The sequence below is a fragment of the Struthio camelus genome, chromosome 3 (genome assembly GCF_040807025.1).
Source record: "Struthio camelus isolate bStrCam1 chromosome 3, bStrCam1.hap1, whole genome shotgun sequence".
Lineage (NCBI taxonomy): Eukaryota > Metazoa > Chordata > Aves > Struthioniformes > Struthionidae > Struthio > Struthio camelus.
The window spans coordinates 4,695,868-4,972,439 of record NC_090944.1 but is presented as its reverse complement, the minus strand read 5'-3'; the positions used below and the strand labels follow the sequence as shown (position 1 = coordinate 4,972,439).

The 276,572-nt window shown below is 56.8% G+C and overlaps 1 protein-coding gene across 1 annotated transcript; it reads right to left on the bottom strand.

The window, feature by feature from the left end:
* Positions 1–100,097: 100,097 nt before the first annotated feature.
* Positions 100,098–250,882, bottom strand: LOC138066515 (otoferlin-like). The gene is given in 44 exon segments (XM_068936382.1): positions 100,098–100,278; positions 101,074–101,174; positions 101,381–101,559; positions 102,111–102,352; positions 104,208–104,309; positions 106,562–106,665; positions 106,916–107,039; positions 107,840–108,004; positions 108,563–108,733; positions 109,308–109,435; positions 111,659–111,796; positions 112,591–112,725; positions 114,525–114,676; positions 117,058–117,124; positions 118,242–118,385; positions 118,845–118,874; positions 120,279–120,409; positions 120,504–120,666; positions 120,958–121,119; positions 122,423–122,535; positions 123,309–123,483; positions 124,027–124,161; positions 125,508–125,632; positions 126,007–126,196; positions 126,587–126,739; positions 128,205–128,321; positions 129,169–129,259; positions 129,733–129,827; positions 130,223–130,238; positions 130,882–131,065; positions 131,562–131,670; positions 132,079–132,287; positions 133,020–133,206; positions 133,565–133,751; positions 134,818–134,936; positions 134,938–134,981; positions 136,360–136,444; positions 137,340–137,402; positions 137,901–137,910; positions 137,912–138,027; positions 139,758–139,812; positions 140,117–140,243; positions 142,070–142,165; positions 250,849–250,882. Coding segments are annotated over 44 exon segments (5,454 nt in total).
* Between the last annotated feature and the right edge of the window lie 25,690 nt (positions 250,883–276,572).

Below are 276,572 nucleotides of genomic sequence, written 5' to 3'. Positions count from 1 at the left end.
CAGAGGGGAGCTGGGCATTGTGTTGGAGGTGCTGGGCCTAGTTTTGGGGGATCTGGGTGTTGTGTTGGGGGTGCTCGGCTTGTTTTCGGGCTGCTCAGTGGAGCTGGGTGTTGTGTTGGGGGTGCTGGTCTTGTCATGAGGGTACTGAAGGGGATCGGGGCGTTGTGTTGGGAGTGCTGGGCTTGTGGTGGGGGTGCTGAGGGGATCTGGGCCTTGTGTTGGGGGTGCTGGGTGTGTTTTGCGAGTGCGGAGGGGATCTGGGGCTTGTATTGGAGGTGTTGGGCCTGTTATGGGGGTGCAGAGGGGATCTGGGCTGCGTGTTTGTTGTGTTGAGCTTGTGGGAGTGCCGAGGGGATCTGGGGCTTGTTGTGGGGGTGCTGAGGGGATCAGGGCATGGTGTCGGAGGTGTTGGGCTTGTCATAGGGGTACTGAGGGGTCTGGGCCTTGTCTTGGGAGTGCTGGGCCTTGTGTTGGGGCTGCTGAGGGGATCTGGGCCGTGTGTAGTGTTGGGCTTGTGTGAGTGCTGAGGGGATGATGGGCTTGTTTTGGGGGTGCTGGGCTTGTCATGCAGGGTGCTAGCCTTGTTTTGGGGGTGCAGAGGGGAGCTGGGCATTGTGTTGGAGGTGCTGGGCCTAGTTTTGGGGGATCTGGGTGTTGTGTTGGGGGTGCTAGGCTTGTTTTCAGGCTGCTCACTGGAGATGAGTGTTGTGTTGGGGGTGCTGGTCTTGTCATGAGGGTACTGAAGGGGATCTGGGCGTTGTGTTGGGGGTACTGGGCTTTGTTGTGGGGGTGCTTAGGGTGTCTGGGCATTGTTTTTGAGGTGCTGGGCTTTGTTGTGGGGGTGCAGAGGGGATCTGGGCATTGTTTTTGAGGTGCTGGGCGTGTTGTGCGAGTGCGGAGGGGATCTGGGGCTTGTATTGGAGGTGTTGGGCCTGTTATGGGGGTGCAGAGGGGATCTGGGCTGTGTGTTTGTTGTGTTGAGCTTGTGGGAGTGCCGAGGGGATCTGGGGCTTGTTGTGGGGGTGCTGAGGGGATCTGGGCATGGTGTCGGAGGTGTTGGGCTTGTCATAGGGGTACTGAGGGGTCTGGGCCTTGTCTTGGGAGTGCTGGGCCTTGTGTTGGGGCTGCTGAGGGGATCTGGGCAGTGTGTTTGTTGTGGTGAGCTTGTGGGAGTGCTCAGGGGATCTGGACATTGTGTTGGGAGTGCTGGGCTTGTCATAGAGGGGGCTGAGGGGATTTGGGCTTGTATGGGGGAGAGCTGGGCTTGTCTTGGGTGTGCTGAGGAAAGCTAGGTTTTATTTTAGGGGTGCTAGGCCTTGTTTTTGGAGTGCACGGGGATCAGGGCCTTGTTTTGGTGGTGCTGGACTTTGTTGTGGGGGTGCAGAGGGGATCTGGGCCTTGTGGTGGGGGTGCTGAGGGGATCTGGGCGTTGTGTTGGGGGTGTTGGGGTTTGTTTTGGGGTTTCCGAGCGGATCTGGGCGTTGAGTTGGGGGTGCTGGGCTTGTCGTGGGGGTGCTGTGGGGATCTTTGCGTTGTGTTGGGGGTGCTGGGCTTGTTGTGGGTGTGCTAAGGGGATCTGGGCCTTGTATTTGGGGTGCTGGGCATGACCTGGGGTTTGTAGAGGGGATCTGGGCAGTGTATTGGGGGTGCTGAGGGGTTCTGGGCGTTGTGTTCGGGGTACTGGGCTTATCGGCATCCTGAGGGGATCTGCTCATTGTTTTGGGAGTGCAGAGACTGTGTCGATGGCTCCTTGAGAGCCTCAGCTGCAGCCTCTTTAATGGGGCTACTCACCCCCTGGCAGGCAGCCCGCATGCCCTCCACCAGTGCGTGTGCCATGGCTCATGCAGCTTCCCGATTGTTCTTTTCCCCGCCTCCGGAGGCCTCCGCAGATGCTTGGAGCTGCAGCTCACCTGGGTCACAACAAGGCACGATGCATGTGGCCGCTCCTCTTGCCCACAGCCCCTTGGCAGCACATGCAGCAACACAGTCACAGCTCTGCCTTCCCCTCTGAGTGGCATGCCACCACACCTCTGCCTCAGCACTCCTGCCTAGCTGAGAGCCACCAGAGCCACTGCCAGGGGCTGCTGTTGGCCAGGCAAGAGCCAGCACTACCTGGGCATCTTCCATAGGCAGCATGGGGGCACTCGCATGCTGCCCAATGTCTCTTTGCTCCACCTGGGAGGCAGAAAGCAGGCGACAACCCTCCCTCAGGGCTCCCTTTTGCCCCTGAGCAGGCACCCCTGCGCCAGGCAGGCCCCAAAGGCACCCAGCCTTGCCGCACAGAGGGGCCCTGCAGACACACCTGCACCGGGCGCCTGGGCTGTGTCTCAGCACCAGGCAGCCTTTCGGGCAGCTCTGCGGCAGCCTTTCCATTTACCCTGGCCCTCCCTAAGCCATTGCCTGCTCTTCAGCACTCCCAACACCCATCCCCTCCTTGGCCTCTGCACCTCAGCCACGCCATGAGCACCTCTCTGCCTCTGGGCTCCATCCTGCCCTCAGTCTCCCCAGGGCCACGCCGCAGCTGCAAGGCTCACAGGCACACATTCAGGGAGCCCCCCGCATCACGGTCTCTCGCACAGCCTGATGCCCTGCAGCCAAGGCCTCTGCCTACCCTGCCTCCTGCCTTCCTGCACACTCCTCCTCCGCTTCCTTGTGCACCACAGAGGCTGCTGCAAGAAGAGGCACACACAGAGTGAGCGAGGGCAGCTCCTCTGCCAAGCCTTGCCTGCGCCAGAGGCATGTGGGTGCCGGCAGCGGCGGCGATTTCTTGCTGCGACCAGCTGCACAGTGCCGCACTCACTCTTGCATACGGTTGCTCACCTCCAGCCTCCTCCTTCCTCTCTCTCTGCCTCATTGTCCTCGGCAGAGCTCTCGCACTAGTGCAGCACGAGTGTGCTGCTGGCTCTTTTGCATGAGCAGCAGCCCCTTGCTTCTTCTCAGGCCAGCCCTTGCTCTCCACCTCTTGCCGCCTCTGCGCCTGCTCCGTCCCCCACTTGCCTCTCACCTGCCCTTCTGCAGCAGCCCAAGATGATGCCTTCGAGCCTCCGATGCGCCAGCAGCGCCCCACCAGCAATCTCGCAGGCCCTGTCCCGTTGGGCATCTGAGGGCCGAGGCAGCTTGCACCTTATGCCCAGTTTGCCCTCTGGGCCTCTGGAGGCTTCTGCACGATGCACTGGCGATGTCTCACGTGCGCCGGCCACTCTGTGTGTGCAACTTTTGGGAGGCAGTCCAGCAGCTCATGGCCTTCATTGCTCACCAGCACCGCCTGGTTGTCAGCACAACGGAGCCGGCTCTGCCTGTGCAGTGCACATATTGCTGTTGCCCTCTTCTCAGCACCCCCCCACCACAATCCTCTCTTGGCCTCGGCAGCTCAGCACGGCCATGCCCACCTCTCTGCCTCTGGGCTGCATCCTGCTCTGCCCCGGCCTGCGCCTCCCCCCGCTCCTGCGGCACCTGCCCAGGCCACAGGCACACACTAGTGCCCTCCCCATTCCAGCACCTGCCGCAGGGGCAGACCTCTGCAGCCAAGGCCTCCCCTTGCCCTGCCTCCCGCCTCTCTGCCCCCAAAACACCCCCAGCGCCCCCAACCCCCAGATCCCCCCCGCACCCCCCACAACCCCCAGATCCCCTCAGCAGGGACAGACAAGGCTTCACTCCCCGCCCCACGCTGCCATCCACAACCCACCAATCAGGACACAGCTAACACTCCCACACCCACCAATCAGGAGGCTCCTACCGCAGCTGTTGCTCCGGCACCTTCTAGAAGCTTCCCCGGGCCAGCAGGGAGTGAGGAAATGCCCAGAGAAAACGGGCTCCGGAGAAAAGGAGTAATGGAGCCACAACCAGCTGCTCGGGGGGAGAGGGCATCCCACCCCCTGCCCCTGCGCCTGACTCCGTAACCCCCGAGTGAAAATTAATCAGGAACGCCCCAAGGAAATGCCGGGGGGGGGGTGGTGAGGGGAAAGGGGGAGCTGCTGAAAAACAAAGAACAGCCAAACCCCAACCCAGCCTCCTTCCCATGGGTAAATAAATAAAACCCACAGTGTGTAAGTAAATAAATGACCCCTATGGGTGATTGCTTGTGGGGGAGGAAGAAGAAGAAGAAGAAAAAAAACCTGCTGGAAAAAAACCTGGAGAGTTTCAAGGCTGTAAAAAACTTCCTCAGGAAATACATTTTAAAAACCTGCACACAAGTTGCTCAAATATGGGCAACCACCACCCTCCATCTGCCAAAAGACAGGGAGAAAAAAAAAAAGAAATAGTTGCAAATCAGAAAGGAAATGTGCCACCCCCCCCCAAAAAGGTGAAAATGTGGGGAATCCTTTCCCCCTTGCCCCTCCAAGAGCCGCTCCAATAACAAATGGCGATGGAGAAGGCTGCGGTGGAGGCTGCTGCGTTTCTGGCTGGCGTGGCGAGAGCTGTCTGTGGCAGGAAATCCAGCCGGACCGCCCCGGTACGGCCTCCTGGGCGCTGCTTGCCAGATGGCTTCTCCCCTTGGCGCCACGACGAGTGCCCACGTCTTGGGCAGCTCCTGGGACGAGGACCTGCCGCTTGTCCCCCCACCCCACTGTCTCCAGCACCAGGAGAGAGCCTGACTAGCGTTGCAGCCGCTCTGCTGCTTTTCACACCTTGTATGCGCCCTGGCCCCCAATACAACGCCCAGATCCCCTCAGGAACGCCCCACACAAGGCCCAGATCCCCTCAGCACCCTAAAACAAGGCCCAGCACCCCAAAACAAGGCCCAGCACTCCCAAACATAAGGCCCAGATCCCGTTCAGCACCCCCATGACAAGCCCCGCACCCCCAATACAAGGCCCAGATCCCCTCAGGACTCCCAAAACAAGCCCCAGCACCCGTAAAACAACACCTAGCTCTCCTCAGCACACCCACGACAAGCCCAGCTCTCCCCAATACAAGGCCCAGATCCCCTCAGCACTCCCAAAACAAGCCCAGCACCCCCAACACAAGGCCCAGATCCCCTCAGCACCACCATAAGCCCAGCCCCCCAACAAAATGCCCAGATCTCCTCAGCACCCACAACACAAGCCCCGCACCCCCAACATATCCCCTCAGCACCCCCACAGCAAGGCCCAGCACCCCCAAAACAATGCCCAGATCGCCTCAGCACGTGCAAAACAAGACCCACCACTCACAAAACAAGGCCAAGATCCCCTCAGCACTACTAACACAAGGCCCAGATCCCCTCACCACCCCCCAAAAAAGACACAGATCCCATCAGAACCCCCAACACAAAGCCCAGCACTCCCAATACAAGGCCCAAATCCCCTCAACGTCCCCATGACAAGACCAGCATTTCCAATAAAAGCCCCAGATACCCTCAGCGCTCCTAAAACCAGGCCCAGATCCCCTCCGCATCCCCAAAAAAAGCCCCGCACCTCCAACACAATGCCCAGCACCTCCAACACAATGCCCAGCACCCCCAAAAGCAATGCCCAGCACCCCAAAAACACAGCCCAGATCCCCTCAGCACCCCAACGACAAGACCAGCACCCCTAAAACAAGACCCAGCACCCCCAGAAAAAGGCCCCGATACTCTCAGGACACCCAACACAAGGCCTAGATCCCCTAAGCACCACGACAAGCCCGGTACCCACAACACAATGCCCAGATCCCCTCAGCACCCTCATGAAAAGTCCAGCACCCCCAATACAAGGCCCAGATACCTCCAGCACTCCCAAAACAATGCCTAGGTCCCCTCAGCACCCCAAAACAAGCCTAGCTCTCCCAAAACAAGTCCCAGCACCCCCAAAACAACGCCCTGACTACTCAGGACCCCCACAACAGGCCCTGCACCCCAAACACAAGGCCCACGTCCCCTCTCCACCCCCACGACAAGCCCAGCACCCCCAACACAACGCCCAGATCCCCTCAGCACCCCCATGACAAGCCCAGCACCAGGAGAGACCCTGACTAGCGTTGCAGCCGCTCTGCTGCTTTTCTCACCTTGTATGCACCCTGGCCCTCATCCCACATTGCTTCAATCTCTGCGCGTCTGTGGCAGGAGCCGTGCAAATCTCTATGTGCACCAGCTGAGCCAGGAGGGAGAGGTGGCCCTCTTGGGACAACAGCCTCCAGTCCTGCCCGTGCAGATGAGCGTACTGGACCTGACTTGCCACAGGAGAGTGCGACCAGCTCTTGCCAGGCTCAGCAGGAGACGCCTGCACTCTGCAGCAAGGCTTCGTAAGGGGGCTTCAGGCCTGGCTCCTGCGGAAGACCTTCCCAAAGGCACCTGGCACTTTCTCTCCCCACAACCTCCCCGCCAGCACCCGCACGATGCTTCCCACATACAAGGAGAACGTCAGGAAGCGAGAGCAGGCAACAGGCCCCTTTTACTGCTTGTTGCTGGTACAGAGCTATGAACGTGGGAACATGTGTTACAGACAGAGCAGAGCCACAGGATCAAACACAAGAGAGAGACTTGGTGAAGGGTGACATTCCGTGACGTGTTTGTTCCCGAGGCCATCAGATGAGGGGATCCTATCAGTCCAGTTGGAATTTAAAAGCACAGACTTCAGCAAAGACTCTGCTTCATGGAGTCCAGAAGTTGAACACTCTCCAGAAGTGAACCCACTTATGGAGAGGAGAAGAAAATCACAGATGTGATGTACAGGCCATGGTATTATCTAGGTGTGTATCTTGCTGCTTCTGCTGGCTATTGTTTGGGTTCTTTGCAGAAGGCTAGCCCTTGAGGTGATTGTATACATGTTTCCCCAGAGTAAGACTAGCAACTGAAATACAAAGGGATGAAATGAAATGCAGCTTCCAGCAGCAATGATCTCTTGGACTGCTGGCAAGGGATGCCAATACATTCAGGCCATTGCCATTGCAGACCGTTTTGGCGCTGGGAGATGCTATGTGGAGGGGATAGCTGTTCCAGCTCAGAGATCACATCTGTCTTTGGGCACTTTTCCCCTTCTGGAGGGGTTGCTCCTTTGCCCTCCAATTGTGCACAGCAATCTTGTTGCAATTGTGAGCGGAAACGGCACACAAGCCATTTGCAGCATGCCTGCGGGGAGCTTTCTGGGGTGAAATGGGAATGGGGCTCCCTGTGTGCGTGGGCAGTGGCAACCAAGCTGTAATTTGGGGAGTAGTCACTCAATGTGCAAAACCTTTCCTTAGCTCCAAAACCAGATTGCTAGCTGTACGTTCTAACCATTCCCTCAACTGGTTTAAATCAACTAGGTGAACCAACCCCATGCCAATCCATAGGACCTATAACATTGGAACACTACATGAGCACATTACAGGCGATTGTGGGAGGTGTGTGATGGGCTCGACCATCGACGGGAACCAATTCTGAGAAGAAAGGAAAAGAAAACTTCTGGGATGTGAGTGTTAAAATTTTAGCCTTAACATTTCACAGAATCACAGGCTCAGAGAATGGTGGAGGTTGGAAGGGACCTCCGGAGATCCTGGAGTCCAACGCCCCTGCTCAGCCAGGGTCCTCTGGAGCATATTGCCCAGGATTGGGCCAGGCGGCTTTTGAATATCTCCAGGGAAGGAGACTCCACAACCTCTCTGGGCAACCTGGTCGAGTGCTCCGTAACCCTCTCCGCACCCCCCAAAAAAGGCCTAGATTCCCTCAACACCCCCATGACAAGGCCCAGCACCGCCAAAGCAACGCCCAGATCCCCTCAGTACCCCGAAAACAAGGCCCAGATCCCCTAAGCACCCTGAAAACAAGCCTAGTTCTCCCAAAACAAGGCCCACCACCCCCAACACAACACCATGACCACTCAGGACCCCCACGACAAGCCCAGCACCCCCAACACAAGGCCCACGTCCTCTAAGCACCCCCAAAACAAGACCCAGATCCCCTCTGCACCCCCATAACAAGCCCAGCAAACCCTACACAATGCCCAGCACCCCCAACACAATGCCCTGATCCCCTCAGCACCCCCATGACAAGCCCAGCACTCCCAAAACAAGGCCCAGCACCCCAAAAACAAGGCCCTGATCCCCTCTCCACCCCCACAACAAACCCAGCACCCCCAACACAAGGCCCACCTCCTCTAAGCACCCCCACAACAACACCCAAATCCCCTCAGCACCCCCAACACAATGCCCAGATCCCCTCTGCACCTCAAAACAAGGCCCAGCACCCCAAAAACAAGGCCCTGATCCCCTCTCCACCCCCACAACAAACCCAGCACCCCCAACACAAGGCCCACGTCCTCTAAGCACCCCCACAACAACACCCAAATCCCCTCAGCACCCCCAACACAATGCCCAGATCCCCTCTGCACCCCAGAACAAAGACCAGCACCCCAAAAACAAGGCCCTGATCCCCTCTGCACCCCCATGACAAGACCAGCACCCCCAACACAAGGCCCACCTCCTCTAAGCACCCCCACAACAACACCCAGATCCCCTCTGCACCCCCAACACAAGGTCCAGATCCCCTCTGCACCTCAAAACAAAGACCAGCACCCCCAACACAAGGACCAACTCCCCTCTGCACCCCCCACGACAAGACCAGCACCCCCAACACAATGCCCAGATCCCCTCGGCACCCCCGCCACAAGCCCAGCACCAGGAGACACCCTGACCAGAAGGCTAGCCCGCGAGTTTATTGTATACATGTGTTGGGAAGTACGACTAGCATCTGAAATACAAAGGGATGAAATGAAATGCAGCTTCCAGCAGCAATGATCTCTTGCACTGCCTGCAAGGGATGCCATGGGAAATGCATCCTTTGGCAAGAAGCATTTTATTTCTTCCTCTCTGTTTGGCTCTTGCTTGAAATGTTCCAGCAGAGTGGTCTCACCAGGGAGGTTTATGTTTGGTTCTGCAGGAGGAGGTGCACTGGAAGATACTTTGTAGAGCCATTGTTTCCAGAGGCTAGCCAAGTGTTGCCTCAGCTTTTCTTCATGCAGCTCTTCCTTCTTTAGCGACCAAGCCACCAGTTGCCTTCTCTTGACAAGCTCGTGTTCACATTCTGGCTTCTTCTGATGCCCTTTGCTCGGATTCTTCTCCCGTTCAATGAACTCGGCAGACTTTCTCTGTGTCTCTTCCACAAGTGCTTCTCTCAGATCTTGCGGTTGATTTTCAATGCTTGCTTTCCGCTGAATCAAAAGCCCACTGGCGTCATCTTCCCTGAAATACGGTTCCAAGCCTTTCCAGAGGGTCTCATATTTATCTTGCACTTCCTCCATAAGGCTTCTTCGGGTCACATGCGGAACGTCTCCCTTTCTAATCCGATTGTTCCGTTTCATTTGCAACTCTAGGATGTGGCTCCCCAGCTGCCAGGTCCACTGGCTGTCGGTTGTTCCTAAGCTGTTGTCTGCGGCAACTTCCCGAGTGTTTTGGAAAGGGAAAACAAACTTTTCATTCAGCAGAGCCTTCCACAAGTCACTCATACGAACTTTCAAGCTCGAGAGCCTTAAAATAGTGCCCTGCGATCCCTTCTTGGCAGCTTGGAGAATTGTGCTCTTTAACTGCTGCACGTGCTGGCTGTGTGGGGGGTTGGGTGGGGCCCTGCATGGGTTTCCTTGCCACCCAGAGGTGAGCAAAGTAGTGACTGTGGGTGTTCACATCAAAGCGGATGACATCGCTGAAGCAGGTGACATGGCAGAACGCCTGCTGGGCGGCTGGGCGGCTGTCCCTGCCATTTCCTCCAGCTTTTCCTGCAGGCGTCTTTGTGCTTGCATGTTTTGTTCCTGGGCAGTTATTTCTCCAACATTGTGGTGCACAAAGCAGCAGCTTGGCGAAAGATTGACTTGCTTCATGCGGAGAAAAGCCTGCCCAGCTAGCTGAAGGACATCTTGCATGTCTCCAGGATTTTCTCCCAAGATATTGATCAGAGTCATGTTGCCAATGCCAATGCCAAAGGTGGCTAGCTCATTGTCATCATTAAGTGACTGCTTATTGGCCACCTCCACGGCACAAAGTCCTGCTGTGTCAACAATCAGCCTGTAATCAAAGTCCACGGCCTCTTGGGGTTTCTCGTCCACCTGAAGCAGCTGCATAAACGCTCCCCGCGTGCCTCTCCCCGCACTGACGTTCCACTGCAGCCCAAACATGGCATTCAGCAGGCTTGACTTCCCCAGGCTCTGGATGCCAAGCACTGAGAGAACAAACGCTCTTCTCTCCCCTAGCTTCTCAATTTGTCAAAGATTGCCCCAAGCCATTGTCACGGTACAGACGAAGCATCACCATCCACCACTTCAAGGGCATACCCTGAAACCATCAGATCGACTGCCACTTCAGGTAGTTTGCAAAAACATTCATCTTTTGAGTTCAAGGATTCTAGAGCTTCACGAATCTGCCCTACTTCTCTCAAAAGACGCTTAAGACCAATGGATGAATCATTGACTGCATTGGAGAGGGCTTCTAACTTATTCATCAATGCTGTTTTCAGACTGGTTTTTTCCTTGCTTTTCTTTATTTCCAGGATTTGATACCTTCACTGATGATACTCTTTCTGAAGTTCCTCCAAGTGCTCAGAGGACAGGTCATCCCTAAAGACCTTCATCCACTGCAGCAAGTATTTCTTGGTGTCTCTTGACTGTGCCTGGAGAAAAGCGAGGACTGATTTCATCAGCTGCTTGAGGGGGAACGCTCTGTCGAGTTGCTTTCTTCGTCCTGCACACTTCTCTGGCTCAGTTTGGCTCCCATGATGTTCTATGTTCTTGTTCCTCTTTTCCTGCAAGCGGGGGAGCTCTTTCTCCTTTTTACACCATGGGTACCATAGTTGTCCTTGAAGAGGCAGTAGCTGTGATTTGATCTCAAACACAATTTCTCCTTTGTCAAGAATCCCACCAAGGTTCTTGCCTTTGCTTTGGCTCTCACACACTCTTCTGCCTCTTTAGCCACAATAAATCCATGTTGGCGAGCTGTGTCCTGACAAGCATCAAGCCTTAAGAGGTTGTTTCACCTTGCTAGCAGATCTCTGATTGTTTTTACCAGCTCCTCTACTAATTCTGCTTTGTTTCTGTTCTGGATACCTCTTTTTACATTCTGGCTAGATCGGCCACACGCAACATTCTCTTCTTCAGTGAAAAGACAAATCAAAGGCTTTTGAGACTGCCCCAGGTCACGTACAATGTTCATGCCTTTCTTGTCACTCTGGTCAGACTCAGCTAACTGAGAGCCTCCTTCACAGAAGAGATCTGCTGTAAAAACGGCAATTGTTGTTCATGACCTCTAGCATCTCCATGCAGGTTACAAAAAGCAACACAGCCGTCAAAAGTGTCATCAGCACTGCCACTGGCACAGGACCAAGAGATCTGCACAACACCTGTCGTTAGAAGACAGCCTTTGGTGCTGCCTTTGCAATGTCGGTGGAAGAAAGTGTCGTGTTTGTGTTTAGTCGGCAGAGCATTCAGGAGCTGAGCCTTGGAAGAGGAAGGAGAACTCCCGATCCGTATGAAGGACACAATGAGTGTGTCTGCCTGATCAATCGGTTTGTTTTTGTGCCTCTGAATTGTGGTCTGCTCCTCTTAACTGTGGTCTGCTTTCCCAATTGTTCCGTCCCTTTCCAGCTCTTTTTAACTTGGCTGAGGGAACTCTCTTGGTGCGGTGCATGGATTTGGTAGCAGGAGGGGGAGCGCCAAGTGGCACAAAGCGAGGTTTGTTGAAATGTACTGTCTCGTGAAATCAGGGGCACCATGAAACATCGCCACCTGGAGGTCCATGGCATGTGTGTGTGTCAGACCTGCTGTAACAGAGGCATCCCCTTCTTCACGCTCAGCATTGAAAAACTCACTGTCAATATCTGAGGCACTATCTGAGCACTCAGTGCCAAGGCTTGTTGCATTCGGAGTGCTCAGAACGCCTTCTTTTGCTTTGCCATGCTCCTGGCAAACCAGATACCTTCCACGGTAGTCCAGCATCAGCAGCTTGTGCCGAAAATGGAAGGGGTATTCACTGCCAATCCTGGGCTGGCTGTCACACAGGGCAGTCTTGTCGATAACCTGAAGATCTGCCCTCCCCCTTTTCCTTGCGTAGCAATTTTCTAGTCCCGGGTGTTTGATCAAGTGGAGGACCTCTTGGCCTCTGGAACACTCATTCCTTTTAGGATCCTCCCACTGTTCTGCTGAGGGTGATGGCTTGGATGAATCTTTCTGCTCAGCCCCCTGACCGATATCAATTCTCCCCCGTTTTAGAACTTCTTTCTGCAGATCACTGTTGGAGGCTACATAGTCTCCATTCACAGGGGAATTCAGATCTTGCTCCAGAGCGCCCCCAGGATCACATCCACCGCGCTTTGTAAGGATCTCACGGACTTCTTCTGACAGCCAGTTTCCTATGTGATGGTTCATCTGAGCTAAGCATTTAAACTTCTCTTCTGGAGACATGTTTTTGCATGTTGCTGCTCTACTCAGCCCTGTCAGGAGCAGGAATGCCTGAGTTCGGGGAACGGCTGGCTTCCTAAGACTCAGGGAGCATTCCTGCGCCGCCTTCTTTTCACTTCACATGGTGTTTCACTCTCGCCTCCCGCAGAGTCTTGCTCAGAGGTTTATTGACGCTGGCCCGGAGGCGGCAAAGGCGTCTAGCTCCGCGGGCGCTGGTTACTGGCACGTCTGCCCAGGCGCGGAGCCTGCTGCTGGCCCCAATCAGCTGGCCCTTGCCTGGCGCCTCCTGAGCACTCGCCGTGGCCCTCGCAGGAAGGAGGCGCATCTGCGGAGGCCCTTGCGCAGCCCTCTGAAGGCGCCTGCAGGGCAGGCTGGGCAGGCTGGGCAGAGCAGGCAGGCCAGGGCCGCTGTGCAGCCGGTGGCTGCAGCGGGAGGGGAGGGCGCCTCCGGTGGTGGGCTCCAGAGCTGCATGGTGGGCCAGCGCTGCAGGGAGGTGGCACACGCTGGCTCCTCGTCCTCTTCCTCCTCGGACTGCTCGGGGGGCGAAAGTGGCCGCACTGTGCCTTCCCCTGCCAGCGGGACGGGTGTCCAGGCACAGTGCAGGATGGACCGGCGCGGGATGTGGGCTGGCCAGTCGAGGTGTGGGGCTTTGGGGAGGCAGTCCAGCAGCTCGTGTCCTTCCTCGCTCAGCAACACGGTCTGGTTGCGCCCAAAGCGGACCCGCCTGCGTGGTGGGGATGGCGGGAGGGCTGTGGGCACAAGCAGCTCACCCAGCACTCCTGCAGGTGTTGGGGGAGCGTCCAGCAGGATGGAGGGTGGTGGCAGTGGGAGAGGGCCATCCAACTTCCATCCATCCGTGTCTGGCTCCGAGGTCGGCAGGAGGTGACGAGGGGACAAGATGTCCTCGCTTGTGAGCCTGGGAGGGAGAAAGGTGGTGAGGAGGCTGCCTTGGGTGCCCCAGGGGGAAGCCCTGGTTGCGTCGGCAGACGCCAAAGGGTGCCAGGGTGCGGGCGGAGGGGGCGCTGGGGCCAGGGCTGCAGCAGTGGGCAAGGAGCAAAGGGGCTTCCCAGTTGGTGAGCAGCAGGCATGCGGCATGTCCTGGGCATCCCGCGCGTCGACCCCAGCCCTAGCCATGCCATGCCCTGCTCTTTGGGGGGCCCAGGCCAGGCGCAGGTCTGTGGCTCTGGGCTGCATCAGGCTCTTGCCTGCGGTGGGCCTGGCCAGGGCTGTGGGGCAGCCCCCCTGCAGGCCAGGCCTCCGCTTACCCTGCCTGCCGGCTGGCTGCACAGTCCTGCGTCTGCACCGTGGGCAGGAAGGAGGCTGCTGGAAGAGGAGGCAGAGAGGCAGTGAGCGAGGGCAGCCCGTCGGCGGAGCCCCAGCTGGGGCCGAGGGCGGTGGGCGCTGGCGGCGCTGGGCTGTCTTGGCCGGGAGGCGCTGCCGAGCGCGCCTACGCTCTGGGCCGGGGCTGCTCACCTCCGGGCTCGTCCACGCTGCCGTTGCCCAGGCTGCCAGCACTGCCGCGAGGCCCCTGCACAGCCCAAGAGAGCGCTGCCTTAGTGGCGAGCATCCACGCTGCGCCAAGAGGCGCCCTGCTCGCGGAAGGGCTGCGCGGGGCACGCAGAGCTGAGGCTGGAGGCAGGCTTGTGCGCAGCACCGTCAGGCTGCCCTTGCTGCAGGTGCTGCCGCGGCCTCAGCCCTCTCGCTGCCCGCGCCAGCTCGGGGCCATGCCCAGGCTGACTCCTACCTTGGGCCAGAGCCTTTTCCCCGCCAGCACCAACACCACCGCTATGCACAGGATCGTGAGGACGTTGACGACCGAGGGCATGTGGGCCAGGCACACCACAAAGAGGCTCAGCACCACAAACTCGCCCACGACGCTCAGCCTCCGAGGCTCCATGCCGCCACCGGAAGCGCGCCGCGAGCGTGCAGCCTGCTCAGCGCTCCGCCTCCACGTCCTGCTCCAAGAGTGCCACCCAAAACACAGCACCCACCTCTGAGCACGCCGCCCCTTGCAGCCACCCTCCCCCTCCCCGACCAAGGCAGACCAGCAGCCCCCAAAGCCCTGCTCCCCACCGCCCCTCCAACGCCCCTCCACCAACCTCCCCCGACCCTGACCGCTCCGCTCTGCTCTGCGGCTCACCCTGTGCACGCTCCTCCGCACCCCAAGATCGACAGCGTCAATCTGACACCAGGAGAAGAGCCAAAGGCCGCCGAGAGCAACTCTGCAAAAAGCAGGGCACGGTGCCCTCACTCCGTCGGCCTTGCCTGGCTGCCCGCTCCCGCGGCTGCTTTCCCACGTGTGACGCGGGGACACCGGGTCGTGAGCAGCAAGGGCGCAGAATGGTGCCCGAGCGTGGCTGGGCTTCGCGGCGGGGACGTTTGCCTGATTGTGGCACTTGTGCCCACCGAGGGAGCGTGCAGCGCGTGGTGGGCGCTGGGGGGGCGACAAAGCCAGGGAGAGCGCCCCGAGGGGAGGAGAGACTGCAGAGAGACGGAAGGAGCCAGCTCTTACCCCGCTGCCTCGCTCCTTCGCCCCAGCTCAACGCCACACTCTCCACCTGCTCGCGCACTCGCTCGCACACTCGCTCGCTCGCTCGCTCGCAGGCAAAGTGACAGCGGCACTTCCCCCAGCCCCACCTCCAGAAAGACCCCGGCATTGTGATGCCATGGCGACATCACTTCCACACACCTGGTCTGCCAGGGCACCCCCAGGCCCCACCTGACGCTGCTCTCACCCAAACCCCAACAAGGCGCAGCCCACCAAGGCCAGCCCCAACACAGCTCCCGCCAGCACAAAGCCCAACCAAAGCCCAGAGTCGTCCCTGACAAGCCCATGCCGAGCCCGTGGCTCGTTCTTTCTTTGGGCACTTTTCCCCTTCTGGACGGGTTGCTGCTGTGCCCTCCAATTGTGCACAGCAATCTTGTTGCAATTGTGAGTGGAAACGGCACACAAGCCATTTGCAGCATGCCTGCGGGGAGCTTTCTGGCGTGAGGCCCCAATTGGCAGAAGCTGCTCCTGCTTCTCTAGACTTTGTATAGGCAGCTTCCTTGTTATCCTCAAGCACGAGGCAACAGTGACTTGCTACAAGACTGGAGCAAAGGGCAGGGACCAACTGATTTCTTCTAACCCACTGGGTCCCATTGAGGACTTGAGGGCGATTGAAGTGAACACTGTGGTCCCCATCAGGAGCACGTATTGTGTCTGTGCAAAGAGCGCTGCACAACGGGCATTGCTTCCAGCAGCCGTGCAGCCCTTCAACTCCGATTGTATGAGGTTTCCAGTTCCAAGCTTTCAGATGAGGCATGGAAAATGCCTGTTTCAGGTTTGCTAGCACAGGGGCCAGAGCTTTACTCATTGCCTCCTTCAGGAGCTCTAGCTCCTTCCTTTCTTGATGCTCAGTGCTTTTCAGATGACTTCTGGGAAGTTCAGAATTAGCTCCAAGTCTGCTCCCAAATTCCTCTAGCCACAGGGAGACATTGCCACAGTTCTCTTGGACAACTGGAGTTGTAGGCGCAAAGCTAGCAGCAGCAGCAAGAGTCTGGAATGAATTCAGGGAAACATGGAACAAGTTCTTCAGCCTTGAATTGTTCTTGTCTAAGCAATAGTTGTTAACACACTTTTCAACGAAACCTTCTAAAACATGTTGGGGGAAATGAATGTGCTGCCTGAACTTCTCACAATTCTCTTCCTCCGCAAGAGAGAGGAGAATAGCCGTTTCTAGTTGAGATCGATGGCCACTGAAAGCTGGAGAGTTAGAGCTCCTTTCCCAGGCTATATCAAGAGCAGTCTTCACAGGCACTGCCTGTCAAAGAGCTCCTGAAAGCTCGTCACATAAAAAAAATCAGCAACTGCTGTGATAGAGGGCACTGCTTGGCAGGACATGTGGAAACTTGTGAAGAAGTCTTCTCTCTGGCCCCGCAGGTAGAAAGTGGGGTCGTTTGCTCTTGTGAAAGCCTTCTGCATCTTTGCCAACCTTTCTGCTGCCACTTTGCCTAGAGACACTGCTGAATGTATTCTGTATCCATGAGTGAAGACATATGTGGAGTTCCTGGCTGCCGAGTCCACCTGTTTTCCTATTTCATGCAGTCTGTCATGAATGCAACTTTGGTTGTCATGCATTGGCTCCTGTTCCTTTGTGTCGATGGGGAGGCTGATGAGCTGTGTGATGCGGTCGTGAAGCTGCTCCGTTCTGGTAATAGCGCAGCTGCGCAAAGGCTTTTTCCTGAAGGGCAGTGCTCCCTTCAGGACCACCTGCTTGGAAATAGCTTCGATTGGGCAGGTCTCTCTCAGGGAGTGGTCCTCTCAGGTCCCGAGTACAATTGTTTGTTGTCTCCACTGTAACGCTGAGCCATCTATTTCGTAGGCCCTCCGCACGGTGTCTGGTTCACTCCCCCAGGTGACATGACAGTTTTGATCCCACACTTTCCTCCAGTTCAAGTCTTGTGGAAGATTCATGGCTTGCTAGACATATGATGGAGAGATGGGAGTTCGAGACTTGTATGCCCAGGCCCCAATCATATAGACGCACCGTTGGTATTATTCCAGATACGGTTGTTCTCTCTTTCATATTAACTGGAATGATCCCAAGGGGAATGGGGCTCCCTGTGTGCGTGGGCAGTGGCAACCAAGCTGTAATTTGGGGAGTAGTCACTCAATGTGCAAAACCTTTCCTTAGCTCCAAAACCAGATTGCTAGCTGGCAATCACAGGCTCAGAGAATGGTGGAGGTTGGAAGGGACCTCCGGAGATCCTGGAGTCCAACGCCCCTGCTCAGCCAGGGTCCTCTGGAGCATATTGCCCAGGATTGGGCCAGGCGGCTTTTGAATATCTCCAGGGAAGGAGACTCCACAACCTCTCAGGGCAACCTGGTCGAGTGCTCCGGAACCCTCTCCGCACCCCCAAAAAAAGGCCTAGATCCCCTCAACACCCCCACAACAAGGCCCAGCACCCCCAAAACAACGCCCAGATCCCCACAGTACCCCGAAAACAAGGCCCAGATCCCCTAAGCACCCCAAAAACAAGCCTAGTTCTCCCAAAACAACGCCCACCACCCCCAACACAACACCATGACCACTCAGGACCCCCACGACAAGCCCAGCACCCCCAACACAAGGCCCACGTCCCCTAAGCACCCCCAAAACAAGACCCAGATCCCCTCTGCACCCCCATAACAAGCCCAGCAAACCCTACACAATGCCCAGCACCCCCAACACAATGCCCTGATCCCCTCAGCACCCCCATGACAAGCCCAGCACTCCCAAAACAAGGCCCAGCACCCCAAAAACAAGGCCCTGATCCCCTCTCCACCCCCACAACAAACCCAGCACCCCCAACACAAGGCCCATCTCCTCTAAGCACCCCCACAACAACACCCAAATCCCCTCTGCACCCCCAACACAAGGTCCAGATCCCCTCTGCACCCCAAAACAAAGACCAGCACTCCAAAAACAAGGCCCTGATCCCTTCTGCACCCCCATGACAAGCCCAGCACCCCCAACACAAGGCCCACCTCCTCTAAGCACCCCCACAACAACACCCAGATCCCCTATGCACCCCCAACACAATGTCCAGATCCCCTCTGCACCCCCCACGACAAGACCAGCACCCCCAACACAACGCCCCACTCCCCCCTGCACCCCCGCCACAAGCCCAGCACCAGCAGACACCCTGACCAGAAGGCTAGCCCGCGAGTTTATTGTATACATGTTTTGGGAAGTACGACTAGCATCTGAAATACAAAGGGATGAAATGAAATGCAGCTTCCAGCAGCAATGATCTCTTGCACTGCCTGCAAGGGATGCCATGGGAAATGCATCCTTTGGCAAGAAGCATTTTATTTCTTCCTCTCTGTTTGGCTCTTGCTTGAAATGTTCCAGCAGAGTGGTCTCACCAGGGAGGTTTATGTTTGGTTCTGCAGGAGGAGGTGCGCTGGAAGATACTTTGTAGAGCCATTGTTTCCAGAGGCTAGCCAAGTGTTGCCTCAGTTTTTCTTCATGCAGCTCTTCCTTCTTTAGCGACCAAGCCACCAGTTGCCTTCTCTTGACAAGCTCGTGTTCACATTCTGGCTTCTTCTGATGCCCTTTGCTCGGATTCTTCTCCCGTTCAATGAACTCGGCAGACTTTCTCTGTGTCTCTTCCACAAGTGCTTCTCTCAGATCTTGCGGTTGATTTTCAATGCTTGCTTTCCGCTGAATCAAAAGCCCACTGGCGTCATCTTCCCTGAAATACGGTTCCAAGCCTTTCCAGAGGGTCTCATATTTATCTTGCACTTCCTCCATAAGGCTTCTTCGGGTCACATGCGGAACGTCTCCCTTTCTAATCCGATTGTTCCGTTTCATTTGCAAGTCTAGGATGTGGCTCCCCAGCTGCCAGGTCCACTGGCTGTCGGTTGTTCCTAAGCTGTTGTCTGCGGCAACTTCCCGAGTGTTTTGGAAAGGGAAAACAAACTTTTCATTCAGCAGAGCCTTCCACAAGTCACTCATACGAACTTTCAAGCTCGAGAGCCTTGAAATAGTGCCCTGCGATCCCTTCTTGGCAGCTTGGAGAATTGTGCTCTTTAACTGCTGCACGTGCTGGCTGTGTGTGGGGTTGGGTGGGGCCCTGCGTGGGTTTCCTTGCCACCCAGAGGTGAGCAAAGTAGTGACTGTGGGTGTTCACATCAAAGCGGATGACATCGCTGAAGCAGGTGACATGGCAGAACGCCTGCTGGGCGGCTGGGCGGCTGTCCCTGCCATTTCCTCCAGCTTTTCCTGCAGGCGTCTTTGTGCTTGCGTGTTTTGTTCCTGGGCAGTTATTTCTCCAACATTGTGGTGCACAAAGCAGCAGCTTGGCGAAAGATTGACTTGCTTCATGCGGAGAAAAGCCTGCCCAGCTAGCTGAAGGACATCTTGCATGTCTCCAGGATTTTCTCCCAAGATATTGATCAGAGTCATGTTGCCAATGCCAATGCCAAAGGTGGCTAGCTCATTGTCATCATTAAGTGACTGCTTATTGGCCACCTCCATGGCACAAAGTCCTCCTGTGTCAACAATCAGCCTGTAATCAAAGTCCACGGCCTCTTGGGGTTTCTCGTCCACCTGAAGCAGCTGCATAAACGCTCCCCGCGTGCCTCTCCCCGCACTGACGTTCCACTGCAGCCCAAACATGGCATTCAGCAGGCTTGACTTCCCCAGGCTCTGGATGCCAAGCACTGAGAGAACAAAGGCTCTTCTCTCCCCTAGCTTCTCAATTAACTTGTCAAAGATTGCCCCAAGCCATCGTCACGGTACAGACGAAGCATCACCATCCACCACTTCAAGGGCATACCCTGAAACCGTCAGATCGACTGCCACTTCAGGTAGTTTGCAAAAACATTCATCTTTTGAGTTCAAGGATTCTAGAGCTTCACGAATCTGCCCTACTTCTCTCAAAAGACGCTTGAGACCAATGGATGAATCATTGACTGCATTGGAGAGGGCTTCTAACTTATTCATCAATGCTGTTTTCAGAGTGGTTTTTTCATTGCTTTTCTTTATTTCCAGGATTTGATACCTTCACTGATGATACACTTTCTGAAGTTCCTCCAAGTGCTCAGAGGACAGGTCATCCCTAAAGACCTTCCTCCACTGCAGCAAGTATTTCTTGGTGTCTCTTGCCTGTGCCTGGAGAAAAGCGAGGACTGATTTCATCAGCTGCTTGAGGGGGAACGCTCTGTCGAGTTGCTTTCTTCGTCCTGCACACTTCTCTGGCTCAGTTTGGCTCCCATGATGTTCTATGTTCTTGTTCTTCTTTTCCTGCAAGCAGGGGAGCTCTTTCTCCTTTTTACACCATGGGTACCATAGTTGTCCTTGAAGAGGCAGTAGCTGTGATTTGATCTCAAACACAATTTCTCCTTTGTCAAGAATCCCACCAAGGTTCTTGCCTTTGCTTTGGCTCTCACACACTCTTCTGCCTCTTTAGCCACAATAAATCCACGTTGGCGAGCTGTGTCCTGACAAGCATCAAGCCTTAAGAGGTTGTTTGACCTTGCTAGCAGATCTCTGATTGTTTTTACCAGCTCCTCTACTAATTCTGCTTTGTTTCTGTTCTGGATACCTCTTTTTACATTCTGGCTAGATCGGCCACATGCAACATTCTCTTCTTCAGTGAAAAGACAAATCAAAGGCTTTTGAGACTGCCACGGGTCACGTACAATGTTCATGCCTTTCTTGTCACTCTGGTCAGACTCAGCTAACTGAGAGCCTCCTTCACAGAAGAGATCTGCTGTAAAAACGGCAATTGTTGTTCATGACCTCTAGCATCTCCATGCAGGTTACAAAAAGCAACACAGCCGTCAAAAGTGTCACCAGCACTGCCACTGGCACAGGACCAAGAGATCTGCACAACACCTGTCATTAGAAGACAGCCTTTGGTGCTGCCTTTGCAATGTCGATGGAAGAAAGTGTCGTGTTTGTGTTTAGTCGGCAGAGCATTCAGGAGCTGAGCCTTGGAAGAGGAAGGAGAACTCCCGAGCCGTAGGAAGGACACGATGAGTGTGTCTGCCTGATCAATCGGTTTGTTTTTGTGCCTCTGAGTTGTGGTCTGCTCCTCTTAACTGTGGTCTGCTTTCCCAATTGTTCCGTGGCTTTCCAGCTCTTTTTAACTTGGCTGAGGGAACTCTCTTGGTGCGGTGCATGGATTTGGTAGCAGGAGGGGGAGCGCCAAGTGGCACAAAGCGAGGTTTGTTGAAATGTACTGGCTCGTGAAATCAGGGGCACCATGAAACATCGCCACCTGGAGGTGCATGGCATGTGTGTGTGTCAGACCTGCTTTAACAGAGGCATCCCCTTCTTCACGCTCAGCATTGAAAAACTCACTGTCAATATCTGAGGCACTATCTGAGCACTCAGTGCCAAGGCTTGTTGCATTCGGAGTGCTCAGAACGCCTTCTTTTGCTTTGCCATGCTCCTGGCAAACCAGATACCTTCCACGGTAGTCCAGCATCAGCAGCTTGTGCCGAAAATGGAAGGGGTATTCACTGCCAATCCTGGGCTGGCTGTCACACAGGGCAGTCTTGTCGATAACCTGAAGATCTGCCCTCCCCCTTTTCCTTGCGTAGCAATTTTCTAGTCCCGGGTGTTTGATCAAGTGGAGGACCTCTTGGCCTCTGGAACGCTCATTCCTTTTAGGATCCTCCCACTGTTCTGCTGAGGGTGATGGCTTGGATGAATCTTTCTGCTCAGCCCCCTGACCGATATCAATTCTCCCCTGTTTTACAACTTCTTTCTGCAGATCACTGTTGGAGGCTACATAGTCTCCATTCACAGGGGAATTCAGATCTTGCTCCAGAGCGCCCCCAGGATCACATCCACCGCGCTTTGTAAGGATCTCACGGACTTCTTCTGACAGCCAGTTTCCTATGTGATGGTTCATCTGAGCTAAGCATTTAAACTTCTCTTCTGGAGACATGTTTTTGCATGTTGCTGCTCTACTCAGCCCTGTCAGGAGCAGGAAAGCCTGAGTTCGGGGAACGGCTGGCTTCCTAAGACTCAGGGAGCATTCCTGCGCCGCCTTCTTTTCACTTCACATGGTGTTTCACTCTCGCCTCCCGCAGAGTCTTGCTCAGAGGTTTATTGACGCTGGCCCGGAGGCGGCAAAGGCGTCTAGCTCCGCGGGCGCTGGTTACTGGCACGTCTGCCCAGGCGCGGAGCCTGCTGCTGGCCCCAATCAGCTGGCCCTTGCCTGGCGCCTCCTGAGCACTCGCCGTGGCCCTCGCAGGAAGGAGGCGCATCTGCGGAGGCCCTTGCGCAGCCCTCTGAAGGCGCCTGCAGGGCAGGCTGGGCAGGCTGGGCAGAGCAGGCAGGCCAGGGCCGCTGTGCAGCCGGTGGCTGCAGCGGGAGGGGAGGGCGCCTCCGGTGGTGGGCTCCAGAGCTGCATGGTGGGCCAGCGCTGCAGGGAGGTGGCACACGCTGGCTCCTCGTCCTCTTCCTCCTCGGACTGCTCGGGGGGCGAAAGTGGCCGCACTGTGCCTTCCCCTGCCAGCGGGACGGGTGCCCAGGCACAGTGCAGGTTGGACCGGCGCGGGATGTGGGCTGGCCAGTCGAGGTGTGGGGCTTTGGGGAGGCAGTCCAGGAGCTCGTGACCTTCCTCGCTCAGCAACACGGTCTGGTTGTGCCCAAAGCGGACCCGCCTGCGTGGTGGGGATGGCGGGAGGGCTGTGGGCACAAGCAGCTCACCCAGCACTCCTGCAGGTGTTGGGGGAGCGTCCAGCAGGATGGAGGGTGGTGGCAGTGGGAGAGGGCCATCCAACTTCCATCCATCCGTGTCCGGCTCCGAGGTCGGCAGGAGGTGGCGAGGGGACAAGATGTCCTCGCTTGTGAGCCTGGGAGGGAGAAAGGAGGTGAGGAGGCTGCCTTGGGTGCCCCAGGGGGAAGCCCTGGTGGCAGCAGACGCCAAAGGGTGCCAGGGTGCGGGCGGAGGGGGCGCTGGGGCCAGGGCTGCAGCAGTGGGCAAGGAGCAAAGGGGCTTCCCAGTTGGTGAGCAGCAGGCATGCGGCATGTCCCGGGCATCCCGCGCGTCGACCCCAGCCCTAGCCATGCCATGCCCTGCTCTTTGGGGGGCCCAGGCCAGGCGCAGGTCTGTGGCTCTGGGCTGCATCGGGCTCTTGCCTGCGGTGGGCCTGGCCAGGGCTGTGGAGGCCAGGCCTCCGCTTACCCTGCCTGCCGGCTGGCTGCACAGTCCTGCGTCTGCACCGTGGGCAGGAAGGAGGCTGCTGGAAGAGGAGGCAGAGAGGCAGTGAGCGAGGGCAGCCCGTCGGCGGAGCCCCAGCTGGGGCCGAGGGCGGTGGGCGCTGGCGGCGCTGGGCTGTCTTGGCCGGGAGGCGCTGCCGAGCGCGCCTACGCTCTGGGCCGGGGCTGCTCACCTCCGGGCTCGTCCACGCTGCCGTTGCCCAGGCTGCCAGCACTGCCGCGAGGCCCCTGCACAGCCCAAGAGAGCGCTGCCTTAGTGGCGAGCATCCACGCTGCGCCAAGAGGCGCCCTGCTCGCGGAAGGGCTGCGCGGGGCACGCAGAGCTGAGGCTGGAGGCAGGCTTGCGCGCAGCACCGTCAGGCTGCCCTTGCTGCAGGTGCTGCCGCGGCCTCAGCCCTCTCGCTGCCCGCGCCAGCTCAGGGCCATGCCCAGGCTGACTCCTACCTTGAGCCAGGGCCTTTTCCCCGCCGGCACCAACACCACCGCTATGCACAGGATTGTGAGGACGTTGACGACCGAGGGCATGTGGGCCAGGCACACCACAAAGAGGCTCAGCACCACAAACTCGCCCACGACGCTCAGCCTCCGAGGCTCCATGCCGCCACCGGAAGCGCGCCGCGAGCGTGCAGCCTGCTCAGCGCTCCGCCTCCACGTCCTGCTCCAAGAGTGCCACCCAAAACACAGCACCCACCTCTGAGCACGCCGCCCCTTGCAGCCACCCTCCCCCTCCCCGACCAAGGCAGACCAGCAGCCCCCAAAGCCCTGCTCCCCACCGCCCCTCCAACGCCCCTCCACCAACCTCCCCCGACCCTGACCGCTCCGCTCTGCTCTGTGGCTCACCCTGTGCACGCTCCTCCGCACCCCAAGATCGACAGCGTCAATCTGCCACCAGGAGAAGAGCCAAAGGCCGCCGAGAGCAACTCTGCAAAAAGCAGGGCACGGTGCCCTCACTCCGTCGGCCTTGCCTGGCTGCCCGCTCCCGCCGCTGCTTTCCCACGTGTGACGCGGGAACACTGGGTGGTGAGCAGCAAGGGCGCAGAACGGTGCCCGAGCGTGGCTGGGCTTTGCGGCGGGGACGTTTGCCTGATTGTGGCACTTGTGCCCACCGAGGGAGCGTGCAGCGGGTGGTGGACGATGGGGGGGCGACAAAGCCAGGGAGAGCGCCCCGAGGGGAGGAGAGACTGCAGAGAGACGGAAGGAGCCAGCTCTTACCCCGCTGCCTCGCTCCTTCGCCCCAGCTCAACGCCACACTCTCCACCTGCTCGCGCACTCGCTCGCACACTCGCTCGCTCGCTCGCTCGCAGGCAAAGTGACAGCGGCACTTCCCCCAGCCCCACCTCCAGAAAGACCCCGGCATTGTGATGCCATGGTGACATCACTTCCACACACCTGGTCTGCCAGGGCACCCCCAGGCCCCACCTGACGCTGCTCTCACCCAAACCCCAACAAGGCGCAGCCCGCCAAGGCCAGCCCCAACACAGCTCCCGCCAGCACAAAGCCCAACCAAAGACCAGAGTCGTCCCTGACAAGCCCATGCCGAGCCCGTGGCTCGTTCTTCCTTTGGGCACTTTTCCCCTTCTGGAGGGGTTGCTGCTGTGCCCTCCAATTGTGCACAGCAATCTTGTTGCAATTGTGAGCGGAAACGGCACACAAGCCATTTGCAGCATGCCTGCGGGGAGCTTTCTGGCGTGAGGCCCCAATTGGCAGAAGCTGCTCCTGCTTCTCTAGACTCTGTATAGGCAGCTTCCTTGTTATCCTCAAGCACAAGGCAACAGTGACTTGCTACAAGACTGGAGCAAAGGGCAGGGACAAACCGATTTCTTCTAACCCACTGGCTACCATTGAGGACTTGAGGGCGATGGAAGTGAACACTGTGGTCCCCATCAGGAGCACGTATTGTGTCTGTGCAAAGAGCGCTGCACAACGGGCATTGCTTCCAGCAGCCGTGCAGCCGTTCAACTCCGATTGTATGAGGTTTCCAGTTCCAAGCTTTCAGATGAGGCATGGAAAATGCCTGTTTCAGGTTTGCTAGCACAGGGGCCAGAGCTTTACTCATTGCCTCCTCCAGGAGCTCTAGCTCCTTTCTTTCTTGATGCTCAGTGCTTTTCAGATGACTTCTGGGAAGTTCAGAATTAGCTCCAAGTCTGCTCCCAAATTCCTCTAGCCACAGGGAGACATTGCCACAGTTCTCTTGGACAACTGGAGTTGTAGGCGCAAAGCTAGCAGCAGCAACAAGAGTCTGGAATGAATTCAGGGAAACATGGAACAAGTTCTTCAGCCTTGAATTGTTCTTGTCTAAGCAATAGTTGTTAACACACTTCTCAACGAAACCTTCTAAAACATGTTGGGGGAAATGAATGTGCTGCCTGAACTTCTCACCATTCTCTTCCTCCGCAAGAGAGAGGAGAATAGCCGTTTCTAGTTGAGATCGATGGCCATTGAAAGCTGGAGAGTTAGAGCTCCTTTCCCAGGCTATATCAAGAGCAGTCTTCACAGACACTGCCTGTCAAAGAGCTCCTGAAAGCTCGTCACATAAAAAAAATCAGCAACTGCTGTGATAGAGGGCACTGCTTGGCAGGACATGTGGAAACTTGTGAAGAAGTCTTCTCTCTGGCCCTGCAGGTAGAAAGTGGGGTCGTTTGCTCTTGTGAAAGCCTTCTGCATCTTTGCCAACCTTTCTGCTGCCACTTTGCCTAGAGACACTGCTGAATGTATTCTGTATCCATGAGTGAAGACATATGTGGAGTTCCTGGCTGCCGAGTCCACCTGTTCTCTTATTTCATGCAGTCTGTCATGAATGCAACTTTGGTTGTCATGCATTGGCTCCTGTTCCTTTGTGTCAATGGGGAGGCTGATGAGCTGTGCGATGCGGTCGTGAAGCTGCTCCGTTCTGGTAATAGCGCAGCTGCGCAAAGGCTTTTTCCTGAAGGGCAGTGCTCCCTTCATGACCACCTGCTCCCTTCATGACCACCTGCTTGGAAATAGCTTCGATTGGGCAGGTCTCTCTCAGGGAGTGGTCCTCTCAGGTCCCGAGCACAACTGTTTGTTGTCCCCACTGTAACGCTGAGCCATCTATTTCGTAGGCCCTACGCACGGTGTCTGGTTCACTCCCCCAGGTGACATGACAGTTTTGATCCCACACATTCCTCCAGATCAAGTCTTGTGGAAGATTCTTGGCTTGCTAGACATATGATGGAGAGATGGGAGTTCGAGACTTGTATGCCCAGGCCCCAATCATATAGACACACCGTTGGTATTATTCCAGATACGGTTGATTCTCTCTTTCATATTAACTGGAATGATCCCAAGGGGAATGGGGCTCCCTGCGTGCGTGGGCAGTGGCAACCAAGCTGCAATTTGGGGAGTAGTCACTCAATGTGCAAAACCTTTCCTTAGCTCCAAAACCAGATTGCTAGCTGTACGTTCTAACCATTCCCTCAACTGGTTTAAATCAACTAGGTGAACCAACCCCATGCCAATCCATAGGACCTATAACATTGGAACACTACATGAGCACATTACAGGCGATTGTGGGAGGTGTGTGATGGGCTCGACCATCGACGGGAACCAATTCTGAGAAGAAAGGAAAAGAAAACTTCTGGGATGTGAGTGTTAAAATTTTAGCCTTAACATTTCACAGAATCACAGGCTCAGAGAATGGTGGAGGTTGGAAGGGACCTCCGGAGATCCTGGAGTCCAACGCCCCTGCTCAGCCAGGGTCCTCTGGAGCATATTGCCCAGGATTGGGCCAGGCGGCTTTTGAATATCTCCAGGGAAGGAGACTCCACAACCTCTCTGGGCAACCTGGTCGAGTGCTCCGGAACCCTCTCCGCACCCCCAAAAAAAGGCCTAGATTCCCTCAACACCCCCATGACAAGGCCCAGCACCGCCAAAACAACGCCCAGATCCCCTCAGTACCCCGAAAACAAGGCCCAGATCCCCTAAGCACCCTGAAAACAAGCCTAGTTCTCCCAAAACAAGGCCCACCACACCCAACACAACACCATGACCACTCAGGACCCCCACGACAAGCCCAGCACCCCCAACACAAGGCCCACGTCCTCTAAGCACCCCCAAAACAAGACCCAGATCCCCTCTGCACCCCCATAACAAGCCCAGCAAACCCTACACAATGCCCAGCACCCCCAACACAATGCCCTGATCCCCTCAGCACCCCCATGACAAGCCCAGCACTCCCAAAACAAGGCCCAGCACCCCAGAAACAAGGCCCTGATCCCCTCTCCACCCCCACAACAAACCCAGCACCCCCAACACAAGGCCCACCTCCTCTAAGCACCCCCACAACAACACCCAGATCCCCTCTGCACCTCAAAACAAAGACCAGCACCCCCAACACAAGGACCAACTCCCCTCTGCACCCGCCACGACAAGACCAGCACCCCCAACACAACGCCCCACTCCCCCCTGCACCCCCGCCACAAGCCCAGCACCAGCAGACACCCTGACCAGAAGGCTAGCCCGCGAGTTTATTGTATACATGTTTTGGGAAGTACGACTAGCATCTGAAATACAAAGGGATGAAATGAAATGCAGCTTCCAGCAGCAATGATCTCTTGCACTGCCTGCAAGGGATGCCATGGGAAATGCATCCTTTGGCAAGAAGCATTTTATTTCTTCCTCTCTGTTTGGCTCTTGCTTGAAATGTTCCAGCAGAGTGGTCTCACTAGGGAGGTTTATGTTTGGTTCTGCAGGAGGAGGTGCACTCGAAGATACTTTGTAGAGCCATTGTTTCCAGAGGCTAGCCAAGTGTTGCCTCAGCTTTTCTTCATGCAGCTCTTCCTTCTTTAGCGACCAAGCCACCAGTTGCCTTCTCTTGACAAGCTCGTGTTCACATTCTGGCTTCTTCTGATGCCCTTTGCTCGGATTCTTCTCCCGTTCAATGAACTCGGCAGACTTTCTCTGTGTCTCTTCCACAAGTGCTTCTCTCAGATCTTGCGGTTGATTTTCAATGCTTGCTTTCCGCTGAATCAAAAGCCCACTGGCGTCATCTTCCCTGAAATACGGTTCCAAGCCTTTCCAGAGGGTCTCATATTTATCTTGCACTTCCTCCATAAGGCTTCGTCGAGTCACATGCGGAACGTCTCCCTTTCTAATCTGATTGTTCAGTTTCATTTGCAAGTCTAGGATGTGGCTCCCCAGCTGCCAGGTCCACTGGCTGTCGGTTGTTCCTAAGCTGTTGTCTCCGGCAATTTCCCAAGTGTTTTGGAAACGGAAGATTGACTGCCACTTCAGGTAGTTTGCAAAAACATTCATCTTTTGAGTTCAAGGATTCTAGAGCTTCACGAATCTGCCCTACTTCTCTCAAAAGACGCTTGAGACCAATGGATGAATCATTGACTGCATTGGAGAGGGCTTCTAACTTATTCATCAATGCTGTTTTCAGACTGGTTTTTTTCCTTGCTTTTCTTTATTTCCAGGATTTGATACCTTCACTGATGATACTCTTTCTGAAGTTCCTCCAAGTGCTCAGAGGACAGGTCATCCCTAAAGACCTTCCTCCACTGCAGCAAGTATTTCTTGGTGTCTCTTGCCTGTGCCTGGAGAAAAGCGAGGACTGATTTCATCAGCTGCTTGAGGGGGAACGCTCTGTCGAGTTGCTTTCTTCGTCCTGCCCACTTCTCTGGCTCAGTTTGGCTCCCATGATGTTCTATGTTCTTGTTCCTCTTTTCCTGCAAGCGGGGGAGCTCTTTCTCCTTTTTACACCATGGGTACCATAGTTGTCCTTGAAGAGGCAGTAGCTGTGACTTGATCTCAAACACAATTTCTCCTTTGTCAAGAATCCCACCAAGGTTCTTGCCTTTGCTTTGGCTCTCACACACTCTTCTGCCTCTTTAGCCACAATAAATCCACGTTGGCGAGCTGTGTCCTGACAAGCATCAAGCCTTAAAAGGTTGTTTCACCTTGCTAGCAGATCTCTGATTGTTTTTACCAGCTCCTCTACTAATTCTGCTTTGTTTCTGTTCTGGATACCTCTTTTTACATTCTGGCTAGATCGGCCACATGCAACATTCTCTTCTTCAGTGAAAAGACAAATCAAAGGCTTTTGAGACTGCCACGGGTCACGTACAATGTTCATGCCTTTCTTGTCACTCTGGTCAGACTCAGCTAACTGAGAGCCTCCTTCACAGAAGAGATCTGCTGTAAAAACGGCAATTGTTGTTCATGACCTCTAGCATCTCCATGCAGGTTACAAAAAGCAACACAGCCGTCAAAAGTGTCATCAGCACTGCCACTGGCACAGGACCAAGAGATCTGCACAACACCTGTCGTTAGAAGACAGCCTTTGGTGCTGCCTTTGCAATGTCGATGGAAGAAAGTGTCGTGTTTGTGTTTAGTCGGCAGAGCATTCAGGAGCTGAGCCTTGGAAGAGGAAGGAGAACTCCCGAGCCGTATGAAGGACACCATGAGTGTGTCTGCCTGATCAATCGGTTTGTTTTTGTGCCTCTGAGTTGTGGTCTGCTCCTCTTAACTGTGGTCTGCTTTCCCAATTGTTCCGTGGCTTTCCAGCTCTTTTTAACTTGGCTGAGGGAACTCTCTTGGTGCGGTGCATGGATTTGGTAGCAGGAGGGGGAGCGCCAAGTGGCACAAAGCGAGGTTTGTTGAAATGTACTGTCTCGTGAAATCAGGGGCACCATGAAACATCGCCACCTGGAGGTCCATGGCATGTGTGTGTGTCAGACCTGCTGTAACAGAGGCATCCCCTTCTTCACGCTCAGCATTGAAAAACTCACTGTCAATATCTGAGGCACTATCTGAGCACTCAGTGCCAAGGCTTGTTGCATTCGGAGTGCTCAGAACGCCTTCTTTTGCTTTGCCATGCTCCTGGCAACCCAGATACCTTCCACGGTAGTCCAGCATCAGCAGCTTGTGCCGAAAAGGGAAGGGGTATTCACTGCCAATCCTGGGCTGGCTGTCACACAGGGCAGTCTTGTCGATAACCTGAAGATCTGCCCTCCCCCTTTTCCTTGCGTAGCAATTTTCTAGTCCCGGGTGTTTGATCAAGTGGAAGACCTCTTGGCCTCTGGAACGCTCATTCCTTTTAGGATCCTCCCACTGTTCTGCTGAGGGTGATGGCTTGGATGAATCTTTCTGCTCAGCCCCCTGACCGATATCAATTCTCCCCCGTTTTAGAACTTCTTTCTGCAGATCACTGTTGGAGGCTACATAGTCTCCATTCACAGGGGAATTCAGATCTTGCTCCAGAGCGCCCCCAGGATCACATCCACCGCGCTTTGTAAGGATCTCACGGACTTCTTCTGACAGCCAGTTTCCTATGTGATGGTTCATCTGAGCTAAGCATTTAAACTTCTCTTCTGGAGACATGTTTTTGCATGTTGCTGCTCTACTCAGCCCTGTCAGGAGCAGGAATGCCTGAGTTCGGGGAACGGCTGGCTTCCTAAGACTCAGGGAGCATTCCTGCGCCGCCTTCTTTTCACTTCACATGGTGTTTCACTCTCGCCTCCCGCAGAGTCTTGCTCAGAGGTTTATTGACGCTGGCCCGGAGGCGGCAAAGGCGTCTAGCTCCGCGGGCGCTGGTTACTGGCACGTCTGCCCAGGCGCGGAGCCTGCTGCTGGCCCCAATCAGCTGGCCCTTGCCTGGCGCCTCCTGAGCACTCGCCGTGGCCCTCGCAGGAAGGAGGCGCATCTGCGGAGGCCCTTGCGCAGCCCTCTGAAGGCGCCTGCAGGGCAGGCTGGGCAGGCTGGGCAGAGCAGGCAGGCCAGGGCCGCTGTGCAGCCGGTGGCTGCAGCGGGAGGGGAGGGCGCCTCCGGTGGTGGGCTCCAGAGCTGCATGGTGGGCCAGCGCTGCAGGGAGGTGGCACACGCTGGCTCCTCGTCCTCTTCCTCCTCGGACTGCTCGGGGGGCGAAAGTGGCCGCACTGTGCCTTCCCCTGCCAGCGGGACGGGTGTCCAGGCACAGTGCAGGATGGACCGGCGCGGGATGTGGGCTGGCCAGTCGAGGTGTGGGGCTTTGGGGAGGCAGTCCAGCAGCTCGTGTCCTTCCTCGCTCAGCAACACGGTCTGGTTGCGCCCAAAGCGGACCCGCCTGCGTGGTGGGGATGGCGGGAGGGCTGTGGGCACAAGCAGCTCACCCAGCACTCCTGCAGGTGTTGGGGGAGCGTCCAGCAGGATGGAGGGTGGTGGCAGTGGGAGAGGGCCATCCAACTTCCATCCATCCGTGTCTGGCTCCGAGGTCGGCAGGAGGTGACGAGGGGACAAGATGTCCTCGCTTGTGAGCCTGGGAGGGAGAAAGGTGGTGAGGAGGCTGCCTTGGGTGCCCCAGGGGGAAGCCCTGGTTGCGTCGGCAGACGCCAAAGGGTGCCAGGGTGCGGGCGGAGGGGGCGCTGGGGCCAGGGCTGCAGCAGTGGGCAAGGAGCAAAGGGGCTTCCCAGTTGGTGAGCAGCAGGCATGCGGCATGTCCTGGGCATCCCGCGCGTCGACCCCAGCCCTAGCCATGCCATGCCCTGCTCTTTGGGGGGCCCAGGCCAGGCGCAGGTCTGTGGCTCTGGGCTGCATCGGGCTCTTGCCTGCGGTGGGCCTGGCCAGGGCTGTGGGGCAGCCCCCCTGCAGGCCAGGCCTCCGCTTACCCTGCCTGCCGGCTGGCTGCACAGTCCTGCGTCTGCACCGTGGGCAGGAAGGAGGCTGCTGGAAGAGGAGGCAGAGAGGCAGTGAGCGAGGGCAGCCCATCGGCGGAGCCCCAGCTGGGGCCGAGGGCGGTGGGCGCTGGCGGCGCTGGGCTGTCTTGGCCGGGAGGCGCTGCCGAGCGCGCCTACGCTCTGGGCCGGGGCTGCTCACCTCCGGGCTCGTCCACGCTGCCGTTGCCCAGGCTGCCAGCACTGCCGCGAGGCCCCTGCACAGCCCAAGAGAGCGCTGCCTTAGTGGCGAGCATCCACGCTGCGCCAAGAGGCGCCCTGCTCGCGGAAGGGCTGCGCGGGGCACGCAGAGCTGAGGCTGCAGGCAGGCTTGTGCGCAGCACCGTCAGGCTGCCCTTGCTGCAGGTGCTGCCGCGGCCTCAGCCCTCTCGCTGCCCGCGCCAGCTCGGGGCCATGCCCAGGCTGACTCCTACCTTGGGCCAGAGCCTTTTCCCCGCCAGCACCAACACCACCGCTATGCACAGGATCGTGAGGACGTTGACGACCGAGGGCATGTGGGCCAGGCACACCACAAAGAGGCTCAGCACCACAAACTCGCCCACGACGCTCAGCCTCCGAGGCTCCATGCCGCCACCGGAAGCGCGCCGCGAGCGTGCAGCCTGCTCAGCGCTCCGCCTCCACGTCCTGCTCCAAGAGTGCCACCCAAAACACAGCACCCACCTCTGAGCACGCCGCCCCTTGCAGCCACCCTCCCCCTCCCCAACCAAGGCAGACCAGCAGCCCCCAAAGCCCTGCTCCCCACCGCCCCTCCAACGCCCCTCCACCAACCTCCCCCGACCCTGACCGCTCCGCTCTGCTCTGCGGCTCACCCTGTGCACGCTCCTCCGCACCCCAAGATCGACAGCGTCAATCTGACACCAGGAGAAGAGCCAAAGGCCGCCGAGAGCAACTCTGCAAAAAGCAGGGCACGGTGCCCTCACTCCGTCGGCCTTGCCTGGCTGCCCGCTCCCGCGGCTGCTTTCCCACGTGTGACGCGGGGACACCGGGTCGTGAGCAGCAAGGGCGCAGAATGGTGCCCGAGCGTGGCTGGGCTTCGCGGCGGGGACGTTTGCCTGATTGTGGCACTTGTGCCCACCGAGGGAGCGTGCAGCGCGTGGTGGGCGCTGGGGGGGCGACAAAGCCAGGGAGAGCGCCCCGAGGGGAGGAGAGACTGCAGAGAGACGGAAGGAGCCAGCTCTTACCCCGCTGCCTCGCTCCTTCGCCCCAGCTCAACGCCACACTCTCCACCTGCTCGCGCACTCGCTCGCACACTCGCTCGCTCGCTCGCTCGCAGGCAAAGTGACAGCGGCACTTCCCCCAGCCCCACCTCCAGAAAGACCCCGGCATTGTGATGCCATGGCGACATCACTTCCACACACCTGGTCTGCCAGGGCACCCCCAGGCCCCACCTGACGCTGCTCTCACCCAAACCCCAACAAGGCGCAGCCCACCAAGGCCAGCCCCAACACAGCTCCCGCCAGCACAAAGCCCAACCAAAGCCCAGAGTCGTCCCTGACAAGCCCATGCCGAGCCCGTGGCTCGTTCTTTCTTTGGGCACTTTTCCCCTTCTGGACGGGTTGCTGCTGTGCCCTCCAATTGTGCACAGCAATCTTGTTGCAATTGTGAGCGGAAACGGCACACAAGCCATTTGCAGCATGCCTGCGGGGAGCTTTCTGGCGTGAGGCCCCAATTGGCAGAAGCTGCTCCTGCTTCTCTAGACTTTGTATAGGCAGCTTCCTTGTTATCCTCAAGCACGAGGCAACAGTGACTTGCTACAAGACTGGAGCAAAGGGCAGGGACCAACTGATTTCTTCTAACCCACTGGGTCCCATTGAGGACTTGAGGGCGATGGAAGTGAACACTGTGGTCCCCATCAGGAGCACGTATTGTGTCTGTGCAAAGAGCGCTGCACAACGGGCATTGCTTCCAGCAGCCGTGCAGCCCTTCAACTCCGATTGTATGAGGTTTCCAGTTCCAAGCTTTCAGATGAGGCATGGAAAATGCCTGTTTCAGGTTTGCTAGCACAGGGGCCAGAGCTTTACTCATTGCCTCCTTCAGGAGCTCTAGCTCCTTCCTTTCTTGATGCTCAGTGCTTTTCAGATGACTTCTGGGAAGTTCAGAATTAGCTCCAAGTCTGCTCCCAAATTCCTCTAGCCACAGGGAGACATTGCCACAGTTCTCTTGGACAACTGGAGTTGTAGGCGCAAAGCTAGCAGCAGCAGCAAGAGTCTGGAATGAATTCAGGGAAACATGGAACAAGTTCTTCAGCCTTGAATTGTTCTTGTCTAAGCAATAGTTGTTAACACACTTTTCAACGAAACCTTCTAAAACATGTTGGGGGAAATGAATGTGCTGCCTGAACTTCTCACAATTCTCTTCCTCCGCAAGAGAGAGGAGAATAGCCGTTTCTAGTTGAGATCGATGGCCACTGAAAGCTGGAGAGTTAGAGCTCCTTTCCCAGGCTATATCAAGAGCAGTCTTCACAGGCACTGCCTGTCAAAGAGCTCCTGAAAGCTCGTCACATAAAAAAAATCAGCAACTGCTGTGATAGAGGGCACTGCTTGGCAGGACATGTGGAAACTTGTGAAGAAGTCTTCTCTCTGGCCCCGCAGGTAGAAAGTGGGGTCGTTTGCTCTTGTGAAAGCCTTCTGCATCTTTGCCAACCTTTCTGCTGCCACTTTGCCTAGAGACACTGCTGAATGTATTCTGTATCCATGAGTGAAGACATATGTGGAGTTCCTGGCTGCCGAGTCCACCTGTTTTCCTATTTCATGCAGTCTGTCATGAATGCAACTTTGGTTGTCATGCATTGGCTCCTGTTCCTTTGTGTCGATGGGGAGGCTGATGAGCTGTGTGATGCGGTCGTGAAGCTGCTCCGTTCTGGTAATAGCGCAGCTGCGCAAAGGCTTTTTCCTGAAGGGCAGTGCTCCCTTCAGGACCACCTGCTTGGAAATAGCTTCGATTGGGCAGGTCTCTCTCAGGGAGTGGTCCTCTCAGGTCCCGAGTACAATTGTTTGTTGTCTCCACTGTAACGCTGAGCCATCTATTTCGTAGGCCCTCCGCACGGTGTCTGGTTCACTCCCCCAGGTGACATGACAGTTTTGATCCCACACTTTCCTCCAGTTCAAGTCTTGTGGAAGATTCATGGCTTGCTAGACATATGATGGAGAGATGGGAGTTCGAGACTTGTATGCCCAGGCCCCAATCATATAGACGCACCGTTGGTATTATTCCAGATACGGTTGTTCTCTCTTTCATATTAACTGGAATGATCCCAAGGGGAATGGGGCTCCCTGTGTGCGTGGGCAGTGGCAACCAAGCTGTAATTTGGGGAGTAGTCACTCAATGTGCAAAACCTTTCCTTAGCTCCAAAACCAGATTGCTAGCTGGCAATCACAGGCTCAGAGAATGGTGGAGGTTGGAAGGGACCTCCGGAGATCCTGGAGTCCAACGCCCCTGCTCAGCCAGGGTCCTCTGGAGCATATTGCCCAGGATTGGGCCAGGCGGCTTTTGAATATCTCCAGGGAAGGAGACTCCACAACCTCTCAGGGCAACCTGGTCGAGTGCTCCGGAACCCTCTCCGCACCCCCAAAAAAAGGCCTAGATCCCCTCAACAGCCCCACAACAAGGCCCAGCACCCCCAAAACAACGCCCAGATCCCCACAGTACCCCGAAAACAAGGCCCAGATCCCCTAAGCACCCCAAAAACAAGCCTAGTTCTCCCAAAACAACGCCCACCACCCCCAACACAACACCATGACCACTCAGGACCCCCACGACAAGCCCAGCACCCCCAACACAAGGCCCACGTCCCCTAAGCACCCCCAAAACAAGACCCAGATCCCCTCTGCACCCCCATAACAAGCCCAGCAAACCCTACACAATGCCCAGCACCCCCAACACAATGCCCTGATCCCCTCAGCACCCCCATGACAAGCCCAGCACTCCCAAAACAAGGCCCAGCACCCCAAAAACAAGGCCCTGATCCCCTCTCCACCCCCACAACAAACCCAGCACCCCCAACACAAGGCCCATCTCCTCTAAGCACCCCCACAACAACACCCAAATCCCCTCTGCACCCCCAACACAAGGTCCAGATCCCCTCTGCACCCCAAAACAAAGACCAGCACTCCAAAAACAAGGCCCTGATCCCTTCTGCACCCCCATGACAAGCCCAGCACCCCCAACACAAGGCCCACCTCCTCTAAGCACCCCCACAACAACACCCAGATCCCCTATGCACCCCCAACACAATGTCCAGATCCCCTCTGCACCCCCCACGACAAGACCAGCACCCCCAACACAACGCCCCACTCCCCCCTGCACCCCCGCCACAAGCCCAGCACCAGCAGACACCCTGACCAGAAGGCTAGCCCGCGAGTTTATTGTATACATGTTTTGGGAAGTACGACTAGCATCTGAAATACAAAGGGATGAAATGAAATGCAGCTTCCAGCAGCAATGATCTCTTGCACTGCCTGCAAGGGATGCCATGGGAAATGCATCCTTTGGCAAGAAGCATTTTATTTCTTCCTCTCTGTTTGGCTCTTGCTTGAAATGTTCCAGCAGAGTGGTCTCACCAGGGAGGTTTATGTTTGGTTCTGCAGGAGGAGGTGCGCTGGAAGATACTTTGTAGAGCCATTGTTTCCAGAGGCTAGCCAAGTGTTGCCTCAGCTTTTCTTCATGCAGCTCTTCCTTCTTTAGCGACCAAGCCACCAGTTGCCTTCTCTTGACAAGCTCGTGTTCACATTCTGGCTTCTTCTGATGCCCTTTGCTCGGATTCTTCTCCCGTTCAATGAACTCGGCAGACTTTCTCTGTGTCTCTTCCACAAGTGCTTCTCTCAGATCTTGCGGTTGATTTTCAATGCTTGCTTTCCGCTGAATCAAAAGCCCACTGGCGTCATCTTCCCTGAAATACGGTTCCAAGCCTTTCCAGAGGGTCTCATATTTATCTTGCACTTCCTCCATAAGGCTTCTTCGGGTCACATGCGGAACGTCTCCCTTTCTAATCCGATTGTTCCGTTTCATTTGCAAGTCTAGGATGTGGCTCCCCAGCTGCCAGGTCCACTGGCTGTCGGTTGTTCCTAAGCTGTTGTCTGCGGCAACTTCCCGAGTGTTTTGGAAAGGGAAAACAAACTTTTCATTCAGCAGAGCCTTCCACAAGTCACTCATACGAACTTTCAAGCTCGAGAGCCTTGAAATAGTGCCCTGCGATCCCTTCTTGGCAGCTTGGAGAATTGTGCTCTTTAACTGCTGCACGTGCTGGCTGTGTGTGGGGTTGGGTGGGGCCCTGCGTGGGTTTCCTTGCCACCCAGAGGTGAGCAAAGTAGTGACTGTGGGTGTTCACATCAAAGCGGATGACATCGCTGAAGCAGGTGACATGGCAGAACGCCTGCTGGGCGGCTGGGCGGCTGTCCCTGCCATTTCCTCCAGCTTTTCCTGCAGGCGTCTTTGTGCTTGCGTGTTTTGTTCCTGGGCAGTTATTTCTCCAACATTGTGGTGCACAAAGCAGCAGCTTGGCGAAAGATTGACTTGCTTCATGCGGAGAAAAGCCTGCCCAGCTAGCTGAAGGACATCTTGCATGTCTCCAGGATTTTCTCCCAAGATATTGATCAGAGTCATGTTGCCAATGCCAATGCCAAAGGTGGCTAGCTCATTGTCATCATTAAGTGACTGCTTATTGGCCACCTCCATGGCACAAAGTCCTCCTGTGTCAACAATCAGCCTGTAATCAAAGTCCACGGCCTCTTGGGGTTTCTCGTCCACCTGAAGCAGCTGCATAAACGCTCCCCGCGTGCCTCTCCCCGCACTGACGTTCCACTGCAGCCCAAACATGGCATTCAGCAGGCTTGACTTCCCCAGGCTCTGGATGCCAAGCACTGAGAGAACAAACGCTCTTCTCTCCCCTAGCTTCTCAATTAACTTGTCAAAGATTGCCCCAAGCCATCGTCACGGTACAGACGAAGCATCACCATCCACCACTTCAAGGGCATACCCTGAAACCGTCAGATCGACTGCCACTTCAGGTAGTTTGCAAAAACATTCATCTTTTGAGTTCAAGGATTCTAGAGCTTCACGAATCTGCCCTACTTCTCTCAAAAGACGCTTGAGACCAATGGATGAATCATTGACTGCATTGGAGAGGGCTTCTAACTTATTCATCAATGCTGTTTTCAGAGTGGTTTTTTCATTGCTTTTCTTTATTTCCAGGATTTGATACCTTCACTGATGATACACTTTCTGAAGTTCCTCCAAGTGCTCAGAGGACAGGTCATCCCTAAAGACCTTCCTCCACTGCAGCAAGTATTTCTTGGTGTCTCTTGCCTGTGCCTGGAGAAAAGCGAGGACTGATTTCATCAGCTGCTTGAGGGGGAACGCTCTGTCGAGTTGCTTTCTTCGTCCTGCACACTTCTCTGGCTCAGTTTGGCTCCCATGATGTTCTATGTTCTTGTTCTTCTTTTCCTGCAAGCGGGGGAGCTCTTTCTCCTTTTTACACCATGGGTACCATAGTTGTCCTTGAAGAGGCAGTAGCTGTGATTTGATCTCAAACACAATTTCTCCTTTGTCAAGAATCCCACCAAGGTTCTTGCCTTTGCTTTGGCTCTCACACACTCTTCTGCCTCTTTAGCCACAATAAATCCACGTTGGCGAGCTGTGTCCTGACAAGCATCAAGCCTTAAAAGGTTGTTTGACCTTGCTAGCAGATCTCTGATTGTTTTTATCAGCTCCTCTACTAATTCTGCTTTGTTTCTGTTCTGGATACCTCTTTTTACATTCTGGCTAGATCGGCCACATGCAACATTCTCTTCTTCAGTGAAAAGACAAATCAAAGGCTTTTGAGACTGCCACGGGTCACGTACAATGTTCATGCCTTTCTTGTCACTCTGGTCAGACTCAGCTAACTGAGAGCCTCCTTCACAGAAGAGATCTGCTGTAAAAACGGCAATTGTTGTTCATGACCTCTAGCATCTCCATGCAGGTTACAAAAAGCAACACAGCCGTCAAAAGTGTCACCAGCACTGCCACTGGCACAGGACCAAGAGATCTGCACAACACCTGTCGTTAGAAGACAGCCTTTGGTGCTGCCTTTGCAATGTCGATGGAAGAAAGTGTCGTGTTTGTGTTTAGTCGGCAGAGCATTCAGGAGCTGAGCCTTGGAAGAGGAAGGAGAACTCCCGAGCCGTAGGAAGGACACGATGAGTGTGTCTGCCTGATCAATCGGTTTGTTTTTGTGCCTCTGAGTTGTGGTCTGCTCCTCTTAACTGTGGTCTGCTTTCCCAATTGTTCCGTGGCTTTCCAGCTCTTTTTAACTTGGCTGAGGGAACTCTCTTGGTGCGGTGCATGGATTTGGTAGCAGGAGGGGGAGCGCCAAGTGGCACAAAGCGAGGTTTGTTGAAATGTACTGGCTCGTGAAATCAGGGGCACCATGAAACATCGCCACCTGGAGGTGCATGGCATGTGTGTGTGTCAGACCTGCTTTAACAGAGGCATCCCCTTCTTCACGCTCAGCATTGAAAAACTCACTGTCAATATCTGAGGCACTATCTGAGCACTCAGTGCCAAGGCTTGTTGCATTCGGAGTGCTCAGAACGCCTTCTTTTGCTTTGCCATGCTCCTGGCAAACCAGATACCTTCCACGGTAGTCCAGCATCAGCAGCTTGTGCCGAAAATGGAAGGGGTATTCACTGCCAATCCTGGGCTGGCTGTCACACAGGGCAGTCTTGTCGATAACCTGAAGATCTGCCCTCCCCCTTTTCCTTGCGTAGCAATTTTCTAGTCCCGGGTGTTTGATCAAGTGGAGGACCTCTTGGCCTCTGGAACGCTCATTCCTTTTAGGATCCTCCCACTGTTCTGCTGAGGGTGATGGCTTGGATGAATCTTTCTGCTCAGCCCCCTGACCGATATCAATTCTCCCCTGTTTTACAACTTCTTTCTGCAGATCACTGTTGGAGGCTACATAGTCTCCATTCACAGGGGAATTCAGATCTTGCTCCAGAGCGCCCCCAGGATCACATCCACCGCGCTTTGTAAGGATCTCACGGACTTCTTCTGACAGCCAGTTTCCTATGTGATGGTTCATCTGAGCTAAGCATTTAAACTTCTCTTCTGGAGACATGTTTTTGCATGTTGCTGCTCTACTCAGCCCTGTCAGGAGCAGGAAAGCCTGAGTTCGGGGAACGGCTGGCTTCCTAAGACTCAGGGAGCATTCCTGCGCCGCCTTCTTTTCACTTCACATGGTGTTTCACTCTCGCCTCCCGCAGAGTCTTGCTCAGAGGTTTATTGACGCTGGCCCGGAGGCGGCAAAGGCGTCTAGCTCCGCGGGCGCTGGTTACTGGCACGTCTGCCCAGGCGCGGAGCCTGCTGCTGGCCCCAATCAGCTGGCCCTTGCCTGGCGCCTCCTGAGCACTCGCCGTGGCCCTCGCAGGAAGGAGGCGCATCTGCGGAGGCCCTTGCGCAGCCCTCTGAAGGCGCCTGCAGGGCAGGCTGGGCAGGCTGGGCAGAGCAGGCAGGCCAGGGCCGCTGTGCAGCCGGTGGCTGCAGCGGGAGGGGAGGGCGCCTCCGGTGGTGGGCTCCAGAGCTGCATGGTGGGCCAGCGCTGCAGGGAGGTGGCACACGCTGGCTCCTCGTCCTCTTCCTCCTCGGACTGCTCGGGGGGCGAAAGTGGCCGCACTGTGCCTTCCCCTGCCAGCGGGACGGGTGCCCAGGCACAGTGCAGGTTGGACCGGCGCGGGATGTGGGCTGGCCAGTCGAGGTGTGGGGCTTTGGGGAGGCAGTCCAGGAGCTCGTGACCTTCCTCGCTCAGCAACACGGTCTGGTTGTGCCCAAAGCGGACCCGCCTGCGTGGTGGGGATGGCGGGAGGGCTGTGGGCACAAGCAGCTCACCCAGCACTCCTGCAGGTGTTGGGGGAGCGTCCAGCAGGATGGAGGGTGGTGGCAGTGGGAGAGGGCCATCCAACTTCCATCCATCCGTGTCCGGCTCCGAGGTCGGCAGGAGGTGGCGAGGGGACAAGATGTCCTCGCTTGTGAGCCTGGGAGGGAGAAAGGAGGTGAGGAGGCTGCCTTGGGTGCCCCAGGGGGAAGCCCTGGTGGCAGCAGACGCCAAAGGGTGCCAGGGTGCGGGCGGAGGGGGCGCTGGGGCCAGGGCTGCAGCAGTGGGCAAGGAGCAAAGGGGCTTCCCAGTTGGTGAGCAGCAGGCATGCGGCATGTCCCGGGCATCCCGCGCGTCGACCCCAGCCCTAGCCATGCCATGCCCTGCTCTTTGGGGGGCCCAGGCCAGGCGCAGGTCTGTGGCTCTGGGCTGCATCGGGCTCTTGCCTGCGGTGGGCCTGGCCAGGGCTGTGGAGGCCAGGCCTCCGCTTACCCTGCCTGCCGGCTGGCTGCACAGTCCTGCGTCTGCACCGTGGGCAGGAAGGAGGCTGCTGGAAGAGGAGGCAGAGAGGCAGTGAGCGAGGGCAGCCCGTCGGCGGAGCCCCAGCTGGGGCCGAGGGCGGTGGGCGCTGGCGGCGCTGGGCTGTCTTGGCCGGGAGGCGCTGCCGAGCGCGCCTACGCTCTGGGCCGGGGCTGCTCACCTCCGGGCTCGTCCACGCTGCCGTTGCCCAGGCTGCCAGCACTGCCGCGAGGCCCCTGCACAGCCCAAGAGAGCGCTGCCTTAGTGGCGAGCATCCACGCTGCGCCAAGAGGCGCCCTGCTCGCGGAAGGGCTGCGCGGGGCACGCAGAGCTGAGGCTGGAGGCAGGCTTGCGCGCAGCACCGTCAGGCTGCCCTTGCTGCAGGTGCTGCCGCGGCCTCAGCCCTCTCGCTGCCCGCGCCAGCTCGGGGCCATGCCCAGGCTGACTCCTACCTTGAGCCAGGGCCTTTTCCCCGCCGGCACCAACACCACCGCTATGCACAGGATTGTGAGGACGTTGACGACCGAGGGCATGTGGGCCAGGCACACCACAAAGAGGCTCAGCACCACAAACTCGCCCACGACGCTCAGCCTCCGAGGCTCCATGCCGCCACCGGAAGCGCGCCGCGAGCGTGCAGCCTGCTCAGCGCTCCGCCTCCACGTCCTGCTCCAAGAGTGCCACCCAAAACACAGCACCCACCTCTGAGCACGCCGCCCCTTGCAGCCACCCTCCCCCTCCCCGACCAAGGCAGACCAGCAGCCCCCAAAGCCCTGCTCCCCACCGCCCCTCCAACGCCCCTCCACCAACCTCCCCCGACCCTGACCGCTCCGCTCTGCTCTGCGGCTCACCCTGTGCACGCTCCTCCGCACCCCAAGATCGACAGCGTCAATCTGCCACCAGGAGAAGAGCCAAAGGCCGCCGAGAGCAACTCTGCAAAAAGCAGGGCACGGTGCCCTCACTCCGTCGGCCTTGCCTGGCTGCCCGCTCCCGCCGCTGCTTTCCCACGTGTGACGCGGGAACACTGGGTGGTGAGCAGCAAGGGCGCAGAACGGTGCCCGAGCGTGGCTGGGCTTTGCGGCGGGGACGTTTGCCTGATTGTGGCACTTGTGCCCACCGAGGGAGCGTGCAGCGGGTGGTGGACGATGGGGGGGCGACAAAGCCAGGGAGAGCGCCCCGAGGGGAGGAGAGACTGCAGAGAGACGGAAGGAGCCAGCTCTTACCCCGCTGCCTCGCTCCTTCGCCCCAGCTCAACGCCACACTCTCCACCTGCTCGCGCACTCGCTCGCACACTCGCTCGCTCGCTCGCTCGCAGGCAAAGTGACAGCGGCACTTCCCCCAGCCCCACCTCCAGAAAGACCCCGGCATTGTGATGCCATGGTGACATCACTTCCACACACCTGGTCTGCCAGGGCACCCCCAGGCCCCACCTGACGCTGCTCTCACCCAAACCCCAACAAGGCGCAGCCCGCCAAGGCCAGCCCCAACACAGCTCCCGCCAGCACAAAGCCCAACCAAAGACCAGAGTCGTCCCTGACAAGCCCATGCCGAGCCCGTGGCTCGTTCTTCCTTTGGGCACTTTTCCCCTTCTGGAGGGGTTGCTGCTGTGCCCTCCAATTGTGCACAGCAATCTTGTTGCAATTGTGAGCGGAAACGGCACACAAGCCATTTGCAGCATGCCTGCGGGGAGCTTTCTGGCGTGAGGCCCCAATTGGCAGAAGCTGCTCCTGCTTCTCTAGACTTTGTATAGGCAGCTTCCTTGTTATCCTCAAGCACAAGGCAACAGTGACTTGCTACAAGACTGGAGCAAAGGGCAGGGACCAACTGATTTCTTCTAACCCACTGGCTACCATTGAGGACTTGAGGGCGATGGAAGTGAACCCTGTGGTCCCCATCAGGAGCACGTATTGTGTCTGTGCAAAGAGCGCTGCACAACGGGCATTGCTTCCAGCAGCCGTGCAGCCCTTCAACTCCGATTGTATGAGGTTTCCAGTTCCAAGCTTTCAGATGAGGCATGGAAAATGCCTGTTTCAGGTTTGCTAGCACAGGGGCCAGAGCTTTACTCATTGCCTCCTCCAGGAGCTCTAGCTCCTTTCTTTCTTGATGCTCAGTGCTTTTCAGATGACTTCTGGGAAGTTCAGAATTAGCTCCAAGTCTGCTCCCAAATTCCTCTAGCCACAGGGAGACATTGCCACAGTTCTCTTGGACAACTGGAGTTGTAGGCGCAAAGCTAGCAGCAGCAACAAGAGTCTGGAATGAATTCAGGGAAACATGGAACAAGTTCTTCAGCCTTGAATTGTTCTTGTCTAAGCAATAGTTGTTAACACACTTCTCAACGAAACCTTCTAAAACATGTTGGGGGAAATGAATGTGCTGCCTGAACTTCTCACCATTCTCTTCCTCCGCAAGAGAGAGGAGAATAGCCGTTTCTAGTTGAGATCGATGGCCATTGAAAGCTGGAGAGTTAGAGCTCCTTTCCCAGGCTATATCAAGAGCAGTCTTCACAGACACTGCCTGTCAAAGAGCTCCTGAAAGCTCGTCACATAAAAAAAATCAGCAACTGCTGTGATAGAGGGCACTGCTTGGCAGGACATGTGGAAACTTGTGAAGAAGTCTTCTCTCTGGCCCTGCAGGTAGAAAGTGGGGTCGTTTGCTCTTGTGAAAGCCTTCTGCATCTTTGCCAACCTTTCTGCTGCCACTTTGCCTAGAGACACTGCTGAATGTATTCTGTATCCATGAGTGAAGACATATGTGGAGTTCCTGGCTGCCGAGTCCACCTGTTCTCTTATTTCATGCAGTCTGTCATGAATGCAACTTTGGTTGTCATGCATTGGCTCCTGTTCCTTTGTGTCAATGGGGAGGCTGATGAGCTGTGCGATGCGGTCGTGAAGCTGCTCCGTTCTGGTAATAGCGCAGCTGCGCAAAGGCTTTTTCCTGAAGGGCAGTGCTCCCTTCATGACCACCTGCTCCCTTCATGACCACCTGCTTGGAAATAGCTTCGATTGGGCAGGTCTCTCTCAGGGAGTGGTCCTCTCAGGTCCCGAGCACAACTGTTTGTTGTCCCCACTGTAACGCTGAGCCATCTATTTCGTAGGCCCTACGCACGGTGTCTGGTTCACTCCCCCAGGTGACATGACAGTTTTGATCCCACACATTCCTCCAGATCAAGTCTTGTGGAAGATTCTTGGCTTGCTAGACATATGATGGAGAGATGGGAGTTCGAGACTTGTATGCCCAGGCCCCAATCATATAGACACACCGTTGGTATTATTCCAGATACGGTTGATTCTCTCTTTCATATTAACTGGAATGATCCCAAGGGGAATGGGGCTCCCTGCGTGCGTGGGCAGTGGCAACCAAGCTGCAATTTGGGGAGTAGTCACTCAATGTGCAAAACCTTTCCTTAGCTCCAAAACCAGATTGCTAGCTGTACGTTCTAACCATTCCCTCAACTGGTTTAAATCAACTAGGTGAACCAACCCCATGCCAATCCATAGGACCTATAACATTGGAACACTACATGAGCACATTACAGGCGATTGTGGGAGGTGTGTGATGGGCTCGACCATCGACGGGAACCAATTCTGAGAAGAAAGGAAAAGAAAACTTCTGGGATGTGAGTGTTAAAATTTTAGCCTTAACATTTCACAGAATCACAGGCTCAGAGAATGGTGGAGGTTGGAAGGGACCTCCGGAGATCCTGGAGTCCAACGCCCCTGCTCAGCCAGGGTCCTCTGGAGCATATTGCCCAGGATTGGGCCAGGCGGCTTTTGAATATCTCCAGGGAAGGAGACTCCACAACCTCTCTGGGCAACCTGGTCGAGTGCTCCGGAACCCTCTCCGCACCCCCAAAAAAAGGCCTAGATTCCCTCAACACCCCCATGACAAGGCCCAGCACCGCCAAAACAACGCCCAGATCCCCTCAGTACCCCGAAAACAAGGCCCAGATCCCCTAAGCACCCTGAAAACAAGCCTAGTTCTCCCAAAACAAGGCCCACCACACCCAACACAACACCATGACCACTCAGGACCCCCACGACAAGCCCAGCACCCCCAACACAAGGCCCACGTCCTCTAAGCACCCCCAAAACAAGACCCAGATCCCCTCTGCACCCCCATAACAAGCCCAGCAAACCCTACACAATGCCCAGCACCCCCAACACAATGCCCTGATCCCCTCAGCACCCCCATGACAAGCCCAGCACTCCCAAAACAAGGCCCAGCACCCCAGAAACAAGGCCCTGATCCCCTCTCCACCCCCACAACAAACCCAGCACCCCCAACACAAGGCCCACCTCCTCTAAGCACCCCCACAACAACACCCAGATCCCCTCTGCACCTCAAAACAAAGACCAGCACCCCCAACACAAGGACCAACTCCCCTCTGCACCCGCCACGACAAGACCAGCACCCCCAACACAACGCCCCACTCCCCCCTGCACCCCCGCCACAAGCCCAGCACCAGCAGACACCCTGACCAGAAGGCTAGCCCGCGAGTTTATTGTATACATGTTTTGGGAAGTACGACTAGCATCTGAAATACAAAGGGATGAAATGAAATGCAGCTTCCAGCAGCAATGATCTCTTGCACTGCCTGCAAGGGATGCCATGGGAAATGCATCCTTTGGCAAGAAGCATTTTATTTCTTCCTCTCTGTTTGGCTCTTGCTTGAAATGTTCCAGCAGAGTGGTCTCACTAGGGAGGTTTATGTTTGGTTCTGCAGGAGGAGGTGCACTCGAAGATACTTTGTAGAGCCATTGTTTCCAGAGGCTAGCCAAGTGTTGCCTCAGCTTTTCTTCATGCAGCTCTTCCTTCTTTAGCGACCAAGCCACCAGTTGCCTTCTCTTGACAAGCTCGTGTTCACATTCTGGCTTCTTCTGATGCCCTTTGCTCGGATTCTTCTCCCGTTCAATGAACTCGGCAGACTTTCTCTGTGTCTCTTCCACAAGTGCTTCTCTCAGATCTTGCGGTTGATTTTCAATGCTTGCTTTCCGCTGAATCAAAAGCCCACTGGCGTCATCTTCCCTGAAATACGGTTCCAAGCCTTTCCAGAGGGTCTCATATTTATCTTGCACTTCCTCCATAAGGCTTCGTCGAGTCACATGCGGAACGTCTCCCTTTCTAATCTGATTGTTCAGTTTCATTTGCAAGTCTAGGATGTGGCTCCCCAGCTGCCAGGTCCACTGGCTGTCGGTTGTTCCTAAGCTGTTGTCTCCGGCAATTTCCCAAGTGTTTTGGAAACGGAAGATTGACTGCCACTTCAGGTAGTTTGCAAAAACATTCATCTTTTGAGTTCAAGGATTCTAGAGCTTCACGAATCTGCCCTACTTCTCTCAAAAGACGCTTGAGACCAATGGATGAATCATTGACTGCATTGGAGAGGGCTTCTAACTTATTCATCAATGCTGTTTTCAGACTGGTTTTTTTCCTTGCTTTTCTTTATTTCCAGGATTTGATACCTTCACTGATGATACTCTTTCTGAAGTTCCTCCAAGTGCTCAGAGGACAGGTCATCCCTAAAGACCTTCCTCCACTGCAGCAAGTATTTCTTGGTGTCTCTTGCCTGTGCCTGGAGAAAAGCGAGGACTGATTTCATCAGCTGCTTGAGGGGGAACGCTCTGTCGAGTTGCTTTCTTCGTCCTGCCCACTTCTCTGGCTCAGTTTGGCTCCCATGATGTTCTATGTTCTTGTTCCTCTTTTCCTGCAAGCGGGGGAGCTCTTTCTCCTTTTTACACCATGGGTACCATAGTTGTCCTTGAAGAGGCAGTAGCTGTGACTTGATCTCAAACACAATTTCTCCTTTGTCGAGAATCCCACCAAGGTTCTTGCCTTTGCTTTGGCTCTCACACACTCTTCTGCCTCTTTAGCCACAATAAATCCACGTTGGCGAGCTGTGTCCTGACAAGCATCAAGCCTTAAAAGGTTGTTTCACCTTGCTAGCAGATCTCTGATTGTTTTTACCAGCTCCTCTACTAATTCTGCTTTGTTTCTGTTCTGGATACCTCTTTTTACATTCTGGCTAGATCGGCCACATGCAACATTCTCTTCTTCAGTGAAAAGACAAATCAAAGGCTTTTGAGACTGCCACGGGTCACGTACAATGTTCATGCCTTTCTTGTCACTCTGGTCAGACTCAGCTAACTGAGAGCCTCCTTCACAGAAGAGATCTGCTGTAAAAACGGCAATTGTTGTTCATGACCTCTAGCATCTCCATGCAGGTTACAAAAAGCAACACAGCCGTCAAAAGTGTCATCAGCACTGCCACTGGCACAGGACCAAGAGATCTGCACAACACCTGTCGTTAGAAGACAGCCTTTGGTGCTGCCTTTGCAATGTCGATGGAAGAAAGTGTCGTGTTTGTGTTTAGTCGGCAGAGCATTCAGGAGCTGAGCCTTGGAAGAGGAAGGAGAACTCCCGAGCCGTATGAAGGACACCATGAGTGTGTCTGCCTGATCAATCGGTTTGTTTTTGTGCCTCTGAGTTGTGGTCTGCTCCTCTTAACTGTGGTCTGCTTTCCCAATTGTTCCGTGGCTTTCCAGCTCTTTTTAACTTGGCTGAGGGAACTCTCTTGGTGCGGTGCATGGATTTGGTAGCAGGAGGGGGAGCGCCAAGTGGCACAAAGCGAGGTTTGTTGAAATGTACTGTCTCGTGAAATCAGGGGCACCATGAAACATCGCCACCTGGAGGTCCATGGCATGTGTGTGTGTCAGACCTGCTGTAACAGAGGCATCCCCTTCTTCACGCTCAGCATTGAAAAACTCACTGTCAATATCTGAGGCACTATCTGAGCACTCAGTGCCAAGGCTTGTTGCATTCGGAGTGCTCAGAACGCCTTCTTTTGCTTTGCCATGCTCCTGGCAACCCAGATACCTTCCACGGTAGTCCAGCATCAGCAGCTTGTGCCGAAAAGGGAAGGGGTATTCACTGCCAATCCTGGGCTGGCTGTCACACAGGGCAGTCTTGTCGATAACCTGAAGATCTGCCCTCCCCCTTTTCCTTGCGTAGCAATTTTCTAGTCCCGGGTGTTTGATCAAGTGGAAGACCTCTTGGCCTCTGGAACGCTCATTCCTTTTAGGATCCTCCCACTGTTCTGCTGAGGGTGATGGCTTGGATGAATCTTTCTGCTCAGCCCCCTGACCGATATCAATTCTCCCCCGTTTTAGAACTTCTTTCTGCAGATCACTGTTGGAGGCTACATAGTCTCCATTCACAGGGGAATTCAGATCTTGCTCCAGAGCGCCCCCAGGATCACATCCACCGCGCTTTGTAAGGATCTCACGGACTTCTTCTGACAGCCAGTTTCCTATGTGATGGTTCATCTGAGCTAAGCATTTAAACTTCTCTTCTGGAGACATGTTTTTGCATGTTGCTGCTCTACTCAGCCCTGTCAGGAGCAGGAATGCCTGAGTTCGGGGAACGGCTGGCTTCCTAAGACTCAGGGAGCATTCCTGCGCCGCCTTCTTTTCACTTCACATGGTGTTTCACTCTCGCCTCCCGCAGAGTCTTGCTCAGAGGTTTATTGACGCTGGCCCGGAGGCGGCAAAGGCGTCTAGCTCCGCGGGCGCTGGTTACTGGCACGTCTGCCCAGGCGCGGAGCCTGCTGCTGGCCCCAATCAGCTGGCCCTTGCCTGGCGCCTCCTGAGCACTCGCCGTGGCCCTCGCAGGAAGGAGGCGCATCTGCGGAGGCCCTTGCGCAGCCCTCTGAAGGCGCCTGCAGGGCAGGCTGGGCAGGCTGGGCAGAGCAGGCAGGCCAGGGCCGCTGTGCAGCCGGTGGCTGCAGCGGGAGGGGAGGGCGCCTCCGGTGGTGGGCTCCAGAGCTGCATGGTGGGCCAGCGCTGCAGGGAGGTGGCACACGCTGGCTCCTCGTCCTCTTCCTCCTCGGACTGCTCGGGGGGCGAAAGTGGCCGCACTGTGCCTTCCCCTGCCAGCGGGACGGGTGTCCAGGCACAGTGCAGGATGGACCGGCGCGGGATGTGGGCTGGCCAGTCGAGGTGTGGGGCTTTGGGGAGGCAGTCCAGCAGCTCGTGTCCTTCCTCGCTCAGCAACACGGTCTGGTTGCGCCCAAAGCGGACCCGCCTGCGTGGTGGGGATGGCGGGAGGGCTGTGGGCACAAGCAGCTCACCCAGCACTCCTGCAGGTGTTGGGGGAGCGTCCAGCAGGATGGAGGGTGGTGGCAGTGGGAGAGGGCCATCCAACTTCCATCCATCCGTGTCTGGCTCCGAGGTCGGCAGGAGGTGACGAGGGGACAAGATGTCCTCGCTTGTGAGCCTGGGAGGGAGAAAGGTGGTGAGGAGGCTGCCTTGGGTGCCCCAGGGGGAAGCCCTGGTTGCGTCGGCAGACGCCAAAGGGTGCCAGGGTGCGGGCGGAGGGGGCGCTGGGGCCAGGGCTGCAGCAGTGGGCAAGGAGCAAAGGGGCTTCCCAGTTGGTGAGCAGCAGGCATGCGGCATGTCCTGGGCATCCCGCGCGTCGACCCCAGCCCTAGCCATGCCATGCCCTGCTCTTTGGGGGGCCCAGGCCAGGCGCAGGTCTGTGGCTCTGGGCTGCATCGGGCTCTTGCCTGCGGTGGGCCTGGCCAGGGCTGTGGGGCAGCCCCCCTGCAGGCCAGGCCTCCGCTTACCCTGCCTGCCGGCTGGCTGCACAGTCCTGCGTCTGCACCGTGGGCAGGAAGGAGGCTGCTGGAAGAGGAGGCAGAGAGGCAGTGAGCGAGGGCAGCCCATCGGCGGAGCCCCAGCTGGGGCCGAGGGCGGTGGGCGCTGGCGGCGCTGGGCTGTCTTGGCCGGGAGGCGCTGCCGAGCGCGCCTACGCTCTGGGCCGGGGCTGCTCACCTCCGGGCTCGTCCACGCTGCCGTTGCCCAGGCTGCCAGCACTGCCGCGAGGCCCCTGCACAGCCCAAGAGAGCGCTGCCTTAGTGGCGAGCATCCACGCTGCGCCAAGAGGCGCCCTGCTCGCGGAAGGGCTGCGCGGGGCACGCAGAGCTGAGGCTGCAGGCAGGCTTGTGCGCAGCACCGTCAGGCTGCCCTTGCTGCAGGTGCTGCCGCGGCCTCAGCCCTCTCGCTGCCCGCGCCAGCTCGGGGCCATGCCCAGGCTGACTCCTACCTTGGGCCAGAGCCTTTTCCCCGCCAGCACCAACACCACCGCTATGCACAGGATCGTGAGGACGTTGACGACCGAGGGCATGTGGGCCAGGCACACCACAAAGAGGCTCAGCACCACAAACTCGCCCACGACGCTCAGCCTCCGAGGCTCCATGCCGCCACCGGAAGCGCGCCGCGAGCGTGCAGCCTGCTCAGCGCTCCGCCTCCACGTCCTGCTCCAAGAGTGCCACCCAAAACACAGCACCCACCTCTGAGCACGCCGCCCCTTGCAGCCACCCTCCCCCTCCCCAACCAAGGCAGACCAGCAGCCCCCAAAGCCCTGCTCCCCACCGCCCCTCCAACGCCCCTCCACCAACCTCCCCCGACCCTGACCGCTCCGCTCTGCTCTGCGGCTCACCCTGTGCACGCTCCTCCGCACCCCAAGATCGACAGCGTCAATCTGACACCAGGAGAAGAGCCAAAGGCCGCCGAGAGCAACTCTGCAAAAAGCAGGGCACGGTGCCCTCACTCCGTCGGCCTTGCCTGGCTGCCCGCTCCCGCGGCTGCTTTCCCACGTGTGACGCGGGGACACCGGGTCGTGAGCAGCAAGGGCGCAGAATGGTGCCCGAGCGTGGCTGGGCTTCGCGGCGGGGACGTTTGCCTGATTGTGGCACTTGTGCCCACCGAGGGAGCGTGCAGCGCGTGGTGGGCGCTGGGGGGGCGACAAAGCCAGGGAGAGCGCCCCGAGGGGAGGAGAGACTGCAGAGAGACGGAAGGAGCCAGCTCTTACCCCGCTGCCTCGCTCCTTCGCCCCAGCTCAACGCCACACTCTCCACCTGCTCGCGCACTCGCTCGCACACTCGCTCGCTCGCTCGCTCGCAGGCAAAGTGACAGCGGCACTTCCCCCAGCCCCACCTCCAGAAAGACCCCGGCATTGTGATGCCATGGCGACATCACTTCCACACACCTGGTCTGCCAGGGCACCCCCAGGCCCCACCTGACGCTGCTCTCACCCAAACCCCAACAAGGCGCAGCCCACCAAGGCCAGCCCCAACACAGCTCCCGCCAGCACAAAGCCCAACCAAAGACCAGAGTCGTCCCTGACAAGCCCATGCCGAGCCCGTGGCTCGTTCTTTCTTTGGGCACTTTTCCCCTTCTGGACGGGTTGCTGCTGTGCCCTCCAATTGTGCACAGCAATCTTGTTGCAATTGTGAGTGGAAACGGCACACAAGCCATTTGCAGCATGCCTGCGGGGAGCTTTCTGGCGTGAGGCCCCAATTGGCAGAAGCTGCTCCTGCTTCTCTAGACTTTGTATAGGCAGCTTCCTTGTTATCCTCAAGCACGAGGCAACAGTGACTTGCTACAAGACTGGAGCAAAGGGCAGGGACCAACTGATTTCTTCTAACCCACTGGGTCCCATTGAGGACTTGAGGGCGATGGAAGTGAACACTGTGGTCCCCATCAGGAGCACGTATTGTGTCTGTGCAAAGAGCGCTGCACAACGGGCATTGCTTCCAGCAGCCGTGCAGCCCTTCAACTCCGATTGTATGAGGTTTCCAGTTCCAAGCTTTCAGATGAGGCATGGAAAATGCCTGTTTCAGGTTTGCTAGCACAGGGGCCAGAGCTTTACTCATTGCCTCCTTCAGGAGCTCTAGCTCCTTCCTTTCTTGATGCTCAGTGCTTTTCAGATGACTTCTGGGAAGTTCAGAATTAGCTCCAAGTCTGCTCCCAAATTCCTCTAGCCACAGGGAGACATTGCCACAGTTCTCTTGGACAACTGGAGTTGTAGGCGCAAAGCTAGCAGCAGCAGCAAGAGTCTGGAATGAATTCAGGGAAACATGGAACAAGTTCTTCAGCCTTGAATTGTTCTTGTCTAAGCAATAGTTGTTAACACACTTTTCAACGAAACCTTCTAAAACATGTTGGGGGAAATGAATGTGCTGCCTGAACTTCTCACAATTCTCTTCCTCCGCAAGAGAGAGGAGAATAGCCGTTTCTAGTTGAGATCGATGGCCACTGAAAGCTGGAGAGTTAGAGCTCCTTTCCCAGGCTATATCAAGAGCAGTCTTCACAGGCACTGCCTGTCAAAGAGCTCCTGAAAGCTCGTCACATAAAAAAAATCAGCAACTGCTGTGATAGAGGGCACTGCTTGGCAGGACATGTGGAAACTTGTGAAGAAGTCTTCTCTCTGGCCCCGCAGGTAGAAAGTGGGGTCGTTTGCTCTTGTGAAAGCCTTCTGCATCTTTGCCAACCTTTCTGCTGCCACTTTGCCTAGAGACACTGCTGAATGTATTCTGTATCCATGAGTGAAGACATATGTGGAGTTCCTGGCTGCCGAGTCCACCTGTTTTCCTATTTCATGCAGTCTGTCATGAATGCAACTTTGGTTGTCATGCATTGGCTCCTGTTCCTTTGTGTCGATGGGGAGGCTGATGAGCTGTGTGATGCGGTCGTGAAGCTGCTCCGTTCTGGTAATAGCGCAGCTGCGCAAAGGCTTTTTCCTGAAGGGCAGTGCTCCCTTCAGGACCACCTGCTTGGAAATAGCTTCGATTGGGCAGGTCTCTCTCAGGGAGTGGTCCTCTCAGGTCCCGAGTACAATTGTTTGTTGTCTCCACTGTAACGCTGAGCCATCTATTTCGTAGGCCCTCCGCACGGTGTCTGGTTCACTCCCCCAGGTGACATGACAGTTTTGATCCCACACTTTCCTCCAGTTCAAGTCTTGTGGAAGATTCATGGCTTGCTAGACATATGATGGAGAGATGGGAGTTCGAGACTTGTATGCCCAGGCCCCAATCATATAGACGCACCGTTGGTATTATTCCAGATACGGTTGTTCTCTCTTTCATATTAACTGGAATGATCCCAAGGGGAATGGGGCTCCCTGTGTGCGTGGGCAGTGGCAACCAAGCTGTAATTTGGGGAGTAGTCACTCAATGTGCAAAACCTTTCCTTAGCTCCAAAACCAGATTGCTAGCTGGCAATCACAGGCTCAGAGAATGGTGGAGGTTGGAAGGGACCTCCGGAGATCCTGGAGTCCAACGCCCCTGCTCAGCCAGGGTCCTCTGGAGCATATTGCCCAGGATTGGGCCAGGCGGCTTTTGAATATCTCCAGGGAAGGAGACTCCACAACCTCTCAGGGCAACCTGGTCGAGTGCTCCGGAACCCTCTCCGCACCCCCAAAAAAAGGCCTAGATCCCCTCAACAGCCCCACAACAAGGCCCAGCACCCCCAAAACAACGCCCAGATCCCCACAGTACCCCGAAAACAAGGCCCAGATCCCCTAAGCACCCCAAAAACAAGCCTAGTTCTCCCAAAACAACGCCCACCACCCCCAACACAACACCATGACCACTCAGGACCCCCACGACAAGCCCAGCACCCCCAACACAAGGCCCACGTCCCCTAAGCACCCCCAAAACAAGACCCAGATCCCCTCTGCACCCCCATAACAAGCCCAGCAAACCCTACACAATGCCCAGCACCCCCAACACAATGCCCTGATCCCCTCAGCACCCCCATGACAAGCCCAGCACTCCCAAAACAAGGCCCAGCACCCCAAAAACAAGGCCCTGATCCCCTCTCCACCCCCACAACAAACCCAGCACCCCCAACACAAGGCCCATCTCCTCTAAGCACCCCCACAACAACACCCAAATCCCCTCTGCACCCCCAACACAAGGTCCAGATCCCCTCTGCACCCCAAAACAAAGACCAGCACTCCAAAAACAAGGCCCTGATCCCTTCTGCACCCCCATGACAAGCCCAGCACCCCCAACACAAGGCCCACCTCCTCTAAGCACCCCCACAACAACACCCAGATCCCCTATGCACCCCCAACACAATGTCCAGATCCCCTCTGCACCCCCCACGACAAGACCAGCACCCCCAACACAACGCCCCACTCCCCCCTGCACCCCCGCCACAAGCCCAGCACCAGCAGACACCCTGACCAGAAGGCTAGCCCGCGAGTTTATTGTAGACATGTTTTGGGAAGTACGACTAGCATCTGAAATACAAAGGGATGAAATGAAATGCAGCTTCCAGCAGCAATGATCTCTTGCACTGCCTGCAAGGGATGCCATGGGAAATGCATCCTTTGGCAAGAAGCATTTTATTTCTTCCTCTCTGTTTGGCTCTTGCTTGAAATGTTCCAGCAGAGTGGTCTCACCAGGGAGGTTTATGTTTGGTTCTGCAGGAGGAGGTGCGCTGGAAGATACTTTGTAGAGCCATTGTTTCCAGAGGCTAGCCAAGTGTTGCCTCAGCTTTTCTTCATGCAGCTCTTCCTTCTTTAGCGACAAAGCCACCAGTTGCCTTCTCTTGACAAGCTCGTGTTCACATTCTGGCTTCTTCTGATGCCCTTTGCTCGGATTCTTCTCCCGTTCAATGAACTCGGCAGACTTTCTCTGTGTCTCTTCCACAAGTGCTTCTCTCAGATCTTGCGGTTGATTTTCAATGCTTGCTTTCCGCTGAATCAAAAGCCCACTGGCGTCATCTTCCCTGAAATACGGTTCCAAGCCTTTCCAGAGGGTCTCATATTTATCTTGCACTTCCTCCATAAGGCTTCTTCGGGTCACATGCGGAACGTCTCCCTTTCTAATCCGATTGTTCCGTTTCATTTGCAAGTCTAGGATGTGGCTCCCCAGCTGCCAGGTCCACTGGCTGTCGGTTGTTCCTAAGCTGTTGTCTGCGGCAACTTCCCGAGTGTTTTGGAAAGGGAAAACAAACTTTTCATTCAGCAGAGCCTTCCACAAGTCACTCATACGAACTTTCAAGCTCGAGAGCCTTGAAATAGTGCCCTGCGATCCCTTCTTGGCAGCTTGGAGAATTGTGCTCTTTAACTGCTGCACGTGCTGGCTGTGTGTGGGGTTGGGTGGGGCCCTGCGTGGGTTTCCTTGCCACCCAGAGGTGAGCAAAGTAGTGACTGTGGGTGTTCACATCAAAGCGGATGACATCGCTGAAGCAGGTGACATGGCAGAACGCCTGCTGGGCGGCTGGGCGGCTGTCCCTGCCATTTCCTCCAGCTTTTCCTGCAGGCGTCTTTGTGCTTGCGTGTTTTGTTCCTGGGCAGTTATTTCTCCAACATTGTGGTGCACAAAGCAGCAGCTTGGCGAAAGATTGACTTGCTTCATGCGGAGAAAAGCCTGCCCAGCTAGCTGAAGGACATCTTGCATGTCTCCAGGATTTTCTCCCAAGATATTGATCAGAGTCATGTTGCCAATGCCAATGCCAAAGGTGGCTAGCTCATTGTCATCATTAAGTGACTGCTTATTGGCCACCTCCATGGCACAAAGTCCTCCTGTGTCAACAATCAGCCTGTAATCAAAGTCCACGGCCTCTTGGGGTTTCTCGTCCACCTGAAGCAGCTGCATAAACGCTCCCCGCGTGCCTCTCCCCGCACTGACGTTCCACTGCAGCCCAAACATGGCATTCAGCAGGCTTGACTTCCCCAGGCTCTGGATGCCAAGCACTGAGAGAACAAACGCTCTTCTCTCCCCTAGCTTCTCAATTAACTTGTCAAAGATTGCCCCAAGCCATCGTCACCGTACAGACGAAGCATCACCATCCACCACTTCAAGGGCATACCCTGAAACCGTCAGATCGACTGCCACTTCAGGTAGTTTGCAAAAACATTCATCTTTTGAGTTCAAGGATTCTAGAGCTTCACGAATCTGCCCTACTTCTCTCAAAAGACGCTTGAGACCAATGGATGAATCATTGACTGCATTGGAGAGGGCTTCTAACTTATTCATCAATGCTGTTTTCAGAGTGGTTTTTTCATTGCTTTTCTTTATTTCCAGGATTTGATACCTTCACTGATGATACACTTTCTGAAGTTCCTCCAAGTGCTCAGAGGACAGGTCATCCCTAAAGACCTTCCTCCACTGCAGCAAGTATTTCTTGGTGTCTCTTGCCTGTGCCTGGAGAAAAGCGAGGACTGATTTCATCAGCTGCTTGAGGGGGAACGCTCTGTCGAGTTGCTTTCTTCGTCCTGCACACTTCTCTGGCTCAGTTTGGCTCCCATGATGTTCTATGTTCTTGTTCTTCTTTTCCTGCAAGCGGGGGAGCTCTTTCTCCTTTTTACACCATGGGTACCATAGTTGTCCTTGAAGAGGCAGTAGCTGTGATTTGATCTCAAACACAATTTCTCCTTTGTCAAGAATCCCACCAAGGTTCTTGCCTTTGCTTTGGCTCTCACACACTCTTCTGCCTCTTTAGCCACAATAAATCCACGTTGGCGAGCTGTGTCCTGACAAGCATCAAGCCTTAAAAGGTTGTTTCACCTTGCTAGCAGATCTCTGATTGTTTTTATCAGCTCCTCTACTAATTCTGCTTTGTTTCTGTTCTGGATACCTCTTTTTACATTCTGGCTAGATCGGACACATGCAACATTCTCTTCTTCAGTGAAAAGACAAATCAAAGGCTTTTGAGACTGCCACGGGTCACGTACAATGTTCATGCCTTTCTTGTCACTCTGGTCAGACTCAGCTAACTGAGAGCCTCCTTCACAGAAGAGATCTGCTGTAAAAACGGCAATTGTTGTTCATGACCTCTAGCATCTCCATGCAGGTTACAAAAAGCAACACAGCCGTCAAAAGTGTCACCAGCACTGCCACTGGCACAGGACCAAGAGATCTGCACAACACCTGTCGTTAGAAGACAGCCTTTGGTGCTGCCTTTGCAATGTCGATGGAAGAAAGTGTCGTGTTTGTGTTTAGTCGGCAGAGCATTCAGGAGCTGAGCCTTGGAAGAGGAAGGAGAACTCCCGATCCGTAGGAAGGACACGATGAGTGTGTCTGCCTGATCAATCGGTTTGTTTTTGTGCCTCTGAATTGTGGTCTGCTCCTCTTGTGGACTGCTTTCCCAATTGTTCCGTGGCTTTCCAGCTCTTTTTAACTTGGCTGAGGGAACTCTCTTGGTGCGGTGCATGGATTTGGTAGCAGGAGGGGGAGCGCCAAGTGGCACAAAGCGAGGTTTGTTGAAATGTACTGGCTCGTGAAATCAGGGGCACCATGAAACATCGCCACCTGGAGGTGCATGGCATGTGTGTGTGTCAGACCTGCTTTAACAGAGGCATCCCCTTCTTCACGCTCAGCATTGAAAAACTCACTGTCAATATCTGAGGCACTATCTGAGCACTCAGTGCCAAGGCTTGTTGCATTCGGAGTGCTCAGAACGCCTTCTTTTGCTTTGCCATGCTCCTGGCAAACCAGATACCTTCCACGGTAGTCCAGCATCAGCAGCTTGTGCCGAAAATGGAAGGGGTATTCACTGCCAATCCTGGGCTGGCTGTCACACAGGGCAGTCTTGTCGATAACCTGAAGATCTGCCCTCCCCCTTTTCCTTGCGTAGCAATTTTCTAGTCCCGGGTGTTTGATCAAGTGGAGGACCTCTTGGCCTCTGGAACGCTCATTCCTTTTAGGATCCTCCCACTGTTCTGCTGAGGGTGATGGCTTGGATGAATCTTTCTGCTCAGCCCCCTGACCGATATCAATTCTCCCCTGTTTTACAACTTCTTTCTGCAGATCACTGTTGGAGGCTACATAGTCTCCATTCACAGGGGAATTCAGATCTTGCTCCAGAGCGCCCCCAGGATCACATCCACCGCGCTTTGTAAGGATCTCACGGACTTCTTCTGACAGCCAGTTTCCTATGTGATGGTTCATCTGAGCTAAGCATTTAAACTTCTCTTCTGGAGACATGTTTTTGCATGTTGCTGCTCTACTCAGCCCTGTCAGGAGCAGGAAAGCCTGAGTTCGGGGAACGGCTGGCTTCCTAAGACTCAGGGAGCATTCCTGCGCCGCCTTCTTTTCACTTCACATGGTGTTTCACTCTCGCCTCCCGCAGAGTCTTGCTCAGAGGTTTATTGACGCTGGCCCGGAGGCGGCAAAGGCGTCTAGCTCCGCGGGCGCTGGTTACTGGCACGTCTGCCCAGGCGCGGAGCCTGCTGCTGGCCCCAATCAGCTGGCCCTTGCCTGGCGCCTCCTGAGCACTCGCCGTGGCCCTCGCAGGAAGGAGGCGCATCTGCGGAGGCCCTTGCGCAGCCCTCTGAAGGCGCCTGCAGGGCAGGCTGGGCAGGCTGGGCAGAGCAGGCAGGCCAGGGCCGCTGTGCAGCCGGTGGCTGCAGCGGGAGGGGAGGGCGCCTCCGGTGGTGGGCTCCAGAGCTGCATGGTGGGCCAGCGCTGCAGGGAGGTGGCACACGCTGGCTCCTCGTCCTCTTCCTCCTCGGACTGCTCGGGGGGCGAAAGTGGCCGCACTGTGCCTTCCCCTGCCAGCGGGACGGGTGTCCAGGCACAGTGCAGGATGGACCGGCGCGGGATGTGGGCTGGCCAGTCGAGGTGTGGGGCTTTGGGGAGGCAGTCCAGCAGCTCGTGTCCTTCCTCGCTCAGCAACACGGTCTGGTTGCGCCCAAAGCGGACCCGCCTGCGTGGTGGGGATGGCGGGAGGGCTGTGGGCACAAGCAGCTCACCCAGCACTCCTGCAGGTGTTGGGGGAGCGTCCAGCAGGATGGAGGGTGGTGGCAGTGGGAGAGGGCCATCCAACTTCCATCCATCCGTGTCTGGCTCCGAGGTCGGCAGGAGGTGACGAGGGGACAAGATGTCCTCGCTTGTGAGCCTGGGAGGGAGAAAGGAGGTGAGGAGGCTGCCTTGGGTGCCCCAGGGGGAAGCCCTGGTGGCAGCAGACGCCAAAGGGTGCCAGGGTGCGGGCGGAGGGGGCGCTGGGGCCAGGGCTGCAGCAGTGGGCAAGGAGCAAAGGGGCTTCCCAGTTGGTGAGCAGCAGGCATGCGGCATGTCCCGGGCATCCCGCGCGTCGACCCCAGCCCTAGCCATGCCATGCCCTGCTCTTTGGGGGGCCCAGGCCAGGCGCAGGTCTGTGGCTCTGGGCTGCATCGGGCTCTTGCCTGCGGTGGGCCTGGCCAGGGCTGTGGAGGCCAGGCCTCCGCTTACCCTGCCTGCCGGCTGGCTGCACAGTCCTGCGTGTCCACCGTGGGCAGGAAGGAGGCTGCTGGAAGAGGAGGCAGAGAGGCAGTGAGCGAGGGCAGCCCGTCGGCGGAGCCCCAGCTGGGGCCGAGGGCGGTGGGCGCTGGCGGCGCTGGGCTGTCTTGGCCGGGAGGCGCTGCCGAGCGCGCCTACGCTCTGGGCCGGGGCTGCTCACCTCCGGGCTCATCCACGCTGCCGTTGCCCAGGCTGCCAGCACTGCCGCGAGGCCCCTGCACAGCCCAAGAGAGCGCTGCCTTAGTGGCGAGCATCCACGCTGCGCCAAGAGGCGCCCTGCTCGCGGAAGGGCTGCGCGGGGCACGCAGAGCTGAGGCTGGAGGCAGGCTTGCGCGCAGCACCGTCAGGCTGCCCTTGCTGCAGGTGCTGCCGCGGCCTCAGCCCTCTCGCTGCCCGCGCCAGCTCAGGGCCATGCCCAGGCTGACTCCTACCTTGAGCCAGGGCCTTTTCCCCGCCGGCACCAACACCACCGCTATGCACAGGATTGTGAGGACGTTGACGACCGAGGGCATGTGGGCCAGGCACACCACAAAGAGGCTCAGCACCACAAACTCGCCCACGACGCTCAGCCTCCGAGGCTCCATGCCGCCACCGGAAGCGCGCCGCGAGCGTGCAGCCTGCTCAGCGCTCCGCCTCCACGTCCTGCTCCAAGAGTGCCACCCAAAACACAGCACCCACCTCTGAGCACGCCGCCCCTTGCAGCCACCCTCCCCCTCCCCGACCAAGGCAGACCAGCAGCCCCCAAAGCCCTGCTCCCCACCGCCCCTCCAACGCCCCTCCACCAACCTCCCCCGACCCTGACCGCTCCGCTCTGCTCTGCGGCTCACCCTGTGCACGCTCCTCCGCACCCCAAGATCGACAGCGTCAATCTGACACCAGGAGAAGAGCCAAAGGCCGCCGAGAGCAACTCTGCAAAAAGCAGGGCACGGTGCCCTCACTCCGTCGGCCTTGCCTGGCTGCCCGCTCCCGCCGCTGCTTTCCCACGTGTGACGCGGGAACACTGGGTGGTGAGCAGCAAGGGCGCAGAACGGTGCCCGAGCGTGGCTGGGCTTTGCGGCGGGGACGTTTGCCTGATTGTGGCACTTGTGCCCACCGAGGGAGCGTGCAGCGGGTGGTGGACGATGGGGGGGCGACAAAGCCAGGGAGAGCGCCCCGAGGGGAGGAGAGACTGCAGAGAGACGGAAGGAGCCAGCTCTTACCCCGCTGCCTCGCTCCTTCGCCCCAGCTCAACACCACGCTCTCCACCTGCTCGCGCACTCGCTCGCACACTCGCTCGCTCGCTCGCTCGCAGGCAAAGTGACAGCGGCACTTCCCCCAGCCCCACCTCCAGAAAGACCCCGGCATTGTGATGCCATGGTGACATCACTTCCACACACCTGGTCTGCCAGGGCACCCCCAGGCCCCACCTGACGCTGCTCTCACCCAAACCCCAACAAGGCGCAGCCCGCCAAGGCCAGCCCCAACACAGCTCCCGCCAGCACAAAGCCCAACCAAAGACCAGAGTCGTCCCTGACAAGCCCATGCCGAGCCCGTGGCTCGTTCTTCCTTTGGGCACTTTTCCCCTTCTGGAGGGGTTGCTGCTGTGCCCTCCAATTGTGCACAGCAATCTTGTTGCAATTGTGAGCGGAAACGGCACACAAGCCATTTGCAGCATGCCTGCGGGGAGCTTTCTGGCGTGAGGCCCCAATTGGCAGAAGCTGCTCCTGCTTCTCTAGACTTTGTATAGGCAGCTTCCTTGTTATCCTCAAGCACAAGGCAACAGTGACTTGCTACAAGACTGGAGCAAAGGGCAGGGACCAACTGATTTCTTCTAACCCACTGGCTACCATTGAGGACTTGAGGGCGATGGAAGTGAACCCTGTGGTCCCCATCAGGAGCACGTATTGTGTCTGTGCAAAGAGCGCTGCACAACGGGCATTGCTTCCAGCAGCCGTGCAGCCCTTCAACTCCGATTGTATGAGGTTTCCAGTTCCAAGCTTTCAGATGAGGCATGGAAAATGCCTGTTTCAGGTTTGCTAGCACAGGGGCCAGAGCTTTACTCATTGCCTCCTCCAGGAGCTCTAGCTCCTTTCTTTCTTGATGCTCAGTGCTTTTCAGATGACTTCTGGGAAGTTCAGAATTAGCTCCAAGTCTGCTCCCAAATTCCTCTAGCCACAGGGAGACATTGCCACAGTTCTCTTGGACAACTGGAGTTGTAGGCGCAAAGCTAGCAGCAGCAACAAGAGTCTGGAATGAATTCAGGGAAACATGGAACAAGTTCTTCAGCCTTGAATTGTTCTTGTCTAAGCAATAGTTGTTAACACACTTCTCAACGAAACCTTCTAAAACATGTTGGGGGAAATGAATGTGCTGCCTGAACTTCTCACCATTCTCTTCCTCCGCAAGAGAGAGGAGAATAGCCGTTTCTAGTTGAGATCGATGGCCATTGAAAGCTGGAGAGTTAGAGCTCCTTTCCCAGGCTATATCAAGAGCAGTCTTCACAGACACTGCCTGTCAAAGAGCTCCTGAAAGCTCGTCACATAAAAAAAATCAGCAACTGCTGTGATAGAGGGCACTGCTTGGCAGGACATGTGGAAACTTGTGAAGAAGTCTTCTCTCTGGCCCTGCAGGTAGAAAGTGGGGTCGTTTGCTCTTGTGAAAGCCTTCTGCATCTTTGCCAACCTTTCTGCTGCCACTTTGCCTAGAGACACTGCTGAATGTATTCTGTATCCATGAGTGAAGACATATGTGGAGTTCCTGGCTGCCGAGTCCACCTGTTCTCTTATTTCATGCAGTCTGTCATGAATGCAACTTTGGTTGTCATGCATTGGCTCCTGTTCCTTTGTGTCAATGGGGAGGCTGATGAGCTGTGTGATGTGGTCGTGAAGCTGCTCCGTTCTGGTAATAGCGCAGCTGCGCAAAGGCTTTTTCCTGAAGGGCAGTGCTCCCTTCAGGACCACCTGCTCCCTTCATGACCACCTGCTTGGAAATAGCTTCAATTGGGCAGGTCTCTCTCAGGGAGTGGTCCTCTCAGGTCCCGAGCACAACTGTTTGTTGTCCCCACTGTAACGCTGAGCCATCTATTTCGTAGGCCCTACGCACGGTGTCTGGTTCACTCCCCCAGGTGACATGACAGTTTTGATCCCACACATTCCTCCAGATCAAGTCTTGTGGAAGATTCTTGGCTTGCTAGACATATGATGGAGAGATGGGAGTTCGAGACTTGTATGCCCAGGCCCCAATCATATAGACACACCGTTGGTATTATTCCAGATACGGTTGATTCTCTCTTTCATATTAACTGGAATGATCCCAAGGGGAATGGGGCTCCCTGCGTGCGTGGGCAGTGGCAACCAAGCTGTAATTTGGGGAGTAGTCACTCAATGTGCAAAACCTTTCCTTAGCTCCAAAACCAGATTGCTAGCTGTACGTTCTAACCATTCCCTCAACTGGTTTAAATCAACTAGGTGAACCAACCCCATGCCAATCCATAGGACCTATAACATTGGAACACTACATGAGCACATTACAGGCGATTGTGGGAGGTGTGTGATGGGCTCGACCATCGACGGGAACCAATTCTGAGAAGAAAGGAAAAGAAAACTTCTGGGATGTGAGTGTTAAAATTTTAGCCTTAACATTTCACAGAATCACAGGCTCAGAGAATGGTGGAGGTTGGAAGGGACCTCCGGAGATCCTGGAGTCCAACGCCCCTGCTCAGCCAGGGTCCTCTGGAGCATATTGCCCAGGATTGGGCCAGGCGGCTTTTGAATATCTCCAGGGAAGGAGACTCCACAACCTCTCTGGGCAACCTGGTCGAGTGCTCCGGAACCCTCTCCGCACCCCCAAAAAAAGGCCTAGATTCCCTCAACACCCCCATGACAAGGCCCAGCACCGCCAAAACAACGCCCAGATCCCCTCAGTACCCCGAAAACAAGGCCCAGATCCCCTAAGCACCCTGAAAACAAGCCTAGTTCTCCCAAAACAAGGCCCACCACACCCAACACAACACCATGACCACTCAGGACCCCCACGACAAGCCCAGCACCCCCAACACAAGGCCCACGTCCTCTAAGCACCCCCAAAACAAGACCCAGATCCCCTCTGCACCCCCATAACAAGCCCAGCAAACCCTACACAATGCCCAGCACCCCCAACACAATGCCCTGATCCCCTCAGCACCCCCATGACAAGCCCAGCACTCCCAAAACAAGGCCCAGCACCCCAGAAACAAGGCCCTGATCCCCTCTCCACCCCCACAACAAACCCAGCACCCCCAACACAAGGCCCACCTCCTCTAAGCACCCCCACAACAACACCCAGATCCCTTATGCACCTCAAAACAAAGACCAGCACCCCCAACACAAGGACCAACTCCCCTCTGCACCCGCCACGACAAGACCAGCACCCCCAACACAACGCCCCACTCCCCCCTGCACCCCCGCCACAAGCCCAGCACCAGAAGACACCCTGACCAGAAGGCTAGCCCGCGAGTTTATTGTATACATGTGTTGGGAAGTACGACTAGCATCTGAAATACAAAGGGATGAAATGAAATGCAGCTTCCAGCAGCAATGATCTCTTGCACTGCCTGCAAGGGATGCCATGGGAAATGCATCCTTTGGCAAGAAGCATTTTATTTCTTCCTCTCTGTTTGGCTCTTGCTTGAAATGTTCCAGCAGAGTGGTCTCACTAGGGAGGTTTATGTTTGGTTCTGCAGGAGGAGGTGCACTCGAAGATACTTTGTAGAGCCATTGTTTCCAGAGGCTAGCCAAGTGTTGCCTCAGCTTTTCTTCATGCAGCTCTTCCTTCTTTAGCGACAAAGCCACCAGTTGCCTTCTCTTGACAAGCTCGTGTTCACATTCTGGCTTCTTCTGATGCCCTTTGCTCGGATTCTTCTCCCGTTCAATGAACTCGGCAGACTTTCTCTGTGTCTCTTCCACAAGTGCTTCTCTCAGATCTTGCGGTTGATTTTCAATGCTTGCTTTCCGCTGAATCAAAAGCCCACTGGTGTCATCTTCCCTGAAATACGGTTCCAAGCCTTTCCAGAGGGTCTCATATTTATCTTGCACTTCCTCCATAAGGCTTCGTCGAGTCACATGCGGAACGTCTCCCTTTCTAATCTGATTGTTCAGTTTCATTTGCAAGTCTAGGATGTGGCTCCCCAGCTGCCAGGTCCACTGGCTGTCGGTTGTTCCTAAGCTGTTGTCTCCGGCAATTTCCCAAGTGTTTTGGAAACGGAAGATTGACTGCCACTTCAGGTAGTTTGCAAAAACATTCATCTTTTGAGTTCAAGGATTCTAGAGCTTCACGAATCTGCCCTACTTCTCTCAAAAGACGCTTGAGACCAATGGATGAATCATTGACTGCATTGGAGAGGGCTTCTAACTTATTCATCAATGCTGTTTTCAGACTGGTTTTTTTCCTTGCTTTTCTTTATTTCCAGGATTTGATACCTTCACTGATGATACTCTTTCTGAAGTTCCTCCAAGTGCTCAGAGGACAGGTCATCCCTAAAGACCTTCATCCACTGCAGCAAGTATTTCTTGGTGTCTCTTGCCTGTGCCTGGAGAAAAGCGAGGACTGATTTCATCAGCTGCTTGAGGGGGAACGCTCTGTCGAGTTGCTTTCTTCATCCTGCACACTTCTCTGGCTCAGTTTGGCTCCCATGATGTTCTATGTTCTTGTTCCTCTTTTCCTGCAAGCGGGGGAGCTCTTTCTCCTTTTTACACCATGGGTACCATAGTTGTCCTTGAAGAGGCAGTAGCTGTGACTTGATCTCAAACACAATTTCTCCTTTGTCAAGAATCCCACCAAGGTTCTTGCCTTTGCTTTGGCTCTCACACACTCTTCTGCCTCTTTAGCCACAATAAATCCACGTTGGCGAGCTGTGTCCTGACAAGCATCAAGCCTTAAAAGGTTGTTTCACCTTGCTAGCAGATCTCTGATTGTTTTTACCAGCTCCTCTACTAATTCTGCTTTGTTTCTGTTCTGGATACCTCTTTTTACATTCTGGCTAGATCGGCCACATGCAACATTCTCTTCTTCAGTGAAAAGACGAATCAAAGGCTTTTGAGACTGCCACGGGTCACGTACAATGTTCATGCCTTTCTTGTCACTCTGGTCAGACTCAGCTAACTGAGAGCCTCCTTCACAGAAGAGATCTGCTGTAAAAACGGCAATTGTTGTTCATGACCTCTAGCATCCCCATGCAGGTTACAAAAAGCAACACAGCCGTCAAAAGTGTCACCAGCACTGCCACTGGCACAGGACCAAGAGATCTGCACAACACCTGTCGTTAGAAGACAGCCTTTGGTGCTGCCTTTGCAATGTCGATGGAAGAAAGTGTCGTGTTTGTGTTTAGTCGGCAGAGCATTCAGGAGCTGAGCCTTGGAAGAGGAAGGAGAACTCCCGAGCCGTATGAAGGACACCATGAGTGTGTCTGCCTGATCAATCGGTTTGTTTTTGTGCCTCTGAGTTGTGGTCTGCTCCTCTTAACTGTGGTCTGCTTTCCCAATTGTTCCGTGGCTTTCCAGCTCTTTTTAACTTGGCTGAGGGAACTCTCTTGGTGCGGTGCATGGATTTGGTAGCAGGAGGGGGAGCGCCAAGTGGCACAAAGCGAGGTTTGTTGAAATGTACTGTCTCGTGAAATCAGGGGCACCATGAAACATCGCCACCTGGAGGTCCATGGCATGTGTGTGTGTCAGACCTGCTGTAACAGAGGCATCCCCTTCTTCACGCTCAGCATTGAAAAACTCACTGTCAATATCTGAGGCACTATCTGAGCACTCAGTGCCAAGGCTTGTTGCATTCGGAGTGCTCAGAACGCCTTCTTTTGCTTTGCCATGCTCCTGGCAAACCAGATACCTTCCACGGTAGTCCAGCATCAGCAGCTTGTGCCGAAAATGGAAGGGGTATTCACTGCCAATCCTGGGCTGGCTGTCACACAGGGCAGTCTTGTCGATAACCTGAAGATCTGCCCTCCCCCTTTTCCTTGCGTAGCAATTTTCTAGTCCCGGGTGTTTGATCAAGTGGAAGACCTCTTGGCCTCTGGAACGCTCATTCCTTTTAGGATCCTCCCACTGTTCTGCTGAGGGTGATGGCTTGGATGAATCTTTCTGCTCAGCCCCCTGACCGATATCAATTCTCCCCCGTTTTATAACTTCTTTCTGCAGATCACTGTTGGAGGCTACATAGTCTCCATTCACAGGGGAATTCAGATCTTGCTCCAGAGCGCCCCCAGGATCACATCCACCGCGCTTTGTAAGGATCTCACGGACTTCTTCTGACAGCCAGTTTCCTATGTGATGGTTCATCTGAGCTAAGCATTTAAACTTCTCTTCTGGAGACATGTTTTTGCATGTTGCTGCTCTACTCAGCCCTGTCAGGAGCAGGAATGCCTGAGTTCGGGGAACGGCTGGCTTCCTAAGACTCAGGGAGCATTCCTGCGCCGCCTTCTTTTCACTTCACATGGTGTTTCACTCTCGCCTCCCGCAGAGTCTTGCTCAGAGGTTTATTGACGCTGGCCCGGAGGCGGCAAAGGCGTCTAGCTCCGCGGGCGCTGGTTACTGGCACGTCTGCCCAGGCGCGGAGCCTGCTGCTGGCCCCAATCAGCTGGCCCTTGCCTGGCGCCTCCTGAGCACTCGCCGTGGCCCTCGCAGGAAGGAGGCGCATCTGCGGAGGCCCTTGCGCAGCCCTCTGAAGGCGCCTGCAGGGCAGGCTGGGCAGGCTGGGCACAGCAGGCAGGCCAGGGCCGCTGTGCAGCCGGTGGCTGCAGCGGGAGGGGAGGGCGCCTCCGGTGGTGGGCTCCAGAGCTGCATGGTGGGCCAGCGCTGCAGGGAGGTGGCACACGCTGGCTCCTCGTCCTCTTCCTCCTCGGACTGCTCGGGGGGCGAAAGTGGCCGCACTGTGCCTTCCCCTGCCAGCGGGACGGGTGTCCAGGCACAGTGCAGGATGGACCGGCGCGGGATGTGGGCTGGCCAGTCGAGGTGTGGGGCTTTGGGGAGGCAGTCCAGCAGCTCGTGTCCTTCCTCGCTCAGCAACACGGTCTGGTTGCGCCCAAAGCGGACCCGCCTGCGTGGTGGGGATGGCGGGAGGGCTGTGGGCACAAGCAGCTCACCCAGCACTCCTGCAGGTGTTGGGGGAGCGTCCAGCAGGATGGAGGGTGGTGGCAGTGGGAGAGGGCCATCCAACTTCCATCCATCCGTGTCTGGCTCCGAGGTCGGCAGGAGGTGACGAGGGGACAAGATGTCCTCGCTTGTGAGCCTGGGAGGGAGAAAGGTGGTGAGGAGGCTGCCTTGGGTGCCCCAGGGGGAAGCCCTGGTTGCGTCGGCAGACGCCAAAGGGTGCCAGGGTGCGGGCGGAGGGGGCGCTGGGGCCAGGGCTGCAGCAGTGGGCAAGGAGCAAAGGGGCTTCCCAGTTGGTGAGCAGCAGGCATGCGGCATGTCCTGGGCATCCCGCGCGTCGACCCCAGCCCTAGCCATGCCATGCCCTGCTCTTTGGGGGGCCCAGGCCAGGCGCAGGTCTGTGGCTCTGGGCTGCATCAGGCTCTTGCCTGCGGTGGGCCTGGCCAGGGCTGTGGGGCAGCCCCCCTGCAGGCCAGGCCTCCGCTTACCCTGCCTGCCGGCTGGCTGCACAGTCCTGCGTCTGCACCGTGGGCAGGAAGGAGGCTGCTGGAAGAGGAGGCAGAGAGGCAGTGAGCGAGGGCAGCCCATCGGCGGAGCCCCAGCTGGGGCCGAGGGCGGTGGGCGCTGGCGGCGCTGGGCTGTCTTGGCCGGGAGGCGCTGCCGAGCGCGCCTACGCTCTGGGCCGGGGCTGCTCACCTCCGGGCTCGTCCACGCTGCCGTTGCCCAGGCTGCCAGCACTGCCGCGAGGCCCCTGCACAGCCCAAGAGAGCGCTGCCTTAGTGGCGAGCATCCACGCTGCGCCAAGAGGCGCCCTGCTCGCGGAAGGGCTGCGCGGGGCACGCAGAGCTGAGGCTGCAGGCAGGCTTGTGCGCAGCACCGTCAGGCTGCCCTTGCTGCAGGTGCTGCCGCGGCCTCAGCCCTCTCGCTGCCCGCGCCAGCTCGGGGCCATGCCCAGGCTGACTCCTACCTTGGGCCAGAGCCTTTTCCCCGCCAGCACCAACACCACCGCTATGCACAGGATCGTGAGGACGTTGACGACCGAGGGCATGTGGGCCAGGCACACCACAAAGAGGCTCAGCACCACAAACTCGCCCACGACGCTCAGCCTCCGAGGCTCCATGCCGCCACCGGAAGCGCGCCGCGAGCGTGCAGCCTGCTCAGCGCTCCGCCTCCACGTCCTGCTCCAAGAGTGCCACCCAAAACACAGCACCCACCTCTGAGCACGCCGCCCCTTGCAGCCACCCTCCCCCTCCCCAACCAAGGCAGACCAGCAGCCCCCAAAGCCCTGCTCCCCACCGCCCCTCCAACGCCCCTCCACCAACCTCCCCCGACCCTGACCGCTCCGCTCTGCTCTGCGGCTCACCCTGTGCACGCTCCTCCGCACCCCAAGATCGACAGCGTCAATCTGACACCAGGAGAAGAGCCAAAGGCCGCCGAGAGCAACTCTGCAAAAAGCAGGGCACGGTGCCCTCACTCCGTCGGCCTTGCCTGGCTGCCCGCTCCCGCCGCTGCTTTCCCACGTGTGACGCGGGGACACCGGGTCGTGAGCAGCAAGGGCGCAGAATGGTGCCCGAGCGTGGCTGGGCTTCGCGGCGGGGACGTTTGCCTGATTGTGGCACTTGTGCCCACCGAGGGAGCGTGCAGCGCGTGGTGGGCGCTGGGGGGGCGACAAAGCCAGGGAGAGCGCCCCGAGGGGAGGAGAGACTGCAGAGAGATATAAGGAGCCAGCTCTTACCCCGCTGCCTCGCTCCTTCGCCCCAGCTCAACGCCACACTCTCCACCTGCTCGCGCACTCGCTCGCACACTCGCTCGCTCGCTCGCTCGCAGGCAAAGTGACAGCGGCACTTCCCCCAGCCCCACCTCCAGAAAGACCCCGGCATTGTGATGCCATGGCGACATCACTTCCACACACCTGGTCTGCCAGGGCACCCCCAGGCCCCACCTGACGCTGCTCTCACCCAAACCCCAACAAGGCGCAGCCCACCAAGGCCAGCCCCAACACAGCTCCCGCCAGCACAAAGCCCAACCAAAGCCCAGAGTCGTCCCTGACAAGCCCATGCCGAGCCCGTGGCTCGTTCTTCCTTTGGGCACTTTTCCCCTTCTGGACGGGTTGCTGCTGTGCCCTCCAATTGTGCACAGCAATCTTGTTGCAATTGTGAGTGGAAACGGCACACAAGCCATTTGCAGCATGCCTGCGGGGAGCTTTCTGGCGTGAGGCCCCAATTGGCAGAAGCTGCTCCTGCTTCTCTAGACTTTGTATAGGCAGCTTCCTTGTTATCCTCAAGCACGAGGCAACAGTGACTTGCTACAAGACTGGAGCAAAGGGCAGGGACCAACTGATTTCTTCTAACCCACTGGCTACCATTGAGGACTTGAGGGCGATGGAAGTGAACACTGTGGTCCCCATCAGGAGCACGTATTGTGTCTGTGCAAAGAGCGCTGCACAACGGGCATTGCTTCCAGCAGCCGTGCAGCCCTTCAACTCCGATTGTATGAGGTTTCCAGTTCCAAGCTTTCAGATGAGGCATGGAAAATGCCTGTTTCAGGTTTGCTAGCACAGGGGCCAGAGCTTTACTCATTGCCTCCTTCAGGAGCTCTAGCTCCTTCCTTTCTTGATGCTCAGTGCTTTTCAGATGACTTCTGGGAAGTTCAGAATTAGCTCCAAGTCTGCTCCCAAATTCCTCTAGCCACAGGGAGACATTGCCACAGTTCTCTTGGACAACTGGAGTTGTAGGCGCAAAGCTAGCAGCAGCAGCAAGAGTCTGGAATGAATTCAGGGAAACATGGAACAAGTTCTTCAGCCTTGAATTGTTCTTGTCTAAGCAATAGTTGTTAACACACTTTTCAACGAAACCTTCTAAAACATGTTGGGGGAAATGAATGTGCTGCCTGAACTTCTCACAATTCTCTTCCTCCGCAAGAGAGAGGAGAATAGCCGTTTCTAGTTGAGATCGATGGCCACTGAAAGCTGGAGAGTTAGAGCTCCTTTCCCAGGCTATATCAAGAGCAGTCTTCACAGGCACTGCCTGTCAAAGAGCTCCTGAAAGCTCGTCACATAAAAAAAATCAGCAACTGCTGTGATAGAGGGCACTGCTTGGCAGGACATGTGGAAACTTGTGAAGAAGTCTTCTCTCTGGCCCCGCAGGTAGAAAGTGGGGTCGTTTGCTCTTGTGAAAGCCTTCTGCATCTTTGCCAACCTTTCTGCTGCCACTTTGCCTAGAGACACTGCTGAATGTATTCTGTATCCATGAGTGAAGACATATGTGGAGTTCCTGGCTGCCGAGTCCACCTGTTTTCCTATTTCATGCAGTCTGTCATGAATGCAACTTTGGTTGTCATGCATTGGCTCCTGTTCCTTTGTGTCGATGGGGAGGCTGATGAGCTGTGTGATGCGGTCGTGAAGCTGCTCCATTCTGGTAATAGCGCAGCTGCGCAAAGGCTTTTTCCTGAAGGGCAGTGCTCCCTTCAGGACCACCTGCTTGGAAATAGCTTCGATTGGGCAGGTCTCTCTCAGGGAGTGGTCCTCTCAGGTCCCGAGTACAATTGTTTGTTGTCTCCACTGTAACGCTGAGCCATCTATTTCGTAGGCCCTCCGCACGGTGTCTGGTTCACTCCCCCAGGTGACATGACAGTTTTGATCCCACACTTTCCTCCAGTTCAAGTCTTGTGGAAGATTCATGGCTTGCTAGACATATGATGGAGAGATGGGAGTTCGAGACTTGTATGCCCAGGCCCCAATCATATAGACGCACCGTTGGTATTATTCCAGATACGGTTGTTCTCTCTTTCATATTAACTGGAATGATCCCAAGGGGAATGGGGCTCCCTGTGTGCGTGGGCAGTGGCAACCAAGCTGTAATTTGGGGAGTAGTCACTCAATGTGCAAAACCTTTCCTTAGCTCCAAAACCAGATTGCTAGCTGGCAATCACAGGCTCAGAGAATGGTGGAGGTTGGAAGGGACCTCCGGAGATCCTGGAGTCCAACGCCCCTGCTCAGCCAGGGTCCTCTGGAGCATATTGCCCAGGATTGGGCCAGGCGGCTTTTGAATATCTCCAGGGAAGGAGACTCCACAACCTCTCAGGGCAACCTGGTCGAGTGCTCCGGAACCCTCTCCGCACCCCCAAAAAAAGGCCTAGATCCCCTCAACAGCCCCACAACAAGGCCCAGCACCCCCAAAACAACGCCCAGATCCCCACAGTACCCCGAAAACAAGGCCCAGATCCCCTAAGCACCCCAAAAACAAGCCTAGTTCTCCCAAAACAACGCCCACCACCCCCAACACAACACCATGACCACTCAGGACCCCCACGACAAGCCCAGCACCCCCAACACAAGGCCCACGTCCCCTAAGCACCCCCAAAACAAGACCCAGATCCCCTCTGCACCCCCATAACAAGCCCAGCAAACCCTACACAATGCCCAGCACCCCCAACACAATGCCCTGATCCCCTCAGCACCCCCATGACAAGCCCAGCACTCCCAAAACAAGGCCCAGCACCCCAAAAACAAGGCCCTGATCCCCTCTCCACCCCCACAACAAACCCAGCACCCCCAACACAAGGCCCATCTCCTCTAAGCACCCCCACAACAACACCCAAATCCCCTCTGCACCCCCAACACAAGGTCCAGATCCCCTCTGCACCCCAAAACAAAGACCAGCACTCCAAAAACAAGGCCCTGATCCCTTCTGCACCCCCATGACAAGCCCAGCACCCCCAACACAAGGCCCACCTCCTCTAAGCACCCCCACAACAACACCCAGATCCCCTATGCACCCCCAACACAATGTCCAGATCCCCTCTGCACCCCCCACGACAAGACCAGCACCCCCAACACAACGCCCCACTCCCCCCTGCACCCCCGCCACAAGCCCAGCACCAGCAGACACCCTGACCAGAAGGCTAGCCCGCGAGTTTATTGTATACATGTTTTGGGAAGTACGACTAGCATCTGAAATACAAAGGGATGAAATGAAATGCAGCTTCCAGCAGCAATGATCTCTTGCACTGCCTGCAAGGGATGCCATGGGAAATGCATCCTTTGGCAAGAAGCATTTTATTTCTTCCTCTCTGTTTGGCTCTTGCTTGAAATGTTCCAGCAGAGTGGTCTCACCAGGGAGGTTTATGTTTGGTTCTGCAGGAGGAGGTGCGCTGGAAGATACTTTGTAGAGCCATTGTTTCCAGAGGCTAGCCAAGTGTTGCCTCAGCTTTTCTTCATGCAGCTCTTCCTTCTTTAGCGACAAAGCCACCAGTTGCCTTCTCTTGACAAGCTCGTGTTCACATTCTGGCTTCTTCTGATGCCCTTTGCTCGGATTCTTCTCCCGTTCAATGAACTCGGCAGACTTTCTCTGTGTCTCTTCCACAAGTGCTTCTCTCAGATCTTGCGGTTGATTTTCAATGCTTGCTTTCCGCTGAATCAAAAGCCCACTGGCGTCATCTTCCCTGAAATACGGTTCCAAGCCTTTCCAGAGGGTCTCATATTTATCTTGCACTTCCTCCATAAGGCTTCTTCGGGTCACATGCGGAACGTCTCCCTTTCTAATCCGATTGTTCCGTTTCATTTGCAAGTCTAGGATGTGGCTCCCCAGCTGCCAGGTCCACTGGCTGTCGGTTGTTCCTAAGCTGTTGTCTGCGGCAACTTCCCGAGTGTTTTGGAAAGGGAAAACAAACTTTTCATTCAGCAGAGCCTTCCACAAGTCACTCATACGAACTTTCAAGCTCGAGAGCCTTGAAATAGTGCCCTGCGATCCCTTCTTGGCAGCTTGGAGAATTGTGCTCTTTAACTGCTGCACGTGCTGGCTGTGTGTGGGGTTGGGTGGGGCCCTGCGTGGGTTTCCTTGCCACCCAGAGGTGAGCAAAGTAGTGACTGTGGGTGTTCACATCAAAGCGGATGACATCGCTGAAGCAGGTGACATGGCAGAACGCCTGCTGGGCGGCTGGGCGGCTGTCCCTGCCATTTCCTCCAGCTTTTCCTGCAGGCGTCTTTGTGCTTGCGTGTTTTGTTCCTGGGCAGTTATTTCTCCAACATTGTGGTGCACAAAGCAGCAGCTTGGCGAAAGATTGACTTGCTTCATGCGGAGAAAAGCCTGCCCAGCTAGCTGAAGGACATCTTGCATGTCTCCAGGATTTTCTCCCAAGATATTGATCAGAGTCATGTTGCCAATGCCAATGCCAAAGGTGGCTAGCTCATTGTCATCATTAAGTGACTGCTTATTGGCCACCTCCATGGCACAAAGTCCTCCTGTGTCAACAATCAGCCTGTAATCAAAGTCCACGGCCTCTTGGGGTTTCTCGTCCACCTGAAGCAGCTGCATAAACGCTCCCCGCGTGCCTCTCCCCGCACTGACGTTCCACTGCAGCCCAAACATGGCATTCAGCAGGCTTGACTTCCCCAGGCTCTGGATGCCAAGCACTGAGAGAACAAACGCTCTTCTCTCCCCTAGCTTCTCAATTAACTTGTCAAAGATTGCCCCAAGCCATCGTCACGGTACAGACGAAGCATCACCATCCACCACTTCAAGGGCATACCCTGAAACCGTCAGATCGACTGCCACTTCAGGTAGTTTGCAAAAACATTCATCTTTTGAGTTCAAGGATTCTAGAGCTTCACGAATCTGCCCTACTTCTCTCAAAAGACGCTTGAGACCAATGGATGAATCATTGACTGCATTGGAGAGGGCTTCTAACTTATTCATCAATGCTGTTTTCAGAGTGGTTTTTTCATTGCTTTTCTTTATTTCCAGGATTTGATACCTTCACTGATGATACACTTTCTGAAGTTCCTCCAAGTGCTCAGAGGACAGGTCATCCCTAAAGACCTTCCTCCACTGCAGCAAGTATTTCTTGGTGTCTCTTGCCTGTGCCTGGAGAAAAGCGAGGACTGATTTCATCAGCTGCTTGAGGGGGAACGCTCTGTCGAGTTGCTTTCTTCGTCCTGCACACTTCTCTGGCTCAGTTTGGCTCCCATGATGTTCTATGTTCTTGTTCTTCTTTTCCTGCAAGCGGGGGAGCTCTTTCCCCTTTTTACACCATGGGTACCATAGTTGTCCTTGAAGAGGCAGTAGCTGTGATTTGATCTCAAACACAATTTCTCCTTTGTCAAGAATCCCACCAAGGTTCTTGCCTTTGCTTTGGCTCTCACACACTCTTCTGCCTCTTTAGCCACAATAAATCCACGTTGGCGAGCTGTGTCCTGACAAGCATCAAGCCTTAAAAGGTTGTTTGACCTTGCTAGCAGATCTCTGATTGTTTTTATCAGCTCCTCTACTAATTCTGCTTTGTTTCTGTTCTGGATACCTCTTTTTACATTCTGGCTAGATCGGCCACATGCAACATTCTCTTCTTCAGTGAAAAGACAAATCAAAGGCTTTTGAGACTGCCACGGGTCACGTACAATGTTCATGCCTTTCTTGTCACTCTGGTCAGACTCAGCTAACTGAGAGCCTCCTTCACAGAAGAGATCTGCTGTAAAAACGGCAATTGTTGTTCATGACCTCTAGCATCTCCATGCAGGTTACAAAAAGCAACACAGCCGTCAAAAGTGTCACCAGCACTGCCACTGGCACAGGACCAAGAGATCTGCACAACACCTGTCGTTAGAAGACAGCCTTTGGTGCTGCCTTTGCAATGTCGATGGAAGAAAGTGTCGTGTTTGTGTTTAGTCGGCAGAGCATTCAGGAGCTGAGCCTTGGAAGAGGAAGGAGAACTCCCGATCCGTAGGAAGGACACGATGAGTGTGTCTGCCTGATCAATCGGTTTGTTTTTGTGCCTCTGAATTGTGGTCTGCTCCTCTTGTGGACTGCTTTCCCAATTGTTCCGTGGCTTTCCAGCTCTTTTTAACTTGGCTGAGGGAACTCTCTTGGTGCGGTGCATGGATTTGGTAGCAGGAGGGGGAGCGCCAAGTGGCACAAAGCGAGGTTTGTTGAAATGTACTGGCTCGTGAAATCAGGGGCACCATGAAACATCGCCACCTGGAGGTGCATGGCATGTGTGTGTGTCAGACCTGCTTTAACAGAGGCATCCCCTTCTTCACGCTCAGCATTGAAAAACTCACTGTCAATATCTGAGGCACTATCTGAGCACTCAGTGCCAAGGCTTGTTGCATTCGGAGTGCTCAGAACGCCTTCTTTTGCTTTGCCATGCTCCTGGCAAACCAGATACCTTCCACGGTAGTCCAGCATCAGCAGCTTGTGCCGAAAATGGAAGGGGTATTCACTGCCAATCCTGGGCTGGCTGTCACACAGGGCAGTCTTGTCGATAACCTGAAGATCTGCCCTCCCCCTTTTCCTTGCGTAGCAATTTTCTAGTCCCGGGTGTTTGATCAAGTGGAGGACCTCTTGGCCTCTGGAACGCTCATTCCTTTTAGGATCCTCCCACTGTTCTGCTGAGGGTGATGGCTTGGATGAATCTTTCTGCTCAGCCCCCTGACCGATATCAATTCTCCCCTGTTTTACAACTTCTTTCTGCAGATCACTGTTGGAGGCTACATAGTCTCCATTCACAGGGGAATTCAGATCTTGCTCCAGAGCGCCCCCAGGATCACATCCACCGCGCTTTGTAAGGATCTCACGGACTTCTTCTGACAGCCAGTTTCCTATGTGATGGTTCATCTGAGCTAAGCATTTAAACTTCTCTTCTGGAGACATGTTTTTGCATGTTGCTGCTCTACTCAGCCCTGTCAGGAGCAGGAAAGCCTGAGTTCGGGGAACGGCTGGCTTCCTAAGACTCAGGGAGCATTCCTGCGCCGCCTTCTTTTCACTTCACATGGTGTTTCACTCTCGCCTCCCGCAGAGTCTTGCTCAGAGGTTTATTGACGCTGGCCCGGAGGCGGCAAAGGCGTCTAGCTCCGCGGGCGCTGGTTACTGGCACGTCTGCCCAGGCGCGGAGCCTGCTGCTGGCCCCAATCAGCTGGCCCTTGCCTGGCGCCTCCTGAGCACTCGCCGTGGCCCTCGCAGGAAGGAGGCGCATCTGCGGAGGCCCTTGCGCAGCCCTCTGAAGGCGCCTGCAGGGCAGGCTGGGCAGAGCAGGCAGGCCAGGGCCGCTGTGCAGCCGGTGGCTGCAGCGGGAGGGGAGGGCGCCTCCGGTGGTGGGCTCCAGAGCTGCATGGTGGGCCAGCGCTGCAGGGAGGTGGCACACGCTGGCTCCTCGTCCTCTTCCTCCTCGGACTGCTCGGGGGGTGAAAGTGGCCGCACTGTGCCTTCCCCTGCCAGCGGGACGGGTGCCCAGGCACAGTGCAGGATGGACCGGCGCGGGATGTGGGCTGGCCAGTCGAGGTGTGGGGCTTTGGGGAGGCAGTCCAGCAGCTCGTGTCCTTCCTCGCTCAGCAACACGGTCTGGTTGCGCCCAAAGCGGACCCGCCTGCGTGGTGGGGATGGCGGGAGGGCTGTGGGCACAAGCAGCTCACCCAGCACTCCTGCAGGTGTTGGGGGAGCGTCCAGCAGGATGGAGGGTGGTGGCAGTGGGAGAGGGCCATCCAACTTCCATCCATCCGTGTCTGGCTCCGAGGTCGGCAGGAGGTGACGAGGGGACAAGATGTCCTCGCTTGTGAGCCTGGGAGGGAGAAAGGAGGTGAGGAGGCTGCCTTGGGTGCCCCAGGGGGAAGCCCTGGTGGCAGCAGACGCCAAAGGGTGCCAGGGTGCGGGCGGAGGGGGCGCTGGGGCCAGGGCTGCAGCAGTGGGCAAGGAGCAAAGGGGCTTCCCAGTTGGTGAGCAGCAGGCATGCGGCATGTCCCGGGCATCCCGCGCGTCGACCCCAGCCCTAGCCATGCCATGCCCTGCTCTTTGGGGGGCCCAGGCCAGGCGCAGGTCTGTGGCTCTGGGCTGCATCGGGCTCTTGCCTGCGGTGGGCCTGGCCAGGGCTGTGGAGGCCAGGCCTCCGCTTACCCTGCCTGCCGGCTGGCTGCACAGTCCTGCGTCTGCACCGTGGGCAGGAAGGAGGCTGCTGGAAGAGGAGGCAGAGAGGCAGTGAGCGAGGGCAGCCCGTCGGCGGAGCCCCAGCTGGGGCCGAGGGCGGTGGGCGCTGGCGGCGCTGGGCTGTCTTGGCCGGGAGGCGCTGCCGAGCGCACCTACGCTCTGGGCCGGGGCTGCTCACCTCCGGGCTCGTCCACGCTGCCGTTGCCCAGGCTGCCAGCACTGCCGCGAGGCCCCTGCACAGCCCAAGAGAGCGCTGCCTTAGTGGCGAGCATCCACGCTGCGCCAAGAGGCGCCCTGCTCGCGGAAGGGCTGCGCGGGGCACGCAGAGCTGAGGCTGGAGGCAGGCTTGCGCGCAGCACCGTCAGGCTGCCCTTGCTGCAGGTGCTGCCGCGGCCTCAGCCCTCTCGCTGCCCGCGCCAGCTCAGGGCCATGCCCAGGCTGACTCCTACCTTGAGCCAGGGCCTTTTCCCCGCCGGCACCAACACCACCGCTATGCACAGGATTGTGAGGACGTTGACGACCGAGGGCATGTGGGCCAGGCACACCACAAAGAGGCTCAGCACCACAAACTCGCCCACGACGCTCAGCCTCCGAGGCTCCATGCCGCCACCGGAAGCGCGCCGCGAGCGTGCAGCCTGCTCAGCGCTCCGCCTCCACGTCCTGCTCCAAGAGTGCCACCCAAAACACAGCACCCACCTCTGAGCACGCCGCCCCTTGCAGCCACCCTCCCCCTCCCCGACCAAGGCAGACCAGCAGCCCCCAAAGCCCTGCTCCCCACCGCCCCTCCAACGCCCCTCCACCAACCTCCCCCGACCCTGACCGCTCCGCTCTGCTCTGCGGCTCACCCTGTGCACGCTCCTCCGCACCCCAAGATCGACAGCGTCAATCTGACACCAGGAGAAGAGCCAAAGGCCGCCGAGAGCAACTCTGCAAAAAGCAGGGCACGGTGCCCTCACTCCGTCGGCCTTGCCTGGCTGCCCGCTCCCGCCGCTGCTTTCCCACGTGTGACGCGGGAACACTGGGTGGTGAGCAGCAAGGGCGCAGAACGGTGCCCGAGCGTGGCTGGGCTTTGCGGCGGGGACGTTTGCCTGATTGTGGCACTTGTGCCCACCGAGGGAGCGTGCAGCGGGTGGTGGACGATGGGGGGGCGACAAAGCCAGGGAGAGCGCCCCGAGGGGAGGAGAGACTGCAGAGAGACGGAAGGAGCCAGCTCTTACCCCGCTGCCTCGCTCCTTCGCCCCAGCTCAACACCACGCTCTCCACCTGCTCGCGCACTCGCTCGCACACTCGCTCGCTCGCTCGCTCGCAGGCAAAGTGACAGCGGCACTTCCCCCAGCCCCACCTCCAGAAAGACCCCGGCATTGTGATGCCATGGCGACATCACTTCCACACACCTGGTCTGCCAGGGCACCCCCAGGCCCCACCTGACGCTGCTCTCACCCAAACCCCAACAAGGCGCAGCCCGCCAAGGCCAGCCCCAACACAGCTCCCGCCAGCACAAAGCCCAACCAAAGCCCAGAGTCGTCCCTGACAAGCCCATGCCGAGCCCGTGGCTCGTTCTTTCTTTGGGCACTTTTCCCCTTCTGGACGGGTTGCTGCTGTGCCCTCCAATTGTGCACAGCAATCTTGTTGCAATTGTGAGCGGAAACGGCACACAAGCCATTTGCAGCATGCCTGCGGGGAGCTTTCTGGCGTGAGGCCCCAATTGGCAGAAGCTGCTCCTGCTTCTCTAGACTTTGTATAGGCAGCTTCCTTGTTATCCTCAAGCACGAGGCAACAGTGACTTGCTACAAGACTGGAGCAAAGGGCAGGGACCAACTGATTTCTTCTAACCCACTGGCTACCATTGAGGACTTGAGGGCGATGGAAGTGAACCCTGTGGTCCCCATCAGGAGCACGTATTGTGTCTGTGCAAAGAGCGCTGCACAACGGGCATTGCTTCCAGCAGCCGTGCAGCCCTTCAACTCCGATTGTATGAGGTTTCCAGTTCCAAGCTTTCAGATGAGGCATGGAAAATGCCTGTTTCAGGTTTGCTAGCACAGGGGCCAGAGCTTTACTCATTGCCTCCTCCAGGAGCTCTAGCTCCTTTCTTTCTTGATGCTCAGTGCTTTTCAGATGACTTCTGGGAAGTTCAGAATTAGCTCCAAGTCTGCTCCCAAATTCCTCTAGCCACAGGGAGACATTGCCACAGTTCTCTTGGACAACTGGAGTTGTAGGCGCAAAGCTAGCAGCAGCAACAAGAGTCTGGAATGAATTCAGGGAAACATGGAACAAGTTCTTCAGCCTTGAATTGTTCTTGTCTAAGCAATAGTTGTTAACACACTTCTCAACGAAACCTTCTAAAACATGTTGGGGGAAATGAATGTGCTGCCTGAACTTCTCACCATTCTCTTCCTCCGCAAGAGAGAGGAGAATAGCCGTTTCTAGTTGAGATCGATGGCCATTGAAAGCTGGAGAGTTAGAGCTCCTTTCCCAGGCTATATCAAGAGCAGTCTTCACAGACACTGCCTGTCAAAGAGCTCCTGAAAGCTCGTCACATAAAAAAAATCAGCAACTGCTGTGATAGAGGGCACTGCTTGGCAGGACATGTGGAAACTTGTGAAGAAGTCTTCTCTCTGGCCCTGCAGGTAGAAAGTGGGGTCGTTTGCTCTTGTGAAAGCCTTCTGCATCTTTGCCAACCTTTCTGCTGCCACTTTGCCTAGAGACACTGCTGAATGTATTCTGTATCCATGAGTGAAGACATATGTGGAGTTCCTGGCTGCCGAGTCCACCTGTTCTCTTATTTCATGCAGTCTGTCATGAATGCAACTTTGGTTGTCATGCATTGGCTCCTGTTCCTTTGTGTCAATGGGGAGGCTGATGAGCTGTGCGATGCGGTCGTGAAGCTGCTCCGTTCTGGTAATAGCGCAGCTGCGCAAAGGCTTTTTCCTGAAGGGCAGTGCTCCCTTCATGACCACCTGCTCCCTTCATGACCACCTGCTTGGAAATAGCTTCAATTGGGCAGGTCTCTCTCAGGGAGTGGTCCTCTCAGGTCCCGAGCACAACTGTTTGTTGTCCCCACTGTAACGCTGAGCCATCTATTTCGTAGGCCCTACGCACGGTGTCTGGTTCACTCCCCCAGGTGACATGACAGTTTTGATCCCACACATTCCTCCAGATCAAGTCTTGTGGAAGATTCTTGGCTTGCTAGACATATGATGGAGAGATGGGAGTTCGAGACTTGTATGCCCAGGCCCCAATCATATAGACACACCGTTGGTATTATTCCCGATACGGTTGATTCTCTCTTTCATATTAACTGGAATGATCCCAAGGGGAATGGGGCTCCCTGCGTGCGTGGGCAGTGGCAACCAAGCTGTAATTTGGGGAGTAGTCACTCAATGTGCAAAACCTTTCCTTAGCTCCAAAACCAGATTGCTAGCTGTACGTTCTAACCATTCCCTCAACTGGTTTAAATCAACTAGGTGAACCAACCCCATGCCAATCCATAGGACCTATAACATTGGAACACTACATGAGCACATTACAGGCGATTGTGGGAGGTGTGTGATGGGCTCGACCATCGACGGGAACCAATTCTGAGAAGAAAGGAAAAGAAAACTTCTGGGATGTGAGTGTTAAAATTTTAGCCTTAACATTTCACAGAATCACAGGCTCAGAGAATGGTGGAGGTTGGAAGGGACCTCCGGAGATCCTGGAGTCCAACGCCCCTGCTCAGCCAGGGTCCTCTGGAGCATATTGCCCAGGATTGGGCCAGGCGGCTTTTGAATATCTCCAGGGAAGGAGACTCCACAACCTTTCTGGGCAACCTGGTCGAGTGCTCCGGAACCCTCTCCGCACCCCCAAAAAAAGGCCTAGATCCCCTCAACACCCCCACAACAAGGCCCAGCACCCCCAAAACAACGCCCAGATCCCCACAGTACCCCGAAAACAAGGCTCAGATCCCCTCAGCACCCTTAGGACAAGCCCAGTACCCCCAAAACAAGGCCCACACCCTGAAAACAAGGCCCAGATCCCCTAAGCACCCCAAAAACAAGCCTAGTTCTCCCAAAACAACGCCCACCACCCCCAACACAACACCATGACCACTCAGGACCCCCACGACAAGCCCAGCACCCCCAACACAAGGCCCACGTCCCCTAAGCACCCCCAAAACAAGACCCAGATCCCCTCTGCACCCCCATAACAAGCCCAGCAAACCCTACACAATGCCCAGCACCCCCAACACAATGCCCTGATCCCCTCAGCACCCCCATGACAAGCCCAGCACTCCCAAAACAAGGCCCAGCACCCCAGAAACAAGGCCCTGATCCCCTCTCCACCCCCACAACAAACCCAGCACCCCCAACACAAGGCCCATCTCCTCTAAGCACCCCCACAACAACACCCAAATCCCCTCTGCACCCCCAACACAAGGTCCAGATCCCCTCTGCACCCCAAAACAAAGACCAGCACTCCAAAAACAAGGCCCTGATCCCTTCTGCACCCCCATGACAAGCCCAGCACCCCCAACACAAGGCCCACCTCCTCTAAGCACCCCCACAACAACACCCAGATCCCCTATGCACCCCCAACACAATGTCCAGATCCCCTCTGCACCCCCCACGACAAGACCAGCACCCCCAACACAACGCCCCACTCCCCCCTGCACCCCCGCCACAAGCCCAGCACCAGAAGACACCCTGACCAGAAGGCTAGCCCGCGAGTTTATTGTATACATGTTTTGGGAAGTACGACTAGCATCTGAAATACAAAGGGATGAAATGAAATGCAGCTTCCAGCAGCAATGATCTCTTGCACTGCCTGCAAGGGATGCCATGGGAAATGCATCCTTTGGCAAGAAGCATTTTATTTCTTCCTCTCTGTTTGGCTCTTGCTTGAAATGTTCCAGCAGAGTGGTCTCACCAGGGAGGTTTATGTTTGGTTCTGCAGGAGGAGGTGCGCTGGAAGATACTTTGTAGAGCCATTGTTTCCAGAGGCTAGCCAAGTGTTGCCTCAGCTTTTCTTCATGCAGCTCTTCCTTCTTTAGCGACAAAGCCACCAGTTGCCTTCTCTTGACAAGCTCGTGTTCACATTCTGGCTTCTTCTGATGCCCTTTGCTCGGATTCTTCTCCCGTTCAATGAACTCGGCAGACTTTCTCTGTGTCTCTTCCACAAGTGCTTCTCTCAGATCTTGCGGTTGATTTTCAATGCTTGCTTTCCGCTGAATCAAAAGCCCACTGGCGTCATCTTCCCTGAAATAACGGTTCCAAGCCTTTCCAGAGGGTCTCCTATTTATCTTGCACTTCCTCCATAAGGCTTCTTCGGGTCACATGCGGAACGTCTCCCTTTCTAATCCGATTGTTCCGTTTCATTTGCAAGTCTAGGATGTGGCTCCCCAGCTGCCAGGTCCACTGGCTGTCGGTTGTTCCTAACCTGTTGTCTGCGGCAACTTCCCGAGTGTTTTGGAAAGGGAAAACATACTTTTCATTCAGCAGAGCCTTCCACAAGTCACTCATACGAACTTTCAAGCTCGAGAGCCTTGAAATAGTGCCCTGCGATCCCTTCTTGGCAGCTTGGAGAATTGTGCTCTTTAACTGCTGCACGTGCTGGCTGTGTGTGGGGTTGGGTGGGGCCCTGGGTGGGTTTCCTTGCCACCCAGAGGTGAGCAAAGTAGTGACTGTGGGTGTTCACATCAAAGCGGATGACATCGCTGAAGCAGGTGACATGGCAGAACGCCTGCTGGGCGGCTGGGCGGCTGTCCCTGCCATTTCCTCCAGCTTTTCCTGCAGGCATCTTTGTGCTTGCATGTTTTGTTCCTGGGCAGTTATTTCTCCAACATTGTGGTGCACAAAGCAGCAGCTTGGCGAAAGATTGACTTGCTTCATCCGGAGAAAAGCCTGCCCAGCTAGCTGAAGGACATCTTGCATGTCTCCAGGATTTTCTCCCAAGATATTGATCAGAGTCATGTTGCCAATGCCAATGCCAAAGGTGGCTAGCTCATTGTCATCATTAAGTGACTGCTTATTGGCCACCTCCATGGCACAAAGTCCTCCCGTGTCAACAATCAGCCTGTAATCAAAGTCCACGACCTCTTGGGGTTTCTCGTCCACCTGAAGCAGCTGCATAAACGCTCCCCGCGTGCCTCTCCCCGCACTGACGTTCCACTGCAGCCCAAACATGGCATTCAGCAGGCTTGACTTCCCCGGGCTCTGGATGCCAAGCACTGAGAGAACAAACGCTCTTCTCTCCCCTAGCTTCTCAATTTGTCAAAGATTGCCCCAAGCCATCGTCACCGTACAGACGAAGCATCACCATCCACCACTTCAAGGGCATACCCTGAAACCATCAGATCGACTGCCACTTCAGGTAGTTTGCAAAAACATTCATCTTTTGAGTTCAAGGATTCTAGAGCTTCACGAATCTGCCCTACTTCTCTCAAAAGACGCTTGAGACCAATGGATGAATCATTGACTGCATTGGAGAGGGCTTCTAACTTATTCATCAATGCTGTTTTCAGACTGGTTTTTTCCTTGCTTTTCTTTATTTCCAGGATTTGATACCATCACTGATGATATTCTTTCTGAAGTTCCTCCAAGTGCTCAGAGGACAGGTCATCCCTAAAGACCTTCATCCACTGCAGCAAGTATTTCTTGGTGTCTCTTGCCTGTGCCTGGAGAAAAGCGAGGACTGATTTCATCAGCTGCTTGAGGGGGAACGCTCTGTCGAGTTGCTTTCTTCGTCCTGCACACTTCTCTGGCTCACTTTGGCTCCCATGATGTTCTATGTTCTTGTTCCTCTTTTCCTGCAAGCGGGGGAGCTCTTTCTCCTTTTTACACCATGGGTACCATAGTTGTCCTTGAAGAGGCAGTAGCTGTGATTTGATCTCAAACACAATTTCTCCTTTGTCAAGAATCCCACCAAGGTTCTTGCCTTTGCTTTGGCTCTCACACACTCTTCTGCCTCTTTAGCCACAATAAATCCACGTTGGCGAGCTGTGTCCTGACAAGCATCAAGCCTTAAAAGGTTGTTTGACCTTGCTAGTAGGTCTCTGATTGTTTTTATCAGCTCCTCTACTAATTCTGCTTTGTTTCTGTTCTGGATACCTCTTTTTACATTCTGGCTAGATCGGCCACACGCAACATTCTCTTCTTCAGTGAAAAGACAAATCAAAGGCTTTTGAGACTGCCACGGGTCACGTACAATGTTCACGCCTTTCTTGTCACTCTGGTCAGACTCAGCTAACTGAGAGCCTCCTTCACAGAAGAGATCTGCTGTAAAAACGGCAATTGTTGTTCATGACCTCTAGCATCCCCATGCAGGTTACAGAAAGCAACACAGCCGTCAAAAGTGTCATCAGCACTGCCACTGGCACAGGACCAAGAGATCTCCACAACACCTGTCGTTAGAAGACAGCCTTTGGTGCTGCCTTTGCAATGTCGGTGGCAGAAAGTGTGGTGTTTGTGTTTACTCAGCAGAGCATTCAGGAGCTGAGCCTTGGAAGAGGAAGGAGAACTCCCGATCCGTAGGAAGGACACCATGAGTGTGTCTGCCTGATCAATCGGTTTGTTTTTGTGCCTCTGAATTGTGGTCTGCTCCTCTGAATTGTGGTCTGCTTTCCCAATTGTTCCGTCCCTTTCCAGCTCTTTTTAACTTGGCTGAGGGAACTCTCTTGGTGCGGTGCATGGATTTGGTAGCAGGAGGGGGAGCACCAAGTGGCACAAAGCGAGGTTTGTTGAAATGTACTGGCTCGTGAAATCATGGGCACCATGAAACATCGCCACCTGGAGGTCCATGGCATGTGTGTGTGTCAGACCTGCTGTAACAGAGGCATCCCCTTCTTCACGCTCAGCATTGAAAAACTCACTGTCAATATCTGAGGCACTATCTGAGCACTCAGTGCCAAGGCTTGTTGCATTCGGAGTGCTCAGAACGCCTTCTTTTGCTTTGCCATGCTCCTGGCAAACCAGATACCTTCCACGGTAGTCCAGCATCAGCAGCTTGTGCCGAAAATGGAAGGGGTATTCACTGCCAATCCTGGGCTGGCTGTCACACAGGGCAGTCTTGTCGATAACCTGAAGATCTGCCCTCCCCCTTTTCCTTGCGTAGCAATTTTCTAGTCCCGGGTGTTTGATCAAGTGGAGGACCTCTTGGCCTCTGGAACGCTCATTCCTTTTAGGATCCTCCCACTGTTCTGCTGAGGGTGATGGCTTGGATGAATCTTTCTGCTCAGCCCCCTGACCGATATCAATTCTCCCCCGTTTTATAACTTCTTTCTGCAGATCACTGTTGGAGGCTACATAGTCTCCATTCACAGGGGAATTCAGATCTTGCTCCAGAGCGCCCCCAGGATCACATCCACTGCGCTTTGTAAGGATCTCACGGACTTCTTCTGACAGCCAGTTTCCTATGTGATGGTTCATCTGAGCTAAGCATTTAAACTTCTGTTCTGGAGACATGTTTTTGCATGTTGCTGCTCTACTCAGCCCTGTCAGGAGCAGGAAAGCCTGAGTTCGGGGAACGGCTGGCTTCCTAAGACTCAGGGAGCATTCCTGCGCCTCCTTCATAGCACTTCACATGGTGTTTCACTCTCACCTCCCGCAGAGTCTTGCTCAGAGGTTTATTGACGCTGGCCCGGAGGTGGCAAAGGCGTCTAGCTCCGCAGGCGCTGGTTACTGGCGCCTCTGCCCAGGCGCGGAGCCTGCTGCTGGCCCCAATCAGCTGGCCCTTGCCTGGCGCCTCCTGAGCACTTGCCGTGGCCCTCGCAGGAAGGAAGCGCATCTGCGGAGGCCCTTGCGCAGCCCTCTGAAGGCGCCTGCAGGGCAGGCTGGGCAGGCTGGGCACAGCAGGCAGGCCAGGGCCGCTGTGCAGCCGGTGGCTGCAGCGGGAGGGGAGGGCGCCTCCGGTGGTGGGCTCCAGAGCTGCATGGTGGGCCAGCGCTGCAGGGAGGTGGCACACGCTGGCTCCTCGTCCTCTTCCTCCTCGGACTGCTCGAGGGGTGAAAGTGGCCGCACTGTGCCTTCCCCTGCCAGCGGGACGGGTGCCCAGGCACAGTGCAGGATGGACCGGCGCGGGATGTGGGCTGGCCAGTCGAGGTGTGGGGCTTTGGGGAGGCAGTCCAGCAGCTCGTGACCTTCCTCGCTCAGCAACACGGTCTGGTTGCGCCCAAAGCGGACCCGCCTGCATGGTGGGGATGGCGGGAGGGCTGTGGGCACAAGCAGCTCACCCAGCACTCCTGCAGGTGTTGGGGGAGCGTCCAGCAGGATGGAGGGTGGTGGCAGTGGGAGAGGGCCATCCAACTTCCATCCATCCGTGTCCGGCTCGGAGGTGGGCAGGAGGTGGCGAGGGGGCAAGGTGTCCTCGCTTGTGAGCCTGGGAGGGAGAAAGGTGGTGAGGAGGCTGCCTTGGGTGCCCCAGGGGGAAGCCCTGGTTGCGTCGGCAGACGCCAAAGGGTGCCAGGGTGCGGGCGGAGGGGGCGCTGGGGCCAGGGCTGCAGCAGTGGGCAAGGAGCAAAGGGGCTTCCCAGTTGGTGAGCAGCAGGCATGCGGCATGTCCTGGGCATCCCGCGCGTCGACCCCAGCCCTAGCCATGCCATGCCCTGCTCTTTGGGGGGCCCAGGCCAGGTGCAGGTCCGTGGCTCTGGGCTGCATCAGGCTCTTGCCTGCGGTGGGCCTGGCCAGGGCTGTGGGGCAGCCCCCCTGCAGGCCAGGCCTCCGCTTACCCTGCCTGCCGGCTGGCTGCACAGTCCTGCGTCTGCACCGTGGGCAGGAAGGAGGCTGCTGGAAGAGGAGGCAGAGAGGCAGTGAGCGAGGGCAGCCCGTCGGCGGAGCCCCAGCTGGGGCCGAGGGCGGTGGGCGCTGGCGGCGCTGGGCTGTCTTGGCCGGGAGGCGCTGCCGAGCGCGCCTACGCTCTGGGCCGGGGCTGCTCACCTCCGGGCTCGTCCACGCTGCCGTTGCCCAGGCTGCCAGCACTGCCGCGAGGCCCCTGCACAGCCCAAGAGAGCGCTGCCTTAGTGGCGAGCATCCACGCTGCGCCAAGAGGCCCCCTGCTCGCGGAAGGGCTGCGCGGGGCACGCAGAGCTGAGGCTGGAGGCAGGCTTGCGCGCAGCACCGTCAGGCTGCCCTTGCTGCAGGTGCTGCCGCGGCCTCAGCCCTCTCGCTGCCCGCGCCAGCTCGGGGCCATGCCCAGGCTGACTCCTACCTTGGGCCAGAGCCTTTTCCCCGCCGGCACCAACACCACCGCTATGCACAGGATCGTGAGGACGTTGACGACCGAGGGCATGTGGGCCAGGCACACCACAAAGAGGCTCAGCACCACAAACTCGCCCACGACGCTCAGCCTCCGAGGCTCCATGCCGCCACCGGAAGCGCGCCGCGAGCGTGCAGCCTGCTCAGCGCTCCGCCTCCACGTCCTGCTCCAAGAGTGCCACCCAAAACACAGCACCCACCTCTGAGCACGCCGCCCCTTGCAGCCACCCTCCCCCTCCCCGACCAAGGCAGACCAGCAGCCCCCAAAGCCCTGCTCCCCACCGCCCCTCCAACGCCCCTCCACCAACCTCCCCCGACCCTGACCGCTCCGCTCTGCTCTGCGGCTCACCCTGTGCACGCTCCTCCGCACCCCAAGATCGACAGCGTCAATCTGCCACCAGGAGAAGAGCCAAAGGCCGCCGAGAGCAACTCTGCAAAAAGCAGGGCACGGTGCGCTCACTCCGTCGGCCTTGCCTGGCTGCCCGCTCCCGCCGCTGCTTTCCCACGTGTGACGCGGGGACACCGGGTCGTGAGCAGCAAGGGCGCAGAATGGTGCCCGAGCGTGGCTGGGCTTCGCGGCGGGGACGTTTGCCTGATTGTGGCACTTGTGCCCACCGAGGGAGCGTGCAGCGCGTGGTGGGCGCTGGGGGGGCGACAAAGCCAGGGAGAGCGCCCCGAGGGGAGGAGAGACTGCAGAGAGACGGAAGGAGCCAGCTCTTACCCCGCTGCCTCGCTCCTTCGCCCCAGCTCAACGCCACACTCTCCACCTGCTCGCGCACTCGCTCGCACACTCGCTCGCTCGCTCGCTCGCAGGCAAAGTGACAGCGGCACTTCCCCCAGCCCCACCTCCAGAAAGACCCCGGCATTGTGATGCCATGGCGACATCACTTCCACACACCTGGTCTGCCAGGGCACCCCCAGGCCCCACCTGACGCTGCTCTCACCCAAACCCCAACAAGGCGCAGCCCACCAAGGCCAGCCCCAACACAGCTCCCGCCAGCACAAAGCCCAACCAAAGCCCAGAGTCGTCCCTGACAAGCCCATGCCGAGCCTGTGGCTCGTTCTTCCTTTGGGCACTTTTCCCCTTCTGGACGGGTTGCTGCTGTGCCCTCCAATTGTGCACAGCAATCTTGTTGCAATTGTGAGCGGAAACGGCACACAAGCCATTTGCAGCATGCCTGCGGGGAGCTTTCTGGCGTGAGGCCCCAATTGGCAGAAGCTGCTCCTGCTTCTCTAGACTTTGTATAGGCAGCTTCCTTGTTATCCTCAAGCACAAGGCAACAGTGACTTGCTACAAGACTGGAGCAAAGGGCAGGGACCAACTGATTTCTTGTAACCCACTGGGTCCCATTGAGGACTTGAGGGCGATGGAAGTGAACACTGTGGTCCCCATCAGGAGCACGTATTGTGTCTGTGCAAAGAGCGCTGCACAACGGGCATTGCTTCCAGCAGCCGTGCAGCCCTTCAACTCCGATTGTATGAGGTTTCCAGTTCCAAGCTTTCAGATGAGGCATGGAAAATGCCTGTTTCAGGTTTGCTAGCACAGGGGCCAGAGCTTTACTCATTGCCTCCTCCAGGAGCTCTCGCTCCTTTCTTTCTTGATGCTCAGTGCTTTTCAGATGACTTCTGGGAAGTTCAGAATTAGCTCCAAGTCTGCTCCCAAATTCCTCTAGCCACAGGGAGACATTGCCACAGTTCTCTTGGACAACTGGAGTTGTAGGCGCAAAGCTAGCAGCAGCAGCAAGAGTCTGGAATGAATTCAGGGAAACATGGAACAAGTTCTTCAGCCTTGAATTGTTCTTGTCTAAGCAATAGTTGTTAACACACTTCTCAACGAAACCTTCTAAAACATGTTGGGGGAAATGAATGTGCTGCCTGAACTTCTCACCATTCTCTTCCTCCGCAAGAGAGAGGAGAATAGCCGTTTCTAGTTGAGATCGATGGCCATTGAAAGCTGGAGAGTTAGAGCTCCTTTCCCAGGCTATATCAAGAGCAGTCTTCACAGACACTGCCTGTCAAAGAGCTCCTGAAAGCTCGTCACATAAAAAAAATCAGCAACTGCTGTGATAGAGGGCACTGCTTGGCAGGACATGTGGAAACTTGTGAAGAAGTCTTCTCTCTGGCCCTGCAGGTAGAAAGTGGGGTCGTTTGCTCTTGTGAAAGCCTTCTGCATCTTTGCCAACCTTTCTGCTGCCACTTTGCCTAGAGACACTGCTGAATGTATTCTGTATCCATGAGTGAAGACATATGTGGAGTTCCTGGCTGCCGAGTCCACCTGTTCTCTTATTTCATGCAGTCTGTCATGAATGCAACTTTGGTTGTCATGCATTGGCTCCTGTTCCTTTGTGTCGATGGGGAGGCTGATGAGCTGTGTGATGCGGTCGTGAAGCTGCTCCGTTCTGGTAATATCGCAGCTGCACAAAGGCTTTTTCCTGAAGGGCAGTGCTCCCTTCATGACCACCTGCTTGGAAATAGCTTCGATTGGGCAGGTCTCTCTCAGGGAGTGGTCCTCTCAGGTCCCGAGTACAATTGTTTGTTGTCCCCACTGTAACACTGAGCCATCTATTTCGTAGGCCCTACGCACGGTGTCTGGTTCACTCCCCCAGGTGACATGACAGTTTTGATCCCACACATTCCTCCAGTTCAAGTCTTGTGGAAGATTCTTGGCTTGCTAGACATATGATGGAGAGATGGGAGTTTGAGACTTGTATGCCCAGGCCCCAATCATATAGACGCACCGTTGGTATTATTCCCGATACGGTTGATTCTCTCTTTCATATTAACTGGAATGATCCCAAGGGGAATGGGGCTCCCTGTGTGCGTGGGCAGTGGCAACCAAGCTGTAATTTGGGGAGTAGTCACTCAATGTGCAAAACCTTTCCTTAGCTCCAAAACCAGATTGCTAGCTGTACGTTCTAACCATTCCCTCAACTGGTTTAAATCAACTAGGTGAACCAACCCCATGCCAATCCATAGGACCTATAACATTGGAACACTACATGAGCACATTACAGGCGATTGTGGGAGGTGTGTGATGGGCTCGACCATCGACGGGAACCAATTCTGAGAAGAAAGGAAAAGAAAACTTCTGGGATGTGAGTGTTAAAATTTTAGCCTTAACATTTCACAGAATCACAGGCTCAGAGAATGGTGGAGGTTGGAAGGGACCTCCGGAGATCCTGGAGTCCAACGCCCCTGCTCAGCCAGGGTCCTCTGGAGCATATTGCCCAGGATTGGGCCAGGCGGCTTTTGAATATCTCCAGGGAAGGAGACTCCACAACCTCTCAGGGCAACCTGGTCGAGTGCTCCGGAACCCTCTCCGCACCCCCAAAAAAAGGCCTAGATCCCCTCAACACCCCCACAACAAGGCCCAGCACCCCCAAAACAACGCCCAGATCCCCTCAGTACCCCGAAAACAAGGCCCACATCCCCTCAGCACCCTTAGGACAAGCCCAGTACCCCCAAAACAAGGCCCACACCCCGAAAACAAGGCCCAGATCCCCTAAGCACCCCGAAAACAAGCCTAGTTCTCCCAAAACAAGGCCCACCACCCCCAACACAACACCATGACCACTCAGGACCCCCACGACAAGCCCAGCACCCCCAACACAAGGCCCACGTCCCCTAAGCACCCCCAAAACAAGACCCAGATCCCCTCTCCACCCCCATAACAAGCCCAGCAAACCCTACACAATGCCCAGCACCCCCAACACAATGCCCTGATCCCCTCAGCACCCCCATGACAAGCCCAGCACTCCCAAAACAAGGCCCAGCACCCCAGAAACAAGGCCCTGATCCCCTCTCCACCCCCACAACAAACCCAGCACCCCCAACACAAGGCCCATCTCCTCTAAGCACCCCCACAACAACACCCAAATCCCCTCTGCACCCCCAACACAAGGTCCAGATCCCCTCTGCACCCCAAAACAAAGACCAGCACTCCAAAAACAAGGCCCTGATCCCTTCTGCACCCCCATGACAAGCCCAGCACCCCCAACACAAGGCCCACCTCCTCTAAGCACCCCCACAACAACACCCAGATCCCCTCTGCACCCCCAACACAAGGTCCAGATCCCCTCTGCACCCCCCACGACAAGACCAGCACCCCCAACACAACGCCCCACTCCCCCCTGCACCCCCGCCACAAGCCCAGCACCAGCAAACACCCTGACCAGAAGGCTAGCCCGCCAGTTTATTGTAGACATGTTTTGGGAAGTACGACTAGCATCTGAAATACAAAGGGATGAAATGAAATGCAGCTTCCAGCAGCAATGATCTCTTGCACTGCCTGCAAGGGATGCCATGGGAAATGCATCCTTTGGCAAGAAGCATTTTATTTCTTCCTCTCTGTTTGGCTCTTGCTTGAAATGTTCCAGCAGAGTGGTCTCACCAGGGAGGTTTATGTTTGGTTCTGCAGGAGGAGGTGCACTGGAAGATACTTTGTAGAGCCATTGTTTCCAGAGGCTAGCCAAGTGTTGCCTCAGCTTTTCTTCATGCAGCTCTTCCTTCTTTAGCGACAAAGCCACCAGTTGCCTTCTCTTGACAAGCTCGTGTTCACATTCTGGCTTCTTCTGATGCCCTTTGCTCGGATTCTTCTCCCGTTCAATGAACTCGGCAGACTTTCTCTGTGTCTCTTCCACAAGTGCTTCTCTCAGATCTTGCGGTTGATTTTCAATGCTTGCTTTCCGCTGAATCAAAAGCCCACTGGCGTCATCTTCCCTGAAATACGGTTCCAAGCCTTTCCAGAGGGTCTCATATTTATCTTGCACTTCCTCCATAAGGCTTCTTCGGGTCACATGCGGAACGTCTCCCTTTCTAATCCGATTGTTCCGTTTCATTTGCAAGTCTAGGATGTGGCTCCCCAGCTGCCAGGTCCACTGGCTGTCGGTTGTTCCTAAGCTGTTGTCTGCGGCAATTTCCCAAGTGTTTTGGAAAGGGAAAACAAACTTTTCATTCAGCAGAGCCTTCCACAAGTCACTCATACGAACTTTCAAGCTCGAGAGCCTTGAAATAGTGCCCTGCGATCCCTTCTTGGCAGCTTGGAGAATTGTGCTCTTTAACTGCTGCACGTGCTGGCTGTGTGTGGGGTTGGGTGGGGCCCTGCATGGGTTTCCTTGCCACCCAGAGGTGAGCAAAGTAGTGACGGTGGGTGTTCACATCAAAGCGGATGACATTGCTGAAGCAGGTGACATGGCAGAACGCCTGCTGGGCGGCTGGGCGGCTGTCCCTGCCATTTCCTCCAGCTTTTCCTGCAGGCGTCTTTGTCCTTGCGTGTTTTGTTCCTGGGCAGTTATTTCTCCAACATTGTGGTGCACAAAGCAGCAGCTTGGCGAAAGATTGACTTGCTTCATCTGGAGAAAAGCCTGCCCAGCTAGCTGAAGGACATCTTGCATGTCTCCAGGATTTTCTCCCAAGATATTGATCAGAGTCATGTTGCCAATGCCAATGCCAAAGGTGGCTAGCTCATTGTCATCATTAAGTGACTGCTTATTGGCCACCTCCATGGCACAAAGTCCTCCCGTGTCAACAATCAGCCTGTAATCAAAGTCCACGACCTCTTGGGGTTTCTCGTCCACCTGAAGCAGCTGCATAAACGCTCCCCGCGTGCCTCTCCCCGCACTGACGTTCCACTGCAGCCCAAACATGGCATTCAGCAGGCTTGACTTCCCCGGGCTCTGGATGCCAAGCACTGAGAGAACAAACGCTCTTCTCTCCCCTAGCTTCTCAATTAACTTGTCAAAGATTGCCCCAAGCCATCGTCACCGTACAGACGAAGCATCACCATCCACCACTTCAAGGGCATACCCTGAAACCGTCAGATCGACTGCCACTTCAGGTAGTTTGCAAAAACATTCATCTTTTGAGTTCAAGGATTCTAGAGCTTCACGAATCTGCCCTACTTCTCTCAAAAGACGCTTGAGACCAATGGATGAATCATTGACTGCATTGGAGAGGGCTTCTAACTTATTCATCAATGCTGTTTTCAGACTGTTTTTTTCCTTGCTTTTCTTTATTTCCAGGATTTGATACCTTCACTGATGATACTCTTTCTGAAGTTCCTCCAAGTGCTCAGAGGACAGGTCATCCCTAAAGACCTTCATCCACTGCAGCAAGTATTTCTTGGTGTCTCTTGACTGTGCCTGGAGAAAAGCGAGGACTGATTTCATCAGCTGCTTGAGGGGGAACGCTCTGTCGAGTTGCTTTCTTCGTCCTGCCCACTTCTCTGGCTCACTTTGGCTCCCATGATGTTCTATGTTCTTGTTCCTCTTTTCCTGCAAGCGGGGGAGCTCTTTCTCCTTTTTACACCATGGGTACCATAGTTGTCCTTGAAGAGGCAGTAGCTGTGATTTGATCTCAAACACAATTTCTCCTTTGTCAAGAATCCCACCAAGGTTCTTGCCTTTGCTTTGGCTCTCACACACTCTTCTGCCTCTTTAGCCACAATAAATCCACGTTGGCGAGCTGTGTCCTGACAAGCATCAAGCCTTAAAAGGTTGTTTGACCTTGCTAGCAGAGCTCTGATTGTTTTTACCAGCTCCTCTACTAATTCTGCTTTGTTTCTGTTCTGGATACCTCTTTTTACATTCTGGCTAGATCGGCCACACGCAACATTCTCTTCTTCAGTGAAAAGACAAATCAAAGGCTTTTGAGACTGCCACGGGTCACGTACAATGTTCATGCCTTTCTTGTCACTCTGGTCAGACTCAGCTAACTGAGAGCCTCCTTCACAGAAGAGATCTGCTGTAAAAACGGCAATTGTTGTTCATGACCTCTAGCATCTCCATGCAGGTTACAGAAAGCAACACAGCCGTCAAAAGTGTCATCAGCACTGCCACTGGCACAGGACCAAGAGATCTGCACAACACCTGTCATTAGAAGACAGCCTTTGGTGCTGCCTTTGCAATGTCGGTGGCAGAAAGTGTTGTGTTTGTGTTTAGTCGGCAGAGCATTCAGGAGCTGAGCCTTGGAAGAGGAAGGAGAACTCCCGATCCGTATGAAGGACACGATGGGTGTGTCTGCCTGATCAATCGGTTTGTTTTTGTGCCTCTGAATTGTGGTCTGCTCCTCTGAATTGTGGTCTGCTTTCCCAATTGTTCCGTCCCTTTCCAGCTCTTTTTAACTTGGCTGAGGGAACTCTCTTGGTGCGGTGCATGGATTTGGTAGCAGGAGGGGGAGCGCCAAGTGGCACAAAGCGAGGTTTGTTGAAATGTACTGGCTCGTGAAATCATGGGCACCATGAAACATCGCCACCTGGAGGTCCATGGCATGTGTGTGTGTCAGACCTGCTGTAACAGAGGCATACCTTCTTCACTCTCAGCATTGAAAAACTCACTGTCAATATCTGAGGCACTATCTGAGCACTCAGTGCCAAGGCTTGTTGCATTCGGAGTGCTCAGAACGCCTTCTTTTGCTTTGCCATGCTCCTGGCAAACCAGATACCTTCCACGGTAGTCCAGCATCAGCAGCTTGTGCCGAAAATGGAAGGGGTATTCACTGCCAATCCTGGGCTGGCTGTCACACAGGGCAGTCTTGTCGATAACCTGAAGATCTGCCCTCCCCCTTTTCCTTGCGTAGCAATTTTCTAGTCCCGGGTGTTTGATCAAGTGGAGGACCTCTTGGCCTCTGGAACGCTCATTCCTTTTAGGATCCTCCCACTGTTCTGCTGAGGGTGATGGCTTGGATGAATCTTTCTGCTCAGCCCCCTGACCGATATCAATTCTCCCCTGTTTTACAACTTCTTTCTGCAGATCACTGTTGGAGGCTACATAGTCTCCATTCACAGGGGAATTCAGATCTTGCTCCAGAGTGCCCCCAGGATCACATCCACTGCGCTTTGTAAGGATCTCACGGACTTCTTCTGACAGCCAGTTTCCTATGTGATGGTTCATCTGAGCTAAGCATTTAAACTTCTGTTCTGGAGACATGTTTTTGCATGTTGCTGCTCTACTCAGCCCTGTCAGGAGCAGGAAAGCCTGAGTTCGGGGAACGGCTGGCTTCCTAAGACTCAGGGAGCATTCCTGCGCCGCCTTCTTTTCACTTCACATGGTGTTTCACTCTCGCCTTCCGCAGAGTCTTGCTCAGAGGTTTATTGACGATGGCCCGGAGGTGGCGAAGGCGTCTAGCTCCGCGGGCGCTGGTTACTGGCACGTCTGCCCAGGCGCGGAGCCTGCTGCTGGCCCCAATCAGCTGGCCCTTGCCTGGCGCCTCCTGAGCACTTGCCGTGGCCTCGCAGGAAGGAGGCGCATCTGCGGAGGCCCTTGCGCAGCCCTCTGAAGGCGCCTGCAGGGCAGGCTGGGCAGGCTGGGCACAGCAGGCAGGCCAGGGCCGCTGTGCAGCCGGTGGCTGCAGCGGGAGGGGAGGGCGCCTCCGGTGGTGGGCTCCAGAGCTGCATGGTGGGCCAGCGCTGCAGGGAGGTGGCACACGCTGGCTCCTCGTCCTCTTCCTCCTCGGACTGCCCGGGGGGCGAAACTGGCCGCACTGTGCCTTCCCCTGCCAGTGGGACGGGTGCCCAGGCACAGTGCAGGATGGACCGGCGCGGGATGTGGGCTGGCCAGTCGAGGTGTGGGGCTTTGGGGAGGCAGTCCAGCAGCTCGTGTCCTTCCTCGCTCAGCAACACGGTCTGGTTGCGCCCAAAGCGGACCCGCCTGCGTGGTGGGGATGGCGGGAGGGCTGTGGGCACAAGCAGCTCACCCAGCACTCCTTCAGGTGTTGGGGGAGCGTCCAGCAGGATGGAGGTTGGTGGCAGTGGGAGAGGGCCATCCAACTTCCATCCATCCGTGTCCGGCTCGGAGGTGGGCAGGAGGTGGCGAGGGGACAAGATGTCCTCGCTTGTGAGCCTGGGAGGGAGAAAGGAGGTGAGGAGGCTGCCTTGGGTGCCCCAGGGGGAAGCCCTGGTGGTGGCGGCAGACGCCAAAGGGTGCCAGGGTGCGGGCGGAGGGGGCGCTGGGGCCAGGGCTGCAGCAGTGGGCAAGGAGCAAAGGGGCTTCCCAGTTGGTGAGCAGCAGGCATGCGGCATGTCCTGGGCATCCCGCGCGTCGACCCCAGCCCTAGCCATGCCATGCCCTGCTCTTTGGGGGGCCCAGGCCAGGCGCAGGTCTGTGGCTCTGGGCTGCATCGGGCTCTTGCCTGCGGTGGGCCTGGCCAGGGCTGTGGGGCAGCCCCCCTGCAGGCCAGGTCTCCGCTTACCCTGCCTGCCGGCTGGCTGCACAGTCCTGCGTCTCCACCGTGGGCAGGAAGGAGGCTGCTGGAAGAGGAGGCAGAGAGGCAGTGAGCGAGGGCAGCCCGTCGGCGGAGCCCCAGCTGGGGCCGAGGGCGGTGGGCGCTGGCGGCGCTGGGCTGTCTTGGCCGGGAGGCGCTGCCGAGCGCGCCTACGCTCTGGGCCGGGGCTGCTCACCTCCGGGCTCGTCCACGCTGCCGTTGCCCAGGCTGCCAGCACTGCCGCGAGGCCCCTGCACAGCCCAAGAGAGCGTTGCCTTAGTGGCGAGCATCCACGCTGCGCCAAGAGGCACCCTGCTCGCGGAAGGGCTGCGCGGGGCACGCAGAGCTGAGGCTGGAGGCAGGCTTGCGCGCAGCACCGTCAGGCTGCCCTTGCTGCAGGTGCTGCCGCGGCCTCAGCCCTCTCGCTGCCCGCGCCAGCTCGGGGCCATGCCCAGGCTGACTCCTACCTTGGGCCAGGGCCTTTTCCCCGCCGGCACCAACACCACCGCTATGCACAGGATCGTGAAGACGTTGACGACCGAGGGCATGTGGGCCAGGCACACCACAAAGAGGCTCAGCACCACAAACTCGCCCACGACGCTCAGCCTCCGAGGCTCCATGCCGCCACCGGAAGCGCGCCGCGAGCGTGCAGCCTGCTCAGCGCTCCGCCTCCACGTCCTGCTCCAAGAGTGCCACCCAAAACACAGCACCCACCTCTGAGCACGCCGCCCCTTGCAGCCACCCTCCCCCTCCCCGACCAAGGCAGACCAGCAGCCCCCAAAGCCCTGCTCCCCACCGCCCCTCCAACGCCCCTCCACCAACCTCCCCCGACCCTGACCGCTCCGCTCTGCTCTGCGGCTCACCCTGTGCACGCTCCTCCGCACCCCAAGATCGACAGCGTCAATCTGACACCAGGAGAAGAGCCAAAGGCCGCCGAGAGCAACTCTGCAAAAAGCAGGGCACGGTGCCCTCACTCCGTCGGCCTTGCCTGGCTGCCCGCTCCCGCGGCTGCTTTCCCACGTGTGACGCGGGGACACCGGGTCGTGAGCAGCAAGGGCGCAGAATGGTGCCCGAGCGTGGCTGGGCTTCGCGGCGGGGACGTTTGCCTGATTGTGGCACTTGTGCCCACCGAGGGAGCATGCAGCGGGTGGTGGGCGCTGGGGGGGGCGACAAAGCCAGGGAGAGCGCCCCGAGGGGAGGAGAGACTGCAGAGAGACGGAAGGAGCCAGCTCTTACCCCGCTGCCTTGCTCCTTCGCCCCAGCTCAACACCACGCTCTCCACCTGCTCGCGCACTCGCTCGCACACTCGCTCGCTCGCTCGCTCGCAGGCAAAGTGACAGCGGCACTTCCCCCAGCCCCACCTCCAGAAAGACCCCGGCATTGTGATGCCATGGTGACATCACTTCCACACACCCTGTCTGCCAGGGCACCCCCAGGCCCCACCTGACGCTGCTCTCACACAAACCCTGGCTGCAAGGCCAAGCACTGGAGGGCACCGAGGAGCAGCATCCCTGATCTGCTTTGCTGGAGAGTGATCCAGGCCTTGCAGCCACCACTAGAGCAGCACCCTCAGCTTTGCACAAACTCCAAGCCCAGGGTGGGGCAGAAGGAAATGCCAAGTTCTGCAGCCAGGCAGGAACAACTCCATGCACCAATACAGGCTGGGGCCAATCGACTCCAAAGCTGGAAAGGCCAACAGCATCATGAGCTGCATTAGGGAGAGCTTTACCAGCAGGTCGACGGAGGTGGTCCTTCCCCTCCACACAGCACTGCTGAGGACACACCTGGAGTACTGTGTCCAGTTCTGCACTCCCCACTACAAGAGACACACGGAGCTCCTGTAGTGAATCCAGCAAAGGGCAACGAAGATGATTAAGGCACTGGAGCATCTGTCAGACAAGGAGAGCCTGAGAGAGCTGGGGCTGTTTAGCCTGGAGAGGAGAAGCCTCTGGGGGATCATCTTAGTATGTGATTGGGGAGGGGGAGTAAAGAAGAGAGAGCAAGACTCCTCTCAGTGATGCTGAATGACAGGACAAGTGGCAAGTGGCACAAACTGAAATACAGGAAATTGCACTTAAAGATCAGAAAATACTTCTTTACTGTGAGGGTGGTTAAACACTGCAATGAGTTCCCCAGAGAGTCCGTGGCGTCTCCATTCTTGTAGAGAATACAAACTTGACTGGACATGACCATGAGCAAGCTGCTCCAGCTGGCCAAGCTTCAAGCAGCACGGTTGCACTAGAAGATCGACACAGGTCCCTGACCACATAAACTATTCTCGAGTCTATGGTGGCATTTGGTATATATGGCCACAGCCTAGTGGGCAACAGGTCTCCGCCCTGGGGGGTCCAATCTGTGCTCGGGGCTGGAAGTGAACCCCCAGGGCACGTGTGGCTGGGTAACAGAGGGCAGTGGCAGACAGCAGCTCTTCTGGAAGAGCTTAAACCAACTTTTATTGACAAACCACAACAACATCATCCTAAAAACAACCCCAAGAGCTCCCCAGGTAGTGAGTAAGGGTCTTGCACACTTGAAGCTGAGAAAGGTGGATCTTCAACAGCTTAATATTGCAGTGGGCTGAAGAAAGAGACCTTCCCTCCCTCCCCCAATATACACAGCAAGAAAAGCCCCAGCCCCAAGAAGTAGTGGTCAGTACAAAATAAATAGGCAAACCAGCAGACCACGCTGAGCTCACACTGCACCAGAGAACGTGGCTCCATGGGAGCCTTCAGGCAAGTCCCACCACCACTGCTGCTTTCAGTGGCCTTAGAAAGATGCTTCAGCTGCTGGAAATCTGCCTTCCTGGGGATGGGGCAGCCCAGTCTGCCCCTTGCAGAGCCCAAGGGCTCTGCCAAGTCTCAACTGCTGTTGGGGCAGGGTGGCTGGCGTGCCCTGTGGTGGCATCAGCCCCTGCAGTCAGGGGCAGTGACCTTCAGGGCTAGGAGGGGGGCAGCGGCAGTGCTGGCACGGAGGCCAGGCATTGGGGCTGCTCTGTGCCTTGTCCCCAAGCCCGAGGGGCTGGCGTGCTCCCAGCAAGCCCTGGCTGCTCTGCCCCACGTCACTGGTTCATGACTGCTTTTAACGTGTCCTGTGAACAAGCATTTAGGCAGCATTCCCACAGCTCCAGCAACACAACCCTAGTGCTCCCTCTGCTTTCTGCTGGGGCAGAGGAGCTGAGCTGCCCAGACGGGGCACCGACCTCTGCCCCCAGTGGGTCAAGGCATCTGGGACCCACAGCACGGGTGACCCAGAGTAGCCAGCCACGCATCTCTGCCAGCCCAGGTGAGGGACACAGGACAGCCTGGGGACCAGAGGCCTTCTCCAACCCCACTTCTCTGAGAGTAAAGCCAAGAAAGGGATCCACAAAGCAGAAACGCAAAATAGGAGGCACAGCAGCAGGGAGGAGATGTCCCTCAAGGTTGCTGCAAGGCAGAGGCGAGGAGAAGGGCATGGGGCTGGGGCAGGCGGTGGCGCTGGGCTAGGCGTGTGGGGGTGGCCCCGGGCTAGGCGTGTGGGGGTGGCCCCTTTTCTTCATGCTCCCAGGAGCTTCTTGACCATGTAGCCTGGCATGCTGTAAAGGAAGAGGGCCAGCAGGATGAGGAGCAGCAGGGCCAACACTATTTTGATGATGAGCCACTTGTAGTGGGTGCAGGTGAGGTATTTGATGGACTTGAGGGGGTTGAGGAACCACATGAAGGATGTGTCTGGGCGGCTGTTGGGGAAGCAAGCATCTGTCATGAATGCCATGGCCACAGAAAGGGAGGGCAGGCACAACAAGCAATACAACCAACATGTGAGCCAATGCGGCGGCAGCATTGTGTCCCATCCAGCCACTCCAGGGTGCAGCAGGCTCTCTCGGGGTTGGGGCCACAGCAACCATCCCCACCCAGATGTGGCTTTCCTGTGGCTGCCCAAGTGCATGATCCTCCCCGGCTCACCGCAGTCTGCTCGCACCCTGGCACAGCCTTGACTTTCCTTTTACAAGCCCAGCTGGCAATGGAGAGGGGCACTGTGAGAGAGCTCACGATCTCCTTCCTTGGATAACCCTTCACGCAGTGAAAGAGCCTGACCTTGAGGATCAGGAGGGTTTCCAAGAGGAGCCAGCAGAATTTGTGCCAGAAGGAGTGCAGGGACTTGAGTGGGTGGGGTGGGGGAGGGGGTCCTGATGAAGCTGATGTCCTGGCAACGGGTACCAGAGGGGAGGAAGAAGAGGTGGGAGGCTGGGAAAGGGGGATGGAGCTAGGAAGGGAGGGAGAGAAGGAAGAGACTAAGGAAAGGCAGGGAAGTAAAGACTAAGGAAAGGCAGGGAAGTAAATAGAGGGCACTGGAATGAACCAGGAGAGGTGACTCTGCCCCTTTTACCCTGCCCGCAGCCCTCATTCCTACATCCCCAGATAAGTGACCCCTTTCTAACCTTCCCCTGCCTGGCTACCTCCCCGGGAACCACCCGACGCAGCATCTCCCACAAATCCAGGCATCTGCTGGGGGAGAGGCGTCTCCTACTTACTTGGGTTTCTCCAGTGGGTCAGGCTCATTGCGAGCCAGCCCAGCAGGCGATTTCTCTGCCTCCTCTGCTCTCAGGAGCTGTAGTTCAGCTTCAACTTTTCCCTGCAGGGAGCAGAGAGAGGCCTGCTGAGACATGGGCAACGCTCTCCACCGCAGGCCCCAGAGACGGTGCCAGCCAGCGACATGGTGAGCAGAGGGGGCCCCATGTAGCAGAGGCAGGCATGAAGGAGCTCTGCAAAGGGGCCTCCGTGTACACAGAGGATGCAGTCCCCAGGACAGAAAATCCCCCCGCTTCTCCCCATCCTTGCCGTCATCTCCAGCTCATCGTTTTCATCCCTGGCCACAAACGGCCACCAGCCTTTCACTCGCTTCTGCTTGAAGAGGGAAACCATGGCCAGCTCTGCCTCATTTGTCCCCATCTCCATGCTGCACTGCTTTGCAGTCTTAGCTCCCCGGGGAAAGCGCTTCAGGTCCAGCTCGATTGCCCCTGGTAGGAGAGGGCGAAGGATACATGGTGGCACCCCTCAACTGTGAGTCTTTGGCTGGAGGCGGGCTGGGCCAACATTTCCTGCCCTGGCGAGCATTTCTGAGCTGTGTGTCCTGGCATCCTCCCACACATCTACGGCCATGCATCCTCCGATCTCTCCACTATAGCCTGCTTTTTGGGTCACGTCCCCACCTCCTCTCACCCTCTCAAACATCTGCCCACGGCTTCCAGCCACCCTGCACTCCAAAACTAGCTTGGGCATAGAGCTCCCAGACAGGCACCTAAGGGAAAAAGCTAATGCCTTTGCTACAGGAGCAGCCTTTGAACAGCAGCATGAAGACAAGGCCTCTTAGCCTAACTGCTCTTACCTGCAGCATCCAAAGGCGTTTGTAGGACACAATTGGCTTAAAGACCAGGGCTGTCCTTCCAGGATCTGTTCCTACATAAACCTTGCCTCATCCCACATGCCTTCCTGCTCCATCAGCCATGTAACCTCCCCCTATCCCTCCAGCTTCCCTGTCACCCCAGCTCAGCTGGCCCTCCCCTCTTACCGAGGAAATCGTCGGCCGAGAAGCGGTCGGCATCCCAGACCTGCAGGGTGAGGCGAGCAGGGATCTTGTCTTCAGTCTCATCCCAGGAGAACATAGACTCCTTCTTGGAGTTGACCATCTTCTTCTCTGCCATCAGGTAGTCAAAGGGAAAGGTGGAGCGCCAGCTGAAGTTGCCCTCGCCAGTGAGTGAGTGGTAATGGACATCTGTGTCTTGCTTGTCCTCCTGCTGGCCCTTCAGCCACCTGCAGGGCCCAGAGGGATGAGAGGGGTGGCACATATTAGCAGGAGGGAGGAGAGGGCAAAGGGCCATCCTGCGCATACAGCTGGCATGTCTCCAGGCCAGCAAGGCATAGACACACTGGAAGGACTCAAGAGTAACGAGCAATGGGCTAGGGTTGCTCAAATCACCATGTCAGCCTCGCCAAGAGACAACATGGGCATGAGGGCCCTAGAGGGAACAGGCTGATTGAGGGAGCAACATGCAAGCTGGTTATCAGGGTCCTTCTCTGGGCAGGGGGATGTTCAAGAGATGGAAAGGAGCAGGCAGCACTGCTGGGAAGTCTGGAGCAGAGCTTGCTGAAGGAGCATTATGAATGTTCCTCAGCTTCTTCGACATGACAGGACACCTCTGTTCCTCAGGGAACTCTCAGATTTGTGTGAGTCTCTTGGTCCAGAGGGGCTGCAGCCAGCAGGGACATGGGTCCGTGCTTAGACACTTAGTACAGGGTTGTTCCCCTGGCCTCTGAGCATGCTGACACTCCCGCTCTGCCCTGCAAAACACACAGGGCAAGCAATCCCACCCCAAGCACAAAGGGAAGGCCTCTCACGTTTCAGATTCAGAGTCATCGCAGAAAAGCCACCCATGCATAAACCACCTACTTACCGGCCTTGAAACAGACAGTGACAAGACCTTGTCCCCCTCACGCACATGTACACAGACACAAATTTCACACGCCTGCCAGTATGCAGCAACGGCATGAGAGAGCATGGGTCCTGCCAGCATGTTAAAGTTCATCGCTCCAAGGGCACCTGCCCTCTGTGCAGCATGGCACTGGGAATGCCGAGGCAGGCACTGCATGCACTGCCCTAAACAACCCTCCACTGCACTCTGCAAACAGGACCAGACATAGAAAATGGAACACGTTCTCCAAGAGCAGCATGAGGTGCAAGACGAGGAGACCTGGCCTCAGCACACAAGCCTGCAGAGCAGCAGGGTAGCTTTTGGGAAGCAGTGAGCAGTTTAGCAGAGCTGTGGGAAATCAGTGCATGGTGTGATGTCAGCCATCAGCCTTAGATTCTGCTACACTAATCTGACCTTCCTCCTCATGCCTCTTTGCCATGACATAGGGTTTAAGCCTTTGGAGAAAGCTTGTTTTCTTGCCTGCTGCACATTGCACTATGATCTAGTTGCATCTTAACCCGTGCGTGTCAATTTAAAATGAATGAAAGTATCTGGGAAATCCAAATCGACTCTTGCTGAAGCAGGACAGTTCAGGCAGCTCCGCAGGGACGGGAAAGGGAAATCTGGGGACCAAATTTGGCGGAGCCCATGCTGAGGGCCAGTCTCAGAGCCCTGCTATATGAGGACAGGAGAAAAGGGACTCACAAGCACGTTAAGGTAAGTCGTGGGCCAGGGCTCACTCAGAGATGGCCCACAGGTACCATCTGCCCCATGCTGAATATGGGGAGGGTCAGTGCGGTCTGAGATCAGATAACCTGAAGGGACCAAGCAGCAAGACCTCGGCCATTACCCCCGACAGACATCTTCTCTCCCACCAGGAAAGCATCATCTTCCAAAACCACCTCATCCGTGTTCCAGATAATGACCTGCAGCTCAAAGCTGGGCAACCAGGCCAGGCAGCACAGACAGACACACACAGTAGGTCAAGCAGCCAGCAAGAGAGACACAGAGGCAGAGACAGAGCACAGCACATAACAGCACCACTGGCACCATCTGGCCCTCCCCATGGGGAAACCCTTCCTAGCTGCATCACAGAACCCCCCCCCTCCAAAACCAGCCCTGGGGCCTAAGTGAGCACCAGGACCCCACCACGAGGAGAAGTGGAAGTGGTGGCACTGGCCAGCCACATTGTACACACCCCGCTGACAAAAACGTCCCTGGATTTCTCGCCAGTCAAGTAGTCATCGTCCTCCAGGATGACCTCATCTGTGCTCCACACTATCACTCTAAGCTCATATCTGGCAGCAGGAAGGGAGACCAGGAGGTGAGGCACAGAGGGGGGAACAGAGGGAAGGGGCAGGAGGAGATGGGGTGGGCAGAAGGGAATGGGATGATGCTGCAGGAAACAGGGCGGCAGGAACGCCAACTGCAGGGCTCTCTCACAGCCGTCTTGTCCTAGGGACCAACAGGGCAGGAACACAGAGGGAAATGGTGCCTCAGCTCGGAGGCAGCCCAGGCAGGGTCAGAGGAGCAACAAAGGGACTTTTACCTTCATCTACTCTGAACTGCTGCATGGCCCAAGCCAAAGGCTCTAGGAGACAGCACAGCCTTAGTCTCAGGTACATTTGTGGTTACAATGCGGGTCTGTTGGCCCTGCAAAACAGTCTGAAGCCAGCTCTTTTCCTCATTTCCCCACCTTACCCACCCGGGCCACCCTCCTGGAAACACAGGACAATTTTCCCCTGCCTTCAGAAGTCAGCTCCAAAGGCTCTACCTGCTCTTGTGTCCCAGTCACTTCATCGGGCATCACTGCCTTTCCTAGGACTCCAGCAAGTTTGGAGCCTGTAAGATATTCCCAGCATTGCCTTTGGTGTGCAGGCAACTGGGGTTTCCCAGCCACACTCGGTTCACTTGGGAATTGTGCTGATGGATAAACCAGCTCCCGTGGGAGTTGCCAGAGGAAAAGCAGAAGCCAGTTTCCTTGAACTGGAAGCAGCTGCAGTGTGGACGGGCTAGAAGAGGACTGGAAGACAGTGGCAGAGAAAGGCAGCCATGTGGCCACAATCACATCACACGGCTGCAAGTGCCAGGGACTCCTGTGGAACTGCGAGATTCCTGCCATCTTCAGTGCCAGCACCCTCCTGCCTGCTCCTGTTGCGGGGGAGGGCAGGGGGGGGCTTTCTCTGTGCTGTTCCTCTATAGCACCTAGCACTTGTCCAAGCAACACAGGGATGCTCTTCAGAGCTAACAGGCCACACCGTCAGCTTGTGTTACATGCTGAAACTCCTGGCAAAGAGGGGGGAGCTGCGTTAAATCCCGAGGATGATACATCAGCAGAACCTTGCTGAAATACAGCATCTTCCTACAGACACAGGCACTCACGCAGGTGCTCTCCAGTGCACGTGTGAAGACATACATGGGCTGATGTGTCCATGTGTAACTTGACTGGAGCTCACGTTTATCCCTGCCAAAACAGAGCGACCAGAGCCATAGCCCTTCCTGCTCCATTTTCCCCACAGGGAAGGGTGCATTGGTGTTTTCAAGGCTACTGAAATCCTCCCTTCAGCCCCTCCGGAGGAATGTCTCAACTCCAGCACACGGGGCACTACTGAGCATGGCTGCCCCTGGCTGCATTGCAGATAAACCTCTGTTTTTTCCAGGCTGCTTCAGCAACTAGAACTTTCTCTGGCTTCAGCTTTCCTGCAGCTGCCTGCCCTGCTCTTCACATCCAAGCTACGGCCCTCGGAGATCAGAGGAAATTGTCTCCACTTTCATTGTGCTTTGGAGCCAAACACCAGTCGACTGAGCACAGGAGTGCAAGAGATTCCCACGAGGATGCAAATACGGCCTCTGCATCCCAGCCCCCGGGGACGGGCAAAAGGGGCCCAAGGACACAGTCTAGCTGGGTAAAATTGGCCTAGCATGGATGCTGAGGAACGCAATGTCTTCCTTCTGTCTAAAGGACTCCTAGAGGGGCTGAGCATCAGAGGGCAGAGGTGGAGAGGACAGGAATGGGAAGGAGAACTCTCTAGTTCACTGTCTGCTGCCTGCTCTGTCCTACCTGCCTTTACCAAGTCTCTCCCAGTGATCCGCCTGGGGCCAGGGCCCTTCCTTGCCCAGAGCCCCAGCCAGACTGGGAAACTCTCCCCTCCAGCCAAGGGCCTGTGGACGCCCTGACCTAGGCTAACCCCTGCCCCTGGGGCTGCGTTCGGGCTGGCTGCATTGGTCTGCCCCCTTCCCCATACCAGGCACTAGCTAGCAATTTGAACTCCTCGTCTAGACCGACACAGAGAGGTGAGGAGCTGCAGGGAACTGAACAGATGGGAACTGAAGCACCCTGCAAGGGCAGCTCCACAACCTCTGGGGAAGCGGAAGACAGCATTTGATGCCTCCAGTCTTGGGATCTCTGGCCATGCCAGTCTGGTTGGGGGTCCCAGGCACATGGCTGTGCTGAGCTGGGCCATGGAGAACCAGTAGAAGAGTGGGGAAGCAGGGCTCCAGCCCCAGCCATGGGTTTTCCCTGGGGTTTGTTGGCTGGCAGATTCCTTACTTCTTTGGTTTCCTGGGGGAAATATCAATGGCAGGGCCTGGTGCCAGCATATCCATAGGGAACATGTCAGGCAGGGGGGAAGCAGGGGACCCAGAGACTTCAGGGTATGAAATAGGTGCCAGCTGAAGATGAAGAGGCATTGAAGATTTAGTCAGCTGGGCTCAACAGGCCGAGTGTTAAGGACTGCTATGTCCAAGTGCCACTTTTCGTAGGCTGCCTCCCTCCCCACTGCTCCCCATGACAAGGGGGGTTGCAGCTTGTCTGCCCAGCTGAGGTCTCTCCTCCCTGCTTGGAGGCTAAGCAGGCCCTGCCCTTCCCCCGGATCTTGGGCTGCGGGGACCTGTTCAATGCCCGCTTGTCAGGGTTCAGCAATGGACGCGGCTCCTCGTGCTCAGGGACCAGCCTGCAGCCTGCGCGTGGAACGTCTTCCCAGTGGTGCAGCACGGTCAGTGCTAGGCGCTCGCTCCTCTGCCTGCTTCTTCTGTCCCGTGTGGGTAAAGGGAGGACTGAGTGTGGAGAACTGGGCAGAAGAGACACCAGGGACAGCAAACAATCCCAAGCAGGACCCAACCTCCTACTGACAGCAGGACCTCCAGTCTGGCTTTGCAAACTTCTGCTGACATCCTCTTCCCCAAGGCCACACACACTGCTCCTGCTGGCTACCTCTTCCAGCTCCTACCAACTTCAAGGCAGCAGGACTGCCTAGTAGTTGCTCCTCTCCGTTTCCTTGGGCCCACTTTGTTCTTGCACCAACACTCCCTAACTCCTCTTTCTCCCCTTTCTACTCCTAGGCACTCACAGAGAAGGTCCAGATCCCCTACCAGCCTGTATTTTCCCACGCTCAACAAGCTCTATATCCACCGACACTGCTGCCCCCCTCCTCTGCACCCCTCCTGGTCTGCATTCAACTGTGTTGCGTATATACGAGTGATTTGGACACAACCATTGTTTGGGGATGCAGCTATATGGACAGTGGCTTCCTAAGCCCTGCAAGGGCCAGGATGGGCTATCTGCATTGGTCCTTTGCCATAAACTGCCAGCAGGAAGGTTTCAAAGGCAGCTTTGGTCATGCCATGCCGTGGATGCTCACCAGTAACTCTGACAGCAACCTGGGTCATCTATAAGACACTGTCTAGCTGGTGACATAACGCAGGCCCCACACAAGGGGGTGGCTGGAGAGACATTGCAATGCTGCAGGGGGTGATGGGATTCAGTTCTGGATGATGAGGGGACACCCCATGCCCCTGCTCCCCTCCCCACCTTCACGCCATGGGGTGCGTACCATTTTCATCCTCCATCTCCGTGGCGCCACTGAAGACCCTCGTGGCCACTTTCACTCTTCCTCCTGGACCAAAGGGCGGCCCATCCACTTGGCCCTCTTTGCACAGCTTGCACAGCATTTGGGAAGGCTTCATGGGGTCACGCCACATGTTATACCCATGTCTGTGAACAAGAGCACAAGGTCAGACTTGGAGGAAGAAGGAATCTTTGTTTCCATCTGCCAGAAACGCAAATGTTACTGCCCCTCAGGAGCCAGGATTCATCAGGGAAGGATCTGAGGCTCCACATGTGAAACTGCAGAGCAAGGTAGGGCCATCCGTGCCCAAACTCTACGCTTTGCCGATACCTTTCCGCCCCAGGCCCTTCACTCTGTGCTGACCCAGACCTGCAATCCCCAGCACCCTCCACTTTGCCACTGATGCTCAGTTCTGCTGCTCCGGCCCAGCTGCTATTTCAGCAACCTCTTCATTTCTATATCCAGACCTACCAATGCCCCTCAGTCCCTTCCTCACCGCCCTGTGCTCCTGCTTACAACCTGCTCTCCTGCTACCCCACTGTGCTGGTCCCAAAGCCCATGTTAAGAGTGAGGGCACAGCACAGATTCCCTCATCATCAGGCAATGAAAGAGGGAGATCCCTACAGGAGATCTAGGCCTAGTGCGGAAGATGAAACTGACACGGGTCCAGACACCAGGTTGCACAGGGAAAGCTTGGCTCATACATGGCATAAGGCTGTGACACCCCACAAGTAGCTCGGTGCTTGCTGTAGTAGTGGTTCTCCAGGTCAATCTTGGTCTCTCCAACGAGGTCGTCGGTCCCCACCAAGTCCCAGTCGTACACCGCCACCCTCAGCATGGACTCCATGGGAAAGGTGGCCTCAATGTCAAAGGACCTGTGGCGGGAGAAAGGGTGGAGAGGGAGAACAGGCTGTAGCCATCCAAGGGTTTGGATGGCGCTCAAGACACATGCATGGGTGAGGTGGGTCTGCTCCAGTCTCTGGACAGTGTTTAATTGCACCTCCCACTGCAGTACATTCAGCTTACGTGTTGTCACTAATTCTCTGCGCGGACTGCTTCTGAACTAGCAGCCCTAGAAGGGAGAGCGATCATGAGGATTGCTTGACGTGGATGTCCCAATAGCCCTGAAACTAAATGTGTGTGTCACTGGAGAGCCGGCGATGCTGTTACTTGGGTCCAGGCCTAGCGCTTCCTAAAGTAGGCACCTATCTTGACCAGATACGGATAGCTCTTCAACACTCTTGACAGCGTTGACGAGACTGCTGACAAAGCAGGACAGATGACTTCAATGGGGACAGCTACACTGCACCCAAGGAAAGTTCAGGGCGATCAGTCCCATCTTTCGACCCCAAGCTGGGGCTATGGGATGGGTAGGGTGCAGGCCCAAGGGCTGGTGAGCTTCGCTCACTCTTCAGGGTGAAGACAGGTAACAGGGCTGGGGCAACTCACTCGCCAAAGACAGGATTCAACTGTTGGGAGATGTAGTTCTCCTCATCTTTGAGGTCTGTCTTCCCCAGCTTGATGGCAATATAAGGATCAGCTTTCCCATTGATGTCAGCTGGGGGCAGCTCTGTGGCCTGTAGGGAAAAGAAAAGATAGGTCAGCCCAGTCAGGGACAGTCCCTATTCTCCATCCCTGAGACCAGCTGGCCTTACCTGGCCATAGCTGTGTGCCCAAGTCCTTTTATAAGGTCACCTAAATATAGGGACTCAATTTAAACCAGGGATCAGTCCTGCCTTCTGCTAACCTATGTCCCTGCCTAGGCATGTAGTGGGGCTAGGTGTGTTGGTCTGGGCTGACTCAGGTCAAGCCCAAGTGGCTGTGTCCCCTTCGGAAAGACATAGTCACAGTCTCCTTTGGCTTCTCTCTCATCAGTGGAAAGACGCAGGTTCCTCTAGCTAGAGACCCTCAGCAGAAACCTGACTGAGATGTCCAGAAGACATCCCTCCGCCTCTCTCTTTCCCTCCATGGATTTATTAGGGCCACGGGCTTCTGTAAGTAGCCCCCGCAAGCAGGGGTAAGTATCCTCCATCTCTCCAGTTCAGAGTCTAGTTGGAGGTCTATAACGAGCAGTGTGCCCCAGGGGTCAATACTGGGTCCAGTCTTGTTCAACTTATTCCTCAATGACCTGGATGAAAGGACAGAGGGCCTCCTCAGCAAGTTTGCTGAGGATGCTAAACTAGGAGGAGCGGCTGACACACCAGAAGGCTGTGCTGCCATTGCGAGGGACCTGGACAGGCTGGAGAGTTGGGCAGAGAGGAGCCTCATGACATTCAACAAAGGCCAGTGCAGGGTCCTGCACCTGGGGAGGAATAACCTGGTGCATGGTGCATGGGCACCAGGAGAGGCTCGGGGTTGACCTCCTGGAAAGCAGCTCTGCAGAGAAGGACCTGGGAGTCCTGGTGGACAACAAGTTGACTATAAGCCAGCAATGTGCCCTTGTGGCCAACAAGGTCAATGGTACCCTGGGCAGCCTTAGGAAGAGTGTTGCTAGCAGGTGGAGGGAGGTGAGGGCCTCCCCCTCTCCTCAGCCCTGCTGAGACCACACCTCGGGTGGTGTGTCTAGTGCTGGGCTCCCCAGTACAAGACAGACATGGAGCTCCTGGAGTGAGTCCAGCAAAGGGCCACTAAGATGAGGAAGGGCCTGGAGCATCTCTCCTAGGACGAAAGGCTGAGAGCGCTGCTACTCTTCAGCCTGCAGAAGAGAAGACTGAGAGGGGAGTCTCATCAATGAGTCTAAGCATGTGAAGGGAGGGTGACAGGAAGACGGGGCCGGACTCTTCTCCATGGTGCCCAGCAACAGGACAAGAGGCAACGGGCACAACCTGAAACATAGGAAGTTCTGTCTGAACATGAGGAAATACTTCTTTCCTGGGAGGGTAACTGAGCACTGGAGCAGGTTGCCCAGAGAGGCTGTGGAGTCTCCTTCCTTGAAGATATTCAAAAGCCATCTGGACACAATTCTACGCAACATGCTGTAGGTGACCCTGGTTGAGCGGGGGGAGTTGGACTAGATGATCTCCAGAGGTCCCTTCCAACTTCAACCATTCGGTGATTTTGTGATTCTGGGATTGCAATCTCACCTGCTATCCCCTTCTCAGGGCAATGAGATGTAGCACTGGATGGGAAACCAGGTTAGTGGGAAACGTAGGTGAAAGTAGGTCGCATTTATAAAACAACAGGGACAAGGGGTTGGCAAAGAGCCACCCAGGTGCTTCCAGCAGGGCTGAGATATCTCAAGATATCTTATCTTGACATAAGAATGGAGGTCAAGAAGGACTTTTTCCAGAGTGCACTCCATATAAAGAGACAGGCTGGACCACATTGATTATCACTCGGCATGTGTCCCAGGAGGTGACAAGCCCTTCAGCCAGATCTACTAATCCCTGCCTCCTCCTGGTTTGCTCAGCATATGCCTCATTGATTATCTAAAGGGGATTATGTAAAGAACCAGAATCTCGTAGTCTGGGCTGATCCAAATTCTTCTCTGAAGTTGAGCACTACAACGGACACCTCCATCCATCCTGTAGGCCAGGTGTCTGGACCTCACACAGGCTTAGTATCCCAATGGGGAGAGCACAAAGCTAGGAAGACGCCCCTTTCAAGGGCCCATCAGTGAGCTGCTTTAGTCCTCATGCTGCATCCTTGACCTTGCTGCCATCTGCTATCAGGTGGATGCTGGCACCAACAGCACCAAGAACTAAAAGTCAACTTCTCTGCAGCTTCAGCACCAGCTCTGGGTGCGAGCACTGTAAGGGAACACAGCATCACGCCTTGGCATACAACGTGGTTATACTCACCCGAACAACAGAGACTCGGACCAGCACATTGATGGGGTCATTGCTGGCGATCCCCTGGAACATGCCCAAGTCGGGGTCGTATCCTGCCTCCTTGCCCGTATCATCACGGAGCGGCACTTTGTAGACACAGATGGAGCCCTAGCACAAGGGAGTGCACAGCCTCAGTAGTCCTGCTGCTCCCGAGGCTCGGAGCGAGCAGACCCATCCCAAACCACCCTTCCTGAGAGCCCACTTTCTCTCCTTGTTTCTAGCCCTGTGCTGTAGTAGACAGGCGAGGTCTGGAAGCTTCCTCTGCCTCACAAGCACCCCCTGCAGAGGATACAACCCTGAGCAGAGCAACTGGACAACGTGAAGGACACCTGCAGAGGAATCAGACTAGCAAGGTGCTCACAGGCAGGGAATTCCAGGAATACAACTGGCAGAAAACCAAGAGCAATGGAAATAAAAGGTGCTGTCAAGGCAGGGGCTGGGAAATCCAGGAACTACCACGTGAAACACAGTTCATTTCCATGCTCCCTGACCGTCTGATCACTCCCTCCAGCAAGAGTTTAACTTGCATGCATTGGTGCAACATGGCAGGCAGCTCCGTGCTACTGGTGAAAAATAGTCTGCAAAGATAACTCCAGGCATGGCTTATATCCACAGCGGGTGATAAAGAGGATCTGCTTTGCCCTTGGCCTTCTGTAGGAATCACAAAAGATCTGGTTGCTGCAAAGGACTGCCCTCTGCAATGCACTCTGTGAAGCCACCTGACTCCTGGGGCTATCCTTGGAGGCTTACCCTCCCTGCAAGGAGATGTGGTTGAGTCAATGCAAATTGGTCTCTCTTACATCCAACCTCCTTTCAGCTAATGCACCTTCAAGGAGAGAACCCTATAGACAAGGCTTTCCCAAGCTGTCCCTGCCCTGACCCAACTCAGCAGCCACACTCACTCTGAGCCTCCCCACTAGCCGCTCCTCTTCTCTTGCGTCGTCATCATTGTCCCCGATCTTTCCACGGAGCAGGTTGAAGGTGTGCAGCCAGTCCTCAAAGTTATCAAACTCTCTTTCCAGCTCTTTGTTGAAGACCTGTGATGACACAAAATTAGAGGGGAGCAGTTTAAAAAAAAAAAAAAAAGATCCAATGGTTACCCAAGGACAATCAAAGAGATCATGGACATCACCGTTCCCAGTGACTAATTCTCTAGGATGCAAAGGGATCTCCAGGTCATTGGGTCAGACCTTGATGACATAAGCACCTTCCCAAACTGATCATGTATAGGAGGGAACCTCAGCTGAATGGGCTGTGTAGCTATTCCCCTTACGTGTATAATCCGGGTTCAAATTCCTTCTCAGGCCCAGAGTCACAGATTATAATACAGTAAAGTCCATGGACCACTAACCTGAACCAGGGCCCTTTCCTGCACTGAGTCTTGGCCAGGCTAGCTATGGCCCACAGGAAGCTCTCCCCCACCCAGGGCCCATCCAAACTGCCCATGGGATAGCCTTGCCCCAGGCTATTCCCTGCCCCTGCCCAGCAGTGGGATGGGGCTGGGCACATTGGCCTGGAGCCCTGGCGCCAGGCCTGGGGGCAGGGTCCTGGTTTGGGTTGCTGATGGGCAATGCCTGGCCCTGATCCATCTCCTACTATAGCTGTAGACTCTGATTCCACCGTGGGGAGGGTGTTCTCACCAACTTAAAACATCTTCCTCCACTCTCAAGACCAAGTTGATGTCTTTCTCATACTACTCATTAAGCTACACAATTGCCTGATCCTTCAGTGCAGTTACAGAGAGCAAATCATAGCTCCCCCCACCTTTGGTTTTTTTTCCCCTGTAATTCCTGCAAGTACTTCTGGTTCCAGCTGCATTGTGTGGGACAAACCCCTCCAAGAACTACATACAGTGATGGCTGTGATTCCTGCTGCCATGAGGCATGTTGGGTTTCAGCCCCACATACAGCAGCTGGTTGGGCACTCAGGATGCCAGTCACCTCAGGAGCTTTAGACATCCACTGGCTGAACATGGGAGCTGCCTGATCAAATGGGGGCACCTCTGGATGGGCAAATCATACAGTCATATGGGAACCGAGGTGGGAAGGGACCGCTGGCATTCAAAGTTAGAGAAGCTTGCCCAGGGTCAAGCTCCCATGTCTCCAAGGACTGAGAGCTCTGCAAAGTTGCAGCACACTCATGATGCATAAGTTCATTGTAGGAAACAAATGATGCTTTATGTCCAACAGGAATTTCCTTTGCTGCATCTTGCGTCCATTTCCTTCTGCACTCTCCTTTGTCCTCTGCCATATCCCCCTGCCACGTACCATCAGGTACCTGAAGATGGCAATTCAATCCCCCATTCACCTTCTCCTCTCCAAGCTGAACAAACCCAGCTCTCAGCCTCTTCCTCTTCTTGTATGCCACGTCCTCCAGACCTGTGACCAGCCTGGTGGCTTCCACCACTGGACTCACTGCAGTAGGTCAGTGTCTTCCTTGCGCTGGGGAGCACCACTCAGGACAGAGAAGCCAGAAGGGATCTGACAAGTGCCAGAAAGAGGGGAAGAATCCCTCCCCTCAACTTGCTGGCCAACTCTTGCTAATACAGCCCAGCATGCACTTGCCCTTCACTGCTAGAAGGGTTCACTGCTGACTTTTCCTGTCCCCAAGATCCCAGGTCCTTTCCTGCAAAGCTAGTTACCCTGAACTCTCCGTCTATGCAGAGAATTTGACAGTCCCAAGGCAAATCTCACCTAGTGCTAGATACCCCTCACACAGGTGAGATGCATCCAGCAGAGCTGATCCATCCTACTGTGTTTTCCACATGGCTAGGATCTGACTTCCATCCTGCTGCTGAGCAGGCAGAGCCTCCTCCTCCCCCTGCCAACACACATACCTTCAGTTCATCAATCTTCGGCTTGTTCTGCTTCTCAGGAAGCTCAGTGGCTCACTGCTGCTGCTGCTTCTTATTATCTTTGGGTGCCTTGGACTTCTTGCTCTTTGCCTGACCCTTGGAGCCTTTCATGGGAGAGTCATCCGGTTTGATTTCTGAGTCCAAGGGGAAGCAATGGGGATGGAGGAGATGGAAACGAGGGTGAGGTGGAGCGGAGGAAGACAGAGAAGGGGGAACATGATCACAGGCACTCAAACAAGAGGAACATGAAAGCTGACAGCTGCTACTGCCTGCAATTCCCATCTCAGTCCCACAGAAACCCTTCAACCTCTCTCCTCTCTTTCCTCAGCTCTGGCCATTGCTACCCAGCTCACAGCATTTCCAGGAGCCCACAGATCTCCGCGTAGGGAACTCCCACAGTTGACCCGAGCAGGAGTCATTTGGAGGACTACGAAACATGGACTGAGAGCCTAGGCTCTGCCTAGTTTCAACAGCACTGAAAATATCTGATCATAGCACCTTCTTGTCTTCTTTCCACTTGTCCTGCTGGGCTGCTAGTACAACACCCTTCCCAGTCTTCCCTGAAGGGCTCATTTCCCCATCTCACTCTGGTCTCCGCTACGTCCTTTGAAGCTGACAGCAATGGCGTTGGAGAAAAGAGAAGGGAGTGAAAAACATCAAGGGCACCTGGCTGGGCCCTGCTAGGTGCGCCCATGGAAGAGAATACTTCCTGTGCCCAGACCCCTGACACGTGCGCAGCTTGCAGAGCAAAACCCCTGCCTAGGTGTGTCTGAGGTGACAATGCTTGAAGCTCAGTGCCAAAGCACAGACTGCTGCTCTTCAAGGGTGACGCCAATGACTAGCTGCAGCAACAGGCTCTTACGATCGCTCTCTTCAGAGCAGTCACCAGCCAAGGACACAGTACAGTCTACCTAGAAAGGCATGCTCAAAGGAGGCTGCACAACACTGCACGCTTCTCCCACTCATGTGCAATCCCCAGCCCTCACTGCCTCTATCCCGCCAGCTTTCATGGCTGCTGCGCAAGGCAGATGAGAACAGACAGATGACAACAGATAAACCTTTAATGTGGAAGAGGAAAGCAGGAAGGAAGGGCAGTGTCAAAGGGGAAAGTGAACCCTGCTCAGAATGACTGACAGAGAACGAGGAGGCATACAAGGACACCCCCCCAACAGCTCTGCTACTACAGCAAGCCCAGGCAGAAGCTGCTCAGAGTCATTGCCAAGCTCAGCAGCACCTGGCCTCATCTTTCTCATGATACAAAGGCTAGTCTTCCAACAGAAGCCAGACTCTCTATTTTTCCCACCTAATGGAGTCTGCACGAACAGGACAACCACCCCCTCTCCTCTGAATTCACGACCTATGGAGAGCAGGGGAAGCAGGCAGCGCTGGGAACTCAGTGCTATCTGCTGCTACCCTTCTTTACTCCACTGCCCATTTAGTCCATAGGGTGGCCCTTTGCTGAGCCCCTACGCAGAGGCTCCTAACCTTCTCCCTCTGCCCATTCCCATCTCAGTCTTCATGACTGAGCTGGCCAATCATGGCTCCTCAGGGAAACACTCACCAGCCCTGCTTACCAGGGACTGCCAAAGAGCCTGCAGGGTGGACAAGGTCACCCTTGGACAGCAGGTCCCAGCTCACTCATGTTCACAGCCCATAGTACTCTTGGTATGAAATTGGCCTCACCCAGCTTGAGGCATCTGCAATGCCCCATCTGAGCTACTGTCCCCCAGACTCCTTGAGAGAAAAACGCTCTTAGGGCACACTTCATCTCAGGACAGTATCTAAAATAGGTCAGAGAACCGGCCCTGAAAGGCATAGTTTTCTCTACTGCCCATTCTAGAAAACCAGAACACAGACTACACTTTCAGCTTTAGATCACAGACTACACTTTCAGATTACACTTTTTTTTTTTAAAACAGATCACTCTTCAGCTTTACACTGAAGATAAAAGCAGTCAGGTTAGATGGATCCCAAACATCTTGCCTAGTTGACTCTTCCCTGGCAAAACTGGGGCAAAAGGAGGCCTCCATAAAGCCTCCCTCATGGTGACGAGGGAAAACCCTGCAAATGCGATATTAACGTATCTGTGCCTTGGTGTTCTCAATAGACTTTGAGCACACAGCCTTGCAGCTCTATAAACGCATGGGCAAGGGGATGCGACTACTAACTTCTGAAGGCACAAAAATGCCTTCAGTCAATAACACAGATCCTAGTCACTAATCTCATTACTTCCACACAGCCTTCCTTCCAGCAGGGATGAGCTGGAGGCTGCCACAATGCCACACTCGGACTGGGAGTCCCCTGGCATTTGCAGCCTGATACGTCAGCCCAACACAATCCATACCAGGTCTGCATTCACCAAAATTGATCCCGCCTGGAGATATGCAACACAGCACGAGTATCTGATTGAGCAGAAGAGCAATTACGTGCTCGGAATTGGGTGCCCAAGCACCAAAAGGAACTCTGGTCCTACCCTTCCCTGCCCCGTTTCCTCCCTTGCTTGCAAACAGCTCACCCTCAGCAGTCTCCATTCCCTCCTCCTCCTCTGCTTCTGCTGCGGCTGCTTCCTGCTGCCAAAGTTGCTGGGGGAGAAACAAAATGAACAACGAGTGGCCAGTTGCACTGAGCTCTCTGTGCTCATTGAAAGTGCCTAGCTTAGGGGTCGCAGCTCTCCCTTTCTCCTTTGAGCAGGGAGCTAGGATCTAGCCAAACTGGAGAAATCAAAGTTGTTCAACACAGTCTTCAACAGTGACGCTGCTAAATAACTGTGTTCCGAATACAAACGAGACACAAAATAAGTACACCCAAGGAAAAGAAATCCTGCTCAGCTCTGCCGGGTGAAAGCCTGGTTGACAGTCAGGCAAGGCTGGCGAGAAAAGCAGCATGGCCCCAAGCCTTTGGCCACAAGGCTGCCCCGGTCTCTGCAAGAACAGCCTATTGACAGCTAAAGCACTTTTACCTCTCTCTTGCACTTGTTTAAATTGTGTGTCCATCCAGGAAGCTGGACAGAGCCCAGGCAAGTGGGGATGGCTCTAGGGTATCCAAGGAGCAGTTCCCAAGGCCAGGGATGTTGCCAGTGCAAAGAGCCTTTAGTTTTAGGTGGTTCTGTGCAACAGCGGAGGATCAGGCCCCACAAGAGAAAAGAAACACCCTCTCCCTCACTGTACAATTTTTCAGCACTGGTACGCGAGCAGGAATTCTCACAAAGGCAGGGCTCAGCCATGAGCAGGACTGTGTGCGAGGGAGAGTCTCTCGCAGGGGATGGGGCAGGAGGAGCAGGAGGACGTGTCATGTTTGCATGGGATCCTTGTGCACTTGGGCAGTTCGCAGCTGAGACACTGGGAAGACGACTGGGCTGGTACCAGAAAGGGAAACGGAATGAGCACCTGGCTGGCGCAAGCCCATGTGCCCCTTACCAGCTCGGCAATGATCAGGGAGGCAACAGACAGAAACAGCAGCTGATCGCTGCTTTTCTACCACCCCATTTTTCACACTGGGGATGGGGACTTCAATACACATACTTCCCCTCCTTCCTTAGGCCAGTGGTCCCAGCCTTAGTGCTGGGAATGGGCACTGTTTGCATTTCAAAAGCAGTCCACTGCTGTGCTGTCCCAACAGATGTTGGGACTGTGCTGTTCTGCTGGAAATAGCCCAGACCTTGCAGGCAGGGAACATCTTCCTGCACCCCCCTACATGCACCCCTCCACTGCTCTCAATTGAAGCAAAATACTTGGACCACCAGTCCAGCATGCTCTCATCCGGCTCCTCCTCTTCTCCTTCCTCTCCTCCTCCTGCTCCTCCTCCTCCTCCTTTATTCTTCTTTTTCTCCTTCTCTTCCTCAGACTGCAGGAACAAAGGAAGCAAAGACAGAGAAGAAGAGGGATCAGATGGAAGCGAGATGTCTCTCAAAGGGCCAAGGTGATAGGTAAATCCCTTGAGAAGGCAGAACCCTGTATCATTAGCACCTGCCACCTTTCACAACAGGCTCTGAGTAGCAAAGGGAGCTGCCCAAGGCTCCAGAGAGACAGTGTCAGAGTCCTAAACCAGAGATGTCCTGACTTCTCCACCATCCCTTTCACTCATGCATTTCCCAGGCTGAAGCACCTGAAGCTTACATGGTACCAGGCCCCCCTGTCCCAGCAAGGTATCCTGAGCCCGCTCAGTGTGTCACCATTAAGCCTTTGGGAGGTGGTACCACAACCACATAGTTGTGGTGGGAATAATCATCATGCACACTCGCAGGGTGCTGTCTCTCCTGCTCCTCCCAGCCCAACTATGCTCGGAAGCAGATCCGTCACTTACCACCTCCACCTTCACCACTGCATCTGAGTTCTGCCGCCAGGGCTAAAAGGGAACAGGGAGAGGGAACAGCAGGCTAGTGGGCAACTGCACCGCCAAAAGGCAGCAGAGTACAAATGCACACAGACACACACGTGCACAGTGAGCTGCGAGAAGTCACAAACAGCTCCCCACGGTTGCAGGAAGCAAAGGCCTTGAAGGAACAGCCCTGGCTGGGAAGCTCTGCATACAAGGGGGACGTCTGCTGGGACACATCAAACCCATCTCCTCTTGGGAGAGCTCTGCTAACGAAGAACCCCAATCCCAAACAATGAGAGCACGGGCCTGGAAAGATACCTGGGCCTTCAGTATGGATAAAGACTGCTTTGCTCCCTTGGAGCTTCTTTTTGTCTAGCTAAGGAGGTTTGCAAGTGTTTGTGGTACATTTCCCGAAGCCAAGAAGCATGTGCATGCCAGGGCTTTTCACACATGCACACGTGCTCTGGGGGTCCTCCTGAACACAGCTGGGCCAACAGACTCCTTGTGAATGCAAATGCAAGTGACAAGAGTTTTTTGTGCACCTGCTAGGAACTCTAGGTAGAGGTGCATTTGTAAATCCACCAAGGACTTGTGGGTTGTACGGGTGTGTGTGTGTTTATGCACATGTGCACTTGTGCAGAAGTGGCTTTGTATGTGCTGTGGTCTTTCTGTAAATGTGCCCATGAGGGGCCATGGATATGCATGCACATTTGGAGCCCGCAATGTGCCCATAGGCACATGCATGCACACATGCTGCTTGCCTGCAGAGGAGGACATGTCCCTACAAAGGGCTTCCTGTAGAGAGACAGGCATTTCTTTTGGTAGAGAGCGCTCTGGAGTAGACAGCTACAGGAGGGTGCTCCAATTTCCATTCTGGGCAAGAAAACGGTGACAACACGTGAGCAAAGTCTGACTCCTTGGGGACACGTTGCTTGTCCCATGTGTAGACTGCTGATTTTTCAGGGCAGACCCAGTAGGTCTAAAGGGCTCTGCCTGCATCAGGGTGACTCTGTGTGCCTGGATCAGCCCCGTGCCACATGCATCTGAGGTGCATGCATCTTGAGTCTGCACCATTCACAGAACGATGGTTCAGACAGAGCAACACAGGGGCAGGGTTATGCTCATGGGGGCTCATTCCTATTTAACTGTCTTCACAGGAAAACATTACAAATACCTCATTTTCTTAGCCCAGGACAGGCTGTCTTGGGGCAGCAAGCACCAGCTGAGTTCAGCCAGGACAGGACAGGACGTGACTGATTAGTACAACTAACTATGACCCCAAGGCCTTTAATTCCAGGCATCAGTCCAACTACATGCCCAACAGCACAAGGTGGCCTCTGCTTGCGGGGGGATCACCCAGTTATTGACAATGCAGTGAAGACAGACATGCTAAAGTAGTGCTGACACACGGATACTCACAGCTTCCAGCTTCACCATGGTCTCCATCTTCTTGATGGGAACCTCAGGTTCCACCTTGACAACAAGCTCCCCCGTGGGGCAAGAGGGAGGACCTCTGATGGCCATTGCCAGAGAGCCATTGAGCAGTTCAACTGGACAGAGGACAGAGAAAGACAGACAACAAGAGAGATTGGTGCCCCACCAATGACCCACACCAGCCTGTTCCTCTTGGCCCAAGCCTGGTACCTGTCATATTCCAATGGTGGGCCTTCTTCTCTGGTGGGCGACAGATGAACTTTCAGACGGAGCTGACAGCACGGGACCCCACTAGGGTATAACGCCCAAAAGCCCGGCACTCCACCACTCGGATGTGGAGGGGCGGGTGAAGCAGTTCATTCTCTGGGAGGTCCTGGAAGCAAAGGGGTCCTGGTTATCAAGGGCTGCATGTAGGCTACAGCATGTCTATTGTGGTGGTTGCCAGTAGGGACTCAAAGAGAGATCATGTTGGAGGAAGAGGTCTCATGTAACTCCAGCAGAGCTGGGCCTGGGAGCCATCACAGAAAGGGAATCCCCGACTAGGCTGGAGATCACTTCCTCTATTATCGTGGGCAAAAGGAAGCAAGGGGCCAGCAGCCACAATTTGAGCTCCAGTCAAGCCTGGATTTTGGCCAAGGGCTCAGAGGAAAGAGGCAACACTCACCACTCCCAACCGCTTGACTGAAGTGCTGAAGTTGGCGCTTTTCTTGTAGTTCTGGATGAGAACTGACTGGACCCCCTTTCCAGCACACTCAATGTCCACACGGGGCCGCTCCACCTGAGCCACGTTCACTCTCCTCAGGTCTCTGAGTCCCCAGAACAACATCTAGGGCAGCAGGAGGAGGAAAGGCATACAGGTGAGAAGAACTGCCCCCAACTGCTGCCAGACCTCTTTGCTGGAGCCAAAGGAGTTGGCTTTCCTCATCCCCTGGGAGCAAGGATCCCTCATGGCACACAAAATCACCTGGGCAGCAATGGAGCCCTCAAGCTTTTCCTTCTCTATGCGGCTCTGGCATGCAGCATGCTCTCTCACTGACCCCACACAAACCACCCCATGACTCACCTGCAACAGCCTAACATCTCCTTTCCGATGCCCTCAGCACTCCTCTCCTAGCCCTCTTCTGCCCTCAGGCTCCATAGAGCAGGACCACATCAGTTTAGTTTAGCCCATCTGCAGTGGCTCTTCATTCAGCACTGGCAGCATTTTGTCAGAAACAGGGAAATGACTGCCTCCTCCCCTTTCCTTTCTTGGGATAAGAGACCAACACCATGATTAAAAGTCCCCCTGAAACAAGCTTTTTCCACCTCCTGTCCCCCCATGGCCATATTCACACTGCGCACCAGAGGAATAGTATTTCTTTGACCAGATGAAAAAGTCTACAAAACGTGGACGTAGGATCTCTTTAGAGCCCCTGGGGATCCGATCAGCACCATCTCCTCCTAGCAGAGACACCTACAACAGCCGGGTGAGTCATGCACCAAACCTCACTGTCTCTATTGCCCACATCACCATTGTCTACCAAGTCAGCCTAGGGTGAGGAGCCCTGATGGATGTGTCACCATATCTCACTAGAGAGAAGCAGCAGGCATCCTGTCCTTGAGGTCCAAGATAGGTCAAATGAGCTTCAGGCTACCAATCTTGGGTTTTTCCCCTCCCACCGATACTAAGGGAGAGTCAGCGTGACTACTTCAGGTGTAGGTGTACACCCCTAATGTGCATTCCTCTGAATTTCAGACCAAGTGCCCTCTACTGCAGCTCCTAGGCTTGCTATGGTGCCCACAGTTAAGAAAGCAAGCAAGTACTAATCCAGTCATCCTGCTTTTTTTTTTCCTTAGGGCTGCTGCAGCTTAACTCCCTGTGCAGCTAGTACAGGCAGGTCCTTGCAATCCAAACATCTGGCTGTAGGTGCTTAACTTGTCATCAGAACCTCTAAGATCCCTCCTGGCCTTCAAACACCCACTGACAGAGTCTTCTGCCTTACATCACCCTCGCCTAACAGATGGAGCCCTCATAATGGGATCTGGTCGAGGCCATGACAACACAGTACCTTCTGCTGTGTAGCCATCTGGCTGCGCAGCATTCAAGTCTGGCGCCCCAAGACGAACCCCTCTGCTGTCAACGCATTTGCCTCCACTCTGTATTTACTCAGCACCAGACGAATCCCCAATGGCACTGGCAGGATGGGACCCCTGTCAATGCCTGGGGGTCCATCGACACGAGGCAGGTCTGACTTGCCCCCAGCAGACGGATTAAGGTCTGCTTTTTTGAACTGGGGGAACCGGCACACCCTGCTCTCCTGCACTGGGTCTGTAGAGTCTTAGACGATTCAGCAATCCACTGACTGTACACTACAGGCACTTTGGGAAAAGGTGTTCATAGGAGCAGAAGAGGTGGTGCTATGCTTCCACACAGGGCACATTCAACAGCAAAGCAAAATTCCAAGCCCACCCACTAGTGCAGCTGACAGGCTGATATGGACAGGCTTTGGCCAGCTCAAAGCCTGAGCAAAGCCAGCAGGTCTCTACTCCACCACCTTCAACCACTCCAGGCATCTCCTGCTCTGTCTAGTCAATGGAAAGAGAGGGATACCTACACAGAGAGAGATTAGCCCCACCCTGAGCTCCTTGTCAAAGATGCTTAGCATACACCATCTTCCTCTATGAGAACTCACACCCCTTTTACCTGGGACCTTCCCATTGACATCTCTTGAGAGAACCAAGACTCCCAATGACAGCTTCCATAGCCCAGGGATGTTGCAGAGACTTTGTGCTGCTGCAACGCTTTAGTAGGGTTCCCTGCCAGAAAGAAGCTGGCATTCACTGCACACCAGCATAACTCTGCAGGAGCTGCCCTCACACTGAGCTGCGAGTAGCTATACTACACCCTGCTAGCTTTTCTAGGATGCATGAACTAACCACTCTTTGCAGCACCTCAGAAACAGAAGCGTGGATTAAACGCGGTTCTCCCCCACACCCCCTCCCGCTCTCTTCCCTCCCTTGGTCTGGGATGGCTCTGTCCAGCTGCTACCTGCAGTAGCTCAAAGGCAGCCAGCAGGTCGCCTGCTGTGGAGTTGCCCCGGTATATCTGGTAGCACTCCAGCTGCGGAGGGAACCGTGGAGGGCAGTACTGTTCATCTGACATCTTCACCACAGGTTGGGCAAAGGTGCGGCCCATCAAGTCAGCTTTGCCCTGGCCAGGCAAAGACAGCACTCGGGTTTTTAGCACGGGGCTTCTTGTCTGCCTTGAGAGACCAACCAAAGGTCTCCACAGTTAGCCCCACAGCACTCCCCAGTGTGGGCAGAACAGGATCAGTCTGCTGCACGTACGTGACCAAAGCTCAGTGCCACCTTCCACTGGTGCCTTTCCATCCACGAGGCCTTTCCTAATGCACCAACATCTTTAAGGAAGGTGAAGGAGGTGGCCCAGGGTTGGGGCAGCAATGAGGCCAGGACTGAGCACTGCTCTACAGGGAGAGACTACAGTAATATATCCTTGCCTCCAGCCTCACCTGAACTCTTGCTTCTGGCTCCAAACATAAGACACCAACGAGTGCAAGAGATCAATTAGCAGCAGAGGCTCCTAGTTTCTTCTGTGCCCTGGGAAACAGGGAGGAAACATCTTCCACAGGTCAGGAAAAACACTTCTTCTCACATCTGCTGCACCAGCTGCCTTGCCAGGAGTGATCTCAGTACCTGAATCAGAAATGCTTTCCTCTGCTGAGATTCATCTTACCACTGGGTCCTGCTCATAGATCTCAATGACAACTATGGGAGGGTTGTCCCGCATTTCGTGAGCTTCTCCATATAGCTCCACATTGTCAAAGACCAGCAGCTGGTCCCAGCTTAGGCAAAGGCTTTCATTGAGAACCTGGAGGAACAGAAACAGCATTTACCACTACAGCTAGGAGTAGCAGCCAGGGCCTAAGGCTCTGAACAACGGGAGCAGAGAGGATATTGATCTCAGTTTTCCTGCACCAGGACTTTTGCAGCGCTGCGAGCAGCGGGGAGGTTACTTTGAAAATATGAGGGGATTTATCTTGGGTCACATTGCATGTCCACAACATAAAGGCTCCCTTACTTCATGGTAGGCACCCCAGGATCCCTGACTAGGGAGGGGGAGAGAAAGCTATCTCTTTATGGCACCGCTTGTCTCTTCCTAAGGTGTATGGCTAAAATAGATGAGATGTATTTTGTCTTTTAAAGGTCCTTTTCTCCCCACTGCTTATTCAGAGAATTGAGGCAGCCCTGATGCAGATGTGGACACTGTGGCAGTCTGCAGTCTATTGGGTATTAATGCTATTGCCAAGCAGTGCTTTGGATCACAGATATTTACTGGATCATACTGTGAAGGCACCTAGGGCTAAACCCATTAGAGGGTTGATGGCTTATGGGGCAAGAGACAGGAAAGAGCCACATTAGGATCTGAAGCCTGATCCAAAGGAAGGGGGATTACAGGTCTAACTCGCTTGGCAGATCTTGACCCAAGATACTTGCAGCTCCCAGAGTTCACCCCTTGCTCTGATGGTCTAATTTTCTCTGCTTGAGCATCTGCTTCCTTCTGTCAAATCAGGACAAAACAGTACCCTGCAAAGGGGCAGCCACAGGGATGACCCCATTTCCGTGAATGACCCCAGGCCTGGCCTGTCTGAGCCAGGCCACAGGCTGCAACTTCAGTGCTGGCAGCACCCGTAGGCTGGCGCTTGCTCTGCAGGCAAGTGAGCCATAGCGCATCTCCCATGGACTCTTCCAGGAAAAAACAGCAGGCAGGCACAAATTATTCCCAGCTTCCACAAGGTTTGCTAAAGCTCGGCAGCCTTCAGCACAGGAAGAGATGGCACAGAAACACCTCCTGCTTCCTGTAGGGTCCAGTTTCTCTTCACCAGGCAGCTGAAAGCTCAGTCACACAGAAACGGGGTGGCTGTGTGCTTGTGCCCAGGGACATGCAGTGAAAGGGCTGTTGGACTTGCCTGCAGCTGGGGAAGAGACTTCCAGCAGGCAACCTTGCACTCAAAGGAAGCTCGAGATAGATAGTCAGGCCCCAGTGCTATGGCTGCTTTCGCACCCCAGGACCCCACGGTCAACCTGATCCATGATTCTGCAGGAGTCAGGAGACCCAGCCCCATGGCAGGGCAGCAGGATGGACAGATGATACTTGTCCTATCACATTCAACCCCAGGGATTGCCCACTCCTCCAGGTCAGGAAATAGTGTTCACCTCGGTGCATTGGCTCTGGGGGAGGAAGACGACTCGGGCAAAGGGAGCCAAAAGGCCACTACTGTCAGCAGCAAACAAACTCCTGGCCTGGTACATGTGGGCTCGCAGCTCAAACACCTGCTTCTCTGTGACAGAGAGAGGGGGAAGTGAGACAGCTTGGGATGCATCCCTGGAGCTTAGCCATGGAGAGCAAGGTCTCAGAGGCACACTTTTGCTCAGGGCCAACACGGGTGAAGGAAGTCGGCTTAAAGCATGGATCCTGAATGGATATGGACTTCTTCAGGGTCCTGCTCACGATGTGCAGAATGACAGCTGGGAATGGGGTAAGGAGAAGGGCGCAGAAGTCCCCCACCCCAGCTCCCCACGGGAACAGTGGGAGACCTCAGACTGGCACATGTGGAAGTATTTCCCATATTTCCCCCTCAGTTCCTGCAGGTCCTTGGCCCAAGTGGTGTTGAACCAGGCTCCCGCCTGCCTTTTCCATAGCCTGCCCTCTTACTCGTGTAAAGGAGGCTGATGCGTGGAAAGGATGGCAGGTTTGGGCCTCTGGCTGTCATCTTCTCCTCAAAGCCACAGGGCACGCCGCTCAGGAAGTCGTTGCGCTGCTTGTTGAGGCCCAGCCACAAGTAAATCTCCATCTTGGCCTGAACTGTCCAGCCTGCAGGTCCAAAGCCCCTCTTCCCAGGTAGCTGGGCACAAGGGACAAGAGACTTTACAGGGACATAGGAGGGGCCTTAGAGATTGGACAGACCACCTCTTGCAGTGCCCACCACCTTCTGCGGCCTCACCTTGTACCGCTGCTCCTTAAACCCAGGGACCCACCCCTTATCATTCTGGATCACGTCCGCTACTCTTTCTCATGCATCATGTTCTTCCCAGCACACTGGCTTCCTCTTCTCAAGCCACTAGCTCCCCTCCCAGCAAACTCAATAGGACATCTCTCTCCTTCCAGACCTCCATCACCTACCAGACCCATCTGGTACCCAGCTCTCTCATCTCCACCCCCATCCCCCCCATTCTGTCTCTGCTTCACCTCCCTCCTTGTGGTTTCAGCTCCCCCAAGGAAGACGGGCAGGCACCTTGAGGAAGACGGTCTTCACTTCGGCCCAGTCCTTTCCCATCTCCTCATCCACAATGCAGCAGAGAATATCCTTGCAAGGGAGACGCCTGTAAGCAATGCGTTTGTTGTTGCTCATCATCCAGATGAAGATGTCAGCAATGGTGTGCTGGGGCTGTGAACACCAACAAAGAGCCCTGTCAGCATCTTAGCCCTTTCTGACCCCTGAGACACCTGCAAGGTGAAGCCTAGCAGGAAAGAAACTGGGATTTACATTTGTTCTGATAAAATTAAAAAAAGATATTAACTCCAGATTGGAAGGCTGAAGATTTTCCCTTTCTGTTAGTTCAGTGCCCACGAGGACTGTAGGGCAGGTGCCCTGCACTTCCATTCCCTACAATGGAAGCAGTTCCCTCTCTGGACATCTCCTATCATGCCTTAGAGCCTGCTTTATTTTCTGCTGTGGCAAGCCAAAGCAGAGAAAAGAGTTACTTTATAATGGGCTATTTCACCAAGCCTAGGAGCCTCGCCCATATTGGCAAATGAGAACAGCAAGTGCCAAAACTACAACTTCCACGTGGACCAATAACCCCAAATGGCTGCAGCCATACAGACCCAGGTAGAAACTGCACAAATTTCAGAGGAACTGCAATTTTCTGCAGGAAGGAACAAGAGATTTTGCAGATATAGCATCTTTTTGGAAATTTTGTGAGCAGCTCTAACATATTCGGCTATTAACCGTCACCCATGAGGTGGAGTGAAGCAAGAGTACACCGCAGCGATAACAATTAGATGGCTTCATCTGAAAGCTCTCCAAAGAGCTACCTACTTAACATTTTTCTCTACTTAGCAAAAATCAGAGATGGCTGCAGGCTGCTCACTTCAATATTGGGTGGACATTTGCCACCTTCTGGGGGCTGCTCCCCTGGGGAATTGCACGGCCTTGTCACGGCTCAAGGCAGGCAAAACCATCCTCTAGCTCAACTGCAAGAGGACCCAGTTCTGTTACTGTCTGGGAAGGGCTCTTCAACTTATATTAATGCTCATCCTTTCCAATCCAGGAGCGTATAGGCAAACCTGGGAGGCACGGGGCAGTTTATAGACTGACTACGCAAAGTTGCCAGATGGTGAAAAGTATACTGGTGACCTGTTTCAGGCCAGGGCCCTGCCTCAGGCCCTGGACCAGGCTGGGAAACGCCCCCACCTCAAGGGGTCCCATCCAACCGGCTCCAGGGATGCCCTGTCCAGGGCTAAGCCTGGCCTCACCTGCAGATGGGTTAGGGCTGGGCATTTTGGCTTGGGCTCACGGTGCACCAGGATGGACAGCCAGGGCTCAGTTCCCACCACAGACTGGTTAATTAGCACACGAGATATAACTGGTGTAGTCAGTGGAGGGAAGTGGTCATGCTGCCTTGGCTGAGCACTTCTATTGGGTCGTCTGAAGAGAGGTCTAAGCACCTGTCTTGACACAGGAGGAACATACAGGTCCTTTAGAAAAGGAGCAGAGCCCAACAAAGGTCTTTTCGTCTTGGACTGGCTCCTTGCAGAAGACCTGTCTCACCAGGGAACTCTCCTGCACGCAGGATTTGCCCATAAGCTGACCCAGCTAACAGGCACTCTCCCTGTGGAGGGCAACTCACCTCATCAGCTAACAACCAGAGTTTCTGGAGGAAGTTTTGCACCAGCTTCACCTTGTCTTTCATGGTGGTGTTCTTCACCTGCGAGCGCAGAGTCGTGGCTTGCTGACCCATGTTTTCCTGTGATTAAAAGGGAGCCCAGGACACATTGTGAATGAGAGCACAATGGAGCACAGAGAAGGCAAAAGCAGCAGACAGGTCTCCCTGCGTTTAGGAAGGCGTGGTGAGGACACAAATGCCTTAGTCCTGCCATGTGCATCCAGATAATGGTACTTCTGGCGCCCCTTTGTTAACTTCAGCAGGATATAGGAAGGGTCCACAGCACAGAGGTTTCTGCCCCAGCAGGACCTGCCATGGGACAGAGAGGTGTCAGTTGTGCTTATGGCATTTTGCAGTGGCTTCAAGCCTTGTCTTAAGCATGGTCTCTCCCCTTTCCCTGACTCCACTACAAATCAGCATCTGGCAGTTCAGAAGAGGGGACATAGAGGCTTCCACAGGTCACATTCATCACTCTGTTGTATGCAGCTGGCTAATGAAGCTTCATTGCGTCAGCTGGATAAACCACTTGGTCTTTGCACAGCTCCTTTCCAATACGTTGGCCTACCAGCTCCAAATACCCAGGCTAGAGCTAGCCCTGCAGCATCTATACTCGGCAGAGTCCCCCACATTCCTGCTTTCCCCTCTCCTGAACTCTTTGACAATAAAGCGACTCCTTTTCTGCACTCCGGGATTTCTTCCCAATGAAAAGCAGAGCGTGATGGAGGGGACGTAGTGGTGTGGACCCAAGGGTCATGTGGGACCTGTGCAAGACAGGAAGTGCTCTTGGGTCCCCCTCTTTAGCAATAAACCTCAAACCACCAATCCACAGAGACTGGAAGTCAAGACCCCTAAGGACCAAGGTTCCCCACCGCATTGATGGGGACCAGCCCCATTCCCGAATCTTCCTCCCCAGCTGAATCACACTTACCAGCTCCCTCATGCAGGACTCGAGTCTTTCTCGATCCAGCCTCGTGCGGGAAGAGTGGTGCCGGTCCTTGTCAGCTAAGGTCACAAAGCACCTGATGGAAAAGCTCGTCAGCATGAATCCTGCGAGAGCCTGCTGGCTCTCTGCAAGCAGCCTTGCCAGGCTGGATCTCTGCTAGCAGTAGGGCACTTGCCTACACAGAAGCGCCCTTGTTCTTTAAGTGTGCGCTGCAATCGCAGCCAAGTGGCCTATTTACACCCAGCACTCAATGACGTGCATGAGGAGAAGGTACCGCTCAGGCACTAGTCTGTGGAGGCCACAAGACTGAGTCTGTGTGGCTTTCATCACTGGCTGGGGGTCTTTGGAGTTCAGAGGCGAGTACCACCTTGCCCATGCTCCAAGGCAGAAGGCAATCAATATGGTGGTGTGCTAAGCCAAGAAAAAGATTGCCTGTCATCTCGGAGCATAACGCAAGGGGAGCTCATGCTCTCAGTCCCATGATCTTGCCCATATCCCGGCTGAGAGCACAGGTCCGTGGTGGGCAGCTTTTGCTAGTCTTTTACTCACAAGCACCCACTGCTCAGCTCCTCCAGGACCCCTCGGAGCCAGCGCTCCAGCTGTGGCTTCTCTGTCTTGATCGTTTCCTGCACATCACTGAGGCCTTCCTCCTGGAATGGCAATGGGGGGGAAGCAGTGAAGGGGGCAGTGGAGCAGAGCCCCACAGCAGGCTGAGGTTTAGCACCACAGCCACTCCATGAAGAGCAGCCCTGGCACTGCCAATAGCACACACCTGCTTCTTCCCCAGGCTTTCCTGCCACAGAGCTCAGCTCTGGCACATGTTTGGCTGGGGGAGGCTGGCTTCAGTTGATGTGAATTTCACCTCTCTCCACCTGCAGGCATCACAAAGGCTCCTCAGCAATCAGTTCAGGCTACAAAGGAGGCTCTGCCACAAGAGTGGCTCACTCCAGGAGTCCAGGCAGGTAAAGTCTCCCACCTTCCTTCAGCCTTCCGGGGGACACTCTGGGTCTGACCCACACCAAAATTCATTCAACTTAACTTTGGTTAACTTTCCCCTAATTTGCCACAGAGGTAGAGCGTTAAAGGTGTGGATAGCTAGGAGCGCTGCACACACAACTGGCTGCGTAGATGAGAAAGGCCCTCTGTAGGGTAGGCTGAGAGGTCAACTCAACCTTTATAAGACAACAGGCAATCGACAAGAGTGCTCAGCACTGTAGGCAATAGCGGTGGGTGTTCAGCTCTTCTTAGCTGTAATACCCAAGATGGGGTCTCTACAAGCACTTAGCTAAGCTCCCTTCACAGGGCACAGAGAGCTAGTGGCGGCTGCTGCTGCTCCGAGGGCTGGTTGGCTGAATGACTCTCCAGGTTCCTGGGACTGCACTGACTCCATCTCTGCTGACTCTCGGGGGAGCTCAGATACCTGGCACACATGCCAACACCTTCGGACAAGGAACTAAGTCACATCTCTCCCCACGAGCTTTTAGGTCTGCTGCTCCCATCAGCCTATAGACCATTCAGAAACCAGATGCTAATTCCCTCTCCTGCAAGGCAAGGGAGCACACTGCCTCTCTGTTTCCCAGATGCTGGCAGGAGACAGACCCCTCCTACCTCACTACAACACTGCAATGTCCCTTCCCTCACTTTCCCCTTGCCACGCCCAGCAAGGCCGCCCTCTGGTGGCCAGGAGGGCACACTTACCTGTCTGTGACCAGGGGTTTCATGGGTTGAGATGAGCAAAGGGAGACCAGCTCTCCATCCTCATCACTGTCTTCCTCACTTGAGTTCTGCAGCAGCTCAGACTCTGCTTCGTCCCCATCCCCTCCATCTTTCTTCCTCCGCAAGGTAGGCTTGGCCATGCCATCTACAGGAACCAGATTGTTACCTCAGGAAAGAAGTCACAGGGCTATAACTCACACTGGGGTTAAACAGCCTCAGTCACCTGCCTTTAATTCAGGCTGGGGAGCAACTTCCTCTGCAGGAACCATGGGGGACAGTGGAGTTCAGCTTTCTGAAACCCTGACCAGGGATTACAAACTAACAACAGAAATCTGTCCTCTACTCATGCCCCCTTCCAAGCCATTAGAAACATACATCCTTCCTTTGGTGGTTAACCTCTGGAAACGCAAAGCCAGGTGCTCTCAACTGAGAGATGGAGCAGATCCACTGCTGACAGGAGATCACGCAGCAAAGAGCTCATCTGGGGACACGCATGGCTTGTGCCAATGAAGTAGCCATCACCTTCTTCCTAAACTGAGAGCCTCGGATGCTCTGTCAAATGTTAGCATGGAAAGAGGGGGTAAACAGCCTGCTTTTGGCCTTGGCTCCTGCAGTCTCTGCCGGGCATGTTTCAAAACCAACCTCCTCAGAAAACCACCAACCTGTTGTGACCTCAGAGTTGATGGGTTTGTCACCAATCTTCCTGTCCATCACGGTAGCTTCCAGGAAGGCTCCAAAGAGGAAGAACTCCTCCATTTTCCCAGGACAGTTCTGCAGGAAAAAAAACAGGCAAGTAGGATACAAGGTTAAGGTCAGCTGGATGGACCCTTAGGAGAACAAGCCACAGGGCAGGGGGTCCCAGAAGGCCACATTCAGCACCTTGAACATCTACACGGGCTCTATGAAGGGGACGTGCCACTGTCTAGGTTTTCATGGAGACTATGAGGGTTTTCTCTCCCTCTGCTCAAGCCTTCTAAGAGATAGGTGTCTGGCTGAACTCGGTGTCTAGGCTCACTGCACGTTCTTTTTGAATGACCATAAAACCTGAAAAATCTTTGCAAGATTTGTTGTCGTGCTGGGGGATCCAGTGCTTTTAGTGCAACACCAAATAAAATCCTCAGTCTATGAGACCAGGCATAACTACCAAGGGGACTGAGCAAACTATCACTAACACCCAGCACTTGTCACTGGCAACCAAAGGGTCAGGGAAGACTCACATCAGCAACTCATCTCCAAGATCTCCACAGCAAGGCTTATCAAAAGCCTGGCCCGGAAAGAGATGCCTTCACCCAGACCCTCATTCAGATCTTGGTGCTCATCCATCAGGGTGTAGTTCCGAGTGGAGCCGTACATGTTCACCCAGGCACGGCCAAAGGTGGGCAGGAAGCCTGCAGGAGACCAGACACACACGTAGTGAAGGGGATGTGCAAGAAGGAGGGCATGGCTTTGTCTCAGGGCTCAAGCTGGCTCATGGAATGGCATCACTTCCCTGCTCTGGGTATTGTACTACAGGATTGAGCATGCGTATGTGTGTGTGTGTGCGCGTGCACATGGAAAATACACACTTGCAACAATACATGGAAATGATTTTGTGGTGACAGCAGTGAGGGGGATTGTGCAGCTCACCACGCCAAAGACTCACACAACTACTCCGTTGGGCAAGCCACCCAGCATGAGGCAACAGAGAGGAGAAACCCTCATTAGCCACCTTCGTAGAGCCCTCTCTGCTTTTACATTGGTCCTGTCCACATGTGCGCTAGTGCATTTGTGCATGTGTGTGCATTCGTGTGTGCATGTGTGTCTGTGTGAACATGAGAGCCTGTCACATATTCATCCATTCACGGCCATGAATTTTCTGGAAGGGCCAGTTGTTCTTGGGTGTCTTTTCTTTCAAGTTTCTGACTGGAGGCATGTTATGGGACTTGGTTTTCAGGGAATGGGTGCCCAGTGATCTCAGAAAACCACTGCAGGAAATAAAGGTCTCTCCTACTGGCCACCAAGGAGCAGCTGTCTCCAGGGCTGGGGAAGGAGCCTGGGCTATTTTGCTAACTCTCTGCCAAAGGGAAGCCTCTCTCTACCATGAAGAGGGTGTCTCAGTCCTCCCCTCATATTAGCTTTGCCTTTGTCTCCTTCGTTAGAGACCTCCCGCCAATCAATGAAATGGGTCCCAATGGCCACATCATGGACTTCGTCAGAGTCTCGGACCTGGATCTTTATCCTCTTGCACAATGGGGGGAACATTCCTGTGAAGACTATTTGCTCATTCCAGAGGGGCTCGTAGCTGCTCTTCCGCACAGATGTCTTCCCCTGCCAAGTGGGAGGAGAAAGCACATGTTTCACAAGGGTCTGAGCCCACAAGCCACCCACCTTCTTTCAGACCTCAACTCCTCCCCTGCTAATGACCATGATAGCAACACGTGTTCTGCTCGGGACTTTCTTCTCCCAAATAGAGACTGCTGGAGACTGCAGACTGCTGCAACCCCCTCGTAGTCTGGGCAAGAGAAGGGAACGTGGCACAGGACAAACAAGCAGCTTTGTCACACAGGTCAGCATCTACATGCCAGGACAGCTGAGATCATCCTTGGCCACGTAGTCCCAAACCGGCATAATGGCTAGCCCTGCTCACGTTATCATGTCACAAAGGTATAGCAAGCAGCTCACTCACCTTCTGCCCTGCAAAGAACACCTCCACATCGGGGTCCACCAAGTCCTTGCTCTCCCCAATGAGAGCCTTCTTCACATTGGCCACGAGGCTGGTGTTCATACGGGGCAGCCCCTCAGCTCAATAGATCTTTAGGTAGAAACGAGCCCATTGCTGCTCCGGAGGGACCCCATCTGGAAGGAGGAGGTTCCTGCAACATCAGAAAACAGGACTCAAAACAGCTCCTGGGCCTGGCAGGTTTGTCAGGAGAGACTTGCAGAAGAGGGAGAAGCTGCCCCCCTTGTGGAGCACAGGCTGTGAGGAGGTGGAAAGGTAGCCATTTCTGCAGCCCTATATTTTATCATAGTCCTGTTCCTGCCCACCCTCCCGATTCAGGACAGGGAAGGGCGGTTTCATAAGGGAAACCTTATGGCAACACATTGAGGTGCCTCAGAGACAACCTGCATCTTTCTAAAGGGATATAATCATTATCAGCAGTGGAGCCGAGGGGAAGACTAATCTCTACCTAGTTTAGACATCTGCAGCAGCCCAGATGAATGGGATGTTAGAAGGGCCTTTACCTTTGGAAAAGGCCCTCATACCCTGCCAGGGTATAAGGAGAACTGGGGTGGTTATACTGGAAGGAAACTTGAGCTCCATGAAACGGCTTCTCGTGGCAGGTCTTGCCTCTTCTCTCTTCCCCGAGAGCTACAGAGGATGCCGTGAACAACAGTTCTAAAGGAACTTTGTCCATGATAAAGTGGGATAAGAGCATGACTACAGCATGGAACAATAGTCCAAAAGAGTTCACATGCTGCTTTAAGCCCCTTGGTGCCCTCTCTGTCCTTACAGCGGGTAGGGAGACCTCAGCCATCATTTCCCATCTTCCCTTCAACCTCACTTCTGTGGCTCCCATTCAACGGCCAACTGGAGCAACAGCTAAAAAGTACGGACATTATGTTGGTTCACATCAGGCTGGTGCTGGTATGCAGAAGTGAACAACCAGCAGCAGAGGGTCTGAACTGATATAAAGGACTGGTCTGTAGTGATGTGACCAGGATTTGCATCAGTAATCTAGCAACTCTCCTCTTTCCAAGAAACAATCTAGTTGGCACTTCTGATTGCAGTGCACAAGTTAAGCACGCCTATTAGAGGGGCTGTCAGCCTAATTGGGAAGGGATGCTGTCCTTACTGAATAATCCAAAATAAAGTGACACGAAAAGCTCATAGCTCATTCCCAAGGAAGGATACAGGAAACTGGCTCCACGAATCCTTACCCCTCAATATCATCCTCATCTGTCTCATTGGCTTTGTGTGGTGTCTTGATGTTGTCCCCTTTCCCTACCACGGCAACGGCACCCTCCAGATAACCTTTAAGTCCAGCAGTGAGACCGACCCTCAGGGTCAGAAAGGATGGCCCGTTTGCGATAGAACTGGTGCTCTGAAAGCCAAGGAACAAGACAGACATTTATCACAATTACAGGAATTACTGCGAGCACTGGGCATGTCTGTCCACTTGACTGCAGAAGCCTGCATGCATGCATAAAGAGACCTCTCCAGGTGTGAGGAATTCCAGACAGAACCCCCTGAAAATCCATTGGGAGGATCTGCCCAATGTTGGAGACAGAAAAGCAATGGGATAAACTGCCTGTAGAGGTGTGGAGTTTCCATCACTGGACATTTTTAAGGCCTGGTGCCTCTTAGATGGGCGAGAAAGATCTCATCCTTCTGTGGAGTGCATCAGAAGAGATGCTCTCTTCAGATCCCTTCCAGCATCGTTTGCTGAGCCCCCCTGAAATGGAAACTTAGCTCTCAGGACTCTTCAGAGGGGCAGAGTGCTACAAAAAGGCCTGATGCATAAGCTAAGATAAAATCCCAGTGATTCTGGATGTCTCTTCTCTAAAGGGAAGTTTCAGGTGTTCCTTACGCTGGCATGCTGCAAGCCCTGGGCCCTCCAAGGAGCCATGCTCTTCTGTACAGAGCAGGCATTTCTTAGTCTCCTCTCCTGCAGATGGGTTTGCTTCATCAGTCTGCCAGACACGTTCAAGACGATTCACTGATTCAGTGACTTTTCAGGCAGAAGCTCAGCGGGGAGCCTGTCACGGAGTAGGGCTGATCCTTCCCAAGAGCAAGGGTATGGACTGAATGACCTCTCCAGGGACCCTTCTGGACCTCCTTTATACTAATCCCAACCATGCCTGCTTTCGCTGCGCACAGCGAGTGCAGGATGCTGAAAGCTTCCACATTTCTTTTATGGTTCTATAAAACAGGCTTCCCTGAAACAGAGGTCCTCTAAACAAAGCCCACGATAGCACAGTGGATTTTAGTAGCACTCATTGGGCCCCTCTGTGCTAAGTCAAGGCAGGCTGTAGCATCAGTGAGCAACATGACATTCTCACAGAAGCTCTAATTAACCTCTCTTTCTTTGCACACTGGGCATCTTCCTGTCTTGGTCTAAAGGCCAGCCACACAGGGCTAGACCTTCAGCTCTCGGAAAGGTCAACATCTTGCCTAAGCAAGCTAGCTAAGCTTCTTAGGAGGTCAGTGGAGAGAGAATGGCACATCTGAGGACAATTCTACCTGCGTGCATTATGCCTTATCCTAGAATGGGATATACCATCTTCTGGAGAGGCTGAGGGCTCTTTTCGGACTGCAGAAGGAGCCTAGATGACATGCTTGCACCCGGGATACTAAAATTAAGTTGACTAAGTGTTGCCAAAGGAAACTAGTGACTGCCTGGCTACCTTGCAAATGGTAGACATTTGTTTGATGGTGAAGGTAGGCATCTATATGACCCCTTGCAAATTGTGGTGACATACCAGGCTGGGTGTAAACAGTTCCAACATCCACCTTGAAGGAGCCTACCAAAGTCCCACTGCGCAAGAGATTTTTTGAGTGGATCACCTGAAAAGCGAGGGAGAACAACAAGTCAGAGCTTTTTCTGTGCCCAGCCATGCTGGGAGGGGTAGGGCTGTTTCTAATGTTTGACACTGAACCCTTCTAAAGGATTTGATGCATCTTGCTTAGTCCGGGTAGGAGATATAATCACTCTATGAAGCACAGTGTGGTTGGCAGCTCTTGTTTAGCAGTCTTGCAAGCAAGTGTACACTTGGATTCAATAGAAAAAAAAGTAAAAAAAACCATCTTTGAAACAAGATGCAGTGTTCCAGCCACTATGGCACCAAACACTGAGACATTCTCCTCAAGGAAGTGTCCCAAAGATGCTTGAAATCTATGCTTTAATTCCCTTCCTGGAAGAAATTACACAGCCAGACTATGCATGGGATAGATGTGGATGCTCCTAGCCAGCCTGCTTTGATCTGTGAATCTATGAATCTCCTTCCCCAGAGCCGCGAAGGAAGACTAGGAGAGCTGGAGCCTCTGTTTTGCTCTCATTATTTACAACTCTGAATTTCCTCAAGAGCTGTACCCACCCTCATGCTTCAGGGAATCCACTGGCAGCCTCAGGAAGCTCTTGCTTCTCCCCAAGCCTAAAGAGACATCCTGAGACAGGCTTAGTTTTGCCTAGCTAGGAAATACCAGAGAGCAGCCACAGAGGGAACACGAGTGGAGGGGTGTGTGGCTGCAGCAATAAGGACACTGACAGAGGGATTGGGGGGGTCTGCAAAGGAGGTGAGGCTCGTAGGACATGAGGGCTCAGAGAGAGGGACTGAGCACCTCCGCTCCTGCCACAGGTCTCGCATCATCAAGGGTCTTAAATCCATCCCAACAAGTAAGTAAAATGGGTTGGTTTCCACCAAAGCCCACTGAAAAGGGCAACACAACCATGCTCACTTACGGACAGCTTGATGATCTTATCGAACACGACATCTGGGGGAACATGGAAATCAAAGACAAAGTACTGAAAGAGAAGGAGCATGCGTGAAAGCAGGGAAGCAGGCGTGGACTCCTCCTGAATTGAAGGACAACATTATGGTCCATATCCCACCAACAGAGACGTGTCTGGGCAGAGGAACAGCCTGCAGTTCACGTCACAGCTGCAGAGGGACCCACGTCAGCCCAACAACTGACAGCATCAGTGATCTGAGAAACTAAAATAAAGCATTAACTTCTTGGAAAGACTCAGAAAGTGGGCACAGGATCATTTAATTTGAAACTGATCAAGTAAGGGGTTTTGTTTTGCTTTGGTTCTTTGTCACCATTTTGTAAAATACCAGAGGGCCAAGGTTTCATCCCTCCTTCTGCATGGTTTCTGATTTCATCTTACTCCATCTTACTTACTAACAGAAGAAAAAGAAAAAAAAACAAAGTCAAATAAATGTAACTTGCTGTCAAACTGCAGTGTAGGCCTTGAGGAGCAACGAGCCTGGAGCAGCACCTCAGGAAAAATCCAGCTCACCTCATTGTAGGCAATTAGTCGAGTCCTTCATGGACGTGCATTTCTTTTCATCTCCAACCTCCACACAGGCCACGGGGTCCATGTTGAGTCCAACCAGCTGCCGTGCCTCAATGACTGTGATGCTGACCTGGGGAGAGAGATTCATGGACCTCCACCTTGGCTGCCCTAAACTGTGTCTCCACCTGGCTCTCCTCTCCAAGGTGCTTTCAGTGCCGGGGTGGCAGCTGGGTAGTCTCTCTTCATCACACAAAAGGGACAGGGCTGCTCCTACAAGCCTGAGAGAGCTGAGGCATGGCATGGGAGGTAGGAGCATCAGAGCAGCCCTGTCCGTTCAGATGGCTCTTCTGCTCCAAGAGCACGTAAGGCACAAAGCTGAACAGATTTAGCTAAGCTGCGGGAGCAGACACTCTGCTACTGATGCCCTAACTGGCTTAACTTGCTTCTGCTAAAAAATACAAGGGGTAAACCGCTCATAAAAGGAAGCTGATAAAAGACAGCTGAGCTCTCTAAAGAAGAGGACAAGACTGCCTGGCATTGATTGCTGCACAAACTGACTTACTGCAGAGGAGCTGAGCTGCAAATGCAACCTCCTACCCCTCACCCAAAGCTGCACCAGCTTAACAAACCCAGCTCAAATCCCTTCCTCGTTTAAAGCGCAGCAAGGTAGGTGCGAATACTCTCAGACTCCTTCTGAGGAGGTAAGCAGCTAAGGTCACCGCTCTGTTCCCTCACCATTCCCAATGAAAACCAGCCTTGTGATACTCCTGTTTGCACTGGCCAATTAACTGAACCTCTTGCTCTGTCTTGCACATAATTCGTCTTGCACCTTCCTCCTTCTCTTTACATTCTGATTATACTATTCCCGAACCAGGGACACTCAGTCCTCGTTGTCCTCGCAACTTGTTTTAGGTGTTTTATGCGTATAATTAAACCTCTTCCACATACTGCTCTACTGCATCTTCTGATGGCAACTGGTCTCTCGTGGGATTTAAAAGTGGACGCCGTATATGGTCTACAATAAACCTTTAACAACAAATCATTATTTGCATTGGTCCCAGACATCCCTAGGAATGTGCTACTGCACTAACACGCAAGGACAGAAAAGTAAACGGCTGCCGAATCAGCATGACTCGGTGAAAACGAGAAGAGGAACAAGATAACAGCAACCAGGCACCAACCTACCAGAGGAAATCCAACGAGTACTGCCAGCCAGGCCTCGTCAATTGGGAACGCTAAAACAGGTACTGAAAGCCTTTGGAAATTAAGAGAACTGTGTTGGAGATTGCCTGCTTCAAACCCTGATTAAGCTGGGCTTTCTGGGCTTGTCACAATGGACAGCAAATCCAGTTAACTACTTGAGATATAGCTTATCACTCTAGCATTTAAACAGCAGCTTTTTGAAAGTCATCCTCCCACAGGAACAATACCTGAAACAGTCGTTCACACATGAGCCAGCCTTCAGACTTAACAAACAAATTGTCAGTTGCTTTTGTGAGCGCAGTACATTGAAACCTGCGCTGGACTCACTCCCAACAACGCCATGCCAAGGTCCATAACCTGCTGCACGGGGAGGAGGCACAGCCTCGGTGGGACTCCAGCAAGCCTAGGCCTGCTCAAGTGACTGTCAGTCCTTCCTCCTGGTCCCAGACCTGTCCCACAGGCCATCGGGGACAAAGGCTTCAACTAAGAGATTCAGCTCCTCAAGTAACTACTCTGCTGATAGTTGTGGTCCAAGAAAGTGTGAAAGAAAAGTTCTCAACTCGCCTCTTTCTCCCCTTAAACACTCCCTGTGAAATGGTCTCTCCCTGGGCTCTGAACCCCCCGAGCTGAAGTTGGGGGCACAGCGTTGTCACCTACCTGATAATCCATCGGCCTCCCAGCACTCGGCTCCATTTTGATATCAGGCTTGGACCTTCCAAAGGGCAGGAAAAAAGACCTCCGTCAAACAACAGAGGAACTCACTGCAGACTGTGACAGAGCATTTCCCAGGGTTACTCCTTGCAGTGCCAGCTCTCTTGGCATGAGAGGAATATAAACTCCAGGGGCTGTGAAATGCCACTGAACATTCTTTGTTCAAGCGTTTCTGAAAACAGTTGCATGGGGCAACGTGATTTCCAGCATAGCTCAGCTCAGGGGACACATGGCTCTGGGGAGCAGGCACGTCTGAGAGTTTGCCATCACCTCCTGGCTTGCACAAGCTCACATCTGGCCTTCACCTCTTGTTGGAGACACTGGTGGTTACAGCCATGACGGAAGCCAAGGAGACTGTGTCTGGGTCCAGTCCACCTCCTAGTCTCATGGCTTTTCGGTCCAGGTCTTCTGCTTCCAAAACAGCAGGTTCCTCTGCATAAAGGCACACAGACAAAAGAACGTCTCTTGTTGTTTCCACTCGGTGGATAATTAAAGACTCCGAGAAAGGTAACCAATACATCCTATCAACCTCTCCTGGTAATACAAAGAACAGTGGTCACCTGGTCAGGCCACAGACAACCTGGTTTAAAATGGATTTTAAAAGAGGTTTGCGTAGCGTGACACATTATTCCACCTGTGCTGTGTGCCAGCACAGTTTCATGAAGGCAATAAGCTTTGGAAAACTGAAATCCGACAAATGAGCAATGCAGACTTCACGAGGTAAAAGAGCATGTGAACATGTGCTGCAGCTCTAACTGCCATAAGGTGATGCACTGCTGAGGATGAAGGGAGGTGGGGAGCTGCTTTAGGGTCACTGGTTTGTTTCGTTGGCACAGGGGGAAATACTACCAAAACCACGCATAGAGCACAGACATCGCTTTTGGGAAACAGGTTTCCTACCTCGTGGCTAATCCAAGACTTGGATCAGTTGCTTCACCATAGTCTGGCCCGGTTCTGTGAGATAATACAGAAATAACCTTGGGCCTCAGCTGAAGTGAGGGGGATCTAGGCTGGATGTTAGGAAAAGCTTTCCTAGGTGGAGAGAGGCACTGCAGCAAGTTGTGTGTGAAAAGAGTGTCCTCATTTCCACTGAGGGACCTAAGCAGATTCCATCCTGCCACGTGTGGGTGGAGGGACAGACCAGCACCTTCCCAGCTCTGCTTGCAGTGATTCAGTGGGTTTGTTTGACCCGAGCAGAACTGGCAATCTGCCTGGGATGGCAGAAAGAAGCAGACCACCACTCAGGAGGGATGCTGGGAGGACTACGCCCTGTGGAGGGCAAAGGGGGAGGAAGGATACACACAGCTGTGAGGCAATGACCACATGAACAGTTGTTGCAACTGTTCCCCCACCACTGGTAAATCTACATGTGAATGTACTCCACAATCTGGAAGTACAGCCTTTTCATGCCTTTGCATCCCAGATGGCTTTCCTCATCACCTTAGGTGAAGTCTCCACCACAAGAAGAACACCCTTTCACTGGGGAGGGCAGGAAGATCACCAAGGTTTCAGTATTATGCCTCTACAGTCTGCCAAGGCCTCTACCTCTATAGTGTCTCAGGCCAAATCCCTCCTTTCTTCTCTTAAAAGCTGGCTGAACAACAACAAAGATTTGCCCATGAAGAATATCTAAAGCAACATTTGGTCTTCCTCCACAAAAAGGCATTCCCCAATTTCTTTGTCACTGAAACATCATAATTTGAGCCGAATGGAAACAACAACAAATTTCCGATCGCTAACCACCTTCTGCCTTTCCAGGAAGGTGTCCCATTTCAGCACTGTAGCAGGTATCGAGACCTTGGAACAGACAACCTTGAGGCAACAGAGCCCTACCTCTCACTGTGCTGCTGCAATGCTATTCATGCAGGTCTCCATGCATCACAGAGAAGCAGTGAAAGGGCTAAATCACGCTTTTTGCTCTTACACTTGCAAGTAATCCTTAAAATAAGCCAGAAACTGCCCACCTGACTTCCAGGTTTCACCATGATCTCACAAAGCGGGTGAGATCTGGCAAAGCCTTCAGTGTAAGGCTCTCTCCATCTATCCCTGCTTCCCAGATTCCCCCATGCAGACCCTCTCTCCAGCCTTCACCCTGTCCACCAAATGCTCCCTGTCTAATCCCTGAGTTACCAACAGCATTGATGTGTGCCACTTACGGGGCGCAGACGGGGGGGGTCTCATCCGTTAAGTGGATGGGAGCAGGGGCTTTCCTGGAACAGCAGTACTGGATCAGGGAACAACCTCCTCCCGGCACCTACCTTGCTTCCAATGATCATCCTTTGGTGGACGCGTCTTGCCAAGCTTCATGGCTGAAAAAACTCCTTTCCCAGCTCCGGAAGAAGACGTTCTTTCTTCTGAAAGAACTCATTGTATCCTGTACTTTTAGTGGTGTTCTCTGTGACACAGGGGACAACAGGAGGTTTCACAGAATCACAGAATGGTTGAGGTTAGAAGAGGGACTGCTAACTTCCTGCTCACTTCCTCCCCCAGCTCCTTTATCTGGCAATACAAAGGGTCAACCACAGCACACCTTGCACAGGAGAGCTGACTGTCAGCCCAGGCCTCACAGAAAGGCCCCAGGCACTCCCTGCAGCCTGACACCTGCAGAGCTGCATCTGCTGTCTGAGGGTCTGTCTGGGTTGAAGCCTCACACACAGCTGAGGCAGCACCTCCAGCAGCCACTGGGGAATGTGCTCTGCAGCATGTCATGACCATGCCCCAGGGAAGGACACACCACTGCAGAAAAGGGAGAGGCACCTTCTTTGCCTGCTGCCCAAACTGCTGCCTCTGCCAGCCCCACTCTGGGAGCTAGGCTCTAGGCCTGGCTCTTATATAGGCCTCTGCCCAGCAGTGACTCACAAGGGTGCTTGACCCACCCAATCAGGAGCCACCTGAAACAAAAGCCCCAACTCCCTCTGACCAGGCCAGCCCAGATTGCTCGTTAGCAGCAGCCCCACCTAGCTAGGACTTCCCAGAAGTTAAGTTAAGTTAAGTCAAGGCCCCCTGCAGTAGTCCTTGCCTAGCTCTCCCTTCCTGCTAGCAGCAAGCACTGTCTAGTTCCTCGGGGGTCCCCAGAAAGCCTCCCCAACTTCCAACAAGGCCCACAAAAGGCCCAGGCAGAGTCCAGGCACTGCTGCGCAAACTGCTGTGTCTGTTTGTTGCGTCTGTTTGCTGTGCTCTGCAGCTCATCACTGCACCATGACAAGAACGGGTGCGTTTTCACCAAAACAGAGCTGGGGCTGCCTGTGCAGTGCAGATGTTGCTGTTGCCCTCTTCTCAGCACCCCCCCACCACCACCACAATCCTTTCTTGGCCTCAGCAGCTCAGCACGGCCATGCCCACCTCTCTGCCTCTGGGCTGCATCCTGCTCTGCCCCGGCCTGCGCCTCCCCCTGCTCCTGGGGCATCTGCACAGGCCACAGGCACACACTAGTGCCCTCCCCATTCCAGCACCTGCCGCAGGGGCAGACCTCTGCAGCCAAGGCCTCCCCTTAACCCTGCCTCCCACCTCTCTGCCCAAAGCTCCCCGTCTGCCGGGGGGAAGCAAGGAGGCTGTGGCAACAAGAGCCACACAGAGAGTGAGGGAGGGCAGCTCCTCCGTGCCCTTTGGGGGAGCTGGTCTTGTCATAGGTTTGCTCAGGGGACCTGGGCCTTGTGTTGGGGGTTCTGGGCTTGTTGTGGGGGTGCTGAGGGTCACTGAACTTTGTGTTGGGAGTGCTGAGGGGATCTGCTTGTTGTGTTGGGGGTGCTAGGTTTGTTTTTGGGCTGCTCAGTGGAGCGGAGCCTTGTGTTGCGGGTGCTGGGGTTGTCATGGTGGTGCTTAGGGGATCTGGGCGTTGTGCAGGAGGTGCTGAGCCTTTTGTTGCGAGTGCTAGGCTTGTTGCGGGGGTGCAGAGGGGATCTGGACCTTTCTTATGGGGCTGCTGGGCTTGTTTTGGGGGATCTGGGCCTTGTGTTGGGGGTGCTGGGCTTGTGGGTCTGCTGAGGGGATCTGGACATTGTGTTGGGACTGCTGGGCTTGTCATGCAGGGTGCTGAGGGGATCAGGGCCTTGTGTTGGGGAGAGCAAGGCTTGTTGTGGGGGTGCTGAGGAAAGCTAGGTCTTGTTTTCGGGGTGCTGGGCCTTGTTTTGGGAGTGCAGAGGGGATCAGGGCCCTGTTTTGGGGGTGCTGAGTAGATCTGGGCGGTGTGTTTGTTGTGTTGGGCTTGTGGGAGTGCTGAGGGCATCTCGAGCTTGTATTGGAGATGCTGGGCTTCTGGTGGGGGTGCTGAGGGGTCTGAGCTTTGTGTTGGGGTTGCTGGGCCTTGTGTTGGGAGTGCTGGGTCTTGTGTTGGGGGTGCTGAGGGAATCTGGGCCGTTGCGTTGGGGGTGCTGGGCCTTGTGGTGGGGGTGCTGAGGGGATCTGGGCTTGTTTTCGAGGTGCTGGGCTTGTGTTGCGGGTGCTGGCCTTGTTTTGGGGGTGCAGAGGGGAGCTGGGTGTTGTGTTGGAGGTGCTGGGCCTTGTATTGGGGGGATCTGGGTGTTGTGTTGGGGGTGCTAGGCTTGTTTTCAGGCTGCTCACTGGAGATGAGTGTTGTGTTGGGGGTGCTGGTCTTATCATGAGGGTACTGAAGGGGATCTCGGCGTAGTGTTGGGGGTGCTGGGCTTGTTGTGGCTGTGCTTAGGGGGTCTGGGCTTTGTTTTCGAGGTGCTGGGCTTTGTTTTGGGGGTGCAGAGGGGATCTGGGGCTTGTGTTGGGGGTGCTGGGCTTGTCATAGTGGTGCTGAGGGGATCTGGGGCTTGTTTTAGGGGTGCTGGGCTTGTGGTCGGGGTGCTGAGGGGGTCTGGGCATTGTGTTGGGCGTGCTGGGCTTGTAGTGGAGGTGCTGAAGGGATGTGGGGCTTGTTTTCAAGGTGCTGGGCCTTTTTTTGGTGGTGCAGAGGTTTATCAGGTACTTGTTTTGGAGATGCTGCGCTTGTGGTGGGGTTGCAGAGGGGATCTGGCCATTGCATTGGGGGTGCAGAGGGGATCTGGGCCTTGTGTTGGGGGTGCTGGACTTGTCATAGTGGTGCTGAGGGGATCTGGGCTTGTGTTGGGGGTGCGGGGCGTGTTGTGCGAGTGCGGAGGGGATCTGGGGCTTGTATTGGAGGTGTTGGGTTTGTTATGGGGCTGCTGAGGGGATCAGGGGCTTGTATTGGGGGTACTGAGGGGATCAGGGGCTTGTTTTCGAGGTGCTGGATGTGTTTTGGGAGTGCAGAGGGGATCAGGGCCTTGTGGTGGGGGTGCTGAGGGGATCTGGGCATTGTTTTTGAAGTGCTGGGCTTTGTTGTGGGGGTGCCGAGGGGATCTGGGCATTGTTTTTGAGGTGCTGGACTTGTCATAGTGGTGCTGAGGGGATCTGGGCTTGTGTTAGGGTGCTGGGCGTGTTGTGCGAGTGCGGAGGGGATCTGGGGCTTGTATTGGAGGTGTTGGGCCTGTTATGGGGGTGCAGAGGGGATCTGGGCTGTGTGTTTGTTGTGTTGGGCTTGTGGGAGTGCAGAGGGGATCTGGGCTTGTCATGGGGGTGCTGAGGGGATCTGGACCTTCTTGTGGGGGTGCTGAGGGAATATGGGGCTTGTTTTGAGGTGCTGGGCTTGTCATGCAGGCTGCTGGGCTTTTTGTGGAAGTGCAGAGGGGAGCTGGGCGTTGTGTTGGAGTTGCTGGGCTTTGTTTTAGGGGTGCTGAGGGGATGTGGGCCTTGTGTTGTGGGGGCTGGACTCGTCATAGTGGTGCTGAGGGGATCTGCTTGTTGTGTTGGGGGTGCTAGGTTTGTTTTCGGGCTGCTCAGTGGAGCGGAGCCTTGTGTTGCGGGTGCTGGGGTTGTCATGGTGGTGCTTAGGGGATCTGGGCGTTGTGCAGGAGGTGCTGAGCCTTTTGTTGCGAGTGCTAGGCTTGTCGCGGGGGTGCAGAGGGGATCTGGACCTTTCTTATGGGGCTGCTGGGCTTGTTTTGGGGGATCTGGGCCTTGTGTTGGGGGTGCTGGGCTTGTGGGTCTGCTGAGGGGATCTGGACATTGTGTTGGGACTGCTGGGCTTGTCATGCAGGGTGCTGAGGGGATCAGGGCCTTGTGTTGGGGAGAGCAAGGCTTGTTGTGGGGGTGCTGAGGAAAGCTAGGTCTTGTTTTCGGGGTGCTGGGCCTTGTTTTGGGAGTGCAGAGGGGATCAGGGCCCTGTTTTGGGGGTGCTGAGTAGATCTGGGCGGTGTGTTTGTTGTGTTGGGCTTGTGGGAGTGCTGAGGGCATCTCGAGCTTGTATTGGAGATGCTGGGCTTCTGGTGGGGGTGCTGAGGGGTCTGAGCTTTGTGTTGGGGTTGCTGGGCCTTGTGTTGGGAGTGCTGGGTCTTGTGTTGGGGGTGCTGAGGGAATCTGGGCCGTTGCGTTGGGGGTGCTGGGCCTTGTGGTGGGGGTGCTGAGGGGATCTGGGCTTGTTTTCGAGGTGCTGGGCTTGTGTTGCGGGTGCTGGCCTTGTTTTGGGGGTGCAGAGGGGAGCGGGGTGTTGTGTTGGAGGTGCTGGGCCTTGTATTGGGGGGATCTGGGTGTTGTGTTGGGGGTGCTAGGCTTGTTTTCAGGCTGCTCACTGGAGATGAGTGTTGTGTTGGGGGTGCTGGTCTTATCATGAGGGTACTGAAGGGGATCTCGGCGTAGTGTTGGGGGTGCTGGGCTTGTTGTGGCTGTGCTTAGGGGGTCTGGGCTTTGTTTTCGAGGTGCTGGGCTTTGTTTTGGGGGTGCAGAGGGGATCTGGGGCTTGTGTTGGGGGTGCTGGGCTTGTCATAGTGGTGCTGAGGGGATCTGGGGCTTGTTTTAGGGGTGCTGGGCTTGTGGTCGGGGTGCTGAGGGGGTCTGGGCATTGTGTTGGGCGTGCTGGGCTTGTAGTGGAGGTGCTGAAGGGATGTGGGGCTTGTTTTCAAGGTGCTGGGCCTTTTTTTGGTGGTGCAGAGGTTTATCAGGTACTTGTTTTGGAGATGCTGCGCTTGTGGTGGGGTTGCAGAGGGGATCTGGCCATTGCATTGGGGGTGCAGAGGGGATCTGGGCCTTGTGTTGGGGGTGCTGGACTTGTCATAGTGGTGCTGAGGGGATCTGGGCTTGTGTTGGGGGTGCGGGGCGTGTTGTGCGAGTGCGGAGGGGATCTGGGGCTTGTATTGGAGGTGTTGGGTTTGTTATGGGGCTGCTGAGGGGATCAGGGGCTTGTATTGGGGGTACTGAGGGGATCAGGGGCTTGTTTTCGAGGTGCTGGATGTGTTTTGGGAGTGCAGAGGGGATCAGGGCCTTGTGGTGGGGGTGCTGAGGGGATCTGGGAGTTGTGTTGGGGGTGCTGGGCTTTGTTGTGGGGGTGCCGAGGGGATCTGGGCATTGTTTTTGAGGTGCTGGACTTGTCATAGTGGTGCTGAGGGGATCTGGGCTTGTGTTAGGGTGCTGGGCGTGTTGTGCGAGTGCGGAGGGGATCTGGGGCTTGTATTGGAGGTGTTGGGCCTGTTATGGGGGTGCAGAGGGGATCTGGGCTGTGTGTTTGTTGTGTTGGGCTTGTGGGAGTGCAGAGGGGATCTGGGCTTGTCATGGGGGTGCTGAGGGGATCTGGACCTTCTTGTGGGGGTGCTGAGGGAATATGGGGCTTGTTTTGAGGTGCTGGGCTTGTCATGCAGGCTGCTGGGCTTTTTGTGGAAGTGCAGAGGGGAGCTGGGCGTTGTGTTGGAGTTGCTGGGCTTTGTTTTAGGGGTGCTGAGGGGATGTGGGCCTTGTGTTGTGGGGGCTGGACTTGTCATAGTGGTGCTGAGGGGATCTGCTTGTTGTGTTGGGGGTGCTAGGTTTGTTTTCGGGCTGCTCAGTGGAGCGGAGCCTTGTGTTGCGGGTGCTGGGGTTGTCATGGTGGTGCTTAGGGGATCTGGGCGTTGTGCAGGAGGTGCTGAGCCTTTTGTTGCGAGTGCTAGGCTTGTCGCGGGGGTGCAGAGGGGATCTGGACCTTTCTTATGGGGCTGCTGGGCTTGTTTTGGGGGATCTGGGCCTTGTGTTGGGGGTGCTGGGCTTGTGGGTCTGCTGAGGGGATCTGGACATTGTGTTGGGACTGCTGGGCTTGTCATGCAGGGTGCTGAGGGGATCAGGGCCTTGTGTTGGGGAGAGCAAGGCTTGTTGTGGGGGTGCTGAGGAAAGCTAGGTCTTGTTTTCGGGGTGCTGGGCCTTGTTTTGGGAGTGCAGAGGGGATCAGGGCCCTGTTTTGGGGGTGCTGAGTAGATCTGGGCGGTGTGTTTGTTGTGTTGGGCTTGTGGGAGTGCTGAGGGCATCTCGAGCTTGTATTGGAGATGCTGGGCTTCTGGTGGGGGTGCTGAGGGGTCTGAGCTTTGTGTTGGGAGTGCTGGGTCTTGTGTTGGGGGTGCTGAGGGAATCTGGGCCGTTGCGTTGGGGGTGCTGGGCCTTGTGGTGGGGGTGCTGAGGGGATCTGGGCTTGTTTTCGAGGTGCTGGGCTTGTGTTGCGGGTGCTGGCCTTGTTTTGGGGGTGCAGAGGGGAGCTGGGTGTTGTGTTGGAGGTGCTGGGCCTTGTATTGGGGGGATCTGGGTGTTGTGTTGGGGGTGCTAGGCTTGTTTTCAGGCTGCTCACTGGAGATGAGTGTTGTGTTGGGGGTGCTGGTCTTATCATGAGGGTACTGAAGGGGATCTCGGCGTAGTGTTGGGGGTGCTGGGCTTGTTGTGGCTGTGCTTAGGGGGTCTGGGCTTTGTTTTCGAGGTGCTGGGCTTTGTTTTGGGGGTGCAGAGGGGATCTGGGGCTTGTGTTGGGGGTGCTGGGCTTGTCATAGTGGTGCTGAGGGGATCTGGGGCTTGTTTTAGGGGTGCTGGGCTTGTGGTCGGGGTGCTGAGGGGGTCTGGGCATTGTGTTGGGCGTGCTGGGCTTGTAGTGGAGGTGCTGAAGGGATGTGGGGCTTGTTTTCAAGGTGCTGGGCCTTTTTTTGGTGGTGCAGAGGTTTATCAGGTACTTGTTTTGGAGATGCTGCGCTTGTGGTGGGGTTGCAGAGGGGATCTGGCCATTGCATTGGGGGTGCAGAGGGGATCTGGGCCTTGTGTTGGGGGTGCTGGACTTGTCATAGTGGTGCTGAGGGGATCTGGGCTTGTGTTGGGGGTGCGGGGCGTGTTGTGCGAGTGCGGAGGGGATCTGGGGCTTGTATTGGAGGTGTTGGGTTTGTTATGGGGCTGCTGAGGGGATCAGGGGCTTGTATTGGGGGTACTGAGGGGATCAGGGGCTTGTTTTCGAGGTGCTGGATGTGTTTTGGGAGTGCAGAGGGGATCAGGGCCTTGTGGTGGGGGTGCTGAGGGGATCTGGGAGTTGTGTTGGGGGTGCTGGGCTTTGTTGTGGGGGTGCCGAGGGGATCTGGGCATTGTTTTTGAGGTGCTGGACTTGTCATAGTGGTGCTGAGGGGATCTGGGCTTGTGTTAGGGTGCTGGGCGTGTTGTGCGAGTGCGGAGGGGATCTGGGGCTTGTATTGGAGGTGTTGGGCCTGTTATGGGGGTGCAGAGGGGATCTGGGCTGTGTGTTTGTTGTGTTGGGCTTGTGGGAGTGCAGAGGGGATCTGGGCTTGTCATGGGGGTGCTGAGGGGATCTGGACCTTCTTGTGGGGGTGCTGAGGGAATATGGGGCTTGTTTTGAGGTGCTGGGCTTGTCATGCAGGCTGCTGGGCTTTTTGTGGAAGTGCAGAGGGGAGCTGGGCGTTGTGTTGGAGTTGCTGGGCTTTGTTTTAGGGGTGCTGAGGGGATGTGGGCCTTGTGTTGTGGGGGCTGGACTTGTCATAGTGGTGCTGAGGGGATCTGCTTGTTGTGTTGGGGGTGCTAGGTTTGTTTTCGGGCTGCTCAGTGGAGCGGAGCCTTGTGTTGCGGGTGCTGGGGTTGTCATGGTGGTGCTTAGGGGATCTGGGCGTTGTGCAGGAGGTGCTGAGCCTTTTGTTGCGAGTGCTAGGCTTGTCGCGGGGGTGCAGAGGGGATCTGGACCTTTCTTATGGGGCTGCTGGGCTTGTTTTGGGGGATCTGGGCCTTGTGTTGGGGGTGCTGGGCTTGTGGGTCTGCTGAGGGGATCTGGACATTGTGTTGGGACTGCTGGGCTTGTCATGCAGGGTGCTGAGGGGATCAGGGCCTTGTGTTGGGGAGAGCAAGGCTTGTTGTGGGGGTGCTGAGGAAAGCTAGGTCTTGTTTTCGGGGTGCTGGGCCTTGTTTTGGGAGTGCAGAGGGGATCAGGGCCCTGTTTTGGGGGTGCTGAGTAGATCTGGGCGGTGTGTTTGTTGTGTTGGGCTTGTGGGAGTGCTGAGGGCATCTCGAGCTTGTATTGGAGATGCTGGGCTTCTGGTGGGGGTGCTGAGGGGTCTGAGCTTTGTGTTGGGGTTGCTGGGCCTTGTGTTGGGAGTGCTGGGTCTTGTGTTGGGGGTGCTGAGGGAATCTGGGCCGTTGCGTTGGGGGTGCTGGGCCTTGTGGTGGGGGTGCTGAGGGGATCTGGGCTTGTTTTCGAGGTGCTGGGCTTGTGTTGCGGGTGCTGGCCTTGTTTTGGGGGTGCAGAGGGGAGCTGGGTGTTGTGTTGGAGGTGCTGGGCCTTGTATTGGGGGGATCTGGGTGTTGTGTTGGGGGTGCTAGGCTTGTTTTCAGGCTGCTCACTGGAGATGAGTGTTGTGTTGGGGGTGCTGGTCTTATCATGAGGGTACTGAAGGGGATCTCGGCGTAGTGTTGGGGGTGCTGGGCTTGTTGTGGCTGTGCTTAGGGGGTCTGGGCTTTGTTTTCGAGGTGCTGGGCTTTGTTTTGGGGGTGCAGAGGGGATCTGGGGCTTGTGTTGGGGGTGCTGGGCTTGTCATAGTGGTGCTGAGGGGATCTGGGGCTTGTTTTAGGGGTGCTGGGCTTGTGGTCGGGGTGCTGAGGGGGTCTGGGCATTGTGTTGGGCGTGCTGGGCTTGTAGTGGAGGTGCTGAAGGGATGTGGGGCTTGTTTTCAAGGTGCTGGGCCTTTTTTTGGTGGTGCAGAGGTTTATCAGGTACTTGTTTTGGAGATGCTGCGCTTGTGGTGGGGTTGCAGAGGGGATCTGGCCATTGCATTGGGGGTGCAGAGGGGATCTGGGCCTTGTGTTGGGGGTGCTGGACTTGTCATAGTGGTGCTGAGGGGATCTGGGCTTGTGTTGGGGGTGCGGGGCGTGTTGTGCGAGTGCGGAGGGGATCTGGGGCTTGTATTGGAGGTGTTGGGTTTGTTATGGGGCTGCTGAGGGGATCAGGGGCTTGTATTGGGGGTACTGAGGGGATCAGGGGCTTGTTTTCGAGGTGCTGGATGTGTTTTGGGAGTGCAGAGGGGATCAGGGCCTTGTGGTGGGGGTGCTGAGGGGATCTGGGAGTTGTGTTGGGGGTGCTGGGCTTTGTTGTGGGGGTGCTGAGGGGATCTGGGCATTGTTTTTGAAGTGCTGGGCTTTGTTGTGGGGGTGCCGAGGGGATCTGGGCATTGTTTTTGAGGTGCTGGACTTGTCATAGTGGTGCTGAGGGGATCTGGGCTTGTGTTAGGGGTGCTGGGCGTGTTGTGCGAGTGCGGAGGGGATCTGGGGCTTGTATTGGAGGTGTTGGGCCTGTTATGGGTGTGCAGAGGGGATCTGGGCTGTGTGTTTGTTGTGTTGGGCTTGTGGGAGTGCAGAGGGGATCTGGGCTTGTCATGGGGGTGCTGAGGGGATCTGGACCTTCTTGTGGGGGTGCTGAGGGAATATGGGGCTTGTTTTGAGGTGCTGGGCTTGTCATGCAGGCTGCTGGGCTTTTTGTGGAAGTGCAGAGGGGAGCTGGGCGTTGTGTTGGAGTTGCTGGGCTTTGTTTTAGGGGTGCTGAGGGGATGTGGGCCTTGTGTTGTGGGGGCTGGACTTGTCATAGTGGTGCTGAGGGGATCTGCTTGTTGTGTTGGGGGTGCTAGGTTTGTTTTCGGGCTGCTCAGTGGAGCGGAGCCTTGTGTTGCGGGTGCTGGGGTTGTCATGGTGGTGCTTAGGGGATCTGGGCGTTGTGCAGGAGGTGCTGAGCCTTTTGTTGCGAGTGCTAGGCTTGTCGCGGGGGTGCAGAGGGGATCTGGACCTTTCTTATGGGGCTGCTGGGCTTGTTTTGGGGGATCTGGGCCTTGTGTTGGGGGTGCTGGGCTTGTGGGTCTGCTGAGGGGATCTGGACATTGTGTTGGGACTGCTGGGCTTGTCATGCAGGGTGCTGAGGGGATCAGGGCCTTGTGTTGGGGAGAGCAAGGCTTGTTGTGGGGGTGCTGAGGAAAGCTAGGTCTTGTTTTCGGGGTGCTGGGCCTTGTTTTGGGAGTGCAGAGGGGATCAGGGCCCTGTTTTGGGGGTGCTGAGTAGATCTGGGCGGTGTGTTTGTTGTGTTGGGCTTGTGGGAGTGCTGAGGGCATCTCGAGCTTGTATTGGAGATGCTGGGCTTCTGGTGGGGGTGCTGAGGGGTCTGAGCTTTGTGTTGGGGTTGCTGGGCCTTGTGTTGGGAGTGCTGGGTCTTGTGTTGGGGGTGCTGAGGGAATCTGGGCCGTTGCGTTGGGGGTGCTGGGCCTTGTGGTGGGGGTGCTGAGGGGATCTGGGCTTGTTTTCGAGGTGCTGGGCTTGTGTTGCGGGTGCTGGCCTTGTTTTGGGGGTGCAGAGGGGAGCGGGGTGTTGTGTTGGAGGTGCTGGGCCTTGTATTGGGGGGATCTGGGTGTTGTGTTGGGGGTGCTAGGCTTGTTTTCAGGCTGCTCACTGGAGATGAGTGTTGTGTTGGGGGTGCTGGTCTTATCATGAGGGTACTGAAGGGGATCTCGGCGTAGTGTTGGGGGTGCTGGGCTTGTTGTGGCTGTGCTTAGGGGGTCTGGGCTTTGTTTTCGAGGTGCTGGGCTTTGTTTTGGGGGTGCAGAGGGGATCTGGGGCTTGTGTTGGGGGTGCTGGGCTTGTCATAGTGGTGCTGAGGGGATCTGGGGCTTGTTTTAGGGGTGCTGGGCTTGTGGTCGGGGTGCTGAGGGGGTCTGGGCATTGTGTTGGGCGTGCTGGGCTTGTAGTGGAGGTGCTGAAGGGATGTGGGGCTTGTTTTCAAGGTGCTGGGCCTTTTTTTGGTGGTGCAGAGGTTTATCAGGTACTTGTTTTGGAGATGCTGCGCTTGTGGTGGGGTTGCAGAGGGGATCTGGCCATTGCATTGGGGGTGCAGAGGGGATCTGGGCCTTGTGTTGGGGGTGCTGGACTTGTCATAGTGGTGCTGAGGGGATCTGGGCTTGTGTTGGGGGTGCGGGGCGTGTTGTGCGAGTGCGGAGGGGATCTGGGGCTTGTATTGGAGGTGTTGGGTTTGTTATGGGGCTGCTGAGGGGATCAGGGGCTTGTATTGGGGGTACTGAGGGGATCAGGGGCTTGTTTTCGAGGTGCTGGATGTGTTTTGGGAGTGCAGAGGGGATCAGGGCCTTGTGGTGGGGGTGCTGAGGGGATCTGGGAGTTGTGTTGGGGGTGCTGGGCTTTGTTGTGGGGGTGCTGAGGGGATCTGGGCATTGTTTTTGAAGTGCTGGGCTTTGTTGTGGGGGTGCCGAGGGGATCTGGGCATTGTTTTTGAGGTGCTGGACTTGTCATAGTGGTGCTGAGGGGATCTGGGCTTGTGTTAGGGGTGCTGGGCGTGTTGTGCGAGTGCGGAGGGGATCTGGGGCTTGTATTGGAGGTGTTGGGCCTGTTATGGGGGTGCAGAGGGGATCTGGGCTGTGTGTTTGTTGTGTTGGGCTTGTGGGAGTGCAGAGGGGATCTGGGCTTGTCATGGGGGTGCTGAGGGGATCTGGACCTTCTTGTGGGGGTGCTGAGGGAATATGGGGCTTGTTTTGAGGTGCTGGGCTTGTCATGCAGGCTGCTGGGCTTTTTGTGGAAGTGCAGAGGGGAGCTGGGCGTTGTGTTGGAGTTGCTGGGCTTTGTTTTAGGGGTGCTGAGGGGATGTGGGCCTTGTGTTGTGGGGGCTGGACTTGTCATAGTGGTGCTGAGGGGATCTGCTTGTTGTGTTGGGGGTGCTAGGTTTGTTTTCGGGCTGCTCAGTGGAGCGGAGCCTTGTGTTGCGGGTGCTGGGGTTGTCATGGTGGTGCTTAGGGGATCTGGGCGTTGTGCAGGAGGTGCTGAGCCTTTTGTTGCGAGTGCTAGGCTTGTCGCGGGGGTGCAGAGGGGATCTGGACCTTTCTTATGGGGCTGCTGGGCTTGTTTTGGGGGATCTGGGCCTTGTGTTGGGGGTGCTGGGCTTGTGGGTCTGCTGAGGGGATCTGGACATTGTGTTGGGACTGCTGGGCTTGTCATGCAGGGTGCTGAGGGGATCAGGGCCTTGTGTTGGGGAGAGCAAGGCTTGTTGTGGGGGTGCTGAGGAAAGCTAGGTCTTGTTTTCGGGGTGCTGGGCCTTGTTTTGGGAGTGCAGAGGGGATCAGGGCCCTGTTTTGGGGGTGCTGAGTAGATCTGGGCGGTGTGTTTGTTGTGTTGGGCTTGTGGGAGTGCTGAGGGCATCTCGAGCTTGTATTGGAGATGCTGGGCTTCTGGTGGGGGTGCTGAGGGGTCTGAGCTTTGTGTTGGGGTTGCTGGGCCTTGTGTTGGGAGTGCTGGGTCTTGTGTTGGGGGTGCTGAGGGAATCTGGGCCGTTGCGTTGGGGGTGCTGGGCCTTGTGGTGGGGGTGCTGAGGGGATCTGGGCTTGTTTTCGAGGTGCTGGGCTTGTGTTGCGGGTGCTGGCCTTGTTTTGGGGGTGCAGAGGGGAGCGGGGTGTTGTGTTGGAGGTGCTGGGCCTTGTATTGGGGGGATCTGGGTGTTGTGTTGGGGGTGCTAGGCTTGTTTTCAGGCTGCTCACTGGAGATGAGTGTTGTGTTGGGGGTGCTGGTCTTATCATGAGGGTACTGAAGGGGATCTCGGCGTAGTGTTGGGGGTGCTGGGCTTGTTGTGGCTGTGCTTAGGGGGTCTGGGCTTTGTTTTCGAGGTGCTGGGCTTTGTTTTGGGGGTGCAGAGGGGATCTGGGGCTTGTGTTGGGGGTGCTGGGCTTGTAGTGGAGGTGCTGAAGGGATGTGGGGCTTGTTTTCAAGGTGCTGGGCCTTTTTTTGGTGGTGCAGAGGTTTATCAGGTACTTGTTTTGGAGATGCTGCGCTTGTGGTGGGGTTGCAGAGGGGATCTGGCCATTGCACTGGGGGTGCAGAGGGGATCTGGGCCTTGTGTTGGGGGTGCTGGACTTGTCATAGTGGTGCTGAGGGGATCTGGGCTTGTGTTGGGGGTGCGGGGCGTGTTGTGCGAGTGCGGAGGGGATCTGGGGCTTGTATTGGAGGTGTTGGGTTTGTTATGGGGCTGCTGAGGGGATCAGGGGCTTGTATTGGGGGTACTGAGGGGATCAGGGGCTTGTTTTCGAGGTGCTGGATGTGTTTTGGGAGTGCAGAGGGGATCAGGGCCTTGTGGTGGGGGTGCTGAGGGGATCTGGGCATTGTTTTTGAAGTGCTGGGCTTTGTTGTGGGGGTGCCGAGGGGATCTGGGCATTGTTTTTGAGGTGCTGGACTTGTCATAGTGGTGCTGAGGGGATCTGGGCTTGTGTTAGGGTGCTGGGCGTGTTGTGCGAGTGCGGAGGGGATCTGGGGCTTGTATTGGAGGTGTTGGGCCTGTTATGGGGGTGCAGAGGGGATCTGGGCTGTGTGTTTGTTGTGTTGGGCTTGTGGGAGTGCAGAGGGGATCTGGGCTTGTCATGGGGGTGCTGAGGGGATCTGGACCTTCTTGTGGGGGTGCTGAGGGAATATGGGGCTTGTTTTGAGGTGCTGGGCTTGTCATGCAGGCTGCTGGGCTTTTTGTGGAAGTGCAGAGGGGAGCTGGGCGTTGTGTTGGAGTTGCTGGGCTTTGTTTTAGGGGTGCTGAGGGGATGTGGGCCTTGTGTTGTGGGGGCTGGACTCGTCATAGTGGTGCTGAGGGGATCTGCTTGTTGTGTTGGGGGTGCTAGGTTTGTTTTCGGGCTGCTCAGTGGAGCGGAGCCTTGTGTTGCGGGTGCTGGGGTTGTCATGGTGGTGCTTAGGGGATCTGGGCGTTGTGCAGGAGGTGCTGAGCCTTTTGTTGCGAGTGCTAGGCTTGTCGCGGGGGTGCAGAGGGGATCTGGACCTTTCTTATGGGGCTGCTGGGCTTGTTTTGGGGGATCTGGGCCTTGTGTTGGGGGTGCTGGGCTTGTGGGTCTGCTGAGGGGATCTGGACATTGTGTTGGGACTGCTGGGCTTGTCATGCAGGGTGCTGAGGGGATCAGGGCCTTGTGTTGGGGAGAGCAAGGCTTGTTGTGGGGGTGCTGAGGAAAGCTAGGTCTTGTTTTCGGGGTGCTGGGCCTTGTTTTGGGAGTGCAGAGGGGATCAGGGCCCTGTTTTGGGGGTGCTGAGTAGATCTGGGCGGTGTGTTTGTTGTGTTGGGCTTGTGGGAGTGCTGAGGGCATCTCGAGCTTGTATTGGAGATGCTGGGCTTCTGGTGGGGGTGCTGAGGGGTCTGAGCTTTGTGTTGGGAGTGCTGGGTCTTGTGTTGGGGGTGCTGAGGGAATCTGGGCCGTTGCGTTGGGGGTGCTGGGCCTTGTGGTGGGGGTGCTGAGGGGATCTGGGCTTGTTTTCGAGGTGCTGGGCTTGTGTTGCGGGTGCTGGCCTTGTTTTGGGGGTGCAGAGGGGAGCGGGGTGTTGTGTTGGAGGTGCTGGGCCTTGTATTGGGGGGATCTGGGTGTTGTGTTGGGGGTGCTAGGCTTGTTTTCAGGCTGCTCACTGGAGATGAGTGTTGTGTTGGGGGTGCTGGTCTTATCATGAGGGTACTGAAGGGGATCTCGGCGTAGTGTTGGGGGTGCTGGGCTTGTTGTGGCTGTGCTTAGGGGGTCTGGGCTTTGTTTTCGAGGTGCTGGGCTTTGTTGTGGGGGTGCAGAGGGGATCTGGGGCTTGTGTTGGGGGTGCTGGGCTTGTCATAGTGGTGCTGAGGGGATCTGGGGCTTGTTTTAGGGGTGCTGGGCTTGTGGTCGGGGTGCTGAGGGGGTCTGGGCATTGTGTTGGGCGTGCTGGGCTTGTAGTGGAGGTGCTGAAGGGATGTGGGGCTTGTTTTCAAGGTGCTGGGCCTTTTTTTGGTGGTGCAGAGGTTTATCAGGTACTTGTTTTGGAGATGCTGCGCTTGTGGTGGGGTTGCAGAGGGGATCTGGCCATTGCACTGGGGGTGCAGAGGGGATCTGGGCCTTGTGTTGGGGGTGCTGGACTTGTCATAGTGGTGCTGAGGGGATCTGGGCTTGTGTTGGGGGTGCGGGGCGTGTTGTGCGAGTGCGGAGGGGATCTGGGGCTTGTATTGGAGGTGTTGGGTTTGTTATGGGGCTGCTGAGGGGATCAGGGGCTTGTATTGGGGGTACTGAGGGGATCAGGGGCTTGTTTTCGAGGTGCTGGATGTGTTTTGGGAGTGCAGAGGGGATCAGGGCCTTGTGGTGGGGGTGCTGAGGGGATCTGGGAGTTGTGTTGGGGGTGCTGGGCTTTGTTGTGGGGGTGCCGAGGGGATCTGGACCTTCTTGTGGGGGTGCTGAGGGAATATGGGGCTTGTTTTGAGGTGCTGGGCTTGTCATGCAGGCTGCTGGGCTTTTTGTGGAAGTGCAGAGGGGAGCTGGGCGTTGTGTTGGAGTTGCTGGGCTTTGTTTTAGGGGTGCTGAGGGGATGTGGGCCTTGTGTTGTGGGGGCTGGACTTGTCATAGTGGTGCTGAGGGGATCTGCTTGTTGTGTTGGGGGTGCTAGGTTTGTTTTCGGGCTGCTCAGTGGAGCGGAGCCTTGTGTTGCGGGTGCTGGGGTTGTCATGGTGGTGCTTAGGGGATCTGGGCGTTGTGCAGGAGGTGCTGAGCCTTTTGTTGCGAGTGCTAGGCTTGTCGCGGGGGTGCAGAGGGGATCTGGACCTTTCTTATGGGGCTGCTGGGCTTGTTTTGGGGGATCTGGGCCTTGTGTTGGGGGTGCTGGGCTTGTGGGTCTGCTGAGGGGATCTGGACATTGTGTTGGGACTGCTGGGCTTGTCATGCAGGGTGCTGAGGGGATCAGGGCCTTGTGTTGGGGAGAGCAAGGCTTGTTGTGGGGGTGCTGAGGAAAGCTAGGTCTTGTTTTCGGGGTGCTGGGCCTTGTTTTGGGAGTGCAGAGGGGATCAGGGCCCTGTTTTGGGGGTGCTGAGTAGATCTGGGCGGTGTGTTTGTTGTGTTGGGCTTGTGGGAGTGCTGAGGGCATCTCGAGCTTGTATTGGAGATGCTGGGCTTCTGGTGGGGGTGCTGAGGGGTCTGAGCTTTGTGTTGGGGTTGCTGGGCCTTGTGTTGGGAGTGCTGGGTCTTGTGTTGGGGGTGCTGAGGGAATCTGGGCCGTTGCGTTGGGGGTGCTGGGCCTTGTGGTGGGGGTGCTGAGGGGATCTGGGCTTGTTTTCGAGGTGCTGGGCTTGTGTTGCGGGTGCTGGCCTTGTTTTGGGGGTGCAGAGGGGAGCTGGGTGTTGTGTTGGAGGTGCTGGGCCTTGTATTGGGGGGATCTGGGTGTTGTGTTGGGGGTGCTAGGCTTGTTTTCAGGCTGCTCACTGGAGATGAGTGTTGTGTTGGGGGTGCTGGTCTTATCATGAGGGTACTGAAGGGGATCTCGGCGTAGTGTTGGGGGTGCTGGGCTTGTTGTGGCTGTGCTTAGGGGGTCTGGGCTTTGTTTTCGAGGTGCTGGGCTTTGTTTTGGGGGTGCAGAGGGGATCTGGGGCTTGTGTTGGGGGTGCTGGGCTTGTCATAGTGGTGCTGAGGGGATCTGGGGCTTGTTTTAGGGGTGCTGGGCTTGTGGTCGGGGTGCTGAGGGGGTCTGGGCATTGTGTTGGGCGTGCTGGGCTTGTAGTGGAGGTGCTGAAGGGATGTGGGGCTTGTTTTCAAGGTGCTGGGCCTTTTTTTGGTGGTGCAGAGGTTTATCAGGTACTTGTTTTGGAGATGCTGCGCTTGTGGTGGGGTTGCAGAGGGGATCTGGCCATTGCATTGGGGGTGCAGAGGGGATCTGGGCCTTGTGTTGGGGGTGCTGGACTTGTCATAGTGGTGCTGAGGGGATCTGGGCTTGTGTTGGGGGTGCGGGGCGTGTTGTGCGAGTGCGGAGGGGATCTGGGGCTTGTATTGGAGGTGTTGGGTTTGTTATGGGGCTGCTGAGGGGATCAGGGGCTTGTATTGGGGGTACTGAGGGGATCAGGGGCTTGTTTTCGAGGTGCTGGATGTGTTTTGGGAGTGCAGAGGGGATCAGGGCCTTGTGGTGGGGGTGCTGAGGGGATCTGGGCATTGTTTTTGAAGTGCTGGGCTTTGTTGTGGGGGTGCCGAGGGGATCTGGGCATTGTTTTTGAGGTGCTGGACTTGTCATAGTGGTGCTGAGGGGATCTGGGCTTGTGTTAGGGTGCTGGGCGTGTTGTGCGAGTGCGGAGGGGATCTGGGGCTTGTATTGGAGGTGTTGGGCCTGTTATGGGGGTGCAGAGGGGATCTGGGCTGTGTGTTTGTTGTGTTGGGCTTGTGGGAGTGCAGAGGGGATCTGGGCTTGTCATGGGGGTGCTGAGGGGATCTGGACCTTCTTGTGGGGGTGCTGAGGGAATATGGGGCTTGTTTTGAGGTGCTGGGCTTGTCATGCAGGCTGCTGGGCTTTTTGTGGAAGTGCAGAGGGGAGCTGGGCGTTGTGTTGGAGTTGCTGGGCTTTGTTTTAGGGGTGCTGAGGGGATGTGGGCCTTGTGTTGTGGGGGCTGGACTCGTCATAGTGGTGCTGAGGGGATCTGCTTGTTGTGTTGGGGGTGCTAGGTTTGTTTTCGGGCTGCTCAGTGGAGCGGAGCCTTGTGTTGCGGGTGCTGGGGTTGTCATGGTGGTGCTTAGGGGATCTGGGCGTTGTGCAGGAGGTGCTGAGCCTTTTGTTGCGAGTGCTAGGCTTGTCGCGGGGGTGCAGAGGGGATCTGGACCTTTCTTATGGGGCTGCTGGGCTTGTTTTGGGGGATCTGGGCCTTGTGTTGGGGGTGCTGGGCTTGTGGGTCTGCTGAGGGGATCTGGACATTGTGTTGGGACTGCTGGGCTTGTCATGCAGGGTGCTGAGGGGATCAGGGCCTTGTGTTGGGGAGAGCAAGGCTTGTTGTGGGGGTGCTGAGGAAAGCTAGGTCTTGTTTTCGGGGTGCTGGGCCTTGTTTTGGGAGTGCAGAGGGGATCAGGGCCCTGTTTTGGGGGTGCTGAGTAGATCTGGGCGGTGTGTTTGTTGTGTTGGGCTTGTGGGAGTGCTGAGGGCATCTCGAGCTTGTATTGGAGATGCTGGGCTTCTGGTGGGGGTGCTGAGGGGTCTGAGCTTTGTGTTGGGGTTGCTGGGCCTTGTGTTGGGAGTGCTGGGTCTTGTGTTGGGGGTGCTGAGGGAATCTGGGCCGTTGCGTTGGGGGTGCTGGGCCTTGTGGTGGGGGTGCTGAGGGGATCTGGGCTTGTTTTCGAGGTGCTGGGCTTGTGTTGCGGGTGCTGGCCTTGTTTTGGGGGTGCAGAGGGGAGCGGGGTGTTGTGTTGGAGGTGCTGGGCCTTGTATTGGGGGGATCTGGGTGTTGTGTTGGGGGTGCTAGGCTTGTTTTCAGGCTGCTCACTGGAGATGAGTGTTGTGTTGGGGGTGCTGGTCTTATCATGAGGGTACTGAAGGGGATCTCGGCGTAGTGTTGGGGGTGCTGGGCTTGTTGTGGCTGTGCTTAGGGGGTCTGGGCTTTGTTTTCGAGGTGCTGGGCTTTGTTTTGGGGGTGCAGAGGGGATCTGGGGCTTGTGTTGGGGGTGCTGGGCTTGTCATAGTGGTGCTGAGGGGATCTGGGGCTTGTTTTAGGGGTGCTGGGCTTGTGGTCGGGGTGCTGAGGGGGTCTGGGCATTGTGTTGGGCGTGCTGGGCTTGTAGTGGAGGTGCTGAAGGGATGTGGGGCTTGTTTTCAAGGTGCTGGGCCTTTTTTTGGTGGTGCAGAGGTTTATCAGGTACTTGTTTTGGAGATGCTGCGCTTGTGGTGGGGTTGCAGAGGGGATCTGGCCATTGCATTGGGGGTGCAGAGGGGATCTGGGCCTTGTGTTGGGGGTGCTGGACTTGTCATAGTGGTGCTGAGGGGATCTGGGCTTGTGTTGGGGGTGCGGGGCGTGTTGTGCGAGTGCGGAGGGGATCTGGGGCTTGTATTGGAGGTGTTGGGTTTGTTATGGGGCTGCTGAGGGGATCAGGGGCTTGTATTGGGGGTACTGAGGGGATCAGGGGCTTGTTTTCGAGGTGCTGGATGTGTTTTGGGAGTGCAGAGGGGATCAGGGCCTTGTGGTGGGGGTGCTGAGGGGATCTGGGAGTTGTGTTGGGGGTGCTGGGCTTTGTTGTGGGGGTGCCGAGGGGATCTGGGCATTGTTTTTGAGGTGCTGGACTTGTCATAGTGGTGCTGAGGGGATCTGGGCTTGTGTTAGGGTGCTGGGCGTGTTGTGCGAGTGCGGAGGGGATCTGGGGCTTGTATTGGAGGTGTTGGGCCTGTTATGGGGGTGCAGAGGGGATCTGGGCTGTGTGTTTGTTGTGTTGGGCTTGTGGGAGTGCAGAGGGGATCTGGGCTTGTCATGGGGGTGCTGAGGGGATCTGGACCTTCTTGTGGGGGTGCTGAGGGAATATGGGGCTTGTTTTGAGGTGCTGGGCTTGTCATGCAGGCTGCTGGGCTTTTTGTGGAAGTGCAGAGGGGAGCTGGGCGTTGTGTTGGAGTTGCTGGGCTTTGTTTTAGGGGTGCTGAGGGGATGTGGGCCTTGTGTTGTGGGGGCTGGACTTGTCATAGTGGTGCTGAGGGGATCTGCTTGTTGTGTTGGGGGTGCTAGGTTTGTTTTCGGGCTGCTCAGTGGAGCGGAGCCTTGTGTTGCGGGTGCTGGGGTTGTCATGGTGGTGCTTAGGGGATCTGGGCGTTGTGCAGGAGGTGCTGAGCCTTTTGTTGCGAGTGCTAGGCTTGTCGCGGGGGTGCAGAGGGGATCTGGACCTTTCTTATGGGGCTGCTGGGCTTGTTTTGGGGGATCTGGGCCTTGTGTTGGGGGTGCTGGGCTTGTGGGTCTGCTGAGGGGATCTGGACATTGTGTTGGGACTGCTGGGCTTGTCATGCAGGGTGCTGAGGGGATCAGGGCCTTGTGTTGGGGAGAGCAAGGCTTGTTGTGGGGGTGCTGAGGAAAGCTAGGTCTTGTTTTCGGGGTGCTGGGCCTTGTTTTGGGAGTGCAGAGGGGATCAGGGCCCTGTTTTGGGGGTGCTGAGTAGATCTGGGCGGTGTGTTTGTTGTGTTGGGCTTGTGGGAGTGCTGAGGGCATCTCGAGCTTGTATTGGAGATGCTGGGCTTCTGGTGGGGGTGCTGAGGGGTCTGAGCTTTGTGTTGGGAGTGCTGGGTCTTGTGTTGGGGGTGCTGAGGGAATCTGGGCCGTTGCGTTGGGGGTGCTGGGCCTTGTGGTGGGGGTGCTGAGGGGATCTGGGCTTGTTTTCGAGGTGCTGGGCTTGTGTTGCGGGTGCTGGCCTTGTTTTGGGGGTGCAGAGGGGAGCTGGGTGTTGTGTTGGAGGTGCTGGGCCTTGTATTGGGGGGATCTGGGTGTTGTGTTGGGGGTGCTAGGCTTGTTTTCAGGCTGCTCACTGGAGATGAGTGTTGTGTTGGGGGTGCTGGTCTTATCATGAGGGTACTGAAGGGGATCTCGGCGTAGTGTTGGGGGTGCTGGGCTTGTTGTGGCTGTGCTTAGGGGGTCTGGGCTTTGTTTTCGAGGTGCTGGGCTTTGTTTTGGGGGTGCAGAGGGGATCTGGGGCTTGTGTTGGGGGTGCTGGGCTTGTCATAGTGGTGCTGAGGGGATCTGGGGCTTGTTTTAGGGGTGCTGGGCTTGTGGTCGGGGTGCTGAGGGGGTCTGGGCATTGTGTTGGGCGTGCTGGGCTTGTAGTGGAGGTGCTGAAGGGATGTGGGGCTTGTTTTCAAGGTGCTGGGCCTTTTTTTGGTGGTGCAGAGGTTTATCAGGTACTTGTTTTGGAGATGCTGCGCTTGTGGTGGGGTTGCAGAGGGGATCTGGCCATTGCATTGGGGGTGCAGAGGGGATCTGGGCCTTGTGTTGGGGGTGCTGGACTTGTCATAGTGGTGCTGAGGGGATCTGGGCTTGTGTTGGGGGTGCGGGGCGTGTTGTGCGAGTGCGGAGGGGATCTGGGGCTTGTATTGGAGGTGTTGGGTTTGTTATGGGGCTGCTGAGGGGATCAGGGGCTTGTATTGGGGGTACTGAGGGGATCAGGGGCTTGTTTTCGAGGTGCTGGATGTGTTTTGGGAGTGCAGAGGGGATCAGGGCCTTGTGGTGGGGGTGCTGAGGGGATCTGGGAGTTGTGTTGGGGGTGCTGGGCTTTGTTGTGGGGGTGCCGAGGGGATCTGGGCATTGTTTTTGAGGTGCTGGACTTGTCATAGTGGTGCTGAGGGGATCTGGGCTTGTGTTAGGGTGCTGGGCGTGTTGTGCGAGTGCGGAGGGGATCTGGGGCTTGTATTGGAGGTGTTGGGCCTGTTATGGGGGTGCAGAGGGGATCTGGGCTGTGTGTTTGTTGTGTTGGGCTTGTGGGAGTGCAGAGGGGATCTGGGCTTGTCATGGGGGTGCTGAGGGGATCTGGACCTTCTTGTGGGGGTGCTGAGGGAATATGGGGCTTGTTTTGAGGTGCTGGGCTTGTCATGCAGGCTGCTGGGCTTTTTGTGGAAGTGCAGAGGGGAGCTGGGCGTTGTGTTGGAGTTGCTGGGCTTTGTTTTAGGGGTGCTGAGGGGATGTGGGCCTTGTGTTGTGGGGGCTGGACTTGTCATAGTGGTGCTGAGGGGATCTGCTTGTTGTGTTGGGGGTGCTAGGTTTGTTTTCGGGCTGCTCAGTGGAGCGGAGCCTTGTGTTGCGGGTGCTGGGGTTGTCATGGTGGTGCTTAGGGGATCTGGGCGTTGTGCAGGAGGTGCTGAGCCTTTTGTTGCGAGTGCTAGGCTTGTCGCGGGGGTGCAGAGGGGATCTGGACCTTTCTTATGGGGCTGCTGGGCTTGTTTTGGGGGATCTGGGCCTTGTGTTGGGGGTGCTGGGCTTGTGGGTCTGCTGAGGGGATCTGGACATTGTGTTGGGACTGCTGGGCTTGTCATGCAGGGTGCTGAGGGGATCAGGGCCTTGTGTTGGGGAGAGCAAGGCTTGTTGTGGGGGTGCTGAGGAAAGCTAGGTCTTGTTTTCGGGGTGCTGGGCCTTGTTTTGGGAGTGCAGAGGGGATCAGGGCCCTGTTTTGGGGGTGCTGAGTAGATCTGGGCGGTGTGTTTGTTGTGTTGGGCTTGTGGGAGTGCTGAGGGCATCTCGAGCTTGTATTGGAGATGCTGGGCTTCTGGTGGGGGTGCTGAGGGGTCTGAGCTTTGTGTTGGGGTTGCTGGGCCTTGTGTTGGGAGTGCTGGGTCTTGTGTTGGGGGTGCTGAGGGAATCTGGGCCGTTGCGTTGGGGGTGCTGGGCCTTGTGGTGGGGGTGCTGAGGGGATCTGGGCTTGTTTTCGAGGTGCTGGGCTTGTGTTGCGGGTGCTGGCCTTGTTTTGGGGGTGCAGAGGGGAGCTGGGTGTTGTGTTGGAGGTGCTGGGCCTTGTATTGGGGGGATCTGGGTGTTGTGTTGGGGGTGCTAGGCTTGTTTTCAGGCTGCTCACTGGAGATGAGTGTTGTGTTGGGGGTGCTGGTCTTATCATGAGGGTACTGAAGGGGATCTCGGCGTAGTGTTGGGGGTGCTGGGCTTGTTGTGGCTGTGCTTAGGGGGTCTGGGCTTTGTTTTCGAGGTGCTGGGCTTTGTTTTGGGGGTGCAGAGGGGATCTGGGGCTTGTGTTGGGGGTGCTGGGCTTGTCATAGTGGTGCTGAGGGGATCTGGGGCTTGTTTTAGGGGTGCTGGGCTTGTGGTCGGGGTGCTGAGGGGGTCTGGGCATTGTGTTGGGCGTGCTGGGCTTGTAGTGGAGGTGCTGAAGGGATGTGGGGCTTGTTTTCAAGGTGCTGGGCCTTTTTTTGGTGGTGCAGAGGTTTATCAGGTACTTGTTTTGGAGATGCTGCGCTTGTGGTGGGGTTGCAGAGGGGATCTGGCCATTGCATTGGGGGTGCAGAGGGGATCTGGGCCTTGTGTTGGGGGTGCTGGACTTGTCATAGTGGTGCTGAGGGGATCTGGGCTTGTGTTGGGGGTGCGGGGCGTGTTGTGCGAGTGCGGAGGGGATCTGGGGCTTGTATTGGAGGTGTTGGGTTTGTTATGGGGCTGCTGAGGGGATCAGGGGCTTGTATTGGGGGTACTGAGGGGATCAGGGGCTTGTTTTCGAGGTGCTGGATGTGTTTTGGGAGTGCAGAGGGGATCAGGGCCTTGTGGTGGGGGTGCTGAGGGGATCTGGGAGTTGTGTTGGGGGTGCTGGGCTTTGTTGTGGGGGTGCTGAGGGGATCTGGGCATTGTTTTTGAAGTGCTGGGCTTTGTTGTGGGGGTGCCGAGGGGATCTGGGCATTGTTTTTGAGGTGCTGGACTTGTCATAGTGGTGCTGAGGGGATCTGGGCTTGTGTTAGGGGTGCTGGGCGTGTTGTGCGAGTGCGGAGGGGATCTGGGGCTTGTATTGGAGGTGTTGGGCCTGTTATGGGTGTGCAGAGGGGATCTGGGCTGTGTGTTTGTTGTGTTGGGCTTGTGGGAGTGCAGAGGGGATCTGGGCTTGTCATGGGGGTGCTGAGGGGATCTGGACCTTCTTGTGGGGGTGCTGAGGGAATATGGGGCTTGTTTTGAGGTGCTGGGCTTGTCATGCAGGCTGCTGGGCTTTTTGTGGAAGTGCAGAGGGGAGCTGGGCGTTGTGTTGGAGTTGCTGGGCTTTGTTTTAGGGGTGCTGAGGGGATGTGGGCCTTGTGTTGTGGGGGCTGGACTTGTCATAGTGGTGCTGAGGGGATCTGCTTGTTGTGTTGGGGGTGCTAGGTTTGTTTTCGGGCTGCTCAGTGGAGCGGAGCCTTGTGTTGCGGGTGCTGGGGTTGTCATGGTGGTGCTTAGGGGATCTGGGCGTTGTGCAGGAGGTGCTGAGCCTTTTGTTGCGAGTGCTAGGCTTGTCGCGGGGGTGCAGAGGGGATCTGGACCTTTCTTATGGGGCTGCTGGGCTTGTTTTGGGGGATCTGGGCCTTGTGTTGGGGGTGCTGGGCTTGTGGGTCTGCTGAGGGGATCTGGACATTGTGTTGGGACTGCTGGGCTTGTCATGCAGGGTGCTGAGGGGATCAGGGCCTTGTGTTGGGGAGAGCAAGGCTTGTTGTGGGGGTGCTGAGGAAAGCTAGGTCTTGTTTTCGGGGTGCTGGGCCTTGTTTTGGGAGTGCAGAGGGGATCAGGGCCCTGTTTTGGGGGTGCTGAGTAGATCTGGGCGGTGTGTTTGTTGTGTTGGGCTTGTGGGAGTGCTGAGGGCATCTCGAGCTTGTATTGGAGATGCTGGGCTTCTGGTGGGGGTGCTGAGGGGTCTGAGCTTTGTGTTGGGGTTGCTGGGCCTTGTGTTGGGAGTGCTGGGTCTTGTGTTGGGGGTGCTGAGGGAATCTGGGCCGTTGCGTTGGGGGTGCTGGGCCTTGTGGTGGGGGTGCTGAGGGGATCTGGGCTTGTTTTCGAGGTGCTGGGCTTGTGTTGCGGGTGCTGGCCTTGTTTTGGGGGTGCAGAGGGGAGCGGGGTGTTGTGTTGGAGGTGCTGGGCCTTGTATTGGGGGGATCTGGGTGTTGTGTTGGGGGTGCTAGGCTTGTTTTCAGGCTGCTCACTGGAGATGAGTGTTGTGTTGGGGGTGCTGGTCTTATCATGAGGGTACTGAAGGGGATCTCGGCGTAGTGTTGGGGGTGCTGGGCTTGTTGTGGCTGTGCTTAGGGGGTCTGGGCTTTGTTTTCGAGGTGCTGGGCTTTGTTTTGGGGGTGCAGAGGGGATCTGGGGCTTGTGTTGGGGGTGCTGGGCTTGTCATAGTGGTGCTGAGGGGATCTGGGGCTTGTTTTAGGGGTGCTGGGCTTGTGGTCGGGGTGCTGAGGGGGTCTGGGCATTGTGTTGGGCGTGCTGGGCTTGTAGTGGAGGTGCTGAAGGGATGTGGGGCTTGTTTTCAAGGTGCTGGGCCTTTTTTTGGTGGTGCAGAGGTTTATCAGGTACTTGTTTTGGAGATGCTGCGCTTGTGGTGGGGTTGCAGAGGGGATCTGGCCATTGCATTGGGGGTGCAGAGGGGATCTGGGCCTTGTGTTGGGGGTGCTGGACTTGTCATAGTGGTGCTGAGGGGATCTGGGCTTGTGTTGGGGGTGCGGGGCGTGTTGTGCGAGTGCGGAGGGGATCTGGGGCTTGTATTGGAGGTGTTGGGTTTGTTATGGGGCTGCTGAGGGGATCAGGGGCTTGTATTGGGGGTACTGAGGGGATCAGGGGCTTGTTTTCGAGGTGCTGGATGTGTTTTGGGAGTGCAGAGGGGATCAGGGCCTTGTGGTGGGGGTGCTGAGGGGATCTGGGAGTTGTGTTGGGGGTGCTGGGCTTTGTTGTGGGGGTGCTGAGGGGATCTGGGCATTGTTTTTGAAGTGCTGGGCTTTGTTGTGGGGGTGCCGAGGGGATCTGGGCATTGTTTTTGAGGTGCTGGACTTGTCATAGTGGTGCTGAGGGGATCTGGGCTTGTGTTAGGGGTGCTGGGCGTGTTGTGCGAGTGCGGAGGGGATCTGGGGCTTGTATTGGAGGTGTTGGGCCTGTTATGGGGGTGCAGAGGGGATCTGGGCTGTGTGTTTGTTGTGTTGGGCTTGTGGGAGTGCAGAGGGGATCTGGGCTTGTCATGGGGGTGCTGAGGGGATCTGGACCTTCTTGTGGGGGTGCTGAGGGAATATGGGGCTTGTTTTGAGGTGCTGGGCTTGTCATGCAGGCTGCTGGGCTTTTTGTGGAAGTGCAGAGGGGAGCTGGGCGTTGTGTTGGAGTTGCTGGGCTTTGTTTTAGGGGTGCTGAGGGGATGTGGGCCTTGTGTTGTGGGGGCTGGACTTGTCATAGTGGTGCTGAGGGGATCTGCTTGTTGTGTTGGGGGTGCTAGGTTTGTTTTCGGGCTGCTCAGTGGAGCGGAGCCTTGTGTTGCGGGTGCTGGGGTTGTCATGGTGGTGCTTAGGGGATCTGGGCGTTGTGCAGGAGGTGCTGAGCCTTTTGTTGCGAGTGCTAGGCTTGTCGCGGGGGTGCAGAGGGGATCTGGACCTTTCTTATGGGGCTGCTGGGCTTGTTTTGGGGGATCTGGGCCTTGTGTTGGGGGTGCTGGGCTTGTGGGTCTGCTGAGGGGATCTGGACATTGTGTTGGGACTGCTGGGCTTGTCATGCAGGGTGCTGAGGGGATCAGGGCCTTGTGTTGGGGAGAGCAAGGCTTGTTGTGGGGGTGCTGAGGAAAGCTAGGTCTTGTTTTCGGGGTGCTGGGCCTTGTTTTGGGAGTGCAGAGGGGATCAGGGCCCTGTTTTGGGGGTGCTGAGTAGATCTGGGCGGTGTGTTTGTTGTGTTGGGCTTGTGGGAGTGCTGAGGGCATCTCGAGCTTGTATTGGAGATGCTGGGCTTCTGGTGGGGGTGCTGAGGGGTCTGAGCTTTGTGTTGGGGTTGCTGGGCCTTGTGTTGGGAGTGCTGGGTCTTGTGTTGGGGGTGCTGAGGGAATCTGGGCCGTTGCGTTGGGGGTGCTGGGCCTTGTGGTGGGGGTGCTGAGGGGATCTGGGCTTGTTTTCGAGGTGCTGGGCTTGTGTTGCGGGTGCTGGCCTTGTTTTGGGGGTGCAGAGGGGAGCGGGGTGTTGTGTTGGAGGTGCTGGGCCTTGTATTGGGGGGATCTGGGTGTTGTGTTGGGGGTGCTAGGCTTGTTTTCAGGCTGCTCACTGGAGATGAGTGTTGTGTTGGGGGTGCTGGTCTTATCATGAGGGTACTGAAGGGGATCTCGGCGTAGTGTTGGGGGTGCTGGGCTTGTTGTGGCTGTGCTTAGGGGGTCTGGGCTTTGTTTTCGAGGTGCTGGGCTTTGTTTTGGGGGTGCAGAGGGGATCTGGGGCTTGTGTTGGGGGTGCTGGGCTTGTAGTGGAGGTGCTGAAGGGATGTGGGGCTTGTTTTCAAGGTGCTGGGCCTTTTTTTGGTGGTGCAGAGGTTTATCAGGTACTTGTTTTGGAGATGCTGCGCTTGTGGTGGGGTTGCAGAGGGGATCTGGCCATTGCACTGGGGGTGCAGAGGGGATCTGGGCCTTGTGTTGGGGGTGCTGGACTTGTCATAGTGGTGCTGAGGGGATCTGGGCTTGTGTTGGGGGTGCGGGGCGTGTTGTGCGAGTGCGGAGGGGATCTGGGGCTTGTATTGGAGGTGTTGGGTTTGTTATGGGGCTGCTGAGGGGATCAGGGGCTTGTATTGGGGGTACTGAGGGGATCAGGGGCTTGTTTTCGAGGTGCTGGATGTGTTTTGGGAGTGCAGAGGGGATCAGGGCCTTGTGGTGGGGGTGCTGAGGGGATCTGGGCATTGTTTTTGAAGTGCTGGGCTTTGTTGTGGGGGTGCCGAGGGGATCTGGGCATTGTTTTTGAGGTGCTGGACTTGTCATAGTGGTGCTGAGGGGATCTGGGCTTGTGTTAGGGTGCTGGGCGTGTTGTGCGAGTGCGGAGGGGATCTGGGGCTTGTATTGGAGGTGTTGGGCCTGTTATGGGGGTGCAGAGGGGATCTGGGCTGTGTGTTTGTTGTGTTGGGCTTGTGGGAGTGCAGAGGGGATCTGGGCTTGTCATGGGGGTGCTGAGGGGATCTGGACCTTCTTGTGGGGGTGCTGAGGGAATATGGGGCTTGTTTTGAGGTGCTGGGCTTGTCATGCAGGCTGCTGGGCTTTTTGTGGAAGTGCAGAGGGGAGCTGGGCGTTGTGTTGGAGTTGCTGGGCTTTGTTTTAGGGGTGCTGAGGGGATGTGGGCCTTGTGTTGTGGGGGCTGGACTCGTCATAGTGGTGCTGAGGGGATCTGCTTGTTGTGTTGGGGGTGCTAGGTTTGTTTTCGGGCTGCTCAGTGGAGCGGAGCCTTGTGTTGCGGGTGCTGGGGTTGTCATGGTGGTGCTTAGGGGATCTGGGCGTTGTGCAGGAGGTGCTGAGCCTTTTGTTGCGAGTGCTAGGCTTGTCGCGGGGGTGCAGAGGGGATCTGGACCTTTCTTATGGGGCTGCTGGGCTTGTTTTGGGGGATCTGGGCCTTGTGTTGGGGGTGCTGGGCTTGTGGGTCTGCTGAGGGGATCTGGACATTGTGTTGGGACTGCTGGGCTTGTCATGCAGGGTGCTGAGGGGATCAGGGCCTTGTGTTGGGGAGAGCAAGGCTTGTTGTGGGGGTGCTGAGGAAAGCTAGGTCTTGTTTTCGGGGTGCTGGGCCTTGTTTTGGGAGTGCAGAGGGGATCAGGGCCCTGTTTTGGGGGTGCTGAGTAGATCTGGGCGGTGTGTTTGTTGTGTTGGGCTTGTGGGAGTGCTGAGGGCATCTCGAGCTTGTATTGGAGATGCTGGGCTTCTGGTGGGGGTGCTGAGGGGTCTGAGCTTTGTGTTGGGAGTGCTGGGTCTTGTGTTGGGGGTGCTGAGGGAATCTGGGCCGTTGCGTTGGGGGTGCTGGGCCTTGTGGTGGGGGTGCTGAGGGGATCTGGGCTTGTTTTCGAGGTGCTGGGCTTGTGTTGCGGGTGCTGGCCTTGTTTTGGGGGTGCAGAGGGGAGCGGGGTGTTGTGTTGGAGGTGCTGGGCCTTGTATTGGGGGGATCTGGGTGTTGTGTTGGGGGTGCTAGGCTTGTTTTCAGGCTGCTCACTGGAGATGAGTGTTGTGTTGGGGGTGCTGGTCTTATCATGAGGGTACTGAAGGGGATCTCGGCGTAGTGTTGGGGGTGCTGGGCTTGTTGTGGCTGTGCTTAGGGGGTCTGGGCTTTGTTTTCGAGGTGCTGGGCTTTGTTGTGGGGGTGCAGAGGGGATCTGGGGCTTGTGTTGGGGGTGCTGGGCTTGTCATAGTGGTGCTGAGGGGATCTGGGGCTTGTTTTAGGGGTGCTGGGCTTGTGGTCGGGGTGCTGAGGGGGTCTGGGCATTGTGTTGGGCGTGCTGGGCTTGTAGTGGAGGTGCTGAAGGGATGTGGGGCTTGTTTTCAAGGTGCTGGGCCTTTTTTTGGTGGTGCAGAGGTTTATCAGGTACTTGTTTTGGAGATGCTGCGCTTGTGGTGGGGTTGCAGAGGGGATCTGGCCATTGCACTGGGGGTGCAGAGGGGATCTGGGCCTTGTGTTGGGGGTGCTGGACTTGTCATAGTGGTGCTGAGGGGATCTGGGCTTGTGTTGGGGGTGCGGGGCGTGTTGTGCGAGTGCGGAGGGGATCTGGGGCTTGTATTGGAGGTGTTGGGTTTGTTATGGGGCTGCTGAGGGGATCAGGGGCTTGTATTGGGGGTACTGAGGGGATCAGGGGCTTGTTTTCGAGGTGCTGGATGTGTTTTGGGAGTGCAGAGGGGATCAGGGCCTTGTGGTGGGGGTGCTGAGGGGATCTGGGAGTTGTGTTGGGGGTGCTGGGCTTTGTTGTGGGGGTGCCGAGGGGATCTGGACCTTCTTGTGGGGGTGCTGAGGGAATATGGGGCTTGTTTTGAGGTGCTGGGCTTGTCATGCAGGCTGCTGGGCTTTTTGTGGAAGTGCAGAGGGGAGCTGGGCGTTGTGTTGGAGTTGCTGGGCTTTGTTTTAGGGGTGCTGAGGGGATGTGGGCCTTGTGTTGTGGGGGCTGGACTTGTCATAGTGGTGCTGAGGGGATCTGCTTGTTGTGTTGGGGGTGCTAGGTTTGTTTTCGGGCTGCTCAGTGGAGCGGAGCCTTGTGTTGCGGGTGCTGGGGTTGTCATGGTGGTGCTTAGGGGATCTGGGCGTTGTGCAGGAGGTGCTGAGCCTTTTGTTGCGAGTGCTAGGCTTGTCGCGGGGGTGCAGAGGGGATCTGGACCTTTCTTATGGGGCTGCTGGGCTTGTTTTGGGGGATCTGGGCCTTGTGTTGGGGGTGCTGGGCTTGTGGGTCTGCTGAGGGGATCTGGACATTGTGTTGGGACTGCTGGGCTTGTCATGCAGGGTGCTGAGGGGATCAGGGCCTTGTGTTGGGGAGAGCAAGGCTTGTTGTGGGGGTGCTGAGGAAAGCTAGGTCTTGTTTTCGGGGTGCTGGGCCTTGTTTTGGGAGTGCAGAGGGGATCAGGGCCCTGTTTTGGGGGTGCTGAGTAGATCTGGGCGGTGTGTTTGTTGTGTTGGGCTTGTGGGAGTGCTGAGGGCATCTCGAGCTTGTATTGGAGATGCTGGGCTTCTGGTGGGGGTGCTGAGGGGTCTGAGCTTTGTGTTGGGGTTGCTGGGCCTTGTGTTGGGAGTGCTGGGTCTTGTGTTGGGGGTGCTGAGGGAATCTGGGCCGTTGCGTTGGGGGTGCTGGGCCTTGTGGTGGGGGTGCTGAGGGGATCTGGGCTTGTTTTCGAGGTGCTGGGCTTGTGTTGCGGGTGCTGGCCTTGTTTTGGGGGTGCAGAGGGGAGCGGGGTGTTGTGTTGGAGGTGCTGGGCCTTGTATTGGGGGGATCTGGGTGTTGTGTTGGGGGTGCTAGGCTTGTTTTCAGGCTGCTCACTGGAGATGAGTGTTGTGTTGGGGGTGCTGGTCTTATCATGAGGGTACTGAAGGGGATCTCGGCGTAGTGTTGGGGGTGCTGGGCTTGTTGTGGCTGTGCTTAGGGGGTCTGGGCTTTGTTTTCGAGGTGCTGGGCTTTGTTTTGGGGGTGCAGAGGGGATCTGGGGCTTGTGGTGGGGGTGCTGAGGGGATCGGGGCCTTGTATTGGGGGTAGTGAGGGGATCAGGGGCTTGTTTTCGAGGTGCTGGATGTGTTTTGGGAGTGCAGAGGGGATCAGGGCCTTGTGGTGGGGGTGCTGAGGGGATCTGGGCGTTGTGTTGGGGGTGCTGGGCTTGTGGTGGGGGTGCTGAGGAGAGCTAGGTCTTGCACTGGGGGTGCTGGGCTTGTTGTGGGAGTGCTGAGGAGAGCTAGGTCTTGCACTGGGGGTGCTGGGCTTGTTGTGGGAGTGCGGAGGGGATCTGGGGCTTGTATTGGAGGTGTTGGGTTTGTTATGGGGCTGCTGAGGGGATCAGGGGCTTGTATTGGGGGTACTGAGGGGATCAGGGGCTTGTTTTCGAGGTGCTGGATGTGTTTTGGGAGTGCAGAGGGGATCAGGGCCTTGTGGTGGGGGTGCTGAGGGGATCTGGGAGTTGTGTTGGGGGTGCTGGGCTTTGTTGTGGGGGTGCCGAGGGGATCTGGACCTTCTTGTGGGGGTGCTGAGGGAATATGGGGCTTGTTTTGAGGTGCTGGGCTTGTCATGCAGGCTGCTGGGCTTTTTGTGGAAGTGCAGAGGGGAGCTGGGCGTTGTGTTGGAGTTGCTGGGCTTTGTTTTAGGGGTGCTGAGGGGATGTGGGCCTTGTGTTGTGGGGGCTGGACTTGTCATAGTGGTGCTGAGGGGATCTGCTTGTTGTGTTGGGGGTGCTAGGTTTGTTTTCGGGCTGCTCAGTGGAGCGGAGCCTTGTGTTGCGGGTGCTGGGGTTGTCATGGTGGTGCTTAGGGGATCTGGGCGTTGTGCAGGAGGTGCTGAGCCTTTTGTTGCGAGTGCTAGGCTTGTCGCGGGGGTGCAGAGGGGATCTGGACCTTTCTTATGGGGCTGCTGGGCTTGTTTTGGGGGATCTGGGCCTTGTGTTGGGGGTGCTGGGCTTGTGGGTCTGCTGAGGGGATCTGGACATTGTGTTGGGACTGCTGGGCTTGTCATGCAGGGTGCTGAGGGGATCAGGGCCTTGTGTTGGGGAGAGCAAGGCTTGTTGTGGGGGTGCTGAGGAAAGCTAGGTCTTGTTTTCGGGGTGCTGGGCCTTGTTTTGGGAGTGCAGAGGGGATCAGGGCCCTGTTTTGGGGGTGCTGAGTAGATCTGGGCGGTGTGTTTGTTGTGTTGGGCTTGTGGGAGTGCTGAGGGCATCTCGAGCTTGTATTGGAGATGCTGGGCTTCTGGTGGGGGTGCTGAGGGGTCTGAGCTTTGTGTTGGGGTTGCTGGGCCTTGTGTTGGGAGTGCTGGGTCTTGTGTTGGGGGTGCTGAGGGAATCTGGGCCGTTGCGTTGGGGGTGCTGGGCCTTGTGGTGGGGGTGCTGAGGGGATCTGGGCTTGTTTTCGAGGTGCTGGGCTTGTGTTGCGGGTGCTGGCCTTGTTTTGGGGGTGCAGAGGGGAGCGGGGTGTTGTGTTGGAGGTGCTGGGCCTTGTATTGGGGGGATCTGGGTGTTGTGTTGGGGGTGCTAGGCTTGTTTTCAGGCTGCTCACTGGAGATGAGTGTTGTGTTGGGGGTGCTGGTCTTATCATGAGGGTACTGAAGGGGATCTCGGCGTAGTGTTGGGGGTGCTGGGCTTGTTGTGGCTGTGCTTAGGGGGTCTGGGCTTTGTTTTCGAGGTGCTGGGCTTTGTTGTGGGGGTGCAGAGGGGATCTGGGGCTTGTGTTGGGGGTGCTGGGCTTGTCATAGTGGTGCTGAGGGGATCTGGGGCTTGTTTTAGGGGTGCTGGGCTTGTGGTCGGGGTGCTGAGGGGGTCTGGGCATTGTGTTGGGCGTGCTGGGCTTGTAGTGGAGGTGCTGAAGGGATGTGGGGCTTGTTTTCAAGGTGCTGGGCCTTTTTTTGGTGGTGCAGAGGTTTATCAGGTACTTGTTTTGGAGATGCTGCGCTTGTGGTGGGGTTGCAGAGGGGATCTGGCCATTGCATTGGGGGTGCAGAGGGGATCTGGGCCTTGTGTTGGGGGTGCTGGACTTGTCATAGTGGTGCTGAGGGGATCTGGGCTTGTGTTGGGGGTGCGGGGCGTGTTGTGCGAGTGCGGAGGGGATCTGGGGCTTGTATTGGAGGTGTTGGGTTTGTTATGGGGCTGCTGAGGGGATCAGGGGCTTGTATTGGGGGTACTGAGGGGATCAGGGGCTTGTTTTCGAGGTGCTGGATGTGTTTTGGGAGTGCAGAGGGGATCAGGGCCTTGTGGTGGGGGTGCTGAGGGGATCTGGGAGTTGTGTTGGGGGTGCTGGGCTTTGTTGTGGGGGTGCCGAGGGGATCTGGGCATTGTTTTTGAGGTGCTGGACTTGTCATAGTGGTGCTGAGGGGATCTGGGCTTGTGTTAGGGGTGCTGGGCGTGTTGTGCGAGTGCGGAGGGGATCTGGGGCTTGTATTGGAGGTGTTGGGCCTGTTATGGGGGTGCAGAGGGGATCTGGGCTGTGTGTTTGTTGTGTTGGGCTTGTGGGAGTGCAGAGGGGATCTGGGCTTGTCATGGGGGTGCTGAGGGGATCTGGACCTTCTTGTGGGGGTGCTGAGGGAATATGGGGCTTGTTTTGAGGTGCTGGGCTTGTCATGCAGGCTGCTGGGCTTTTTGTGGAAGTGCAGAGGGGAGCTGGGCGTTGTGTTGGAGTTGCTGGGCTTTGTTTTAGGGGTGCTGAGGGGATGTGGGCCTTGTGTTGTGGGGGCTGGACTTGTCATAGTGGTGCTGAGGGGATCTGCTTGTTGTGTTGGGGGTGCTAGGTTTGTTTTCGGGCTGCTCAGTGGAGCGGAGCCTTGTGTTGCGGGTGCTGGGGTTGTCATGGTGGTGCTTAGGGGATCTGGGCGTTGTGCAGGAGGTGCTGAGCCTTTTGTTGCGAGTGCTAGGCTTGTCGCGGGGGTGCAGAGGGGATCTGGACCTTTCTTATGGGGCTGCTGGGCTTGTTTTGGGGGATCTGGGCCTTGTGTTGGGGGTGCTGGGCTTGTGGGTCTGCTGAGGGGATCTGGACATTGTGTTGGGACTGCTGGGCTTGTCATGCAGGGTGCTGAGGGGATCAGGGCCTTGTGTTGGGGAGAGCAAGGCTTGTTGTGGGGGTGCTGAGGAAAGCTAGGTCTTGTTTTCGGGGTGCTGGGCCTTGTTTTGGGAGTGCAGAGGGGATCAGGGCCCTGTTTTGGGGGTGCTGAGTAGATCTGGGCGGTGTGTTTGTTGTGTTGGGCTTGTGGGAGTGCTGAGGGCATCTCGAGCTTGTATTGGAGATGCTGGGCTTCTGGTGGGGGTGCTGAGGGGTCTGAGCTTTGTGTTGGGGTTGCTGGGCCTTGTGTTGGGAGTGCTGGGTCTTGTGTTGGGGGTGCTGAGGGAATCTGGGCCGTTGCGTTGGGGGTGCTGGGCCTTGTGGTGGGGGTGCTGAGGGGATCTGGGCTTGTTTTCGAGGTGCTGGGCTTGTGTTGCGGGTGCTGGCCTTGTTTTGGGGGTGCAGAGGGGAGCGGGGTGTTGTGTTGGAGGTGCTGGGCCTTGTATTGGGGGGATCTGGGTGTTGTGTTGGGGGTGCTAGGCTTGTTTTCAGGCTGCTCACTGGAGATGAGTGTTGTGTTGGGGGTGCTGGTCTTATCATGAGGGTACTGAAGGGGATCTCGGCGTAGTGTTGGGGGTGCTGGGCTTGTTGTGGCTGTGCTTAGGGGGTCTGGGCTTTGTTTTCGAGGTGCTGGGCTTTGTTGTGGGGGTGCAGAGGGGATCTGGGGCTTGTGTTGGGGGTGCTGGGCTTGTCATAGTGGTGCTGAGGGGATCTGGGGCTTGTTTTAGGGGTGCTGGGCTTGTGGTCGGGGTGCTGAGGGGGTCTGGGCATTGTGTTGGGCGTGCTGGGCTTGTAGTGGAGGTGCTGAAGGGATGTGGGGCTTGTTTTCAAGGTGCTGGGCCTTTTTTTGGTGGTGCAGAGGTTTATCAGGTACTTGTTTTGGAGATGCTGCGCTTGTGGTGGGGTTGCAGAGGGGATCTGGCCATTGCATTGGGGGTGCAGAGGGGATCTGGGCCTTGTGTTGGGGGTGCTGGACTTGTCATAGTGGTGCTGAGGGGATCTGGGCTTGTGTTGGGGGTGCGGGGCGTGTTGTGCGAGTGCGGAGGGGATCTGGGGCTTGTATTGGAGGTGTTGGGTTTGTTATGGGGCTGCTGAGGGGATCAGGGGCTTGTATTGGGGGTACTGAGGGGATCAGGGGCTTGTTTTCGAGGTGCTGGATGTGTTTTGGGAGTGCAGAGGGGATCAGGGCCTTGTGGTGGGGGTGCTGAGGGGATCTGGGAGTTGTGTTGGGGGTGCTGGGCTTTGTTGTGGGGGTGCCGAGGGGATCTGGGCATTGTTTTTGAGGTGCTGGACTTGTCATAGTGGTGCTGAGGGGATCTGGGCTTGTGTTAGGGGTGCTGGGCGTGTTGTGCGAGTGCGGAGGGGATCTGGGGCTTGTATTGGAGGTGTTGGGCCTGTTATGGGGGTGCAGAGGGGATCTGGGCTGTGTGTTTGTTGTGTTGGGCTTGTGGGAGTGCAGAGGGGATCTGGGCTTGTCATGGGGGTGCTGAGGGGATCTGGACCTTCTTGTGGGGGTGCTGAGGGAATATGGGGCTTGTTTTGAGGTGCTGGGCTTGTCATGCAGGCTGCTGGGCTTTTTGTGGAAGTGCAGAGGGGAGCTGGGCGTTGTGTTGGAGTTGCTGGGCTTTGTTTTAGGGGTGCTGAGGGGATGTGGGCCTTGTGTTGTGGGGGCTGGACTTGTCATAGTGGTGCTGAGGGGATCTGCTTGTTGTGTTGGGGGTGCTAGGTTTGTTTTCGGGCTGCTCAGTGGAGCGGAGCCTTGTGTTGCGGGTGCTGGGGTTGTCATGGTGGTGCTTAGGGGATCTGGGCGTTGTGCAGGAGGTGCTGAGCCTTTTGTTGCGAGTGCTAGGCTTGTCGCGGGGGTGCAGAGGGGATCTGGACCTTTCTTATGGGGCTGCTGGGCTTGTTTTGGGGGATCTGGGCCTTGTGTTGGGGGTGCTGGGCTTGTGGGTCTGCTGAGGGGATCTGGACATTGTGTTGGGACTGCTGGGCTTGTCATGCAGGGTGCTGAGGGGATCAGGGCCTTGTGTTGGGGAGAGCAAGGCTTGTTGTGGGGGTGCTGAGGAAAGCTAGGTCTTGTTTTCGGGGTGCTGGGCCTTGTTTTGGGAGTGCAGAGGGGATCAGGGCCCTGTTTTGGGGGTGCTGAGTAGATCTGGGCGGTGTGTTTGTTGTGTTGGGCTTGTGGGAGTGCTGAGGGCATCTCGAGCTTGTATTGGAGATGCTGGGCTTCTGGTGGGGGTGCTGAGGGGTCTGAGCTTTGTGTTGGGGTTGCTGGGCCTTGTGTTGGGAGTGCTGGGTCTTGTGTTGGGGGTGCTGAGGGAATCTGGGCCGTTGTGTTGGGGGTGCTGGGCCTTGTGGTGGGGGTGCTGAGGGGATCTGGGCTTGTTTTCGAGGTGCTGGGCTTGTGTTGCGGGTGCTGGCCTTGTTTTGGGGGTGCAGAGGGGAGCGGGGTGTTGTGTTGGAGGTGCTGGGCCTTGTATTGGGGGGATCTGGGTGTTGTGTTGGGGGTGCTAGGCTTGTTTTCAGGCTGCTCACTGGAGATGAGTGTTGTGTTGGGGGTGCTGGTCTTATCATGAGGGTACTGAAGGGGATCTCGGCGTAGTGTTGGGGGTGCTGGGCTTGTTGTGGCTGTGCTTAGGGGGTCTGGGCTTTGTTTTCAAGGTGCTGGGCTTTGTTGTGGGGGTGCAGAGGGGATCTGGGGCTTGTGTTGGGGGTGCTGGGCTTGTCATAGTGGTGCTGAGGGGATCTGGGGCTTGTTTTAGGGGTGCTGGGCTTGTGGTCGGGGTGCTGAGGGGGTCTGGGCATTGTGTTGGGCGTGCTGGGCTTGTAGTGGAGGTGCTGAAGGGATGTGGGGCTTGTTTTCAAGGTGCTGGGCCTTTTTTTGGTGGTGCAGAGGTTTATCAGGTACTTGTTTTGGAGATGCTGCGCTTGTGGTGGGGTTGCAGAGGGGATCTGGCCATTGCATTGGGGGTGCAGAGGGGATCTGGGCCTTGTGTTGGGGGTGCTGGACTTGTCATAGTGGTGCTGAGGGGATCTGGGCTTGTGTTGGGGGTGCGGGGCGTGTTGTGCGAGTGCGGAGGGGATCTGGGGCTTGTATTGGAGGTGTTGGGCCTGTTATGGGGGTGCAGAGGGGATCTGGGCTGTGTGTTTGTTGTGTTGGGCTTGTGGGAGTGCAGAGGGGATCTGGGCTTGTCATGGGGGTGCTGAGGGGATCTGGACCTTCTTGTGGGGGTGCTGAGGGAATATGGGGCTTGTTTTGAGGTGCTGGGCTTGTCATGCAGGCTGCTGGGCTTTTTGTGGAAGTGCAGAGGGGAGCTGGGCGTTGTGTTGGAGTTTCTGGGCCTTGTTGTGGGGGTGCTGAGGAGAGCTAGGTCTTGTACTGGGGGTGCTGGGCTTGTTGTGGGAATGCTGGGCCTTGTTTTGGGAGTGCAGATGGGATTAGGGCCTTGTTTTGGGGGTGCGGAGGGGATCTGGGCCGTGTGTTTGTTGTGTGGGGTGTGTGGGAGTGCTGAGGGGATCTGGGCCTTGTTTTTGGGGTGCTGGGCTTGTGATGGAGGATGCTGAGGGGATCTGGGCCTTGTGTTGGGGGTGCTGGACTTGTCATAGTGGTGCTGAGGGGATCTGGGCTTGTGTTGGGGGTACTGGGCGTGTTGTGCGAGTGCGGACGGGATCTGGGGCTTGTGTTGGGTGCCCTGGGCTTGTCGTGGACGTGCTGACGGCATCTGGGCATTGTGGTGGAGGGGCTGGGCTTGTCGTAGGGGTACTGAGGGGTCTGGGCCTTGTCTTGGGAGTGCATGGCCTTGTTTTGGGGGTGCTGAGGGGATGTGGGCCTTGTGTCGGGGGAGCTGGTCTTGTAATGGGTTTGCTGAGGGGATCTGGGCCCTGTTTTGGGGTTGCTGAGGGGATCTGGGACATTGTGTTGGGGGTGCTGGGCTTGTGGTAGGGGTGCTGAGGGGATCTGTACTTTGTTTTCGAGGTGCTGGGCCTTTTTTCCGTGGTGCAGAGGAAATCTGGGCATTGTGGTGGGGGTGCTGGCCTTGTGGTGGGGGTGCAGAGGGGATCTGGGCTTTGTGTTGGGGGTGCTGAGGAGATCGGGGCCTTGTATTGCGGGTACTGAGGGGATCAGGGGCTTGTTTTCGAGGTGCTGGATGTGTTTTGGGAGTGCAGAAGGGATCAGGGCCTTGTGGTGGGGGTGCTGAGGGGATCTGGGCGTTGTGTTGGGGGTGCTGGGCTTGTGGTGGGGGTGCTGAGGAGAGCTAGGTCTTGCACTGGGGGTGCTGGGCTTGTTGTGGGAGTGCTGGGCCTTGTTTTGGGGGTGCAGATGGGATCAGGGCCTTGTTTTGGGGGTGCGGAGGGGATCTGGGCCGTGTGCTTGTTGTGTGGGGCGTGTGGGAGTGCTGAGGGGAATTGGGGCTTGTCGTGGGGGTGCTGAGGGGATCTGGACCTTCTTGTGGGGGTGCTGAGGGAATATGGGGCTTGTTTTCGAGGTGCTGGGCTTGTCATGCAGGCTGCTGGGCTTTTTGTGGAAGTGCAGAGGGGAGCTGGGCATTGTGTTGGAGTTGCTGGGCCTTGTTTTGGGGGTGCTGAGGGGATGTGGGCCTTGTGTTGTGGCTGCTGGACTTGTCATAGTAGTGCTGAGGGGATCTGGTCCTTGTGTTGGGGGTGCTGGGCGTGTTGTGCGAGTGCGGACGGGATCTGGGGCTTGTGTTGGGTGCGCTGGGCTTGTCGTGCAGGTGCTGACGGGATCTGGGCATTGTTGTGGAGGTGCTGGGCTTCTCGTAGGGGTACTGAGGGGTCTGGGCCTTGTCTTGGGAGTGCTGGGCCTTGTGTTGGGGGTGCTGAGGGGATGTGGGCCTTGTGTCGGGGGAGCTGGTCTTGTAAGGGGTTTGCTGAGGGGATATCGGCCCTGTTTTGGGGTTGGGTTGCTGAGGGTATTGGGGCATTGTGGTGGGTTTGCTGAGGGGATCGGGGCGTTGTGTTGGGGGTGCTGGGCGTTGTTTTTGGAGTGCTGGGCTTGTGGTGGGGATGCTGAGGTGATTCAGGCCTTGTTTTTGTTGTGTTGGGCGTGTGGGAGTGCCTAGGGGATCTGGGCTGTGTGTCGGGGGTGCTGAGGGGATCTGGGGATTGTTTTCGAGGTGCTGGGCTTGTGTTGCGGGTGCTGGCCTTGTTTTGGGGGTGCTGAGGGGATCTGGGGCTTGTTTTCGAGGTGCTGGACTTGTGTTGCGCGTGCTGGCCTTGTTTTGGGGGTGCTGAGGGGATCTGGGGCTTGTTTTCGAGGTGCTGTGCTTGTGTTGCGCGTGCTGGCCTTGTTTTGGGGGTGCTGAGGGGATCTGGGCTTGTTGTGGGGGTCCTGAGGGGATCTGGGGCTTGTTTTCGAGGTGCTGGGCTTGTCATGCAGGCTGCTGGGCTTTTTGTGGAAGTGCAGAGGGGAGCTGGGCGTTGTGTTTGAGTTGCTGGGCCTTGTTTTGGGGGTGCTGAGGGGATGTGGGCCTTGTGTCGGGGGAGCTGGTCTTGTAATGGGTTTGCTGAGGGGATCTGGGCCTTGTTTTGGGGTCGCTGAGCAGATCGGGGCATTGTGTTGGGGGTGCTGGGCTTGTGGTCGGAGTGCTGAGGGGATCTGGGCGTTGTGGTGGGGGTGCTGAGGGGAGCTAGGTCTTGCACTGGGGGTGCTGGGCTTGTTGTGGGCAGTGCTGGGCTAGTGGTGGATGTGCAGAGGGGATCTGGGTCTTGTTGTGGGGGTGTCGGGCTTCTCATAGGGGTACTGAGGGGTCTGGGCCCTGTCTTGGGAGTGCTGGGCCTTGTGTTGGGGGTGCTGAGGAGATCTGGGCCGTGTGTTTGTTGTGTTGGGCTTGTGGGAGTGCTGAGGGGATCATAGGCTTGTTTTGGGGGTGCTGGGCTTGTCATGCAGGGTGCTAGCCTTGTTTTGGGGGTGCAGAGGGGAGCTGGGCATTGTGTTGGAGATGCTAGGCCTAGTTTTGGGGGATCTGGGTGTTGTGTTGGGGGTGCTAGGCTTGTGGTGGGGGTGCTGAGGGGATCTGGGCGTTGTGTTTGGGGTGCTGGGCTTTGTTGTGGGGGTGCTTAGGGGATCTGGGCATTGTTTTTGAAGTGCTGGGCTTTGTTGTGGGGGTGCCGAGGGGATCTGGGCATTGTTTTTGAGGTGCTGGACTTGTCATAGTGGTGCTGAGGGGATCTGGGCTTGTGTTAGGGGTGCTGGGTGTGTTGTGCGAGTGCGGAGGGGATCTGGGGCTTGTATTGGAGGTGTTGGGCCTGTTATGGGTGTGCAGAGGGGATCTGGGCTGTGTGTTTGTTGTGTTGAGCTTGTGGGAGTGTTGAGGGGATCTGGGCTTGTTTTTGAGGTGATGGGCTTGTGTTGCGGGGGCTGGGCTTTTTTTGGGGGTGCAGAGGGGAGCTGGGCATTGTGTTGGAGGTGCTGGGCCTTGTATTGGGGGGATCTGGGTGTTGTGTTGGGGGTGCTAGGCTTGTTTTCGGGCTGCTCAGTGGAGCTGACTGTTGTGTTGGGGGTGCTGGTCTTGTCATGAGGGTACTGAACGGGATCGGGTCGTTGTGTTGGGGGTGCTGGGCTTGTTGTGGGGGTGCTGAGGGTATGTGGGCATTGTTTTGGAGGTGCTGGCCTTGTGGTGGGAGTGCCTAGGGGATCTGGGCTGTGTGTTGGGGGTTGCTCATGGGATCTGGGCGTTGTGGTGGGGCTGCTGAGGGGATCTGGGCCTTGTTTTCGAGGTGCTGGGCTTGTCATGCAGGCTGCTGGGCTTTTTGTAGAAGTGCACAGGGGAGCTGGGCGTTGTGTTGGAGCTGCTGGGCCTTGTTTTGGGGGTGCTGAGGGGATCTGGGCCTTGTTTTGGGGTTGCTGAGGGGATCGGGGCATTGTGTTGGGGGTGCTGGGCTTGGGGTCGGGGTTCTGAGGGGATCTGGGGCTTGTGTTGGGGGTGCTGAGGAGATCGGGGCCTTGTATTGGGGGTACTGAGGGGATCAGGGGCTTGTTTTTGAGGTGCTGGATGTGTTTTGGGAGTGCAGAGGGGATCAGGGCCTTGAGGTGGGGGTGCTGAGGGGATCTGGGCGTTGTGTTGGGGGTGCTGGGCTTGTGGTGGGGGTGCTGAGGGGAGCTAGGTCTTGCACTGGGGGTGCTGGGCTTGTTGTGGGAGTGCTGGGCTAGTGGTGGGTGTGCAGAGGGGATCTGGGTCTTGTTTTGGAGGTGTCGGGCTTGTCATGGGGGTACTGAGGGGTCTGAGCCTTGTCTTGGGAGGGCTGGGCCTTGTGTTGGGGGTGCAGAGGAGATCTGGGCCGTGTGTTTGTTGTGTTTGGCTTGGGGGAGTGCTGAGGGGGTCTGGTGCTTGTGTTGGGAGTGCGGGGCTTGTGGTGGGGGTGCTGAGGGGATCTGTGCTTGTTTTCGAGGTGCTGGGCTTGTCATGCAGGCTGCTGGGCTTTTTGTGGAAGTGCAGAGGGGAGCTGGACGTTGTGTTGGAGTTGCTGGGCCTTGTTTTGGGGGTGCTGACGGGATGTGGGCCTTGTGTCAGGGGAGCTGGTCTTGTAATGGGTTTGCTGAGGGGATCTGGGCCCTGTTTTGGGGTTGCTGAGGGGATCTGGGACATTGTGTTGGGGGTGCTGGGCTTGTGGTAGGGGTGCTGAGGGGATCTGTACTTTGTTTTCGAGGTGCTGGGCCTTTTTTCCGTGGTGCAGAGGAAATCTGGGCATTGTGTTGGGGGTGCTGGGCTTGTGGTGGGGGTCCAGAGGGGATCTGGGCTTGTGGTGGGGGTGCTGAGGGGATCTGGGAGTTGTGTTGGGGGTGCTGGGCTTTGTTGTGGGGGTGCTGAGGGGATCAGGGCCTTGTTTTTGAAGTGCTGGGCTTTGTTGTGGGGGTGCCGAGGGGATCTGGGCATTGTTTTTGAGGTGCTGGACTTGTCATAGTGGTGCTGAGGGGATCTGGGCTTGTGTTGGGGGTGCGGGGCGTGTTGTGCGAGTGCGGAGGGGATCTGGGGCTTGTATTGGAGGTGTTGGGTTTGTTATGGGGCTGCTGAGGGGATCAGGGGCTTGTATTGGGGGTACTGAGGGGATCAGGGGCTTGTTTTCGAGGTGCTGGATGTGTTTTGGGAGTGCAGAGGGGATCAGGGCCTTGTGGTGGGGGTGCTGAGGGGATCTGGGAGTTGTGTTGGGGGTGCTGGGCTTTGTTGTGGGGGTGCCGAGGGGATCTGGACCTTCTTGTGGGGGTGCTGAGGGAATATGGGGCTTGTTTTGAGGTGCTGGGCTTGTCATGCAGGCTGCTGGGCTTTTTGTGGAAGTGCAGAGGGGAGCTGGGCGTTGTGTTGGAGTTGCTGGGCTTTGTTTTAGGGGTGCTGAGGGGATGTGGGCCTTGTGTTGTGGGGGCTGGACTTGTCATAGTGGTGCTGAGGGGATCTGCTTGTTGTGTTGGGGGTGCTAGGTTTGTTTTCGGGCTGCTCAGTGGAGCGGAGCCTTGTGTTGCGGGTGCTGGGGTTGTCATGGTGGTGCTTAGGGGATCTGGGCGTTGTGCAGGAGGTGCTGAGCCTTTTGTTGCGAGTGCTAGGCTTGTCGCGGGGGTGCAGAGGGGATCTGGACCTTTCTTATGGGGCTGCTGGGCTTGTTTTGGGGGATCTGGGCCTTGTGTTGGGGGTGCTGGGCTTGTGGGTCTGCTGAGGGGATCTGGACATTGTGTTGGGACTGCTGGGCTTGTCATGCAGGGTGCTGAGGGGATCAGGGCCTTGTGTTGGGGAGAGCAAGGCTTGTTGTGGGGGTGCTGAGGAAAGCTAGGTCTTGTTTTCGGGGTGCTGGGCCTTGTTTTGGGAGTGCAGAGGGGATCAGGGCCCTGTTTTGGGGGTGCTGAGTAGATCTGGGCGGTGTGTTTGTTGTGTTGGGCTTGTGGGAGTGCTGAGGGCATCTCGAGCTTGTATTGGAGATGCTGGGCTTCTGGTGGGGGTGCTGAGGGGTCTGAGCTTTGTGTTGGGGTTGCTGGGCCTTGTGTTGGGAGTGCTGGGTCTTGTGTTGGGGGTGCTGAGGGAATCTGGGCCGTTGCGTTGGGGGTGCTGGGCCTTGTGGTGGGGGTGCTGAGGGGATCTGGGCTTGTTTTCGAGGTGCTGGGCTTGTGTTGCGGGTGCTGGCCTTGTTTTGGGGGTGCAGAGGGGAGCGGGGTGTTGTGTTGGAGGTGCTGGGCCTTGTATTGGGGGGATCTGGGTGTTGTGTTGGGGGTGCTAGGCTTGTTTTCAGGCTGCTCACTGGAGATGAGTGTTGTGTTGGGGGTGCTGGTCTTATCATGAGGGTACTGAAGGGGATCTCGGCGTAGTGTTGGGGGTGCTGGGCTTGTTGTGGCTGTGCTTAGGGGGTCTGGGCTTTGTTTTCGAGGTGCTGGGCTTTGTTTTGGGGGTGCAGAGGGGATCTGGGGCTTGTGGTGGGGGTGCTGAGGGGATCGGGGCCTTGTATTGGGGGTAGTGAGGGGATCAGGGGCTTGTTTTCGAGGTGCTGGATGTGTTTTGGGAGTGCAGAGGGGATCAGGGCCTTGTGGTGGGGGTGCTGAGGGGATCTGGGCGTTGTGTTGGGGGTGCTGGGCTTGTGGTGGGGGTGCTGAGGAGAGCTAGGTCTTGCACTGGGGGTGCTGGGCTTGTTGTGGGAGTGCTGAGGAGAGCTAGGTCTTGCACTGGGGGTGCTGGGCTTGTTGTGGGAGTGCGGAGGGGATCTGGGGCTTGTATTGGAGGTGTTGGGTTTGTTATGGGGCTGCTGAGGGGATCAGGGGCTTGTATTGGGGGTACTGAGGGGATCAGGGGCTTGTTTTCGAGGTGCTGGATGTGTTTTGGGAGTGCAGAGGGGATCAGGGCCTTGTGGTGGGGGTGCTGAGGGGATCAGGGCGTTGTGTTGGGGGTGCTGGGCTTTGTTGTGGGGGTGCCGAGGGGATCTGGACCTTCTTGTGGGGGTGCTGAGGGAATATGGGGCTTGTTTTGAGGTGCTGGGCTTGTCATGCAGGCTGCTGGGCTTTTTGTGGAAGTGCAGAGGGGAGCTGGGCGTTGTGTTGGAGTTGCTGGGCTTTGTTTTAGGGGTGCTGAGGGGATGTGGGCCTTGTGTTGTGGGGGCTGGACTTGTCATAGTGGTGCTGAGGGGATCTGCTTGTTGTGTTGGGGGTGCTAGGTTTGTTTTCGGGCTGCTCAGTGGAGCGGAGCCTTGTGTTGCGGGTGCTGGGGTTGTCATGGTGGTGCTTAGGGGATCTGGGCGTTGTGCAGGAGGTGCTGAGCCTTTTGTTGCGAGTGCTAGGCTTGTCGCGGGGGTGCAGAGGGGATCTGGACCTTTCTTATGGGGCTGCTGGGCTTGTTTTGGGGGATCTGGGCCTTGTGTTGGGGGTGCTGGGCTTGTGGGTCTGCTGAGGGGATCTGGACATTGTGTTGGGACTGCTGGGCTTGTCATGCAGGGTGCTGAGGGGATCAGGGCCTTGTGTTGGGGAGAGCAAGGCTTGTTGTGGGGGTGCTGAGGAAAGCTAGGTCTTGTTTTCGGGGTGCTGGGCCTTGTTTTGGGAGTGCAGAGGGGATCAGGGCCCTGTTTTGGGGGTGCTGAGTAGATCTGGGCGGTGTGTTTGTTGTGTTGGGCTTGTGGGAGTGCTGAGGGCATCTCGAGCTTGTATTGGAGATGCTGGGCTTCTGGTGGGGGTGCTGAGGGGTCTGAGCTTTGTGTTGGGGTTGCTGGGCCTTGTGTTGGGAGTGCTGGGTCTTGTGTTGGGGGTGCTGAGGGAATCTGGGCCGTTGCGTTGGGGGTGCTGGGCCTTGTGGTGGGGGTGCTGAGGGGATCTGGGCTTGTTTTCGAGGTGCTGGGCTTGTGTTGCGGGTGCTGGCCTTGTTTTGGGGGTGCAGAGGGGAGCTGGGTGTTGTGTTGGAGGTGCTGGGCCTTGTATTGGGGGGATCTGGGTGTTGTGTTGGGGGTGCTAGGCTTGTTTTCAGGCTGCTCACTGGAGATGAGTGTTGTGTTGGGGGTGCTGGTCTTATCATGAGGGTACTGAAGGGGATCTCGGCGTAGTGTTGGGGGTGCTGGGCTTGTTGTGGCTGTGCTTAGGGGGTCTGGGCTTTGTTTTCGAGGTGCTGGGCTTTGTTGTGGGGGTGCAGAGGGGATCTGGGGCTTGTGTTGGGGGTGCTGGGCTTGTCATAGTGGTGCTGAGGGGATCTGGGGCTTGTTTTAGGGGTGCTGGGCTTGTGGTCGGGGTGCTGAGGGGGTCTGGGCATTGTGTTGGGCGTGCTGGGCTTGTAGTGGAGGTGCTGAAGGGATGTGGGGCTTGTTTTCAAGGTGCTGGGCCTTTTTTTGGTGGTGCAGAGGTTTATCAGGTACTTGTTTTGGAGATGCTGCGCTTGTGGTGGGGTTGCAGAGGGGATCTGGCCATTGCATTGGGGGTGCAGAGGGGATCTGGGCCTTGTGTTGGGGGTGCTGGACTTGTCATAGTGGTGCTGAGGGGATCTGGGCTTGTGTTGGGGGTGCGGGGCGTGTTGTGCGAGTGCGGAGGGGATCTGGGGCTTGTATTGGAGGTGTTGGGTTTGTTATGGGGCTGCTGAGGGGATCAGGGGCTTGTATTGGGGGTACTGAGGGGATCAGGGGCTTGTTTTCGAGGTGCTGGATGTGTTTTGGGAGTGCAGAGGGGATCAGGGCCTTGTGGTGGGGGTGCTGAGGGGATCTGGGAGTTGTGTTGGGGGTGCTGGGCTTTGTTGTGGGGGTGCCGAGGGGATCTGGGCATTGTTTTTGAGGTGCTGGACTTGTCATAGTGGTGCTGAGGGGATCTGGGCTTGTGTTAGGGGTGCTGGGCGTGTTGTGCGAGTGCGGAGGGGATCTGGGGCTTGTATTGGAGGTGTTGGGCCTGTTATGGGGGTGCAGAGGGGATCTGGGCCGTGTGTTTGTTGTGTTGGGCTTGTGGGAGTGCAGAGGGGATCTGGGCTTGTCATGGGGGTGCTGAGGGGATCTGGACCTTCTTGTGGGGGTGCTGAGGGAATATGGGGCTTGTTTTGAGGTGCTGGGCTTGTCATGCAGGCTGCTGGGCTTTTTGTGGAAGTGCAGAGGGGAGCTGGGCGTTGTGTTGGAGTTGCTGGGCTTTGTTTTAGGGGTGCTGAGGGGATGTGGGCCTTGTGTTGTGGGGGCTGGACTTGTCATAGTGGTGCTGAGGGGATCTGCTTGTTGTGTTGGGGGTGCTAGGTTTGTTTTCGGGCTGCTCAGTGGAGCGGAGCCTTGTGTTGCGGGTGCTGGGGTTGTCATGGTGGTGCTTAGGGGATCTGGGCGTTGTGCAGGAGGTGCTGAGCCTTTTGTTGCGAGTGCTAGGCTTGTCGTGGGGGTGCAGAGGGGATCTGGACCTTTCTTATGGGGCTGCTGGGCTTGTTTTGGGGGATCTGGGCCTTGTGTTGGGGGTGCTGGGCTTGTGGGTCTGCTGAGGGGATCTGGACATTGTGTTGGGACTGCTGGGCTTGTCATGCAGGGTGCTGAGGGGATCAGGGCCTTGTGTTGGGGAGAGCAAGGCTTGTTGTGGGGGTGCTGAGGAAAGCTAGGTCTTGTTTTCGGGGTGCTGGGCCTTGTTTTGGGAGTGCAGAGGGGATCAGGGCCCTGTTTTGGGGGTGCTGAGTAGATCTGGGCGGTGTGTTTGTTGTGTTGGGCTTGTGGGAGTGCTGAGGGCATCTCGAGCTTGTATTGGAGATGCTGGGCTTCTGGTGGGGGTGCTGAGGGGTCTGAGCTTTGTGTTGGGGTTGCTGGGCCTTGTGTTGGGAGTGCTGGGTCTTGTGTTGGGGGTGCTGAGGGAATCTGGGCCGTTGCGTTGGGGGTGCTGGGCCTTGTGGTGGGGGTGCTGAGGGGATCTGGGCTTGTTTTCGAGGTGCTGGGCTTGTGTTGCGGGTGCTGGCCTTGTTTTGGGGGTGCAGAGGGGAGCTGGGTGTTGTGTTGGAGGTGCTGGGCCTTGTATTGGGGGGATCTGGGTGTTGTGTTGGGGGTGCTAGGCTTGTTTTCAGGCTGCTCACTGGAGATGAGTGTTGTGTTGGGGGTGCTGGTCTTATCATGAGGGTACTGAAGGGGATCTCGGCGTAGTGTTGGGGGTGCTGGGCTTGTTGTGGCTGTGCTTAGGGGGTCTGGGCTTTGTTTTCGAGGTGCTGGGCTTTGTTGTGGGGGTGCAGAGGGGATCTGGGGCTTGTGTTGGGGGTGCTGGGCTTGTCATAGTGGTGCTGAGGGGATCTGGGGCTTGTTTTAGGGGTGCTGGGCTTGTGGTCGGGGTGCTGAGGGGGTCTGGGCATTGTGTTGGGCGTGCTGGGCTTGTAGTGGAGGTGCTGAAGGGATGTGGGGCTTGTTTTCAAGGTGCTGGGCCTTTTTTTGGTGGTGCAGAGGTTTATCAGGTACTTGTTTTGGAGATGCTGCGCTTGTGGTGGGGTTGCAGAGGGGATCTGGCCATTGCATTGGGGGTGCAGAGGGGATCTGGGCCTTGTGTTGGGGGTGCTGGACTTGTCATAGTGGTGCTGAGGGGATCTGGGCTTGTGTTGGGGGTGCGGGGCGTGTTGTGCGAGTGCGGAGGGGATCTGGGGCTTGTATTGGAGGTGTTGGGCCTGTTATGGGGGTGCAGAGGGGATCTGGGCTGTGTGTTTGTTGTGTTGGGCTTGTGGGAGTGCAGAGGGGATCTGGGCTTGTCATGGGGGTGCTGAGGGGATCTGGACCTTCTTGTGGGGGTGCTGAGGGAATATGGGGCTTGTTTTGAGGTGCTGGGCTTGTCATGCAGGCTGCTGGGCTTTTTGTGGAAGTGCAGAGGGGAGCTGGGCGTTGTGTTGGAGTTTCTGGGCCTTGTTGTGGGGGTGCTGAGGAGAGCTAGGTCTTGTACTGGGGGTGCTGGGCTTGTTGTGGGAATGCTGGGCCTTGTTTTGGGAGTGCAGATGGGATTAGGGCCTTGTTTTGGGGGTGCGGAGGGGATCTGGGCCGTGTGTTTGTTGTGTGGGGTGTGTGGGAGTGCTGAGGGGATCTGGGCCTTGTTTTTGGGGTGCTGGGCTTGTGATGGAGGATGCTGAGGGGATCTGGGCCTTGTGTTGGGGGTGCTGGACTTGTCATAGTGGTGCTGAGGGGATCTGGGCTTGTGTTGGGGGTACTGGGCGTGTTGTGCGAGTGCGGACGGGATCTGGGGCTTGTGTTGGGTGCCCTGGGCTTGTCGTGGACGTGCTGACGGCATCTGGGCATTGTGGTGGAGGGGCTGGGCTTGTCGTAGGGGTACTGAGGGGTCTGGGCCTTGTCTTGGGAGTGCATGGCCTTGTTTTGGGGGTGCTGAGGGGATGTGGGCCTTGTGTCGGGGGAGCTGGTCTTGTAATGGGTTTGCTGAGGGGATCTGGGCCCTGTTTTGGGGTTGCTGAGGGGATCTGGGACATTGTGTTGGGGGTGCTGGGCTTGTGGTAGGGGTGCTGAGGGGATCTGTACTTTGTTTTCGAGGTGCTGGGCCTTTTTTCCGTGGTGCAGAGGAAATCTGGGCATTGTGGTGGGGGTGCTGGCCTTGTGGTGGGGGTGCAGAGGGGATCTGGGCTTTGTGTTGGGGGTGCTGAGGAGATCGGGGCCTTGTATTGCGGGTACTGAGGGGATCAGGGGCTTGTTTTCGAGGTGCTGGATGTGTTTTGGGAGTGCAGAAGGGATCAGGGCCTTGTGGTGGGGGTGCTGAGGGGATCTGGGCGTTGTGTTGGGGGTGCTGGGCTTGTGGTGGGGGTGCTGAGGAGAGCTAGGTCTTGCACTGGGGGTGCTGGGCTTGTTGTGGGAGTGCTGGGCCTTGTTTTGGGGGTGCAGATGGGATCAGGGCCTTGTTTTGGGGGTGCGGAGGGGATCTGGGCCGTGTGCTTGTTGTGTGGGGCGTGTGGGAGTGCTGAGGGGAATTGGGGCTTGTCGTGGGGGTGCTGAGGGGATCTGAACCTTCTTGTGGGGGTGCTGAGGGAATATGGGGCTTGTTTTCGAGGTGCTGGGCTTGTCATGCAGGCTGCTGGGCTTTTTGTGGAAGTGCAGAGGGGAGCTGGGCATTGTGTTGGAGTTGCTGGGCCTTGTTTTGGGGGTGCTGAGGGGATGTGGGCCTTGTGTTGTGGCTGCTGGACTTGTCATAGTAGTGCTGAGGGGATCTGGTCCTTGTGTTGGGGGTGCTGGGCGTGTTGTGCGAGTGCGGACGGGATCTGGGGCTTGTGTTGGGTGCGCTGGGCTTGTCGTGCAGGTGCTGACGGGATCTGGGCATTGTTGTGGAGGTGCTGGGCTTCTCGTAGGGGTACTGAGGGGTCTGGGCCTTGTCTTGGGAGTGCTGGGCCTTGTGTTGGGGGTGCTGAGGGGATGTGGGCCTTGTGTCGGGGGAGCTGGTCTTGTAAGGGGTTTGCTGAGGGGATATCGGCCCTGTTTTGGGGTTGGGTTGCTGAGGGTATTGGGGCATTGTGGTGGGTTTGCTGAGGGGATCGGGGCGTTGTGTTGGGGGTGCTGGGCGTTGTTTTTGGAGTGCTGGGCTTGTGGTGGGGATGCTGAGGTGATTCAGGCCTTGTTTTTGTTGTGTTGGGCGTGTGGGAGTGCCTAGGGGATCTGGGCTGTGTGTCGGGGGTGCTGAGGGGATCTGGGGATTGTTTTCGAGGTGCTGGGCTTGTGTTGCGGGTGCTGGCCTTGTTTTGGGGGTGCTGAGGGGATCTGGGGCTTGTTTTCGAGGTGCTGGACTTGTGTTGCGCGTGCTGGCCTTGTTTTGGGGGTGCTGAGGGGATCTGGGGCTTGTTTTCGAGGTGCTGTGCTTGTGTTGCGCGTGCTGGCCTTGTTTTGGGGGTGCTGAGGGGATCTGGGCTTGTTGTGGGGGTCCTGAGGGGATCTGGGGCTTGTTTTCGAGGTGCTGGGCTTGTCATGCAGGCTGCTGGGCTTTTTGTGGAAGTGCAGAGGGGAGCTGGGCGTTGTGTTTGAGTTGCTGGGCCTTGTTTTGGGGGTGCTGAGGGGATGTGGGCCTTGTGTCGGGGGAGCTGGTCTTGTAATGGGTTTGCTGAGGGGATCTGGGCCTTGTTTTGGGGTCGCTGAGCAGATCGGGGCATTGTGTTGGGGGTGCTGGGCTTGTGGTCGGAGTGCTGAGGGGATCTGGGCGTTGTGGTGGGGGTGCTGAGGGGAGCTAGGTCTTGCACTGGGGGTGCCGGGCTTGTTGTGGGCAGTGCTGGGCTAGTGGTGGATGTGCAGAGGGGATCTGGGTCTTGTTGTGGGGGTGTCGGGCTTCTCATAGGGGTACTGAGGGGTCTGGGCCCTGTCTTGGGAGTGCTGGGCCTTGTGTTGGGGGTGCTGAGGAGATCTGGGCCGTGTGTTTGTTGTGTTGGGCTTGTGGGAGTGCTGAGGGGATCATAGGCTTGTTTTGGGGGTGCTGGGCTTGTCATGCAGGGTGCTAGCCTTGTTTTGGGGGTGCAGAGGGGAGCTGGGCATTGTGTTGGAGATGCTAGGCCTAGTTTTGGGGGATCTGGGTGTTGTGTTGGGGGTGCTAGGCTTGTGGTGGGGGTGCTGAGGGGATCTGGGCGTTGTGTTTGGGGTGCTGGGCTTTGTTGTGGGGGTGCTTAGGGGATCTGGGCATTGTTTTTGAAGTGCTGGGCTTTGTTGTGGGGGTGCCGAGGGGATCTGGGCATTGTTTTTGAGGTGCTGGACTTGTCATAGTGGTGCTGAGGGGATCTGGGCTTGTGTTAGGGGTGCTGGGTGTGTTGTGCGAGTGCGGAGGGGATCTGGGGCTTGTATTGGAGGTGTTGGGCCTGTTATGGGTGTGCAGAGGGGATCTGGGCTGTGTGTTTGTTGTGTTGAGCTTGTGGGAGTGTTGAGGGGATCTGGGCTTGTTTTTGAGGTGATGGGCTTGTGTTGCGGGGGCTGGGCTTTTTTTGGGGGTGCAGAGGGGAGCTGGGCATTGTGTTGGAGGTGCTGGGCCTTGTATTGGGGGGATCTGGGTGTTGTGTTGGGGGTGCTAGGCTTGTTTTCGGGCTGCTCAGTGGAGCTGACTGTTGTGTTGGGGGTGCTGGTCTTGTCATGAGGGTACTGAACGGGATCGGGTCGTTGTGTTGGGGGTGCTGGGCTTGTTGTGGGGGTGCTGAGGGTATGTGGGCATTGTTTTGGAGGTGCTGGCCTTGTGGTGGGAGTGCCTAGGGGATCTGGGCTGTGTGTTGGGGGTTGCTCATGGGATCTGGGCGTTGTGGTGGGGCTGCTGAGGGGATCTGGGCCTTGTTTTCGAGGTGCTGGGCTTGTCATGCAGGCTGCTGGGCTTTTTGTAGAAGTGCACAGGGGAGCTGGGCGTTGTGTTGGAGCTGCTGGGCCTTGTTTTGGGGGTGCTGAGGGGATCTGGGCCTTGTTTTGGGGTTGCTGAGGGGATCGGGGCATTGTGTTGGGGGTGCTGGGCTTGGGGTCGGGGTTCTGAGGGGATCTGGGGCTTGTGTTGGGGGTGCTGAGGAGATCGGGGCCTTGTATTGGGGGTACTGAGGGGATCAGGGGCTTGTTTTTGAGGTGCTGGATGTGTTTTGGGAGTGCAGAGGGGATCAGGGCCTTGAGGTGGGAGTGCTGAGGGGATCTGGGCGTTGTGTTGGGGGTGCTGGGCTTGTGGTGGGGGTGCTGAGGGGAGCTAGGTCTTGCACTGGGGGTGCTGGGCTTGTTGTGGGAGTGCTGGGCTAGTGGTGGGTGTGCAGAGGGGATCTGGGTCTTGTTTTGGAGGTGTCGGGCTTGTCATGGGGGTACTGAGGGGTCTGAGCCTTGTCTTGGGAGGGCTGGGCCTTGTGTTGGGGGTGCAGAGGAGATCTGGGCCGTGTGTTTGTTGTGTTTGGCTTGGGGGAGTGCTGAGGGGGTCTGGTGCTTGTGTTGGGAGTGCGGGGCTTGTGGTGGGGGTGCTGAGGGGATCTGTGCTTGTTTTCGAGGTGCTGGGCTTGTCATGCAGGCTGCTGGGCTTTTTGTGGAAGTGCAGAGGGGAGCTGGACGTTGTGTTGGAGTTGCTGGGCCTTGTTTTGGGGGTGCTGACGGGATGTGGGCCTTGTGTCAGGGGAGCTGGTCTTGTAATGGGTTTGCTGAGGGGATCTGGGCCCTGTTTTGGGGTTGCTGAGGGGATCTGGGACATTGTGTTGGGGGTGCTGGGCTTGTGGTAGGGGTGCTGAGGGGATCTGTACTTTGTTTTCGAGGTGCTGGGCCTTTTTTCCGTGGTGCAGAGGAAATCTGGGCATTGTGTTGGGGGTGCTGGGCTTGTGGTGGGGGTCCAGAGGGGATCTGGGCTTGTGGTGGGGGTGCTGAGGGGATCTGGGAGTTGTGTTGGGGGTGCTGGGCTTTGTTGTGGGGGTGCTGAGGGGATCAGGGCCTTGTTTTTGAAGTGCTGGGCTTTGTTGTGGGGGTGCCGAGGGGATCTGGGCATTGTTTTTGAGGTGCTGGACTTGTCATAGTGGTGCTGAGGGGATCTGGGCTTGTGTTTGTTGTGTTGGGCTTGTGGGAGTGCAGAGGGGATCTGGGCTTGTCATGGGGGTGCTGAGGGGATCTGGACCTTCTTGTGGGGGTGCTGAGGGAATATGGGGCTTGTTTTGAGGTGCTGGGCTTGTCATGCAGGCTGCTGGGCTTTTTGTGGAAGTGCAGAGGGGAGCTGGGCGTTGTGTTGGAGTTGCTGGGCTTTGTTTTAGGGGTGCTGAGGGGATGTGGGCCTTGTGTTGTGGGGGCTGGACTTGTCATAGTGGTGCTGAGGGGATCTGCTTGTTGTGTTGGGGGTGCTAGGTTTGTTTTCGGGCTGCTCAGTGGAGCGGAGCCTTGTGTTGCGGGTGCTGGCGTTGTCGCGGGGGTGCAGAGGGGATCTGGACCTTTCTTATGGGGCTGCTGGGCTTGTTTTGGGGGATCTGGGCCTTGTGTTGGGGGTGCTGGGCTTGTGGGTCTGCTGAGGGGATCAGGGCCTTGTGTTGGGGAGAGCAAGGCTTGTTGTGGGGGTGCTGAGGAAAGCTAGGTCTTGTTTTCGGGGTGCTGGGCCTTGTTTTGGGAGTGCAGAGGGGATCAGGGCCCTGTTTTGGGGGTGCTGAGTAGATCTGGGCGGTGTGTTTGTTGTGTTGGGCTTGTGGGAGTGCTGAGGGCATCTCGAGCTTGTATTGGAGATGCTGGGCTTCTGGTGGGGGTGCTGAGGGGTCTGAGCTTTGTGTTGGGGTTGCTGGGCCTTGTGTTGGGAGTGCTGGGTCTTGTGTTGGGGGTGCTGAGGGAATCTGGGCCGTTGCGTTGGGGGTGCTGGGCCTTGTGGTGGGGGTGCTGAGGGGATCTGGGCTTGTTTTCGAGGTGCTGGGCTTGTGTTGCGGGTGCTGGCCTTGTTTTGGGGGTGCAGAGGGGAGCGGGGTGTTGTGTTGGAGGTGCTGGGCCTTGTATTGGGGGGATCTGGGTGTTGTGTTGGGGGTGCTAGGCTTGTTTTCAGGCTGCTCACTGGAGATGAGTGTTGTGTTGGGGGTGCTGGTCTTATCATGAGGGTACTGAAGGGGATCTCGGCGTAGTGTTGGGGGTGCTGGGCTTGTTGTGGCTGTGCTTAGGGGGTCTGGGCTTTGTTTTCGAGGTGCTGGGCTTTGTTTTGGGGGTGCAGAGGGGATCTGGGGCTTGTGTTGGGGGTGCTGGGCTTGTCATAGTGGTGCTGAGGGGATCTGGGGCTTGTTTTAGGGGTGCTGGGCTTGTGGTCGGGGTGCTGAGGGGGTCTGGGCATTGTGTTGGGCGTGCTGGGCTTGTAGTGGAGGTGCTGAAGGGATGTGGGGCTTGTTTTCAAGGTGCTGGGCCTTTTTTTGGTGGTGCAGAGGTTTATCAGGTACTTGTTTTGGAGATGCTGCGCTTGTGGTGGGGTTGCAGAGGGGATCTGGCCATTGCATTGGGGGTGCAGAGGGGATCTGGGCCTTGTGTTGGGGGTGCTGGACTTGTCATAGTGGTGCTGAGGGGATCTGGGCTTGTGTTGGGGGTGCGGGGCGTGTTGTGCGAGTGCGGAGGGGATCTGGGGCTTGTATTGGAGGTGTTGGGTTTGTTATGGGGCTGCTGAGGGGATCAGGGGCTTGTATTGGGGGTACTGAGGGGATCAGGGGCTTGTTTTCGAGGTGCTGGATGTGTTTTGGGAGTGCAGAGGGGATCAGGGCCTTGTGGTGGGGGTGCTGAGGGGATCTGGGAGTTGTGTTGGGGGGGCTGGACTTGTCATAGTGGTGCTGAGGGGATCTGCTTGTTGTGTTGGGGGTGCTAGGTTTGTTTTCGGGCTGCTCAGTGGAGCGGAGCCTTGTGTTGCGGGTGCTGGGGTTGTCATGGTGGTGCTTAGGGGATCTGGGCGTTGTGCAGGAGGTGCTGAACCTTTTGTTGCGAGTGCTAGGCTTGTCGCGGGGGTGCAGAGGGGATCTGGACCTTTCTTATGGGGCTGCTGGGCTTGTTTTGGGGGATCTGGGCCTTGTGTTGGGGGTGCTGGGCTTGTGGGTCTGCTGAGGGGATCTGGACATTGTGTTGGGACTGCTGGGCTTGTCATGCAGGGTGCTGAGGGGATCAGGGCCTTGTGTTGGGGAGAGCAAGGCTTGTTGTGGGGGTGCTGAGGAAAGCTAGGTCTTGTTTTCGGGGTGCTGGGCCTTGTTTTGGGAGTGCAGAGGGGATCAGGGCCCTGTTTTGGGGGTGCTGAGTAGATCTGGGCGGTGTGTTTGTTGTGTTGGGCTTGTGGGAGTGCTGAGGGCATCTCGAGCTTGTATTGGAGATGCTGGGCTTCTGGTGGGGGTGCTGAGGGGTCTGAGCTTTGTGTTGGGGTTGCTGGGCCTTGTGTTGGGAGTGCTGGGTCTTGTGTTGGGGGTGCTGAGGGAATCTGGGCCGTTGCGTTGGGGGTGCTGGGCCTTGTGGTGGGGGTGCTGAGGGGATCTGGGCTTGTTTTCGAGGTGCTGGGCTTGTGTTGCGGGTGCTGGCCTTGTTTTGGGGGTGCAGAGGGGAGCGGGGTGTTGTGTTGGAGGTGCTGGGCCTTGTATTGGGGGGATCTGGGTGTTGTGTTGGGGGTGCTAGGCTTGTTTTCAGGCTGCTCACTGGAGATGAGTGTTGTGTTGGGGGTGCTGGTCTTATCATGAGGGTACTGAAGGGGATCTCGGCGTAGTGTTGGGGGTGCTGGGCTTGTTGTGGCTGTGCTTAGGGGGTCTGGGCTTTGTTTTCGAGGTGCTGGGCTTTGTTTTGGGGGTGCAGAGGGGATCTGGGGCTTGTGGTGGAGGTGCTGAGGGGATCGGGGCCTTGTATTGGGGGTAGTGAGGGGATCAGGGGCTTGTTTTCGAGGTGCTGGATGTGTTTTGGGAGTGCAGAGGGGATCAGGGCCTTGTGGTGGGGGTGCTGAGGGGATCTGGGCGTTGTGTTGGGGGTGCTGGGCTTGTGGTGGGGGTGCTGAGGAGAGCTAGGTCTTGCACTGGGGGTGCTGGGCTTGTTGTGGGAGTGCTGGGCCTTGTTTTGGGAGTGCAGATGGGATCAGGGCCTTGTTTTGGGGGTGCGGAGGGGATCTGGGCCGTATGCTTGTTGTGTGGGGTGTGTGGGAGTGCTGAGGGGATCTGGGCCTTGTTTTTGGGGTGCTGGGCTTGTCGTAGGGGTGCTGAGGGGATCTGGGCCTTGTCTGGGGAGTGCTGGGCCTTGTTTCGGGGTGCTGAGGGGATGTGGGCCTTGTGTCGGGGGAGCTGGTCTTGTAAGGGGTTTGCTGAGGGGATCTGGGCCTTTTTTGGGGGTTCTGAGGGGATCGGGGCATTGTGTTGGGGGTGCTGGGCTTGTTATGGGGGTGTAGAGGGCATCTGGGCCGTGTGTTTGTTGTGTTGGGCTTGTGGGAGTGCAGAGGGGATCTGGGCTTGTCATGGGGGTGCTGAGGGGATCTGGACCTTCTTGTGGGGGTGTTGAGGGAATATGGGGCTTGTTTTCGTGGTGCTGGGCTTGTCATGCCGGCTGCTGGGCTTTTTGTGGAAGTGCAGAGGGGAGCTGGGCGTTGTGTTGGAGTTGCTGGGCCTTGTGTTGGGGGTGCTGAGGGGATGTGGGCCTTGTGTCGGGGGAGCTGGTCTTGTAATGGGTTTGCTGAGGGGTTCTGGGCCTTGTTTTGGGGGTGCTGAGGGGATCTGGGGGTTGTGTTGGGGGTGCTGGGCTTGTGGTGGGGGTGCTGAGGGGATCGGGGCATTGTATTGGGGGTGCTGGGCTTGGGGTAGGGGTGCTGAGGGGATCTGGGCATTGCGTTGGGGGTGCAGAGGGAATCTGGGCGTTGTGGTGGGGCTTCTGAGGTGATCTGGGGCATTGTTTTGGAGGTGCGGGGCTTGTAGTGGGGGTGCTGAGGGGATCTGGCCATGTTTTCGACGTGCTGGGCTTGTCATGCAGGGTGCTAGCCTTGTTTTGGGGGTGCAGAGGGGATCTGGGCATTGTGTTGGGGGTGCTGGGCTTCTGGTGGGGGTGCTGTGGGGATCTGGGCATTGTTTTTGAAGTGCTGGGCTTTGTTGTGGGGGTGCAGAGGGGATCTGGGCATTGTGTTGGTGGAGCTGGTCTTGTAATTGGTTTGCTGAGGGGATCTGGGTCTTGTTTTGGGGTTGCTGAGGGGATCTGGGGCATTGTGTTGGGGGTGCTGGGCTTGTGGTGGGGGTGAAGAGGAGATCTGGGCTGTGTGTTTGTTGTGTTGGGCTTGGGGAAGTGCAGAGGGGATCTAGGCTTGTCATGGGGGTGCTGAGCGGATCCGGACCTTCTTGTGGGGGTGTTGAGGAAATATGGGGCTTGTTTTCGAGGTGCTGGATGTGTTTTGGGAGTGCAGAGGGGATCAGGGCCTTGTGGTGAGGGTGCTGAGGGGATCTGGGCGTTGTGTTGGGGGTGCTGGGCTTGTGGTGGGGGTGCTGAGGGGAGCTAGGTCTTGCACTGGGGGTGCTGGGCTTGTTGTGGGAGTGCTGGGCTAGTGGTGGGTGTGCAGAGGGGATCTGGGTCTTGTTGTGGGGGTGTCGGGCTTGTCATGGGGGTACTGAGGGCTCTGGGCCTTGTCTTGGGAGGGCTGGGCCTTGTGTTGGGGGTGCAGAGGAGATCTGGGCCGTGTGTTTGTTGTGTTGGGCTTGTGGGAGTGCTGAGGGGATGATGGGCTTGTTTTGGGGGTGCTGGGCTTGTGGTGAGGGTGCTGAGGCAATCTGGGCTTGTTTTCGAGGTGCTGGGCTTGTCATGCAGGGTGCTAGCCTTGTTTTGGGGGTGCAGAGGGGAGCTGGGCATTGTGTTGGAGGTGCTGGGCCTTGTGTCAGGGGGATCTGGGTGTTGTGTTGGGGGTGCTAGGCTTGTTTTCGGGCTGCTCAGTGGAGCTGGGTGTTGTGTTGGGGGTGCTAGTCTTGTCATGAGGGTACTGAAGGGGATCTGGGCGTTGTGTTGGGGGTGCTGGGCTTGTGGTGGGGGTGCTGAGGGGATCTGGGCGTTGTGTTTGGGGTGCTGGGCTTTGTTGTGGGGGTGCTTAGGGGATCTGGGCATTGTTTTTGAAGTGCTGGGCTTTGTTGTGGGGGTGCCGAGGGGATCTGGGCATTGTTTTTGAGGTGCTGGACTTGTCATAGTGGTGCTGAGGGGATCTGGGCTTGTGTTAGGGGTGCTGGGCGTGTTGTGCGAGTGCGGAGGGGATCTGGGGCTTGTATTGGAGGTGTTGGGCCTGTTATGGGGGTGCAGAGGGGATCTGGGCCGTGTGTTTGTTGTTTTGGGCTTGTGGGAGTGCAGAGGGGATCTGGGCTTGTCATGGGGGTGCTGAGGGGATCTGGACCTTCTTGTGGGGGTGCTGAGGGAATATGGGGCTTGTTTTGAGGTGCTGGGCTTGTCATGCAGGCTGCTGGGCTTTTTGTGGAAGTGCAGAGGGGAGCTGGGCGTTGTGTTGGAGTTTCTGGGCCTTGTTGTGGGGGTGCTGAGGAGAGCTAGGTCTTGTACTGGGGGTGCTGGGCTTGTTGTGGGAATGCTGGGCCTTGTTTTGGGAGTGCAGATGGGATTAGGGCCTTGTTTTGGGGGTGCGGAGGGGATCTGGGCCGTGTGTTTGTTGTGTGGGGTGTGTGGGAGTGCTGAGGGGATCTGGGCCTTGTTTTTGGGGTGCTGGGCTTGTGATGGAGGATGCTGAGGGGATCTGGGCCTTGTGTTGGGGGTGCTGGACTTGTCATAGTGGTGCTGAGGGGATCTGGGCTTGTGTTGGGGGTACTGGGCGTGTTGTGCGAGTGCGGACGGGATCTGGGGCTTGTGTTGGGTGCCCTGGGCTTGTCGTGGACGTGCTGACGGCATCTGGGCATTGTGGTGGAGGGGCTGGGCTTGTCGTAGGGGTACTGAGGGGTCTGGGCCTTGTCTTGGGAGTGCATGGCCTTGTTTTGGGGGTGCTGAGGGGATGTGGGCCTTGTGTCGGGGGAGCTGGTCTTGTAATGGGTTTGCTGAGGGGATCTGGGCCCTGTTTTGGGGTTGCTGAGGGGATCTGGGACATTGTGTTGGGGGTGCTGGGCTTGTGGTAGGGGTGCTGAGGGGATCTGTACTTTGTTTTCGAGGTGCTGGGCCTTTTTTCCGTGGTGCAGAGGAAATCTGGGCATTGTGGTGGGGGTGCTGGCCTTGTGGTGGGGGTGCAGAGGGGATCTGGGCTTTGTGTTGGGGGTGCTGAGGAGATCGGGGCCTTGTATTGCGGGTACTGAGGGGATCAGGGGCTTGTTTTCGAGGTGCTGGATGTGTTTTGGGAGTGCAGAAGGGATCAGGGCCTTGTGGTGGGGGTGCTGAGGGGATCTGGGCGTTGTGTTGGGGGTGCTGGGCTTGTGGTGGGGGTGCTGAGGAGAGCTAGGTCTTGCACTGGGGGTGCTGGGCTTGTTGTGGGAGTGCTGGGCCTTGTTTTGGGGGTGCAGATGGGATCAGGGCCTTGTTTTGGGGGTGCGGAGGGGATCTGGGCCGTGTGCTTGTTGTGTGGGGCGTGTGGGAGTGCTGAGGGGAATTGGGGCTTGTCGTGGGGGTGCTGAGGGGATCTGGACCTTCTTGTGGGGGTGCTGAGGGAATATGGGGCTTGTTTTCGAGGTGCTGGGCTTGTCATGCAGGCTGCTGGGCTTTTTGTGGAAGTGCAGAGGGGAGCTGGGCATTGTGTTGGAGTTGCTGGGCCTTGTTTTGGGGGTGCTGAGGGGATGTGGGCCTTGTGTTGTGGCTGCTGGACTTGTCATAGTAGTGCTGAGGGGATCTGGTCCTTGTGTTGGGGGTGCTGGGCGTGTTGTGCGAGTGCGGACGGGATCTGGGGCTTGTGTTGGGTGCGCTGGGCTTGTCGTGCAGGTGCTGACGGGATCTGGGCATTGTTGTGGAGGTGCTGGGCTTCTCGTAGGGGTACTGAGGGGTCTGGGCCTTGTCTTGGGAGTGCTGGGCCTTGTGTTGGGGGTGCTGAGGGGATGTGGGCCTTGTGTCGGGGGAGCTGGTCTTGTAAGGGGTTTGCTGAGGGGATATCGGCCCTGTTTTGGGGTTGGGTTGCTGAGGGTATTGGGGCATTGTGGTGGGTTTGCTGAGGGGATCGGGGCGTTGTGTTGGGGGTGCTGGGCGTTGTTTTTGGAGTGCTGGGCTTGTGGTGGGGATGCTGAGGTGATTCAGGCCTTGTTTTTGTTGTGTTGGGCGTGTGGGAGTGCCTAGGGGATCTGGGCTGTGTGTCGGGGGTGCTGAGGGGATCTGGGGATTGTTTTCGAGGTGCTGGGCTTGTGTTGCGGGTGCTGGCCTTGTTTTGGGGGTGCTGAGGGGATCTGGGGCTTGTTTTCGAGGTGCTGGACTTGTGTTGCGCGTGCTGGCCTTGTTTTGGGGGTGCTGAGGGGATCTGGGGCTTGTTTTCGAGGTGCTGTGCTTGTGTTGCGCGTGCTGGCCTTGTTTTGGGGGTGCTGAGGGGATCTGGGCTTGTTGTGGGGGTCCTGAGGGGATCTGGGGCTTGTTTTCGAGGTGCTGGGCTTGTCATGCAGGCTGCTGGGCTTTTTGTGGAAGTGCAGAGGGGAGCTGGGCGTTGTGTTTGAGTTGCTGGGCCTTGTTTTGGGGGTGCTGAGGGGATGTGGGCCTTGTGTCGGGGGAGCTGGTCTTGTAATGGGTTTGCTGAGGGGATCTGGGCCTTGTTTTGGGGTCGCTGAGCAGATCGGGGCATTGTGTTGGGGGTGCTGGGCTTGTGGTCGGAGTGCTGAGGGGATCTGGGCGTTGTGGTGGGGGTGCTGAGGGGAGCTAGGTCTTGCACTGGGGGTGCTGGGCTTGTTGTGGGCAGTGCTGGGCTAGTGGTGGATGTGCAGAGGGGATCTGGGTCTTGTTGTGGGGGTGTCGGGCTTCTCATAGGGGTACTGAGGGGTCTGGGCCCTGTCTTGGGAGTGCTGGGCCTTGTGTTGGGGGTGCTGAGGAGATCTGGGCCGTGTGTTTGTTGTGTTGGGCTTGTGGGAGTGCTGAGGGGATCATAGGCTTGTTTTGGGGGTGCTGGGCTTGTCATGCAGGGTGCTAGCCTTGTTTTGGGGGTGCAGAGGGGAGCTGGGCATTGTGTTGGAGATGCTAGGCCTAGTTTTGGGGGTGCTGGGTGTTGTGTTGGGGGTGCTAGGCTTGTGGTGGGGGTGCTGAGGGGATCTGGGCGTTGTGTTTGGGGTGCTGGGCTTTGTTGTGGGGGTGCTTAGGGGATCTGGGCATTGTTTTTGAAGTGCTGGGCTTTGTTGTGGGGGTGCCGAGGGGATCTGGGCATTGTTTTTGAGGTGCTGGACTTGTCATAGTGGTGCTGAGGGGATCTGGGCTTGTGTTAGGGGTGCTGGGTGTGTTGTGCGAGTGCGGAGGGGATCTGGGGCTTGTATTGGAGGTGTTGGGCCTGTTATGGGTGTGCAGAGGGGATCTGGGCTGTGTGTTTGTTGTGTTGAGCTTGTGGGAGTGTTGAGGGGATCTGGGCTTGTTTTTGAGGTGATGGGCTTGTGTTGCGGGGGCTGGGCTTTTTTTGGGGGTGCAGAGGGGAGCTGGGCATTGTGTTGGAGGTGCTGGGCCTTGTATTGGGGGGATCTGGGTGTTGTGTTGGGGGTGCTAGGCTTGTTTTCGGGCTGCTCAGTGGAGCTGACTGTTGTGTTGGGGGTGCTGGTCTTGTCATGAGGGTACTGAACGGGATCGGGTCGTTGTGTTGGGGGTGCTGGGCTTGTTGTGGGGGTGCTGAGGGTATGTGGGCATTGTTTTGGAGGTGCTGGCCTTGTGGTGGGAGTGCCTAGGGGATCTGGGCTGTGTGTTGGGGGTTGCTCATGGGATCTGGGCGTTGTGGTGGGGCTGCTGAGGGGATCTGGGCCTTGTTTTCGAGGTGCTGGGCTTGTCATGCAGGCTGCTGGGCTTTTTGTAGAAGTGCACAGGGGAGCTGGGCGTTGTGTTGGAGCTGCTGGGCCTTGTTTTGGGGGTGCTGAGGGGATCTGGGCCTTGTTTTGGGGTTGCTGAGGGGATCGGGGCATTGTGTTGGGGGTGCTGGGCTTGGGGTCGGGGTTCTGAGGGGATCTGGGGCTTGTGTTGGGGGTGCTGAGGAGATCGGGGCCTTGTATTGGGGGTACTGAGGGGATCAGGGGCTTGTTTTTGAGGTGCTGGATGTGTTTTGGGAGTGCAGAAGGGATCAGGGCCTTGAGGTGGGGGTGCTGAGGGGATCTGGGCGTTGTGTTGGGGGTGCCGGGCTTGTGGTGGGGGTGCTGAGGGGAGCTAGGTCTTGCACTGGGGGTGCTGGGCTTGTTGTGGGAGTGCTGGGCTAGTGGTGGGTGTGCAGAGGGGATCTGGGTCTTGTTTTGGAGGTGTCGGGCTTGTCATGGGGGTACTGAGGGGTCTGAGCCTTGTCTTGGGAGGGCTGGGCCTTGTGTTGGGGGTGCAGAGGAGATCTGGGCCGTGTGTTTGTTGTGTTTGGCTTGGGGGAGTGCTGAGGGGGTCTGGTGCTTGTGTTGGGAGTGCGGGGCTTGTGGTGGGGGTGCTGAGGGGATCTGTGCTTGTTTTCGAGGTGCTGGGCTTGTCATGCAGGCTGCTGGGCTTTTTGTGGAAGTGCAGAGGGGAGCTGGACGTTGTGTTGGAGTTGCTGGGCCTTGTTTTGGGGGTGCTGACGGGATGTGGGCCTTGTGTCAGGGGAGCTGGTCTTGTAATGGGTTTGCTGAGGGGATCTGGGCCCTGTTTTGGGGTTGCTGAGGGGATCTGGGACATTGTGTTGGGGGTGCTGGGCTTGTGGTAGGGGTGCTGAGGGGATCTGTACTTTGTTTTCGAGGTGCTGGGCCTTTTTTCCGTGGTGCAGAGGAAATCTGGGCATTGTGTTGGGGGTGCTGGGCTTGTGGTGGGGGTCCAGAGGGGATCTGGGCTTGTGGTGGGGGTGCTGAGGGGATCTGGGAGTTGTGTTGGGGGTGCTGGGCTTTGTTGTGGGGGTGCTGAGGGGATCAGGGCCTTGTTTTTGAAGTGCTGGGCTTTGTTGTGGGGGTGCCGAGGGGATCTGGGCATTGTTTTTGAGGTGCTGGACTTGTCATAGTGGTGCTGAGGGGATCTGGGCTTGTGTTGGGGGTGCGGGGCGTGTTGTGCGAGTGCGGAGGGGATCTGGGGCTTGTATTGGAGGTGTTGGGTTTGTTATGGGGCTGCTGAGGGGATCAGGGGCTTGTATTGGGGGTACTGAGGGGATCAGGGGCTTGTTTTTGAGGTGCTGGATGTGTTTTGGGAGTGCAGAGGGGATCAGGGCCTTGTGGTGGGGGTGCTGAGGGGATCTGGGAGTTGTGTTGGGGGTGCTGGGCTTTGTTGTGGGGGTGCCGAGGGGATCTGGACCTTCTTGTGGGGGTGCTGAGGGAATATGGGGCTTGTTTTGAGGTGCTGGGCTTGTCATGCAGGCTGCTGGGCTTTTTGTGGAAGTGCAGAGGGGAGCTGGGCGTTGTGTTGGAGTTGCTGGGCTTTGTTTTAGGGGTGCTGAGGGGATGTGGGCCTTGTGTTGTGGGGGCTGGACTTGTCATAGTGGTGCTGAGGGGATCTGCTTGTTGTGTTGGGGGTGCTAGGTTTGTTTTCGGGCTGCTCAGTGGAGCGGAGCCTTGTGTTGCGGGTGCTGGGGTTGTCATGGTGGTGCTTAGGGGATCTGGGCGTTGTGCAGGAGGTGCTGAGCCTTTTGTTGCGAGTGCTAGGCTTGTCGCGGGGGTGCAGAGGGGATCTGGACCTTTCTTATGGGGCTGCTGGGCTTGTTTTGGGGGATCTGGGCCTTGTGTTGGGGGTGCTGGGCTTGTGGGTCTGCTGAGGGGATCTGGACATTGTGTTGGGACTGCTGGGCTTGTCATGCAGGGTGCTGAGGGGATCAGGGCCTTGTGTTGGGGAGAGCAAGGCTTGTTGTGGGGGTGCTGAGGAAAGCTAGGTCTTGTTTTCGGGGTGCTGGGCCTTGTTTTGGGAGTGCAGAGGGGATCAGGGCCCTGTTTTGGGGGTGCTGAGTAGATCTGGGCGGTGTGTTTGTTGTGTTGGGCTTGTGGGAGTGCTGAGGGCATCTCGAGCTTGTATTGGAGATGCTGGGCTTCTGGTGGGGGTGCTGAGGGGTCTGAGCTTTGTGTTGGGGTTGCTGGGCCTTGTGTTGGGAGTGCTGGGTCTTGTGTTGGGGGTGCTGAGGGAATCTGGGCCGTTGCGTTGGGGGTGCTGGGCCTTGTGGTGGGGGTGCTGAGGGGATCTGGGCTTGTTTTCGAGGTGCTGGGCTTGTGTTGCGGGTGCTGGCCTTGTTTTGGGGGTGCAGAGGGGAGCGGGGTGTTGTGTTGGAGGTGCTGGGCCTTGTATTGGGGGGATCTGGGTGTTGTGTTGGGGGTGCTAGGCTTGTTTTCAGGCTGCTCACTGGAGATGAGTGTTGTGTTGGGGGTGCTGGTCTTATCATGAGGGTACTGAAGGGGATCTCGGCGTAGTGTTGGGGGTGCTGGGCTTGTTGTGGCTGTGCTTAGGGGGTCTGGGCTTTGTTTTCGAGGTGCTGGGCTTTGTTTTGGGGGTGCAGAGGGGATCTGGGGCTTGTGGTGGGGGTGCTGAGGGGATCGGGGCCTTGTATTGCGGGTACTGAGGGGATCAGGGGCTTGTTTTCGAGGTGCTGGATGTGTTTTGGGAGTGCAGAGTGGATCTGGCCATTGCACTGGGGGTGCTGAGGGGATCTGGGCGTTGTGTTGGGGGTGCTGGGCTTGTGGTGGGGGTGCTGAGGAGAGCTAGGTCTTGCACTGGGGGTGCTGGGCTTGTTGTGGGAGTGCTGAGGAGAGCTAGGTCTTGCACTGGGGGTGCTGGGCTTGTTGTGGGAGTGCGGAGGGGATCTGGGGCTTGTATTGGAGGTGTTGGGTTTGTTATGGGGCTGCTGAGGGGATCAGGGGCTTGTATTGGGGGTACTGAGGGGATCAGGGGCTTGTTTTCGAGGTGCTGGATGTGTTTTGGGAGTGCAGAGGGGATCAGGGCCTTGTGGTGGGGGTGCTGAGGGGATCAGGGCGTTGTGTTGGGGGTGCTGGGCTTTGTTGTGGGGGTGCCGAGGGGATCTGGACCTTCTTGTGGGGGTGCTGAGGGAATATGGGGCTTGTTTTGAGGTGCTGGGCTTGTCATGCAGGCTGCTGGGCTTTTTGTGGAAGTGCAGAGGGGAGCTGGGCGTTGTGTTGGAGTTGCTGGGCTTTGTTTTAGGGGTGCTGAGGGGATGTGGGCCTTGTGTTGTGGGGGCTGGACTTGTCATAGTGGTGCTGAGGGGATCTGCTTGTTGTGTTGGGGGTGCTAGGTTTGTTTTCGGGCTGCTCAGTGGAGCGGAGCCTTGTGTTGCGGGTGCTGGGGTTGTCATGGTGGTGCTTAGGGGATCTGGGCGTTGTGCAGGAGGTGCTGAGTCTTTTGTTGCGAGTGCTAGGCTTGTCGCGGGGGTGCAGAGGGGATCTGGACCTTTCTTATGGGGCTGCTGGGCTTGTTTTGGGGGATCTGGGCCTTGTGTTGGGGGTGCTGGGCTTGTGGGTCTGCTGAGGGGATCTGGACATTGTGTTGGGACTGCTGGGCTTGTCATGCAGGGTGCTGAGGGGATCAGGGCCTTGTGTTGGGGAGAGCAAGGCTTGTTGTGGGGGTGCTGAGGAAAGCTAGGTCTTGTTTTCGGGGTGCTGGGCCTTGTTTTGGGAGTGCAGAGGGGATCAGGGCCCTGTTTTGGGGGTGCTGAGTAGATCTGGGCGGTGTGTTTGTTGTGTTGGGCTTGTGGGAGTGCTGAGGGCATCTCGAGCTTGTATTGGAGATGCTGGGCTTCTGGTGGGGGTGCTGAGGGGTCTGAGCTTTGTGTTGGGGTTGCTGGGCCTTGTGTTGGGAGTGCTGGGTCTTGTGTTGGGGGTGCTGAGGGAATCTGGGCCGTTGCGTTGGGGGTGCTGGGCCTTGTGGTGGGGGTGCTGAGGGGATCTGGGCTTGTTTTCGAGGTGCTGGGCTTGTGTTGCGGGTGCTGGCCTTGTTTTGGGGGTGCAGAGGGGAGCTGGGTGTTGTGTTGGAGGTGCTGGGCCTTGTATTGGGGGGATCTGGGTGTTGTGTTGGGGGTGCTAGGCTTGTTTTCAGGCTGCTCACTGGAGATGAGTGTTGTGTTGGGGGTGCTGGTCTTATCATGAGGGTACTGAAGGGGATCTCGGCGTAGTGTTGGGGGTGCTGGGCTTGTTGTGGCTGTGCTTAGGGGGTCTGGGCTTTGTTTTCGAGGTGCTGGGCTTTGTTGTGGGGGTGCAGAGGGGATCTGGGGCTTGTGTTGGGGGTGCTGGGCTTGTCATAGTGGTGCTGAGGGGATCTGGGGCTTGTTTTAGGGGTGCTGGGCTTGTGGTCGGGGTGCTGAGGGGGTCTGGGCATTGTGTTGGGCGTGCTGGGCTTGTAGTGGAGGTGCTGAAGGGATGTGGGGCTTGTTTTCAAGGTGCTGGGCCTTTTTTTGGTGGTGCAGAGGTTTATCAGGTACTTGTTTTGGAGATGCTGCGCTTGTGGTGGGGTTGCAGAGGGGATCTGGCCATTGCATTGGGGGTGCAGAGGGGATCTGGGCCTTGTGTTGGGGGTGCTGGACTTGTCATAGTGGTGCTGAGGGGATCTGGGCTTGTGTTGGGGGTGCGGGGCGTGTTGTGCGAGTGCGGAGGGGATCTGGGGCTTGTATTGGAGGTGTTGGGTTTGTTATGGGGCTGCTGAGGGGATCAGGGGCTTGTATTGGGGGTACTGAGGGGATCAGGGGCTTGTTTTCGAGGTGCTGGATGTGTTTTGGGAGTGCAGAGGGGATCAGGGCCTTGTGGTGGGGGTGCTGAGGGGATCTGGGAGTTGTGTTGGGGGTGCTGGGCTTTGTTGTGGGGGTGCCGAGGGGATCTGGGCATTGTTTTTGAGGTGCTGGACTTGTCATAGTGGTGCTGAGGGGATCTGGGCTTGTGTTAGGGGTGCTGGGCGTGTTGTGCGAGTGCGGAGGGGATCTGGGGCTTGTATTGGAGGTGTTGGGCCTGTTATGGGGGTGCAGAGGGGATCTGGGCTGTGTGTTTGTTGTGTTGGGCTTGTGGGAGTGCAGAGGGGATCTGGGCTTGTCATGGGGGTGCTGAGGGGATCTGGACCTTCTTGTGGGGGTGCTGAGGGAATATGGGGCTTGTTTTGAGGTGCTGGGCTTGTCATGCAGGCTGCTGGGCTTTTTGTGGAAGTGCAGAGGGGAGCTGGGCGTTGTGTTGGAGTTGCTGGGCTTTGTTTTAGGGGTGCTGAGGGGATGTGGGCCTTGTGTTGTGGGGGCTGGACTTGTCATAGTGGTGCTGAGGGGATCTGCTTGTTGTGTTGGGGGTGCTAGGTTTGTTTTCGGGCTGCTCAGTGGAGCGGAGCCTTGTGTTGCGGGTGCTGGGGTTGTCATGGTGGTGCTTAGGGGATCTGGGCGTTGTGCAGGAGGTGCTGAGCCTTTTGTTGCGAGTGCTAGGCTTGTCGCGGGGGTGCAGAGGGGATCTGGACCTTTCTTATGGGGCTGCTGGGCTTGTTTTGGGGGATCTGGGCCTTGTGTTGGGGGTGCTGGGCTTGTGGGTCTGCTGAGGGGATCTGGACATTGTGTTGGGACTGCTGGGCTTGTCATGCAGGGTGCTGAGGGGATCAGGGCCTTGTGTTGGGGAGAGCAAGGCTTGTTGTGGGGGTGCTGAGGAAAGCTAGGTCTTGTTTTCGGGGTGCTGGGCCTTGTTTTGGGAGTGCAGAGGGGATCAGGGCCCTGTTTTGGGGGTGCTGAGTAGATCTGGGCGGTGTGTTTGTTGTGTTGGGCTTGTGGGAGTGCTGAGGGCATCTCGAGCTTGTATTGGAGATGCTGGGCTTCTGGTGGGGGTGCTGAGGGGTCTGAGCTTTGTGTTGGGGTTGCTGGGCCTTGTGTTGGGAGTGCTGGGTCTTGTGTTGGGGGTGCTGAGGGAATCTGGGCCGTTGCGTTGGGGGTGCTGGGCCTTGTGGTGGGGGTGCTGAGGGGATCTGGGCTTGTTTTCGAGGTGCTGGGCTTGTGTTGCGGGTGCTGGCCTTGTTTTGGGGGTGCAGAGGGGAGCTGGGTGTTGTGTTGGAGGTGCTGGGCCTTGTATTGGGGGGATCTGGGTGTTGTGTTGGGGGTGCTAGGCTTGTTTTCAGGCTGCTCACTGGAGATGAGTGTTGTGTTGGGGGTGCTGGTCTTATCATGAGGGTACTGAAGGGGATCTCGGCGTAGTGTTGGGGGTGCTGGGCTTGTTGTGGCTGTGCTTAGGGGGTCTGGGCTTTGTTTTCGAGGTGCTGGGCTTTGTTGTGGGGGTGCAGAGGGGATCTGGGGCTTGTGTTGGGGGTGCTGGGCTTGTCATAGTGGTGCTGAGGGGATCTGGGGCTTGTTTTAGGGGTGCTGGGCTTGTGGTCGGGGTGCTGAGGGGGTCTGGGCATTGTGTTGGGCGTGCTGGGCTTGTAGTGGAGGTGCTGAAGGGATGTGGGGCTTGTTTTCAAGGTGCTGGGCCTTTTTTTGGTGGTGCAGAGGTTTATCAGGTACTTGTTTTGGAGATGCTGCGCTTGTGGTGGGGTTGCAGAGGGGATCTGGCCATTGCATTGGGGGTGCAGAGGGGATCTGGGCCTTGTGTTGGGGGTGCTGGACTTGTCATAGTGGTGCTGAGGGGATCTGGGCTTGTGTTGGGGGTGCGGGGCGTGTTGTGCGAGTGCGGAGGGGATCTGGGGCTTGTATTGGAGGTGTTGGGCCTGTTATGGGGGTGCAGAGGGGATCTGGGCTGTGTGGTTGTTGTGTTGGGCTTGTGGGAGTGCAGAGGGGATCTGGGCTTGTCATGGGGGTGCTGAGGGGATCTGGACCTTCTTGTGGGGGTGCTGAGGGAATATGGGGCTTGTTTTGAGGTGCTGGGCTTGTCATGCAGGCTGCTGGGCTTTTTGTGGAAGTGCAGAGGGGAGCTGGGCGTTGTGTTGGAGTTTCTGGGCCTTGTTGTGGGGGTGCTGAGGAGAGCTAGGTCTTGTACTGGGGGTGCTGGGCTTGTTGTGGGAATGCTGGGCCTTGTTTTGGGAGTGCAGATGGGATTAGGGCCTTGTTTTGGGGGTGCGGAGGGGATCTGGGCCGTGTGTTTGTTGTGTGGGGTGTGTGGGAGTGCTGAGGGGATCTGGGCCTTGTTTTTGGGGTGCTGGGCTTGTGATGGAGGATGCTGAGGGGATCTGGGCCTTGTGTTGGGGGTGCTGGACTTGTCATAGTGGTGCTGAGGGGATCTGGGCTTGTGTTGGGGGTACTGGGCGTGTTGTGCGAGTGCGGACGGGATCTGGGGCTTGTGTTGGGTGCCCTGGGCTTGTCGTGGACGTGCTGACGGCATCTGGGCATTGTGGTGGAGGGGCTGGGCTTGTCGTAGGGGTACTGAGGGGTCTGGGCCTTGTCTTGGGAGTGCATGGCCTTGTTTTGGGGGTGCTGAGGGGATGTGGGCCTTGTGTCGGGGGAGCTGGTCTTGTAATGGGTTTGCTGAGGGGATCTGGGCCCTGTTTTGGGGTTGCTGAGGGGATCTGGGACATTGTGTTGGGGGTGCTGGGCTTGTGGTAGGGGTGCTGAGGGGATCTGTACTTTGTTTTCGAGGTGCTGGGCCTTTTTTCCGTGGTGCAGAGGAAATCTGGGCATTGTGGTGGGGGTGCTGGGCTTATGGTGGGGGTGCAGAGGGGATCTGGGCTTTGTGTTGGGGGTGCTGAGGAGATCGGGGCCTTGTATTGCGGGTACTGAGGGGATCAGGGGCTTGTTTTCGAGGTGCTGGATGTGTTTTGGGAGTGCAGAAGGGATCAGGGCCTTGTGGTGGGGGTGCTGAGGGGATCTGGGCGTTGTGTTGGGGGTGCTGGGCTTGTGGTGGGGGTGCTGAGGAGAGCTAGGTCTTGCACTGGGGGTGCTGGGCTTGTTGTGGGAGTGCTGGGCCTTGTTTTGGGGGTGCAGATGGGATCAGGGCCTTGTTTTGGGGGTGCGGAGGGGATCTGGGCCGTGTGCTTGTTGTGTGGGGCGTGTGGGAGTGCTGAGGGGAATTGGGGCTTGTCGTGGGGGTGCTGAGGGGATCTGGACCTTCTTGTGGGGGTGCTGAGGGAATATGGGGCTTGTTTTCGAGGTGCCGGGCTTGTCATGCAGGCTGCTGGGCTTTTTGTGGAAGTGCAGAGGGGAGCTGGGCATTGTGTTGGAGTTGCTGGGCCTTGTTTTGGGGGTGCTGAGGGGATGTGGGCCTTGTGTTGTGGCTGCTGGACTTGTCATAGTAGTGCTGAGGGGATCTGGTCCTTGTGTTGGGGGTGCTGGGCGTGTTGTGCGAGTGCGGACGGGATCTGGGGCTTGTGTTGGGTGCGCTGGGCTTGTCGTGCAGGTGCTGACGGGATCTGGGCATTGTTGTGGAGGTGCTGGGCTTCTCGTAGGGGTACTGAGGGGTCTGGGCCTTGTCTTGGGAGTGCTGGGCCTTGTGTTGGGGGTGCTGAGGGGATGTGGGCCTTGTGTCGGGGGAGCTGGTCTTGTAAGGGGTTTGCTGAGGGGATATCGGCCCTGTTTTGGGGTTGGGTTGCTGAGGGTATTGGGGCATTGTGGTGGGTTTGCTGAGGGGATCGGGGCGTTGTGTTGGGGGTGCTGGGCGTTGTTTTTGGAGTGCTGGGCTTGTGGTGGGGATGCTGAGGTGATTCAGGCCTTGTTTTTGTTGTGTTGGGCGTGTGGGAGTGCCTAGGGGATCTGGGCTGTGTGTCGGGGGTGCTGAGGGGATCTGGGGATTGTTTTCGAGGTGCTGGGCTTGTGTTGCGGGTGCTGGCCTTGTTTTGGGGGTGCTGAGGGGATCTGGGGCTTGTTTTCGAGGTGCTGGACTTGTGTTGCGCGTGCTGGCCTTGTTTTGGGGGTGCTGAGGGGATCTGGGGCTTGTTTTCGAGGTGCTGTGCTTGTGTTGCGCGTGCTGGCCTTGTTTTGGGGGTGCTGAGGGGATCTGGGCTTGTTGTGGGGGTCCTGAGGGGATCTGGGGCTTGTTTTCGAGGTGCTGGGCTTGTCATGCAGGCTGCTGGGCTTTTTGTGGAAGTGCAGAGGGGAGCTGGGCGTTGTGTTGGAGTTGCTGGGCCTTGTTTTGGGGGTGCTGAGGGGATGTGGGCCTTGTGTCGGGGGAGCTGGTCTTGTAATGGGTTTGCTGAGGGGATCTGGGCCTTGTTTTGGGGTCGCTGAGCAGATCGGGGCATTGTGTTGGGGGTGCTGGGCTTGTGGTCGGAGTGCTGAGGGGATCTGGGCGTTGTGGTGGGGGTGCTGAGGGGAGCTAGGTCTTGCACTGGGGGTGCTGGGCTTGTTGTGGGCAGTGCTGGGCTAGTGGTGGATGTGCAGAGGGGATCTGGGTCTTGTTGTGGGGGTGTCGGGCTTCTCATAGGGGTACTGAGGGGTCTGGGCCCTGTCTTGGGAGTGCTGGGCCTTGTGTTGGGGGTGCTGAGGAGATCTGGGCCGTGTGTTTGTTGTGTTGGGCTTGTGGGAGTGCTGAGGGGATCATAGGCTTGTTTTGGGGGTGCTGGGCTTGTCATGCAGGGTGCTAGCCTTGTTTTGGGGGTGCAGAGGGGAGCTGGGCATTGTGTTGGAGATGCTAGGCCTAGTTTTGGGGGATCTGGGTGTTGTGTTGGGGGTGCTAGGCTTGTGGTGGGGGTGCTGAGGGGATCTGGGCGTTGTGTTTGGGGTGCTGGGCTTTGTTGTGGGGGTGCTTAGGGGATCTGGGCATTGTTTTTGAAGTGCTGGGCTTTGTTGTGGGGGTGCCGAGGGGATCTGGGCATTGTTTTTGAGGTGCTGGACTTGTCATAGTGGTGCTGAGGGGATCTGGGCTTGTGTTAGGGGTGCTGGGTGTGTTGTGCGAGTGCGGAGGGGATCTGGGGCTTGTATTGGAGGTGTTGGGCCTGTTATGGGTGTGCAGAGGGGATCTGGGCTGTGTGTTTGTTGTGTTGAGCTTGTGGGAGTGTTGAGGGGATCTGGGCTTGTTTTTGAGGTGATGGGCTTGTGTTGCGGGAGCTGGGCTTTTTTTGGGGGTGCAGAGGGGAGCTGGGCATTGTGTTGGAGGTGCTGGGCCTTGTATTGGGGGGATCTGGGTGTTGTGTTGGGGGTGCTAGGCTTGTTTTCGGGCTGCTCAGTGGAGCTGACTGTTGTGTTGGGGGTGCTGGTCTTGTCATGAGGGTACTGAACGGGATCGGGGCGTTGTGTTGGGGGTGCTGGGCTTGTTGTGGGGGTGCTGAGGGTATGTGGGCATTGTTTTGGAGGTGCTGGCCTTGTGGTGGGAGTGCCTAGGGGATCTGGGCTGTGTGTTGGGGGTTGCTCATGGGATCTGGGCGTTGTGGTGGGGCTGCTGAGGGGATCTGGGCCTTGTTTTCGAGGTGCTGGGCTTGTCATGCAGGCTGCTGGGCTTTTTGTAGAAGTGCACAGGGGAGCTGGGCGTTGTGTTGGAGCTGCTGGGCCTTGTTTTGGGGGTGCTGAGGGGATCTGGGCCTTGTTTTGGGGTTGCTGAGGGGATCGGGGCATTGTGTTGGGGGTGCTGGGCTTGGGGTCGGGGTTCTGAGGGGATCTGGGGCTTGTGTTGGGGGTGCTGAGGAGATCGGGGCCTTGTATTGGGGGTACTGAGGGGATCAGGGGCTTGTTTTTGAGGTGCTGGATGTGTTTTGGGAGTGCAGAGGGGATCAGGGCCTTGAGGTGGGGGTGCTGAGGGGATCTGGGCGTTGTGTTGGGGGTGCTGGGCTTGTGGTGGGGGTGCTGAGGGGAGCTAGGTCTTGCACTGGGGGTGCTGGGCTTGTTGTGGGAGTGCTGGGCTAGTGGTGGGTGTGCAGAGGGGATCTGGGTCTTGTTTTGGAGGTGTCGGGCTTGTCATGGGGGTACTGAGGGGTCTGAGCCTTGTCTTGGGAGGGCTGGGCCTTGTGTTGGGGGTGCAGAGGAGATCTGGGCCGTGTGTTTGTTGTGTTTGGCTTGGGGGAGTGCTGAGGGGGTCTGGTGCTTGTGTTGGGAGTGCGGGGCTTGTGGTGGGGGTGCTGAGGGGATCTGTGCTTGTTTTCGAGGTGCTGGGCTTGTCATGCAGGCTGCTGGGCTTTTTGTGGAAGTGCAGAGGGGAGCTGGACGTTGTGTTGGAGTTGCTGGGCCTTGTTTTGGGGGTGCTGACGGGATGTGGGCCTTGTGTCAGGGGAGCTGGTCTTGTAATGGGTTTGCTGAGGGGATCTGGGCCCTGTTTTGGGGTTGCTGAGGGGATCTGGGACATTGTGTTGGGGGTGCTGGGCTTGTGGTAGGGGTGCTGAGGGGATCTGTACTTTGTTTTCGAGGTGCTGGGCCTTTTTTCCGTGGTGCAGAGGAAATCTGGGCATTGTGTTGGGGGTGCTGGGCTTGTGGTGGGGGTCCAGAGGGGATCTGGGCTTGTGGTGGGGGTGCTGAGGGGATCTGGGAGTTGTGTTGGGGGTGCTGGGCTTTGTTGTGGGGGTGCTGAGGGGATCAGGGCCTTGTTTTTGAAGTGCTGGGCTTTGTTGTGGGGGTGCCGAGGGGATCTGGGCATTGTTTTTGAGGTGCTGGACTTGTCATAGTGGTGCTGAGGGGATCTGGGCTTGTGTTTGTTGTGTTGGGCTTGTGGGAGTGCAGAGGGGATCTGGGCTTGTCATGGGGGTGCTGAGGGGATCTGGACCTTCTTGTGGGGGTGCTGAGGGAATATGGGGCTTGTTTTGAGGTGCTGGGCTTGTCATGCAGGCTGCTGGGCTTTTTGTGGAAGTGCAGAGGGGAGCTGGGCGTTGTGTTGGAGTTGCTGGGCTTTGTTTTAGGGGTGCTGAGGGGATGTGGGCCTTGTGTTGTGGGGGCTGGACTTGTCATAGTGGTGCTGAGGGGATCTGCTTGTTGTGTTGGGGGTGCTAGGTTTGTTTTCGGGCTGCTCAGTGGAGCGGAGCCTTGTGTTGCGGGTGCTGGCGTTGTCGCGGGGGTGCAGATGGGATCTGGACCTTTCTTATGGGGCTGCTGGGCTTGTTTTGGGGGATCTGGACATTGTGTTGGGGGTGCTGGGCTTGTGGGTCTGCTGAGGGGATCAGGGCCTTGTGTTGGGGAGAGCAAGGCTTGTTGTGGGGGTGCTGAGGAAAGCTAGGTCTTGTTTTCGGGGTGCTGGGCCTTGTTTTGGGAGTGCAGAGGGGATCAGGGCCCTGTTTTGGGGGTGCTGAGTAGATCTGGGCGGTGTGTTTGTTGTGTTGGGCTTGTGGGAGTGCTGAGGGCATCTCGAGCTTGTATTGGAGATGCTGGGCTTCTGGTGGGGGTGCTGAGGGGTCTGAGCTTTGTGTTGGGGTTGCTGGGCCTTGTGTTGGGAGTGCTGGGTCTTGTGTTGGGGGTGCTGAGGGAATCTGGGCCGTTGCGTTGGGGGTGCTGGGCCTTGTGGTGGGGGTGCTGAGGGGATCTGGGCTTGTTTTCGAGGTGCTGGGCTTGTGTTGCGGGTGCTGGCCTTGTTTTGGGGGTGCAGAGGGGAGCTGGGTGTTGTGTTGGAGGTGCTGGGCCTTGTATTGGGGGGATCTGGGTGTTGTGTTGGGGGTGCTAGGCTTGTTTTCAGGCTGCTCACTGGAGATGAGTGTTGTGTTGGGGGTGCTGGTCTTATCATGAGGGTACTGAAGGGGATCTCGGCGTAGTGTTGGGGGTGCTGGGCTTGTTGTGGCTGTGCTTAGGGGGTCTGGGCTTTGTTTTCGAGGTGCTGGGCTTTGTTTTGGGGGTGCAGAGGGGATCTGGGCCTTGTGTTGGGGGTGCTGGACTTGTCATAGTGGTGCTGAGGGGATCTGGGCTTGTGTTGGGGGTGCGGGGCGTGTTGTGCGAGTGCGGAGGGGATCTGGGGCTTGTATTGGAGGTGTTGGGTTTGTTATGGGGCTGCTGAGGGGATCAGGGGCTTGTATTGGGGGTACTGAGGGGATCAGGGGCTTGTTTTCGAGGTGCTGGATGTGTTTTGGGAGTGCAGAGGGGATCAGGGCCTTGTGGTGGGGGTGCTGAGGGGATCTGGGAGTTGTGTTGGGGGTGCTGGGCTTTGTTGTGGGGGTGCTGAGGGGATCTGGGCATTGTTTTTGAAGTGCTGGGCTTTGTTGTGGGGGTGCCGAGGGGATCTGGGCATTGTTTTTGAGGTGCTGGACTTGTCATAGTGGTGCTGAGGGGATCTGGGCTTGTGTTAGGGGTGCTGGGCGTGTTGTGCGAGTGCGGAGGGGATCTGGGGCTTGTATTGGAGGTGTTGGGCCTGTTATGGGGGTGCAGAGGGGATCTGGGCTGTGTGTTTGTTGTGTTGGGCTTGTGGGAGTGCAGAGGGGATCTGGGCTTGTCATGGGGGTGCTGAGGGGATCTGGACCTTCTTGTGGGGGTGCTGAGGGAATATGGGGCTTGTTTTGAGGTGCTGGGCTTGTCATGCAGGCTGCTGGGCTTTTTGTGGAAGTGCAGAGGGGAGCTGGGCGTTGTGTTGGAGTTGCTGGGCTTTGTTTTAGGGGTGCTGAGGGGATGTGGGCCTTGTGTTGTGGGGGCTGGACTTGTCATAGTGGTGCTGAGGGGATCTGCTTGTTGTGTTGGGGGTGCTAGGTTTGTTTTCGGGCTGCTCAGTGGAGCGGAGCCTTGTGTTGCGGGTGCTGGGGTTGTCATGGTGGTGCTTAGGGGATCTGGGCGTTGTGCAGGAGGTGCTGAGCCTTTTGTTGCGAGTGCTAGGCTTGTCGCGGGGGTGCAGAGGGGATCTGGACCTTTCTTATGGGGCTGCTGGGCTTGTTTTGGGGGATCTGGGCCTTGTGTTGGGGGTGCTGGGCTTGTGGGTCTGCTGAGGGGATCTGGACATTGTGTTGGGACTGCTGGGCTTGTCATGCAGGGTGCTGAGGGGATCAGGGCCTTGTGTTGGGGAGAGCAAGGCTTGTTGTGGGGGTGCTGAGGAAAGCTAGGTCTTGTTTTCGGGGTGCTGGGCCTTGTTTTGGGAGTGCAGAGGGGATCAGGGCCCTGTTTTGGGGGTGCTGAGTAGATCTGGGCGGTGTGTTTGTTGTGTTGGGCTTGTGGGAGTGCTGAGGGCATCTCGAGCTTGTATTGGAGATGCTGGGCTTCTGGTGGGGGTGCTGAGGGGTCTGAGCTTTGTGTTGGGGTTGCTGGGCCTTGTGTTGGGAGTGCTGGGTCTTGTGTTGGGGGTGCTGAGGGAATCTGGGCCGTTGCGTTGGGGGTGCTGGGCCTTGTGGTGGGGGTGCTGAGGGGATCTGGGCTTGTTTTCGAGGTGCTGGGCTTGTGTTGCGGGTGCTGGCCTTGTTTTGGGGGTGCAGAGGGGAGCGGGGTGTTGTGTTGGAGGTGCTGGGCCTTGTATTGGGGGGATCTGGGTGTTGTGTTGGGGGTGCTAGGCTTGTTTTCAGGCTGCTCACTGGAGATGAGTGTTGTGTTGGGGGTGCTGGTCTTATCATGAGGGTACTGAAGGGGATCTCGGCGTAGTGTTGGGGGTGCTGGGCTTGTTGTGGCTGTGCTTAGGGGGTCTGGGCTTTGTTTTCGAGGTGCTGGGCTTTGTTTTGGGGGTGCAGAGGGGATCTGGGGCTTGTGTTGGGGGTGCTGGGCTTGTAGTGGAGGTGCTGAAGGGATGTGGGGCTTGTTTTCAAGGTGCTGGGCCTTTTTTTGGTGGTGCAGAGGTTTATCAGGTACTTGTTTTGGAGATGCTGCGCTTGTGGTGGGGTTGCAGAGTGGATCTGGCCATTGCACTGGGGGTGCAGAGGGGATCTGGGCGTTGTGTTGGGGGTGCTGGGCTTGTGGTAGGGGTGCTGAGGGGATCGGGGCATTGTGTTGGGGGTGCTGGGCTTGTGGTGGGGGTGCAGAGGGGATCTGGGCGTTGTGGTGGGGGTGCTCAGGAGAACGGGGCCTTGTATTGGGTGTAGTGAGGGGATCAGGGGCTTGTTTTCGAGGTGCTGGATGTGTTTTGGGAGTGCAGAGGGGATCAGGGCCTTGTGGTGGGGGTGCTGAGGGGATCTGGGCATTGTGTTGGGGGTGCTGAGGTAATCGGGGCATTGTGTTGGGGGTGCTGCGCGTTGTTTTTGGAGTGCTGGGCTTGTGGTGGGGATGCTGAGGTGATTCAGGCCGTGTTTTTGTTGTGTTGGGCGTGTGGGAGTGCCTAGGGGATCTGGGCTGTGTGTCGGGGGTGCTGAGGGGATCTGGGGATTGTTTTCGAGGTGCTGGGCTTGTGTTGCGGGTGCTGGCCTTGTTTTGGGGGTGCTGAGGGGATCTGGGCTTGTTGTGGGGGTCCTGAGGGGATCTGGGGCTTGTTTTCGAGGTGCTGGGTTTGTGTTGTGCGTGCTGGCCTTGTTTTGGGGGTGCTGAGGGGATCTGGGCCTTGTGGTGGGAGTGCTGAGGGAATATGGGGCTTGTTTTCGAGGTGCTGGGCTTGTCATGCAGGCTGCTGGGCTTTTTGTGGAAGTGCAGAGGGGAGCTGGGCGATGTGTTGGAGTTGCTGGGCCTTGTTTTGGGGGTGCTGAGGGGATGTGGGCCTTGTGTCGGGGGAGCTGGTCTTGTAATGGGTTTGCTGAGGGGATCTGGGCGTTGTGTTGGGGGTGCTGGGCTTGTGGTGGGGGTGCTGAGGAGAGCTAGGTCTTGCACTGGGGGTGCTGGGCTTGTTGTGGGAGTGCTGGGCCTTGTTTTGGGAGTGCAGATGGGATCAGGGCCTTGTTTTGGGGGTGCAGAGGGGATCTGGGCCGTGTGTTTGTTGTGTGGGGCGTGTGGGACTGCTAAGGGGATCTGGGCTTGTCATGGGGTGCTGAGGGGATCTGGACCTTCTTGTGGGGGTGCTGAGGGAATATGGGGCTTGTTTTCGAGGTGCTGGGCTTGTCATGCAGGCTGCTGGGCTTTTTGTGGAAGTGCAGAGGGGAGCTGGGCATTGTGTTGGAGTTGCTGGGCCTTGTTTTGGGGGTGCTGAGGGGATGTGGGCCTTGTGTTGTGGCTGCTGGACTTGTCATAGTAGTGCTGAGGGGATCTGGTCCTTGTGTTGGGGGTGCTGGGCGTGTTGTGCGAGTGCGGACGGGATCTGGGGCTTGTGTTGGGTGCGCTGGGCTTGTCGTGCAGGTGCTGACGGGATCTGGGCATTGTTGTGGAGGTGCTGGGCTTCTCGTAGGGGTACTGAGGGGTCTGGGCCTTGTCTTGGGAGTGCTGGGCCTTGTGTTGGGGGTGCTGAGGGGATGTGGGCCTTGTGTCGGGGGAGCTGGTCTTGTAAGGGGTTTGCTGAGGGGATATCGGCCCTGTTTTGGGGTTGGGTTGCTGAGGGTATTGGGGCATTGTGGTGGGTTTGCTGAGGGGATCGGGGCGTTGTGTTGGGGGTGCTGGGCGTTGTTTTTGGAGTGCTGGGCTTGTGGTGGGGATGCTGAGGTGATTCAGGCCTTGTTTTTGTTGTGTTGGGCGTGTGGGAGTGCCTAGGGGATCTGGGCTGTGTGTCGGGGGTGCTGAGGGGATCTGGGGATTGTTTTCGAGGTGCTGGGCTTGTGTTGCGGGTGCTGGCCTTGTTTTGGGGGTGCTGAGGGGATCTGGGGCTTGTTTTCGAGGTGCTGGACTTGTGTTGCGCGTGCTGGCCTTGTTTTGGGGGTGCTGAGGGGATCTGGGGCTTGTTTTCGAGGTGCTGTGCTTGTGTTGCGCGTGCTGGCCTTGTTTTGGGGGTGCTGAGGGGATCTGGGCTTGTTGTGGGGGTCCTGAGGGGATCTGGGGCTTGTTTTCGAGGTGCTGGGCTTGTCATGCAGGCTGCTGGGTTTTTTTGGAAGTGCAGAGGGGAGGTGGGCGTTGTGTTTGAGTTGCTGGGCCTTGTTTTGGGGGTGCTGAGGGGATGTGGGCCTTGTGTCGGGGGAGCTGGTCTTGTAATGGGTTTGCTGAGGGGATCTGGGCCTTGTTTTGGGGTCGCTGAGCAGATCGGGGCATTGTGTTGGGGGTGCTGGGCTTGTGGTCGGAGTGCTGAGGGGATCTGGGCGTTGTGGTGGGGGTGCTGAGGGGAGCTAGGTCTTGCACTGGGGGTGCTGGGCTTGTTGTGGGCAGTGCTGGGCTAGTGGTGGATGTGCAGAGGGGATCTGGGTCTTGTTGTGGGGGTGTCGGGCTTCTCATAGGGGTACTGAGGGGTCTGGGCCCTGTCTTGGGAGTGCTGGGCCTTGTGTTGGGGGTGCTGAGGAGATCTGGGCCGTGTGTTTGTTGTGTTGGGCTTGTGGGAGTGCTGAGGGGATCATAGGCTTGTTTTGGGGGTGCTGGGCTTGTCATGCAGGGTGCTAGCCTTGTTTTGGGGGTGCAGAGGGGAGCTGGGCATTGTGTTGGAGATGCTAGGCCTAGTTTTGGGGGATCTGGGTGTTGTGTTGGGGGTGCTAGGCTTGTGGTGGGGGTGCTGAGGGGATCTGGGCGTTGTGTTTGGGGTGCTGGGCTTTGTTGTGGGGGTGCTTAGGGGATCTGGGCATTGTTTTTGAAGTGCTGGGCTTTGTTGTGGGGGTGCCGAGGGGATCTGGGCATTGTTTTTGAGGTGCTGGACTTGTCATAGTGGTGCTGAGGGGATCTGGGCTTGTGTTAGGGGTGCTGGGTGTGTTGTGCGAGTGCGGAGGGGATCTGGGGCTTGTATTGGAGGTGTTGGGCCTGTTATGGGTGTGCAGAGGGGATCTGGGCTGTGTGTTTGTTGTGTTGAGCTTGTGGGAGTGTTGAGGGGATCTGGGCTTGTTTTTGAGGTGATGGGCTTGTGTTGCGGGGGCTGGGCTTTTTTTGGGGGTGCAGAGGGGAGCTGGGCATTGTGTTGGAGGTGCTGGGCCTTGTATTGGGGGGATCTGGGTGTTGTGTTGGGGGTGCTAGGCTTGTTTTCGGGCTGCTCAGTGGAGCTGACTGTTGTGTTGGGGGTGCTGGTCTTGTCATGAGGGTACTGAACGGGATCGGGGCGTTGTGTTGGGGGTGCTGGGCTTGTTGTGGGGGTGCTGAGGGGATCTGGGCATTGTTTTTGAAGTGCTGGGCTTTGTTGTGGGGGTGCAGAGGGGATCTGGGCCTTGTTTTGGGGTTGCTGAGGGGATCGGGGCATTGTGTTGGGGGTGCTTGGCTTGTGGTAGGGGTGCTGAGGGGATCGGGGCATTGCGTTGGGGGTGCTGGGCTTGTGGTGGGGGTGCAGAGGGGATCTGGGCATTGTTTTTGAGGTGCTGGACTTGTCATAGTGGTGCTGAGGGGATCTGGGCTTGTGTTAGGGGTGCGGGGCGTGTTGTGCGAGTGCGGAGGGGATCTGGGACTTGTATTGGAGGTGTTGGGCCTGTTATGGGGGTGCAGAGGGGATCTGGGCTGTGTGTTTGTTGTGTTGAGCTTGTGGGAGTGTTGAGGGGATCTGGGCTTGTTTTTGAGGTGATGGGCTTGTGTTGCGGGGGCTGGGCTTTTTTTGGGGGTGCAGAGGGGAGCTGGGCATTGTGTTGGAGGTGCTGGGCCTTGTGTCGGGGGATCTGGGTGTTGTGTTGGGGGTGCTAGGCTTGTTTTCGGGCTGCTCAGTGGAGCTGACTGTTGTGTTGGGGGTGCTGGTCTTGTCATGAGGGTACTGAACGGGATCGGGGCGTTGTGTTGGGGGTGCTGGGCTTGTTGTGGGGGTGCTGAGGGTATGTGGGCATTGTTTTGGAGGTGCTGGCCTTGTGGTGGGAGTGCCTAGGGGATCTGGGCTGTGTGTTGGGGGTTGCTCATGGGATCTGGGCGTTGTGGTGGGGCTGCTGAGGGGATCTGGGCCTTGTTTTCGAGGTGCTGGGCTTGTCATGCAGGCTGCTGGGCTTTTTGTAGAAGTGCACAGGGGAGCTGGGCGTTGTGTTGGAGCTGCTGGGCCTTGTTTTGGGGGTGCTGAGGGGATCTGGGCCTTGTTTTGGGGTTGCTGAGGGGATTGGGGCATTGTGTTGGGGGTGCTGGGCTTGGGGTCGGGGTGCTGAGGGGATCTGGGGCTTGTGTTGGGGGTGCTCAGGAGATCGGGGCCTTGTACTGGGGGTACTGAGGGGATCAGGGGCTTGTTTTCAAGGTGCTGGATGTATTTTTGGAGTGCAGAGGGGATCAGGGCCTTGTGGTGGGGGTGCTGAGGGGATCTGGGCGTTGTGTTGGGGGTGCTGGGCTTGTGGTGGGGGTGCTGAGGAGAGCTAGGTCTTGCACTGGGGGTGCTGGGCTTGTTGTGGGAGTGCTGAGGAGAGCTAGGTCTTGCACTGGGGGTGCTGGGCTTGTTGTGGGAGTGCTGGGCCTTGTTTTGGGAGTGCAGATGAGATCAGGGCCTTGTTTTGGGGGTGCAGCAGGGATCAGGGCTGTGTGTTTGTTGTGTGGGGCGTGTGGGAGTGCTGAGGGGAACTGGGGCTTGTTTTTGGGGTGCTGGGCTTGTGATGCAGGGTGCTGAGGGGATCTGGGCATTGTTTTTGAGGTGCTGGACTTGTCATAGTGGTGCTGAGGGGATCTGGGCTTGTGTTAGGGGTGCTGGGCGTGTTGTGCGAGTGCGGAGGGGATCTGGGGCTTGTATTGGAGGTGTTGGGCCTGTTATGGGGGTGCAGAGGGGATCTGGGCTGTGTGTTTGTTGTGTTGGGCTTGTGGGAGTGCAGAGGGGATCTGGGCTTGTCATGGGGGTGCTGAGGGGATCTGGACCTTCTTGTGGGGGTGCTGAGGGAATATGGGGCTTGTTTTGAGGTGCTGGGCTTGTCATGCAGGCTGCTGGGCTTTTTGTGGAAGTGCAGAGGGGAGCTGGGCGTTGTGTTGGAGTTGCTGGGCTTTGTTTTAGGGGTGCTGAGGGGATGTGGGCCTTGTGTTGTGGGGGCTGGACTTGTCATAGTGGTGCTGAGGGGATCTGCTTGTTGTGTTGGGGGTGCTAGGTTTGTTTTCGGGCTGCTCAGTGGAGCGGAGCCTTGTGTTGCGGGTGCTGGGGTTGTCATGGTGGTGCTTAGGGGATCTGGGCGTTGTGCAGGAGGTGCTGAGTCTTTTGTTGCGAGTGCTAGGCTTGTCGCGGGGGTGCAGAGGGGATCTGGACCTTTCTTATGGGGCTGCTGGGCTTGTTTTGGGGGATCTGGGCCTTGTGTTGGGGGTGCTGGGCTTGTGGGTCTGCTGAGGGGATCTGGACATTGTGTTGGGACTGCTGGGCTTGTCATGCAGGGTGCTGAGGGGATCAGGGCCTTGTGTTGGGGAGAGCAAGGCTTGTTGTGGGGGTGCTGAGGAAAGCTAGGTCTTGTTTTCGGGGTGCTGGGCCTTGTTTTGGGAGTGCAGAGGGGATCAGGGCCCTGTTTTGGGGGTGCTGAGTAGATCTGGGCGGTGTGTTTGTTGTGTTGGGCTTGTGGGAGTGCTGAGGGCATCTCGAGCTTGTATTGGAGATGCTGGGCTTCTGGTGGGGGTGCTGAGGGGTCTGAGCTTTGTGTTGGGGTTGCTGGGCCTTGTGTTGGGAGTGCTGGGTCTTGTGTTGGGGGTGCTGAGGGAATCTGGGCCGTTGCGTTGGGGGTGCTGGGCCTTGTGGTGGGGGTGCTGAGGGGATCTGGGCTTGTTTTCGAGGTGCTGGGCTTGTGTTGCGGGTGCTGGCCTTGTTTTGGGGGTGCAGAGGGGAGCTGGGTGTTGTGTTGGAGGTGCTGGGCCTTGTATTGGGGGGATCTGGGTGTTGTGTTGGGGGTGCTAGGCTTGTTTTCAGGCTGCTCACTGGAGATGAGTGTTGTGTTGGGGGTGCTGGTCTTATCATGAGGGTACTGAAGGGGATCTCGGCGTAGTGTTGGGGGTGCTGGGCTTGTTGTGGCTGTGCTTAGGGGGTCTGGGCTTTGTTTTCGAGGTGCTGGGCTTTGTTTTGGGGGTGCAGAGGGGATCTGGGGCTTGTGTTGGGGGTGCTGGGCTTGTCATAGTGGTGCTGAGGGGATCTGGGGCTTGTTTTAGGGGTGCTGGGCTTGTGGTCGGGGTGCTGAGGGGGTCTGGGCATTGTGTTGGGCGTGCTGGGCTTGTAGTGGAGGTGCTGAAGGGATGTGGGGCTTGTTTTCAAGGTGCTGGGCCTTTTTTTGGTGGTGCAGAGGTTTATCAGGTACTTGTTTTGGAGATGCTGCGCTTGTGGTGGGGTTGCAGAGGGGATCTGGCCATTGCACTGGGGGTGCAGAGGGGATCTGGGCCTTGTGTTGGGGGTGCTGGACTTGTCATAGTGGTGCTGAGGGGATCTGGGCTTGTGTTGGGGGTGCGGGGCGTGTTGTGCGAGTGCGGAGGGGATCTGGGGCTTGTATTGGAGGTGTTGGGTTTGTTATGGGGCTGCTGAGGGGATCAGGGGCTTGTATTGGGGGTACTGAGGGGATCAGGGGCTTGTTTTCGAGGTGCTGGATGTGTTTTGGGAGTGCAGAGGGGATCAGGGCCTTGTGGTGGGGGTGCTGAGGGGATGTGGGCCTTGTGTTGTGGGGGCTGGACTTGTCATAGTGGTGCTGAGGGGATCTGCTTGTTGTGTTGGGGGTGCTAGGTTTATTTTCGGGCTGCTCAGTGGAGCGGAGCCTTGTGTTGCGGGTGCTGGGGTTGTCATGGTGGTGCTTAGGGGATCTGGGCGTTGTGCAGGAGGTGCTGAGCCTTTTGTTGCGAGTGCTAGGCTTGTCGCGGGGGTGCAGAGGGGATCTGGACCTTTCTTATGGGGCTGCTGGGCTTGTTTTGGGGGATCTGGGCCTTGTGTTGGGGGTGCTGGGCTTGTGGGTCTGCTGAGGGGATCTGGACATTGTGTTGGGACTGCTGGGCTTGTCATGCAGGGTGCTGAGGGGATCAGGGCCTTGTGTTGGGGAGAGCAAGGCTTGTTGTGGGGGTGCTGAGGAAAGCTAGGTCTTGTTTTCGGGGTGCTGGGCCTTGTTTTGGGAGTGCAGAGGGGATCAGGGCCCTGTTTTGGGGGTGCTGAGTAGATCTGGGCGGTGTGTTTGTTGTGTTGGGCTTGTGGGAGTGCTGAGGGCATCTCGAGCTTGTATTGGAGATGCTGGGCTTCTGGTGGGGGTGCTGAGGGGTCTGAGCTTTGTGTTGGGGTTGCTGGGCCTTGTGTTGGGAGTGCTGGGTCTTGTGTTGGGGGTGCTGAGGGAATCTGGGCCGTTGCGTTGGGGGTGCTGGGCCTTGTGGTGGGGGTGCTGAGGGGATCTGGGCTTGTTTTCGAGGTGCTGGGCTTGTGTTGCGGGTGCTGGCCTTGTTTTGGGGGTGCAGAGGGGAGCGGGGTGTTGTGTTGGAGGTGCTGGGCCTTGTATTGGGGGGATCTGGGTGTTGTGTTGGGGGTGCTAGGCTTGTTTTCAGGCTGCTCACTGGAGATGAGTGTTGTGTTGGGGGTGCTGGTCTTATCATGAGGGTACTGAAGGGGATCTCGGCGTAGTGTTGGGGGTGCTGGGCTTGTTGTGGCTGTGCTTAGGGGGTCTGGGCTTTGTTTTCGAGGTGCTGGGCTTTGTTTTGGGGGTGCAGAGGGGATCTGGGGCTTGTGGTGGAGGTGCTGAGGGGATCGGGGCCTTGTATTGGGGGTAGTGAGGGGATCAGGGGCTTGTTTTCGAGGTGCTGGATGTGTTTTGGGAGTGCAGAGGGGATCAGGGCCTTGTGGTGGGGGTGCTGAGGGGATCTGGGCATTGTGTTGGGGGTGCTGGGCTTGTGGTGGGGGTGCTGAGGAGAGCTAGGTCTTGCACTGGGGGTGCTGGGCTTGTTGTGGGAGTGCTGGGCCTTGTTTTGGGAGTGCAGATGGGATCAGGGCCTTGTTTTGGGGGTGCGGAGGGGATCTGGGCCGTATGCTTGTTGTGTGGGGTGTGTGGGAGTGCTGAGGGGATCTGGGCCTTGTTTTTGGGGTGCTGGGCTTGTCGTAGGGGTGCTGAGGGGATCTGGGCCTTGTCTGGGGAGTGCTGGGCCTTGTTTCGGGGTGCTGAGGGGATGTGGGCCTTGTGTCGGGGGAGCTGGTCTTGTAAGGGGTTTGCTGAGGGGATCTGGGCCTTTTTTGGGGGTTCTGAGGGGATCGGGGCATTGTGTTGGGGGTGCTGGGCTTGTTATGGGGGTGTAGAGGGCATCTGGGCCGTGTGTTTGTTGTGTTGGGCTTGTGGGAGTGCAGAGGGGATCTGGGCTTGTCATGGGGGTGCTGAGGGGATCTGGACCTTCTTGTGGGGGTGTTGAGGGAATATGGGGCTTGTTTTCGTGGTGCTGGGCTTGTCATGCAGGCTGCTGGGCTTTTTGTGGAAGTGCAGAGGGGAGCTGGGCGTTGTGTTGGAGTTGCTGGGCCTTGTTTTGGGGGTGCTGAGGGGATGTGGGCCTTGTGTCGGGGGAGCTGGTCTTGTAATGGGTTTGCTGAGGGGTTCTGGGCCTTGTTTTGGGGGTGCTGAGGGGATCTGGGGGTTGTGTTGGGGGTGCTGGGCTTGTGGTGGGGGTGCTGAGGGGATCGGGGCATTGTATTGGGGGTGCTGGGCTTGGGGTAGGGGTGCTGAGGGGATCTGGGCATTGCGTTGGGGGTGCAGAGGGAATCTGGGCGTTGTGGTGGGGCTTCTGAGGTGATCTGGGGCATTGTTTTGGAGGTGCGGGGCTTGTAGTGGGGGTGCTGAGGGGATCTGGCCATGTTTTCGACGTGCTGGGCTTGTCATGCAGGGTGCTAGCCTTGTTTTGGGGGTGCAGAGGGGATCTGGGCATTGTGTTGGGGGTGCTGGGCTTCTGGTGGGGGTGCTGTGGGGATCTGGGCATTGTTTTTGAAGTGCTGGGCTTTGTTGTGGGGGTGCAGAGGGGATCTGGGCATTGTGTTGGTGGAGCTGGTCTTGTAATTGGTTTGCTGAGGGGATCTGGGTCTTGTTTTGGGGTTGCTGAGGGGATCTGGGGCATTGTGTTGGGGGTGCTGGGCTTGTGGTGGGGGTGAAGAGGAGATCTGGGCTGTGTGTTTGTTGTGTTGGGCTTGGGGAAGTGCAGAGGGGATCTAGGCTTGTCATGGGGGTGCTGAGCGGATCCGGACCTTCTTGTGGGGGTGTTGAGGAAATATGGGGCTTGTTTTCGAGGTGCTGGATGTGTTTTGGGAGTGCAGAGGGGATCAGGGCCTTGTGGTGAGGGTGCTGAGGGGATCTGGGCGTTGTGTTGGGGGTGCTGGGCTTGTGGTGGGGGTGCTGAGGGGAGCTAGGTCTTGCACTGGGGGTGCTGGGCTTGTTGTGGGAGTGCTGGGCTAGTGGTGGGTGTGCAGAGGGGATCTGGGTCTTGTTGTGGGGGTGTCGGGCTTGTCATGGGGGTACTGAGGGCTCTGGGCCTTGTCTTGGGAGGGCTGGGCCTTGTGTTGGGGGTGCAGAGGAGATCTGGGCCGTGTGTTTGTTGTGTTGGGCTTGTGGGAGTGCTGAGGGGATGATGGGCTTGTTTTGGGGGTGCTGGGCTTGTGGTGAGGGTGCTGAGGCAATCTGGGCTTGTTTTCGAGGTGCTGGGCTTGTCATGCAGGGTGCTAGCCTTGTTTTGGGGGTGCAGAGGGGAGCTGGGCATTGTGTTGGAGGTGCTGGGCCTTGTGTCAGGGGGATCTGGGTGTTGTGTTGGGGGTGCTAGGCTTGTTTTCGGGCTGCTCAGTGGAGCTGGGTGTTGTGTTGGGGGTGCTAGTCTTGTCATGAGGGTACTGAAGGGGATCTGGGCGTTGTGTTGGGGGTGCTGGGCTTGTGGTGGGGGTGCTGAGGGGATCTGGGCGTTGTGTTTGGGGTGCTGGGCTTTGTTGTGGGGGTGCTTAGGGGATCTGGGCATTGTTTTTGAAGTGCTGGGCTTTGTTGTGGGGGTGCCGAGGGGATCTGGGCATTGTTTTTGAGGTGCTGGACTTGTCATAGTGGTGGTGAGGGGATCTGGGCTTGTGTTAGGGGTGCTGGGCGTGTTGTGCGAGTGCGGAGGGGATCTGGGGCTTGTATTGGAGGTGTTGGGCCTGTTATGGGGGTGCAGAGGGGATCTGGGCTGTGTGTTTGTTGTTTTGGGCTTGTGGGAGTGCAGAGGGGATCTGGGCTTGTCATGGGGGTGCTGAGGGGATCTGGACCTTCTTGTGGGGGTGCTGAGGGAATATGGGGCTTGTTTTGAGGTGCTGGGCTTGTCATGCAGGCTGCTGGGCTTTTTGTGGAAGTGCAGAGGGGAGCTGGGCGTTGTGTTGGAGTTTCTGGGCCTTGTTGTGGGGGTGCTGAGGAGAGCTAGGTCTTGTACTGGGGGTGCTGGGCTTGTTGTGGGAATGCTGGGCCTTGTTTTGGGAGTGCAGATGGGATTAGGGCCTTGTTTTGGGGGTGCGGAGGGGATCTGGGCCGTGTGTTTGTTGTGTGGGGTGTGTGGGAGTGCTGAGGGGATCTGGGCCTTGTTTTTGGGGTGCTGGGCTTGTGATGGAGGATGCTGAGGGGATCTGGGCCTTGTGTTGGGGGTGCTGGACTTGTCATAGTGGTGCTGAGGGGATCTGGGCTTGTGTTGGGGGTACTGGGCGTGTTGTGCGAGTGCGGACGGGATCTGGGGCTTTTGTTGGGTGCCCTGGGCTTGTCGTGGACGTGCTGACGGCATCTGGGCATTGTGGTGGAGGGGCTGGGCTTGTCGTAGGGGTACTGAGGGGTCTGGGCCTTGTCTTGGGAGTGCATGGCCTTGTTTTGGGGGTGCTGAGGGGATGTGGGCCTTGTGTCGGGGGAGCTGGTCTTGTAATGGGTTTGCTGAGGGGATCTGGGCGTTGTGTTGGGGGTGCTGGGCTTGTGGTGGGGGTGCTGAGGAGAGCTAGGTCTTGCACTGGGGGTGCTGGGCTTGTTGTGGGAGTGCTGGGCCTTGTTTTGGGAGTGCAGATGGGATCAGGGCCTTGTTTTGGGGGTGCAGAGGGGATCTGGGCCGTGTGTTTGTTGTGTGGGGCGTGTGGGACTGCTAAGGGGATCTGGGCTTGTCATGGGGTGCTGAGGGGATCTGGACCTTCTTGTGGGGGTGCTGAGGGAATATGGGGCTTGTTTTCGAGGTGCTGGGCTTGTCATGCAGGCTGCTGGGCTTTTTGTGGAAGTGCAGAGGGGAGCTGGGCATTGTGTTGGAGTTGCTGGGCCTTGTTTTGGGGGTGCTGAGGGGATGTGGGCCTTGTGTTGTGGCTGCTGGACTTGTCATAGTAGTGCTGAGGGGATCTGGTCCTTGTGTTGGGGGTGCTGGGCGTGTTGTGCGAGTGCGGACGGGATCTGGGGCTTGTGTTGGGTGCGCTGGGCTTGTCGTGCAGGTGCTGACGGGATCTGGGCATTGTTGTGGAGGTGCTGGGCTTCTCGTAGGGGTACTGAGGGGTCTGGGCCTTGTCTTGGGAGTGCTGGGCCTTGTGTTGGGGGTGCTGAGGGGATGTGGGCCTTGTGTCGGGGGAGCTGGTCTTGTAAGGGGTTTGCTGAGGGGATATCGGCCCTGTTTTGGGGTTGGGTTGCTGAGGGTATTGGGGCATTGTGGTGGGTTTGCTGAGGGGATCGGGGCGTTGTGTTGGGGGTGCTGGGCGTTGTTTTTGGAGTGCTGGGCTTGTGGTGGGGATGCTGAGGTGATTCAGGCCTTGTTTTTGTTGTGTTGGGCGTGTGGGAGTGCCTAGGGGATCTGGGCTGTGTGTCGGGGGTGCTGAGGGGATCTGGGGATTGTTTTCGAGGTGCTGGGCTTGTGTTGCGGGTGCTGGCCTTGTTTTGGGGGTGCTGAGGGGATCTGGGGCTTGTTTTCGAGGTGCTGGACTTGTGTTGCGCGTGCTGGCCTTGTTTTGGGGGTGCTGAGGGGATCTGGGGCTTGTTTTCGAGGTGCTGTGCTTGTGTTGCGCGTGCTGGCCTTGTTTTGGGGGTGCTGAGGGGATCTGGGCTTGTTGTGGGGGTCCTGAGGGGATCTGGGGCTTGTTTTCGAGGTGCTGGGCTTGTCATGCAGGCTGCTGGGTTTTTTTGGAAGTGCAGAGGGGAGGTGGGCGTTGTGTTGGAGTTGCTGGGCCTTGTTTTGGGGGTGCTGAGGGGATGTGGGCCTTGTGTCGGGGGAGCTGGTCTTGTAATGGGTTTGCTGAGGGGATCTGGGCCTTGTTTTGGGGTCGCTGAGCAGATCGGGGCATTGTGTTGGGGGTGCTGGGCTTGTGGTCGGAGTGCTGAGGGGATCTGGGCGTTGTGGTGGGGGTGCTGAGGGGAGCTAGGTCTTGCACTGGGGGTGCTGGGCTTGTTGTGGGCAGTGCTGGGCTAGTGGTGGATGTGCAGAGGGGATCTGGGTCTTGTTGTGGGGGTGTCGGGCTTCTCATAGGGGTACTGAGGGGTCTGGGCCCTGTCTTGGGAGTGCTGGGCCTTGTGTTGGGGGTGCTGAGGAGATCTGGGCCGTGTGTTTGTTGTGTTGGGCTTGTGGGAGTGCTGAGGGGATCATAGGCTTGTTTTGGGGGTGCTGGGCTTGTCATGCAGGGTGCTAGCCTTGTTTTGGGGGTGCAGAGGGGAGCTGGGCATTGTGTTGGAGATGCTAGGCCTAGTTTTGGGGGATCTGGGTGTTGTGTTGGGGGTGCTAGGCTTGTGGTGGGGGTGCTGAGGGGATCTGGGCGTTGTGTTTGGGGTGCTGGGCTTTGTTGTGGGGGTGCTTAGGGGATCTGGGCATTGTTTTTGAAGTGCTGGGCTTTGTTGTGGGGGTGCCGAGGGGATCTGGGCATTGTGTTGGGGGTGCTGGACTTGTCATAGTGGTGCTGAGGGGATCTGGGCTTGTGTTAGGGGTGCTGGGTGTGTTGTGCGAGTGCGGAGGGGATCTGGGGCTTGTATTGGAGGTGTTGGGCCTGTTATGGGTGTGCAGAGGGGATCTGGGCTGTGTGTTTGTTGTGTTGAGCTTGTGGGAGTGTTGAGGGGATCTGGGCTTGTTTTTGAGGTGATGGGCTTGTGTTGCGGGGGCTGGGCTTTTTTTGGGGGTGCAGAGGGGAGCTGGGCATTGTGTTGGAGGTGCTGGGCCTTGTATTGGGGGGATCTGGGTGTTGTGTTGGGGGTGCTAGGCTTGTTTTCGGGCTGCTCAGTGGAGCTGACTGTTGTGTTGGGGGTGCTGGTCTTGTCATGAGGGTACTGAACGGGATCGGGGCGTTGTGTTGGGGGTGCTGGGCTTGTTGTGGGGGTGCTGAGGGGATCTGGGCATTGTTTTTGAAGTGCTGGGCTTTGTTGTGGGGGTGCAGAGGGGATCTGGGCCTTGTTTTGGGGTTGCTGAGGGGATCGGGGCATTGTGTTGGGGGTGCTTGGCTTGTGGTAGGGGTGCTGAGGGGATCGGGGCATTGCGTTGGGGGTGCTGGGCTTGTGGTGGGGGTGCAGAGGGGATCTGGGCATTGTTTTTGAGGTGCTGGACTTGTCATAGTGGTGCTGAGGGGATCTGGGCTTGTGTTAGGGGTGTGGGGCGTGTTGTGCGAGTGCGGAGGGGATCTGGGACTTGTATTGGAGGTGTTGGGCCTGTTATGGGGGTGCAGAGGGGATCTGGGCTGTGTGTTTGTTGTGTTGAGCTTGTGGGAGTGTTGAGGGGATCTGGGCTTGTTTTTGAGGTGATGGGCTTGTGTTGCGGGGGCTGGGCTTTTTTTGGGGGTGCAGAGGGGAGCTGGGCATTGTGTTGGAGGTGCTGGGCCTTGTGTCGGGGGATCTGGGTGTTGTGTTGGGGGTGCTAGGCTTGTTTTCGGGCTGCTCAGTGGAGCTGACTGTTGTGTTGGGGGTGCTGGTCTTGTCATGAGGGTACTGAACGGGATCGGGGCGTTGTGTTGGGGGTGCTGGGCTTGTTGTGGGGGTGCTGAGGGTATGTGGGCATTGTTTTGGAGGTGCTGGCCTTGTGGTGGGAGTGCCTAGGGGATCTGGGCTGTGTGTTGGGGGTTGCTCATGGGATCTGGGCGTTGTGGTGGGGCTGCTGAGGGGATCTGGGCCTTGTTTTCGAGGTGCTGGGCTTGTCATGCAGGCTGCTGGGCTTTTTGTAGAAGTGCACAGGGGAGCTGGGCGTTGTGTTGGAGCTGCTGGGCCTTGTTTTGGGGGTGCTGAGGGGATCTGGGCCTTGTTTTGGGGTTGCTGAGGGGATTGGGGCATTGTGTTGGGGGTGCTGGGCTTGGGGTCGGGGTGCTGAGGGGATCTGGGGCTTGTGTTGGGGGTGCTCAGGAGATCGGGGCCTTGTACTGGGGGTACTGAGGGGATCAGGGGCTTGTTTTCAAGGTGCTGGATGTATTTTTGGAGTGCAGAGGGGATCAGGGCCTTGTGGTGGGGGTGCTGAGGGGATCTGGGCGTTGTGTTGGGGGTGCTGGGCTTGTGGTGGGGGTGCTGAGGAGAGCTAGGTCTTGCACTGGGGGTGCTGGGCTTGTTGTGGGAGTGCTGAGGAGAGCTAGGTCTTGCACTGGGGGTGCTGGGCTTGTTGTGGGAGTGCTGGGCCTTGTTTTGGGAGTGCAGATGAGATCAGGGCCTTGTTTTGGGGGTGCAGCAGGGATCAGGGCTGTGTGTTTGTTGTGTGGGGCGTGTGGGAGTGCTGAGGGGAACTGGGGCTTGTTTTTGGGGTGCTGGGCTTGTGATGCAGGGTGCTGAGGGGATCTGGGCATTGTTTTTGAGGTGCTGGACTTGTCATAGTGGTGCTGAGGGGATCTGGGCTTGTGTTAGGGGTGCTGGGCGTGTTGTGCGAGTGCGGAGGGGATCTGGGGCTTGTATTGGAGGTGTTGGGCCTGTTATGGGGGTGCAGAGGGGATCTGGGCTGTGTGTTTGTTGTGTTGGGCTTGTGGGAGTGCAGAGGGGATCTGGGCTTGTCATGGGGGTGCTGAGGGGATCTGGACCTTCTTGTGGGGGTGCTGAGGGAATATGGGGCTTGTTTTGAGGTGCTGGGCTTGTCATGCAGGCTGCTGGGCTTTTTGTGGAAGTGCAGAGGGGAGCTGGGCGTTGTGTTGGAGTTGCTGGGCTTTGTTTTAGGGGTGCTGAGGGGATGTGGGCCTTGTGTTGTGGGGGCTGGACTTGTCATAGTGGTGCTGAGGGGATCTGCTTGTTGTGTTGGGGGTGCTAGGTTTGTTTTCGGGCTGCTCAGTGGAGCGGAGCCTTGTGTTGCGGGTGCTGGGGTTGTCATGGTGGTGCTTAGGGGATCTGGGCGTTGTGCAGGAGGTGCTGAGTCTTTTGTTGCGAGTGCTAGGCTTGTCGCGGGGGTGCAGAGGGGATCTGGACCTTTCTTATGGGGCTGCTGGGCTTGTTTTGGGGGATCTGGGCCTTGTGTTGGGGGTGCTGGGCTTGTGGGTCTGCTGAGGGGATCTGGACATTGTGTTGGGACTGCTGGGCTTGTCATGCAGGGTGCTGAGGGGATCAGGGCCTTGTGTTGGGGAGAGCAAGGCTTGTTGTGGGGGTGCTGAGGAAAGCTAGGTCTTGTTTTCGGGGTGCTGGGCCTTGTTTTGGGAGTGCAGAGGGGATCAGGGCCCTGTTTTGGGGGTGCTGAGTAGATCTGGGCGGTGTGTTTGTTGTGTTGGGCTTGTGGGAGTGCTGAGGGCATCTCGAGCTTGTATTGGAGATGCTGGGCTTCTGGTGGGGGTGCTGAGGGGTCTGAGCTTTGTGTTGGGGTTGCTGGGCCTTGTGTTGGGAGTGCTGGGTCTTGTGTTGGGGGTGCTGAGGGAATCTGGGCCGTTGCGTTGGGGGTGCTGGGCCTTGTGGTGGGGGTGCTGAGGGGATCTGGGCTTGTTTTCGAGGTGCTGGGCTTGTGTTGCGGGTGCTGGCCTTGTTTTGGGGGTGCAGAGGGGAGCTGGGTGTTGTGTTGGAGGTGCTGGGCCTTGTATTGGGGGGATCTGGGTGTTGTGTTGGGGGTGCTAGGCTTGTTTTCAGGCTGCTCACTGGAGATGAGTGTTGTGTTGGGGGTGCTGGTCTTATCATGAGGGTACTGAAGGGGATCTCGGCGTAGTGTTGGGGGTGCTGGGCTTGTTGTGGCTGTGCTTAGGGGGTCTGGGCTTTGTTTTCGAGGTGCTGGGCTTTGTTTTGGGGGTGCAGAGGGGATCTGGGGCTTGTGTTGGGGGTGCTGGGCTTGTCATAGTGGTGCTGAGGGGATCTGGGGCTTGTTTTAGGGGTGCTGGGCTTGTGGTCGGGGTGCTGAGGGGGTCTGGGCATTGTGTTGGGCGTGCTGGGCTTGTAGTGGAGGTGCTGAAGGGATGTGGGGCTTGTTTTCAAGGTGCTGGGCCTTTTTTTGGTGGTGCAGAGGTTTATCAGGTACTTGTTTTGGAGATGCTGCGCTTGTGGTGGGGTTGCAGAGGGGATCTGGCCATTGCACTGGGGGTGCAGAGGGGATCTGGGCCTTGTGTTGGGGGTGCTGGACTTGTCATAGTGGTGCTGAGGGGATCTGGGCTTGTGTTGGGGGTGCGGGGCGTGTTGTGCGAGTGCGGAGGGGATCTGGGGCTTGTATTGGAGGTGTTGGGTTTGTTATGGGGCTGCTGAGGGGATCAGGGGCTTGTATTGGGGGTACTGAGGGGATCAGGGGCTTGTTTTCGAGGTGCTGGATGTGTTTTGGGAGTGCAGAGGGGATCAGGGCCTTGTGGTGGGGGTGCTGAGGGGATGTGGGCCTTGTGTTGTGGGGGCTGGACTTGTCATAGTGGTGCTGAGGGGATCTGCTTGTTGTGTTGGGGGTGCTAGGTTTATTTTCGGGCTGCTCAGTGGAGCGGAGCCTTGTGTTGCGGGTGCTGGGGTTGTCATGGTGGTGCTTAGGGGATCTGGGCGTTGTGCAGGAGGTGCTGAGCCTTTTGTTGCGAGTGCTAGGCTTGTCGCGGGGGTGCAGAGGGGATCTGGACCTTTCTTATGGGGCTGCTGGGCTTGTTTTGGGGGATCTGGGCCTTGTGTTGGGGGTGCTGGGCTTGTGGGTCTGCTGAGGGGATCTGGACATTGTGTTGGGACTGCTGGGCTTGTCATGCAGGGTGCTGAGGGGATCAGGGCCTTGTGTTGGGGAGAGCAAGGCTTGTTGTGGGGGTGCTGAGGAAAGCTAGGTCTTGTTTTCGGGGTGCTGGGCCTTGTTTTGGGAGTGCAGAGGGGATCAGGGCCCTGTTTTGGGGGTGCTGAGTAGATCTGGGCGGTGTGTTTGTTGTGTTGGGCTTGTGGGAGTGCTGAGGGCATCTCGAGCTTGTATTGGAGATGCTGGGCTTCTGGTGGGGGTGCTGAGGGGTCTGAGCTTTGTGTTGGGGTTGCTGGGCCTTGTGTTGGGAGTGCTGGGTCTTGTGTTGGGGGTGCTGAGGGAATCTGGGCCGTTGCGTTGGGGGTGCTGGGCCTTGTGGTGGGGGTGCTGAGGGGATCTGGGCTTGTTTTCGAGGTGCTGGGCTTGTGTTGCGGGTGCTGGCCTTGTTTTGGGGGTGCAGAGGGGAGCGGGGTGTTGTGTTGGAGGTGCTGGGCCTTGTATTGGGGGGATCTGGGTGTTGTGTTGGGGGTGCTAGGCTTGTTTTCAGGCTGCTCACTGGAGATGAGTGTTGTGTTGGGGGTGCTGGTCTTATCATGAGGGTACTGAAGGGGATCTCGGCGTAGTGTTGGGGGTGCTGGGCTTGTTGTGGCTGTGCTTAGGGGGTCTGGGCTTTGTTTTCGAGGTGCTGGGCTTTGTTTTGGGGGTGCAGAGGGGATCTGGGGCTTGTGGTGGAGGTGCTGAGGGGATCGGGGCCTTGTATTGGGGGTAGTGAGGGGATCAGGGGCTTGTTTTCGAGGTGCTGGATGTGTTTTGGGAGTGCAGAGGGGATCAGGGCCTTGTGGTGGGGGTGCTGAGGGGATCTGGGCATTGTGTTGGGGGTGCTGGGCTTGTGGTGGGGGTGCTGAGGAGAGCTAGGTCTTGCACTGGGGGTGCTGGGCTTGTTGTGGGAGTGCTGGGCCTTGTTTTGGGAGTGCAGATGGGATCAGGGCCTTGTTTTGGGGGTGCGGAGGGGATCTGGGCCGTATGCTTGTTGTGTGGGGTGTGTGGGAGTGCTGAGGGGATCTGGGCCTTGTTTTTGGGGTGCTGGGCTTGTCGTAGGGGTGCTGAGGGGATCTGGGCCTTGTCTGGGGAGTGCTGGGCCTTGTTTCGGGGTGCTGAGGGGATGTGGGCCTTGTGTCGGGGGAGCTGGTCTTGTAAGGGGTTTGCTGAGGGGATCTGGGCCTTTTTTGGGGGTTCTGAGGGGATCGGGGCATTGTGTTGGGGGTGCTGGGCTTGTTATGGGGGTGTAGAGGGCATCTGGGCCGTGTGTTTGTTGTGTTGGGCTTGTGGGAGTGCAGAGGGGATCTGGGCTTGTCATGGGGGTGCTGAGGGGATCTGGACCTTCTTGTGGGGGTGTTGAGGGAATATGGGGCTTGTTTTCGTGGTGCTGGGCTTGTCATGCAGGCTGCTGGGCTTTTTGTGGAAGTGCAGAGGGGAGCTGGGCGTTGTGTTGGAGTTGCTGGGCCTTGTTTTGGGGGTGCTGAGGGGATGTGGGCCTTGTGTCGGGGGAGCTGGTCTTGTAATGGGTTTGCTGAGGGGTTCTGGGCCTTGTTTTGGGGGTGCTGAGGGGATCTGGGGGTTGTGTTGGGGGTGCTGGGCTTGTGGTGGGGGTGCTGAGGGGATCGGGGCATTGTATTGGGGGTGCTGGGCTTGGGGTAGGGGTGCTGAGGGGATCTGGGCATTGCGTTGGGGGTGCAGAGGGAATCTGGGCGTTGTGGTGGGGCTTCTGAGGTGATCTGGGGCATTGTTTTGGAGGTGCGGGGCTTGTAGTGGGGGTGCTGAGGGGATCTGGCCATGTTTTCGACGTGCTGGGCTTGTCATGCAGGGTGCTAGCCTTGTTTTGGGGGTGCAGAGGGGATCTGGGCATTGTGTTGGGGGTGCTGGGCTTCTGGTGGGGGTGCTGTGGGGATCTGGGCATTGTTTTTGAAGTGCTGGGCTTTGTTGTGGGGGTGCAGAGGGGATCTGGGCATTGTGTTGGTGGAGCTGGTCTTGTAATTGGTTTGCTGAGGGGATCTGGGTCTTGTTTTGGGGTTGCTGAGGGGATCTGGGGCATTGTGTTGGGGGTGCTGGGCTTGTGGTGGGGGTGAAGAGGAGATCTGGGCTGTGTGTTTGTTGTGTTGGGCTTGGGGAAGTGCAGAGGGGATCTAGGCTTGTCATGGGGGTGCTGAGCGGATCCGGACCTTCTTGTGGGGGTGTTGAGGAAATATGGGGCTTGTTTTCGAGGTGCTGGATGTGTTTTGGGAGTGCAGAGGGGATCAGGGCCTTGTGGTGAGGGTGCTGAGGGGATCTGGGCGTTGTGTTGGGGGTGCTGGGCTTGTGGTGGGGGTGCTGAGGGGAGCTAGGTCTTGCACTGGGGGTGCTGGGCTTGTTGTGGGAGTGCTGGGCTAGTGGTGGGTGTGCAGAGGGGATCTGGGTCTTGTTGTGGGGGTGTCGGGCTTGTCATGGGGGTACTGAGGGCTCTGGGCCTTGTCTTGGGAGGGCTGGGCCTTGTGTTGGGGGTGCAGAGGAGATCTGGGCCGTGTGTTTGTTGTGTTGGGCTTGTGGGAGTGCTGAGGGGATGATGGGCTTGTTTTGGGGGTGCTGGGCTTGTGGTGAGGGTGCTGAGGCAATCTGGGCTTGTTTTCGAGGTGCTGGGCTTGTCATGCAGGGTGCTAGCCTTGTTTTGGGGGTGCAGAGGGGAGCTGGGCATTGTGTTGGAGGTGCTGGGCCTTGTGTCAGGGGGATCTGGGTGTTGTGTTGGGGGTGCTAGGCTTGTTTTCGGGCTGCTCAGTGGAGCTGGGTGTTGTGTTGGGGGTGCTAGTCTTGTCATGAGGGTACTGAAGGGGATCTGGGCGTTGTGTTGGGGGTGCTGGGCTTGTGGTGGGGGTGCTGAGGGGATCTGGGCGTTGTGTTTGGGGTGCTGGGCTTTGTTGTGGGGGTGCTTAGGGGATCTGGGCATTGTTTTTGAAGTGCTGGGCTTTGTTGTGGGGGTGCCGAGGGGATCTGGGCATTGTTTTTGAGGTGCTGGACTTGTCATAGTGGTGGTGAGGGGATCTGGGCTTGTGTTAGGGGTGCTGGGCGTGTTGTGCGAGTGCGGAGGGGATCTGGGGCTTGTATTGGAGGTGTTGGGCCTGTTATGGGGGTGCAGAGGGGATCTGGGCTGTGTGTTTGTTGTTTTGGGCTTGTGGGAGTGCAGAGGGGATCTGGGCTTGTCATGGGGGTGCTGAGGGGATCTGGACCTTCTTGTGGGGGTGCTGAGGGAATATGGGGCTTGTTTTGAGGTGCTGGGCTTGTCATGCAGGCTGCTGGGCTTTTTGTGGAAGTGCAGAGGGGAGCTGGGCGTTGTGTTGGAGTTTCTGGGCCTTGTTGTGGGGGTGCTGAGGAGAGCTAGGTCTTGTACTGGGGGTGCTGGGCTTGTTGTGGGAATGCTGGGCCTTGTTTTGGGAGTGCAGATGGGATTAGGGCCTTGTTTTGGGGGTGCGGAGGGGATCTGGGCCGTGTGTTTGTTGTGTGGGGTGTGTGGGAGTGCTGAGGGGATCTGGGCCTTGTTTTTGGGGTGCTGGGCTTGTGATGGAGGATGCTGAGGGGATCTGGGCCTTGTGTTGGGGGTGCTGGACTTGTCATAGTGGTGCTGAGGGGATCTGGGCTTGTGTTGGGGGTACTGGGCGTGTTGTGCGAGTGCGGACGGGATCTGGGGCTTTTGTTGGGTGCCCTGGGCTTGTCGTGGACGTGCTGACGGCATCTGGGCATTGTGGTGGAGGGGCTGGGCTTGTCGTAGGGGTACTGAGGGGTCTGGGCCTTGTCTTGGGAGTGCATGGCCTTGTTTTGGGGGTGCTGAGGGGATGTGGGCCTTGTGTCGGGGGAGCTGGTCTTGTAATGGGTTTGCTGAGGGGATCTGGGCGTTGTGTTGGGGGTGCTGGGCTTGTGGTGGGGGTGCTGAGGAGAGCTAGGTCTTGCACTGGGGGTGCTGGGCTTGTTGTGGGAGTGCTGGGCCTTGTTTTGGGAGTGCAGATGGGATCAGGGCCTTGTTTTGGGGGTGCAGAGGGGATCTGGGCCGTGTGTTTGTTGTGTGGGGCGTGTGGGACTGCTAAGGGGATCTGGGCTTGTCATGGGGTGCTGAGGGGATCTGGACCTTCTTGTGGGGGTGCTGAGGGAATATGGGGCTTGTTTTCGAGGTGCTGGGCTTGTCATGCAGGCTGCTGGGCTTTTTGTGGAAGTGCAGAGGGGAGCTGGGCATTGTGTTGGAGTTGCTGGGCCTTGTTTTGGGGGTGCTGAGGGGATGTGGGCCTTGTGTTGTGGCTGCTGGACTTGTCATAGTAGTGCTGAGGGGATCTGGTCCTTGTGTTGGGGGTGCTGGGCGTGTTGTGCGAGTGCGGACGGGATCTGGGGCTTGTGTTGGGTGCGCTGGGCTTGTCGTGCAGGTGCTGACGGGATCTGGGCATTGTTGTGGAGGTGCTGGGCTTCTCGTAGGGGTACTGAGGGGTCTGGGCCTTGTCTTGGGAGTGCTGGGCCTTGTGTTGGGGGTGCTGAGGGGATGTGGGCCTTGTGTCGGGGGAGCTGGTCTTGTAAGGGGTTTGCTGAGGGGATATCGGCCCTGTTTTGGGGTTGGGTTGCTGAGGGTATTGGGGCATTGTGGTGGGTTTGCTGAGGGGATCGGGGCGTTGTGTTGGGGGTGCTGGGCGTTGTTTTTGGAGTGCTGGGCTTGTGGTGGGGATGCTGAGGTGATTCAGGCCTTGTTTTTGTTGTGTTGGGCGTGTGGGAGTGCCTAGGGGATCTGGGCTGTGTGTCGGGGGTGCTGAGGGGATCTGGGGATTGTTTTCGAGGTGCTGGGCTTGTGTTGCGGGTGCTGGCCTTGTTTTGGGGGTGCTGAGGGGATCTGGGGCTTGTTTTCGAGGTGCTGGACTTGTGTTGCGCGTGCTGGCCTTGTTTTGGGGGTGCTGAGGGGATCTGGGGCTTGTTTTCGAGGTGCTGTGCTTGTGTTGCGCGTGCTGGCCTTGTTTTGGGGGTGCTGAGGGGATCTGGGCTTGTTGTGGGGGTCCTGAGGGGATCTGGGGCTTGTTTTCGAGGTGCTGGGCTTGTCATGCAGGCTGCTGGGTTTTTTTGGAAGTGCAGAGGGGAGGTGGGCGTTGTGTTGGAGTTGCTGGGCCTTGTTTTGGGGGTGCTGAGGGGATGTGGGCCTTGTGTCGGGGGAGCTGGTCTTGTAATGGGTTTGCTGAGGGGATCTGGGCCTTGTTTTGGGGTCGCTGAGCAGATCGGGGCATTGTGTTGGGGGTGCTGGGCTTGTGGTCGGAGTGCTGAGGGGATCTGGGCGTTGTGGTGGGGGTGCTGAGGGGAGCTAGGTCTTGCACTGGGGGTGCTGGGCTTGTTGTGGGCAGTGCTGGGCTAGTGGTGGATGTGCAGAGGGGATCTGGGTCTTGTTGTGGGGGTGTCGGGCTTCTCATAGGGGTACTGAGGGGTCTGGGCCCTGTCTTGGGAGTGCTGGGCCTTGTGTTGGGGGTGCTGAGGAGATCTGGGCCGTGTGTTTGTTGTGTTGGGCTTGTGGGAGTGCTGAGGGGATCATAGGCTTGTTTTGGGGGTGCTGGGCTTGTCATGCAGGGTGCTAGCCTTGTTTTGGGGGTGCAGAGGGGAGCTGGGCATTGTGTTGGAGATGCTAGGCCTAGTTTTGGGGGATCTGGGTGTTGTGTTGGGGGTGCTAGGCTTGTGGTGGGGGTGCTGAGGGGATCTGGGCGTTGTGTTTGGGGTGCTGGGCTTTGTTGTGGGGGTGCTTAGGGGATCTGGGCATTGTTTTTGAAGTGCTGGGCTTTGTTGTGGGGGTGCCGAGGGGATCTGGGCATTGTGTTGGGGGTGCTGGACTTGTCATAGTGGTGCTGAGGGGATCTGGGCTTGTGTTAGGGGTGCTGGGTGTGTTGTGCGAGTGCGGAGGGGATCTGGGGCTTGTATTGGAGGTGTTGGGCCTGTTATGGGTGTGCAGAGGGGATCTGGGCTGTGTGTTTGTTGTGTTGAGCTTGTGGGAGTGTTGAGGGGATCTGGGCTTGTTTTTGAGGTGATGGGCTTGTGTTGCGGGGGCTGGGCTTTTTTTGGGGGTGCAGAGGGGAGCTGGGCATTGTGTTGGAGGTGCTGGGCCTTGTATTGGGGGGATCTGGGTGTTGTGTTGGGGGTGCTAGGCTTGTTTTCGGGCTGCTCAGTGGAGCTGACTGTTGTGTTGGGGGTGCTGGTCTTGTCATGAGGGTACTGAACGGGATCGGGGCGTTGTGTTGGGGGTGCTGGGCTTGTTGTGGGGGTGCTGAGGGGATCTGGGCATTGTTTTTGAAGTGCTGGGCTTTGTTGTGGGGGTGCAGAGGGGATCTGGGCCTTGTTTTGGGGTTGCTGAGGGGATCGGGGCATTGTGTTGGGGGTGCTTGGCTTGTGGTAGGGGTGCTGAGGGGATCGGGGCATTGCGTTGGGGGTGCTGGGCTTGTGGTGGGGGTGCAGAGGGGATCTGGGCATTGTTTTTGAGGTGCTGGACTTGTCATAGTGGTGCTGAGGGGATCTGGGCTTGTGTTAGGGGTGTGGGGCGTGTTGTGCGAGTGCGGAGGGGATCTGGGACTTGTATTGGAGGTGTTGGGCCTGTTATGGGGGTGCAGAGGGGATCTGGGCTGTGTGTTTGTTGTGTTGAGCTTGTGGGAGTGTTGAGGGGATCTGGGCTTGTTTTTGAGGTGATGGGCTTGTGTTGCGGGGGCTGGGCTTTTTTTGGGGGTGCAGAGGGGAGCTGGGCATTGTGTTGGAGGTGCTGGGCCTTGTGTCGGGGGATCTGGGTGTTGTGTTGGGGGTGCTAGGCTTGTTTTCGGGCTGCTCAGTGGAGCTGACTGTTGTGTTGGGGGTGCTGGTCTTGTCATGAGGGTACTGAACGGGATCGGGGCGTTGTGTTGGGGGTGCTGGGCTTGTTGTGGGGGTGCTGAGGGTATGTGGGCATTGTTTTGGAGGTGCTGGCCTTGTGGTGGGAGTGCCTAGGGGATCTGGGCTGTGTGTTGGGGGTTGCTCATGGGATCTGGGCGTTGTGGTGGGGCTGCTGAGGGGATCTGGGCCTTGTTTTCGAGGTGCTGGGCTTGTCATGCAGGCTGCTGGGCTTTTTGTAGAAGTGCACAGGGGAGCTGGGCGTTGTGTTGGAGCTGCTGGGCCTTGTTTTGGGGGTGCTGAGGGGATCTGGGCCTTGTTTTGGGGTTGCTGAGGGGATTGGGGCATTGTGTTGGGGGTGCTGGGCTTGGGGTCGGGGTGCTGAGGGGATCTGGGGCTTGTGTTGGGGGTGCTCAGGAGATCGGGGCCTTGTACTGGGGGTACTGAGGGGATCAGGGGCTTGTTTTCGAGGTGCTGGATGTATTTTTGGAGTGCAGAGGGGATCAGGGCCTTGTGGTGGGGGTGCTGAGGGGATCTGGGCGTTGTGTTGGGGGTGCTGGGCTTGTGGTGGGGGTGCTGAGGAGAGCTAGGTCTTGCACTGGGGGTGCTGGGCTTGTTGTGGGAGTGCTGAGGAGAGCTAGGTCTTGCACTGGGGGTGCTGGGCTTGTTGTGGGAGTGCTGGGCCTTGTTTTGGGAGTGCAGATGAGATCAGGGCCTTGTTTTGGGGGTGCAGCAGGGATCAGGGCTGTGTGTTTGTTGTGTGGGGCGTGTGGGAGTGCTGAGGGGAACTGGGGCTTGTTTTTGGGGTGCTGGGCTTGTGATGCAGGGTGCTGAGGGGATCTGGGCCTTGTGTTGGGGGTGCTGGGCGTGTTGTGCGAATGCGGACGGGATCTGGGGCTTGTGTTGGGTGCCCTGGGCTTGTCGTGGACGTGCTGACGGGATCTGGGCATTGTGGTGGAGGTGCTGAGCTTGTCGTAGAGGTACTGAGGGGTCTGGGCCTTCTCTGCTGGGCCTTGTTTTGGGGTTGCTGAGGGGATCGGGGCATTGTGTTGGGGGTGCTGGGCTTGGGGTCGGGGTTCTGAGGGGATCTGGGGCTTGTGTTGGGGGTGCTGAGGAGATCGGGGCCTTGTATTGGGGGTAGTGAGGGGATCAGGGGCTTGTTTTCGAGGTGCTGGATGTGTTTTGGGAGTGCAGAGGGGATCAGGGCCTTGTGGTGGGGGTGCTGAGGGGATCTGGGCGTTGTGTTGGGGGTGCTGGGCTTGTGGTGGGGGTGCTGAGGAGAGCTAGGTCTTGCACTGGGGGTGCTGGGCTTGTTGTGGGAGTGCTGGGCTAGTGGTGGGTGTGCAGAGGGGATCTGGGTCTTGTTGTGGGGGTGTCGGGCTTGTCATGGGGGTACTGAGGGGTCTGAGCCTTGTCTTGGGAGTGCTGGGCCTTGTGTTGGGGCTGCTGAGGGGATCTGGGCCGTGTGTTTGTTGCTTTGGGCGTGTGGGAGTGCTGAGGGGATCTGGGGCTTGTTTTGGAGGTGTCGGGCTTGTCATGGGAGTACTGAGGGGTCTGGGCCTTGTCTTGGGAGGGCTGGGCCTTGTGTTGGGGGTGCAGAGGAGATCTGGGCCGTGTGTTTGTTGTGTTTGGCTTGGGGGAGTGCTGAGGGGGTCTGGGGCTTGTGTTGGGAGTGCGGGGCTTGTGGTGGGGGTGCTGAGGGGATCTGTGCTTGTTTTCGAGGTGCTGGGCTTGTCATGCAGGCTGCTGGGCTTTTTGTGGAAGTGCAGAGGGGAGCTGGGCGTTGTGTTGGAGTTGCTGGGCCTTGTTTTGGGGGTGCTGACGGGATGTGGGCCTTGTGTCAGGGGAGCTGGTCTTGTAATGGGTTTGCTGAGGGGATCTGGGCCCTGTTTTGGGGTTGCTGAGGGGATCTGGGACATTGTGTTGGGGGTGCTGGGCTTGTGGTAGGGGTGCTGAGGGGATCTGTACTTTGTTTTCGAGGTGCTGGGCCTTTTTTCCGTGGTGCAGAGGAAATCTGGGCATTGTGTTGGGGGTGCTGGGCTTGTGGTGGGGGTGCAGAGGGGATCTGGGCTTGTGGTGGGGGTGCTGAGGAGAGCTAGGTCTTGCACTGGGGGTGCTGGGCTTGTTGTGGGCAGTGCTGGGCTAGTGGTGGGTGTGCAGAGGGGATCTGGGTCTTGTTGTGGGGGTGTCAGGCTTGTCATGGGGTTACTGAGGGGTCTGGGCCTTGTCTTGGGAGGGCTGGGCCTTGTGTTGGGGGTGCAGAGGAGATCTGGGCCGTGTGTTTGTTGTGTTGGGCTTGTGGGAGTGCTGAGGGGATGATGGGCTTGTTTTGGGGGTGCTGGGCTTGTGGTGGGGGTGCTGAGGGGATCTGGGCTTGTTTTCGAGGTGCTGGGCTTGTCATGCAGGGTGCTAGCCTTGTTTTGGGGGTGCAGAGGGGAGCTGGGCATTGTGTTGGAGGTGCTGGGCCTTGTGTCAGGGGGATCTGGGTGTTGTGTTGGGGGTGCTAGGCTTGTTTTCGGGCTGCTCAGTGGAGCTGGGTGTTGTGTTGGGGGTGCTAGTCTTGTCATGAGGGTACTGAAGGGGATCTGGGCGTTGTGTTGGGGGTGCTGGGCTTGTGGTGGGGGTGCTGAGGGGATCTGGGAGTTGTGTTGGGGGTGCTGGGCTTTGTTGTGGGGGTGCTTAGAGGATCTGGGCATTGTTTTTGAAGTGCTGGGCTTTGTTGTGGGGGTGCCGAGGGGATCTGGGCATTGTGTTGGGGGTGCTGGACTTGTCATAGTGGTGCTGAGGGGATCTGGGCTTGTGTTAGGGGTGCTGGGCGTGTTGTGCGAGTGCGGAGGGGATCTGGGGCTTGTATTGGAGGTGTTGGGCCTGTTATGGGGGTGCAGAGGGGATCTGGGCTGTGTGTTTGTTGTGTTGGGCTTGTGGGAGTGCAGAGGGGATCTGGGCTTGTCATGGGGGTGCTGAGGGGATCTGGACCTTCTTGTGGGGGTGCTGAGGGAATATGGGGCTTGTTTTGAGGTGCTGGGCTTGTCATGCAGGCTGCTGGGCTTTTTGTGGAAGTGCAGAGGGGAGCTGGGCGTTGTGTTGGAGTTGCTGGGCTTTGTTTTAGGGGTGCTGAGGGGATGTGGGCCTTGTGTTGTGGGGGCTGGGCGTGTTGTGCGAGTGCAGAAGGGATCTGGTCCTTGTGTTGGGTGCGCTGGGCTTGTCGTGCAGGTGCTGACGGGATCTGGGCATTGTGGTGGAGGGGCTGGGCTTGTCGTAGGGGTACTGAGGGGTCTGGGCCTTGTCTGGGGAGTGCTGGGCCTTGTTTTGAGGGTGCTGAGGGGATGTGGGCCGTGTGTCGGGGGAGCTGTTCTTGTAAGGGTTTTGCTGACGGGATGTCGGCCCTGTTTTGGGGTTGCTGAGGGGGTCTGGGCATTGCATTGGGGGTGCTGGGCTTGTGGTGGGGATGCTGATGTGATTCAGGCCGTGTTTTTGTTGTGTTGGGCGTGTGGGAGTGCCTAGGGGATCTGGGCTGTGTGTCGGGGGTGCTTAGGGGATCTGGGCATTGTTTTTGAGGTGCTGGACTTGTGTTGCGGGTGCTGGCCTTGTTTTGGGGGTGCTGAGGGGATCTGGGCCTTCTTGTGGGGGTGCTGAGGGAATATGGGGCTTGTTTTGAGGTGCTGGGCTTGTCATGCAGGCTGCTGGGCTTTTTGTGGAAGTGCAGAGGGGAGCTGGGCGTTGTGTTGGAGTTGCTGGGCCTTGTTTTGCGGGTGCTGAGGGGATGTGGGCCTTGTGTCGGGGGAGCTGGTCTTGTAATGGGTTTGCTGAGGGGATGTGGGCCTTGTTTTGGGGTTCTGAGGGGATCTGGGCATTGTGTTGGGGGTGCAGGGCTTGTGGTGCGGCTGCTGAGGTGATCGGGGCATTGTTTTGGAGGTGCGGGGCTTGTAGTGGCGGTGCTGAGGGGATCTGGCCATGTTTTTGAGGTGCTGGGCCTTTTTTTCCGAGGTGCAGAGGAAATCTGGGCAATGTGTTGGGGGTGCTGGGCTTCTGGTGGGGGTGCTGAGGGGATCTGGGCATTGTTTTTGAAGTGCTGGGCTTTGTTGTGGGGGTGCAGAGGGGATCTGGGCCTTGTTTTGGGGTTGCTGAGGGGATCGGGGCATTGTGTTGGGGGTGCTTGGCTTGTGGTAGGGGTGCTGAGGGGATCGGGGCATTGCGTTGGGGGTGCTGGGCTTGTGGTGGGGGTGCAGAGGGGATCTGGGCATTGTTTTTGAGGTGCTGGACTTGTCATAGTGGTGCTGAGGGGATCTGGGCTTGTGTTAGGGGTGCGGGGCGTGTTGTGCGAGTGCGGAGGGGATCTGGGACTTGTATTGGAGGTGTTGGGCCTGTTATGGGTGTGCAGAGGGGATCTGGGCTGTGTGTTTGTTGTGTTGAGCTTGTGGGAGTGTTGAGGGGATCTGGGCTTGTTTTTGAGGTGATGGGCTTGTGTTGCGGGGGCTGGGCTTTTTTTGGGGGTGCAGAGGGGAGCTGGGCATTGTGTTGGAGGTGCTGGGCCTTGTGTCGGGGGATCTGGGTGTTGTGTTGGGGGTGCTAGGCTTGTTTTCGGGCTGCTCAGTGGAGCTGACTGTTGTGTTGGGGGTGCTGGTCTTGTCATGAGGGTACTGAACGGGATCGGGGCGTTGTGTTGGGGGTGCTGGGCTTGTTGTAGGGGTGCTGAGGGTATGTGGGCATTGTTTTGGAGGTGCTGGCCTTGTGGTGGGAGTGCCTAGGGGATCTGGGCTGTGTGTTGGGGGTTGCTCATGGGATCTGGGCGTTGTGGTGGGGCTGCTGAGGGGATCTGGGCCTTGTTTTCGAGGTGCTGGGCTTGTCATGCAGGCTGCTGGGCTTTTTGTAGAAGTGCACAGGGGAGCTGGGCGTTGTGTTGGAGCTGCTGGGCCTTGTTTTGGGGGTGCTGAGGGGATCTGGGCCTTGTTTTGGGGTTGCTGAGGGGATCGGGGCATTGTGTTGGGGGTGCTGGGCTTGGGGTCGGGGTGCTGAGGGGATCTGGGGCTTGTGTTGGGGGTGCTCAGGAGATCGGGGCCTTGTACTGGGGGTACTGAGGGGATCAGGGGCTTGTTTTCGAGGTGCTGGATGTATTTTTGGAGTGCAGAGGGGATCAGGGCCTTCTGGTGGGGGTGCTGAGGGGATCTGGGCGTTGTGTTGGGGGTGCTGGGCTTGTGGTGGGGGTGCTGAGGAGAGCTAGGTCTTGCACTGGGGGTGCTGGGCTTGTTGTGGGAGTGCTGAGGAGAGCTAGGTCTTGCACTGGGGGTGCTGGGCTTGTTGTGGGAGTGCTGGGCCTTGTTTTGGGAGTGCAGATGAGATCAGGGCCTTGTTTTGGGGGTGCAGCAGGGATCAGGGCTGTGTGTTTGTTGTGTGGGGCGTGTGGGAGTGCTGAGGGGAACTGGGGCTTGTTTTTGGGGTGCTGGGCTTGTGATGCAGGGTGCTGAGGGGATCTGGGCCTTGTGTTGGGGGTGCTGGGCGTGTTGTGCGAATGCGGACGGGATCTGGGGCTTGTGTTGGGTGCCCTGGGCTTGTCGTGGACGTGCTGACGGGATCTGGGCATTGTGGTGGAGGTGCTGAGCTTGTCGTAGAGGTACTGAGGGGTCTGGGCCTTCTCTGCTGGGCCTTGTTTTGGGGTTGCTGAGGGGATCGGGGCATTGTGTTGGGGGTGCTGGGCTTGGGGTCGGGGTTCTGAGGGGATCTGGGGCTTGTGTTGGGGGTGCTGAGGAGATCGGGGCCTTGTATTGGGGGTAGTGAGGGGATCAGGGGCTTGTTTTCGAGGTGCTGGATGTGTTTTGGGAGTGCAGAGGGGATCAGGGCCTTGTGGTGGGGGTGCTGAGGGGATCTGGGCGTTGTGTTGGGGGTGCTGGGCTTGTGGTGGGGGTGCTGAGGAGAGCTAGGTCTTGCACTGGGGGTGCTGGGCTTGTTGTGGGAGTGCTGGGCTAGTGGTGGGTGTGCAGAGGGGATCTGGGTCTTGTTGTGGGGGTGTCGGGCTTGTCATGGGGGTACTGAGGGGTCTGAGCCTTGTCTTGGGAGTGCTGGGCCTTGTGTTGGGGCTGCTGAGGGGATCTGGGCCGTGTGTTTGTTGCTTTGGGCGTGTGGGAGTGCTGAGGGGATCTGGGGCTTGTTTTGGAGGTGTCGGGCTTGTCATGGGAGTACTGAGGGGTCTGGGCCTTGTCTTGGGAGGGCTGGGCCTTGTGTTGGGGGTGCAGAGGAGATCTGGGCCGTGTGTTTGTTGTGTTTGGCTTGGGGGAGTGCTGAGGGGGTCTGGGGCTTGTGTTGGGAGTGCGGGGCTTGTGGTGGGGGTCTGAGGGGATCTGTGCTTGTTTTCGAGGTGCTGGGCTTGTCATGCAGGCTGCTGGGCTTTTTGTGGAAGTGCAGAGGGGAGCTGGGCGTTGTGTTGGAGTTGCTGGGCCTTGTTTTGGGGGTGCTGACGGGATGTGGGCCTTGTGTCAGGGGAGCTGGTCTTGTAATGGGTTTGCTGAGGGGATCTGGGCCCTGTTTTGGGGTTGCTGAGGGGATCTGGGACATTGTGTTGGGGGTGCTGGGCTTGTGGTAGGGGTGCTGAGGGGATCTGTACTTTGTTTTCGAGGTGCTGGGCCTTTTTTCCGTGGTGCAGAGGAAATCTGGGCATTGTGGTGGGGGTGCTGGCCTTGTGGTGGGGGTGCAGAGGGGATCTGGGCTTTGTGTTGGGGGTGCTGAGGAGATCGGGGCCTTGTATTGCGGGTACTGAGGGGATCAGGGGCTTGTTTTTGAGGTGCTGGATGTGTTTTGGGAGTGCAGAAGGGATCAGGGCCTTGTGGTGGGGGTGCTGAGGGGATCTGGGCGTTGTGTTGGGGGTGCTGGGCTTGTGGTGGGGGTGCTGAGGAGAGCTAGGTCTTGCACTGGGGGTGCTGGGCTTGTTGTGGGAGTGCTGGGCCTTGTTTTGGGAGTGCAGATGGGATCAGGGCCTTGTTTTGGGGGTGCGGAGGGGATCTGGGCCGTGTGCTTGTTGTGTGGGGCGTGTGGGAGTGCTGAGGGGAATTGGGGCTTGTCGTGGGGGTGCTGAGGGGATCAGGGCATGGTGTCAGAGGTGCTGGGCTTGTCGTAGGGGTACTGAGGGGTCTGGGCCTTGTCTTGGGAGTGCTGGGCCTTGTGTTGGGGGTGCTGAGGGGATGTGAGCCTTGTGTCGGGGGAGCTGGTCTTGTAATGGGTTTGCTGAGGGGATCTGGGCCTTGTTTTGGGGTTGCTGAGGGGATCTGGGCCTTGTTTTGGGGTTGCTGAGGGGATCTGGGGCTTGTTTTCGAGGTGCTGGGCTTGTCATGCAGGCTGCTGGGCTTTTTGTGGAAGTGCAGAGGGGAGCTGGGCGTTGTGTTGGAGCTGCTAGGCCTTGTTTTTGGGGTGCTGAGGGGATCTGGTCCTTGTTTTGAGGTTGCTGATGGGATCGGGGCATTTTGTTGGGGGTGCTGGGCTTGTGGTAGGGGTGCTGAGGGGATCTGGGCATTGCGTTGGGGGTGCAGGGCTTGTGGTGGGGTTGCTGAGGGGATCGGGACGTTGTTTTCGAGGTGCTGGGCTTGTAGTGGGGGTGCTGAGGGGATCTGGCCTTGTTTTCGACGTGCTGGGCCTTTTTTCCGTGGCGCAGAGGAGATCTGGGCATTGTGTTGGGGGTGGTGGGCCTTGTGTTCGGCTTGCAGCAGCGATCTGGAGCTGTCATGGGGGTGCAGAGGGGATCTGGGCTTGTATTTCGGGTGCTGGGTCTTTTTTTAGTGGGGATGCTGATGGGATCTGGGCATTGTTTTGGAGGTCTTGGGCTTGTCCTGGGTGTACTGAGTGGTCAGGGCCTTGTATTGCGGGTGCTGGGCTTGTTGTGTGGATGTGTTGTGTGCTGGGGTTGCTGTGTGTATCTGGGCTGTGTGCTTGTTGTGTTGGGCTTTTGGGAGTACTGAGGGCATCTGGGGCATGTATTGGAGATGCTGGGCTTGACCTGGGGGTTGTAGAGGGGATCTGGGCCTTGTCTTGGAAAATCTGGGCGTTGTGTTGGGGGTGCTGGGCTTACTGGGGTGCTGAGGGGATCTGGGCATTGTTGTGGGGGTGTTGGGCTTTGTTTTGGGGTTTCCGAGCGGATCTGTGCGTTGTGTTGGGGGTGCTGGGCTTGTCGTGGGGGTGCTGGGGGGATCTGGGCCTTGTATTTGGGGTGCTGGGTATGACCTGGGGTTTGTAGAGGGGATCTGGGCCTTGTTCCGGGGAGATCTGGGCGGTGTGTTGGGGGTGCTGAGGGGTTCTGGGCGTTGTGTTCGGGGTGCTGGGCTTATTGGCGTCCTGAGGGGATCTGGGCGTTGTGTTGGGAGTGCAGAGACTGTGTCGCTGGCTCCTTGAAAGCCTCAACTGCAGCCTCTTGAATGGGGCTACTCACCCCCCGGCAGGCAGCCCGCACGCCCTCCACCACTGCGCATGCCACGGCTCATGCAGCTTCCTGATTGTTCCTGTCTCCACGTCTGGAGGCCTCCGCAGATGCTTGGAGCTGCAGCTCACCTGGGTCACAACAAGGCACGAGGCATGTGGCCGCTCCTCTTGCCCACAGCCCCTTGGCAGCACACGCAGCGACACAGTCACAGCTCTGCCTTCCCCTCTGAGTGGCATGCCACCACACCTCTGCCTCAGCACTCCTGCCTAGCTGAGAGCCACCAGAGCCACTGCCAGGGGCTGCTGTTGGCCAGGCAAGAGCCAGCACTACCCGGGCATCTTCCATAGGCAGCATGGGGGCACTCGCATGCTGCCCAATGTTTCTTTGCTCCACCTGGGAGGCAGAAAGCAGGTGACAACCCTCCCTCAGGGCTCCCTTTTGCCCCTGAGCAGGCACCCCTGCGCCAGGCAGGCCCCAAAGGCACCCAGCCTTGCCGCACAGAGGGGCCCTGCAGACACACCTGCACTGGGCGCCTGGGCTGTGTCTCAGCACCAGGCAGCCTTTTGGGCAGCTCTGCAGCAGCCTTTCCATTTACCCTGGCCCTCCCTAAGCCTCCCTATTGCCTGCTCTTCAGCACTCCCAACACCCATCCCCTCCTTGGCCTCTGCACCTCAGCCACACCATGAGCACCTCTCTGCCTCTGGGCTCCATCCTGCCCTCAGTCTCCCCAGGGCCACGCCGCAGCTGCAAGGCCCGCAGGCACACATTCAGGGAGCCCCCCGCATCACGGTCTCTCGCACAGCCTGATGCCCTGCAGCCAAGGCCTCTGCCTACCCTGCCTCCTGCCTTGCTCCACACTCCTCCTCCGCTTCCTTGTGCGCCACAGAGGCTGCTGCAAGAAGAGGCACACACAGAGTGAGCGAGGGCAGCTCCTCTGCCAAGCCTTGCCTGCGCCAGAGGCACGTGGGTGCCGGCAGCGGCGGCGATTTCTTGCTGCGACCAGCTGCACAGTGCCGCACTCACTCTTGCATGCGGTTGCTCACCTCCAGCCTCCTCCTTCCTCTCTCTCTGCCTCATTATCCTCGGCAAAGCTCTCGCACTAGTGCAGCATGAGTGTGCTGCTGGCTCTTTTGCATGAGCAGCAGCCCCTTGCTTCTTCTCAGGCCAGCCCTTGCTCTCCACCTCTTGCCGCCTCTGCGTCTGCTCCGTCCCCCACTTGCCTCTCACCTGCCCTTCTGCAGCAGCCCAAGATGATGCCTTCGAGCCTCCGATGCGCCAGCAGCGCCCCACCAGCAATCTCGCAGGCCCTGTCCCGTTGGGCATCTGAGGGCCGAGGCAGCTTGCACCTTATGCCCAGTTTGCCCTCTGGGGCTCTGGAGGCTTCTGCACGATGCGCTGGCGATGTCTCACGTGCGCCGGCCACTCTTTGTGTGCAACTTTTGGGAGGCAGTCCAGCAGCTCATGGCCTTCATCGCTCACCAACACCGCCTGGTTGTCAGCACAACGGAGCCGGCTCTGCCTGTGCAGTGCACATATTGCTGTTGCCCTCTTCTCAGCACCCCCCCACCACAATCCTCTCTTGGCCTCGGCAGCTCAGCACGGCCATGCCCACCTCTCTGCCTCTGGGCTGCATCCTGCTCTGCCCCGGCCTGCGCCTCCCCCCGCTCCTGCGGCACCTGCCCAGGCCACAGGCACACACTAGTGCCCTCCCCATTCCAGCACCTGCCGCAGGGGCAGACCTCTGCAGCCAAGGCCTCCCCTTGCCCTGCCTCCCGCCTCTCTGCCCCCAAAACACCCCCAGCGCCCCCAACCCCCAGATCCCCCCCGCACCCCCCACAACCCCCAGATCCCCTCAGCAGGGACAGACAAGGCTTCACTCCCCGCCCCACGCTGCCATCCACAACCCGCCAATCAGGACACAGCTAACACTCCCACACCCACCAATCAGGAGGCTCCTACCGCAGCTGTTGCTCCGGCACCTTCTAGAAGCTTCCCCGGGCCAGCAGGGAGTGAGGAAATGCCCAGAGAAAACGGGCTCCGGAGAAAAGGAGTAATGGAGCCACAACCAGCTGCTCGGGGGGAGAGGGCATCCCACCCCCTGCCCCTGCGCCTGACTCCGTAACCCCCGAGTGAAAATTAATCAGGAACGCCCCAAGGAAATGCCGGGGGGGGGGTGGTGAGGGGAAAGGGGGAGCTGCTGAAAAACAAAGAACAGCCAAACCCCAACCCAGCCTCCTTCCCATGGGTAAATAAATAAAACCCACAGTGTGTAAGTAAATAAATGACCCCTATGGGTGATTGCTTGTGGGGGAGGAAGAAGAAAAAGACAAAAAAAAAACCTGCTGGAAAAAAACCTGGAGAGTTTCAAGGCTGTAAAAAACTTCCTCAGGAAATACATTTTAAAAACCTGCACACAAGCTGCTCAAATATGGGCAACCACCACCCTCCATCTGCCAAAAGACAGGGAGAAAAAAAAAAAAAAAGAAAGTGTTGCAAATCAGAAAGGAAATGTGCCACCCTCCCCCCCCAAAAGGTGAAAATGTGGGGAATCCTTTCCCCCTTGCCCCTCCAAGAGCCGCTCCAATAACAAATGGCGATGGAGAAGGCTGCGGTGGAGGCTGCTGCGTTTCTGGCTGGCGTGGCGAGAGCTGTCTGTGGCAGGAAATCCAGCCGGACCGCCCCGGTACGGCCTCCTGGGCGCTGCTTGCCAGATGGCTTCTCCCCTTGGTGCCACGACGAGTGCCCACGTCTTGGGCAGCTCCTGGGACGAGGACGTGCCGCTTGTCCCCCCACCCCACTGTCTCCAGCACCAGGAGAGAGCCTGACTAGCGTTGCAGCCGCTCTGCTGCTTTTCACACCTTGTATGCGCCCTGACCCCCAATACAACGCCCAGATCCCCTCAGGAACGCCCAACACAAGGCCCAGATCCCCTCAGCACCCCCACAACAAAGCCCAGAACTCCAAAAACAAGGCCCAGCACCCCAAAACAAGGCCCAGCACTCCCAAACATAAGGCCCAGATCCCGTTCAGCACCCCCATGACAAGCCCCGCACCCCCAATACAAGGCCCAGATCCCCTCAGGACTCCCAAAACAAGGCCCAGCACCCGTAAAACAACACCTAGCTCTCCTCAGCACACCCACGACAAGCCCAGCTCTCCCCAATACAAGGCCCAGATCCCCTCAGGACTCCCAAAACAAGCCCCAGCACCCCTAAAACAACACCTAGCTCTCCTCAGCACACCCACGACAAGCCCAGCTCTCCCCAATACAAGGCCCAGATCCCCTCAGCACTCGTACAACAAGCCCAGCACCCCCAACACAAGGCCCAGATCCCCTCAGCACCACCATAAGCCCAGCCCCCCTACAAAATGCCCAGATCTCCTCAGCACCCACAACACAAGCCCCGCACCCCCAACATATCCCCTCAGCACCCCCACAGCAAGGCCCAGCACCCCCAAAACAATGCCCAGATCGCCTCAGCACGTGCAAAACAAGACCCACCACTCACAAAACAAGGCCAAGATCCCCTCAGCTCTACTAACACAAGGCCCAGATCCCCTCACCACCCCCAAAAAAAGACACAGATCCCATCAGAACCCCCAACACAAAGCCCAGCACTCCCAATACAAGGCCCAAATCCCCTCAACGTCCCCATGACAAGACCAGCATTTCCAATAAAAGCCCCAGATACCCTCAGCGCTCCTAAAACCAGGCCCAGATCCCCTCCGCACCCCCCAAAAAAGCCCCGCACCTCCAACACAATGCCCAGCACCCCCAAAAGCAATGCCCAGCACCCCAAAACCACAGCCCAGATCCCCTCAGCACCCCAACGACAAGACCAGCACCCCTAAAACAAGACCCAGCACCCCCAGAAAAAGGCCCCGATACTCTCAGGACACCCAACACAAGGCCTAGATCCCCTAAGCACCACGACAAGCCCGGTACCCACAACACAATGCCCAGATCCCCTCAGCACCCTCATGAAAAGTCCAGCACCCCCAATACAAGGCCCAGATATCTCCAGCACTCCCAAAACAATGCCTAGGTCCCCTCAGCACCCCAAAACAAGCCTAGCTCTCCCAAAACAAGTCCCAGCACCCCCAAAACAACGCCCTGACTACTCAGGACCCCCACAACAGGCCCTGCACCCCAAACACAAGGCCCACGTCCCCTCTCCACCCCCACGACAAGCCCAGAACCCCCAACACAACGCCCAGATCCCCTCAGCACCCCCATGACAAGCCCAGCACCAGGAGAGACCCTGACTAGCGTTGCAGCCGCTCTGCTGCTTTTCACACCTTGTATGCACCCTGGCCCTCATCCCACATTGCTTCAATCTCTGCGCGTCTGTGGCAGGAGCCGTGCAAATCTCTATGTGCACCAGCTGAGCCAGGAGGGAGAGGTGGCCCTCTTGGGACAACAGCCTCCAGTCCTGCCCGTGCAGACGAGCGTACTGGACCTGACTTGCCACAGGAGAGTGCGACCAGCTCTTGCCAGGCTCAGCAGGAGACGCCTGCACTCTGCAGCAAGGCTTCGTAAGGGGGCTTCAGGCCTGGCTCCTGCGGAAGACCTTCCCAAAGGCACCTGGCACTTTCTCTCCCCACAACCTCCCCGCCAGCACCCGCACGATGCTTCCCACATACAAGGAGAACGTCAGGAAGCGAGAGCAGGCAACAGGCCCCTTTTACTGCTTGTTGCTGGTACAGAGCTATGAACGTGGGAACATGTGTTACAGACAGAGCAGAGCCACAGGATCAAACACAAGAGAGAGACTTGGTGAAGGGTGACATTCCGTGACGTGTTTGTTCCCGAGGCCATCAGATGAGGGGATCCTATCAGTCCAGTTGGAATTTAAAAGCACAGACTTCAGCAAAGACTCTGCTTCATGGAGTCCAGAAGTTGAACACTCTCCAGAAGTGAACCCACTTATGGAGAGGAGAAGAAAATCACAGATGTGATGTACAGGCCATGGTATTATCTAGGTGTGTATCTTGCTGCTTCTGCTGTTGGCTATTGTTTGGGTTCTTTGCAGAAGGCTAGCCCTTGAGGTGATTGTATACATGTTTGCCAGAGTAAGACTAGCAACTGAAATACAAAGGCATGAAATGAAATGCAGCTTCCAGCAGCAATGATCTCTTGGACTGCTGGCAAGGGATGCCAATACATTCAGGCCATTGCCATTGCAGACCGTTTTGGCGCTGGGAGATGCTATGTGGAGGGGATAGCTGTTCCAGCTCAGAGATCACATCTGTCTTTGGGCACTTTTCCCCTTCTGGAGGGGTTGCTCCTTTGCCTCCAATTTTGCACAGCAATCTTGTTGCAATTGTGAGCGGAAACGGCACACAAGCCATTTGCAGCATGCCTGCGGGGAGCTTTCTGGCGTGAGGCCCCAATTGGCAGAAGCTGCTCCTGCTTCTCTAGACTTTGTATAGGCAGCTTCCTTGTTATCCTCAAGCACAAGGCAACAGTGACTTGCTACAAGACTGGAGCAAAGGGCAGCAAATGCAAATGGCAGGGACGAACTGATTTCTTCTAACCCACTGGGTCCCATTGAGGACTTGAGGGCGATGGAAGTGAACACTGTGGTCCCCATCAGGAGCACGTATTGTGTCTGTGCAAAGAGCGCTGCACAACGGGCATTGCTTCCAGCAGCCGTGCAGCCCTTCAACTCCGATTGTATGAGGTTTCCAGTTCCAAGCTTTCAGATGAGTCATGGAAAATGCCTGTTTCAGGTTTGCTAGCACAGGGGCCAGTGCTTTACTCATTGCCTCCTTCAGGAGCTCTCGCTCCTTTCTTTCTTGATGCTCAGTGCTTTTCAGATGACTTCTGGGAAGTTCAGAATTAGCTCCAAGTCTGCTCCCAAATTCCTCTAGCCACAGGGAGACATTGCCACAGTTCTCTTGGACAACTGGAGTTGTAGGCGCAAAGCTAGCAGCAGCAACAAGAGTCTGGAATGAATTCAGGGAAACATGGAACAAGTTCTTCAGCCTTGAATTGTTCTTGTCTAAGCAATAGTTGTTAACACACTTTTCAACGAAACCTTCTAAAACATGTTGGGGGAAATGAATGTGCTGCCTGAACTTCTCACCATTCTCTTCCTCCGCAAGAGAGAGGAGAATAGCCGTTTCTAGTTGAGATCGATGGCCACTGAAAGCTGGAGAGTTAGAGCTCCTTTCCCAGGCTATATCAAGAGCAGTCTTCACAGACACTGCCTGTCAAAGAGCTCCTGAAAGCTCGTCACATAAAAAAATCAGCAACTGCTGTGATAGAGGGCACTGCTTGGCAGGACATGTGGAAACTTGTGAAGAAGTCTTCTCTCTGGCCCTGCAGGTAGAAAGTGGGGTCGTTTGCTCTTGTGAAAGCCTTCTGCATCTTTGCCAACCTTTCTGCTGCCACTTTGCCTAGAGACACTGCTGAATGTCTTCTGTATCCATGAGTGAAGACATATGTGGAGTTCCTGGCTGCCGAGTCCACCTGTTTTCCTATTTCATGCAGTCTGTCATGAATGCAACTTTGGTTGTCATGCATTGGCTCCTGTTCCTTTGTGTCGATGGGGAGGCTGATGAGCTGTGTGATGCGGTCGTGAAGCTGCTCCGTTCTGGTAATAGCGCAGCTGCGCAAAGGCTTTTTCCTGAAGGGCAGTGCTCCCTTCAGGACCACCTGCTTGGAAATAGCTTCGATTGGGCAGGTCTCTCTCAGGGAGTGGTTCTCTCAGGTCCCGAGTACAATTGTTTGTTGTCCCCACTGTAACGCTGAGCCATCTATTTCGTAGGCCCTACGCACGGTGTCTGGTTCACTCCCCCAGGTGACATGACAGTTTTGATCCCACACTTTCCTCCAGTTCAAGTCTTGTGGAAGATTCTTGCTTGCTAGACATATGATGGAGAGATGGGAGTTCGAGACTTGTATGCCCAGGCCCCAATCATATAGACGCACCGTTGGTATTATTCCCGATACGGTTGATTCTCTCTTTCATATTAACTGGAATGATCCCAAGGGGAATGGGGCTCCCTGTGTGCGTGGGCAGTGGCAACCAAGCTGTAATTTGGGGAGTAGTCACTCAATGTGCAAAACCTTTCCTTAGCTCCAAAACCAGATTGCTAGCTGTACGTTCTAACCATTCCCTCAACTGGTTTAAATCAACTAGGTGAACCAACCCCATGCCAATCCATAGGACCTATAACATTGGAACACTACATGAGCACGTTACAGGCGATTGTGGACGGTGTGTGATGGGCTCGACCATCGACGGGAACCAATTCTGAGAAGAAAGGAAAAGAAAACTTCTGGGATGTGAGTGTTAAAATTTTAGCCTTAACATTTCACAGAATCACAGGCTCAGAGAATGGTGGAGGTTGGAAGGGACCTCCGGAGATCCTGGAGTCCAACGCCCCTGCTCAGCCAGGGTCCTCTGGAGCATATTGCCCAGGATTGGGCCAGGCGGCTTTTGAATATCTCCAGGGAAGGAGACTCCACAACCTCTCAGGGCAACCTGGTCGAGTGCTCCGGAACCCTCTCCGCACCCCCAAAAAAAGGCCTAGATCCCCTCAACACCCCCACGACAAGGCCCAGCACCGCCAAAACAACGCCCAGATCCCCACAGTACCCCGAAAACAAGGCCCAGATCCCCTAAGCACCCCAAAAACAAGCCTAGTTCTCCCAAAACAAGGCCCACCACCCCCAACACAACACCATGACCACTCAGGACCCCCACGACAAGCCCAGCACCCCCAACACAAGGCCCACGTCCTCTAAGCGCCCCCAAAACAAGACCCAGATCCCCTCTGCACCCCCATAACAAGCCCAGCAAACCCTACACAATGCCCAGCACCCCCAACACAATGCCCTGATCCCCTCAGCACCATGACAAGCCCAGCACTCCCAAAACAAGGCCCAGCACCCCAGAAACAAGGCCCTGATCCCCTCTGCACCCCCATGACAAGACCAGCACCCCCAACACAAGGCCCACCTCCTCTAAGCACCCCCACAACAACACCCAGATCCCCTCTGCACCCCCAACACAAGGTCCAGATCCCCTCTGCACCTCAAAACAAAGACCAGCACCCCCAACACAAGGACCAACTCCCCTCTGCACCCCCCACGACAAGACCAGCACCCCCAACACAACGCCCCACTCCCCCCTGCACCCCCGCCACAAGCCCAGCACCACGAGACACCCTGACCAGAAGGCTAGCCCGCGAGTTTATTGTATACATGTTTTGGGAAGTACGACTAGCATCTGAAATACAAAGGGATGAAATGAAATGCAGCTTCCAGCAGCAATGATCTCTTGCACTGCCTGCAAGGGATGCCATGGGAAATGCATCCTTTGGCAAGAAGCATTTTATTTCTTCCTCTCTGTTTGGCTCTTGCTTGAAATGTTCCAGCAGAGTGGTCTCACTAGGGAGGTTTATGTTTGGTTCTGCAGGAGGAGGTGCGCTGGAAGATACTTTGTAGAGCCATTGTTTCCAGAGGCTAGCCAAGTGTTGCCTCAGCTTTTCTTCATGCAGCTCTTCCTTCTTTAGCGACAAAGCCACCAGTTGCCTTCTCTTGACAAGCTCGTGTTCACATTCTGGCTTCTTCTGATGCCCTTTGCTCGGATTCTTCTCCCGTTCAATGAACTCGGCAGACTTTCTCTGTGTCTCTTCCACAAGTGCTTCTCTCAGATCTTGCGGTTGATTTTCAATGCTTGCTTTCCGCTGAATCAAAAGCCCACTGGCGTCATCTTCCCTGAAATACGGTTCCAAGCCTTTCCAGAGGGTCTCATATTTATCTTGCACTTCCTCCATAAGGCTTCTTCGGGTCACTTGCGGAACGTCTCCCTTTCTAATCCGATTGTTCCGTTTCATTTGCAAGTCTAGGATGTGGCTCCCCAGCTGCCAGGTCCACTGGCTGTCGGTTGTTCCTAAGCTGTTGTCTGCGGCAACTTCCCGAGTGTTTTGGAAAGGGAAAACATACTTTTCATTCAGCAGAGCCTTCCACAAGTCACTCATACGAACTTTCAAGCTCGAGAGCCTTGAAATAGTGCCCTGCGATCCCTTCTTGGCAGCTTGGAGAATTGTGCTCTTTAACTGCTGCACGTGCTGGCTGTGTGTGGTGTTGGGTGGGGTCCTGCGTGGGTTTCCTTGCCACCCAGAGGTGAGCAAAGTAGTGACTGTGGGTGTTCACATCAAAGCGGATGACATCGCTGAAGCAGGTGACATGGCAGAACGCCTGCTGGGCGGCTGGGCGGCTGTCCCTGCCATTTCCTCCAGCTTTTCCTGCAGGCATCTTTGTGCTTGCATGTTTTGTTCCTGGGCAGTTATTTCTCCAACATTGTGGTGCACAAAGCAGCAGCTTGGCGAAAGATTGACTTGCTTCATCCGGAGAAAAGCCTGCCCAGCTAGCTGAAGGACATCTTGCATGTCTCCAGGATTTTCTCCCAAGATATTGATCAGAGTCATGTTGCCAATGCCAATGCCAAAGGTGGCTAGCTCATTGTCATCATTAAGTGACTGCTTATTGGCCACCTCCATGGCACAAAGTCCTCCCGTGTCAACAATCAGCCTGTAATCAAAGTCCACGACCTCTTGGGGTTTCTCGTCCACCTGAAGCAGCTGCATAAACGCTCCCTGCGTGCCTCTCCCCGCACTGACGTTCCACTGCAGCCCAAACATGGCATTCAGCAGGCTTGACTTCCCCGGGCTCTGGATGCCAAGCACTGAGAGAACAAACGCTCTTCTCTCCCCTAGCTTCTCAATTTGTCAAAGATTGCCCCAAGCCATCGTCACCGTACAGACGAAGCATCACCATCCACCACTTCAAGGGCATACCCTGAAACCATCAGATCGACTGCCACTTCAGGTAGTTTGCAAAAACATTCATCTTTTGAGTTCAAGGATTCTAGAGCTTCACGAATCTGCCCTACTTCTCTCAAAAGACGCTTGAGACCAATGGATGAATCATTGACTGCATTGGAGAGGGCTTCTAACTTATTCATCAATGCTGTTTTCAGACTGGTTTTTTCCTTGCTTTTCTTTATTTCCAGGATTTGATACCATCACTGATGATATTCTTTCTGAAGTTCCTCCAAGTGCTCAGAGGACAGGTCATCCCTAAAGACCTTCCTCCACTGCAGCAAGTATTTCTTGGTGTCTCTTGCCTGTGCCTGGAGAAAAGCGAGGACTGATTTCATCAGCTGCTTGAGGGGGAACGCTCTGTCGAGTTGCTTTCTTCGTCCTGCACACTTCTCTGGCTCACTTTGGCTCCCATGATGTTCTATGTTCTTGTTCCTCTTTTCCTGCAAGCGGGGGAGCTCTTTCTCCTTTTTACACCATGGGTACCATAGTTGTCCTTGAAGAGGCAGTAGCTGTGATTTGATCTCAAACACAATTTCTCCTTTGTCAAGAATCCCACCAAGGTTCTTGCCTTTGCTTTGGCTCTCACACACTCTTCTGCCTCTTTAGCCACAATAAATCCACGTTGGCGAGCTGTGTCCTGACAAGCATCAAGCCTTAAAAGGTTGTTTGACCTTGCTAGTAGGTCTCTGATTGTTTTTATCAGCTCCTCTACTAATTCTGCTTTGTTTCTGTTCTGGATACCTCTTTTTACATTCTGGCTAGATCGGCCACACGCAACATTCTCTTCTTCAGTGAAAAGACAAATCAAAGGCTTTTGAGACTGCCACGGGTCACGTACAATGTTCATGCCTTTCTTGTCACTCTGGTCAGACTCAGCTAACTGAGAGCCTCCTTCACAGAAGAGATCTGCTGTAAAAACGGCAATTGTTGTTCATGACCTCTAGCATCCCCATGCAGGTTACAGAAAGCAACACAGCCGTCAAAAGTGTCATCAGCACTGCCACTGGCACAGGACCAAGAGATCTCCACAACACCTGTCGTTAGAAGACAGCCTTTGGTGCTGCCTTTGCAATGTCGGTGGCAGAAAGTGTGGTGTTTGTGTTTACTCAGCAGAGCATTCAGGAGCTGAGCCTTGGAAGAGGAAGGAGAACTCCCGATCCGTAGGAAGGACACCATGAGTGTGTCTGCCTGATCAATCGGTTTGTTTTTGTGCCTCTGAATTGTGGTCTGCTCCTCTGAATTGTGGTCTGCTTTCCCAATTGTTCCGTGGCTTTCCAGCTCTTTTTAACTTGGCTGAGGGAACTCTCTTGGTGCGGTGCATGGATTTGGTAGCAGGAGGGGGAGCACCAAGTGGCACAAAGCGAGGTTTGTTGAAATGTACTGGCTCGTGAAATCATGGGCACCATGAAACATCGCCACCTGGAGGTCCATGGCATGTGTGTGTGTCAGACCTGCTGTAACAGAGGCATCCCCTTCTTCACGCTCAGCATTGAAAAACTCACTGTCAATATCTGAGGCACTATCTGAGCACTCAGTGCCAAGGCTTGTTGCATTCGGAGTGCTCAGAACGCCTTCTTTTGCTTTGCCATGCTCCTGGCAAACCAGATACCTTCCACGGTAGTCCAGCATCAGCAGCTTGTGCCGAAAATGGAAGGGGTATTCACTGCCAATCCTGGGCTGGCTGTCACACAGGGCAGTCTTGTCGATAACCTGAAGATCTGCCCTCCCCCTTTTCCTTGCGTAGCAATTTTCTAGTCCCGGGTGTTTGATCAAGTGGAGGACCTCTTGGCCTCTGGAACGCTCATTCCTTTTAGGATCCTCCCACTGTTCTGCTGAGGGTGATGGCTTGGATGAATCTTTCTGCTCAGCCCCCTGACCGATATCAATTCTCCCCCGTTTTATAACTTCTTTCTGCAGATCACTGTTGGAGGCTACATAGTCTCCATTCACAGGGGAATTCAGATCTTGCTCCAGAGCGCCCCCAGGATCACATCCACCGCGCTTTGTAAGGATCTCACGGACTTCTTCTGACAGCCAGTTTCCTATGTGATGGTTCATCTGAGCTAAGCATTTAAACTTCTGTTCTGGAGACATGTTTTTGCATGTTGCTGCTCTACTCAGCCCTGTCAGGAGCAGGAAAGCCTGAGTTCGGGGAACGGCTGGCTTCCTAAGACTCAGGGAGCATTCCTGCGCCGCCTTCTTTTCACTTCACATGGTGTTTCACTCTCGCCTCCCGCAGAGTCTTGCTCAGAGGTTTATTGACGCTGGCCCGGAGGTGGCGAAGGCGTCTAGCTCCGCGGGCGCTGGTTACTGGCACGTCTGCCCAGGCGCGGAGCCTGCTGCTGGCCCCAATCAGCTGGCCCTTGCCTGGCGCCTCCTGAGCACTCGCCGTGGCCTTCGCAGGAAGGAGGCGCATCTGCGGTGGCCCTTGCGCAGCCCTCTGAAGGCGCCTGCAGGGCAGGCTGGGCAGGCTGGGCAGAGCAGGCAGGCCAGGGCCGCTGTGCAGCCGGTGGCTGCAGCGGGAGGGGAGGGCGCCTCCGGTGGTGGGCTCCAGAGCTGCATGGTGGGCCAGCGCTGCAGGGAGGTGGCACACGCTGGCTCCTCGTCCTCTTCCTCCTCGGACTGCTCGAGGGGTGAAACTGGCCGCACTGTGCCTTCCCCTGCCAGCGGGACGGGTGCCCAGGCACAGTGCAGGATGGACCGGCGCGGGATGTGGGCTGGCCAGTCGAGGTGTGGGGCTTTGGGGAGGCAGTCCAGCAGCTCGTGACCTTCCTCGCTCAGCAACACGGTCTGGTTGCGCCCAAAGCGGACCCGCCTGCATGGTGGGGATGGCGGGAGGGCTGTGGGCACAAGCAGCTCACCCAGCACTCCTGCAGGTGTTGGGGGAGCGTCCAGCAGGATGGAGGGTGGTGGCAGTGGGAGAGGGCCATCCAACTTCCATCCATCCGTGTCCGGCTCGGAGGTGGGCAGGAGGTGGCGAGGGGGCAAGGTGTCCTCGCTTGTGAGCCTGGGAGGGAGAAAGGTGGTGAGGAGGCTGCCTTGGGTGCCCCAGGGGGAAGCCCTGGTTGCGGCGGCAGACGCCAAAGGGTGCCAGGGTGCGGGCGGAGGGGGCGCTGGGGCCAGGGCTGCAGCAGTGGGCAAGGAGCAAAGGGGCTTCCCAGTTGGTGAGCAGCAGGCATGCGGCATGTCCTGGGCATCCCGCGCGTCGACCCCAGCCCTAGCCATGCCATGCCCTGCTCTTTGGGGGGCCCAGGCCAGGCGCAGGTCCGTGGCTCTGGGCTGCATCAGGCTCTTGCCTGCGGTGGGCCTGGCCAGGGCTGTGGGGCAGCCCCCCTGCAGGCCAGGCCTTCGCTTACCCTGCCTGCCGGCTGGCTGCACAGTCCTGCGTGTCCACCGTGGGCAGGAAGGAGGCTGCTGGAAGAGGAGGCAGAGAGGCAGTGAGCGAGGGCAGCCCGTCGGCGGAGCCCCAGCTGGGGCCGAGGGCGGTGGGCGCTGGCGGCGCTGGGCTGTCTTGGCCGGGAGGCGCTGCCGAGCGCGCCTACGCTCTGGGCCGGGGCTGCTCACCTCCGGGCTCGTCCACGCTGCCGTTGCCCAGGCTGCCAGCACTGCCGCGAGGCCCCTGCACAGCCCAAGAGAGCGCTGCCTTAGGGGCGAGCATCCAAGCTGCGCCAAGAGGCGCCCTGCTCGCGGAAGGGCTGCGCGGGGCACGCAGAGCTGAGGCTGGAGGCAGGCTTGCGCGCAGCACCGTCAGGCTGCCCTTGCTGCAGGTGCTGCTGCGGCCTCAGCCCTCTCGCTGCCCGCGCCAGCTCGGGGCCATGCCCAGGCTGACTCCTACCTTGGGCCAGAGCCTTTTCCCCGCCGGCACCAACACCACCGCTATGCACAGGATCATGAGGACGTTGACGACCGAGGGCATGTGGGCCAGGCACACCACAAAGAGGCTCAGCACCACAAACTCGCCCACGACGCTCAGCCTCCGAGGCTCCATGCCGCCACCGGAAGCGCGCCGCGAGCGTGCAGCCTGCTCAGCGCTCCGCCTCCACGTCCTGCTCCAAGAGTGCCACCCAAAACACAGCACCCACCTCTGAGCACGCCGCCCCTTGCAGCCACCCTCCCCCTCCCCGACCAAGGCAGACCAGCAGCCCCCAAAGCCCTGCTCCCCACCGCCCCTCCAACGCCCCTCCACCAACCTCCCCCGACCCTGACCGCTCCGCTCTGCTCTGCGGCTCACCCTGTGCACGCTCCTCCGCACCCCAAGATCGACAGCGTCAATCTGACACCAGGAGAAGAGCCAAAGGCCGCCGAGAGCAACTCTGCAAAAAGCAGGGCACGGTGCGCTCACTCCGTCGGCCTTGCCTGGCTGCCCGCTCCCGCCGCTGCTTTCCCACGTGTGACGCGGGGACACCGGGTCGTGAGCAGCAAGGGCGCAGAATGGTGCCCGAGCGTGGCTGGGCTTCGCGGCGGGGACGTTTGCCTGATTGTGGCACTTGTGCCCACCGAGGGAGCGTGCAGCGGGTGGTGGGCGCTGGGGGGGCGACAAAGCCAGGGAGAGCGCCCCGAGGGGAGGAGAGACTGCAGAGAGACGGAAGGAGCCAGCTCTTACCCCGCTGCCTCGCTCCTTCGCCCCAGCTCAACGCCACACTCTCCACCTGCTCGCGCACTCGCTCGCACACTCGCTCGCTCGCTCGCTCGCAGGCAAAGTGACAGCGGCACTTCCCCCAGCCCCACCTCCAGAAAGACCCCGGCATTGTGATGCCATGGCGACATCACTTCCACACACCTGGTCTGCCAGGGCACCCCCAGGCCCCACCTGACGCTGCTCTCACCCAAACCCCAACAAGGCGCAGCCCACCAAGGCCAGCCCCAACACAGCTCCCGCCAGCACAAAGCCCAACCAAAGCCCAGAGTCGTCCCTGACAAGCCCATGCCGAGCCTGTGGCTCGTTCTTCCTTTGGGCACTTTTCCCCTTCTGGACGGGTTGCTGCTGTGCCCTCCAATTGTGCACAGCAATCTTGTTGCAATTGTGAGCGGAAACGGCACACAAGCCATTTGCAGCATGCCTGCGGGGAGCTTTCTGGCGTGAGGCCCCAATTGGCAGAAGCTGCTCCTGCTTCTCTAGACTTTGTATAGGCAGCTTCCTTGTTATCCTCAAGCACAAGGCAACAGTGACTTGCTACAAGACTGGAGCAAAGGGCAGGGACCAACTGATTTCTTGTAACCCACTGGGTCCCATTGAGGACTTGAGGGCGATGGAAGTGAACACTGTGGTCCCCATCAGGAGCACGTATTGTGTCTGTGCAAAGAGCGCTGCACAACGGGCATTGCTTCCAGCAGCCGTGCAGCCCTTCAACTCCGATTGTATGAGGTTTCCAGTTCCAAGCTTTCAGATGAGGCATGGAAAATGCCTGTTTCAGGTTTGCTAGCACAGGGGCCAGAGCTTTACTCATTGCCTCCTCCAGGAGCTCTCGCTCCTTTCTTTCTTGATGCTCAGTGCTTTTCAGATGACTTCTGGGAAGTTCAGAATTAGCTCCAAGTCTGCTCCCAAATTCCTCTAGCCACAGGGAGACATTGCCACAGTTCTCTTGGACAACTGGAGTTGTAGGCGCAAAGCTAGCAGCAGCAGCAAGAGTCTGGAATGAATTCAGGGAAACATGGAACAAGTTCTTCAGCCTTGAATTGTTCTTGTCTAAGCAATAGTTGTTAACACACTTTTCAACGAAACCTTCTAAAACATGTTGGGGGAAATGAATGTGCTGCCTGAACTTCTCACCATTCTCTTCCTCTGCAAGAGAGAGGAGAATAGCCGTTTCTAGTTGAGATCGATGGCCATTGAAAGCTGGAGAGTTAGAGCTCCTTTCCCAGGCTATATCAAGAGCAGTCTTCACAGACACTGCCTGTCAAAGAGCTCCTGAAAGCTCGTCACATAAAAAAAATCAGCAACTGCTGTGATAGAGGGCACTGCTTGGCAGGACATGTGGAAACTTGTGAAGAAGTCTTCTCTCTGGCCCTGCAGGTAGAAAGTGGGGTCGTTTGCTCTTGTGAAAGCCTTCTGCATCTTTGCCAACCTTTCTGCTGCCACTTTGCCTAGAGACACTGCTGAATGTCTTCTGTATCCATGAGTGAAGACATATGTGGAGTTCCTGGCTGCCGAGTCCACCTGTTCTCTTATTTCATGCAGTCTGTCATGAATGCAACTTTGGTTGTCATGCATTGGCTCCTGTTCCTTTGTGTCGATGGGGAGGCTGATGAGCTGTGTGATGCGGTCGTGAAGCTGCTCCGTTCTGGTAATATCGCAGCTGCACAAAGGCTTTTTCCTGAAGGGCAGTGCTCCCTTCATGACCACCTGCTTGGAAATAGCTTCGATTGGGCAGGTCTCTCTCAGGGAGTGGTCCTCTCAGGTCCCGAGTACAATTGTTTGTTGTCCCCACTGTAACACTGAGCCATCTATTTCGTAGGCCCTACGCACGGTGTCTGGTTCACTCCCCCAGGTGACATGACAGTTTTGATCCCACGCATTCCTCCAGTTCAAGTCTTGTGGAAGATTCTTGGCTTGCTAGACATATGATGGAGAGATGGGAGTTTGAGACTTGTATGCCCAGGCCCCAATCATATAGACGCACCGTTGGTATTATTCCCGATACGGTTGTTCTCTCTTTCATATTAACTGGAATGATCCCAAGGGGAATGGGGCTCCCTGTGTGCGTGGCCAGTGGCAACCAAGCTGTAATTTGGGGAGTAGTCACTCAATGTGCAAAACCTTTCCTTAGCTCCAAAACCAGATTGCTAGCTGTACGTTCTAACCATTCCCTCAACTGGTTTAAATCAACTAGGTGAACCAACCCCATGCCAATCCATAGGACCTATAACATTGGAACACTACATGAGCACGTTACAGGCGATTGTGGACGGTGTGTGATGGGCTCGACCATCGACGGGAACCAATTCTGAGAAGAAAGGAAAAGAAAACTTCTGGGATGTGAGTGTTAAAATTTTAGCCTTAACATTTCACAGAATCACAGGCTCAGAGAATGGTGGAGGTTGGAAGGGACCTCCGGAGATCCTGGAGTCCAACGCCCCTGCTCAGCCAGGGTCCTCTGGAGCATATTGCCCAGGATTGGGCCAGGCGGCTTTTGAATATCTCCAGGGAAGGAGACTCCACAACCTCTCAGGGCAACCTGGTCGAGTGCTCCGGAACCCTCTCCGCACCCCCAAAAAAAGGCCTAGATCCCCTCAACACCCCCACGACAAGGCCCAGCACCGCCAAAACAACGCCCAGATCCCCACAGTACCCCGAAAACAAGGCCCAGATCCCCTAAGCACCCCAAAAACAAGCCTAGTTCTCCCAAAACAAGGCCCACCACCCCCAACACAACACCATGACCACTCAGGACCCCCACGACAAGCCCAGCACCCCCAACACAAGGCCCACGTCCTCTAAGCGCCCCCAAAACAAGACCCAGATCCCCTCTGCACCCCCATAACAAGCCCAGCAAACCCTACACAATGCCCAGCACCCCCAACACAATGCCCTGATCCCCTCTCCACCCCCATGACAAGCCCAGCACTCCCAAAACAAGGCCCAGCACCCCAGAAACAAGGCCCTGATCCCCTCTGCACCCCCATGACAAGACCAGCACCCCCAACACAAGGCCCACCTCCTCTAAGCACCCCCACAACAACACCCAGATCCCCTCTGCACCCCCAACACAAGGTCCAGATCCCCTCTGCACCTCAAAACAAAGACCAGCACCCCCAACACAAGGACCAACTCCCCTCTGCACCCCCCACGACAAGACCAGCACCCCCAACACAACGCCCCACTCCCCCCTGCACCCCCGCCACAAGCCCAGCACCACGAGACACCCTGACCAGAAGGCTAGCCCGCGAGTTTATTGTATACATGTTTTGGGAAGTACGACTAGCATCTGAAATACAAAGGGATGAAATGAAATGCAGCTTCCAGCAGCAATGATCTCTTGCACTGCCTGCAAGGGATGCCATGGGAAATGCATCCTTTGGCAAGAAGCATTTTATTTCTTCCTCTCTGTTTGGCTCTTGCTTGAAATGTTCCAGCAGAGTGGTCTCACTAGGGAGGTTTATGTTTGGTTCTGCAGGAGGAGGTGCGCTGGAAGATACTTTGTAGAGCCATTGTTTCCAGAGGCTAGCCAAGTGTTGCCTCAGCTTTTCTTCATGCAGCTCTTCCTTCTTTAGCGACAAAGCCACCAGTTGCCTTCTCTTGACAAGCTCGTGTTCACATTCTGGCTTCTTCTGATGCCCTTTGCTCGGATTCTTCTCCCGTTCAATGAACTCGGCAGACTTTCTCTGTGTCTCTTCCACAAGTGCTTCTCTCAGATCTTGCGGTTGATTTTCAATGCTTGCTTTCCGCTGAATCAAAAGCCCACTGGCGTCATCTTCCCTGAAATACGGTTCCAAGCCTTTCCAGAGGGTCTCATATTTATCTTGCACTTCCTCCATAAGGCTTCTTCGGGTCACTTGCGGAACGTCTCCCTTTCTAATCCGATTGTTCCGTTTCATTTGCAAGTCTAGGATGTGGCTCCCCAGCTGCCAGGTCCACTGGCTGTCGGTTGTTCCTAAGCTGTTGTCTGCGGCAACTTCCCGAGTGTTTTGGAAAGGGAAAACATACTTTTCATTCAGCAGAGCCTTCCACAAGTCACTCATACGAACTTTCAAGCTCGAGAGCCTTGAAATAGTGCCCTGCGATCCCTTCTTGGCAGCTTGGAGAATTGTGCTCTTTAACTGCTGCACGTGCTGGCTGTGTGTGGTGTTGGGTGGGGTCCTGCGTGGGTTTCCTTGCCACCCAGAGGTGAGCAAAGTAGTGACTGTGGGTGTTCACATCAAAGCGGATGACATCGCTGAAGCAGGTGACATGGCAGAACGCCTGCTGGGCGGCTGGGCGGCTGTCCCTGCCATTTCCTCCAGCTTTTCCTGCAGGCATCTTTGTGCTTGCATGTTTTGTTCCTGGGCAGTTATTTCTCCAACATTGTGGTGCACAAAGCAGCAGCTTGGCGAAAGATTGACTTGCTTCATCCGGAGAAAAGCCTGCCCAGCTAGCTGAAGGACATCTTGCATGTCTCCAGGATTTTCTCCCAAGATATTGATCAGAGTCATGTTGCCAATGCCAATGCCAAAGGTGGCTAGCTCATTGTCATCATTAAGTGACTGCTTATTGGCCACCTCCATGGCACAAAGTCCTCCCGTGTCAACAATCAGCCTGTAATCAAAGTCCACGACCTCTTGGGGTTTCTCGTCCACCTGAAGCAGCTGCATAAACGCTCCCTGCGTGCCTCTCCCCGCACTGACGTTCCACTGCAGCCCAAACATGGCATTCAGCAGGCTTGACTTCCCCGGGCTCTGGATGCCAAGCACTGAGAGAACAAACGCTCTTCTCTCCCCTAGCTTCTCAATTTGTCAAAGATTGCCCCAAGCCATCGTCACCGTACAGACGAAGCATCACCATCCACCACTTCAAGGGCATACCCTGAAACCATCAGATCGACTGCCACTTCAGGTAGTTTGCAAAAACATTCATCTTTTGAGTTCAAGGATTCTAGAGCTTCACGAATCTGCCCTACTTCTCTCAAAAGACGCTTGAGACCAATGGATGAATCATTGACTGCATTGGAGAGGGCTTCTAACTTATTCATCAATGCTGTTTTCAGACTGGTTTTTTCCTTGCTTTTCTTTATTTCCAGGATTTGATACCATCACTGATGATATTCTTTCTGAAGTTCCTCCAAGTGCTCAGAGGACAGGTCATCCCTAAAGACCTTCCTCCACTGCAGCAAGTATTTCTTGGTGTCTCTTGCCTGTGCCTGGAGAAAAGCGAGGACTGATTTCATCAGCTGCTTGAGGGGGAACGCTCTGTCGAGTTGCTTTCTTCGTCCTGCACACTTCTCTGGCTCACTTTGGCTCCCATGATGTTCTATGTTCTTGTTCCTCTTTTCCTGCAAGCGGGGGAGCTCTTTCTCCTTTTTACACCATGGGTACCATAGTTGTCCTTGAAGAGGCAGTAGCTGTGATTTGATCTCAAACACAATTTCTCCTTTGTCAAGAATCCCACCAAGGTTCTTGCCTTTGCTTTGGCTCTCACACACTCTTCTGCCTCTTTAGCCACAATAAATCCACGTTGGCGAGCTGTGTCCTGACAAGCATCAAGCCTTAAAAGGTTGTTTGACCTTGCTAGTAGGTCTCTGATTGTTTTTATCAGCTCCTCTACTAATTCTGCTTTGTTTCTGTTCTGGATACCTCTTTTTACATTCTGGCTAGATCGGCCACACGCAACATTCTCTTCTTCAGTGAAAAGACAAATCAAAGGCTTTTGAGACTGCCACGGGTCACGTACAATGTTCATGCCTTTCTTGTCACTCTGGTCAGACTCAGCTAACTGAGAGCCTCCTTCACAGAAGAGATCTGCTGTAAAAACGGCAATTGTTGTTCATGACCTCTAGCATCCCCATGCAGGTTACAGAAAGCAACACAGCCGTCAAAAGTGTCATCAGCACTGCCACTGGCACAGGACCAAGAGATCTCCACAACACCTGTCGTTAGAAGACAGCCTTTGGTGCTGCCTTTGCAATGTCGGTGGCAGAAAGTGTGGTGTTTGTGTTTACTCAGCAGAGCATTCAGGAGCTGAGCCTTGGAAGAGGAAGGAGAACTCCCGATCCGTAGGAAGGACACCATGAGTGTGTCTGCCTGATCAATCGGTTTGTTTTTGTGCCTCTGAATTGTGGTCTGCTCCTCTGAATTGTGGTCTGCTTTCCCAATTGTTCCGTGGCTTTCCAGCTCTTTTTAACTTGGCTGAGGGAACTCTCTTGGTGCGGTGCATGGATTTGGTAGCAGGAGGGGGAGCACCAAGTGGCACAAAGCGAGGTTTGTTGAAATGTACTGGCTCGTGAAATCATGGGCACCATGAAACATCGCCACCTGGAGGTCCATGGCATGTGTGTGTGTCAGACCTGCTGTAACAGAGGCATCCCCTTCTTCACGCTCAGCATTGAAAAACTCACTGTCAATATCTGAGGCACTATCTGAGCACTCAGTGCCAAGGCTTGTTGCATTCGGAGTGCTCAGAACGCCTTCTTTTGCTTTGCCATGCTCCTGGCAAACCAGATACCTTCCACGGTAGTCCAGCATCAGCAGCTTGTGCCGAAAATGGAAGGGGTATTCACTGCCAATCCTGGGCTGGCTGTCACACAGGGCAGTCTTGTCGATAACCTGAAGATCTGCCCTCCCCCTTTTCCTTGCGTAGCAATTTTCTAGTCCCGGGTGTTTGATCAAGTGGAGGACCTCTTGGCCTCTGGAACGCTCATTCCTTTTAGGATCCTCCCACTGTTCTGCTGAGGGTGATGGCTTGGATGAATCTTTCTGCTCAGCCCCCTGACCGATATCAATTCTCCCCCGTTTTATAACTTCTTTCTGCAGATCACTGTTGGAGGCTACATAGTCTCCATTCACAGGGGAATTCAGATCTTGCTCCAGAGCGCCCCCAGGATCACATCCACCGCGCTTTGTAAGGATCTCACGGACTTCTTCTGACAGCCAGTTTCCTATGTGATGGTTCATCTGAGCTAAGCATTTAAACTTCTGTTCTGGAGACATGTTTTTGCATGTTGCTGCTCTACTCAGCCCTGTCAGGAGCAGGAAAGCCTGAGTTCGGGGAACGGCTGGCTTCCTAAGACTCAGGGAGCATTCCTGCGCCGCCTTCTTTTCACTTCACATGGTGTTTCACTCTCGCCTCCCGCAGAGTCTTGCTCAGAGGTTTATTGACGCTGGCCCGGAGGTGGCGAAGGCGTCTAGCTCCGCGGGCGCTGGTTACTGGCACGTCTGCCCAGGCGCGGAGCCTGCTGCTGGCCCCAATCAGCTGGCCCTTGCCTGGCGCCTCCTGAGCACTCGCCGTGGCCTTCGCAGGAAGGAGGCGCATCTGCGGTGGCCCTTGCGCAGCCCTCTGAAGGCGCCTGCAGGGCAGGCTGGGCAGGCTGGGCAGAGCAGGCAGGCCAGGGCCGCTGTGCAGCCGGTGGCTGCAGCGGGAGGGGAGGGCGCCTCCGGTGGTGGGCTCCAGAGCTGCATGGTGGGCCAGCGCTGCAGGGAGGTGGCACACGCTGGCTCCTCGTCCTCTTCCTCCTCGGACTGCTCGAGGGGTGAAACTGGCCGCACTGTGCCTTCCCCTGCCAGCGGGACGGGTGCCCAGGCACAGTGCAGGATGGACCGGCGCGGGATGTGGGCTGGCCAGTCGAGGTGTGGGGCTTTGGGGAGGCAGTCCAGCAGCTCGTGACCTTCCTCGCTCAGCAACACGGTCTGGTTGCGCCCAAAGCGGACCCGCCTGCATGGTGGGGATGGCGGGAGGGCTGTGGGCACAAGCAGCTCACCCAGCACTCCTGCAGGTGTTGGGGGAGCGTCCAGCAGGATGGAGGGTGGTGGCAGTGGGAGAGGGCCATCCAACTTCCATCCATCCGTGTCCGGCTCGGAGGTGGGCAGGAGGTGGCGAGGGGGCAAGGTGTCCTCGCTTGTGAGCCTGGGAGGGAGAAAGGTGGTGAGGAGGCTGCCTTGGGTGCCCCAGGGGGAAGCCCTGGTTGCGGCGGCAGACGCCAAAGGGTGCCAGGGTGCGGGCGGAGGGGGCGCTGGGGCCAGGGCTGCAGCAGTGGGCAAGGAGCAAAGGGGCTTCCCAGTTGGTGAGCAGCAGGCATGCGGCATGTCCTGGGCATCCCGCGCGTCGACCCCAGCCCTAGCCATGCCATGCCCTGCTCTTTGGGGGGCCCAGGCCAGGCGCAGGTCCGTGGCTCTGGGCTGCATCAGGCTCTTGCCTGCGGTGGGCCTGGCCAGGGCTGTGGGGCAGCCCCCCTGCAGGCCAGGCCTTCGCTTACCCTGCCTGCCGGCTGGCTGCACAGTCCTGCGTGTCCACCGTGGGCAGGAAGGAGGCTGCTGGAAGAGGAGGCAGAGAGGCAGTGAGCGAGGGCAGCCCGTCGGCGGAGCCCCAGCTGGGGCCGAGGGCGGTGGGCGCTGGCGGCGCTGGGCTGTCTTGGCCGGGAGGCGCTGCCGAGCGCGCCTACGCTCTGGGCCGGGGCTGCTCACCTCCGGGCTCGTCCACGCTGCCGTTGCCCAGGCTGCCAGCACTGCCGCGAGGCCCCTGCACAGCCCAAGAGAGCGCTGCCTTAGGGGCGAGCATCCAAGCTGCGCCAAGAGGCGCCCTGCTCGCGGAAGGGCTGCGCGGGGCACGCAGAGCTGAGGCTGGAGGCAGGCTTGCGCGCAGCACCGTCAGGCTGCCCTTGCTGCAGGTGCTGCTGCGGCCTCAGCCCTCTCGCTGCCCGCGCCAGCTCGGGGCCATGCCCAGGCTGACTCCTACCTTGGGCCAGAGCCTTTTCCCCGCCGGCACCAACACCACCGCTATGCACAGGATCATGAGGACGTTGACGACCGAGGGCATGTGGGCCAGGCACACCACAAAGAGGCTCAGCACCACAAACTCGCCCACGACGCTCAGCCTCCGAGGCTCCATGCCGCCACCGGAAGCGCGCCGCGAGCGTGCAGCCTGCTCAGCGCTCCGCCTCCACGTCCTGCTCCAAGAGTGCCACCCAAAACACAGCACCCACCTCTGAGCACGCCGCCCCTTGCAGCCACCCTCCCCCTCCCCGACCAAGGCAGACCAGCAGCCCCCAAAGCCCTGCTCCCCACCGCCCCTCCAACGCCCCTCCACCAACCTCCCCCGACCCTGACCGCTCCGCTCTGCTCTGCGGCTCACCCTGTGCACGCTCCTCCGCACCCCAAGATCGACAGCGTCAATCTGACACCAGGAGAAGAGCCAAAGGCCGCCGAGAGCAACTCTGCAAAAAGCAGGGCACGGTGCGCTCACTCCGTCGGCCTTGCCTGGCTGCCCGCTCCCGCCGCTGCTTTCCCACGTGTGACGCGGGGACACCGGGTCGTGAGCAGCAAGGGCGCAGAATGGTGCCCGAGCGTGGCTGGGCTTCGCGGCGGGGACGTTTGCCTGATTGTGGCACTTGTGCCCACCGAGGGAGCGTGCAGCGGGTGGTGGGCGCTGGGGGGGCGACAAAGCCAGGGAGAGCGCCCCGAGGGGAGGAGAGACTGCAGAGAGACGGAAGGAGCCAGCTCTTACCCCGCTGCCTCGCTCCTTCGCCCCAGCTCAACGCCACACTCTCCACCTGCTCGCGCACTCGCTCGCACACTCGCTCGCTCGCTCGCTCGCAGGCAAAGTGACAGCGGCACTTCCCCCAGCCCCACCTCCAGAAAGACCCCGGCATTGTGATGCCATGGCGACATCACTTCCACACACCTGGTCTGCCAGGGCACCCCCAGGCCCCACCTGACGCTGCTCTCACCCAAACCCCAACAAGGCGCAGCCCACCAAGGCCAGCCCCAACACAGCTCCCGCCAGCACAAAGCCCAACCAAAGCCCAGAGTCGTCCCTGACAAGCCCATGCCGAGCCTGTGGCTCGTTCTTCCTTTGGGCACTTTTCCCCTTCTGGACGGGTTGCTGCTGTGCCCTCCAATTGTGCACAGCAATCTTGTTGCAATTGTGAGCGGAAACGGCACACAAGCCATTTGCAGCATGCCTGCGGGGAGCTTTCTGGCGTGAGGCCCCAATTGGCAGAAGCTGCTCCTGCTTCTCTAGACTTTGTATAGGCAGCTTCCTTGTTATCCTCAAGCACAAGGCAACAGTGACTTGCTACAAGACTGGAGCAAAGGGCAGGGACCAACTGATTTCTTGTAACCCACTGGGTCCCATTGAGGACTTGAGGGCGATGGAAGTGAACACTGTGGTCCCCATCAGGAGCACGTATTGTGTCTGTGCAAAGAGCGCTGCACAACGGGCATTGCTTCCAGCAGCCGTGCAGCCCTTCAACTCCGATTGTATGAGGTTTCCAGTTCCAAGCTTTCAGATGAGGCATGGAAAATGCCTGTTTCAGGTTTGCTAGCACAGGGGCCAGAGCTTTACTCATTGCCTCCTCCAGGAGCTCTCGCTCCTTTCTTTCTTGATGCTCAGTGCTTTTCAGATGACTTCTGGGAAGTTCAGAATTAGCTCCAAGTCTGCTCCCAAATTCCTCTAGCCACAGGGAGACATTGCCACAGTTCTCTTGGACAACTGGAGTTGTAGGCGCAAAGCTAGCAGCAGCAGCAAGAGTCTGGAATGAATTCAGGGAAACATGGAACAAGTTCTTCAGCCTTGAATTGTTCTTGTCTAAGCAATAGTTGTTAACACACTTTTCAACGAAACCTTCTAAAACATGTTGGGGGAAATGAATGTGCTGCCTGAACTTCTCACCATTCTCTTCCTCTGCAAGAGAGAGGAGAATAGCCGTTTCTAGTTGAGATCGATGGCCATTGAAAGCTGGAGAGTTAGAGCTCCTTTCCCAGGCTATATCAAGAGCAGTCTTCACAGACACTGCCTGTCAAAGAGCTCCTGAAAGCTCGTCACATAAAAAAAATCAGCAACTGCTGTGATAGAGGGCACTGCTTGGCAGGACATGTGGAAACTTGTGAAGAAGTCTTCTCTCTGGCCCTGCAGGTAGAAAGTGGGGTCGTTTGCTCTTGTGAAAGCCTTCTGCATCTTTGCCAACCTTTCTGCTGCCACTTTGCCTAGAGACACTGCTGAATGTCTTCTGTATCCATGAGTGAAGACATATGTGGAGTTCCTGGCTGCCGAGTCCACCTGTTCTCTTATTTCATGCAGTCTGTCATGAATGCAACTTTGGTTGTCATGCATTGGCTCCTGTTCCTTTGTGTCGATGGGGAGGCTGATGAGCTGTGTGATGCGGTCGTGAAGCTGCTCCGTTCTGGTAATATCGCAGCTGCACAAAGGCTTTTTCCTGAAGGGCAGTGCTCCCTTCATGACCACCTGCTTGGAAATAGCTTCGATTGGGCAGGTCTCTCTCAGGGAGTGGTCCTCTCAGGTCCCGAGTACAATTGTTTGTTGTCCCCACTGTAACACTGAGCCATCTATTTCGTAGGCCCTACGCACGGTGTCTGGTTCACTCCCCCAGGTGACATGACAGTTTTGATCCCACGCATTCCTCCAGTTCAAGTCTTGTGGAAGATTCTTGGCTTGCTAGACATATGATGGAGAGATGGGAGTTTGAGACTTGTATGCCCAGGCCCCAATCATATAGACGCACCGTTGGTATTATTCCCGATACGGTTGTTCTCTCTTTCATATTAACTGGAATGATCCCAAGGGGAATGGGGCTCCCTGTGTGCGTGGCCAGTGGCAACCAAGCTGTAATTTGGGGAGTAGTCACTCAATGTGCAAAACCTTTCCTTAGCTCCAAAACCAGATTGCTAGCTGTACGTTCTAACCATTCCCTCAACTGGTTTAAATCAACTAGGTGAACCAACCCCTGTAGCAACCATATGACCTATAGCATTGGAACACTACATGAGCACATTACAGGTGATTGTGGAAGATGTGTGATGGGCTCAACCATCGATGGGAACCAATTCTGAGAAGAAAGGAAAAGAAAACTTCTGGGATGTGAGTGTTAAAATTTTAGCCTTAACCTTTCACAGAATCACAGGCTCAGAGAATGGTGGAGGTTGGAAGGGACCTCCGGAGATCCTGGAGTCCAACGCCCCTGCTCAGCCAGGGTCCCCTGGAGCATATTGCCCAGGATTGGGCCAGGCGGCTTTTGAATATCTCCAGGGAAGGAGACTCCACAACCTCTCTGGGCAACCTGGTCGAGTGCTCCGGAACCCTCTCCGCACCCCCAAAAAAAGGCCTAGATTCCCTCAACACCCCCATGACAAGGCCCAGCACCGCCAAAACAACGCCCAGATCCCCTCAGTACCCCGAAAACAAGGCCCAGATCCCCTAAGCACCCCGAAAACAAGCCTAGTTCTCCCAAAACAAGGCCCACCACCCCCAACACAACCCCATGACCACTCAGGACCCCCACGACAA